The sequence below is a fragment of the Sphaeramia orbicularis genome, chromosome 24 (genome assembly GCF_902148855.1).
Source record: "Sphaeramia orbicularis chromosome 24, fSphaOr1.1, whole genome shotgun sequence".
NCBI classification, from domain to species: domain Eukaryota; kingdom Metazoa; phylum Chordata; class Actinopteri; order Kurtiformes; family Apogonidae; genus Sphaeramia; species Sphaeramia orbicularis.
Window position 1 is genome coordinate 38,092,405 of NC_043979.1, and position 242,122 is coordinate 38,334,526.

Consider the following 242,122-nt stretch of genomic DNA (forward strand, 5'->3'; position numbering starts at 1 on the left):
CCTTCTAGGCCACTGCTGCCCCCCCAGGCTTTGGCTGCCCCCCTACGGCTGATTTCTTGGGTGGAGAGAGTTTTTAACCAAACCACATTTTAGAACCCTGTTTTTGGCCCATATTTCTATATTTTTGTTTCCTCAGTTCAGCTTCAAACCTCCACTCGTTGTATAGGAAACAAAAAAAATCGGGGGCTCGTCCGGGATATGAAATGCATCTGTTTTATGAGCATTGAGTGGGGTGTTTAATTTCTTTTCATTTAACTTACTACAGGGATATGGATAGGTGCCGGTAACCCAATGCACCAAGGAACTTTCTGCATCCCTGAAGGACTGTTTACATATTGCAGAATGCATTTTGGTCTCAAGAATGCTGGCGCTACAATTCAGAGGGTCGTGGATGTTTTGTGTGACCTTTACAATGTTGAGGCCTATATTGGTGTTTGGGTGGTTTTCAGTGATTATGGTCTGATTATCTCAAACATGTAAGAGCAGTGTTTGACAGACTAAAGGTGGCTAACCTAATTTTGCTAATTTGGGTAAGTCGCCAGTTGAGTAAACTAGGAAAATAATAGGACGGAATATTCGTGCCAGTATCCACAGAAATAGAGGCTATAATAAACTTCAGTTACAACCACCTGCAGAGAACTTAAACGTTTACCCCCCATTTGTTTGATTTCCACTTAGTCTTTGGTTTTGTGGGTCAACTAACTTTTTGGTGTTTTGTCTATCCTTTTTGATAGATTTAGTGGGTTTTGAGAGTTTCTACCCAAACTTACTTTTAGGACCCTGTTTTTTGGTCCATATCTGTATATGTTTTTGTTAGATTTCCTCAGTTCTGGCCAAAAACTTAAGAGTGTACAGGAAACATAATGACCAATAATGCTTATATGGAAATGACTTTGGAATTTCTAAGGCCCACTTCACACGATAACACTCTCTGGGGAAAACGACAAAATATTTTATCAGATGTGCCTTTCAATTAGACCACAGCAGCGTTTTGTGGGGTTGAAAATGCAGAAAAGTGAAACCACCTTCTGGAGTGGAAATCTTAAAAACACTCCACTCTCGTGTCACTCTCTAAAGGGTTGAAAACGTAAAACTGTGGTTTCTTGTCACGTAGCGTTTACATCACAGGCACACGCCAGTACAGGAAAACATTTCAGATTTGTTCCCTGTGACGGACCTTCAAGTTGCGCCAACCGCTCTAAGACTCATTTCAGCAATTGTCATGTTCTGTTTCCTGTTTCGTGATTGTATTTTGTGTTAGAGAACAGGAAGAGAAGTAGGAAGGTTCTACGCAGGAAAACGCGGAAAAGTGAGAACACAATGCCATTTTTGCTTTTTGGTTTAGATAATTACTGTCTAAACTTAGCATAAGTGGTCTTCATGGCTCTGTAGCCTTCAGATGTTCGACGTAAACTCTACCATCCATATAAAATAAATGTACGCTACCTGTCAGGTTTGACCATAGACCCAGGTGTTGTGGATTGTGGACGTCAGTGCTATGGCAGCCTACAAACGACTTATTCTTCCATCTCCCTTTCACAAAGATGCCTGTAAAGGGACTATTTTCTGTTTTATGACTGTAGAATGGATACCCTACAGGGGTTGGACAAAATAATGGAAACACCTTAAAAAATCAACAAACTATAATTTAATATGGTGTAGGTCCGCCTTTTGCGGCAATTACAGCCTCAATTCTCCGAGGTATTGATTCATACAACTTGTGAATTGTTTCCAAAGGAATTTTAAGCCATTCTTCAGTTAGAATACCCTCCAACTCTTTTAGAGACGATGGCGGTGGAAATCGACGTCTTACTTGAATCTCTAAAACTGACCATAAATGCTCAATAATGTTGAGGTCTGGGGACTGTGCCGGCCATACGAGATGCTCAACTTCATTAGAATGTTCCTCATGCCATTCTTTAACAATTCTAGCTGTATGGATTGGGGCATTATTATCTTGAGGTGAAGGTGTTTCCATTATTTTGTCCAACCCCTGTATATACTCAATGATTGGATTCATGGTGAAGCTGCTGCATAATTTTGCAAACTTCTGGAAAGAAAACCTGGGTGACTTGTATCAAGTCACTATTAGCTGACATTAGATGTGAAATAAATACACTTGACAAAACTGTTACACACATTTGACATTTTATTTTCAAATTCCAGTGTGTATATGTACACCAAATGACATTAACCTTCTAAATTTCTTTCTACTCCATGCTTCTGTAACCCTTCCACAGATCATCTTATGTCTTATTCAGTAAAATGCAGTCTTTGGCTATGTTCAGACTGCAGCTAAAAAGTGGCCCAAATCCGATTATTATTAATTAATTTATTTATTTATTTTGCCCATATGTGACCTATAGCCAATCTGTTAAAGATAGTTTGAACAGCTGAAATCCACTCTCAGGCTACTTTCATATGTGGTCCTAAATCCATATGCATTTCTGATATTTTACAATGCGACCTCAGTCTGAATGGCTAGGTCGCATTTATCTGATCTTTACGTTAAAGGTGAAATGCGACAAACGTCACAATTCTGCGTCCCAGGTGGAGGAGCAGCACAAAAAAAACAGTGTGTGTCTGTGTGGTCATGTATTACATCAGCACCTTTTTTGCGTATATTGGTCACCTCAGGGTCACATTCAGTTCAAACACAAAACTGATAGAAGTCGCATTTAATGTGTAATATGAACAAACACACAAAAAAATCGGATTTCACCAAAAAATCCAAATTGTGCATTAAGACCTGCTGTCTGAACGTAGCCTTTGTCAGATAATTGTAAAGTACTTCAAACAATACAGTTGACCTTAATGTAGTTCTTCACACACAAATTACAAGAATTTCATCCCACAGAATGCAAAATCACATTAACAGCCTCTACCACCTCAGTTATTATGGGTTTTATAAATTCAACACATGTACCTGCATGCAAAGGTAAATATATGTGGACTTTCTCATATGTATTTAAATGGTTATGCTGTTCTGTACCCGATTAGGGTTCAGATAAATGTAGGGGACTTCAAGCTGTGAGTTTCTGCTAGAAATGGCTTCGGAAAGGTACGACAATTCAGCCTGAAACTCCTTGATTATCTGCTTGGGGACAGGCTCATCAAATCGTTCTTCAGGGAACTGACCTATGGTGACCTGCAAAATGACACGAGAAATCAACTGTAGGATGGAATTTAAAACCTGTTACAGATGAATTAGCCTCATGTTCATTAAACTTACAGTATCTGAGTATGTTTGTGAAAGCACCCAGGCCAGGGCTGCGAAGCTGACTGTGTCTCCTAAATTTGGGAGGGTCTCCATGACCGTCTTCATGCTGGACTGGCCCTTAGAGGTTGGAGGAGGTTTCATCAGGAGTAGTGATCCATTAGGCACCCAGGAGTGGTAGTCGAACTAAAGAAGAGAAACACGCCTTTATCTCTGTCTCTGTAATTTGTCATAAATGATTAATTTAATTTCACTTGTGTGGTTCTAACTTTGAAGAAAATCTCCCAAAGATACAATGACCCTCAGAGCTCGATTTTGAGAAAACATGAAATGGAAATAGAAATTCCATGGTAATGCCATAATAGTCTGACACACAACTGATACGAAATGCACTAATTGGTCAAAGTTGGTAACACTGCTGAGAAAACATGTTGGAAAATTATCTATATGTTGAATATTTCTTTGAGTGTTCTGGTCACAAAATAGTGTGAATTGCAACAACCATGACAAAACATTGGAATAGTTTAATTGCATTACTTATAATTAAAATGGAACAAGTGTCCTGGGGAGCCATTATGATTAGTCTAAAGGCGGCCATACACTGTGCGATTATTTTGATCGTTGCACGCAGCTCCATCTCAAACTGTGCGAATCAGTCGTACAGTCAGGCTCACGATTCCTGTTCTCACACTGTACGGACCGACGCTCGTATGCGACCTGACTGCTCACACTGTAGGACCATACACCACAGGACGCACGACACGTTTGAGTGTTGTATCCGGAAATACAACGTTAAAATACCAAGGAATCTGTAAAAGCGCATATAGACGATTGTGCATTGGCGTGAGTCATGAAATGGTAGTGCTAAACAAAAACCAACGAGCTGCTTTGGTAATATGTGCCATTATCTGTGAGGAATCAAAAAGGAAGAAAAGATAACGATGTGTTCGGTGCAGGCATTGGTTGTCCAGACGTGGACAGTATGGGCTGTCATCCAGGAACTAGAGGTAAGCTGCAACAGCTAAACTGCACTAGGACAATAGCCAGCTACTGTTAGCTTGTACGCTACTGTACGCGTCTGTGTTCGCGCATGCACAGTGTGAGAATTTGAGGCACATCGGTTCGTGGCACTGCTTTGACAGTACGACACACTCACGAGGAGCGAGTAGGATTTCAAACAGCTCCGTTTTCCTTGCGAACACACGATTGCTGGTCGTGAGGTGCTAATCGCTTCTCTTTACCCCATGTACACTGCACGAAGCACGACACACGATTAGAGGCACATCGGGCCCGATCCCAGAAAGAGTTGCATGAGTGAGAAATCGTCTCTAAACTCGCACAGTGTAAGGCCGCCTTTAGACAGTGTTTCTCAACCTTTTTTGAGCCAACGCCCCTTTACGTTATCATAAGGGGGGAGTATAGCGCTCCGTAGCTAATTGTTGAGCAGGGTGAGTGGGTCTGATCTTGCAATCAGGGGAGGCGCGATGGATGTTACCATCGAAGACTGGGGGGGGGCATAACATGCAGCTTGATATTGATACTTATACAGACTAACACCCCCTGCTCAGCTTTCTTGTTCCAAAGGCCCCCGACAGTGTCCCAACGCTCCCTGGGGGGCAATACTGCCCCCATTGAGAAACACTGGTCTAAGATGACACTTTTTAAACCCAAGTTTAAAGACGCAAAGAAACTAGAATGATAAATCTTCTCTCAAATCTAGGAACTGTATACAAAATTGGTTAAAATTTATATTTCTCTTTAGACAAAGTATTAGAGCTTTAACTGATTTATCGATTAGGTGCTTGAAGTGAATACAAAAATTCACGATTCAATTAAACGACTCGAATTGATTGAAGGGAAATATTCTATTGCAGTTTACCTGAATTGAAGCTTCTTTGTGCGTCACAATAAGCGTTCGTGTGAAACACAACAGCGGAACCAATGTTTAACAGCAGAGAAATGAAGGAAACAAAGCTTTGATTCAGAAGAATTGTGGTTGAATGATTTTTTGGGATCACTTTGAATCGATTAATTGGTTGCAGCTCTACAAAGTATTAACCTGTACTGTCAACTTATTTCCAGTGTATCAAATATAAATATTTTTGGGATGCAGAAGTACATAAAAAAATACAACCTTTGCATGTCATGCTAAAGTAACACCCAGGAAAATAGAATACAAATATTAACTGAATCAGCATTGCTCCATGTTCCACACAAGTGCAATAATAAAATGGTTCTTATCCAAACTAACAAACCAAGTATTTACTGTTGACTGACCTGACCATCATTGAGCGCAGCATGTCGACCTGTTACAGTAAAGACCACCATGGTGAGAAAGCGGACCAGTTCCTCCACAGTACTGAAGCTTTCTGGGAACTCTGTTGGCAACATAGTTGGGAAATTAATTGAATCCTAATACCTGGATGTAAAACTACCATGGCGTACAGTATATTTCGAGGGTTACATACTGTACCTGATTCCTTCTTTCCCAAGACGCCATGGGTGAATATCTCACTGATCCAGTCCTGGAGCTCAGAGTCTTTCCGCACATCGTCATCTGAGGGGTAGTAGAACTCGACCATAGCCTTGACGTAACTGATAATCAATGAACAAAGCGATTTTAATTATCCACATGTTGTACTTTAATTTTTACATGCATTTTGTGTGGCTAGTTTGTTAAATTGCTATGAAAGATGGCTCTCTGTGTGGCAACTGCAAGGAGTTTCATTGTCGAATGTGCAACCTGTTGACAATGCCCCACAGCTTCAGCCCATCATCTCTGAAGTAGAAGTTCGGGACAGACTCTAGTCCTCTTGAAGTGATGTTGTATGGCAGACAAAGGGCGCTGAACGTCACTGCAGATAAACCCCTTCTCATCAGCTCCATCAGACCCTCGTATCCAAGTGAGCTCTAAACGGTGGTACGAAAGGTCAGAGGATTACACAAAAAGTCTGCACACTGTAATAAACTACTTACAAAACGACTATGTTGGAGCAGATATGTCCAAATATTGTGAAATAAACGTAAGGATTCATACGATGCTCAAAGCTCCTTCAGGTCCAAAGAGATTTAAGCGCCCTCCGGTGTTGATAGGGAGAGTGTACCGGAAATGTGGGATCAGCAGCTGTACAAAGAAAAAAATGAGAGTGAATTACAGGGAAACAATGGGCAGGATATTGAACATTTGTTGCGATCACAAAATCACACAAAACTGAAACCAGGTTCCACCGCATATCCCTATAACACCTAATATATCATATTTGATACATGAGTTTTGAAGCCCTCTGCATGATCAGTGTGGTGTTTTTTTTCTGGAAAAACCTGATGTATACAATTAGATACATGCAATACACAGATAATCCACCAGGGGAGAGGAATTCATTCACCAGAGGCCTTTCCAGTGACACTATAAGACTGTCATTAATGAGGAAGGAGGCAGAACTTTGCCAATTTTGAAAAGCAATTACCAATTTGTTAGACATGTTTGTGTTATGATTTTGTTTGTACAAAAATAATAATATTTGAGCATTGAGACCTGATGGATCAAATATGACACAAAATTGAAACTCATACATGGAAATTGATATTTGAAAAAACATTTTTTGGTTGTTCAGAAGGACCGATAAAGGCTCCAGTTTCAAAGAACTGGAATTTTCTGTCAGTGATTTGATGGTTCAGGCTTTACAGGGTTAATTATATCAACTGAACCAGGGTGATTAAAAAGAATAGGTATTACTGTCATTGTTACAGGAACAGTGAAAATCAGTTTAACAACTTCTCTAGCATATCAACTATGAAAACTGAGTAAAAACATCAGATTTAGATGCAGACAATTAGAGATTTTTAACATCAATTGAGGTGCAGTGGATGTAATTTCAGTGTCAATACACCCAGTCCCATTATCAGACAATATGAAGCTCTTCCAGATCAGCAAGAAATTTGTCATGCTAATAGATACTGTTGTGTGGTAGCACATACTATAAAAGTGAAGTGGACTCGGTTAGTGTGTGTGTGTCTCAGGTATCACACCAAATCCAGAAAGAGCTGACTGCTGCAGTTTGGCATATTTGTGTATTTTTGGTCAAGGAAGAGACTAGTGAAAACGGCAAGTTGATAGGACTGATATTTTGGGAGATATTGGTAATTTTAGAATACAATAGCCTTACAATCATGTTACCATGCCTACAATCACGATTTGGCGGTGACTGCTGAGCTAATACAGTACAGCATGCATGAATGCGCAGCAAATATCCGTGCTGGGGGACCAGGATGTTGCCCCTCAGGGTTGGGAATTTTTTTTTTGGTGTTTTTTGCATCCTACTGTTGGTATTGACAATGAAGTTCAGGATCATCAATGCACTAGTGTACCTATATATAGTATGTTTTCATTTTCTGAAAAAGTAAAAACTGTTCTACAAAAACTTCAATTTGGATCCAGATCAGGACCATCTTCTCATTAGACCAAGACATGGTAGAGTTAAAATGTGCCATAGTTTAGATTAGACTGGATATGCATACACACTTGTGGACCAGATTACAATACCCTGAACTGGTCGATCTCTGTTTTAGAGTTAATACCTTGTAAATTGGATGAACCACAGGGAGGCAGCGGTGAGTTGCAACACAATAGGCCTCTGCAAGGAAATGGGTGTTCATGAGGTGGTGGACCGCCTGATGATCCATTAAATCTGCGTTTTTAACAAACATCTTGGCCAGGAGCCAGTCCGTCTCCGAGTCACTGGGCAGAAAAATGGGGTTTGTCTCAGAGGGTTGTTGATGCAGCTGGAATTAAAAATATTTGATTAAAAAAGTGACAGTCACTAATCCACCACAGAGTAAATAACCTTTAAGTTTAATCTTTCTACTGTGCGTGTATGTGTGTCAGTATCAGTGAAATACCTGTATTGCTATTGGCATCAGTTTCTTTTCTGGGTTTGAATAGAGCAGACAGATGCAAGGAGTCACATGCAGAGGTTTACCATCCTGGAGTCTAGGGGATATTCCATCCATCATCTTCTGGTCATAGAGGAATATATTGCCTTTCTATAAAGATTGAGACAAGTAAAACATTACTCAGTAGCACAGAATTACAAAAATTGCATGTGACGTTTCAGAATCAGCTTTGTTCGCCAAGTATGTGAACACAAGCAAGGAATTTGGTTTTGGGTTTCTTAGCTCTTGACGTACTATTTCAGCATAAACACCAATGCACTTAAATCTGTGTATCATTCGTTTTTCAATTTAAAACCAAAAATCAAAAAACAAAAAATTAAATTATCAAATTAAAAAATGGAAAAAACGGATAACAACCGTTTAATCCAATTTTGCTATTTTCATTATAGTTCAGTTGTCTGACCTGGAAGTAGTCGTAACTAGGGAAAAATAAACAAACAGAATCATGGCCGGACTGGAGGAATATTTTTCTATAATTAAGCAGTTGTTTGATACGGAAGCGTATTGCATTCACACAAAAAAATAAATTCTTCTCTATTTTTCTGAATTAACAAGATAAACGGCAGCTTAATTATAGCAAAATATTCTTCCAGTCCAGCCATGATTCCGTTTGTTTATTTTTTCCATAGTTACAACTACTTCCGGGTCAGACGACTGAACTATATTGAAAATACGAAACGGTCATTATCCGTTTTTTCCATTTTTGATTTGAGCACTAAATCGGGAAATGTAAAAACGAACCGTTATCCGTTTTTCATTCTGGTTTTGAAAATGAAAAACAAAAAAACGAGTCTTTTTTTGTTTTTAGATTTTTGGTTTTAAACTGAAAAACGAATGGTACACAGATTCACTTAACCCATGAAGACCCAAACAGCCACTGGTGACCAAACCATCTACTGATCTAAACTGTTTAATACCTGTTCATCCACTAATCCTATCAAAACATGTAAATATTTGGTGTAAAATACAGTTTGTCATCTTTTCATGGTCATCAGATATGACCCATTTGGACATTCAGAGGCTTTATAGTTACCGTGGAAACACCATCATCTTCTACAACATTGATTCACTAGTAAAACCCATGGAGTTGGATCAATGACAGTGGATGGAGACACTTGGTTTATGTTCAGTTAATTATGTATTTTACTGAAAAAGTTGCTTTTTCTTCCGTTTTCTCTGTTTCTGACATAGTAACGTTTGAATTTACTCTGAGATTTTATGAACATCTACATGATCAGTAAATTAAATATAGGAAAATGCATGATTTACACTGAAAAATACTCTAATTAAAAAGGATAATATTACAATAAATGGTGAGAAAACACTTAAGATGAGTTAAATATAGAGGAAAAACTCATTTGGGAACTGCCGAAAAAGTAGTACTGGGTCTTTATGGGTTAAACATAGACCTAACACAACCAAACATTCAACTAGAAACAAGGACAACAATGGGTTGAAGAGTAGTATAAAATATAAATAACTAAACAGATGTGTAAAATATGTTTATGTATATTTTATTTACAGAAGGATTTATGTTAATTTCCAATGGTATTACTCGTATCCTCAAGCTTGTACACTTTGAATGCAAAATGGTTTTTCCATTCAATGCCACACCTCTTCCATACCTCCATTTCCTTCTGCAGAGAGCTTCCTTTCTCCAGGAACGGCTGCACCATCTTATCTGTGACCGGAAAGTTTGGTGGAAGCTCTGAGCAGCGCTTGATCACTTTTGGGTTGATGGCGTTTAGAAACTGGGATCCAAAGAAATCGTCATCTTTCCAGTGCTCTGTTACATACTCTGGAAGGATGGCAATGAGTCAGTATGATATATAAGATACTATATAAATGGAACTGGCGTGAAGTAGCTTTTGTCAATGAGGCTGGAAATTCTTGCAATTATTTCTCCTGTTTGCGTTTAGTTGCTTAGGAAATTAATATGGGTGTTACTACTTATTGATAAGAGAAAAAATCTGGCAAACTGGTTTAAAAAAAGCAAGAAATATCAATGTCAGAATCATACATAGACATGTTCAATCATTATTGAATTACCTTCATTACAGTTGATTAAACTATAAGATCAGTGAACTACAAACTACAGTTAAAACTGCTTAATGCCAAAAAAAAGTATTGGATTAATATGGAAAAGGACTCATAGACCAGATGTGACTCAATGAATGAGACAGATGTTAATAAACCTTCCAACTGAAAGAATCACGTATATTTTGAAATCTAAAAAACATGTGTTTGAGAATATGGGGACCTTTTGTTAACCCATAAAGACCCAAACATCCACTGGCAACCAAAATTATTCACAGATATAAAATGTTTAATACCTCTTGATCCAAATAATTGGTGTAAAATACAGGTTGTCATCTTTTCATGGTCATCAGATATGACCCATTTGGACATTCAGAGGCTCCATAGTTACCATGGAAACACTGTCATCTTCTACAGCATTGATTCACCAATAATACCCTTAAAGCTGCATCAATGACAGTGCATGGAGACACTTATTTTATGTTCAGTTAATGATAGATTTTGCAGGGAAAAAAAAAAAAATCTTTAGTTTTCTCTGTTTTGGATATAACAACCCTCAATTTTAATCAGTGCTTTAAGGATCATCTATATAATCAGTACATTAATTAAGAAAATACCTGATTTTCACATAGAAATGCAAAATACAGAGCATAATATTTGAGTAAATCATTTAAGAAAGGTTAAAAATAGAGAAATTCATTTGGGAACTGCCACAAAAGTCACCCTGGGTCTTTATGGGTTAAATATGTTAAGAATGTAAACATATCACCCGAAGAAGATGGAGAATGATGTAGGTGAACCTTGTAGTTTCCATGTCTGACTTTTTTTTTTTTGCTGTGATCTGTCACTTTTTTTTTTTTTTTTTTTTTTTTTTTTTTTTTACATGAGATGCAATGCTATGTTTTCTATTGTGTATATAATGTACAGGAGTTGGACAAAATAATGGAAACACCTTCACCTCAAGATGATAATGCCCCAATCCATACAGCTAGAATTGTTAAAGAATGGCATGAGGAACATTCTAATGAAGCTGAGCATCTCGTATGGCCGGCACAGTCCCCAGACCTCAACATTATTGAGCATTTATGGTCAGTTTTAGAGATTCAAGTAAGACGTCGATTTCCACCGCCATCGTCTCTAAAAGAGTTGGAGGGTATTCTAACTGAAGAATGGCTTAAAATTCCTTTGGAAACAATTCACAAGTTGTATGAATCAATACCTCGGAGAATTGAGGCTGTAATTGCCGCAAAAGGCGGACCTATACCATATTAAATTATATTTTGTTGATTTTTTAAGGTGTTTCCATTATTTTGTCCAACCCCTGTATCATGCTCTATCATGTGTAGATGACCTGCTTTAAACAGAGGAGTGCTGGTATTTGTTTTATCCTCTTGTTGAGTGTGAGGATTGTCTCTGTTTTCAGGCTTGCGTTGTATGTCACGCCAGTTCTTATCGCATTTGGCGCGCTATCATATGCATTTTCATCCTTTTACGTGCTATTCAACGCCATTTGATCGCATGTCAATTTACGCCAAGATCTTCGGTTTACATATTCATAACCGCTGATCGTGAGGTATTTGACGTAGCATGAACATACACGTGGAAAGCTTATACTGCGAACAGATAACACGCCAATTAAAAGTGGCGATGTATATTTACGCAATTCATGATGTCACGTTGGTGTTTTATAAAAAATTGGAATGAAGACATTGTGGGAAAAAAAAAAAGAATCTACCTGACATTGGTGTTTTCTTGAGCCAAAAGATTTTTTTCATGTCGTCAATGGTTTCCCAGTTTTCAGCAGATCCAAGCATTCCCTTCAACATGAGTTCGATTCCACTGCAATCGAGCCAAGAAAGGAAACACAATGCATGATACGGAGATAAATCCATATTGTGTTCATATTTGACTGTCATTCTAAATATAGTGGGCTCACCTTTTTATTTTTGTGTGCAGTATCTCACTTGATTTGGACTTAGAGAAGCGGATTTCAGCTGGGAGCTCTGCCACTTCTTTGTAATGGTTGATGTGGGGTATTCCTTCATCCAAAACCCTCCATCTAAACAGACATTTAACCTCATGAGCATTTGATTCTGTATTTATAATTCCAGATATGCACTGTGCACAACTTACTGGAAGGTGTTCTTCTTCTGGATCAGTTCCTGTTTCCGGTGGTCGACCAATGCAGGGTGGTCGTCCTCGAAAACCTTAGTAGCTTAAACATAAAAAGGAAAAAAACAATTGCATTTTCAAGTAAATGGTAACAAACTGTGGGCTGATTCTGGGTGTTTTTACCAGACCTTTTCCTCCTCTCAGCTCCACCACTTCACCCCTGGACATCCATAAGTGACAGGGGAAAAGGATGGCATCTCCTTCTGGAGTCTTCACCACTATTTTGGAGCAGTACCACTCATCTTCCATGACTAGAAGAGTATTGGCTTCTTTTTCCAACTTGATCAACAGAAGTTTTCCCAAAGACGAGTTGGTTTTGATAGTGTAGGTCGCTGTCTGTGAAGATGTTAAACATTCATGAGCTGAGAACACAAGCTTTAACTAAACATCTGTCAGTCAAGAAGTGCAGAAAGGTCACACTATTTAGAACGGATAATGCATGAATCAATATAAGAACATCAAACATCCTGTACAAAACATCTCAACCAAGTCTTAACTGTTAAACACAAACATTTTACAATAACAACAACTGGTGCCAGGCACAACGGCGCAACAAACCCCGCCTCTCACATGTATCGTAGCTTATTTTGGCATCGATCCAACTGATGTCATCATGTCTGTGTATGTACTGATGTCAACATATCAGTTGCCTCTATATATGTGCCAAGTTTGAAGTAAATTGAAACAAAATTGATGATTTTTTAGACATTTGAAATTTCGCCCATTATAAGTAAATGGGGGGGGGGGGGGGGGGGGGGGTTGGGTGTGGGGGGGTTGAAAAACTTCCCCAAAAACTTGAAACTTTGACCTACTTTTCCGAAATGTAACCACATCTATTCTGGGTCACTGGTAATCTAGAAACCCATTTGGTATGAATTCGACCAATAGTTTTGCTGCCAGAGTTGTAAAACAAACAAACCAAACCAGTAAACAATACCCTTTCCTCCACTTTGGGGGGGGGGGTAATTATAAACATAAAATGTCCCATAATGCACCGCTCATGTTTACATTCTGTCATATCCTGTCTGCACTTTATCTTATTCATACAATCACATGTTATTTATTTTACAAAGCTGTCATTATTTATTGTACATTATAGCATTTTCTTATTTTTTTACCCTGCCCAAACACTGGAAAAAAATCTAAATCTTAAAAATGTATTTTTCTCATTTCTAGTCAAAATATCTCATCATACTTAAAATAAGACATAATCACCTAAAGAGTAACTTTTCAGTGAGATATAAGAACTTATTTTTAGACAATAGATCTTGAAAATCTTATTTAAAGAAATCTTAGCGAGATATTTTTCACTTGGTCCATTTCCAGATTTTTTTTCTTAATTCAAGCAAAAATATCTTGTATTTTTTTTATTTTATTTATTTATTTATTTTTTACTTGTTTTGGAGGGATGTTTTTTCCAGTGCATTTGGAAAAAAAAAAATCACAGGAACTTTAAAAGACAAACAAGATACTTTAGAAAAAGCATGGGGCCATTTCATTAATTATATTAAGAACAAAGATTTGACTTATCTGTTGTGGGTATCTGGGACATTAGAATTATTCCCTGTACAGGTCCACAATCATATGTTGTATTCAGATTGAAATTTGTTTGTCATTTCAGCATATAAAATACACAGAAATGAAACATCGTACTCAGGTCCCAGTTGTCAGCAGCATTTAGTAAATAATATAAAATACTGATTAAAAAAAACAATGCCCCCCCCCCCCCCCCCCCCCCCAAAAAAAAAAAAAAAAAAAATTACCTATAAATAACAAACATTTTCTGGACTCTCATGAATTCAAGCATTGATTTTAAATGTGCCTTTTTGTTTGATTGTTTATATGTTTCTATTTTGTGTATATAGCCTGTAAAAATCTCAATAAATATATTGAAAAAAAAAAAAAAATCAAACCATGTTAATGTATGACTGTATTTGACAGCTTCTCCATAAGAGACAAACAAATGTTAATAAATGATGAGTATATGAGTATACTTGTTCCACTGACTGATATTTTTTTGTACTTGAATTAAGCATGAAGCATAGTGCATGGTTAGATTCACTCACATCCCCAGTCCTGAAGTCCAGGCCAAAGTTGTCCAACTCCGTTCGCTCACTTTTCCCATCAGCTCCAGTTAAGGTCACATAGATATGGTCTCTTGTTCCAGCATATTCCATATCACCTGTCAACACCTCTACCTGATACTCAGCCATGGTCACTCACTGGAGGCTGTTCATAAGAATGCAATAAAATAAAAATAAGCCAAACATTGAAATTTTGTGCCCTGCCCAGGAGGGGACATCATTACATGTGTCATTTTGTTGGCAGGTTTGTCGTTCTGCTGGATTAAAACCTTGTAATATTTCCCAACTAGCCAAAGACCCAGTTTTATTGCTTGTTTTATACTCTCCTGTTTACTGTACGGTGTCCTTGAGTGCCAAGAAATGTATTATTATTATTATTATTATTATTATTATTATTATTATTAACCGCTTAATGCCAGTTGTTGTAAATTTGTGCGAACTGTTTCCATCACAGAAACAGCTGAAATACCGGTTCGGGCATATTCGACATGTTTCTACGGACCTTTGGCAAGCACTTGTTTCTCGTAGGAAGACATATACAAAACCTGGGTGTAAATTTGAAGCAATTGTTGTAAATAAGATAATTTATGCGAAGATTTTAAAGAGAAAAAAAAAGAATTATCAGCTCACTGCATTTTGTATAGGAAATGCCACTGCAGTTCATTCGTATAATCATTATAAAAATAGCTTGTTGTGGCAACAATAAAACAATCTCCATGCCTGAGATCGGAAAATATGTTTTGCCTTTTTTACCTGTTGTTGCAAATTTGCAACATACACAAAACTCTTTTTTTGTACCATAGTCAAATCAACAATGCGCTTAATTTTTCTACTTCTAAAAAAACCCACAAATAATTTTTAAATATGCTTGTATATAAATTCAAGCATTAAAGTTTAGATACATTAGAGACACGCTAAATGTTTTTGTATTACCCAGTACATCATCACATATAAAGTCATTTGATCATCAGTTGTACAAAACCGACATTATTTTCCCTTACCTGGTCAGTTCAGATGTAAGTTTTGGCTTTTCCTCTGTGTCTTCTGTGTGCTCTTGTCCTGTTTGGTCCTTTTTATACCCACCTCCACCCTGTTTCCAGTCTTGTTTGACTACCGAAGCATTTAACAGAAGGACCGGTGACTAGTATTTCAGGTTTAAATGTCTACAACAAGTAGAAGCTGTAAGGATAAACACCAAACTGAGCTGTTGAAAACAAAATGCCACTAAAAATCAACACGATAATCATCTGTTCATGGCTGGAAAGCAGCTTAGAGATGTCAAACCTTCATTATATACTAGAAATAGGAGTGGGTTTAGCAGAAAAACATGAGCCACATCAGAATCAGAATACTCTATTGGAAATTATTGGGTGTTACAGTCCATTCAAGTATAACAAAAAGTAGCAGGAAAGAATTATCAATGCAACTGAAAAGAAAAATATATATAAAGCTCTAAACATACAAACATATGTATATAGCTCTGAATATACAGGGTGTCCCATAAGTCTCCATACATAGGAGACATAATACATTCCATACATATATGGTTCTAACATGTATTTCTTTATATTTCTTCTTTATAGTTCTTCAGCAGTGGAGGACACGCATTGAAATGTGTTCCCGACAAAATGGCAGTTATATAGAGCATATTATATAAATAAAAATGGTTTATGTCAAGAAATGTTTATTTTTCCTTTGTATGGAGACTTATGGGACACCCTGTACATATAAACCAAATATACATATTAAAACACCCTGTATTAAGACACAAAATTAGAACAGCAATATGTACTAGACAATATATTAATATGATAGTCAAATAAATATACATAAATGTGCAAAATAAGTTTATACTAATTCGTTCTCCTTCTCGACCTTGCAAATTTACACTTGTTTGTACTTGAAGACAGATTCTGTTCAATTAAACGTTATTTTGTTTTTTGTTTTGTTTCTTTGCATGTTTGAAATAAATAAATAAAATATTTTGTGATTATAATTATGTGGTTATAAGGTGGAATTAAACAGAAGTGAATAATTACTTTTGAACATTTTGCTCTTCTTACACTATCCATTTATCGACAGACTGAAAACATCTCTAGCATTTCAGTGACCAAAATGTGCGTCATATGTAACATATGTAACATCAGAGTCTGACAGCTTTTCTTGTCAAAGTCGATGCTGAAAACTCAATTTGCAACTGCTCACAGGATGATTTTTTTCCCCCCGTAAAAGTCATTTTTGAGTTTTGGAAGTAGCGTCCCAAAGCAGAAACTACTAATACCTCATTTGTTTTCTTTGATGCAGATTTGCTGAATACTTTAAAGATACCAAATTTTCATTATTTAATCATAAATGCAAAGTAGTCATTAATAAAACTGCAGTAAAACAGTCGGTCAAGTGAAAAATGGATTTTTAAGTTGTAAAGGTTGAGGGTTTAAAGTACGTTTTTACTTTTTTCACATTTTAACCCTTTTAAGACTTATTATAACAGGCCACCTATGTGTCTTCATGTTTTCTTTGCAATAAAAGTGTCAGAAAATGTCTTTTTTAGCACCTTTGTTTTCAGGAACAACTTAACTGTCAATATCTGTCCATTAATTATCATTATTATAAATAATAAATGCTTAAAACGGTGTGTTTTAGTGAAAAAGAAGAACAACAGACGGAGTTTTTAGCATATTTATTATCGGAAACAACTGTAAATGTCCATAATGAAACTTTCTGAGACTGCAGAAATAAACTTTCAACTCTTTTATCTCTGCTCAAACACACTTTTTGGTCTTGAACATTCAGTATTCATATTATGGATTCATATATTTTGTTATTTCCAGGCGTTTTTTTTAGCCTGTGTGGAACTTCCTTTCTACATGTAATACAGTAGCACATTGCTGCCATAAAGTGTTACATAGCGTTGGAAAGCTCGGGATCTCAGCTTTCCGATGCTATTTGAATTTTGTGGATAATACAAGCAGTTCAGGAGTTACAGCAATTTGAATGCTCTAAAGTGCAAAATGTAGCGCCGGAGAGATTTTAGTTAAAGGGTTAATGCAATTATCATCCTTTTTAAATAACAGTATTGATGTGGTTTTGTGTAACATGCTTTTGAAAAGAACATCAGACAAAAACAGACCAATTATTTCTTTTATTGATATGTTTACCGGTCAGTCGTTCCTGGTTGATAATGTGGAAGGCCAGCCCTGCCAATAAGATGAGTGTGATAAAGCAAATATGTCAGACCCAAATGTTCTACCGTGTTTTCCTGTGTGACTTGTTTGTGTGGTAAATAAACACATGGTTACTCTGCAGAGTGTCCTCCTGAGACTCAGCAATGCAGTTTTATCCTCTGTAGGGGACAAGAGTTTTACGTAACCTATAAAGACCCAAACATCCACCATCGACCAAAGACATATTTACTAATCTAAACTGTTGATCCACTAATCCTATCAATACATGTAAATAATTGGTGTAAAATACAGTTTGTCATCTTTTCATGGTCACCAGATATGACCCATTTGGATGTTCAGATACTCCGTAGTTACCATGGAAACACCGTCATCTTCTACAACATTGATTCACCAACAAAACCCATGGAGTTGGATCAATGACAGTGGATGGAGACACTGGGTTTATGTTCAGTTAATGATAGATTTTACTGAAAAAGTCACTGTATGTGACCTCCACAAATATAAATTTCCACTCCATATTCATATGGATAAACATATACAGTTTAAATAGTGTTATTACCCCACCCCCCGAAGGGGAGGTAAGGGGTATTGTTTTTGGTTTAGTTTATTTGTTAACACTCTAGCAGCATAACTATTGGTTGCATTCATACCAAATTTGGCTTACAGATTGCCAGTGACCCAGAATAGATGTGATCAAATTTTGGGGAAAGTGGGTCAAAGTAAAAAAAAAATTTGAATTTTTTAAAATCTTTTTTTTCCCCATTTACTTATAATGGGCAAAATTTCAAATGTCTGTAGCAGTGAAACTATTAGTTGAATTCATACCAAATTTGGTTTATAGTTTGCCATTGATCAAGAATAGGTTTGATTACATTTTGGGAAATGTAGGTTAAAGTTCAAATTTCTTATGAATTTTTCAAATCTTTTTTTCCCCCATTATTTATAATGGGTGAAATTTCAAATATCTGTAGCAGGAAAAGTAGTTTATGAATTCATACCAAATTTGGTTTATAGATTGGCAATGATCCAGAATAGATCTCATTACATTTTGGGAAAAGTAGGTCAAAGTTTAAATTTTTTATGAATTTTTTTATATCTTTTTTTTCCCCCATTTACTTATAATGGGCAAAATTTCAAATGTCTGTAGCAGCGAAACTTTTTGTTGAATCCATACCAAATTGGGTTTATAGATTGCCAGTGACCCAGAATAGATATTAATACATTTTGGGAAAAATAGGTCAAAGTTTACATTTTTTATGAATTTTTTCAATCTTTTTTTGTCCCCATTTACTATAATGGTTGAAATTTCAAATGTCTATAAAATCACTTTTGTTTCAATTTACTTCAAACTTGTCATATATATATATATATATATATATATATATATATATATATAGGCAGTTAATATGCTGACATCACCATGCATAGGCATGATGACATCAAAATTTTTTTATGAATTTCTTAAATCTTTTTTTCTCCTATTATTTACATTGGGCGAAATTTCAAATATCTGTAGCAGCAAAACTGTAACATCATTTCATACTAAATTTGGCTTATAGATTGCCAGTGACACAGAATAGATGTGGTTACATTTTGGGAAAAGTAGGTCTAAGTTTCAATTTTTCATGAATTTTTAAAATCTTCCTATTCACTTACAATGGCCAAAATATGTGTGAGGGGCGGGGTTTGTTGTGCTTGGCACCACTTGTTTTCTTTCTGAAAATGCTTTTCATGTTAATATTCTAACAATTAATATTAACATTTTTGGCTTGTGTTGACATGTGTACATTGGTCCCCTATGAAAAACACAATAAATAAAGGATTAATGGAAAAAACGGAGTGGAAATGTAAAAAAGAGACAAAAATAAAAACATAAAAACTGAGACACACACATTTTAAGCACCACTGTTGATACTACATTGATCTTTTATTCTGTCCATTATAGTCGTTATGTTTATCAGTCCCAGTCATTTGTAAAATACTGTTTTTCTTCAATATTTTATCAGTTTATCAGTTTGCAGTACTTCTGCTACTACTTCTTTACAGTCACATACACCTTTGCATTTCTGTTGTTAATGAACTGGATATAAGATTAAAATAAGATAGTACTTTATTTATCCCAAATAAAATTCACAAACACTCAACAGCGACAAACAGACATGAATTAAAATACATAAAATTCAAATAAATTCACAGTAAAATCAGGTTTTAGTTCAGTACAACAGTAATGGAAGGACAATAGATTTCTGAACTTTACTCATATCAGTCTGTTTTATACCTCCTTAAACTATCTGCATATATATTTATCGTATTAGTTTATAGTTTCACTGTCATGTACACAAGTTATAGCTTTTACCACCTCACTTTAACACATTTACCAGTAGCTGTACACAGAAGGACTTAGTATTTTTACACATTTATACTGTTCTCGATCTGACTGGGGTTGAAATAATTGTAAGGAACTTCAAGCTGTGAGTTTCTCGCATCGATAGTTTCACTGAGATGTTTCAGCTCCACTTGAAATCCTTTAATTATCTGCTTGGGAACCAGCTCATCAAATTGCTCATCGGGGTATGAACCCAATGGAACCTGCAGAGAGGAAAACAAAGTCACATTTTGATGTCACTGCACCAGTAATAATTGAAAGTGGATTTTTTTTTGTTTTTTTTTTTTCTTCGACGAGATATGGTGAAAGTTTTTCGATAAACTTACAAAGTCAGTGTACTTGTTTGTGATTGTCGCCACCATTGCTGAAAACCAAAGTGAGTCTCCAATAGGTGGGAGGGTTTCCAAGACTGTCTTCATGCTGGATCGGCCCTTAGTGGTTGGAGGAGGTTGGACCAGGAGCAGAGGACCATTAGGCAACCAGGACAGGTAGTCGAACTGAGAAATGAAAAGCATTTAAGACGGGGTGAGCTGAAAGGAAACATACAACCCAACATGATCTCAAAGGGGCCGGACCAGGAAAATAGTATAAAACAGTGAAGAAAGTCAAATTTAAGTAAAAATTACACTATGAAAGTGTTTGCATTCCTTAACGTGTTCACAGAACGCAAACCTCCGCCAAGCACCCTGAACGGTGTGCATGTGTGGATCGACTATTTCTTTTCAAATTAAACAGTTTCCAGGTTGTTCCATACAGCAGAAAAAGTTAAAGCTTGGTACCAGTCATGTGTATGTCAAATTATATTAAATTCCAATCAATATTAGTTGAGATATAATGAAAAATGTGTGGTAAATGGGATTTTCAATGTTAAATTGAAATGTCCACAGAGTCCACATTCCACAGTGGACGTGGACAATTTTGTGCCAGATACAAGATATTGTTATAAGCTATGGGTGGATCAAATTGGAGGCTAATCGGAGTTGTTTGGAATTTTTTATGAATTTTCAAAAATTGCTCAATGATGACAGGAAAATTTGAGATGTTGTGACCTTGCTGTGACCTTGAACTTTGGCCTACTTGGCCCAAAATTTAATGGGTTGGTCCCAGGGCCTAGGCCTATCTGGGGGTACAATTTGGTAAAGATGGTTGGAATAGTTTTCCCGTAAAATTACTAACAAACATGCAAACAAACACACAAAGCAAAGTGATCACAATACCTCCTGGTGGAGGTAAAAATGTAAATAACTTGAACAACTTGACATTTCTGTAGAAAATAAGTGCAATTTGAATGAAACAATATTATGCCTAATTTTATCAATGAAAAATATTTATTACAACTTACAGATCACAGTGAATCCATAAATACATACATTTAGTAACAGGTTGATGATTTGTTAAAAATGAACTAATTTTTCTTGAGAATTTTCAGGTTTTTCATATTTGTTCAGGCTATTCACATTTTTCATTTCAATCATATGGGCCAGTAAAATAATAACATAATAACCTAATGTAAAAAGACAAAAATTTGATAAACATGAACAGATCACTTGATTAATCAGATTAGTCAGATAACTTAGTGTGTATGTAAATGGGTTCATTGACTTGTTTTCACTTTGGGGACATTCTCACCTGTCAGTATTATAGAAGTAGCCTCTGTGTGTGTGTATGTGTGTGTCCGGGGATTCACACAAAGTCCGTAAAGAGCTGACTGCTGCAGTTTGTCATACTTATGCATTTTTGGTCAAGGAACAGACTAGCGAAAACAGCAAGTTGATAGAGCCAATATTTTGGGAAATATTAGAAATTTTGGAAAACAATTGCCTTATAAGCATGTTGCTATGCCCAGAAGGCTTTGGCAGTGACTGCTGGACAAATGTGGTACAGCATGCATGAATACACAACAGCATAAACTACCATATCTAGAACTTGTGGATCCTATGGGTCAACAGTACACTATTTTCTGTGTGGAAGTTTTGGATTTTCAGACAGTCCGAAGCCTTCCTGTACCTCCATCCTTGCTCGGCTGTAACATTGTTCAACACTGGATATCCTGTTAGCTTATATATGCAGTCTGTTCATGTCAAAGGATGTATCAGGGTTTAAAACAGGCTGCAAATGTACAAATATGAGCACACAGAACCTTTGTTGGGTTTCCAGGACTACTCTGTTTTTCCTGCTCTCACCTGTGAATGGTTTGTTGTAGCATGTTGACCAGATGAGTTGAAGATAACCATGGTGATGAACTTGATCAGCTCCTCAACGGTGCTAAAGTTTTCGGGAATCCCTGAAGGCAACACGGAGAAAAGTATTTAACCCTTTACTGGGCAAGTGACTATTTTTGGTCATTTCTGCATACATTATAAAATAGTGGCATCAATGGTTCCACTGAGGACAGTGAGTCAACAATCTCAGGTCTAATGTGGTCTCCAGGGTCTGTAAGGTCCACCTCTGCATGAACAGTGAGTGTACCTGCTTTGTTAGGTACCATGAAGTAATGGTACTAATGTTGTTCTAATGTTCTAGAAGTGACGTTCTAATGTTCTAAAATACATGTTCCTTTCACATTGCAAGTGTTTTTCTAGATTTTTTTAACCTCCTAAGACCAAGGAAATGTCAGCAAAGTACAAGCTTTTTTTGTTTTTTATTAAATAAGTGCCTATATTGGAAACATCATGATGCAACAGTTTTTTCAGATGCAGTTTTTAAAATGATTTTTTTGTATGAAGTTGGGAGACTTTTCCACAAATGTGGACAGAAAACCCATAGCTGGGTCTTAGGAGGTTATATATACTTCTTGGTTTTTGTTTTTGTTTTTTTGCCATATACAGGAAAGGAACCAAATATGGTAACTTCACTGACTTTGATTTTCTACATAACAATCCAAAAAATTGAAAAATTTCACAAAAGCAAATCTTGTTATGTCCTCCAATAACACACTCAGGTTGATATTTTGAATTTCAGAGTATTTCTGTGAGTGAACTATAAAGGGTTAATATGGCTCTTATGGTAATCATTATACACTGTCACTCTCATTAACCCCCTGGAGTTGACAGACACAACAGTTTTTCTGGGGGGAAAATTTCTTTATTTTAATTCATAAAAAATTTGAACTTTGACCAACTTTTCCCAAAATGTAATGGAATCTATTCTTGGTCACTGGCAATCTATAAACCAAATTTGGCATGAATTCAACCAATAGTTTTGCTGCTAAAGTGTTAATAAACAAAGAAACAAGCAAACAAACCAAACCAAAAACAATACCCCTTGCCACGAGAAAATACTTTTGGACTTCAGGGGTTAAAGTACTTTGATAGTGTCTGTTACAAACCTGATTCTTTGTTGCCCAAGAATCCATGAGTGAATATTTCACTGATCCACGCCTGCAGCTCAGAGTCTTTACACACCTCTTCATCTGATGGGTAGTAGTACTCCATCATAGCCTTGACAAAACTGGGAAGAATTAAAATAAAATGATATACTTAAAAAAAAAAAACATTCAACATCCTCACCTTCTGCAACATTTTCCTGTAATGTGTTTGCCTTTAAAGCAGGTTATCAATAGTTATATACAGGGGTTGGACAAAATAATGGAAACACCTTCACCTCAAGATGATAATGCTCCAATCCATACAGCTAGAATTGTTAAAGAATGGCATGAGGAACATTCTAATGAAGTTGAGCATCTCGTATGGCCGGCACAGTCCCCAGACCTCAACATTATTGAGCAGTTATGGTCAGTTTTAGAGATTCAAGTAAGACGTCGATTTCCACCGCCATCGTCTCTAAAAGAGTTGGAGGGTATTCTAACTGAAGAATGGCTTAAAATTCCTTTGGAAACAATTCACAAGTTGTATGAATCAATACCTCGGAGAATTGAGGCTGTAATTGCCGCAAAAGGCGGACCTACACCATATTAAATTATATTTTGTTGATTTTTTAAGGTGTTTCCATTATTTTGTCCAACCCCTGTATTAAGTTAATGCTTTGCTGTGATCACCTGTGGATGACGTCCCACAGCTTCAGTCCGTCGTCTCTGTAGTAGAAGTTGGGGACAGACTCCAGTCCTCTGGCAGCGATGTTGTCTGGTAGACAGAGGGTGGTGTAAGTGGTACCAGGATGAGCCCTTCGCATGATCTCCATCAGCCCATCAGGTCCAAGTGAACTCTAATGAACGATATTAAACACATCTATCCATGAGATCGTACAACTCAGGGGTGTCAAACTTTTTTCATATATTTATTAACCTGGTGTTGTATAAGGGGTTTTGACAGTGCTATGTGAGTAATGATGAGTGTAAATAGTAAGGACACATACGAGGCCCAGAGGTCCTGTAGGTGCAAGGAGAAGGTTGCGTCCGTTGATGTTTGAAGGGATATTGTGACGAAAATGTGGGATGAGAAGCTGTACAGAGATAAAAAAAAAAAAAAAAAATCTACGTATCACAACATTTAATCCACTGACAGAAAATGCATCATGGATTAAGAGTATCTGTTGTCTTGATTTTACCTTGTACAGGGGATGAATTTCAGGGAGGTTACGCAGAGTGGAGATATTATAGACCTCTGCCAAATAATGGGAGTTCTTTAGATGGTGGATGGCCTGAAGTTGATTAAAATCAGCATTTCTGATGAACATCTTTGCCAACAGCCAGTCCGTCTCTGAATCACTGGGTAGAAAAATGGGGTTGGTCTCAGAGGGCAGTTGACCCAGCTGGAATAGGGTAAAATAATATAAAAAAAATACAGCGCCATGAGAAACACTTTAAATAAACATATATATGCGTCGTGCAATGGTCAGGAGGTCCACTGTGGTTTCAGTAGTCATTTTTCCATTGGACATCTGCGCAAAACTTTACCGATATTTACTAAACGTCAAAAAAACACAAGTGCGTAATGTTGTTTTTTCCATTAAATCACAAATGCAATGATTTGTTTGTTTATTATTGTGAAATGACACGAGAAGTCATTCCATAAACATGGTGACGAACATAAATATGGTGTTGATTTACAGATATATTCATTATTATTATTATTATTATTATTATTATTATTATTATTATTATATTACCCCAGGGGCGCCACTACCAATTGTGGACCCCATGAAAGCTAAACATTGTGGGCCCTGTCATGAAATTCACTATCTTGTTGATCTGTTGGAGGTGGGGGAGGGCACGGTACACACTTGCGCTAGTGTGACAACGAAACTGAAACTTAACATTCTTTCAACATCTAATTCCCGACTTCTATGCCTTTCTTATACAGTGGATCTTACGGGATATTTTCACAACTTCCAGCCTGTATCCACTGGACCTCCTCCTCTGCTCTATGAGCCCTCCACAAATGCTGGGCCCCATGAATTTGTCATGTTCACCCCCCCTTATCGGTTCCCCAGTATTATCCCTTTATCCCGTACTAAATAAAAAAATTATTCCATTTCCTGGTGTGTCCACACATACCGCACCATGTTTCTTTTAAAACTCTTCTTCTTTGCTTGTTGTAACTTCCTCTTTTTTTTGTTCATGTGACTCTAGTTGCAGAAAAAGGTCTTTCCATTGCAGTTTTGCGAGATATACCAATTTCACTACACCTGATAAATAACCTCTTGCCAGCGCAAAAAATTTTCATCAAAAAATGACAGTTTTAGCAAAATTGTCAATTTTCTATTTGGCAAATTTTTTTGCGCAAGTTATATTCAAGAACTTTGAGGGTCAGTGGAAAAGCGCCTAGTGAGTACTATCAGTGTGTTTTTTTTCTGACCTGTATTGCGATCGGCATCAGTTTGCTTTCCGGTGTCATGTAAAGCAAACAGAAACCAGACGACACCTGCATAGGTTTACCATCAATGACTCTGGTTGGTACTCCATCCATGATCGTCTGGTCACACAGAAATATGTTGCCTTTCTGTACAAAAAAAAAATAGACAAGGGGTAAAAGATAAACAAAAGACAGTATTATAAATGTATTCAAACAGATTTACATGTAAGTAGATTTAAGGCAGGGGTGTCAAACTCATGTTAGTTCAGGAGCCACATTCAGCCCAAGATGACCTAAAGTGGACTGGACCAGTAAAATAATAACACCATAGCCTATAAATAATAATACATTTTCCTCTTTAAGTGTGGAAAAAAAGGAAAAAATACTTCATGAAAATGTGAATGACCTGAACAACTTGAAATTAACAAGTGCAATTTCACCAATATTGTCACTTTTTTTTTTTTTTTTTTTTTAATATATTTTATTTTCAGTTTTATAGATGCAATGTAGGAAACATGTCAACATAACAAAAGGCAAGGAGAGAAGGATAACCTTCTTATTGAACTTTGTTAATATTGTCACGTGTTGGAGGAGCAGCTGGGGGAAATTTCCCAGCATGCATTGGGGCAAAGTAGTTTAGGATAGTTTTGTGTTTACAGTATTCTGGGTATAAAATAACTTTTTTTTTTTTTTTAAATACTTTATTTTTATTGTTTATTTTGTGTACATTACAGAACAAGACAAACATAGGGGACATATGGGATACATCGACTATAATAAACCTTGTGACTAACAATTGTTTTTAGTAATGTGGCGTTGAAGTGAAAATTGTCCATGTCTTCCATTTATCATGACACTCTTCTTCTTCAGTCCTCAGTCTATGGGTCAGAATCTCCATCTCAAATATTCCAATCACAATTTGTATCCAGTCGATAGTTGTAGGAGGTTCTAAGCTGCACCATTTTTTGGTAATAGCCTTTTTACAGGCTGCTAATGGTATTTTAAACAAATATCTATCATTTTTTCTTACATTATTACCAATAATACATCCAAAATACATCACCAAACATGTTTTAGGAATTGCATAACCCAATATCTTAACAATTGTTGAATATACATCATCCCAGAATGGTGCAAGTTTAGGACATGACCAAAAGACATGTGCGTGATTTACACTGATATCTCCACATTCTCTCCAACAAGGTTGAACTCTGGACACATATTTAGCTGTAATTTTAGGTGTTATGAAAAATCAAATTATATTTTTCCAGCAATGTTCCCTCCATGTTTCGGAAGAAATGGTTGACTGTTGAGTTCTCCAGATACTGATCCATTCCTCCTCTGAGACACACATTCCTAGTTTTTTTTTCAAAAGAACTGTTGTGATGGTGCGTTTTACCCTTTTTGTTAGTTGTTTTCTTGTGGAATGATTATTTTTATTGAGTTTATTTTCTTGCACCATGAGCTAAGTTGCTCCTTTGTTCCATGACACTCTGTAGTGGTTTATAAGTAAAGTGAATAAAATCCTTAATGTCTGAGATCACACATGCTTGCTATTATATAACTGAAAGTAATTCAACTTAATTCACAATAAACCAAGAACAAAATTTGAAGTTATCATTATAAATTGGTTAAAATGTTATTATTTAACTTGAGGACATTGGTCTGTATGTGATCCTTGAACTAAAACCAGGTCGACACACTTGGGTGTAATTTTTGCACTGAAGGACCTGATAGGACACTTTGGCGGGCCGGTTTTGGTCTACAGGCCATATGTTTGACACCCGCGATTTGAGGAGACAAGTTGTCCTTTAACCCAGAAAGACCCACTAGCGACCACAAATAGCTACTGATGTAAACTGTTTAATACCCGTTGATCCACTAATTCTATCAATGCATGTAAGTAATTGGTGTAAAATACAGTTACTCGTCTTTTCATGGTCATCAGATATGACCCATTTGGACATTCAGAGGCTCCGTAGTTACCATGGAAACACTGTCATCTTCTACAACATTAATTCACCAGTAAAACCCATAGAGTTGGATCAATGACAGCAAGGTTCTAATAGTTTTGGATTTTTCATTATAGTTTAGTTTTATTTCGTTTTGACTTTTTTTTCCTTCTCTAATTCAGTTCATTTTAATTAGTTTTTAGAGCAGGTTTGCTAGTTTTTATTAGTTTTCATTTTTTTTCTAAATGCTTAGTTTTAGTTTAGTTTTAGTATTAATTTTAGTTTTGTTGTGTCTTTTCTCTTCTTCTCCGTCGTATTCATATAAATCCCGGACAGGACTCTGCTGCTTTCTCCCAACTTTAGTCTCCATGTTTCCAGGCAGAGTGGGGGCCAGAAGATGACTAAACGACAAGTGACGGACCGTGAAGTACCGTGTGGTGCCGCTAGCTAAAATTGCTAGAGTGAAATAAATCGCTTTCGTATCAATACGACATTGACAAAGACAAAAACGAAGGGAAATTTATCCACAATTTTTATACGATTTAGTTAGTTTTGTAAGCACACAATACAGTTTCAGTTGTTTTGTTTTTTTTTTTAATTATAATTTTTATTTATTTCAGTTAACGAAAATGTTTTTTCAATTCAGTTTTCGTCATTTCATTAGTTTTCGTTAACGATAATAACCTTGAATGACAGTGGATGGACACACTTGTTTTTTGTTCAGTTATTGATATATTTGCTTGAAACGTGACTTTTCTCTGTTTCTGATATAATAACCCTCAACTTTAATCTGCGCTTTTATGAACATCTACATGATCAGTGAATTAAATATAGAAAAATACTAGATTTTCACTGAAAAATCACAAAATACAGAGGATAATGATGATAAATCACTTATGAAAGGGTACATAAAGAGAAAAAATTATTTGGGAACTACCATCAAAGTAGCACTGGGTCTTTATGGGTCAATCCTACTCCTGTTCCGTACCTCCATTTCCTTCTGCAGAGTCGTTCCCTCCTCAAGGAATGGCTGCACCATCTCCTCTGTTACTGCGAAGTTTGGAGGAAGCTCTGAGCAGCGTACGATTACGTTAGGATTAGCTCCGTTCAGAAACTGGAATCCATAAAACTCATCTTCCTTCCAGTGATCTGTGACATACTCTGGAAACAGAAGCATAAGCCATTAAATCATTAAGTTCTAAAATCTATGACACAGTAATTAACCCTTTCATGCATAGTGGTCACTGCAGTGGACAGCTATTCTCCAGCTGTTCTCTTGTGTATTCATGGGTTTTGTTGTTTTAGTTCCATATCAGCCAACACAGTGGACGTCTATACATCATCCCATACACTGTAATTTAGACCATTACTGTAACTTTGCTGTTCTTGATAAATCTGATCTGCAGTAACATGTTTGAGTGTAAATCAATTGCTTGTTATTTTTAATAGACTGTAATTAACCATTTTTCTTAAACAAAAGTTGTTGTTTTTTTGCATATTATGTCCATAAACTAATATTAGAGTATGTTAAAATGTGACAAAACACCAGATTAGCAGCATTAAAAAAATTTATTTCATACTTTTCACACAGTCTATCAGTAAATACATGTTTCTTTGCTTCAAAAATTATATGCATGATGTCCAGCTGAGTAAATATTTGTGCAACTCCATTAAAAAATTTTCTATCACATTGTTTTTTTTCATGTCTAAAGAGGAATAAAAATACTCAGGAAAAATATCTTGATTAGGGTCAAAAAACGGTATTCAAAATCTCTCTGAAGGGACATTTTAGAGACAATTTGACCCACATTTTTACTTTTAAATTCATTTTTGCTTTAGTTGGTCCATAAGGGATTATCCAAAACAAGGAGCTACTTTATACTGAAATAAATGTTGAAATGGCAGTCAATGAAAGTTCACTTTCTGATGGGACATCACTGTGTTTTGACCCATTAAGGTTCTCATAATTCATGCATGAAAGGGTTAAAAAAAAAAAAAAAAAAAAAAAAATCAAAATGCAGTTCAACTTTAGTCTAATTTTGAGTAATAAAATCAATCTAAAAAAAAATCTAGATAATTTTTTTTCATAATTCATACATGAAAGGGTTAAGCATTAGACGTGTTTATATCTGTGTTTACCTGATATTTCGGAGGTTTTGCGCCAGAATATGTTTTTGATGTCGTCGATGTTTTCCCATTTTTTAGTCGATCCAAACATCCCCTTAAGTAAGAATTCAAGAATCCTAATGGAAATTAAAAAAACAAAAACATAATTAAATAGCATACTTAAAAAAGACGAAACCCATAAAACTATATCTGACTGATTGAATATGACTGTCCTCCACTACATACAGTAAATATGATCTGATTGGAACCACATATACTCACATCCATATCTGTACGGACATCATTTCGCTTTCTTTAGACTGAGACATACGGATGTTCACCGGTAGATCACTGATGTCTTTAAAAGTAGTTAAATGTGGAATTCCATCTACAATGTTTTCAAATCTAAAACAAGGAAAAATACAACACGATCAAGGCACTTAAAAAAAAGTAAAAATATTCTCCTGCATTTTTGTTATTGTGGCTTTTGTTGTTGTTTTCTGTTTGTTTGATTTGGTTCGGGGTGGGGTGGTGGGAGGGTTAGGGTTTTTCTGTTTTATGATATATCTTAAAAATCTAGAAACAAACAAGTGGTTCCACGCACAACAAACCCCGCCCCTCGCACATATTTCTCCCATTATAAGTAAATGAGAAGATTTTAAAAATTCCTAAAAAATTTGAACTTTGACCTACTGTTTCCAAAATGTAATGAGATCCATTCTGGGTCACTGGTAATCTATAAACCAAATTTGGTATGAATTCACCCAATAGTTTTGCTGCTACAGTCATTTGAAATTTCACCCATTATAAGTAAATGGGGGAAAAAAAAAAAAGATTTTAAAAAATTCATAAAAAATTGCAACTTTGACCTACTTTTTCCAAAATGGAACTAGGTCTATTGTGGGTCACTGGCAATCTATTCACCAAATTTGGTATGAATTCAACCTATAGTATTGCTGCTAGAGACATGTGAAATTTCACCCATTGTAAGTAAATGGGGAAAAAAAAAAGATTTAAAAATTCATAAGAAATAAGAACTTTGACCTACTTTTCCCAAAATGTAATCAGCTCTATTCTGGGTAACTGGCAATCTATAAACCAAATTTGGTATGAATTCAACTGATAGTTTTGCTGGTAGAGACAAGTGAAATTTCACCCTATATAAGTAAATGTGGGAGAAAAAAAGATTAAAAAAAAAAAAAAAAAATCATAAAAATTTTAAACTTTAACCTACTTTTCCCAAAATGGGATGACATCTATTCTGGGTCACTGGCAATCTATAAACCAAATTTGGTATAAATTCAACCAATAGTTTTGCTACTAGACTGTTAACAAGCCTATATATATTCTTCTGCATAAACTTCCCAAAACACAACTGTAGGATTATGTTTAATATATGTGCAAAAACACATATGTATTTGTCATTCTCTTTTCTTCAGATATGATTCAAAAATAAAGAAAATGGGTGTGTAAACTAAGAAGACACACAAAAAACTGAACTAAATGGGTTCTAAAGGGTAAAGTTGCTGTTTAGTTTGACCTCTGACCCCATGACAAGAAGCAGAACAAACAATTAAAAACATCTGACATGTGTTGAATGAAACCTGGTATAAAACATCACAAAATTTATGCAAAAAATTACATTTTGTCTGAACAAAAGGGTTAAAGTTTTTGTTTTTCCTGCTGTACATACATACAAAGACAGAGAAATGCATATGTGTGGTTATTAGAACTTTAATAAATCAACAAATCTAATATTATATATATTTTTTGCATATATATAAAAAACATACCCATATATGTTCTTCCTAAGCATCATTTCATTCTTCCTATGTTCATTCAAAAGGGGATGGTTGTCCTCATGAGCCTTCATGGCTGAAACATAAAAAACATGACATTTACATTCAAAACCCACCAACATCACAAAAATGCATAAATAAAAGTGGCTGTAGGTAATAAAGTCGGACCTCTCCCTCCTCTGAGCTCCACCACCTCTCCGTTGCTCATCCATCGGTAACAGGGGAAAAGGATGACGTCTCCCTCTGGAGTCGTCACCACTATTTTAGAACAGAACCACATGTTTTCTGGGAGGATGACATTAGGATTTTTTTCAACTTTGAGCAACAGAAGTCGTCCCAGAGACAATTTGGTTGTTATCATGTAGGTCTCAGTCTGCGAAAAAAAAAAAGAAGAAGAAACACCTTAATATCAGAATGTGAACTGAATAATGCCCTGTCTACACTGAGGTGGATATTTATCTGTATTTTATTTATTATAATATTTATCTCACATTATCTATATTATTTATACTTCATTTACATTTATCTGAACTGACATTCAAATAAATGTAAACGACCATACAAAAATATGGTCTGGTCCCAGTATAAAGATGGAGGGTCTTAAAACTGATGTTCCATAAATACTCTGTCTTAAATGTTAATGTGTGCTTGTTGTTCCTCATCTAGTTGGTCTGTGTTGTCCATTACCATCTGCTATTGTTCTTACCATCGCTGGGATGGGCTGCCCTTTACCATTAGTGCTATTGTAGTTTTTTTTTTTTTTTTCTTACCATTGTTGGTATGTAATTATTGCTGTTCTTTACCACTTGTGGTATTGCAGTTTTTTGTTTTTACCATTGTTGGTATGTAATTATTATCATGTAAGTTGACAGTTAACTGTTACCTGTGGTAACACCACTAGGAATGTACTTTGTTTCTATTTTTTACACACATTTTGGTTATGCAATATAAATACTGTCAAATGAGTTTATTCTAATTTGGTATAGGTATGTTTTGTTCTATTTTGTTCATTGTTCTGGCTCGAAGTCAAAGGACAGGAGTGAGTATTTAAAAGTTATTATGTTAAGTTATTTGATGATGAGAGTGGGGGTGGGATTAAATAAGTTTTTCTTCTTCCCACTCCTTTTCAAGTATAAATGAATTATTTATTTATTTATTTATTTATTTATTTATATATTTGGAATTTTGAATTTGCATGTATTCTGTGAATGCTCGAAAAACAAACAAATGAAATGAATGAAATGAACATTATCTTTTATTTTTTATTTTTTATTTTTAAGTATTTGTCTACTACAAAGTGGTTCAAATGCTCAGACAAATCATTGTTTTCTGAAGAAGGCGCATGCCGACACAGTGTGTTTCTAACTCCAGCCCCAGTGAATTAATCTACAGGCCCTCATCAAAATAAAGGCTTTTTACAATTTCTAATTTTTCCAACCGAGTGCCTGGATTTTTTTTCTTTTTCCTATTGTTCATACCTTCTCCATGAGCACCTCTGGTTTGGTCAATACCAGTAGCTCCCTGTGAAGTTGTTTTTTTGTCTTTTTAATTCACTGTTTCTGTTGAACATCATAAATTATATCAGATAAAGCAGATGCTGAAGCTTTAATTCATAATGAAGGTGATCAGACATAATATATTCTGTTATAAATGTAACCCGTAAAGATATATACATGACTATTTTTTTGGTGACTTACAAATTATTTTAAGTGATTGATCACCATTTTTTATAATATTATCTTGTGAAATTTGCATTTTTTGGTGAAAATCAGGTATTTCCCTACATTTAATTTACTGATCATGTACATAGATGTTTTTTAAAAACTCAAAGTAAATTCAAGGATATAATATTAAAAATAGAGAAAACTGATGAAAAAGTGACTTTTTCAGCCAAATATATTAGTAACTGAATCCTAAAACAAATTACTGTCATTTATAAAAGTACATGAGTTGTATTTGTGAATCACTGTTGCAGAAGATGACATGTTTTCATGTTCACTATGGAGCCTGTGAATGTTCAAAAAAGACGCATCTGATGCAGCTGAAAAACTGAATCTCACCTCAGTTATAGTGTTTCAGGTTTAAGTTAAGTGTTGTTTGGGGTTGTTGAGATATATGTTTACATGATGTTTTGTCCATAATACTGGTTTAGTCCCAAATGTATCCATGCTGACCTTGATGTACTGCAGGTCATACACTGATTTATACACCTGGATTTGATGTTTCAGATGCAGCTTCTTTCAACAAAACATTCATTTACATGAGCAAAATAAAATGTGATGCCATTTTTTTCCCAATTTCTTCATTTTCCGTGTCCACACAGATACACACAAACTAACAGATGTTTATTTTTACGACCTAAAATGGGATCTATGTGGACAAAAGGCCCAAATGTAGAGAAAAATATCTGAATTAGTGTGGACTGGGCATGAATTGGAAAACATTCCTAAAAAATAAAAATGTGTTGATTACGCAGAGATTGACTCAAAAAAAGACATTTTAACCCATAAAGACCCAGAGTTACTTTTGTGTCAGTTCCCAAATGAATTTTTCTCTCTACCTAACCTTTCTTAAGTGATTGATCACCATTTATCATACTATTATCCTCTGTATTTTGCATTTTTTCTGTGAAAATCAGGCATTTTCCTATATTTAATTTACTGATCATGTACTTTAATCATCATGGCAAGATTACATTTGAGGAAAATTTCAGAAAAATTGGCTTTATCGGTAAAATATATAATTAACTGAATGTAAAAACAGTATCTCTATTCACTGTCATTGATTCAAGTCCATGGGCTTTACTGGTGAATCGATGTTGTAGAGCAGGGGGTCAAACTCATCTTGGTTCAGGGGCCACATTTAGCCCAAATTGATCCCAAACAGGCCAGACCAGTAAAGTAATGACTTAATTACCTATTAATAATGACAAATCCAAGTTTTTCTTTTTGTTTTAGTAAAAAAAAAACATTTAAATTATGAAAATATTTACATTTTACAAAAAAGATGTGAATAACCTGAAAAACAGAAATTTCATTTGAAAAATTAGTGCAATTTTAACATTATGCCTCAACTTATTATTTATACATGTACATTATACACAGTGTTACATAAACAGATGGTAACAGGCAGAATATTGATAAAATTTTGGAGTTTGGAACTAAAATTTGAACAATTTCTATAATGTTCCATCTCTTATTATTAACACAACTACAGATCACAGTGGATCCATAAATGCACAAAACATTTAGTAACAGGCAGAATATTGTTCAAATTGCACATTTGGGGTTGTTCATCTTTATGTATTTATTTACATTTTATTGTGAAAGAATAGTTTCGTAAATGTAAATATTTTCACAGTGTAATGTTATTTTTTTTCACTTAAATTTTTTCCACATAATTTTTCACAAAGAAAATTTGTCATTGTCATTATGTATGGGTTATTGTGTTGTTTTTACTCAAGATCACTTTGGTCTGTATGTGGAACGTGAACCAAAAGGATTTGGACAAATTTGACTGTTCAGGTTCATTTTTGCATTTTCATCCTGCAGGGCCGGAATGGAACCTTTGGCGGGCCAGATTTGGCCCCCAGGCCGCATGTTTGACACCTGTGTTGTAGAGGGTGATGGCGTTTCCACGGTAACTACAGAGCCTCTGAATGTAAAAATGGGTCATATCTGATGACCATGAAAAGACGACAAACTGTATTTTAGCTGAATTATTTAACTGTATTGATAGAGTGAGTGGATCAACAGATATTAATGAGGTTAGATCAGTAGATGGTTCTGGTCGCTGGTGGATGTTTGGGTCTTTGTGGGTTAAACCTATACCTGTCATGTTTAACATCTGCTTAACTTACCGCTCCAGTATTAAAGTTGATGCCAAAGTTGTTGAGCTCCGTTCGCTCACTCGGCCCTTTAGATCCAGTTAAAGTGATGTAGATTCGGTCCCATGTTCCTCCGTTTTTCATATTCCCCGTTGTCACCTCTAACTTATACTTAGCCATGGTCCCTCGGAGAATCTGTTAAAATCAGTTTCAAATAGTGAGCACAATGATGACAGTATTGATAGGATATTTATCTGGCTAATGGCGTTTGTTCTCATTGTATTTCTTTCATTTTAGTATCTTTAAGGCATTCTTGCACCAAAAAGTGTTTTAACAGTTAAAAGAAAAACATCTATTATTGGTTATTCATGCCTTAGAACACAGGTGTCAAACATGTGGCCCGGGGGCCAAATCTGGCCCGCCAAAGGGTCCATTCCGGCCCGCGGGATGAAATTGCAAAAATTAACCTGAACAATCCAGGTTGTCCAGATCATTTTGGTTCAGGTTCCACATACAGACCAATGTGATCTCCAGTAAAAACAACAACACAATAACCCATATATAATGACAACTACAAATTTTCTTTGTGAAAAATTATGTGGAAAAAATTTAAGTGAAAAAAATAACATTACACTGTGAAAATATTAACATTTACAAAACTATTCTTTCACAATAAAATGCAAATAAATACATAAATAAAAACAAAGATGAACAACCCCAAATGTGCAATTTGAACAATATTCTGCCTGTTACTTAATGTTTTGTGCATTTTCCACTGTGATCTGTTGTTGTGTTAATAATAATAACAGATGGAATATTGTAGAAATTGTTCAAATTTTAGTTCCAAACTCCAAAATTTGAACAATATTTTGCTGTTACCAAATGTTTATGTAACGCTGTGTGTAAATGTACATGTATAAATAATAAGTCGGGGCATAATATTGTTAAAATTACACAAATTTTTCAAATGAAATTTCTGTTTTTTCAGGTTATTCACATCTTTTTTGTAAAATGTAAATATTTTCATAATTTAATTGGGGTTTTTTTTGTACTAAAACAAAAGAAAAACTTGAATTTGTTATTATTTATAGGTTATTAAGTCATTATTTTACTGGTCTGACCCGTTTGAGATCAAATTGGGCTAAATATGGCCCCTGAACCAAAATGAGTTTGACACCCCTGCCTTAAAAGAACAAATCCATTCATATAAGACACCAAATCATTAAAATAGTCTGAAATAAACTAAATACATACACACTACTCCATGTATAAACTTCTAATCAGTTGCCATATCCTGAATAAAGATGAATATATTTGCTGTAAATTGAATGATGTTTTACCTACCTAACACAAGTCCTGTTTGTTCTTCTTTTCTATGTGTCACATGTTCTCGCTGTCGGTCCTTTTATACCCCAGCCCACCCTGACACTAACCCTGTAGAGCCCACCTTCGTTACTGCAGTGGACGTACAGATGTTGTATCTGTCAGCAACAATGTTGTTAGAGTGAAAATGTAGAAAAAAAAAAAAAAAACTAAGTAAATAATACACAACACCAAACTAATGGTGAGAAGCCTGTTATGATAGTGGTGACAGACTGTACACAACAAGGTGCATTTACCCAAAAGACTATATTATTTACACTGTAAATGTCAAGCACCGGAGTAAAGACAAACATCAGTGTTAATATCCACGTGGTGCAAATCCATGCAGAGAGATAAGTATTGTTTTTATTGAATTTTACAGGTTTAATTAGATTTACTGGGGTTGAAGTTGATGGCTAAAATAAGATTCCACTCACTTATCAATGAGCAAGAAGTTTTACACCAGCTATTGGTTCATGTGTTTATGTTCGGACAGTAAATTCAATAGTTCTGGTGCTCTATATCTGAGTGTTTTTCTAGTTTAACCCTTTACAGAGCACTCATTGAAACGCTCTACACCGTAAAGCGAAGACACACCAACCCGATTTTCGGTGTTTGGACGTCTTCGGGCAGTCTGGCGAGGTCGGTGATATGAGTCTGTTTGGTAGGTTCTGCGCGATCGGCCATCGTTAATGCTGTTGCCAGTCTTTTCGGCCGATCCCAGCCAGCATGTCCATGTGGGCCCCAGAAGGGTTACATATGGGCTGCATATAAGGGTCCCATGTGGGTTTGTCTGCAGTTTCCATGGTGGCCCCACATGTGTTTACCCATATCAGAATCAAAATCAGAATCAGAATCTCTTTATTGTCACTGTACCAAGAACAATAAAATTGAGGCAAAGCTCTCAGGTTCAGTGCAAGAATTTACAGACAGACAACAAATATCAGTAAAATAACAACAAATATCAGTAAAAGGCACAGTTATTGACATTTAAAAAAAGAAGTATTGCAAACTAAGATAGTTGTAAAACATAGAATTTCAGTAGTGCAAATAACATGAGAAGTAGTGCAAATGACATGAAAGATAAATATTGTGGGATAAAACAGTGTGAAGAATAAATAATATGAGATATTCAGATCTCTGATTCTGATATGGGCAAACACATGTGGGGTCACCATGGAAACTGCAGACAAATCCAAATGGGACCCTTATATGCAGCCCAGATGTAACCCTTCTGGGGCCCTCATGGATATGCTGTCTGGGATTCAACATGTGTATTCCACTACCAGTCATTCAGTCGGAATAATCTGAATGGTGGAGGGATAGCCCTTGACGAGTGAATCAGTGAACGAGAAGACCAGAGTCTTTCTTCTTCCACAAGAGGAAGCCCAAGAGCTGACAACACCAGTGTCTTCTTATTACTAGACATCCTTTCAACAAGTACAACATCAATCCTTGACTACTCAACACTCTGCTGACAATGACTGACGACAGTGAGCTCTGCGTTTTGGTCTAGAGATGTTCGGTCATTTCCGATTTTCGGGGCTTTTTTGGGCCACAATACAGATTAGCACTGCCTGCTGTTATGGAGACATTACATCTTGAGCAAGTACAGAAGATACGCTCAAGTCAGTAGTCAATTTGGTGTGTTCTTCACACTTTTTTTGACCGTGTCGGGGAGACGGGAGCCAGCTGATCAGTCGGGTTACCTTTTCTGGCAACAATTGGCAATCGGGTTGGTGTGTCTTCACCCTTAGGGCCGGATCTACTAAGATCCCAGTTTGCGTGTACTAATTTGCTTGCACAATCTAGAATTTTGTGTGTGGGGCTGAACTGCAGTTTGCGGATGATTTACAAAGATAGCTTGCACAAATTACAACAGGTGCAAAGTCTTGGAGACCGCCCTATTTAAACAGGGGGTTTTGTGTGCGCTACTGGAGACAATACGCTGGAAAAACTGCGCTTAGATACGACAGCACTAATGGGAACAGTGACTGAATGATCCAGACGCACGGAAATGTAAAGCTGTCATAGAAGGTATCATTCATTCATGCATTTTTCATTTTAAAGGTGGGGGGGCAGGTTGATTGACTGTCAGGCGCACATAATTTTGTCACACTGTAGCCTAATATCGGTGCGTATTTTTAACCACAATCATCAGGAATGGAAAAGAGTCTATGGGGGGGGGGGGGGGGGGGGGGGGTGCATATGTCTCAGTTATTTTTTTCTTCCGTCACTCCAAAAATGCTCACATGAGGGTGAAAAATGCGTTCTCTGCATCTCATTTCATCATTTCCATGTCTCCCACTTCCGTGTGTGCAATTACACATCCAACCCGTTTGCTCCTCCTTTTGAGACATGTTAAATATAGAGGCAGTTTCTATGAGCAAAATTGCTTTCAGGTTTGATAAATCACTTTGCGTGTGCTAAATTTATATATTTACATTTTCTCCTCCCACCACATGCACAACTGCATGTAAACGCCCCAAATTACATATTCATTATGGTAAATGCACTAACTGGATTCAGACGCACTATTTTGCACCTTTGAAAGACACAACCCTTATTGCGCACTGTTAGTAAATCAGTTTGTACATTTTTTTTGCATGTGCAATGAGTTTGCACACGTTTTAATACATGCAAACCTGTAGTAGATCATTCACTTTTATTTAATTTGGGTAAATCAATTGAGAACTAGTCTTCATTTACAGTAACGATGTGGCAGAGAGGCAGCAGACAGATGCAAGACAATACAGAACGCACTTTGAAAAAACAGAACTTGTGATGGAAATCATGTTTTATTAACAATGAATTTGATTGTTTCACCTGTTTGACACTTGCTCGTGTCACAAACATGATTAAAACTGATCATTTGTGTAAAGAAGTAAAGATGCAACAGGACAATCCAAGTGTAGTGACAGAGGAAAAGAGGAAGACCAATAAGAGCAGAGCATCAGAATAGTGGAGGTCTGCATTATAAACATAAGACCAACAACAGCCTGATTTATTTTTTTATTTGTTTCTGTTCATTTTTGTGCAGTTAAATTACTAATCAGACCATAAAGACACAACATTAATGACATACACCTTAACTGATTGTCAGGTTATTGCTGGTTATTGGTTATACATGTATATATTTATGATAAAAATCTGAATCTTTATACACAAATTACCCAAAAATCAATCCATAAATTCATACGTAGCCATTACCACCACAGGTATTTTTTGCTTTATATTGTAAGTTTAACACATCTACCCCCATGCAAAACAGGTGTTGGCACATTTATTTACATTCAGAGTTACAACGAAAACCTCCCTCAGATGTCTTTAAACATTTATACTGTTCTCAATCTGACTGGGGTTGAAATAATTGTAGGGAACTTCAAGTCGTGAGTTTCTTGCGTCAATAGTTTCACTGAGTTGTTTCAGTTCTGCTTGAAAGTCTTTGATTATCTGCTTGGGGACGGGTTCATCGAATCGCTCCTCAGGGTATGAACCCATTGGGACCTGCAAGAAAAGAAACCAGATTTAGAACAATATTTGCTAGCTTTTACAGGAAAGGAATTTTATTGAAAGGGATTCATCATATTTATGCCAAACTTACAAAGTCTGTGTATTTGGTTGAAACCGTCAACACTGTTAGTGCAAAAATGACTGTGTCTCCGATATTTGGGAAGGAATCCAAGATCGACTTCATGTTTGATTGGCCCTTTGTGGTTGGAGGAGGTGTCACCAAGAGGAGCGTGCCGTTGGGCGTCCAGGTGTAATAGTCAAACTAAGAAAAGAAAATGAAAATATGACTGGCATGGGCTCGTCATTAAGAAGAATTAAGAATCTTTATTCGTCAGTATATTATACATGTAGACATGCAACGCACGATGAAAATGACCCTCTGGAATTAACTCATCATTAGCTGATTACACAGGAACACACCACACAAAGCAGATTAGGAGCAGTGGGCTGCCATGTCAGGCACCTGAAGGGCAAATGTGGGGGTTAAGTGCCTTGCTCAAGGGTACATCAGCTGACAGTTTCTCTGCAGGTGTAAGGAATTTTGGTCACATGCCAGTTCCCCAGCATTCTAGGCCACAGCTTCCCCCATGTCATGATATCAGTGTTAGATAAAATCAGGATATAAATCTATCTGACATTTTATTTATAATTTTTTGTTTATTATTTATATACTAGCAACATTGTGCCTGTGGTGCCATTGTACGATAGCATGGCACCCTCCTGTGGTGCAACAGCAGCATTGCACCCAAACGCCCTCCTGTGCTGCAACATCGATCGGGCGGACGGACACCAGATGGACACGAAACATGCATTATGGTAGGATACTGCTCCAACCCTCTGGAACTCCCTCCCACCTACCATCTGACACTGCTCCGACCTCAGCACCTTCAAATCCCTTTTAAAAACTAATTTATTTAAGATTGCTTTTAATGTTTAACTGTTTTACGTTCATATACCTGTCTTTTGCACCTACTTTTTATTTGTTTTCAATGTGTTTGGCTTCTGTTTTCATCTGCTGTGCGTAAAGTGTCTTAGAGTACCACGAAAAGCACCATACAAACAAGAAGTATTACTATTATCATTATTATTATTATTATTATCATTTGTTGCAAGTTTGTTTCAATTTCTAGAATTACCGTCTTCTCCTAGATATCCCCTTTAACACGCCCAAGTGTCTTCATGGTTTCTTTGCAATAAAAGTGTCAGAAAATGTCTCTTTTTTTGCCAGTTCTTTTGCGCCTTTGTTTTGAGGAAGAACTTCACTTTCAATATCTGTCCATTAATTATCATTATTATAAATACTAAATGGTTTAAACAGTGTGTTTTAGTAAAGAAGTAAAAAAAATGGTGTGATGGCCCTGACCAGTTGTTTGCCTGGTACTGTTTGTTTTGTCTCTGTTCCAGAGAATTGGCTCCATCTGGTGCTATCTTGGAGTGTATGGTCTGGTGACTTGGAGGTGTGGCTGACTGAAGATTGCCAACAAGCCACACCTGGTTGGAAAGACATTTAAGCCAGGCTTCCTCTGCCTGCTCTCTCTCTCTCTCTGGGTTGCGAGGCTTCACAACTGTCAGTCATGGTTTGGCCCCTTGTCTTTTTACAATAAAGCCCAGAGGAAAGCGTTCCAGAGGGTCATTAACATGGCACAGAAGATCATCGGTTGCCCCTTCCCCTCATTGGATGACCTTCCCAGTGCCCGCTGTGTCAAAAGAGCACAGAGCATTGTGAAGGACACCTCTTACCCTGGACACTCCATATTCCAATTGCTGCCATCAGGCAAACAATATAGGACAATCAGATCACAAACAAACAGACTCAGAACAAACAGAACAGTTTTTATCCAACAGCAATAACCACCCTAAATGCCATAAAAAGCAGTCTGTAATGCAACACATATATACAGTGATGGAGATCATGCAATGATTGAATGAATGGCTGTGTGTGTTTGTTTTTATAATTATTTATTTACTTTTGTGACATTTGTGCCTGTGTTGTTTTTATTATGCACTGACTGGTGGACACTTTTTTAATTTCGTTGTACATGTTTCATGTTACAATGACGATAAAGACTATTCTAATTCTAAAGAATAATCATTTTTGAACGCAAGACAACCATGTGGTCTTCCATGTGCTGTTGTGGTCTAAACAACCTGGCCATAACAAATGGGGACTCGTCCGGGATCTGAACTCAGGACCTCTTGCACCCCAAGCGAGAATCGTACCCCTAGACCCAGGCCATAACAACAGACTTGCAGTTTTTAGTATAGTCATTAACAGAAACAACTGTAAATGTCCATAACAAAACTTTTTGAGATTCTAGAAGTAAACTTTTTACGTTTTGTCAAACATGCTTTTTGGTCTGGAACAGTCAATAGCCATATTATGGATTCATATTTTTTATTATTTCTAGGTGTTTTTTAGCCTGTGTGGAAGTCTCTGAAACAGTTCCTTTCTACTTGTAATAGAGTCCCACATTGCTGCTGAAAAGTTTTATATAGTGTAGGAAAGCTCAGGATCTCAGCTTTCCAATGCCGTTTGAATTTTGTTGATAGCGTAAACAGATCAGGAGTTGCAGTAATCTGAATGATGTAAAGTGCAAAATGCAGCGCCGGAGAGACTGCTGTTGTTAAAGGGTTCAACTTAGTGTCACCTGTGAATGGTTTGCTGTAGCATGTTGACCAGATGAATTGAAGATGATCATAGTGATGAACTTGATCACTTCCTCAGCAGTATTAAAGCTTTCTGGAATCCCTGCAAGCAACACAGTGATTATTAAGTAGTATTTGCCACTTTTATACCGCATATCCTGGTAAATACTTTGATAACGTGGGTCCCAAACCTGAGGCTTTGTTGCCTAAGAAACCATGAGTGAATATTTCACCGATCCAGGTCTGCAGCTCAGAGTCATTCTGTACGTCATCGTCTGAGGGGTAGTAGTACTCAATCACAGCCTTGACAAATCTGGTAATGGTAAAACAAAGGGATGTGACTAAAGAACAGCAATACAATCCATCAATAGTATTAATTCCTTTTAGTTTCTCACCTGTTGACAATGTCCCACAGCTTCAGACCGTCGTCTCTGTAGTAGAAGTTGGGGACAGACTCCAGTCCTCTGGCGGCCATGTTGTCTGGCAGACACAGGGAGGTGTAGGTGACTTCTTTTAAACCCCGTCTCATGATCTCCAGCAGACCGTCGTATCCCAGTGAGCTCTGAGGTCCAGTTAAAAGCATGTCCATTAGGAAGAATAACCGGTGTTGACATTATTTGTTATAAGAGTGTGTGAATATTAACACTCGAAGACCCAAACATCCACCATCGACCAAAAGCATTTACTGAACTGAAATGTTTAATAACTGTCAAACTACTAATCCTATTCATACATGTAAATAATTGACCTAAAATGAGGTGAAAATTGTCATGGTCATCAGATATAGCCATATATGCTGTAATTTTTTTTTCTACGCACTTTGTACAGGTATCTATATTGATATGCAAGTCAAACCATTGGCCTCTTTTTTTTTGTTTGTTGAAAAACCAATAAAAGTTTAAGTTAAAAAAAAAAAAAAAAGATATAGCTAATTTGGACTCTCAAGCTGTTTTCAGGCTGACAACGAACCGTGCCGGTGCCGGTTCCTGCATCTAATCTCGAACTGGCTGAGGTGTTCACACAGAAAATGAGAATTCGGGAACCAAATTTTCGGGCACCAAGTAACACTAGGTTTTACTAAGCGGAACCATGACAACATGAATGGACGTCACCGAGTTGATTCAGGTCATAAGCAGAAAAATAACCAAACCGAAGAAACGTGTGGAAAATGGCAGAGGAACCGAGTTGTAATGTGCTGAGTTGCATTAAATAAAAGCCATCTTTGGAGAGTTCTGTGTCATCTTTATCGCCGTTCGTACATTCACTTGTAGACATGCGGTTTTTGTCCTACAACCTATCCCATTATGCATCTGTGTTACTCAGGGGCACTGCTACCAACTGTGGGCCCCATGGAAGCATAAACATTGTGGACCCTTCATAAATCAGTATCTGTTGGCCTGGGGGGAGGGGTATATGTATGTGGAGTGCGGTCCGTACATAATTTCACTTACGCATTTTTTTTCCCCTCATGCCTATACTTTTTATTGCTTAACTGCTGTAATGCTTTCAATGTTTTATGTAAAGCACTTTGAATTGTCTTGTACATGAAATGTGCTGTATGAATAAACTTGCTTTGCCTTGCCTTGCCTACGCTAGTGTGACACGAAACTGAAAATTAACATGCTTTCAACATCCGACTCCTGACTTCTGTGCCTCTATTATACAGCAGATCTTATACGAAATTTTCACAACTTCTAACTTGTATCCACTGGACCCCCTCCACTGCTCTATGGGTCCCCTGAATTTGTCACGTTTACCCCCACTTATCGGCACCCCAGGTCCTACTACACCTACGGTAAGTGCTGAGGGACAAAACAGTAGCAATACAACATCTCTCTTGTTTTTTGGTGGCAGAGCAACGCCCTTTGTCGATGACATGTCATGGGCTCGCATAATGGTATGAACATGGGCAACATGGGCAAGCACTTCGGTTCCTAGTGTAACTGGTGTGGGAACTGGCTCCAACACTGGGCAGGCCGGTCTGAAAACAGCTTCAAAGTCTCTGTAGTCAATGTGGAAAGTCACTTTTTCTTTAGTTTTCCTTTGAATTTACTCTGAGCTTCTATGAATATGCACATGATCAATGAATGAAATTTAGGAAAATACATGATTTGCACTGAAAAATGCAAAATGCAGGGGTAATATCATAATAAATGGCGATAAATCACTTCAGAAAGTTTAGATTTAGAGAAAAAATAATTTAGAAGTTGACACAAAGGTTGTTCTGGGTCTTTTCGTGTTAAGACATCAAAGACATACTTTGGTTAATGGTCCCTTTGGTGAGAAAAGAACTCCTCGGCCATTGACATTTGAGTAGAGACTGTATCTAAAGTGTGGGATGAGCAGCTGTACGGAAAAAGGAAAAACATTAGATTGGAACTGAAATCACATTTAATCCAATGACAAAAATCAGGTCACCAATCCAACCTTTTTAGCTATACCTTGTAGATAGGGTGAATCTCAGGGAGGTTCCTCATTGTGGAGAGGTTAAAGGACTCTCCCACGAAGTGCGTATTCAGCTGGTGATAGACTGGCTGATGGTGAAGTAAATCAGCACTTTTGAAAAACAGCTTGGCCAACAGCCAGTCTGTCTCTGAGTCACTGGGCAGAAAAATGGGGTTCGTCTCCGAGGGTTGTTGTCGCAGCTGGGATGGATTAAAAAACACGTATTTCATTAGGGACTTGAAAATAGCACCATGAGGAACACCAATAACATATAACCAGTAGTTGTCCCTGTGACTCTCAGTATTATTACCTGTATCGCAATCGGCCTCAGTTTGCCTTCTGGGGTCACGTAGAACAAGCAGAAACCCGAAGCCACGAACACAGGTTCACCATCAATTACTCTTGTTGGTATTCCTTCCATTATCTTCTTATCAACGATTAATATGTTTCCTTTCTGTTTGGTAAAAAGAGGAGAAAAGACATCAAGATGGAGCATCTTGTAAAATGAATAGTGACTTTTTCCACCGCAAGAACTTTTACTTTACAAGGAACTTTGAAAAATCTCAACAGGTTTCCACTGAAATTTAAAAACTTATCCTAAGCAAAATGTTCCCTGAAAACAGTTCCTAGTAGGGGGTAGGACATTTCAGATTCTTGGAGGCAAGGCAGTGTGTTAAAGAATAATGACTGGAAAAGTTGCATGGAAGCAAGAGTTGGGTGTTAACTTTAATGAAGATTGGTGGGAGGAGATTGTACGTAATGTAAAGGCGAAGACAAACCAACCCAACTGCCAACCAGCAAAGGTAGCCCACTTCAGCGGATGTTCTGCACTTGCGCGAGACGTAAAACTGGAAAATGACAGAACATCTCTCTAGACCAGGGGTGTCAAACTTATTTTTCTTCAGGGGCCACATTGAGCTAAATTTGATCTGAAATGGGCCACACCAGTAAAATAATAACATAATGATATATAAATAATGCAACTCCAAAATTTTCTCTATGTTTTATTGTGAAAAAAGTAAAATTAAATGATGAAAATTTTTGCATCTACAAACTATCCTTTCAAACAATGTGAATAACATGAACAAACTGAAAAAATAAGTGTAATTTTAACCATATTATGCTTCAGTTTATCATTTCCACATGTTCATTATAACTTACAGATCACAGCAGGTCTACAAATACACAAAACATTTAATAACAGACAGAATATTGTTAAAATTGTACTTACTTCTCTTAAAACATTTCAGGTTATTCACATTTTTTGTAAAATTATACTTTGTTTTAGTGTAAATACATGAAAATATTTACATTTACAAAGAGAGAAATTTGGAGTTGTGAGTATTTATAGATTATTATGATAGTATTTTACTGGTCTGACCCACTTGAGATTGAATTAGTCTGAATGTGGAACCTGAATTAAAAGGATTGTTAATATCTTAGTGTGATTTTTGCATTTCACAACTTCATCCCAAGGGCCAGACTGGACCCTTTAGTGGGCCGGATTTGGCCCCCGGGCCACATGTTTGACACCTGTGCTCTAGACCAAAACACAGAGGTCGATGTCCTCAGAGAGTGTTGAATAGTCAAGATGGGCTGTTGTTGTTGTTGTACTTGAACAGATGGCTAGTAATAAGAAGATACTGGTGTTGTCAGCTCTCGGGCTTCTTCTTGTGGAAGAAGAAAGATGTCGCAGGTGAAAACTAAGGAGAAATCGCACTATGCTAACAATGCAAACAGTGTTCACTTCATGGAATGAATGAAGTTCATAGGCAACACTGACCGGCATTCATTCAGATACGATATGAGCAGTGAATGGTCTGTTACAGGAGACAATAATAGTGTGAAGTACTTTGGCATAGTTGTATTCACATGAAATCTTCTCGTTCACTGATTCACTAGTCAAGGGCTATCCCTCCACCAATCCGACTGGTCCAACTGAACGATGGGTAGTGGCCGATTACACATGCTGAATCAGCTGAAAAGACTGGCGACGGCATTAACGATGGCTGATCGCAGAGAACACACCAACCAGACTCATGTCACCGACTTCACCGGCCTACCCGATGATGTCCGACTGCCGAAAATCGAGTCGTGTGTCTTCACCTTTAGCAAAGTCTCCAATTGTGCTAGCCCCTCACTCATTCAATTTAAGGTTGTGCACAGGATTCACTACTCCAAGTCCAGACTTTCCAACATCTACCCAGATGTAGAAGACAAATGTGAACATTACTCAGGTTCAGGTTGTCATTTAACCCATATGGGCAATGGAAACACAAAGCACACGGATTACCAGGAATTCTCTTACCCGGGTAAATATATTCATTGTATAAAAGTTCCTGGGAATCCGATGAAAAATAGGCTACAGAGGCCTCATTGATAAATCTATCTTTTATAACCACTCATCTTCCATACCTCCATTTCATTTTGCAGAGTTGTTCCTTCCTCCAGGAACGGCTTCATCATCTCCTCTGTTACCGCGAAGTTTGGAGGAAGCTCTGAACAGCGTTTTATTGGATTGGGATTAGCTCCATTCAGAAACTGGAATCCGTAAAACTCATCTTCCTTCCAGTGCTCTGCCACATAGTCTTGAAGAACAAGAATTGGCAATAAAATTCTTATCATTAATAGCATCCAGGACACAGTTTAATAAGGATTATCTGTCAGTTTCTACCTGATATTTGTGTCTTGTGGTGCCAGAATATTTTTTTCAGGTCATCAATGTTTTCCCATCTTTTTGTTGATCTGAGCATCCCCTTAAGAATGAACTCAAAAATCCTGTAGTGAATATTAAAAAAAGCACACAGTTTTGAAAACCTCAATGAATTATCTCTGAGCAGCAAAAATGTGACTGAAAATAAAATGCATAAATAAATTAATCTAACCCACTGAGATCTAAACAGCCCTCGGCACCTAATAGTATCTACTAATCTAAATGGTTTAATGACTTCCAGACCATTAATCCTATTAATTCATGTAAATAATTGGTGTAAAATACAGTGTCATCTTTTCATGGTCATCAGATTTGACCCATTTGGACGTTCAGAGGCTCCGTAGTGAACGTAGAAACACTGTCATCTTCTACAACATTGATTCGCCAGTAAAACCCATGGAGTTTGACAAATGACAGTGGTTGTAGACACTTGTTTTTGTGTTCAGTTAATGATGTATTTTGCTAAACAAGTCACTTTCCTCAGTTTTCTCTGTTTTGATTTCATAAGCTTTGAATTTACTCTGAGGTTTCATGAACATCTACATCACAGGTGTCAAACATGCGGCCCGGGGGCCAAAACCGGCCTGCCAAAGGTTCCAATCTGGCCCGTGGGATGAATTTACAAAGTGCAAAATGCAAAAATTACCCTGAATATATTAACAGTCAAGGGCATCAAACTCAAAATAATAGCATATTAACCTAGAAATAATGACTCCAAATTTTCTTCTTGGTTTAATGTGAGAAAAATAATATGACATTATGCCTAAAAATAATGGCAACACCAATTTATTGCAAAGAACATTAAATTCTGATATCCTTTAACAAAATAATGTCAATAACCTGAACAAATTTGAACAACCTGAAATGTCTAAAGAAAAATAAGTGCAATTTTAACATTATTCTGCTTGTTTGTGCCTTGGTAGATCTGATCTGTAATGCACATGTATAAATCATAAGTTGAGGCATAATATTAATCAAATTGTACTTGTTTTTCTTCAGAAATTTCAGGGTTTTTTTCAGGTTATTCACATCTTTTTTGTTTTGGATAGTGTGTAAAATGAAAGTAGTTTCATCATTTAATGTTATTTTTTGCAGTTGTCATTATTTATAGGTTATTATGTTATTATTTTACTGGTCAAGCCCACTGGAGATCAAATTGGGCTAAATGTGGCCCCCAAAAGAAAATGAGTTTGGCACCCCTGAGCTACATGATCAGTGAAATAAATTATAGGAAAATATCTGATTTTCACAAAAAAATGCAAAAATGCTAACAGTCATATTAACTGTATTATAAAAGCCAAGTGGCTTCTGTGTGCATGTGTGTGTGTCCGGTGATTCACACAAAATCCGTACAGAGCTGACTGCTGCAGTTTGTCATACTTATGTATTTTTGGTCAAAGAACGGACTAGCAAAAATGGCAAGTTGATAGGACCGATATTTTGGGAGATATTAGTGATTTTGGAATACAACAGCCTTACAATCATGTTGCTATGACCAAAACGATTTGGCGGTGACTGCTGGACAAATGAGGTACAGCATGCACAAATACACAATAGCATAAAAACTACCACATCTAGAACCCGTGGATTCTCATAGGTCGATGTGCTAGTCAATAAATAGCTTAAAAAATATTAGATGTAGAGAAAAATGAAAATGGAAGTTGCAGCAAAAATAGGTCTAAGTCTTTAAAGATTTAAGAAAAGTACAGTGTTTGAGAAATAAAGAGTAAGAGTTTATTAGAACCAGAGTGACTCACGTCTTCCTCTGCACGTCCTGTGTTTCTGATAGTTTGGACGTCGAGAGGCAGAGATTCACCGGGACTCGAGCAACATCATTAATTGTAGAGAAATGTGGCAGCCCCTTTACAACACTCTCAAATCTAAAAAAACAAAAAAAACAAAAAAAGAAGAATCAACCACGTGACACCGTAAATGCAGGCTGAGCTACATTAAAAAAAAAAAAAAAAAAAACATACTGAAATATGAGTCTTTTCAGTAACAGTTCATTCTTCCTGTGTTCGTTCAACAGCTGATGGTCATCCTCGAAAATCTTCATTGCTAAGACATGAAAACATATGAAACAATCAGTGCACGTACCACTACTTAAACTGGGAAAAACTACTCATAAATGGAAGTTTAAGCTGACCTCTTCCTCCTCTTATCTCTATTACGTCTCCATTATACATCCAACTGTGACAGGGGAAAAGGATGACGTCTCCTTCTGGGGTCGTCACCACTATTTTGGAGCAGAACCACATGTTTTCAGGGAGGAAAATCTTAAAGTCTTTTTCTAGTTTGAGCAGCAGAATTCTTCCCAGAGAGAATGGTGTCGTTACAGTGAAGGTCTCAACCTGTGAAGATAAGATAAGATACGATAAGATAACATAACATAGCATAACATAGCATAACATAACGTAACATAATGTAACATAACGTAACATAGGATAGCGTAACATAACGTAACACAGCATAGCGTAATTTAACATAACAATTTTGATATAATAACCCTCAACTTTAATCTGAGCTTTTATGAACATCTACATGATCAGTTTATTAAATATTGGAAAATACCAGATTTTCACTGGAAAAATGCCAAATACAGAGGATTATTTCATAATAAATGGTGACAAATCAATTAAGAAATGTTAAATATAGAGAAAAAAGCAATTTGGGGACTATCACAACAGTAGCTCTGGGTCTTTATGGGTTAAATATTAGTATATAACTTTGTAATTTGCTAAATTTGAAATTATTGTTTTGAACTTTTCTATTAACATGGCCATTCTAAGTTATGAAAATGGTTTGTTCAACCTGTTTTTGGTGAAAAACAGTAAAAAATGTCATTTTTTTTCACTACTCAGATTTCATGTTTTTGTGTGATTTTTAGGTTTAGTGTGTTAATACAAGATGCCAAATTAAAAGAAATAACTGTACAGTCACATGGATGAGGTTGTGCTGAATGAAATACTACATAAAGCAAGATAAACACTTTTTTGATGACAGATATGAAGGCAAAATCAAAAGTATTCCAAAACGGCCAAAATACACTCAGACTCCTAACCCTCTAACACCAAATGTATCATATTTGATACATGAGTTTTGAAGACCTCTACATGATCAATGTGATATTTTTTTCCTTGAAAAACCTGATGTATACAATTAGATACATGCAATACACAGATAATCCAAGAGGGGGGAGGAATTCATTCACCAGAGGCCTTTCCAGTGACACTACAAGCCTGTCATTAATGAGGAAGGAGGAAGAACTTTGTCAATTTTGAAAAGGAATTACCAATTTGTTAGACGTGTGTTATATTATGTTTTTGTTTGTTCAAAAATAATAATGTTTGAGCAATGAGACCCGATGTGTCGAATATAATACAAAATTAGAAACTCATACATGGATATTGATATTTCAATTTTTTATTTTTTTTGGGGTTGTTCAGAAGGACCAATAAAGGCTCCAGTTTCAAAGAACTGGATTTTCTGTCAGTGAATAAACGGTTCAGGCTTTACAGGGTTAAGGGTTAAGTAACATTCAGTATAAACTTTATTAACTTTAAATTGACTTATTTATTCTAAAATGTCAGTTTACCAGCGCTGTTAACTTACCGCTCCAGCATTAAAGTTGATGCCGAAGCTGTTCAACTCAGTCCGCTCACTCTGGCCTTTTGTCCCAATTAAGGTGACGTAGATGCGATCCCACGTCCCTGCGTAGTCCATGTCACCGGTCGTCACCTCTACTTTATACTTAGCCATGGTCAGTCAGTAGAGGCTGTTTATCGAAAAAAAAAAAAAAAAAAAAATGTAATGAATCTCATAATAATAACAACTCGTTTTGCCCCTTTATTTGTTTTTAGATATTTCTTTTATTTCAGTGCCTATTTAATTAATTAATTCCAGGCAAGTGCATATATCTACACTAAACCAATGTAATAAATATCTAAATTAGTCCAAATAAATAAGTCCATATTCGGTTCCTTGTGTACTTTTCTCATTCGATACACTTTTCTGTGAAGTATTGTGATGTTGAATTAATTAAACCACTCATAGTACTACATGAGAAAATACAAGTACACCTACTTTCAAGTGGAGGTTGCTTCACTTACCTCTTTATATTTAATGCAAGTCCTTGTTTTCCTTCTTTGTGTCCGATACTCCTACTTTTCGGACCATTTATACCCCCCTCCACCCATCCGTCTATTTACAGTGCAAATGTCAAACACCAAACCAACTCCTTCTTCACTCTGTAGCTGAGTCATAATGTCCATGTTCCACACGTCCACAGTGACTCAAGCACAGTTTGACCTTGACATCAGTTATATGTTCTGTGACTGGGGTTGAAATAAAACAGAGCAAGAAACAGCACGTTAATGCTCTGGTTCATGCTCATCTCGTAAAGCTCATATCGCATAGGCCAGAAGTTCCCAAAGTGGGGTAAGCGTACCCCCAGGGATACTTGGAAGAAGCCCAGGGGGTACTTGAATTTTTTTGGGGAAAGATACATTAAATAAGTCACCATGTACTGAATATAAAATAAATAATGAGAATTAATGCTGAAATATAAAACACAATAAATACATTCATATAATAGTTTTATTGTCAATCATCTTGTTTAAGCTGTGGTAACATTTTAAAAACATTTTTATTTTGTTTTATTAAAAATTTGTTTATTTGAGTAGCTAAGTACCGTAATTATTTTTTGTTGATGAAGGGTTTGTTTATTAATTAATGACCAATTTATTTATTTTTCTCATCAATGAAAGAGGGCACTTTTCAGTTTATATTTTGCACTTAATTTGTTTTATTTTTATTTTTTATATATTACAATTCAATATATGTTGTTTGGCACAGGAACAAATTTTTCCTAATTTTTTTCAGTCAAAAATGCTTAAGTGAGAGTTGGGGGTACTTGCCTAAAAAAGTATATTTCAGGGGCTGCTCATGTTTATGTTATATTATGTTTTTGTTTGTTCAAAAATAATAATATTTGAGCATTGAGACCTGATGTATCAAATATGATACAAAATTGAAACTCATACATGGAAATTGATATTTGAAAAAATATTTTTTTGGTTGTTCAGAAGGACCAATGAAGGCTCCAGTTTCAAAGACCTAGAATTTTCTGTCAGTGATTTAATGGTTCAGGCTTTACAGGGTTAAATATACCCTAAACATGACCCTTATCCGGGCTCTACTTATGACAAATGACAAAAGATCCACCTAAGTTCAGTGTTCAGACCAGTGGCAGCTGCTCGTCTTTCAGAGAGGGGAAGCTCATTGTCGGCTTACATCAAAAAAAAAAAAAAAAGTCAAGTTATTTGAACATAAATTTGGCCCTCTGTTCATTTTTAAGGAAATTTTCAGTGACCTTATCGTACCAACTAAACAAGAAAACATTGAAATTATGTTAAATTGAAACAAGGAAGTACAATGAGTGTGTTTTATTTACAGTGCAAGAAATGAACGAGTAATTTCGTAGTGGTTTCTCTCTGATTTCACAGCAGAATGCGTGACAGTATTAAACTGAACTGTGTCAGTGAAGGAGTAGATCTCAAAATAGCTGTCAATCAAACGGGATTCAGCCTTTGGACTGATCCTCCAATCAGCACGTGGAAGCCTGGTGTCCAGCCCAGCCAAGCTCCGCCCACAGCTCCATTCACCCCCAGAGACGCTGAGTGTCCGGGGGCGGGACAACATTGTGGCATTTATCTAATTACCGTCCAGTTTTGAGGCAAAGAAAAAAACTGTTCCACTCAGTCCCACTGAAGTGCATGGACGCTGAGTGTCTACGGACAAATGCACTGAGCAGAGATCGTATGAGAAAACAGCGCAACGGGAATGTATGAGAAGTGAACAACATCCAGTCTGCTGATTTGTGATAAAGCTGATTCTGAACGAACTCATCTGTGAGATGAATGTGTTCTAACACATTTGTAGTTAATGAAATGTCAACACAACCGAACATATTTGACCATTTAATTTTCTGAATTTTAGGGGAAGCCGGGCTTCCCTTGCAGTCTGTGAGAAATCACCTCTGGTGTTCAGATAAGGTTTAGCTGGATGTAAAGCAGTGATTTATACACAACATAAAAACTCTGAAAGCTGAAGTTAAAAACCTGTTCGAAGTGTTTTATACTTTACCTTACCTCACACTGGAAGTGAACGGTGTATTAAGTACTAGTGGCATTGTACCCATGGTGCCATTGTATGATAGCATGAGAGGCTAAAATCACCCAGCATACCTCACAACATTTGAATACGGACATAAAATTGTGCCTAGTAGATAGTCAGGTAATGTTTCTATTCATTTGGCGAGTTTGGCGGCGATCGGGCCTGTGAAGGCTGAGGAAAATCCGTACAAACACCCTCCTGTGCTGCAACATCGATCAGACATCGATCGGACGGACAGACACAGAACATGCATTATATAGTAGGATTCCAATAACTCGAGGGTTATAGTATTAGTATTAGACTGTGTGTGTGTGTGTGTGTGTGTGTGTGTTTAAGGTAAATATGTCAGTAAACACAGAGCTGACAGATAATCTCTGTCTGTTGAAAAGTTTAACATTTACAAATATTAAACAAACTCTCCACCACTCCCTCTTAATCTGCAGTAAAAATCAGTGATATAAACACTATAATGGTCATTTATGTAGCCTATAGTGAAAAAACTGACAATAGTTAAAGGACCGCAGGCAAAAAGCGATGTTTAGGTTCAGTTTATTGAACTACTTACTTGCATGTGTATAAAACCTTTTGCAAATATACTGAAATACTTAGATAATCCTACTGACAGTGCCATGTTGAGTTTTATTAACAGTGATATTGTGCCCATTTAATTGGAAATACATTGTCTGTCCAACCTGTTGCATGATCAGCATGTGCAAAGCAATAAATAGTATTTATAGCTTTTTTGATTTGTCTTTATTTTTGATTTTGCTTTTGTGTGCTTTGTTTGTTCTCCACTACTGCTGCTGTAAATCTGGAATTTCTGCTTGTGGGACTAATAAAGGACTATCTTATCTTATCTTAACTTATCTTATCTTATCTTATCTTACACACAAAATTAGGAATGAAAAGGAAATGAGCAGCAGCATAAGTAAAACTACTGTAGACGTTGATTGGTGCATGTAATATTACAATCGTGGCATTATTACCTTTAATAGGGAGTATAATTTTGAGCAGAAACTACTACTGTTGTCTTAGTTTCATTTAATATATAAATATATGAATCACCGACAATTATTACTATTCAATCATGTTTCATAATTAGTTTCCTCCTCAGTTTCTTCACACTTTCTCTCCAGACTCAACACAGGAGGCATCTGTTTTTCTGATGTAAGTAGATATAATAATCTAAAATACGCTCACATTAATCATATACAAATGGTTATTTTAAAGCGGTCATGATCAGGATGTGAATATTTGCCAGAACAATCCTGTACAACATAAGACTAGAGTTCAAACCACATTTGAGCTTCGTTAATCCACTGATTCACAAAGAGCTCTGAACCGACGCCATGTCATTAGGAAATATCCAACGCCTGGAGTTGGTGATAATAGTCCAGGTGCAGTGGGATTTCAGATTCGATGTGGTCATATTTGGTGTGGTTTAGCTGTTATAATTAACTCATTATTTCTCCATTCTTCAGTGGGTGCTCTTTAAGAATCCTAATCATGAATGAAAAGCAAATATTTACCCCGCCCCCCCAAAGGGGAGGCAAGGGATATTGTTTTAGGTTCGGTTTGTTTGTTTCTTTGCTTAACACTCTAGCAGCAAAACTATTGGTTGAATTCATACCAAATTTGGTTTATAGATTGCCAGTGACCCAGAATAGATCTCATCACATTTTGGGAAAAGTCAGTCAGTTTAAATTTTTTATGAATTTTTCAAATCTTTTTTTTCCCCCCCATTTACTTATAATGGGTGAACTTTCAAATCTCTGTAACAGCAAAAGTATTAGTTAAAGTCATACCAAATTTTGTTTATATATTGCCAGTGACTCAAAATAGATTTGATTACATTTTGGGAAAAGTAGGTCAAAGTTTAAATTTTTCATGAATTTTTAATTCGCCCCCCCCCCCCCCCCCCCATTTGCTCACAATGGGTGAAATTTCACATGTCTGTAGCATTAAAACTATTGGTTGAATTCATACCAAATTAGGTTTATAGATTGCCAGTGACCTAGAATAAATGTCATTATATTTTGGGAACAGTAGGTCAAAGTTTCAATTTTTTATGAATTTTTAAAAAATCTTTTTGTTCCCCATTTACTTATAATGGGAAAAATTTCAAATGTCTCTAACAACAGAAGTATTAGTTTAATTCATACCAAATTTTGTTTATATATTGTCAGTGACCCAAAATAGATCTGATTACATTTTGGGACAGTAGGTCAAAGTTTACATTTTTTATGTTTTTAAAATCTTTTTTCACCCCCAATTCCTCATAATGGGCAAAATTTCACGTGTCTCTAGCATTAAAACTCTTGGTTGAATTCATACCAAATTTGGTTTATAGATTGCCAGTGACCCAGAATAGATGTCATTATATTTTGGGAAAAGTAGGTCAAAGTTAAAATCTTTTACGAATTTTTAACCCCCCCCCCCTCCATTTACTTATGAGTGAAATTTCACATCTGTAGCAGAAAAACTGTTGGTTGAATTCATACCAAACTGACTTCATAGACTTCCAGTGACCCAGAATGGATCTCATTACATTTTGGGAACAGTAGGTCAAAGTTTACATTTTAATTAATTTTTTAAATCTTCCCTTTTGGGTGAAATATGTGCAAGTGGTGGGGTTTGTTGTGCCTGGCACTATTTCTTGACTTTTTATTTCAAATAAGCACATTTTTCCTTGCTGGCATTGTCAGTTTACAGCTTTATTAACAATAACAGATGATGGGTGCATAATTTGGAGAAGTGACATTTGCTGTCAGCAGTGCATTTCTTTCAGAAGCGCCCATACACACATACATACAAACAAACAAACAAACGTGTTATTTAATAAGTGATTAGCAAGAGCTTTAAAAACAAACATATAAAACACTGTAAAGATTTTATTAAATGTTAGCAAAATACATGCGTTACTGAGCTACCGTTCTGAATATCCAACTGTTCTGACATCTGACAGACTATTACAGTCCAGTTTGCATTAGGCTGGCGCCCTCTACAGGCTTCTCAAGGACTAGTGCGTAAAGTGGGTAAAGTGCGAGTATAAATCCTGTTGCACAGAAAAAATGCAATATAACCGACAACCTGCTTCCTTCCCGTATGGCTATAACTGCAAGGCAAGGTGGTGAAACATTCTCAATATATAACATACAATAATAGAAATCTATTGTGCATATTTGTTTTTCACGAAAATATACTTTCTAAACCATGATACCGCTGTGTTTTAGCACAAATCCATGCAAAGCTAAATATCGATTGATTTTTATCCCTGTGTAGTGGGCATCCACAACAACAAACCATTTACTGTGGTAGATTATTTCATTAAGGCTTCATCATCATCATCATCTAGTGTAATACAGTAGGAGTTATAACGTGTATCTTGAATTGCGATTTCCACCGGATACCAGAGTGTTTCTTGTGCAGCTACCCAAGCTTTGTTTGGTCAGATGTTTACGTGACGCAGGAAACGACGCAGTGATTGTCCATCTCGTGCTGTACACATGGCAGGCAGGGGTACAGGGTCTGTCTTGTGCTCTACTACATTGAAAGTGCACTTCTTTAGATGGTCCGACATGCTGGGGTGATCCGTGAACCCCCAGGATAACACCGGGCTGAAGGCAGTGCTGAATTTCCAAACCTGGAACAAAAGAGTAAAAATATTCAGTGGAATAAACTCTGTTTGACGACATTTCAGAGGTAACAAACAACAACAAACCCCGCCCCTCAAACCTAGGCTTTTTAACACTCTTGCAATGTTGACATTTTGGTGGTGTTTTTATATTTTAACTTGTTTTATTTGATTTTATTGTTTTTCAATGCTTTTATTAATTTTTTATTGTGCTTTTAGGCTTCTGTACAGCATTTTGGTCCACTGTGGTTGTTTAAAAGGGCTTTATAAATAAAGTTGGATTGGATATTGTAGCTTATTTTGGCATTGATCCAGCTGATGTCAGCATATCAATTGCCTCTGTATATGTGCCAAGTTTGAGGTAAATTGAAACAAAATTGATGTTTTTATAGAAATCTGAAATTCCGCCCACTATAAGTAAATGGGAGAAAAAAAAGATTTTAAAAAATCATAAAAAATTTTAACTTTGACCTATTTTTCCCAAAATGTAACCACATGTATTCTGGGTCACTGGAAATTTGTAAACCCAATTTGGTATGAATTCAAGTAATAGTTTTGCTGCTACAGATTATTTAAATTTCACCCATTACACAAAATTGGGGGGAAAAAAAAGATTTTAAAAATTTCCCAAAATGTAACCAAATCTATTCTGTGTCACTGGCAATCTATAAACCCAATATAGTATGAATTCAACCAATAATATTGCTGCTAGAGTGTTAACAAACAAACAAACTGAACCAAAAACTATACCCCTTGCCTCCTCTTCAGGTGGGTGGTGTAAATATTGTAACTTTCACCCGTTGAATATCTCAGTGTATTTTCTACATGAATGACCATTGAGAGTGTAATGCTCTCAGTGATATTTACAACAGGAGATTAAAAGGAAGCTGTTGACCGTGTGTTAGAAAATATTTGTAAATGTTAAACTTTTCAACAAACAGGACTTAGCTGTAAACTCCAGTGTGATGTACTGACCTTAAACATACACAGACTCACACACAGATGAAGACTTAGACAATGTGGTGGAATGTAGAGGTAGAAGTACTTTAACTCAAGTACAAATTTGAGGTAGTTATATCTTAAAAGTAAATGTTACTTATACTTGAAAACATTTATGTGACGGATTTAAATACCTAGTAATTTTTTCTTCCTGTTCCTGTCCAGTGAAAACTGCATGTCTACAAACGAGTGTGAATATTTGTGATAAATTGAACGATTAAATGTTCCTTTTACAAGTTGAGAAAATTCTTACTTTTTGAGCTAAATCCTGGTGGATTAGCTACGAAATAGTGTAACAAAAAGGCAAAAAAGGCTGTTCTGAGCTGATATTGCATAATATATTTTACCTTAAAATACTATATAAAAACAAATACTATATATAAAATACTATTACATATGTATAACAGGTAAAATTAGACAAATAAAATGCAACATAAAAATTCATGCAAACATCATATATAACAGCAAAACCTCTTACACTTTTTTATTAATATGGAATACTTTTACTTATGTACATTTTTACTTGTAGTGTGTATTTTCAGTGTGTTAATAGTACTTATGCAAAGGATTCAGTTTCTACAAGTTAAATTTAAGGCCTTTTAAGACTACTAGACTACTATTTCGCGGCCATACTGCCAAAAAATTTGTGACTCTTAGAATGTAGGAAAATGCATTTATTTACTTCGTCTTGATTCCGAGTCATTTCTCACTGATAATTGGTTCCTAATTTCAATATAAATTGTCAGGTTGGAACAGGTGGAACTGAGTAGTTACTTTACTTTCTTTGCAGCTCGGACATTTAACAGGCACATATAAACACAATACAGAGAACAAGTTTATGGCAACGTAATTGAAGACCTACCACATCAAATTTAAAACCTTTTAAAGACTTTTTTAAGGTATTAGATACAGATTTGTAAATTCAAGACTTTTACAACGTGATATTATGACTCACTTTCAATTGGCGTGTATATTTATGCATTATAAGCTTTCTGCGGGTATGTTCATGCCGTGATGCGTCACATACCACGCACTGAGGGTAAGGGTTAGGGTTATGTGAACCGGAGATCTTGGTGTAAATTGTCATGCGATTGCTAGTTAATGTAAGCCAATGGAGGCCAGATGGCGTCGAATAACAAGTAAAAGGTCGAAAATGCGTAGGAACAGCACGCCAAATGTAATAAGAACTGGCATGATGTACAATACCATTTATTGAGATCAGTCTGGACTTGTAAGGCTTTTTAAGACTTCATGAGATTGGAAAGCTTCTCTGATCAGTGGCTCCTTTTTTGTTCAACTTCTATGTAGTTTATTACATACAGTACGTATACAATACTTTTTTCTACTCACTTTGTTTTTCATCTGCCAGGACACTGTGCCATTAGGACCAGGGCAGAGCCTTCGCTTCCACTGCACCTCCACAATGCCCCTGGTCTGAAGGAGACTGGCACACACCTCCCTCATTGTCCGTGACACCAGTGAGAGTTGGCACAGACTAAAACTGTCTAGGAAACCCGCTATGTGCCACAGTATCTCAATGGGAAGCCCACTAAACTGGTCTGACTGGGAGTCACCTGGAAGTTTTGCCTTTGGGCGAGGCTGAACCCCGAAGGATCTGAGATGCCGGTCATGAACTACCTTGGCCCCCTTGGTGGATGGGTGAAACCTCCGTTGGGAAAACGAGCAGCCATAATACGCCAGAGGGCAGCGGTGCTCCATCCAGCCATTCAGACCGGCATGAATGTCACCGTGGACGTTTGTGAAATGAGAGCTAAACTGATCCCTACGGAAAGACTGGCCACAAACAAAGGGGAACATGTGCTGGTAACGGGGATTAGGAGGGAGGTAGCGGTTATGTGGAACCGCTTCGACCTCTAGAGCTTCTAAAACGAGGCCAAGGCGCAGAGTACGGAAAGGGCTGGGGTAGGAGAGCTGGGGGGCGGCGTGATCACAGGCCGACGCAGAGGCCATGTCGCCTACTCTAGTGTTGGTCACCAAGATGGCGGCAGGGAAAGTGAACGTCTGTGTGCCGAAGTCAACATGGTAACCATCAACATAGACCGTATCGGAAATCCTTCTACACTCTCTGGACTCCTCTAAACAGAAAAGCAGGGCTGCTGTGATCAGATCCACCTCCCCCAGGCCCAGAGGATCCTCCTGCTGCTCTAGGTCTGAGGTGTCCACAGCCTTGTCCTCCATTTCACATTGCCGTCCACGCACTGACCGGCCTGGGATGAAACCTATCCGACCATTAGGTAATGAATACTGCCCCTGATAAGGAGGGCTACGGAACTTCAAGTCATGGTTTTCTAAAAGTACCAAGCCCCTGTCTTCCAAGACCACATGTCCAGCTCTTTGTGCCCCACCTCGGATGACACGCAGTGGAGCATTCATATCACAGGTCTGTGGTTCCTGAGAAACCCCAACATTCATATGGTCTTGCACCTGGACAGTACAGGTGCTCTCCGTATCTCCTGACAGTGGTCCGTTCGCATTGTTTAGAATGTGAAGATCTGGTTCTTTCTGAGCTCCATTTACATTCAAACAACTTGAACAAACGCTCTGCTCTTCCTTGTCTTTTTTAACAAAACCTTCTGCAGCCTCTGGCGTGTAAAGGTCTCCGTTGTTAGTGCTGTTCATTGTAATCTCCTCCACAACAGTTCCTCTGTTCATACATTCTGGACTGCTTGCACTGCTAACAACCTCTAAAGCAGCAACTAAGCTTCTTGCAGTTTCAGCTGTGGCTTGATAGAGTTTACTGAAGTGCTCCTCATTTAAGCCATTAATTCCACTGGCTATTTTCTCCTTTGCGGAGCTTACTGGTGTCGGCTCTTGATGATGTGGGGATGACGACTCAATAAATGTGGGGGCCTCAGAAACAGATGAGTCCGTGACCACATTCTCTTTGGTCACAGGAACAGGGGCCGTGTTTGCCACTGTAGGCGCCATGGCAATCACCTTAAGCGACTCAAGTAGTGTGCGCTGGTCCTGAAGGGCAAGCGCCATGTCCAGCTGCTCTACATCCTCAACCCCATGGCTAAGGCACTCATACGAAGTATAGTCCAGACAGCTAACCGGCCACCTGTTCCACTCCATAGTGCAACAAACTACTCCAGCTGGGCAAACTTCAAGGTGCGCGTACATTTGGTTACGCACCAGGTTGGCAGGGCAACCATAGCCGCTGTTTAAGCATGGGACCCTCATTAGCGGGCACAGGAGGTGGTGCTCTTCAACTTTGCAGGAATGGAATACAGCTCCACACAGGAGAGGACAGCTGATGAGATCACAGGAGATTCCTGGTTGAGGTTTAACCATACATCTCAGGTTAAAACAGGAGTCACAATGACCATGTTTTCCCTCCATCTTCAGAGATGAAAGTCGTAGGATGGCCTGGAGATGATCCACAATCCTAACAAATGAGGGAAAATAAAGGACTTATTAAAAGTAAAACATGACAAGACAAAACATAACCATTTTGTGAAGACGCACTAACATTTTTCTTCAAGTGTCAATGTGTGTAGTGGCTTGTGTCAAATCATGACTTCATCTACAACGTTTTGGGGAAAATGGATTAAAATAAGAGCTTCATCATAGTTTTATCATAAAATTTAGCTTTTTTTTTGTTTTTAAGCTGAAGGCTGATATGCTATTCATCTGTTTCTTTGAATTTTGCTTTTCTGTCATCTTTACTGTACCAGAGATTTAGCATTTAGTTCCAAATTACTGTTATGACTAGTGCAAACCACCAGGTGTCACTCTAAACCACAAGCAAAAAAGGCAATAAACCTCTAAGGCTTCTTCCTCTCATCAGTGAAATTAGGAATTACAGAAATAGAACAAACTGATCTGAACTGATGAATAATTTTTACTTCATAAAAGAACAATGATGCATTGGTGGAATAAGAGATCACTGTACTTTATCATTAAAGGTTAAACAATAACCGAATAAACACGGTGTGATCTTTTGTCACTTACAGTGAACGTGTGCACAGTTTTCTAACAAAGTGAATGACTAATACAGCACTCTCTTGCCATGTTTACAGTGCGCTTGATGATGTGAAATAGTGCCCCCATTCTGTTCTGTGTGACTCAGCTGTAGTCACGTGACAGACCTAAAACCCTGTCTCATACAAGTACCTTATTAGGAAGCTTCCCAGCCAAACATGAGAGGCTGTTGAAACCTTTCTTGTGTTTGTGTCACATTTCATGCAATACTGAACATCCTTCCGTTATCCTTTAGAGGCTGTCAAGCTCTACGTTTGTTCCCAATAAAGAGCCACAGGTTAAGTATACCTCGATAGTAAGTGTCCTCAAAACAATAAAATACAATGATTTTCTTTGTTTGATGTGTTTTAGCTGTCAGTGCAATACACAATGCAGCAAGAGGAGCTACAGACAGCTGCAAAACTAAAAGCAGCTGCAGTCAAGAGTGACACCATCTTAAAAAGAGACAAACACAAAAAGAGTGAAAATGTTCTTCAGATGCATTTTACTTCTAATGTGTGCTTAAATATGTCTTAAATAAGTGCACTAACCACAAAACCTGTGGGGAAATACATTACCATCCACATGGGATGTTGATCTATAACATTATTGGCATCAGTGTGTCTGTTTAATAATGCAGCAGGCAGAATTAATATACATACAATAGCTATTATGTAATGTCCTGGGCTTTGGTTGGATCTCGTGTTAAGTGCTTTAGATATCAGTAATGCATCTCCAGTGAGTCCATATATTAAAAATGTCAGCACATACATAGATAGCACTTATTAACTTAATCTATAATGTGATTTGACGTTGAAATAATCTGCACATACTGTTTAAGGAGGCAGGAACACTAGGGCTATAACATATCCAACAAAGTTCACCCACAAAAAACAGGGTAATAAACGTAATATGATTACTGTTTACTATTGTGCATCCTACAGTAAATTTGGAAGCATCTCTCTACTGCAAACCAGCATGTTGCCAACTTTGTCTATTAAATCGACTTGTTTTTGTTGGCAATGTTAAGCTAGCTAACACTAACCGGAGCTAATGTTGGCTAACAACAGCTAGCAGCTCGGAAGTTGATTCGTTTTCAGCAAGAGAACTACACGAATTATCAAAACATTAGCAAGCGACTGTCTTCTTACCTTATGGCAGTGTTAACAGGAAAATGCGTGACAAGATATGTGTGGTTATTACTGAAATAAAACTAGTTGTTAACTTAGTTATCTGTAGGGACCAAGTGCTAATAACACGGCTACATCCTCTGTCACTGCGCTTCCGTTTTTTTTTTTCTTTTCAAAACTTTATTGACTTAATAATATTCATCAGTAATGTTTTTATAACTTGTATAAATCTGAATAAAATGATTTAAAAAATAATGGAAAAATAAAATTTAAATATGCTAAACTACTTGATTAGGAAGATAATATAGGTCTTGCTTTTTTTTTTTTTTTTTTTTTAATAAAAGTATGGGCTCATGCTGCCTGGATAAATAAGTTAGAAAAAGAAAATGAATAAAATGATAAAAAAAAATTGATGGAAAAATAAAATTTAAATATGCTAAACTACTTGAGTAGGAAGATAATATATGTCTAGCTTTTTTTTTTAAATAAAAGTATGGGCTCATGCTGCCTGGATAAATAAGTTAGAAAAAGAAAATGAATAAAATGATAAAAAAAATTGATGGAAAAATAAAATTTAAATATGCTAAACTACTTGAATAGGAAGATAATATATGTTTAGTTTTTGTTTGTTTTGTTTTTTTTTAAATAAAAGTATGGGCTTGAGCTGCCTGGATAAATAAGTTAGAAAAAGAAAATGAATAAAATAATTAAAAATTAATGGAAAAATAAAATTTAAATATGCTAAACTATGTGAGTAGGAAGATAATATATGTCTAGCTTTATTTATTTATTTATTTATTTATTTATTTATTTATTTATTTAACAAAAGCATGGGCTCGAGCTGCCTGGGTATAAAAGTTAGAAAAAGAAAATGCATTTATTTACAATGGAATTAGTCTGTGGATAATTACATTTAACACTCATGTTTATGGGTATTCTTTGGTTTATTACTGCATTTGAATGAATAAACGCAGGTATTTAATTTTGCCACATTTAATTTACTCCAAATAAAAAACAAATTTTAAAGACTGTCTACTACTTTTTTATGTTTTTTAGTATCACACTTCTCAAACTTGAAATGGGGAATAATTACAGAAGAGGATTGGGGCCACTGGAAAAAAAAAAAGATCTAATATATTTTCATATATTTTTTAAATTATTATTATTATGAGAAAAAAAGTCTGAATTCTGAGATTAAAGTCACAATTCTGACTTTTTTTTAAAGCCTTATGATAAAAAATATATATACTGGATCTTTTTTTTTTTTTTTTTTTCTTTCCAGTGGCCCTAATCCTCTTCTGGCGATAAATGACTCTAAAAATACTGTTGTTTTTTTTGTTTGTTTTTTTGTGATAACATTTTTATTTTGTTTTCCAAATTTTAAAAAAGGCAGTACATATTAATAATAAATATAAAACATAATGTGCAGACATAAAAATGAGGAAAAAAAGAGAGATGACAATAGTAAAAAAAAAAAAAAAAAAAAAAAAAAAAAACAGGAACAAACAAACAAATACACAGAATAAACCCCCCTTCCTTCCCATCACCCTTGCTTGAATTAAAAAAAAAAAAAAAATGAATTAAGCAAAAAATAAATAGATAAACCTGACAATGGAACCAGTGAAAATTATCTTGGTATTTCTTGAAATATGATTTTCAAAATCTATTGTCAAAAAATAAGTTCTTATATCTCACTGAAAAGTTACTGATTCTGTCTTATTTTAAGTCTGATGAGATATTTTGATTAGAAATGAGAAAAATACACTTGGTAAGATTTACATGTTTTCCAGTGAGAGGACTTTAGTAGAAGAGTATTTAAAAATAAAAAAATAGAGACGAAGCCCTTGGAAGTTCCTCTGTTCAAAAAGAGTTAAAAATACTGTATTTATTAATAATGTTAATAATATTTCCTTTTATCCATTTTTCTTTTGTTCTGTTTTGTTTTGTTTTGTCACTGTTTTTGTCTGTTGGGGCCTCTTGCCAGGTCATCATTGTAAATGAGAAGCTATTCTCAATTGATTTAACCTGGTAAAATAAAGTAATAATATGGATTTATTCTTTTTATTTATTTTATGAAATTATTCTTATGTTGTTTTATTGCACCCATTTTATGCACAGCACTTTGTGATTTTTATCTGTGAAAAGCGCTTCATAAATAACCTTTTTTTTTAACTTAATAATAATAATAATAATAATAATAATAATAATAATAATAATAATAATTTCTTTAAACCACACTCCTATGTATTTAGGGCTTTATCGACCTTTTTCTTCCTACTTGCAGTCACCGGTAATATCCAGGAGAGGTCACCATCACATTTATTTTTGCAGTAAACTTAAAAAAGAGCATCTGGTGAGGGTAGACTACGCCTCAGTTCACTGGAGAAGTGACACGTTTGGAAGTGGGGGTCACCTACAAACCAGCCCCCCCATGGAGCTGTGTGAGCTGACTCATGGACACATCAGCAGGGCAGTATGTTGCACTGTGTGATGTGCTGGTGAAGCGAACAGTGTTGTCAGCAGGACCAGCACATGCTGTGTAAACTCCAAAATATTAATGACAGACAATTTATGCCAGGCTTTAAGCTTTAGATCGCTCTAAATCCAGCCAATCTCTACGCTATAAGCCTATCTGCAAATACAGTGTGAATTATCTCATTAACACAAATTGTCCCAAATCTCTATATTGCACCATTTTTGGCTTGATTTATTGCACTTTACAGTTCAAACAATAAATATAATTTATGGTGATTGATGATCACGATGAAGGCCTCAGGGTTGTGTAGAAAATACAAACATGACGCTGTACACCATATGGCATTTAACGTCCGTGTACTGTCATATTATTGATTAATGCCATTGAATGAATCAATAATATGAATAAATGAACGTCCATGCTTTTAAAATTCATTGCTGTCTATAAAAAAACAAAAAACACAATATTGTATCATTCCATCCCAAATTACATGATTTAATTTGTCTTTAAATATCTAAATTAGAAAACCCAGACCATGGAAATGACTGTTTTGTACAATCAGTGTTAAAAAAATTATCATAATGATACTGCACAATAAAAGCAGGACAATTTGACACTTTTTCCAGATAATAAATATTGATTATAAATATTGAGGATATTAACACTGTGTTATTTTTGTGCAACTTTTTTTTTCCTAATGAAGCCAAACTGTGTTATTTATAAGAAATCTATACTTTTCACAGTGTCTTAATGTTATATGACCAGGTTGGCTCCACATTATCTTTAAAGACAGCTGCACCTCCTCTGATTTTGATCACATGACATGAGATTTTATGATATTAACCCATAGTTTTACCAACATTAACCCTGTAAAGCCTGAACCATTAAATCACTGACAGAAAACTCCAGTTCTTTGAAACTGGAGCCTTTATTAGTTGAATATTTCCATTCTAATGCAGCCAACAGAACCCAAACGCAGACCCTGGTGCAGTGGTTCTCAGTCTTTTTCTGTGGGGCCCACCTTTTGGAGGACAAAAAATCTCCAGCACCGCCCCCCACCCTCCACCCCCCCACCCCACCAACTCCAACAACATTGCAACTTTGGCGCAATTATAACTTTAATGAAAGAAACATCAGTATTGTAACAATACTTTTTACTTTTCCGTGAATAATTTGTTGTTCAAATTAAAAATAACTTAGATTTTAGCTTGAATAATACAAATAAACTCAACAAGACTGCTCCATGAGACAGTATTTGTCCAAATAAAAATTGGAAATGTGCAATTATGTTACAACTATGAAAATAAAGTAACTTTTTTTAGAACAACAAACAAATTTTGGTAACAAAGATGAAAATTTTAACAATATCTGTGGCTGTTTACATTGAAAACCTCAGAACATTAAAGTGCAATCTGTACAAACTGTTCAAAAACACAAACATTGCACATTTTTCTTTTCCAGTCCAATCCTTGTCCATTCTCCAAACCTAAACTCTTTGTCTAGTCTAGTGACAGATCACCATAGCAGTAGATTTGTTTGTTGTACGTCCCTAAAATGAGTCCAGTGAGTCCAACGCTAAAACATTAGTTCAACCTACAACATGTTTTAACCTGTGTTACGCCCCAGCCTAAGGGTTCACCAGGGCGAACATAATATGTTCAATTTGTCTCCTCCCAGCTCCCAAACACACACGTCAGTCGAAACTAAAATTCACAATATTTATTTTTATATCAACTAAAGAAGGGTTAGGGGAGGGACTGGCTGAAACAACAAACAAAATATCTTCTTTACTGTTCAAACTAAATTACCTAGTCAAAATAAATGCAAGAAACAAAAATACAGAAAATGTACCTAACTTCCTAACAAAAAAACAGGAGAAAACGGGAAAAACAAAAGAGCCGACCTCCCCTACCAGAAAAAGGTTCAATTTACAACAAAATTATTTACAACTATATACAATCGAAGTGTCACAGGAACACACGAAGACTGACGATCACACACACAGAACACAGGGTTGAGAGCTGGCAGGAGGCAAGAGAGAGGATGGACGGAAGCTCCAGGGCCATTTTTAAAAGGGTCCGGGCAATCATGATCCACCAATCAGCGTCCTGCAAACAAACAGACACAAAAGGGCACAGAACACCTACAGGACAGGGGAGAACACACACACTAAACAGAAAACATATATACATATACAGATAAATGGACAAACTAGAAGCACTCGGAGAGCTCAGACCTCCGCCAAGGCTGATCAGTGGCCCCCCCCGTGGGCCCCCCCACCCCCGATCACCACCAAAATTTAATCATTTCTTCCTTATCCCATTTCCAACAAACCCTGAAAATTTCATCAAAATCTGTCCATAACTTTTTGAGTTATGTTGCACACTAACGGACAGACAAACAGACAGACAAACAAACAAACCCTGGCAAAAACATAACCTCCTTGGCGGAGGTAACTAGAAGCACTCGGAGAGCGCAGACCTCCGCCAAGGCTGATCAGTGGCCCCCCCCCCCGTGGGCCCCCCCACGCCAAGGAGGTTATGTTTTTGCCAGGGTTTGTTTGTTTGTTTGTCTGTCTGTTTGTCTGTCCGTTAGTGTGCAGCATAACTCAAAAAGTTATGGACAGATTTTGATGAAATTTTCAGGGTTTGTTGGAAATGGGCCCCCCCGTGGGCCCCCCCACCCCCGATCACCCCCAAAATTTAATCATTTCTTCCTTATCCCATTTCCAACAAACCCTGAAAATTTCATCAAAATCTGTCCATAACTGTTTGAGTTATGTTGCACACTAACGGACAGACAAACAAACAAACAAACAAACCCTGGCAAAAACATAACCTCCTTGGCGGAGGTAATTATAACCCAGGGTCATAACACCTGAAAAGAAAAAAAAAGAAACACACAGGAGAGATCCCATGCCCCCCTGGCAAGCCTTCATGCCCCCCCCTAAGGGGCCCACCCCACAGTTTGAGAAACACTGGCCTGGTGTAACATGTACGTGATCCAGTCAATAAATGTATGAAGAGAATCCATTCAGGGTTAGTGAAGGGAAAATGGAAACACAAGGACAGCTGGATATTTCAAACAGCATAACACGTTGAACACTGACATATAAAAGGTGGGAAGAAAAAGTGAAAAAAACACACAAAGGACTGATTACTAATGAGAGATGAGTGACAGAAAAGTGGAGGGAAAAAAGGGACACATGCAGAGGTGGTAAAAGACGGACAGTTGTGTTAAAAATGTATTCAATGATTTTACTGTAGTAAAAGTGAAAAAATACAGACTCTGCAGTGGAACCTTTCTTAAGTGATTTATCACCATTTATTATAATATGATCCTCTGTATTTTGCATTTTATCAGTATAAATCAGGTATTTTCCTGTACTGAATTTACTGATCATGAAAATGTTTATAAAAGATCAGATTTAAATGGAGGGTTATTATATCAGGAACAGAGAAACCTGAAAAAAAAAGTGACATTTTCAGCAAAACTGAACATAAACCAAGTGTGTCCATCCACTGGTATGTATTTTCAGGCATGTAAATGGAACTACCAACTAAGATTGTCTTGATTGTTGATTTTTGTATTATTATTTATCTTTTACTTGTTCACAAATTTTTTTTATTTTTATTTTTTTACATATTTATTTATCATTTTCTGGTGCAGATTTAAGTTACATTGAACATTTGAATATTCAATTTCAGAGGCATTAAGCATGTCCCATTCTTCCCACCCCTTAAACCTCCACCCCTGGTCCTACATGACATACTTGATGATAGTAATTAAAAAAAAAAACAAAAAAAAAAACAAAAAAAACAAAAAAAAATGGCAAAGAATCACAGAACAAAAAAGGTAAAATAAAAAAAGAATTAAATAAATAAATAAATAAATTAATAATAATAATAATAATAATAATAATAATAATAATAATAATAATAAAAGCTTAGAAAAGAAAAGAAAAAAATAAGTCTAATAGTAGACAAATCTGCTTATTCACAATTACATCATAAACACAAGATCTGGACATGTAGTGTCATTAATATTATTAGAGAGTACGCAAGTATATATAGCACACCAAACAGGAAAAGAAAGAAAAAAATGTGTGAAAAAGTGACTTTTTTTTGTTTTTAAACGAAATCTGTCATTAACTGAACATTAACCAAATGTTTCCATCCACTGTCATTGATCCAAATCCATGGGTTTTACTGGTGATCAATGTTGTAGAAGATGACTGTGTTTCCACGGTAACTACGAATGGGTCATATCTGATGACCATGAACAGAAGACAAACTGCATTTTAAACCAATTATTTACATGTATTTATAGGTTTAATGGACCAACAGGTATTAAACATTTAGATCAGTAGATGATTTTAGTTTTTTATGGGATGCACAAGTGTCCAAATTTAACCGCTGTTACTTGTACTTTCATGCTTTGTTGGTGGTACTTTATGTTTTTGCTGAACGTTGCTGTGCTTTCTCTGCATATTCCTGCACTGCTGTTGTGTTCTTACCTATGTGGTTATTATTATCCTCGCTATGTGTTGCTGTTTAAGTAGAACTACTACGAGCATGAATATATATTGACATTCATGGCTTGTACGTTCTCGTTCCGCTGCCGGCTGCTCAGTTTATTATACTGCTGACTTATCTGTATATGCTGCTGATTCTTCATTTATTCATTTGCTTTCTGATTATTTTTAATCTGCAGTGTGTGAATTAATTTCCCATGTTTGTATTCATTTCCATTAGAGTGAAAGAATGGCTGGTTTGGAATTTGCTATTTGCTAAATTACACACACAATGCTATACATTAAAGACAGCTTTGTTTTGACTAGGAATTGACTATTGTGCTTCAGTTTGCACAGACAAGGCAGATTTATTTGTATAGTACAATTCATACACTGTGTTTTACACAGTATATGGAAAAGAGACGTTAAAAGCACACAATTACAATTAAAACCTAATCAATAAAACTTAACCCTTATATAATGTTTGGATTCTGTCGGGCTCATTTTCATTTTTTACTAAAAGAAAAAGGATGAGTAATTATCTTTTAAATGAATATTTTCCTGTCATATCTTGATTAAGTTACATTTTATTTTAAAAAAAAAATTAAAAACAAGTAGTACTTGAACCCTATCATGCATGAATTATGAGAAACTTAATTGAGATTTTTATTTTCCTGAGTGTTTTTATTCCTCTTTAGGCATGAAAAAAAAAATAATGCGATTGAAATTGTTTTTTATGAACCTATTTTTCCGGGAGTCGCAAAAATGTCTACTCAGCTGGACACCATGTGTTTAATTTTTGAAGCAAAGAAACATCTATTTACTGATACACTGTGTGAAAACTGTGAAATCATTTTTTAAATATTGTTAATCTGATGTTTTGTCACATTTTAACAAACTCTAATACTAGTCATTACCCACTTTATGGAGATTATAAGCAAAAAAAAACAAAAACAAACCTTAATGTTAATGACAGTCTTACACCAATAACAAGTACCTGATTTACAATCAAACATGTTAGTGCAGATCAGTTTATCAGCAGCTAAGTTACAGTAATGGTATGAATGTCAGTGTATGGGATGTTGCTTAAGTGTCCACCGTGTTGGCTGATATGGAACTAAAACAATAAAATCCTTGAAAATACGATAAGAGAACTGCTGTAGATTAGCTGTCCACTGTAGTGACCACTATGCATGAAAGGATTAATTCATAAATGTGATCTAGCAAAGGCAAAAGGTAAATATTAAACATATGCTTTTTATGTTACTTGTAATTTGGATGAGGTAAACATCTGTTGAGTATTTTAACATAAAATCGTTTGACTATTTTGAACTAAAAACCCACAAATGCAGTGGGTCCACCACACCCACAAACACTGAATAACAAAATCTCAACACCGCACAAGGGTTAAACAAGTACCAGGCACAACAAACCCCGCCCCTCGCACGTGTTGTAGCTTATTTTGGCATAGATCCAGCTGATGTCATCATGTCTATGCATGTGCTGATGTCAGCATATCAACAGCCTCTATATATGTGCGAAGTTTGAAGCAAATTGAAACAAAATTGATGTTTTTATAGACATTTGAAATTTCGCCCATTATAAGTAAATGGGAGAAGAAAAAAGATTTGAAAAATTCATAAAAAATTTGAACTGTGATCTACTTTTCCCAATATATAATCACATCTATTCTGGGTCTCGGGCAATCTATAAATCCAGTTTGGTATGAATTCAACCAATAGTTTTGTTGCTAAAGCGTTAACAATCACACAAAAATAAACAAAGAAAGAAACAACTTTCGGTGTGGGGTAACAAGTGGTTCCAGGCACAACAAACCCCGCCCCTTTCACATATTGTAGCTTATATTGGCTTCGATCCAGCTGATGTCATCATGTCTATGCATGTGCTGATGTCAGCATATCAATAGCCTCTATATATGTGCGAAGTTTTAAATAAATTGAAACAAAATTAATGTTTTTACAGACATTTGAAATTTCGCTCATTATAAGGAAATGGGGAAAAAAGATATTAAAAAATTCATTAAAAATCTGAACTTTGAGCCACTTTTCCGAAAATGTAATCACATCTCTTCTGAGTCACTGGCAATCTATAAACCTAACTACCTCCGCCGAGGAGGTTGTGTTTTCACCGGCGTTGGTTTGTCTGTCTGTCTGTCCGTGGGCAAGATAACTCAAAAAGTTCTGGACGGATTTGGATGAAAATGTCAGGAAATGTTGATACTGGCACAATTAAATTTTGGTGGTGATCGGGGGGGCACTGATCTGCCTTGGGCGGAGGTCTGTGCTCTCTGAGTGCTTTTCTAGTTTTGTATGAATTCCACCAACAGTTTTACTGCTACAGACATGTGAAATGTTGTGCATTATAAGAGAATGGGGGGAAAAAAAGATTTAAAAAATTCACAAAAAAATTTAACTTTGACCTATTTTTCCCAAAATGTAATGAGATCTATTCTGGGTCACTAGCAATCCCTAAACCCAATTTGGTATGACTTCAACTAATAGTTTTGCTACCCGGTCACCCTCCCTCCAGCTCACCAACCTGCAAATCATTCCACACCTGTGACTCATCTGCCGTCAAGTAACCCCTTATAAGCCCCTCCCTCTCACCAGCCTGTTGTCAGATCATTCCTCTCAGGATGAAGACTTCAAGCCCTTTAACCTGCATTGTTCATTCTACTGAAACTCCTTATAAATTCAGATTTCTGTCGCAGATTCCCGAGTTTTTGTCCAAAGTTAAAGCCTTTGAAATAAAGATGGTCAACCTGTCAGCTCTGCACGTGAGTCCTTTCCTGCACATGACACCAAATGGAAAATTCTCCCTAAAGTTTGTTCTATGATAGCAGAGGATGATCCAGACACTGCAAACAAGTCCACAAGGCACACTGACCTAAAAATTATTTATTCCCATTAACCCATAAAGATCCAAACATCCACTGGTGACCAAAACCATCTACTGATATCAGAAGTTAAATACCTGTTGATCCACTAAACCTATCAATACATGTAAATAATTGGTGTAAAATACAGTTTTTCATCTTTCATGGTCATCAGATATGACCCATTTGGACGTTCAGAGGCTCTGTTGTTACCATGGAAACACTGTCATCTTCTACAACATAGATTCACCAGTAAAACCCATGGAGTTGGATCAGTGACAGTGGATGGAGACACTTGTTTGTTCAGTTAATGATAGATTTGGCTGAAAAAGTCACCTTTTCTTCTGTTTTCTCTCTAATAATCTTCAATTTTAATTTGAGCTTTTCTAAACATCTTTATGATCAGTGAATTGAAAGAAAATACTAGATTTTTACGTAAGAATACAAAATATTGAGCATAATATTAGAATAAATGGTGATAAATTGCTTAAGAAAAGTTAAAAATAGAGAAAAAAATCACTTCAGAACTGCCACAAAAGTCTGCGCTGCACTGGGTCTTTATGGGTTAATGAATGAAAGAAACTTTACTTAACCTATAAAGACCCAAATAAACCTAAACAATTTAAAATTTACATTATCCAAAGTTCTGTTGAGTTTTTATCATCTGAACTCAACTTTATTTATAAAGAACTTTAAAAACAACAGTTATATTGTCGTATAAGTCATAAGTCTAAAGCTGGGGTTTTAGTCTGTCAGCATAATGTAAGTAAGTGATTTTATTCCAATGAAGATCGCAAAGTTTATCTGAAACAACTTACACACATTCCAACAGTAAATATTTTTAATAACTGCCTCTGTTCAGTTCTATTGGTAAAGAATGTGATTAAGAATAACCCATAAAGACCCAAACATCCACAAGTGACCAAAACCATCTACTGATATCAGAAGTTAAATACCTGTTGATCCACTAAACCTATCAATACATGTAAATAATTGGTGTAAAATACAGTTTTTCATCTTTTCATGGTCATCAGATATGACCCATATGGATGTTCAGAGGCTCTGTTGTTACCATGGAAACACTGTCATCTTCTACAACATAGATTCACCAGTAAAACCCATGGAGTTGGATCAGTGACAGTGGATGGAGACACTTGTTTGTTCAGTTAATGATCGATTTGGCTGAAAAAGTCACCTTTTCTTCTGTTTTCTCTCTAATAATCTTCAATTTTAATTTGAGCTTTTCTAAACATCTTTATGATCAGTGAATTGAAAGAAAATACTAGATTTTTACGTAAGAATACAAAATATTGAGCATAATATTAGAATAAATGGTGATAAATTGCTTAAGAAAAGTTAAAAATAGAGAAAAAAATCACTTCAGAACTGCCACAAAAGTCTGCGCTGCACTGGGTCTTTATGGGTTAATGAATGAAAGAAACTTTACTTAACCTATAAAGACCCAAATAAACCTAAACAATTTAAAATTCACATTATCCAAAGTTCTGTTGAGTTTTTATCATCTGAACTCAACTTTATTTATAAAGAACTTTAAAAACAACAGTTATATTGTCGTATATAGCCTTAAGTCTAAAGCTGGGGTTTTAGTCTGTCAGCATAATGTAAGTAAGTGATTTTATTCCAATGAAGGTCGCAAAGTTTATCTGAAACAACTTATACATATTCCAACAGTAAATATTTTTAATAACTGCCTCTGTTCAGTTCTATTGGTAAAGAATGTGATTAAGAATAACCCATAAAGACCCAAACATCCACAAGTGACCAAAACCATCTACTGATATCAGAAGTTAAATACCTGTTGATCCACTAGACCTATCAATACATGTAAATGATTGGTGTAAAATACAGTTTTTCATCTTTTCATGGTCATCAGATATGACCCATATGGATGTTAAGAGGTTCTGTAGTTCATCTGTTCTCTCTCTAATAATCTTAAACTTTAATTTGAGCTTTTGTAGACATCTACATGATCGGTGAATAAAAATAAAATACCTGATTTTCCACATAAGAGTGCAAAATACTGAGCATAATATTAGAATAAATGGTGATAAATTGCTTAAGAAAAGTTAAAAATAGAGAAAAAAAATCACTTCAGAACTGCCACAAAAGTCTGCACTGCACTGGGTGTTTATGGGTAAATGAATGAAAGAAACTTTACTTAACCTATAGAGACCCAAATAAACCTAAACACTTTAAAGTTCCCATTATCTAATGTTCTGTTGTGTCTTTATCATCTGAACTCAACTTTATTCATAAAGAACTTTAAAAACAACAGTTATATTGACATATATAGCCATAAGTCTAAAGCTGGGGTTTTAGTCTGTCAGCATAATGTAAGTAAGTGATTTTATTCCAATGAATATCTCAAAGTTTATATGGCGGGGGGGGGGGGGTTGTGATTCTGGGGGTTTATGCTCAGGGAAGATCTACACAGGGTTACCAATTCATGTCAGAAAAGATATGTAGTGTCTTAAAACTTTAATAAAGATATGTGTAAAAAAAACAAACAAAAAAAAACCACACACACAAAAAAAAAAACAAAATCCATGAATATACAAGAGAACAGCTGTAGAATAGCTGTCCACTGTAGTGACCAGTATACATGAAAGGGTTAAAAAAGCAAAATATAAATTACACTGGGTGACAAAAAAATGTTTTTTGCAAGTTGTCCAGGTTTTTTCAACTGAATTAGGACCATTTTGCACCGCTAAATCCAAAAATGACATCTGTTTTTCTCAATCAGGTCAGGTTTTTTTGCTAATTTGATTTTGAAAAATTTGATCTTCTCACAAAATTGATGACATTTTTGGGACTTTATCAGTTGATTTTTTTTTTTTATATAGTTCTCACCCAAAATAGGTTTTAAGAGAAAAAAAATCATTTTCTAACAGGATTCCTGTTAGGTACGATGGTGTATTCACCACAGATGTAGCAGAATACGTCAGGCTTATTTTTGCAAGATCTTCTAGTCGAAGCCATTTCATTCACCTGTGATATTAAAAAAAACCAATCATAAATTGGCAAAAGTAAAATCTTCAGAACTCGTTTATTGCAAGAAATATGAACGAATTTTGTATCATATGATGTGAAAATGCCCATAAATGTAAGCAAAAATGTTAAAAAGCCAATATGTAGCATAGTTCAGAAAGTTGATCTGATTGAGCAAAATTAATGTGATTTTTGGATTCAGCACACCAAAATTATCCTAAATCAGCTCAAAAAACTTCAACAATAAATTTGTTGTTGACCAGTGTTATTATATTATAAGAAATGGTGATAAATGATTTCAGAAAGGATAAATACAGAGAAACTTTGGGGGGGGGACTGACACAAAAGTAGCACTGGGTCTTTATGGTTAAAGCAGCTTTAAAATAATTGAGTTTCTTCACTTCTTGTTTATGTTTTTCTTTTCAGTGACATAATTTCCACACTACCCCTCCCTCCTGGAGCTGAAAAACCATCCTCTGTCTTGGAAGCATTTTCCTGTTATCTCTAAACTGTCACAGTTTAATAGTATAGCTTTATCTAAGCTGTTGATGTTGAAAAGTTGCTGAATAAGTCCCAACTTCCTGCCTTTCCTGTCATGACAAATAGCTTTGCCAAAACTCTGATGAATGGACGTCCTGTTTTTAGTACATGATAAATAAATGCATAACCTATCTATCATTCATTTTTTTCATCTCCTCTCAGTGACAGTAATGTCAAAATAGCAAGCACATAGCACAAATTCCAACAACACCTTATTATTATATTCCACTAGTGGACCCATTCTGCACCAAAATAGTGTGATTAATCCGTCAGTAATTGCTGGAAAGCCTTGAGGTGACTGCGTGTAGACATGTAGTCCTTGAATAAACCTGGAACCGCCGTCGCCCTTTGCCCTCCAGTGCGGCCCCGGCGCTCAAGTACACTCTCCTTCTCAAACATGTCACTTTTATTCAGGTTCAATATCAGATGCTCGCTCCCGAAGCCCCGGGCACCAGCAGCAGGAGTGTCACAGCCACTGTTTCATACGTTTATTTGTGATTTATACCGCCTGGCGTGAGTCACGACCAGACTACATACAGCGTAAAACCCCTGGGGAGCGGAACCCATCTTTATGAGGAATGAGTGAAGTTAAGCTATTAGGACTATGAACTTCCAAAGGCACGGGATTGTTTGTAAAGCTGCACTCAGGCAGAGTACCTTCACCCAAAAAGACCTAGTGCTACTTTTGTGGCACTTCCCAAATGAGTTTTTCTCTACTTCTGCCTTTCTCAACTTATTTATCACCAATTTTTTTTTTTTTTTTTTTAAGTAATTTTATCCTCTGTATTTGCATTTTTTAGTGTAAATCATGTATTTTCCTATATTTAATTCACAGATCATGTAGACGTTCGTTAAAACTCAAGTAAATTTAAAGTTAAGTATATCAAAACAGAAAAAAATTAAGAAAAAGTTACATTTTCAGCAATGATGTTGCTGAATGAATGTAAAAACAAAAGCTAACGAGTACTTTTGTCATTTGTTTTTTGATTCATCTTATTAAAGTATGTATAAAAAAGAACATCAAATAAAATCAGTGACAAGTAAAATTCATTATTAACCCATAAATGATTTTTTTCTCCATTTGTACCTTTCTCAAATTATTTATCTCCAATTTTTTTTTTTTTTTTTTTTTTAAATAATTTTATCCTATGTATTTAGTATTTTTTGGTGTAAATCATGTATTTTCCTATATTTGATTCACAGATCATGTAGACGTTCGTTAAAAGTCAAGTAAATTTAAAGTTAATTATATCAAAACAGAAAAAAATTAAGAAAAAGTTACATTTTCAGCAAAGATGTTGCTGAATGAATGTAAAAACACAAGCTTACGAGTACTTTTGTCATTTGTTTTCTGATTCATCTTTTCTACCTTTCCCAACTGATTTATCACCATTTTTAAAATAACATTATCTTCTGTATTCTGTAATGTTATCTTCATTTTTGGTGTAAATCATATATTTTCCTATGTTTAATTCATAGATCATGTAGACGTTCATTAAAAGTCAAGTAAATTTAAAGTTAATTATATCAAAACAGAAAAAAAATTAAGAAAAAGTTACACTTTCAGCAAAGATGTTGCTGACTGAATGTAAAAAAACAAGCTAACGAGTACTTTTGTCATTTCTTTTCTGATTCATCTTACTAAAATATGTTTAAAATAGAACATAATATAAAATCAGTGACAAGTAAAATTCATTGTTAACCCATAAATGATTTTTTTCTCTGTTTCTACCTTTCTCAACTTATTTATCACCAATTTTTTTTTTTTTTTTTTTTTTTTAATCATTTTATCCTCTGTATTTAGCATTTTTTGGTGTAAATCATGTATTTTCTGGTATTTAATTCACAGATCATGTAGACTTTCATTAAAACTCAAGTAAATTTAAAGTTAATTATATCAAAACAGAAAAAAATTAAGAAAGTTACATTTTCAGCAAAGATGTTGCCGAGTGAACATAAAAACACAAGCTAACGAGTACTTTTGTCATTTGTTTTCTGATTCATCTTCTTAAAGTATGTATAATAAAAGGACAAATAGCAATAAATAGAACATCAAATAAAGTCAGTGACAAGTGAAATTCATTATTAACCCCGAAATGATTTTTTCTCTTTCTACATTTCCCAACTGATTTATCACCATTTAAAAAAAAACAAACAAACAAACAAACCATTGTCCTCTGTATTTAGCATTTTTTGGTATAAATCATGTGTTTTCCTATATTTCATGCACAGATCATGTAGATGTTCATGAAAACTCAAGAAAAAGTTACATTTTCAGCAAAGATCTTGCTAAATGAATGTAAAAACACAAGCTAATGAGTACTTGTATCATTTATATTCTGATTCATCTTATTAAAGTATGTATAATAAAAGGACAAAGCAATAAATAGAACATAAAATAAAATTTAATAAAATGAGTTACAAGTAAAATTTATTATTAACCCATAAAGACCCAGTTCTTCTGTGGGAGTTCCCAACTTAACTGTTCTCTCTATTTAATTTTTCTCAAGCAATTTATCACTGTTCAATATAATATTATATCCTCTGTACTTTGTGTTTTTTCAATGAAAATCATCTAATTCACTGATCATGTAGACGTTCATTAAAAATTAAATTAAATTAAAGACAGAGAAAACTACTATCATTGATCAAACTCCATGGTTTTTAATGGTGAATCAATCTTGTAGTACATAATATACATATATATGTAATAACACACCATCATATATGTTGAAAACACGAGCTAACCAGCATTTTCTTTTTTTTTTTTCTTTTCTAACCAGCATTTTCATCATCTGTTTTCTGATTCATCTTATTAAAGTATGAAAGATTTAGCACATTTAATATCTGAAGCAGATATTTTCTAAGAAATTTGTTGAACAGTGATATCAGAAACAGAGAAAACGGAAGAAAAAGTGACTTTTACGGCAAAGATATCAATAAGTGAATGTAAAATCAACTGTGTCCATCCGCTGTCACTGATCCAACTCTATGGGTTTTACTGGTGAATCAGTGTTGTAGAAGATGACAGTGTTTCCACGGTAACTACGGAGCCTCTGAACGTCCAAATGGGTCATATCTGATGACCATGAAAAGATGACAAACTGTATTTTACGCCAATTATTTTCATGGATTGATAAGATTAAATGGACCAGAAGTTATTAATAATTTTAGACCAGTAGATGGTTTTGGTTGCCAGTGCATTTTACACCAATTCTTTCCATGCATTAATAGGATTAGTGGATCAACAGGTATTAAACAGTTTAGATCAGTAGTTAGCGTGTGTTGCAAGTGGCTGTTTTTGGGTCTTTATGGGTTTAAAACACAATTTCTATCCCTTTTCTTTAAAGTAACATTCACAACTGTCCTCAACTGCAAACAGCAGTCCAAAAATTATAATAAATCCTCAAATATGCACATCCTATATGGACCCAAATGCAAATCTGAGGAGGCAGATTGAGACACAGACACTGAGGAGTAACTAAAAGACTTAATTCCAGATTCCCAGATGAGGAAAATCTGGAATGTGCACCTGCAATAGACAAAAAAAAAAGTTAATATTGGGAAACTGGAATTTTGTCCCAGACACCTTTTCAATGGGGTCGTTACACAATCATCATTTAACATTTTATCAGAATTAATAGACCTACTACTGTAAAGCTACTATGGAATTGTCTCGCTAAGTTCCTGCTAAGTCAAATAATTGTACTGGTAATAATTTGAAGCCGTGTAATCATATTTTAGAAGGGTAATATCATTGCTAATATTTGCATCATATAAGCCTAAAACCTAAAAAAAGACTCTTCAAGAACACGGAGGGAACATTGCTGGAAAAACATAATTTAATTTTTCATAACTCCTAAAATTATAGCTAAATATGTGTCCAGAGTTCATTCTTGTTGGAGATAATGTGGAGATGTCAATGTCAATCATGCACATGTCTTTTGGTTTTGTCCTGAACTTGCATCATTTTGGGATAATGTATATTCAACAATTGTTAATATATTGGGTTATGCAGTTCCTAAAACATGTTTGATGATGTATTTTGGATGTATTATTGGTAATAATGTAAGAAAAAATGATAGATATTTGTTTAAATTACTATTAACAACCTGTAAAAAGGCAATTATCAAAAAATGGTGCTGCTTAGAACCACCTTCAACAAACAACTGGATACAAATTGTAATTGGAATATTTGAGATAGACTGAGGACTCAAGAAAAACAGTGTCATGATAAATGGAAGAAATGAATGATTTTAATTTCAGTGTCACACTGCTAAAAACAATTGTTAGTCACAAGGTTTATTGTAGTCCATGTATCCCACATGTCCCCTATGTTTGTCTTGTTTGTAATGTACATAAAATAAACAATAAAAATAAAGTATGTATATTAAAAAAAACAAAAAAAAAGACATTTCATTGCTGTGAGGTTTACCCATAAAGACCCAAACAAACACTGGCAACCAAAACCATCTACTGATCTAAGATGACTAAAAACTTACGTCATTATGACATGAAATTGTGTTTTAAGTGTAAATTTACCCCTTAATGACAACACTTTTACTGTCTATTTACGAGCTCATTTATCATGTTAAGTGGTTACGGGACTTAGATGTAAGTGTAATCAACCCTCTATGAACTGGTGACTGATCTGTTTACATCATTTATGACCTTCAGGGAAACACTAGATGGCGCAATACCATCTTTTGACTGCTGTCCATGGTGCTGAAAACACCCATTTCCCCACATGTCGTGTACTTATTTTAGGGGTGGAGGCCCCCAGTGTAAACCATATAACCCATAAATCCAGCTACATAACATTTATATGACCAACATCCTCAGGTTCTTGCACTTACTGGGAGTTGCATAACAAGTTGTGGTTAATGTTTGACGCCAGTAACTATGTCTCCCTCTCTGAAGAAACATTCATCCCATATAATGAAACTGATCTGATATCTTTTTTTTTTTCTTTTGTTTTAATAGTTTTCCTACAAATATTTTGACTTCTTCTTTTCCAAGACTAAATCCGACTGATATCCACCCCGACAGTTCTGTAATAAAATAAAGAATAAGGCACCAAACTGTTCATTTTAAGTGTTTATTTCAGATGATTTTTTTTTTTTTTTTTTTTTTTTTTTTTTTTGCCAGAGCTGTGTCATTTCAGCTCTGACTTTAAAAAAAAAGTACTGGGAGGCATAGACGTTTCGTGTCGAGGGGGAGAAACGAGAGAAGGGGAGAGAGAAAGAGAGAGAGAGAGAGAGAGAGAAACGGAGCCGGAGAGACAAGTAATAGAGCACCGGAGCACGCGCTGAAGAAGACGGACGTAGGCACGAGACATGTCTCCAGGATTCAGGTAAGTTTGGATGCAACAAAAGCAGAAAAAGCATCTATGTATGTATGTGAATGTTCTAAGTAGGGCAGTTAAAATTCCGAGAGAGATAGAATATAGAAGACTGGAATGAGACTGGTGTCATTCTGATTTATCCTGATCCTGCTTCTGGTGGCTTAGTTTGGGTTTTTATTATAAGGATAATTACCACAATTCATTATTTTTTGGATAGTGTCACAATCCATAAGGCGCTGACAAATGGAATTGACAGTCGAGGGCTTTTTTTTTTTTTTTTTTTTTTTTTTTTAATTACCCATTCTAGTGCAGACTTGTGAGGTCGACAGTATACACTAGTACATCAGGATCTGCAGATTTATGAGTCAAACCGATGGGATTGAATGCAGATCTCAGTCCCAAACATGTCCTTGTCGCGTTTGGAAAGCGCGCTGTCCTCGGTGCTGAAATGTGTCTGGTTTTCTGAATGGAGAGCGCGCCCGTCGCCTATTCACAATCACACGCATAGATTTCACAGTTGTGGATATTTATTATTATTATAAAAAAAAAAAAAAGAGTCGAGGTTGAGTCATTTTGAAGATCCCAGTGGGCCACGACTGCTCTCTGATGACTTGGTTGAGTTAAGTGCCTTGCTCAATGGCACCTCTCTTTCCCACCAGGGCGGTTTGGTGACGGAAAGGAGCATGCGTGCTTAGTCAGCTATACCTCTACATAAATGTGATCTTGTCTTTTTCATGTCACAGACGTTTGTTTCGTTTCTCTCGCAGGTGTGCGTGGATATGCCCCGGGTTTCGTGCTCGCGGATCATGGTCTCTGGGATAAACGTGGATGTATCTTCGGACAGCGGATAGTATGCCTGCACAGCTGGCACATCTCACGCGATGTGGCACAACATGGCACGCGTAAAGATGGGTCTCCTCGCTCTCCTGTGTCTCCCCACGTTTTTCTTTCGCGTCCTCGTGCTCTCCCACAGCAGCAGCATCTACGAGCGCTCCGTGGTACCCCGTGCCGTGTCCCGCTCCGTGGCGCGAATGGATGGAGACGTCATCATCGGCGCGCTCTTCTCGGTTCATCACCAACCGTCTGCGGAGAAAGTGGCCGAACGGAAGTGCGGGGACGTCCGCGAGCAGTATGGCATCCAAAGGGTGGAGGCCATGTTCCACACTTTGGACCGGATCAACGCGGACCCGCATTTGCTCCCCAATATCAGCCTTGGGTGTGAGATCCGGGACTCGTGCTGGCATTCTTCCGTGGCCCTTGAGCAGAGCATCGAGTTCATCCGGGATTCCCTGATCTCCATCCGGGATGACAAGGACGGGTCCAAATGGTGTATTGATGGGACCCCGTCCAACCAGCCTCCGCCGACCAAGAAGCCAATCGCCGGAGTGATCGGACCCGGGTCCAGCTCGGTGGCCATCCAGGTCCAAAACCTCCTGCAGCTCTTCAACATCCCTCAGATCGCCTACTCCGCCACCAGCATCGACCTGAGCGACAAGACCCTGTTCAAGTACTTCCTGAGGGTCGTGCCCTCTGACACCCTCCAGGCCAGAGCCATGCTGGACATTGTCAAGAGATACAACTGGACCTACGTGTCTGCGGTGCACACAGAGGGTGAGACACCAATGCACCCCCACCCCACCCCCCAATGCAAAACATACATTCCAAGTAAATAGAATAGAATAGAATAGAATAGAATAGAATAGAATAGAAGCTATGTCTTTTATGTCTGTTTAACCCAGGGGTGTCAAACATGCGGCCCGGGGGCCAAATGAGGCCCCCCAAAGGGTCCATTTCAGCCCCTGGGATGTTTTTGCCAAGTGCAAAAATTCCAGAGTCTTGAATTGAATTAAGCAAAAAATAAATAAATTAGCTTGAATTGAGGAAAAAATCTTGAACTAAGCCAGAAAAAAAAAAAAAAAAAAAAAAAAAAAAACTTCAATTAAGTAAAATAAATAAATAAATAAATAAATCTTCAATTAAGCCAAAAAGTATCTCAAATTTTGCAAAAAAAAAAAACAACCCTTGAATTAAGCCACAAAAAAAAAAAAATCTTCAGTTAAGTTAAAAAAAAAAAAAATCTTGAATTAACCCCAAAAAAGGAATCTTCAATTAAGTAAAAAAAAAAATCTTGACTTAAGCAAAAAAAAATCTAGAATTGACAACTTAATTTTTTTCTTTGTTTTAGTGCAAAAAAAAAACATTAATTGTGAAAATATTTACATTTACAAACTATCCTGTAACACTAAAATGTGAATAACCTGAAATGTCTAAAGAAAATTAAGCAATTTTTCTGCCTGTTCCTCAGTGTTTACTGTCTTTGTAGATCTGATCCATAATGCACATGTAGAAATGATAAGTTAAGGAATAATATTGTTAAAACTGCACTAAATTTTCTTACGTTTAACTTAAATTTCAGTTTTTTCTTTTTTTTTTCTTTGATAGTTTATAAAAGTAAGTATTTTCATAATTTAATGGGTTTTTTACACTAAAACACAGACAAAAATTTGGAGTTGTCATTATTTATAGGTTATTATGTTATTATTTTTCTGGTCCGGCCCACTGCAGATCAAATTTAACTGAATATGGCCCCTGAACTAAAATGAGTTTGACACCCCTGGTTTAATGTCTGCTCTATGTCTTTTAATCTATTATGTCTTTTTTTTTTTTCTAACAATATCTTCATTGATCTTTATATTGCACAATAATTAACAAAATACTCAACATAAAGCAAACAATAAGCAACAGAGGTTATCCAATCCAGTACTAACTCCTGTGTGTATCATGTGACTAAAACAGACAGAAAAGAAAACATGGAATGAATAAAAGCACTGTTTTTGTCAGTACAATGCCATAGATATTGATGTAAGAACTGAAGTGATTTTGGTTATTATCAAGAAAACCATGGAAAATGGATAGATATCAGCTCTGAAACTAAACTACTATGAGCTATTTTTGTTGTTATCATTATATTTGTCCAAACAAATGTACCTTTAGTTGTACCAGGCATTAAAATGAACAAGAAATTGAAGAAAACAAGGACAAGGGGTGGTCTAATAATTTTTTCCGCGACTGTATATGTGTTTTAGTTTAGATTCGTTTATTAGACCTATCTTTCAAAACATTTCCCTTAATATTTACCAGTTTGAGCATATATTCAACAACTTTCATGATGGATACATGTTAGTGCATGAGTTCGAAGTTTCTATTTTGTGACTCTATCCCCATGGAGTCAGAGCCTCAGCTGGAGGTTTGGTTCTTGTGGGTGTTTGCAGAGTCATCACAGTAATTTTAAAGTCTTAAAATCATGATGAGAACATGAGGAATTATGTGGCATTAACAATCATGGAGTTCAGTTGTTAATGTTTAATGTTTAATTTCACTAAGTCGTACAATGGGGATGAGGTAAAAAAAAAAAAAAAAAAAGCTTAACCCATAAAGACCCAGCGTTACTTCTGTGTCAGTTCCCAAATGAAATTTTCTCTATATCTAACCTTTCTTAAGTGATTTATCACCATTTATTAATAATATTATCCACTGCATTTTGTATTTTTTCAGTGTAAATCATGTATTTTCCCGTATTTAATTCACTGATCATGTACAGGGGTTGGACAAAATAATGGAAACACCTTCACCTCAAGATGATAATGCCCCAATCCATACAGCTAGAATTGTTAAAGAATGGCATGAGGAACATTCTAATGAAGTTGAGCATCTCGTATGGCCGGCACAGTCCCCAGACCTCAACATTATTGAGCATTTATGGTCAGTTTTAGAGATTCAAGTAAGACGTCGATTTCCACCGCCATCGTCTCTAAAAGAGTTGGAGGGTATTCTAACTGAAGAATGGCTTAAAATTCCTTTGGAAACAATTCACAAGTTGTATGAATCAATACCTCGGAGAATTGAGGCTGTAATTGCCGCAAAAGGCGAACCTACACCATATTAAATTATATTTTGTTGATTTTTTAAGGTGTTTCCATTATTTTGTCCAACCCCTGTAGATGTTCATAAAAGCTCAGATTAAACTTAAGGGTTATCATATCAAAAACAGAGAAAACTACAGAAAAAGTGACTTTTTCAGTAAAATATATCATTAACTGAACATAAACCCACTGCCATTGATCCAACTTCATTGATTTTACTGGTGAATTAATGTTCACAGGTTCATCTTTCCTTTTATGTATTTGCCAAGTGTAAATTATCACAATGTATGGTTTGCTTTGTTTTTGCTTTTACAGCAATAAGAGCATTTTGTACTATCAGTTAATGTGGTTGTAGAGATATGATCATCATTTCAACTTATAAAGACCCCGTGCTACTTTTATGGCCGTTCCCCAAATGAATTTTTCTCTATATTTTACCTTCCTTAAGTGATTTATTATTATTTAATCTAATATTATTTTCTGTATTTTGTATTTTTTCAGTGTAAATCATTTATTTTCCCATATTTAATTCACTGATCATGTAGATGTTCATTAAAGCTCAGATTAAAATTCAGGATTATTATATCAAAAATGTACAAAAGTACAAATTCAGTGATGGTGTTAAAATGTATGGGCCTTTAAGTGAAAAGTTGTGAGAATATTTACCCATAAAGACCCAGTGCTACTTTTGTGTCAGTTCCCAAATGAATTTTTCTCTATATTTGACCTTTATTAAGTAATTTATCAACATTTATTCTAATATTATGCTCTGTATTTTGTATTCTTGAATGAAAATCATGTATTTTCCCATATCTAATTTACTGATCACGTAGATGTTTAGAAAAGCTCAAATTAAAGTTGAAAGTTTTATATCAAAAACACAGAAAATGGAACAAAAAGTGACTTTTTCACTCAAATCTATTATTAACTGAACATAAACCCAGTATCTCCATCCACTGTCGTTGATCAAACTCTATGGGTTTTACTGGTGAATCAATGTTGTAGAAGATGACGGTGTTTCCACGGTAACTACGGAGCCTCTGAACGTCCAAATGGATCATATGCGATGACCATGAAAAGACAACAAAATGTATTTTACACCAATTATTTACATGTATTGATAGGATTAGTGGATGAACAGATATTAAACAGTTTAGATCAGTAGGTGCTTGTGGCTCATGATGGATGTTTGGGTCTTTATGAGTTAATTCAGATGCTTAAATTTAACCCTTTATAGGGCACTCATTCAAATACTCTGAAATTCAAAATTTCAACCTTAGTGTATTAATTTACCTCCCCTTACCATAAAATATCTGAGCAGCACCTGCTAATAATTAAACACATGCAATAAAACGACTGTTCTAAGGTCATAAACTGACAAAAATCCCTCATATTCACTTTTACAGCTTCAAAATGTCTACAAAATGTCTCTGAATCATTAGTCGCTTTTCCATTGACCCTCAAATTGCGTAAATATAACCTGCGCATAAAAATTTACCGAATGGAAAAACGTCAATTTCGCCAAAAGTCTCATTTTTCGATTAAAAGTTTTGCACTGGCAAGAGGTAGTTTTTCGGGTGTAATGCAAATGGTATATCACGCAAAATCGCAATGGAAAGACCTTTTTTCGCAACTAGAGTCAAGTGAATTTAAAAAACAGATGTTGATGGATGTTACAACAAGTGAAGAAGAAGAAGAAACGTGTCGCAGTATATGAGGACACACCGGGAAACCCAAACATTTTTTAATTTAGTACGAGATAGAGCGGTAATATATAATAATAATGAATATATCTATAAATCAACACCATATTTACGTTCATCGCCATGTTCATGGAATGACTTCTCATGTCATTTCACCCTAATAAATAAACAAATCATTGCATTTGTGATTTAATGAAAAAAACAACATTACGCACTTCTGATTTTTCGACATTTGGTAAATATTGGTAAAGTTTTATGCAGATGTCCAATGGAAAAGCAACTATTGTATGATGTTATAAAACCAACATGCTCGGGATTGGCCCCATATTTAATCTTTACAGAAATGACCAAATATAGTCACTTTCCCAATAAAGGGGTAATCTAATTTTGTGGAACATTGTGTAATCCTGCTTAGAGGTAGTGAACAATTATAACTGTACAATTTGTAAAGAATAAAAAAAAAGACCTTTTTATTTTTGAAGATCAAAGATTATTTGAATTAACCAAAAGTACAAGTCCGATCAGTACTTAAAATTGAAGTAATCTTGAAATTCTAATGATGTAATGTTTCCTTTGCTGTCTGTGACACCTAGCACCATTTTACACTAATTATTTACATGTATTGATAGGATTAGCTGATGAACTGGTATTAAACAGTTTAGATCAGTAGATGGTTTTGGTTGGCGATGGATGTCTGGTTTGTTTTTTGGGTTAATTCAGATGCTTAAACTTAGGCATTTATAGGTCACTCATTCAAATACTCTGAAATTCAAAATTTCAACCTTAATGTATTAGTCTTCCTCCTCTGATCATAAAACATCTGAGCAGCACTTACTAAAAATTAAACACATGCAATAAAACGACTGTTATGAGGTCATAAACTGACAAAAATCACTCATATTCACTATTTTACAGCTTCAAAATGTCTACAAAATCTCTCTGAATCACTGTATAGTGTTATGAAAACCAACATGCTCGGGATTAGCCCCATATTTAATGTTTACAGAAATGACCAAATATAGTCACTTGCCCGATAAAGGGTTAATCTAACTTTATGCAACATTGTGTAATCCTGCTTAGAGGGAGTGAACAGTTATAACTGTATAATTTATAAAGAATTAAAAAAAAGATCTTTTGAGAGATCATTTGAATTCACCAAAAGTACAAGTCCGATCAGTACTTAAAGTCGAAGTAATCTTGAAATTCTAATGATGTAATGTTTCCTCTGCTGCCATTTTACACCAATTACTTACATGTATCGATAGAATTAGTGGATGAACAGGTATTAAACAGTTTAGATCAGTAGATGTTTGTGATTGGCGATGGATGTTTGGGTCTTTATGAGTTAATTCAGATGCTTAAACTTAACCCTTTATAGGTCACTCATTCAAATACTCTGAAATTCAAAATTTCAACCTTAGTGTATTAATTCACCTCCCCTTACCCTAAAACATCTGAGCAGCACTTACTAAAAATTAAACACATGCAATAAAACAACTGTTATGAGGTCATAAACTGACAAAAATCGCTCATATTCATTCTTTTACAGCTTCAAAATGTCTATAAAATCTCTCTGAATCACTGTATAGTGTTATGAAAACCAACATGCTCGGGATTGGCCCCATATTTAATCTTTACAGAAATGACCAAATATAGTCACTTGCCCGATAAAAGGTTAATCTAACTTTGTGGAACATTGTTTAATCCTGCTTAGAGGGAGTGAACAATTATAACTGTATACTTTCCAATCAAGTAATTCACTTTTTGTAGAATCTGGTTTACTAAAATTTTTTGACATTGTATATTTAAAAACAATGGAATTTATGTTTCGCGTTAAAAGTAAAAACCTTCCTTTTTGTATTCAGAAAATTTTTAAGTTAAGAGGAGGACATTATAATTTAAGAGGGATGTTTGTGTTTGAAAAATGTAAAGTAAGAACAAACGTTAAATATCACAGTGTTTCAGTTATTGGTGTCAAGCTACGGAACGAACTGAAGGATGAAGTGAAATTGTGTAGCTCACTGTTGAGTTTCAAAAAGAATTTAATTTGTCAAATTATGAAGGGCTATGAAAGTCATATGATTACAAAGTGACTTATAACACTGAATGTAGTATAATTTAAGTTTAAGTATTTATCTGCTGCAACTGAAGGTGTGGACTTGGACTAAGGATGTGAACAGGAGAAGCAGAAGTAAGCCTCCGGCTTCAGCTTCTTCCTTTTTCAGTTACAAAATGTGTTAATTTTATGTTTTGTTTTTTTTTAATATGTAGGTGTTTTGTTTTGTTGTTTTTTTTTAATATGTATGTGTTTTGTATTTTGTATTTAACTGAAATAAACATTCATTCATTCATTGATTCAATTTATAAATAATTTTAAAAAGACCTATTGAGAGATTATTTGAATTAACCAAAAGTACAAGTCCAATCAGAACTTAAAGTCGAAGTAATCTTAAAATTCTAATGATGTAATGTTTCCTATGCTACCATTTTACAACAATTACTTACATGTATCGATAGAATTAGTGGATGAACAGGAATTAAACACTTTAGATCAGTAGATGTTTGTGGTTGATGATGAATATTTGGGTCTTTATGGGTTAAACTTCACCAGGTACGTGACATGAATTTCTCAGTTCCACCAGCAATTGTAGAATTCAGTACTTTATGCCACGATGGGCTCGTTTTCTTCTCGAGGAAAAAAAAAAAAAAGTTCCCCATTTATTCAGCCTAACAGAACAAAAGTGTATTATGGAGGAGACAGGAGGTAAAGGGAGCGAAGACTTGGGTAGACAGAATAATTACTGTGAAGTGAATTATGTCCATGGCTTTTCATTAAAGTCTTAGTGAAACACAGGCGTTGAACTGCACCCAAATTATGACTGACAGGCTACATTACCCAGGATCCCCCTGAGGAGCGACAGACTCATGGGAAGTGTAAAACATCTTTGGAAAGTCCTATTATAGTCAGGTACTGGAGAGCAGTTTTGACACCGGTTGTTACCAGATAGATGAACAAAGGGAGTTAGGGAGATGTAGTACCTGAAGGTAGAACTAGGTGGCGTCAATTATCTGACCTGAAGCGTACCTACAGGAGGATCCTCTGGGACTGCAGTCATAATTTAAGAGTAATGAAAGACCAGACAGAGGAAAGATGAATTTGATCCAATCTATCACGTATATCAGTAAACTGTAAAGTCCTATGATGGATGACAGGTTAAGCCAGGAGTGTCAAACATGCAGCCCGGGGGCCAAATGTGGCCCACCAAAGGTTCCAATCCGGCCCCTGGGATGAATTTACTAAGTGCAAAAATTCCACACCTTTGAACTGAATTAAGCAAAAAAAAACTTGCTTCAATTAAGTAAAAAAAAATCTTGAATTAAGCAAAAAAAAACAAAATAAACAAACCTTAAATTAAGTAAAAAAAACAAAAAAATCTTTAATTAAACCAAAAAACAATCTCAAATTTAGCAAAACAATCTTGAATTAAGCAAAAACTAAATCTTCAATTAAGTAAAAAAAAATCTTGAATTAAGCAAAAAAAAAAAAACTTAAATTAAGTTAAAAAAAAAAAAAATCTTTAATTAAACCAAAAAACAATCTCAAATTTAGCAAAAAAAATCTTGAATTAAGCAAAAAACAAACAAACCATCAATTAAGTAAAAAAAAATCTTGAATTAAGCCAAAAAACATCTTAAATTTAGCAAAAAATTTTGAATCAAGCAAAAAGTCCTGAATTAACAACTTCAAATTTTTGTCTTTGTTTTAGTGCAAAAAATAACTTTAAATTATGAAAATATTTACATTTACAAACTATCCTGTAACAGTAAAATGTGAATAACCTGAACAAATATGAACAACCTGAAATATCTAAAGAAAATTCTGCCCAATTTGAACTATTTTCTGCCTGTTGCTCTGTGTTTAGTGTCTTTGTAGATCTGATCCATAATGCACATGGAAAAATGATAAGTGGAGGCTGAATATTGTTAAAATTGCACTTATTTTTCTTAAGAAATTTCAGTTTTTTTGAGGTTATTTACATCTTTTTTGTTGGATGCTTTATAAAAGTAAGTATTTTCATAATTTAAAGGGGGGGTTTTTGCCCTAAAACACAGACAAAAATGTGGAGTTGTCATTATTTATTATTTATAGGTTATTCTGTTGTTATTTTACTGGTTCGGCCCACTGGAGATCAAATTGGGCCTACTGTGGCCCTTGAACTAAAATGAGTTTGACACCCCTGGTTTAAGCCATAAAGACCCAGAGCTACTTCTGTGGCAGTTCCCACATGAATTTTCCTCTATATTTAACCTTTCTGAAGTCATTTAGTTTAGTTTAGTTAACCCATAAAGACCCAGGATTACTTTTGGGGCAGATCCCACCAAGGTTCTAATAGTTTTGGATTTTTCATTATAGTTTAGTTTTATTTAGTTTTGGCTTTTTTTTTCTCTAATTCAATTAGTTTTTATTAGTTTTTAAAGCAAGCTTGCTAGTTTTTAGCTTACCAGCCGACAGGCTGTAAGCATATTGTCGTCATGTGGTGTCTGTCGGCGTCTATCGTCATCTGTCGACCGTTACAAAAATTTCATTTGTCTTCTTCTCCGAAACTACAATTCTGATTCAAACTTGGTATACAGCTTCTTTGATAATGTCAACAAAAGTTAGTGAAATTATTTGGATCCGGATCTGATTCTGGATTTGGTGCCACTTTGAAAAATGTCCCCATTATAAGAGATAGGAAGTGGATGGATGCAATAACTCAGTAAATATAAATGATATCCAGGGTAAACTTCTACAGTCCAGTCCTGATGGGGAGATGACCAAAACATAATGTCCACATGCTGATCAGGATCTTCTTCTGGATCCGGGAACTTACGGAAAATTTAACATGGGCTCTTATGGGGAAAACATTTCAATCGTCTTTTTCTCCGAAACTCCAGTTCTGATTGACTTCAAATTTGGTATACAGCTTCTGTATGATGATGTCAGCACAAGGTATTGACATTATTTCAAACCGGGTCTGATTCTGGATTTGGTGTGACTTTGAAAAATTTTCCCATTATAAGAGATAGGAAGTGGATGGATGTGATAAATCAGTAAATATAAATGATATCAAGTTGGAAATTTAATTTTTTTACAGATCTGATCAGAATATGACAAAAACATGGGCTATTTCTGTAATATAATAAATACACATAGCTGGGTGATAATAAATGGCATCTGGATACATTTCCCAAAGCTTTTAATTTGGGCCATTGGTCCTATTTTTATTAGTTTTCATGATTTTCTAAATGCTTAGTTTTCATTTAATTGTCTCATATCTTTTATCATCTTTGCTGTCGTATTCACATAAATCCCAGACAGGACTCTGCTGCTTTCTCCCAACTTTAGTCTCCATGTTTCCAAGTAGAGTGGGGACCAGAAGACAAATTTAAACAAGTGATGAGAAGTGACGGACCGTTAAGTGTCATATGTTGCCAGCAGCTAAAATTGCTCAAGGGAAATAAATCGATTTCATATCAGTCCGACATTGACAAAGACGAAAACTAAGGGAATTTTATCCATAATTTTTATACGTTTTAGTTAGTTTTATGAGCACACAATACAGTTTCAGTTAGTTATCGTGACCATGAAAAGACGACAAAATGTATTTTACATCAATTATTTACATGTATTGATAGGATTAGTGGATCAACAGGTATTAAACAGTTTAGATCAGTAGATGGTTTTGATGTGTGGGTCTTTATGGGTTAAAAAAAAGAAGTAAATGTAAAATGTATTGCATATTATTTTTTGTTTTGCATGTATATATGGATACACAATGTATGTTTGTAACTGAGGCTTTGTGTAATAATGTGTCAGATGAAGACTTTACTGACCTTTGAGGAGTCGCATGTAAATCCCATTTCGTTTGTTGAGCTTTAATGTTACTTACCTCTGAAATACTGGTCACGACTGGCTTAAGCTCATGAGTTTTCTTTTTCCACCACCTTGGACAAGTTATAAATGTAGCTTGTTGCCCGTAGCAACAGCTGAGGCTGTGAAATTGCATAAATTACCTGTCTCGATTATCATCAAGTCTGATAGGAATACTCAGCGCAGGTTTCCGTGGTCACTGTCAAATGGCCTGTCAACTAATGCACCACCACCCACCTGTCTCCTAGTCTAGATGGAAAGACTGAAATAATTGGATATCATTATTTCCATTTACCAGTGGGAGAATGAAACAGGCAATTGAAAAGTATCATCAAAGCACTATTTGGAAACGAACACATGGCCCGTTGTTTGCAGAGTAAATGCATCACTGTGGTGCTTCTTTCAGCCGCTGTCTTTCTTTATCGATAAAAACATGCGATACACAGAGAGAGTATTCATTCTCCATCACCCACATCAGCACAGAACCTCAGAAACTTGTCTCATTTTATTTTATTTTATTTTGCTCATCACCAAATACATGGTATGGAGCACAAACATGATGTCATAACAGAAAAAATAATATATTTAATAATTTAAAAAAATCATTGAAAAAGCAGTAAAAACCCTTTTCAAAGAGACACCTAATTACTCCACATGGTTTTATAGATTACCAGTGACCCAGAATAGATCTGATTACATTTTGGGGAAAGTAGGTCAAAGTTAAAAATTTTTTATCAATTTTTCAAATATTTTTTTTTTCCCTATTTACTTATAATGGGTGGAATTTCAAATGTCTGTAGCAGCAAAACTATTGGTTGAATTCATACCAAATTGGGTTTATAGATTGCCAGTGACCTACAATAGATGTGATTACATTTTGAGAAAAGTAGGTCAAAGTTCAACATTTTATGATTTTTTTTATTTTTTACATCTTTTCTCCCATTTACTTTTAATGGGTGAAATGTCACATGTCTAGAAATACATCAATTTTGTTTCAATTTACTTCATACTTGGCACATATATAGAGGCAATTGATATGCTGACGTCACCACACGCATGATGACATCAGCTGGATCAGCCAACAGAAGCTACAATACATGTGAGGGGCGGGGTTTATTGTGCCTGGCACCACTTGTTACCCCGCCCCCGAAGTTGTTTCTTTGTTTGTTTTGTTTGATTGTTACCACTTGAGCGGCAAAACTATTGGTTGAATTCATACCAAATTTGGTTTATAGATTGCCAGTGACCCAGAATAGATGTCATTAGATTTTGGGAAAAGTAGGTCAAACTTCACATTTTTTATGAATTTTTACTTTTTTTTCTCCCGTTTTCTTATAATGGGAGAGATTTCACGTCTATAAAAACATCAATTTTTTTTCAATTTACTTCAAACTTGGTACATACAGGGGTTGGACAAAATAATGGAAACACCTTCACCTCAAGATGATAATGCCCCAATCCATACAGCTAGAATTGTTAAAGAATGGCATGAGGAACATTCTAATGAAGTTGAGCATCTCGTATGGCCGGCACAGTCCCCAGACCTCAACATTATTGAGCATTTATGGTCAGTTTTAGAGATTCAAGTAAGACGTCGATTTCCACCGCCATCGTCTCTAAAAGAGTTGGAGGGTATTCTAACAGAAGAATGGCTTAAAATTCCTTTGGAAACAATTCACAAGTTGTATGAATCAATACCTCGGAGAATTGAGGCTGTAATTGCCGCAAAAGGCGGACCTACACCATATTAAATTATATTTTGTTGATTTTTTAAGGTGTTTCCATTATTTTGTCCAACCCCTGTATATAGAGGCAATTGATATGCTGACATCTGCAGATGCATAGACATGATGACATCAGCTGGATCGATGCTAAAATAAGCTACAATATGTGCGAGGGGCGGGGCTTAGTGTGCCTGGAACCGCTTGTTACCCCGCCTCCCTAAGTTGTTTGTTTTTTGTTTGATTTTTAACACAGTAACAGCAAAACTATTGGTTGAATTTGTACCAAATTTGGTTTATAGATTGCCAATGACCCAGAGTAGGTCTCATTACATTTTGGAAACAGTAGGTCAAAGTTTCAATTTTTTATGAATTTTTAAATTCTTTTTTTTTTTCATTTACTTGTAATGGGCGGAATTTCAAATGTCTGTAGCAGCAAAACTACTGGTTGAATTCATACCAAATTGGAGTTATAGATTGCCAGTGACCCAGAATGGATGTCATTACATTTTTTGAAAAAGTCGGTCAAAGTTCCTATTTTTTATGAATTTTTTACATCTTTTTTTCCGTTACCTAAAATGGATGAGATTTCACGTCAATAAAATCATCAATTTTGTTTCAGTTTACTCCAAACTTGGCACATATACAGAGGAAAATGATATGTTGACATTAACACACGCATAGACATGATGACATCAGCTGGGTCAATGCTAAAATAAGCTACAATAGGTGCAAGGGGCGGGGTTTGTTGTGTCTGGAACCACTTGTTTATGGATTATTTTTGCAAGTTTATACGTTGACACAGTTGCTTGACAAAAATATTTTCTGCTTTTTTTTTTTTTTTTCTCCATAAAGGTACTATACTTAATTTCCTTGTGACAAAACACCCATTCAGACACAAAGACATATGCTTGAGCTTGCACCAGTGATTGGATTGTCGGTGTAATCCAGCTTTCATGTTAAAGAGCCGTGGGTTTTTATCAACATTTCAGGCCGTGCCACATTAGTCAAACACCCCAGTCCACATGGAAATGGAAGATTTAGACGGAAACAGCTTGGGGTGGGGTGGGGGTGGGGGGGTTGTTGCTGGAGCTGCAGAGTGGGATGTTGTGCAGGGAAACTAGTATAGCTATCTTTACCCCTTTTGACTTTGATTGCAATCAGTAGCCAGTAAAGTCTGTGACTCATTATCAGAGGATCAGAGCTTTAAGTCAGTCAGAGCTGGATGCAGTCATCAGCTGCGAGGGGAGGCTTCCTTTAAGCCTAACACTCACTGTCTATCAGTGTAATAATTACAAATGTGCGGTCGAAAGCAATTATTTGCGCCATTTAATCATATCATTATGTATTTGCAAGTAACGAGGCATGTAATGTTTTGTTATCATTAAGCATACACATTATTCACCACAGTCAGTGCATTATTCATATATGGAAATAATACTATATATATATATGAGCAAAGATGGCAAAGAACACAGATACTTAACTGGAATAAGTACAGATAAGAAAATACTGATTCAACTAAAAATGAAAGTAGTCAGAGTATAAAAGGAAAAAGTAGCCCTTTGTAGAATTTTTCTCTCCGTTGTTTCTGCACAAACCAAACAGAAGCTTATGCTAGTTTATGCTAATGCAACGACAATTCACCTCATACCTTAAAACATAAATGTATGAAAATATGATCATTATCTTTGCTCCAATTTGTAAATTTGTTTTTGTTTCTCAGCAACAGAAACAAACAAGAAAAGCACAAAAGCACAGTCCCCACCCCACCCCCGATCACCACCAAAATGTAATCATTTGTTCCTTGTGCCAGTATCAACATTTCCTGAAATTTTCATCCAAATCCATCCATAATTTTTTGAGTTATCTTGCTAAAAAACAAACACACAAAGCAAACTGATCACAATACCTCCTGGAAGAGGTAAAAAAAAAAAAGTCTTTTCTCTTTGGTTCAGTGTCCTTTTCCTCCTTTTACATCTTACTTCTTTCATATTTCATCCAGTTGTTGTGTGTGATTTGCTTTGATGGATCCACCAGAAGGTCCTTTTTATGAATTATTGTCCTTTGTATTTAGGTTGGCACAGTTGTCTGGAATAAAAATAGTCAATAATTCATATTACTCAAATTCATTAAAACTAAATTAAAAAGGCTGTTGCTAATGTCAAAGAAGTAAAAATCCAGTGATGGTGTTAAAATATATACATGTTAAAGTGAAAAGTTGTGAGTATATTAACCCATAAAGACCCAGTGCTACTTTTGTAGCAGTTCCCAAATGAATTTTTCTCTATATTTGACCTTTATTAAGTGATTTATCAACATTTATTCGAATATCATGCTCTGTATTTTGTATTCTTGAATAAAAATCAGTTATTTTCCTATATTTAATTTATGGATTGTGCAGATGTTTATAAGAGCTCGAATTGAAGTTGGAGAGAAAACAGAGAAAAAAAAGGGACTTTTTCACTAAAATATGTCATTAACTGAGCATGAAATAAGCATCTCCACTCAGTGTCATTGATCCAACTCCATGGGTTTTACTGGTGAATCAATGTTGTAGAAGATGACAGTGTTTCCATGGTAACTACAGAGCCTCTGAATGTCCAAATGGGTCATATCTGATGACCATGAAAAGATGAAAAACTGCATTTTACACCAATTATTTACATGTATTGATAGGATTAATGGATCAACAGTGATTTAACTTTTTATATCAGTAGATGATTTTGTTCAGCAGTGAATGTTTGGGTCTTTATGGGTTAAGTAAATCCCAAACAGTGCATTTTCATTTCATAGGAAGAATGTTTTCAGTACCCCATCGCCTGGAGGGGAAGAAAGGGGTGTTGTTTTTAGTTCGGTTTGTTTGTTTCTTTGTTTGTTAACGCTCTAGCAGAAAAACTATTGGTTGATTTCATATCAAATTGGGTTTATAGATTGCCAGTGACCCAGAATAGATGTGATTACATTTTGGAAACAGTAGGTCAAAGTTAAAATTTTTTATGAATTTTTAAAATCTTTTTTTTCCCCATTTACTTATAAAGGGCGAAATTTCAAATGTCTATAAAAACATCAATTTTGTTTTAATTGACTTCAAAATTGGCACATATCTAGAGGCAATTGATATGCTGACATCAGCACATGCATAGACATGATGACATCAGCTGGATCGATGCAAAAATAAGCTACAATACATGCGAGGAGCGGGGTTTGTTGTGCCTGGAACCCCTTGTTGTTAATATTTTTCATGTTGTTTATACATTATTGCGTCGTCAGTTGTAAATAACATAATATAATGTGTTTTCTCATCATGTTTAGGAAACTACGGGGAGAGTGGCATGGAGGCCTTCAAGGAGCTGGCCTCTCAGGAGGGCTTGTGCATTGCCCACTCAGACAAGATCTACAGTAACGCTGGGGAGAAGCACTTTGATCGCCTTCTGAGGAAACTACGTGAACGTCTACCCAAAGCCCGTGTAGTGGTGTGTTTCTGCGAGGGAATGACGGTCCGTGGACTATTGATGGCCATGAGGAGGCTCGGGGTGTTTGGGGAGTTCCTTCTAGTTGGCAGGTATGGATGAACACTGTGTTTTACCTTTTTAATTCATAGATGAGAGCATCCGTCTGTTCAACAGCCTGGAAGGCTGTAGGATGCAGCGTTGCCTTCCTGATGTGCATGTCACCAAGGCAACCAAGAAGAATTAGACCACATACCAACAGCGCTGAATAGAAATATTCTCCAGCAATGAATAATTGGTATTTCTGTCACAGACACAAAAGTAGAGAGGGAAACAATGCCTCTAGTCCATTCTCTCCTGGTTTGGCTTTTTTCTTGTCGGCATTTTCATACAAGTGATGGTTTTCGTCATCATGCACAGACAAAGAAGCATACATCTACTAGGGTTGGGAATCTTAGTCGTAAGGGCGATATGATACGCATCTCGATACAGCATTTCCAATCCGAGTGGTTCCCGACCTTTTTTGGCTCCTGACTCCATTTTAACATCACAAATTTCTGGCGACCCCAGACATTCAAAATGGAGACTGTTTTTTACTAAAATTAATTTATTTTTGATCATGTAATAGTTTGCTATACTATGTTGCAAATAAACATTAATTTTAGGAGACATTTAGTCTATATAATGTATATTATTATGGATGGAGGCAGTAAACCCAGGTGTAGATTACTGCACAAAGTGAGAATTTGATTTTCCTTGGTCAGGATATGTACAGTCAGTCCAGCTTGGATTTACAAGGCTGACAATTAATACTGAACAAACAAGAACTCAAACTATGAATTATGAAAGAGCTGCAGCATCTGAAACTGACCACAATGAACATTTGACAGATAAACAGAACCACAGTGCTTCAGTTTCAGCTTCAGAGTTTGTCATGACTTTTATGGATTGGGATTGTCTCTGTCAACTCACCATGTATTTTTTATTAGTAAGTTGTTTTTTGTTTTTTTATCAATTACTAGAAATTCCAGACGACCCCATGTGGGGTCTTGACCCCAAGGTTGAAAAACACAGTATGAAAAAAACATGTGTGGCACCTTGTGATACGATATGATTTACACCCAAATCATGATACAGAGCGATTAAGCACATTCTGATTCAACAAATTCATTTTGGTAAAAAAAAAAAAAAAAAAAATGCAGTGCAATTCAATGAGCTTGGTTATTTATTTGTCAAATTAGGCCATGACTTTTCACAAAGTGGCTTTAGTTCAATTTCAGAACATGTGCCTCACACACAGTCAGGTGAAAAAGTTAGGATTTTGTTTCCAAAGTCGTTTCTCTGCATGTTTCTAACACTGAACTTTTTGCTCCCTTTGTAATGTAATGTATTTATAATGTAGGTAGTACAGAAAAAGGTTCTGTCACTTTAAGAGACACCTGCGTGAGGTATTCTGGAATGCACTGTTACATATGTATGTCGCTGTTTAAGGAAGTATCTCCGGTATGTTCGGCAGTATTAAGTACAGCTGATAAAGTAAGAAGCACAGGTTCAGAAATCACATGTCATACCCTTCCTTCTATGTCTGTCAGATTCACATACAGACGTTACAGTATTTATCGGCGGCGCTTGTGCCACAGTCCATCCATGGAGCTCATACTGTAGTGTGCAGTGTACACATCTGCGAATCTTTGGTGCAAGTTAACATGGGTCTACAGAAAAGAAAAACTTTACTCAAATAAAGAGTAAAGAGTAAGAGTAAATGCTAGTAGAAATATATTCTATTGAACGGATTGAATTTTATCAATACAAACATTCAATAACCGATGCATCGCAATGTCATTCCAAACTTTTCATTCACTCGCAGCTTCTGCACGCGCGTGTGATAATCTCCCCATCCCCAGCATCTATTCAACACATTCGTCATCAACTGTAAAGTCTCATCTGTCCTCTTTGGATGTTCATCTTCTCTAATGTGTTTCTCTCATAACCATATTTATATCTTCCTCTCTGTCTCTGTCTCTTAGTCAACATTGAGTGACAGTGACTGACTGAAACTGTAATCTTACTCATTAGAAAAGGGCAAGTAGAGTTGTCTCACACATTTATATTACACTATGAAATAGCCCCCGAGAAACATTCACAGTTGTCAGTTAAAACAACAGCAAACTTGATGCTTTTTTTTTACAGTTCATTCATACAATATCTGTTCCCATTTCCAGAAGAAGGGTTTGTTTTTTTTTGGGGGGGGACAGTTGTCAACCGGAATGTTACAGGAGGAAGACGTTAATAAGACAGCTAAGGATGGCCCAGACCTGGAGCCTAGCTAAGCAGTATTTGCAGGAGATTTGCTGAACGCTGCGTGAGTACAGCTCAAACTGGGAGCTGTCATCGTGTAGCAGAGAGAACCAGCAAAAACAAAACTCAAGACAAATGTTACAGTGACATCCATTTTGGCTAAATTACCTTCCCACGTATGACATTTTGACATTCACCTAAAACGCGAGTACATCCAGATTTCCACTATTAGTGCCACTTGAGTTAAACTAGTTCAGAATGTGAGGCGGTCTTCAGGATAAAATATTAAGGAAAAGTTGTATTATTGGAATGATGTATTTAAGAGAAGAAAGAGAGAAAAATCCATTGGAGAAAAACTGAAAAATTAACATTTTACAGACAGAAACAGGCTTATCTGGATTAGAAATAGTCAATAATTCATCTTAAAGGGGTCATAAACCCACTTTTATTAGTCTGTGGTTCATTTATTTGTGTATTTGGACCCTAATAGTTTATACAGTTTGAATTTGAACCCTCCAGGTGCTGCAAAACTATCTTTTTATATTCATTTCGGCAAAAATTTAGTGGATTTGTACAGCCTGTTTTAATTCCTGCTTCATTTGTTACGTCTCATTGTTCATGTTTTTCCTGTGGATTATACAGTATTGTGTCCTCAGTTGTAGATAACATAATATAATGTGACATAATAGGCCTTATTTTATTGCTTTTTATATTCTTGGTCTTGAGGATAAAACATTAGGGATAAGTTATATTTTTATTAGAATGATGTATTTAAGATGTGCAAATGTTAATGAATGAGAAAAATCCAATGGAGAAAAACTGAAAAATTAACATTTTACACATGGAAACAGGCTTGTCCAGAAAAAAATTGTCAATAATTCATCTTAAAAGGGTCATATTTATATGCTAAACCCACTTTTATTAGTCTGTGGTTCATTTATTTGTGTATTTGGACCCTAATAGTTCATACAGTTTGAATTTGAACCCTCCAGGTGCTGCAAAATTATCTTTATATTCATTTAGGCAAAAATCAAATGAATTTCTACAACCTGTTTTAATTCCTGCTTCATTTGTTACATCTCATTGTTCATGTTTTTCCTGTGGATTATACATTATAGTGTCCTCAGTTGTAGATAACATAATATAATGTGACATAATAGGCCTTATATTATTATCTTTTATATTATTGGTCTTATAATATTGGTCTTGAGGATCAAACATTAAGGATAAGTTGTATCATTGTTAGAATTATGTATTTAAGATGTGCAAATGTTAATGAATGAGAAAAATCCAATGGAGAATAACTGAAAAATTCACATTTTACACACAAAAACAGGCTTGTCCACAATAAAAATAGTCAATAATTCATCTTAAAGGGGTCATATTTTGCTAAACCCACTATTATTAGTCTGTGGTTCATTTATTTGTGTATTTGGACCCTAAAAGTTGGTAAAGTTTGAATTTGAACCCTCCAGGTGCTGCAAAATTATCTTTATATTAATTTTGGCAAAAATCGAGTTGATTTCTACAACCTGTTTTAATTCCTGCTTCATTTGTTACGTCTCATTGTTTATGTTTTTCCTGTGGATTTTATACATTATTGCATTCTCAGTTGGAGATAACATAATATAATGTGACATAATTGGTCTTATATTATTGTCTTGTATATTATTATTATATTATATTATAATATTGGTCATGAGGATAAAACATTGAGGATAAGTTGTATTATTATTGAAATAAGGTATTTAAGATGTGCAAATGTTAATGTGTTAGAAAAATCCAGTGGAGAAAAACTGAAAAATGAACATTTTGCACACAGAAACAGGCTTGTCCAGAATAAAAAATAGTCAATAATTCATCTTAAAAGGGTCATCTTTATATGCTAAACCCACTTTTATTAGTCTTTGGTTCATTTATTTGTGTATTTGGACCCTAATAGTTCATACAGTTTGAATTTGAACCCTCCAGGTGCTGCAAAGCAATCTTTATATTAATTTTTATGAAAACTGAGACAGATGACCTCATTTGTTGATTTTAGTCTTTTCATCGGATTTATTACCATTAAGAAGAAATACACAGCCAAATCCAGCTCCTCTAAACATTCCAGTTGTCAAATAAAAGTATTTGATAAAAATCAGCACATATTGTTGCAACAGATAAAAGCAGGGAATGAGTTTTTGTGGTGTTGAATTTGTTTTGTACGTAAAGAAGTCATGCACATCCTCTCCGGTAGGGCTGTAAGAAAATATCAGTTCTGCAATATATCGGGATATTTCTTTTCACAATACTGTATCGATGTTAAAAAAGTACTGTATCAATGTTTTTAGGTATTTATTCAAATGCAGATATGGCAGAGGTTCATTTTTGTTTTTTGTTTTTCTTTTTTGTTTATATTTTATTTATTATTATTTAACCCTGTTTTATTAAATAATGGTTATTTGAAGCCTCCTAAATGCACTTTTTACTGTCTGAGAGAGGCAGATGTTAGTTCCTTTGGAAACTAGGAGAATTAGAAAAAATTTGCGATGTAGCATTAGATCCTGTTGTGATCAAATAAAATGTGTTTAGTATTTGTGCATATTTCTGGTGTAATTCAGTTCTTCCAGGAAATAATCTTGCTCTTTGCTTTTTTAACAGTATCATGATATATCGTGATTAGGTATGGGAATCAAGAACCGGTTCTTTTTGAGAATCGGATTCAAGTAGGTCAATTCCTTGGAATCGTTTGCCTGCCTGCTTAACGATTCTGCTTCTCGATTCCGCCTTCGTTGCGCATGCGCGATGACTTCACTCGTACGCTGCATTGTTTTGGTCAGAACGAAGCCAACATGGTGTTGAGGCAGAAACGGTCTAAAAAGACGACACCAGGTCCACTGGGACACTGTCAAAGCTTCTGTTTCTTCAAAAGGGTGGAATCCCTCCAATATCCTCAAACATTTGTCCACAGCATGTGAATCATTTACAGGAATGTCACATATTTGATACACTACTTAGCGGCGCTTGTGAATCTAGTGGCAGAGTGAACACCAGGCGTCATCTGGGCCCAGTTCTGGTTCCGGTGTGGGCAACAAACGTCGTACCCCCTCAAATACAAGTTTCCGAAGGTAGGGGAAAGAAAACAACGGGAGACGAGCCGAGTCGAACTGGTTCCATGCAGTGGAAATGCGACAATAGAGGAATTAGTAAAGCGTCTTTAGTTTCACTTTCACTGTACGCGCCCCCCCCCCAAACCGGGCCCGGCATCATCTGTTGTTATTATTATTTGTACATACTGTATATGTTATATTTTCTGTGCAGGGATGGAAATATAAAAGACAGTTTTTTGTTGTTTTTTTTTTTTTTTTTTTTGACAGCTCAAAAACTTTTAATTGAAAAACCAAAAATACATGTTTTTCCATTTGGCAAATTTTTATGCGTAAGTTACATTTGTTTTTTTTTTCATAAATATATTTGTCATTTTCTTTGTTTTATAAGAACAGGCAAAAAAACAAAAAAACAAAACACAAACACACCAAAACAATTGCTACCACCCCCGACCCACACAATAGCACCCACACTCAGTGCAACAAAACATACTGAACACACAACTTAATTGACCATACAAACAAGTCCTTTAAAAATTGAAAAAAAAAAGGTGTCCAGTTCTCATAAAAGTCTTTGATCTTTCCTTTAATATAAAAGACAGTTAATGCAAACACATCCGTTTGTACTCTTTTATTCCCTCACCCAATGAGAATCAATAAGAGAATCGATAAGGAATTGGATCGATAAGTACAATCGATAATGGAATCAGAATCGTTAAATTCTTATCGATTCCCATCCCTGATCGTGATATATCGTATCGTGATCCTAGTATTGTGATTTGTATCATATCACCAGATTCTTGCCAGTACACACCCCTACTCTCCGGTCTGATCAACACCTCCCCACAGTCTGGCACCGAAGGATTTGTTTCTTGTCCTTGCCGTTATCCATGAAGGAGCCTCTCCTATTTCCTATAATACCTCCCACCGGTAAAAGTGAGGAGAAGAAAAGTGTGCCTCTTTCCAACCTCTGTTTATGTTGTAAGTGTTGGATGCATATGTGCATATTTAAGTTCTTGGCAGGGGATGGCACTTTCTTTTCAAATGCTGAGGATGTCTTTTAAATTATCCATTATAATGACACTCTAGGGTTACATCTCTGTCCATATCTGCCCTTCTCTCTTTCCTCCATAGGAGATAGGAAAGTGGGTCTTTTTTTAGCCTTTGTGGAAGTCTCCATGGGTGGAAAAAATGCTTCTGGGTCAGAGAGAGAAAGAGAGAGAGAGAGAAAGTGAGAGAGAGATTCAGAAAAAAAGACAGAAATGGAGTGTGGAAAAGTGACAGAGGGAGTCTGGGCCGACACAGATGCCGAAGCATGTGCACGCTTTTTGGCGTGGAGTGAACAGCTGATTGAAGCTAGTTGGCAGACAGGTATGAGCTCATTAAACAGGAGCTTGTATGTTAATTTATGCTTTCACCTTTACAGAAGAGTCTGTGGTGATGCCCTGGAAGAGTTGTAACTGTGTAAAATACAAAAAAAGAATGAGTGACATGACAGAACAGGCAGAGTACAGGAAGGATAGTCATACTTTAGCGACTTATTTTGTATTTTTTAATGTAAAGTTATTAACTTTCTGGGAATAAATTAGAATTTAGAGTTTCCAGTTCCATTATTGAAAACTCTTATGAATTCTCATTATATTAGAAAATAAACTATACAAATGGCTTTATTTGCATTAACTCTTTAGCCCTATAATGCCGAATGTATCATATTTGAGACATAAGTTTTGAAGCCCTCTACATGAACAGTGTGATATTTTTTGTCTTGAAAAACCTGATGTATACAATTGGATACATGCAATACACAGATAATCCACCAGGGGGAGGAATTCATTCACCAGAGGCCTTTCCAGTGACACTATATGGATGTCAGGAGGCAGAACTTTGCCAATTTTGAAAAGGAATTATCAATTTATTAGACATGTTTGTGTTATATTATGTTTTTGTTTGTTCAAAAATAATAATATTTGCACAAATGCACTAATATGGTAAAAAACGCATTTGTAGATGTTTGTTTTAAAGGTTCAGTATGAAAGATTTGCATATGCTTGAGTGCTTTTGTTGGAGTGTTTGTTGTGTTATTCATGTTAGCTAACTGTCATTTAATATTGAGACCCAATGTATCAAATATGATACAAAACTGAAAATATTTGATATTTGAAAAACACATTTCGAATAAGGCTCCAGTTTTGAAGAACTGGAATTTTCTGTCAATGATTTAATGGTTCAGGTTTTACAGGGTTAATATCAAATGTGCACAAAAATGAGAGGTGTAGTTAAAGGAGTGTAAGATCTACTCGCTGTAGCCTTGTCATCATCTAAATGTAATTATAGGACATTTGGATTTTTCCTAAACTATAGTAAAGCAGGTTGAACTGGTGCTAACATTAACAGTATCAATAGAACTCAGAGGAGTTTAATGTCAGTGGCTGTTGTTGAACGTTCTGCAACCAGAGTCCCCGCCCCCTTCGCAAATCAGCCAATCAAAGACATTCTATTAGTGCGGATGGATGGATGGATGGATGGATGGATGGATGGATGGATGGATGGATGGATGGATGGATGGATGGATGGATGGATAGATAGATAGATAGATAGATAGATAGATAGATAGATAGATAGATAGATAGATAGATAGATAGATAGATAGATAGATAGATAGATAGATAGATAGATAGATAGATAACATAGTAGGAAATTGTAGTACATGGTCTATAGTATCATATTTGCTGATGAAATAAAACCATATTTAAATATGGAAATGTTGTGATACTGCATTTGATGTGATAACACTGGTCTAAATTTTTTTAGAAATGATTTGCTTCAGAGATGAAATGTGCTAAATGTTACGTATTTTAATAAGATTAATTGGAAAATAAATGACAAAAGTGCCCGTTTGCTGATGTTTTCAAGGTATTAAGTGTTATTACACATATATATTGGTTTATGTACATTTATATAATAGTTTTATAAATCTTCCACTAAATAGAACCTGTAAAGTGAATGTATTCTAATGTGCAGACAGTGTTTTCAAGTAGATCTTGTAGCTCTGAGACAAATATTCCTTTTGAGTCAAACCCATTCTCTCGTTAATTCTTGAATTTCACATTTTGACCCAAGGCTGTATCTTGGAAAGTTCAGCCAACCAGCATTTTTGACTTGATTTTTCTTTATCAGTGACTCTCATGTGGTAAAATTTCATTACTTTTATTCTGGAAGCATTTTCCTTGTAGATCAGTGTAACAGTGCGAACATAACAATCAGCAGAATTGTTAATTGCATGTGACTTTCCTCATCAATTTTTCATCAGATCTCTAAAACCCTCACAATGAACAATTTCGAAGTGTACTCCACCATAAACAATCCATGTGTTTACAAACAGAGCTGATAGGTTACTCGGGCATTTTCGGAATTTTGTCATGACGTGCATTGTGGGAAGCAGAGCTCCTCGCAGAGAGAACCTGCTTTCACTTGGTCGACATTTTTGTTGTTGTTCCTATTGCGCTGCGTGGAACTCCACTTCCCACAATGCATGTCGCAACAAATTTCCGAAAATGCCCAAGCTGCGTACGAAAAAAATCCTACGCAGCTGTAACCCTTTCATGCATGAATTATGAGAACATTAGACAATATTTTTTTCTTGAGTGTTTTTATTCCTCTTTAGGCATGAAAAAAACAATGCAATTGAAATTTTTTATGTCACTATTTTTTATGGAGTTACAAAAATGTCATTATTATTATTATTATTATTATTATTATTATTATTATTATTATTATTATTATTATTATTATTATTAAAGGGGTCACATTTCTCTAAACCCACTTTTTTTTATTAGTCTTTGGTTCATTTCTTTGTGTATTTGGACCCTAATAGTTCACACAGTTTGAATTTGAACCCAACAGCTGCTGCAAAACCTTTTTTACATTCCTTTGGGCAAAAATTGAGCAGATTTCTACAACCTGTTTGAATTCCTGCTTAATTTCACTGCAAAAATCAAAATCTTACCAAGTGTATTTTTCTCATTTTTAGTCAAAATATTTCATCACACTTAAAATAAGACATAATCACCCAAAGTGAGATGTAAGAACTTGAAAGATTTTGAAAATCTTATTTCAAGACATCTTTTTTTTTTCTTTTTTTTTTTAATTATACATTGACATAAACATGTACTTAGACATAAGGAACCACACAGACACAACACACACACACAAAATATATACAACAAACCTACAGACCTATTAAACATAAAAAAAGAGGGGGAAAAAAAACAACACAATAAATAATATTATCAACTCCTCTTTATAATGCTCAGGGCTGATTTAGAGTTTAATTTTTGAAGCAAAGAAACATATGTAAAACCCATCATCATAAAGTGATATACTGTGTGAAAACTATGACATAAAACATTTTTAATGCTGTTAACGCTCACATGTATAACATACTCTAAAGTAGTTTTTACTCACTTCATGGAGAGATATGAAAAAAAAAAAAAAAAAAAACTTTTTGTGTAAGAAAACTGTTAATTACAGTACCCAGCCAACATGTCCATGTGGGCCCCAGAAGGGTTACATCTGGGCTGCATGTAAGGGTCCCATGTGGGTTTGTCCACAGTTTCCATGGTGGCCCCACATGTGTTTGCCCATATCAGAATCAGAATCACTTTATTGTCATTGTACCAATTACAATGACACTGAGGTATAAGCTCTCAGGTTCAGTGCAAGAATTTACAGACAGACAACAAATATTAGTAGAACTACAACAAATATCAGTAAAAGGCACAGTTATTTACATTAAAAAATAAAAAGTATTGCAAACTAAGATATTTGTAAAACATAGAATTTAAGTAGTGCAAATGACATGGAAGATAAATATCGTGGGATAAATAGTGTGAAGAATAAATAATGAGATATCCAGATCTCTGATTCTGATTCTGATATGGGCAAACGCATGTGGGGTCACCATGGAAACTGCGGACAAACCCAAATGGGACCCTTATATGCAGCCCAAATGAAACCCTTCTGGGGCCCATATGGACACGTTGGCTGGGTAATAACATTTAGCAATTGATTTCTACTCAAACATGTTAGTGCAGATCAGGTTTATCTCGAACAGGAAAGTTACAGTAATGGTCTGAATGCCAGTGAATTATGGGATGGTGCATAAGTGTCCACTGTGTTGGCTGATCTGGAACTAAAACAACAAAACCCATGAATATACAAGAGAACAGCTGGAGAAGAACTGTCCACTGGAGTGACCACTGCGCATGAAAGGGTTAAGCAAACAGACAAACCACTGCAAGGAGCTGGTTCTCGATTCCCATTCCTAGTGACGTGTGCAAAAACTAAAAACAAACCCAATATCCGACTGGAATATTTCCACCTCTTTTCATGTCTGAAGATCATCAACATTAGTCAAACGTGAGAAAAAAGAGCAGCTCCATCAAACACAAGTAGACCAGCAGAGTTTTGCATGTGAGAGCTTTTGTTTTGGGTCCTTGACTACCCTGCTCTTCAGACAAGGACCAGGTGTGGCAGCGTGCACGACCCACTTTATCCCTGACCCGCAGACTCCACTCTGCATCACTTCAACGCTTTACATCCACTCTGCTCGGCTGTTATCAGTCACGAGCTCTTGTTTTCCTCTCTCTGCGATGTCACTCATGTTCTTTTAGTGCTCTATGAAAGCAAAGGGCGGCATTTATTCCGATCATAAACATCCATACGTGGTGGCGTACAAATGCAGATACATAAACACATGTTTCCAGACATACACTCTGGTGTGATAACGGAGGCGTTGATGTCTGTCCTCTTGTCATTTTCAAGTATATTTGAAAGTCATCATATTAAAATCCAACATGTGCTGAACAGGAGGTGTACTGATGACACTTGGGTTATTTATTTCAGAATAGAGCAGTCTGTCTCAAATGGGGGTAGTCATCATGTTATGAATACAAAATAAATAATGAGAATTAATGCTGAAATAAAAAAAACACAATAAATACATTCATATAATAAAATTTTATTTCACTAATTATTATTGTCTGTCATCTTATTTAAGCTTTGGTAACATTTTAAGAACCTTTCAATTTTATATTATTCAATTTGAGTTTATTTAAGTAAGTATTTATTTTATTTTTTGTTGATTAAAGGTTCATTTATTCATTAACGACCAACTAATTTGTTTTTCTTATCAATAAAACAGGGCACTTTTCAGTTTATAAAAAAGTGCACACAAAATTGTCTTATAAAGATTTGTTATTACCCCGCCCCCCAAAGGGTAGGCAAGGGGTATTTTTTTTGGTTGGGTTTGTTTGTTTGCTTGTTTGTTAATGTTCAGAGGCTTTGTAGTTACCATGGAAACACCGTCATCTTCTAAAACATTGATGTACCAGTAAAACCCATGGAGTCGGATCAATAGTAGCTATTCCACTGACCCTCAAATTGTGCGAATATAACTTTACAGCATGGGAAAAAAAATCTAATTAATAATAACAAACAAATAAACCTTTTTTTTTTTTCATAATTTAGAGTAGATTTCATGTCTACAGTCGCTTTTCCATTGACCCTCAAATTGCGCGAATGTAACTTGCTCCTTAAAATTTACCTAATGGAAAAACCTCAATTTTGTCAAAACTCATTTTTCAATTAAAAGTTTTTGCGCTGGCAAGAGGTGATTTTTCAGACGTAGCACAAATGGTATATCACACAAAACTGCAAAGGAAAGACCTTTTTTGGCAAATAGAGTCATGCAAATAAAAAAAAACAACAAAAAAATGGATGTTGATGGACATTAAAACAAGAGAAGAAGAGTTTTAAAAGAAACATGTTGTGGTATGTGTGGACACACCAGGAAACTGAATCATTTTTAATTTAGTACTGGATAGAAGGGTAATATATAATAATAATAATGAATATATCTGTAAATCAACATGATATTTACATTTGTCACCATGTTTATGGAATAACTTCTCGTGTCATCTCACAATAAAAAATAAACAAATCATTGCATTTGTCATTTAATGGAAAAAACAACATTACGCACTTATGTTTTTTTTTTTACATTTAGTAAATATCGGTAAAGTTTTGCGCAGATGTCCAATGGAAAGTGACTAATGACAGTAGATGGAAACACTTGGTTTATGTTCAGTTAATGATATTTTTTACTAAAAAAGTCACATTTTCTTCAGTTTTCTGCATTTTTGATATAATAACCCTCAATTTTAATTCGAGCTTCATTGACAATCTACATGATCAGTGAATTAAATACAGGAATATACCAGATTTTCACTTAAAAATGCAAAACACAGAGCATAATATCCGAGTAAAAACATGATAAATGACTTAAAGAAAAAAACATCGTGGAACTGCCGCAAAAGTAACACTGGGTCTTTATGGGTTAATTTAAATAAATCATAACCATAATAATGTCTCAGTATAAGCTTAACTGTGTGTTTTACTTTCGTTCAGAGTTTTACCTTTTAAAACTATCAGAGACAAACTTCAGCATGACAAATAGACCACGTTCCATAGTAAATAGAGCAGCTGTTTTTTTCTCTAAACCTCTTTGAAGTGGGTTAGGAATCATTCAGAAAGCAAGAGATGAATATAAAATACCAGCGGAATATGTTTTAGAAAGATAAAATAATTGTTTCTCCTCCAGAATATATTATTCTTCATTATAGTACAGGCGCAGAAGTGATAAAAGCAACCCTGTCTTAATTTCAGTCATGGATGTTTTGGTTTTTTTTTTAATTTAACCCATAAAAACCCAAATATCCACTGTGGAATAAAACCATCTACTGATATAAACTATTTAATATTTAATACCTGTGGATCCACTAATTCTATCAATACATGTAAATAATTGGTGTAAAATGCAGTTTGTCGTCTTTTCATGGTCATCAGATATGACCCATTTGGATGTTCAGATGCTCCGTAGTTACCATGGAAACACCGTCAACTTCAACAACAGTGATTCACCAGTAAAACACAAGAAGTTTTTTTTTTGTTGTTGTTGTTTTGTTTTTTGATTTATATTTCGACCATGCAATGAAATTTAACACATATGTGAACAAGTAAAAAATACAAAAATCAACAATCAAGACAATCTTAGTTTCATTTACATGCCTGAAAATACATGGCAGTCGATGGAGACACTTGGTTTATGTTCAGTTTTGCTAAAAAAAAAAAAAAAGTCACATTTTCTTCAATTTCCTCTGTTTTTGATATAACACCCCTCAACTTTAATCTGATTTTTTATTAACATTTACGTCATCAGTGAATTATATACAGAAAAATACCTGATTTCCACTGAAAAAAACGCTAATTAAAGAAGATAATATTGCAATAAATGGTGATTAATCATTTAAGAAAGGTTAAATATAGAGGAAAAACCATTTGAGAGCTGCTGCAAAAGTAGCTTTGGGTCTTTATGGGTTAATGTGGGGGCTTTTTCAGTTTGGAATCTATCAACATCATGAGGCAGCGGCGTTCTCTGTATAGTAGATGCTGTAAAATGGCTACAAATCCTTTGTTATTTGACCACAGAGAGCAATACACATAATGTCTCCCAGGAGACGGCTGCACATATTATTATAGATCCACTGCTGTGTTCCTGTTAGTGCACCTCCACCAGTTTCCTTTTACCGAGGAAATGCTGTCCCTTGAATCTTATTATTATGATTATTATTGCTATTAGTATTATTGTTATTTTTTGTCATTTTCAGTCACTTTAACCAATTTTTATTTTTTTTATATTTTTTATTTTTCTTTTGTATGATGTTTATTGTCTTGTGCTGCTGTACATTTGAATTTCCCCCTTGAGGGCAATAAAGTATATCATATCTTATCTTATCTTATCTTAACATATCTTATCGTACCTTATCGCATCTTATCGTTTCTTATCACATCTTGTCGTATTTTATCTTTTCTTATCATAACTTATCGCGTCTTATCTTATCACGTCTTATCGTATCGTATCTTATCGTATCTTATCATATCATATCATATCATATCTTAACTTATCTTATCATATCTTATCGCATCTTATCATTTCGTATCGTATCTTATCTTATCTTAACATATCTTAACATATCTTATCGTACGTTATCGTTTCTTATCATATCTTATCGTATTTTATCTTTTCTTATCATATCTTATCGTGTCTTATTTTATCGCGTCTTATCTTATTGTATCTTATCGTATCTTATCATATCATATCTTAACTTATCTTATCATATCTTATCGTATCTTATCATTCCGTATCGTATCGTATCGTATCGTATCGTATCGTATCGTATCGTATCTTATCTTATCTTATCTTATCTTAACATATCTTAACATATCTTATCGTACCTTGTCGCATCTTATCGTTTCTTATCATATCTTGTCGTATTTTATCTTTTCTTATCATATCTTATCGTGTCTTATCTTATCGCGTCTTATCTTATCGTATCTTATCATATCATATCTTAACTTATCTTATCATATGTTATCGTATCTTATCATATCTTATCATATTGTATCTTATCTTATCTTATCTTATCTTATCTTATCTTATCATATCTTATCGTATCATATCTTATATCTTATCTAATCGTATCTTATCATATCTTATCTAATCGTATCTTATCTTATCTTATCTTATCTTATCTTATCTTATCTTATCATATCTTATCGTATCATATCTTATCTTATCTTATCATATCTTATCGTATCATATCTTATATCTTATCTAATCGTATCTTATCATATCTTATCTAATCGTATCTTATCATATCTTATCTAATCGTATCATATCTTATCTTATCTTATCATATCTTATCTTATCTTATCATATCTTATCGTATCATATCTTATATCTTATCTAATCGTATCTTATCATATCTTATCTAATCGCATCTTATCATATCTTATCTTATCTTATCTTATCATATCTTATCGTATCATATCTTATATCTTATCTAATCGTATCTTATCATATCTTATCTAATCGTATCTTATCTTATCATATCTTATCGTATCATATCTTATATCTTATCTAATCGTATCTTATCATATCTCATCTTACCTTATCTTATCTTATAACATAAATGTATGTTTTGCTACTAATTTGAGGCAGTAGATATTTTGAGAAAAAAAAAAAAAAATCAGAAACTGTCTGCATCGGGGTTGCCTGCAGGTCTTAAGTTTGACAGGCTTTATATCAATTTTTGTAATGCACATGTGTAAATGATAAACTGAAGCATCAAGCATATTGTTAAAATTGCACTTATTTTTCTTGGGAAATTTCAGGTTGTTGATATTGTTCACATTTTTTGAAGGATAGTTTGTAGGTGTAAACATTTTACTGAGGTAATAATTACTTTTGTAAAACAGTGGTTCTCAAACGCCCCTTTACGTCATCGTGGCACCAAATCCAGAATCAGATCCAGATCGAAATAATTTCTATGCCTTGTGTTGACATCATCATACAGAAGCTGTATACCAAGTTTGAAGTCAATCAGAACTGGAGTTTCGGAGAAAAAGACGATTGGAATTTTTTCCCCGTAAGAGCCCATGTTAAATTTTCCGTAAATTCACGGATCCAGAAGAAGATCCTGATCAGCATGTGGACATTATGTTCTGGTCATCTCCCCATCAGGGCTGGACTGTAGAAATTTACACTTGATATCATTTATATTTACTGAGTTATTGCATGGATCCACTTCCTATCTCTTATAATGGGGAAATTTTTCAAAGTGGCACCAAATCCAGAATCAGATCTGGATCCAAATAATTTCACTAACTTTTGTTGACATCATCATAAAGAAGCTGTATACCAAGTTTGAAGTCAATCAGAGGTGTAGTCTCGGAGAAGAAGACGATTGAAGTTTTTGTAACGGACGATGATGACGGACGCCGCATGACGACAATAGCTTAGCCGGTAAGCTAAAAACTAGAATTGTAAAAACATTTTCGTTAACTGAAATAAATAAAAACTATAATTAAAAGAAAAAAAACGATAACTAACTGAAACTGTATTGTGTACTTTTAAAACTAACTAAAACGTATAAAAATTATGTGTAAAATTCCCTTCGTTTTCGTCTTTGTCAATGTTTATATCGGATAAAACGTGAAATGTGAGGTACAGAAGTCGGGAGGTCAACGGTGAAAGTATGGAAAGTTTCAGTTTTGTTTTTGCTTAAGTGACGTTGTGTATGGATCGCACCCCCACCTACATTACCCCCTTCAACCTACTATAGGGAATGTATCCATGGTGCTGTACATATGTTTGTGTCTGTGCTCGGTCAGAGCCGCCCTAACCCCACCCCCAAATAAAGTGTCCAGGGTAACCTCACAAATTTATATTACACTGGTCTGCAAGGAAAATGCTTCCAGAATAAAAGTAATGAAATTTTACCACATAAGAGTCACTGATAAAGAAAAATCAAGTCAAAAATGCTGGTTGGCTGAACTTTCCAAGATACAGCCTTGGGTCAAAATGTGAAATTCAAGAATTAACGAGAGAATGGGTTTGACTCAAAAGGAATATTTGTCTCAGAGCTACAAGATCTACTTCAAAACACTGTCTGCACATTAGAATACATTCACTTTGCAGGCTCTATTTAGTGGAAGATTTATAAAACTATTCCATAAATGTACATAAAACAAAATATATGTGTAATAACACTTAATCATATACCTTGAAAACATCAGCAAACCAGCACTTTTGTCATTTATTTTCCAATTTTATTAAAATACGTAACATTTAGCACATTTAATCTCTGAAGCAAATCATTTCTAAAAAATTGTAGACCAGTATTATTATATATTTATATGAAAAAACTGAAACTAATACTAAAACTGAAACTAAAACCAAACTAAACTGAACTAAACTAAACTAATACTAAAACTGAACTAAAACTAATTCTAAAACTAATACTAAAACTAAACTAAACTGAACTAAAACTAATACTAAAACTAACACTAAAACTAAACTAAACTGAACTAAAACTAATACTAAAACTAAAACTTAAACTAAACTAAAGAAAACTGAACTAAAACTAATACTAAAACTAAACTAAACTAAACTGAACTAAAACTAATACTAAAACTAAAACTAAAACTAATACTAAAACTAAACTAAACTGAACTAAAACTAATACTAATACTAAAACTAAACTAAACTAAACTGAACCAATACTAAAACTAATACTAAAACTAAAAGTAATACTAAAATTAAACTAAATACTAAACTCTAAAACTAATACTAAACTCCAAAACTAATACTAATACTAATACTAAACTCTAAAACTAATACTAAAACTAAACTGAACTAAAACTAATACTAAAACTAAACTAAACTGAACTAATACTAAAACTAAAACTAATACTAAAATTAAACTAAACTAAATACTAAACTCTAAAACTAATACTAATACTAAACACTAAAACTAATACTAAAACTAAACTGAACTAAAACAATACTAAAACTAAACTCTAAAACTAATACTAATACTAAACTAAACTGAACTAAAACTAATACTAAAACTAAACTCTAAAACTAATACTAATACTAAACTAAACTAAACTGAACTAATACTAAAACTAAAACTAATACTAAAATTAAACTAAACTAAATACTAAACTCTAAAACTAATACTAATACTAAACACTAAAACTAATACTAAACTAAACTGAACTAAAACTAATACTAAAACTAAACTCTAAAACTAATACTAATACTAAACTAAACTGAACTGAACTAAAACTAATACTGAAACTAAACTAAACTAAGCATTCAGAAAAAAACGACAACTAAAAAAAACTAGCAAACCTGCTCTAAAAACAAATTAAAACTAACTGAATTCGAGAAAAAAAAAAAGTCAAAACTAAATAAAACTCAACTATAATGAAAAATCCAAAACTATTCTAACCTCGCTGTCTACCTCTAGTTTTATCTTTTAGCGTCGACTCTGCAGCATCAACAGACCGGAGCCCAAAGCAGAGCGGTCGTATCGGAGATTTTAATGATTCATACGATGATAAAGCGCTTCTAAGTGTTAGATGTGAAGGGAACAGCTAGTGGCTACGAGCTGATATGTAGTATAATTGAAAATATGTAGCAGTTTAGGTTTTCCAGAGGCCATTAAACACAGTTAGAGAGCGTATTAAATCTCTGATTCTTGAATAGTCATTTCCACCTACTCAGTTATATAAAGGAATTGCGATAGAATAGGAGGTTTTCTTCAGGGCGGTGGCGTGTGCAGCTAAAATCCTAGACTTACATCGATTCTACGTTGCAGTTTGTCTTCATTCCATCCTTTAACCTCATCCTCGTCCCTGTGCTTGTGCTTGATTTCTGAATGGTGGCATTGGACTGATCCCACCTACCCATTTGCCCGCCCGCTCTCTCCCCCTCTCTCTCTCTCTCTCTCGTAATTAACAGCATTCGTTCTCTCTCTCTCTCTCTCTCTCTAATGCTGCTTGAATGCTGTTATTACTAAACATCATTTGCATAAGCTGCTTTTCCACATGTAACGCTCATTTCTGTCCCTGTCTTACACACAGTTTTGGTCTGAGTCCCATTTTGATCCTGTTTTTTTTTTTTTTTTTTTTTTTTTTTAATTCCTGACAAAATGGACACAGGAAAACGGTGATGTGTACGTTCTTTGCTGGTGAAATGACTTGGCGTTAGTCATTACTGAGACTGTACTGAGGTGCAAAGAAAGCTGTGAACCCATATTGTGTGTGTCATGCGTTTCTGCATTTGGCTGCCCTATTCGATTTACTGTAACGGGGGGGGGACTCAGGTTTGGCTCTGAGCTTGAATAAGTGAAACGTTTAGGGAGAAAGAGAGAGAGAGGGAGTGGGAGTGGGGAGTTGTGGGGCGACACATTTAGCTGCCTTTTTCCTGTCATCTCTAAGGCTTTCATCTTCTCCATATCTCAGGAAGAGCAGTGCGGAGGATGTGGAATTCTGCCTATTGACTTCTCGCAAAGTAATTTGGTAAATAGCTGGGATGAATAAAAAAAAAAAAAAAAAAAAAAAAGAGACCTTATCACTTGGCACCAGCGCCGGCAATAACAGCCGAATAAATGAGCATGTTTCTCATCCAGAACTGGAGAGGTACAAAGGGTTAAAAGAGCATTTTCAATTTTGTTTCTGAATTGAATTTTAGAAAGTCTATTCGGTTTTATGACAACTGTGAGGATGACAAGATCACTGAAGTAATTTCCATAAAACCTAAATATGTTGGAGAATAAATTAAAAGCAGTTTTAAGTTGCTGTGACTAAAATATGGGGGATTCTGTTCTGCTTTATCACTGCAGGAAGGTTTTTTCACCAAAGTCTGAGGGTTTTTTTCCAGATCTTTTCTAATTCTTCTTTGACGATTCTCTTAGTTCTATTATTATTATTATTATTATTATTATTATTATTATTATTATTTTGCCACTTGTTTCTGCTAGTACTTTTCAATGTACAATTGTTTTGTTTTTTTTCACTTTTTTTTTTTTAATAGTTTTTCATACTTATGTTATTGTATTACTTTTTATTGCTTTATTCTTGTGGCACTTCTTGTCTAATCTAATCTAATCTAATTAATTTAATTTAATCTAATCTAACATAATCTAATCTAACCTAATTAATTTAATCTAATCTAATCTAATCTAACATAATCTAATCAATCTAATCTAACATAATATAATATAATATAATATAACCCAATTTAATCTAATCAAACCTAATTTAATCTAATCTAATTTAACATAATATAACCTAATCTAACCTAATTTAACCTAATCTAACATAATGTAATCTAATCTAACCTAATTTAATCTAATCTAACCTAATTTAATCTAATCTAATTTAACATAATATAACCTAATCTAACCTAATTTAACCTAATCTAATATAATGTAATCTAATCTAATCTAACCTAATTCAATCTAATCTAATCTAACCTAATTTAATCTAATCTAACTGAATCTAATCTAACATAATATAATATAACCTAATTTAACCTAATCTAACACGATGTAATCTAATCAAACCGAATCCAATCTAATTTAATCTAATCTAATATAACCGAATCTAATCTAATCTAATCTAACCTAATTTAATCTAATCTAATTTAACATAATATAACCTAATCTAACCTAATTTAACCTAATCTAACATAATGTAATGTAATCTAATCTAACCTAATTCAATCTAATCTAACCTAACTTAATCTAATCTAATTTAACTAAATCTAATTTAATCTAATCTAACTGAATCTTATCTAATCTAACATAATATAATATAACCTAATTTAACCTAATCTAACACGATGTAATCTAATCTAATCTAACCTCATTTAATCTAATCTAAAATAATTTAACTGAATCTAATCTAATGTAATCTAATCAAACCGAATCTAATCTAATTTAATCTCATCTCATCTAATATAACCGAATCTAACCGAATCTAATCTAATCTAATCTAATCTAATCTAATCTAATCTAATCTAATCTAACCGAATGTAATGTAATCTAATCTAATCTAATCTAATCTAATCTAATCTAATATAATATAATCTTCAAATGCACATGGATCTCACCCTGCAGAAAGACCTTTTCCTTTTTAGACTTCCAGTTTGACCATTACACCGACTGGTGCATTAGTTATGAACGTACAGTCAGAGGAGGCGACAGAAGGAGTAGAAGGAGGTGGAGGACAGGGTGGAGCTGAGACGAATGCAAAGGAAAGCAGAGATGTCAACTTCTGGGCATCCGTTTTTACATGATCCCGCCCGTGTGACGTGACCCTGTCCTTTTCACCTTTCCGTGCTAATGCAACCTGCACGGAAGTTTAGCCAGAGTTTACTGGGCCACGTCGAGCGGGAAGTGGTTTTTAATAAAGTCAGGTCATGCTGAAGATGATTCCTTTACCAGCAGGGCAGGATTTACTGTACTGCTCTGGGGAAAGAAAAAAAAAAAAAAAAAAAAAGAGCCCTGTGTGCTGCTTGCGTTACAGTCACCATGGAGATTTTGTTTGGGCTCATGACGGGGTTGGTGTGATCGTCTCACTGCAGATCTGTCATTCAGTCTGTCAGCGTGGCTCCAAACACAATAGGCCCTTCTCTGACAAAATATGGCTGACATGCAAAAAATTCCACCCAGTAACAACAAAGATTGTAATTATAAGATAAGGAAACACTGTCGACGTTCATTCAGTAATGGAGCCCCGCCGATTGAATTACCGTGCCTCCGGAAAGTAAATCCAAGTTAAGGCGGAATTCATGATTTCGTGTGTTTGTCGTCGTCTTCTTCGTTTTTTTGCCGGGGACTACAATGAACTGCATCTGAATATTTATAACACGCCTGTGATGTTAATTGAAAGCAGGCACACATTGTCAAGGACATTGCTCTGTTTCCAATTGATGCCTTGTGTTCCCTTGTGCGAGGGGATGGCTGAATGACACTGGAGTGATCAAAAATAGCACACTTGCTTTGCATCTGGACATAATTGTCACATCATGATTCATAGAGGCTGAAATGCTTTGGACCAAAGTATATGGCTATATCATACACACATAAAAGAGAATAGGGAATAAATGCACATAACACATGAAACAGTGGGAAATTTTCGTTGCAATACAGCTGAAATTATTACAGAAAAGTTCACTTATATTAACCCTTTCATGCATACTGGTCACTACAGTGGACAGCTACTCTACAGCTGGTCTCTTGTATTTTCATGGATTTTGTTGTTCTTTTCTTTTTTTTTTTTTTTTTTTTTTTACACATATCTTTATTAAAGTTTTAAGACACTACATATCTTGTCTGACATGAATTGGTTTTTAATTCGAAAGAAGAAGCCAAGTTTTAGTTTTAGTTTTCTAACAAGCTGCTGAATGTGCGCAGAGAAAGAAAGGGAGCTGTCAATTAAAATGCCTAAATATTTATAGGTCGGGACGAGTTCTATCTGTGTTCCCTGGGTAGTGATCAGTGAAGGCAGGTTTGACAATTTGGACCTTGAGTTTGAAAACATCATGACTTTTGTTTTATCTGCATTTAGAACCAGTCTTAAGTCATGAAAATTTTGTTGGACAGTATTAAAAGCAAGTTGTAGCTGGGTAAGGGCTTGGACAGAAGCGGAAGCAGAAGTGTACATGACTGTATCATCAGCATAAAAATGAAATTTTGCATTTGATATATTGTGATTGATGTTATTAATGTAAATTATGAATAAAAGTTTTGCAACTTCATGAAAAATAGGTTCATAACAATTTTATTTATTTATTTATTCTTTTTTTTTTTTTTTTTTTTTTTTTTTTTTTACATATTTTAAAACATGTTTTAAATTATTTTTTATTTTATTTTATTTTTTAATTTATTTTTCAGATGAAAATTTTCAATCCCATTGTTGTTTTCATGCCTACAGAGGAATAAAAACACTCAGGAAAAAATTTTGATTAAGGTTCTCATAATTCGTGCATGAAAGGGTTAATATTAGTGACTTGGTTAACCCTTTATTGGGCAAGTGACTGTTTTTGGTCATTTCAGCATGCATTACTATTAATATTGTTCAATGACGTAAAGGTCGGATAAATGCGACCTAGCCATTCAGACTGAAGTCGCATTGCAAAATATCAGATATGTATCAGATTTAGGAACTCATATGAAAGTGGCCTGTGTCGGATTTGAAAAAATCCGATGTGTGCTGTTCAAAGTGTCTTTAAAAGATCGGATACAGGTCACATATGGGCAAAAAAATTGGATTTTGGCCACATTTGCCTGTAGTCTGAACATAGCCTTAGTGATTAACTGTTTCATGTATGGAGTCATTCAAATGTCAAATGTAAATATATAATATTTTGAATAATTACACCGAATTAGCTGTTTTTGGCCCTATTAAATTACTATACACTGTAAGCCCGGAATTTGTATTTACTAAAATGCTTTAATTACAATGCACTTAAATGATTTAAGTTTTATGATGTTACTATAAAATGTTAAGTACATTCTACTAATTTGTAGACATAGCTGAAAGTACGAAAAAGTTGAATGGAATTAAAGCACTAAGTTTTAGTCATGACCACACCTTTTTATCTTCGCATTGCACTGTGGGTATTGGGCATGTTGTTGAAAATGTGTTCTTTTTCTGTGCAGTGGTTCAGCGGGGTTGTGGTGTTAGTGTTAATTTGGATTTAATGTGTGTATGGCAGCGTTTATTGACCTTTTTGTGTTTGTTTTTGTATTTTTGTAGAGCTGCACCATGAGTCAGAGCCAGAGGAAGAACAATGGCTTTACTGTTCATCTAAGACTGTTATTGTCATTTTTTTTAAACGTATTGTAAAAAATGTTTTAAATTAATTTTTTTTTTATTTTATTTTTAATTTATTTTTCAGAAGAAAATTTTCAATCCCATTGTTGTTTTCATGCCTAAAGAGGAATAAAACCACTCAGGAAAAAAATTTGATTAAGGTTCTCATAATTCGTGCATGAAAGGATTAATATTAGTGACTTGGTTAACCCTTTATTGGGCGAGTGACTATTTTTTGGTAATTTCAGCATGCATTACAAGACAGTGAGAGTAACAGTTACAATGAGGACGATATCTGCTTGTATTGATTTCTATGTTGACTCATTAATTTTATAATTTGGTTTTGTTATTCCATCTATTTATTGTGCTACTGTGTTGTATTCTGTTGCTTTTTTTTCTCTATTGTGTTGATGAATATATTTTTTGCAGATTTCTATATATTAGTGCTGGGCAGCGATTAAAATTTTTAATCGGACCAACTCTATATGTAAAGTGTCATGAGATAACTTTTGTTATGATTCGGCGCTATATAAATACAATTTGATTTGATTTAATTTAATATTGTTAAAATTCCACTAATTTTTCTAATGAAATTTATGTTTTTTCAAGTTATTCAGATCTTTTTTGTAAAATGTGAATCTTTTCATAATTAAATTGGGGTTTTTTTTGTACTAAAATTAAAAAAAAACTTTGACTTGTCATTATTTATAGGTTATTAAGTCATTATTTTACTGGTCTGGACTTGAGATCAAATTGGACTGAATATGGCCCCTGAACCAAAATGAGTTTGACACCCCTGATTTATAGGTTACTATGATCCACCTGAGATTGAATTGGTCTGAATGTGGAACCTAAATTAAAAAGATTAAGATCTTAGTGCAGGGCTGTCAAACTCATTTTAGTTCAGGGGCCATATTCAGCGAAATTTGATCTGAAGTGGGCCGAACCAGTAAAATAATAACATAATAACCTATAAATAATGACAACTCCAAATTTTTGTCTTTGTTTAAGCGCAAAAAAACCATTAAATTATGAAAATACTTACTTTTATAAACTACCCCCCCCCCAAAAAAAAAACAACAACCTGAAAAAAACTGAAATTTAAATTGAAAAATGTAAAAAAAAATTTAGTGCAGTTTTAACAATATTATTCCTCATCTTATCATTTGTCCATGTGCATTATGGATCAGATCTACAAAGACACTAAACACTGAGGAACAGGCAGAAAAATTTCTAAAATTGTGCTTAATTTTCTTTAGACATTTCAGGTTGTTCATCTTTGTTCAGGTTATTCACATTTTAGTGTTACAGGATAGTTTGTAAATGTAAATATTTTCATAATTTTATGTTATTTTTTGCACTAAAACAAAGACAAAAAATTAAGTTGTTAATTCTAGATTTTTTTTTTTTTTTGCTTCAAGATTTTTTTACTTAATTGAAGATTTTTTTTTTAACTTAACCCTTTCATGCATACTGGTCACTACAGTGGACAGCTATTCTAGAGCTGTTCTCTTGTATATTCATGGGTTTTGCTGTTCTTTTCGGGTTTTTTTGTTTTTGTTTTGTTTTTTTTACACATATCTTTATTAAAGTTTTAAGACACTACATATCTTTTCTGACATGAACTGGTAACATTATGTAGATCTCTCCTGATCATAAACCCCCAGAATCACAAAGCTCTCCCCATAGTTTTCACACAGTTTATCAGTTAATACAAGTTTCTGTGTCAAAAATTAAACGTGTGGTGTCCAGCTGAGTGGACATTTTTGCAACTTCATGAAAAATAGGTTCATAAGAATTTTTTTTCTTTCATTGTTATTTTTTTATGTATTTTTTAATTTTTTTAAATTATTTTTATTTTATTTATTTATTTTTATTTTTATTTTTCAGAAGAAAATTTTCAGTCGCATTGTTTTTTTCATGCCTAAAGAGGAGTAAAAATACTCAGGAAAAAATTTTGATTAAGGTTCTCATAATTTGTGCATGAAAGAGTTAACTGAAGATTTTTTTTGGCTTAATTGAAGAGTTTTTTTTTTTGGCTTAATTCAAGTTTTTTGCTAAATTTGAGATTTTTTTTTTTTTTTTGCTTAATTGAAGATTTTTTTTACTTAATTGAAGATTTTTTTTTTGGCTTAATTCAAGATATTTTTTTACATAATTGAAGATTTTTTTTTTTTTTTTTTATTGGCTTAATTCAAGATTTTTTCCTTAATTGAAGCTAAATTTTTTTTTTTTTTGATTAATTCAATTCAAGACTGTGGAATTTTTGCACTTGGCAAAAACATCCCAGGGGCCAAACTGGACCCTTTGTTGGGCCACATTTGGCCCCCAGGCCGGATGTTTGACGCCCCTGTCTTACTGTCATTTTTGCATTTCACAAATTCATCCCAGGGGCCGGACTGGACCCTTTGGCGGGCCAGATTTGGCGCCCGGGCCGCATGTTTGACACCTATGGGTTAAGTTACCTGTTTGAGCTGCTTAGATGTGAATAGTCTGAAAAGTATTTACCACTTACCATGTTGGACGTCATGGAACTGTAAATGAAACCGACAGTAGATCTTATTGCTGCATTAATGAGCATCTAAACACCAGAAACGTGCAGAAGTGTGTGTAAAAGTTGCCTCCAGCAGCTGCATTTCCTGCCGCTTCACCTAATGCTTTTACATCAAACGAAGCGGCTGATAATACGATCTTATCATCCATCAGTCACCGCTGCCACTAATATTTGATGCAGAGACTTTGTCGTGGTATTTAATAGTGAATCGCCCTGCCTCGGCAGTAAAAGCAAAAAGGATTTTCTCACAGCAGTGTTCCCTCTCATTGTAGAAGAGACTGATCTCCCAACGTAAACTGGGGCATAATGAATAAGTAAAAGCCGCCTGGATGGGCTTTTAAAGGCTCCAGAGCTCACCCAGGGCCCTCGACGCCACCTCAAGAGAGTCCTGCCGCTGCTGTGTAGCTAACCACCACAAATGTTTTAACTCGGTAGAAATAAGAGGGAGTGGATGGGGTCAGGGAGAGAAAAGGAAAATAGGGAGGATTTGGACATGCAGCATTTTCTGTTGAATATTTTACATTTATTTCACATCTCATTCATTCAGGAAATTACTTGTATGATTAAAATATTATCACCTAAAAAATGTGTTGTGTTATGGTGAATGTAAGCCCTTGTCTCCCAAATTTATTTATAATTGCATTTAAAAAAAAAAGAAAATCAGTTATTATTAGTTATTGTCAAGCAGGTGCCTAATTAAGTGGAGATTAATTTGAATACAGCACTTAAAATGGATATGATGTTAATGAAGCTACATTCAGACACCAGGTCTTAACGCACAATTCGGATTTTTTGTTGAAAAAAAAAAATAATAATAATAATAACTTTTATTTATACAGCCCTTTTAAAAACTGAGTTTACGAAGTGCTGTTGTGCAATTGGGAAAAAAAGAACAAGACACAAGCAAAGACACTAAGACAGGTGTCAAACATGCAGCCCAGGGGCCAAATGTGGCCCGCCAAAGGGTCCAGTCCGGCCCTTGGGATGAATTTGCAAAGTGGAAAAATTCCACAGTCAAGGCTGAGGTATTCATTTTAGTTCAGGTTCTACATTCAGACCAATATGATCGACAGTCAAATAATAGCATAATAACAAAAAAAAAAATGAATGATTCCATATTTTCTTCTTGGTTTGATGTGAAAAAAATCTTACATTATATCTATAAATAATGACAACTTCTCATTTTTGTCTTTGTTTTAGTCCAGAAATAACATTAAATTATGAAAATATTTACAATATTTACAAACTATCCTGTAACAACAAAATGTGAATAACCTGAACAAATATGAACAACCTGAAATGTCTAAAGAAAATTCAGCCCAATTTTAACAATTTTCTGCCTGTTACTAAGTGTTTTGTGCCATAATGCACATGTACACTGTAAGCCCCAATAAGTTAATTTAACTCAAAAAAATAGTTCAAACTGATTACATCAAAATGTTTAAGTACTGTAACTCTAAACCCATTGCCTTAAAAAAATTAAGTAATGAGTAATGAAAACTTGAGTGTATTCAACTTAAATGCTTGATTTGAATGGAATTGCTATTTTAAGTCCAACACACTAAATGCCACGTTAATTTAACTTAAAATTTGTTCCAATGACAATTGCTAGGTATAATCTTAAACTTAATATCATCAGTTCATCGTACTCAATTCCAAATTGATTTAAATTAAAATCTCCTGCAATATTAATTGCTTTGCACAATAATTACACTTAATGTATTGTAGCACGAATGGAAATTGGCCAAGGGGTTAACTTAATATAGTTAACCAGTACAGGGAGTCTGTAAAGTCTGACATAACAACAAGATCTACACTTAATGATGACAAACACAGATGAACAGGAAACCCATTGTTGGGCCTATGGCTCTGACTCATGGTGCAGCTCTTAAAAAATACAAAAACAAACACAAAAAAGCCAATAAACATTTCCATACACACATTAAGTCAAAATTAACACTAACACCACCACCCCACTGCAGCCCTGCACATAAAAATAACACATTTTTGAACAACATGCCCAATACCCACAATGCAATGCAGAGATTAAAAAAAAAAAAAAAGGTGTGGTCATGACTAAAACTTAGTGATTTAAATCCATTCAACTTAAACTGTTTTTGTACTTTTGACTATGTCTACAAATAGTAGAATATACTTAACATTTTATAGTAATGTAACTACACTGAAATCATTTAAGTCCATTGTGATTAAAGCATTTTAGTAAATATAAAGTCTGGGCTTACAGTGTATAAATGATAAGCTGAGGTGTAATATTGTTAAAATTGCACTTATTTTTCTCAAGAAATTTCAGTTTTTTCAGGTTATCCACATCTTTTCTGTTTGGATAGTTTATAAAAGTAAGTATTTTCATAATTTAATGGGGGTTTTTTTGCACTAAAACAAGACAAAATTTTGGAGTTGTCATTATATATAAGTAATTACACTATTATTTTACTGGTTCGGCCCACTGGAAATCAAATCGGGCTGAATGTGGAACCTGAAAGAAAATGAGTTTGACACCTGTGCACTAAGACATACAACACAACACAATACAAGAGATATGTACAGCAAACTCGGACAACATAACACTCCGAATAAATTTAACCCTTTCATGCGTAGTGGTCACTCCAGTGGACAGTTATTCTACAGCTGTTCTCTTGTATATTCATGGGTTTAGTTGTTTTAGTTCCATATCAGCCAACACAGTGGACGCTTATGCATCATTTTATAAACTGCAATTCATACCATTACTGTAACTTTGCTGTTCTTGATTGGTTCTTGAGTGGAAATCAATTGTTAATTGTTATTTTTTGCATATTAGCTCCATGAAGTGAGAAATAACTAGTATTAGAATATGTTAAAAATGTGAGAAAACATCAGATTAGCTGCATTAAACATGGTTTCATTTCATTGTTTTCATATTGTTTTATGATATTGGGTTTTAAACACGTTTCTTTGCTTCAAGAATAAAATTCATGGTGTAGCTGAGCGGACATTTTTGTAAATCTATGAAAAACAAACCTCAGTCTTCATGTCTAAGGAGGAATAAAAACACTCAAAAAAAAGAAAAAAAACACCATCTAAGGTTCTCATAACTCATGCATGAAAGGGTTAAATGTATTGCAGTAGAGAGGACAGAGATTACATAACATGATGCTTTCAAATCAATGTAAAAATGAAGGAATGGAACAAAACATCATGTATGTCAATATAAATGAATAACCAAAATGGGGTAAAATTAAATATTCAAACAAAAAAAGCCACCATCCGATTTTTTGTGTGCTTGTTCATATTACATGTTAATTGCGACTTCTATCAGTTTTGAGTATGAACTGAATGCGACCCTGAAGTGACCCACATGCGCAAAAGAGGTCCTGATGTAATATGTGACCACCATCCCGCTGCTCCTCCTCCTGGGACGCAGAATTGTGACGTTTGTCGCATTTCAATGACGTAAAGGTCGGATAAATGCGACCTGGCCGTTCAGACTGAAGTCGCATTGCAAAATATCAGATATGTATCAGATTTAGGACCACATATGAAAGTGGCCTGGGTCGGATTTGAAAAAAATCAGGTGTGTGCTTTTCAAACTGTCTTTAACAGATCGGATACAAGTCACATATGGGCAAAAAAATTGGGCCAAATTTGCCTGCAGTCTGAACATAGCCTTAGTGATTAACTGTTTCATGTATGGAGTCATTCAAATGTCAAAATGTAAATGTATAAGGAAATGTATGTAAATGTAGTAAATTTTTTCGTATAATGTAGTAAGTTATTACAATTTGAGAAATTTATTACAAAATGCACTTGACACATTTTTATTTTCAGGAAAATGTAATGTGCTAAATTAATCTTTAAACTGTGTGGTTAAAGTTCTGATTACATTACCTGTAGCTCCTGTGATTAATTTCTTCTAAATTGCTCTGAAATTATATTAATTTGGATTGTTATTACATAATGAAACATGTTATTACATTTTTTAAATAAAAATGTGTCACTTGCATTTTGTAATACATTTCTCAAATTGTAATAACTTACTACATAATGTGAAAAAATTTACTACCTAATGTGTTGACGTAGTTTATTACAAAATGTGTCAGTTTTTTACATAGTGCGGCTTTATTACAAGATGACGTGACATTCTTATTACATTTTGAACTTTTATTACATAATGTGAATTTATTACATAATGCAGCTCAACACACCATTTGTGTTTTTTGCATCTGGAATGCATTTAATGACAGCTTACCCAGCCCACTGAGGATTGAAGGAAAATTTTCATTTTTCAAAATTTTATATCAAAAAATGAGGGGTACGCACACTATAAGGCCACAATTTTTTTTCGCAATATTTCCAGCAGAGCAGACCCTCCAATTATTGGTCCTTAGGATCAAAATTAACAAAAAAAAAAAACACAAATAAAAAGTATGGCAGACCATGTCAGGTTCAACCCATTTTATTGAGCTTTTGATACTCCCTGACTATTATAAAATGAATGGGCAACAGATTATGATTTATTAGTATTATTATAACATTTGCTTAACCAGGATAAAAGCTCATTGAGATTAATAATCTCTTTTTCAGGAGTGTCCTGGTCAAAACAGCAGCAGAAGTTACGTAAAATACAATTACAGGCATACATCCACACTAAAAATATACATAAAAGTCAGTCCTAAAACCATACATAAAACACTAAAATAAGAACAGACATACATACAGGGTGGGGAAGCAAAATTTACAATGAACATTTAGTTGTTTTTTCTCAGCAGGCACTACATCAATTGTTTTGAAACCAAACATATATTGATGTCATAATCATACCTAACACTATTATCCATACCTTTTCAGAAACTTTTGCCCATATGAGTAATCAGGAAAGCAAACGTCAAAGAGTGTGTGATTTGCTGAATGCACTCGTCACACCAAAGGAGATTTCAAAAATAGTTGGAGTGTCCATAAAGACTGTTTATAATGGAAAGAAGAGAATGACTATGAGCAAAACTATTAGGAGAAAGTCTGGAAGATACTATTAAAGAAGAATGGGAGAAGTTGTCACCCCAATATTTGAGGAACACTTGCGCAAGTTTCAGGAAGTGTATGAAGGCAGTTATTGAGAAAGAAGGACACATAGAATAAAAACATTTTCTATTATGTAAATTTTCTTGTGGCAAATAAATTCTCATGACTTTCAATAAACTAATTGGTCATACACTGTCTTTCAATCCCTGCCTCAAAATATTGTAAATTTTGCTTCCCCACCCTGTACAATAATAAAAACCACCATTATTTTAAAAGGTACTAAAAGTATTTAACCATGCATACAACAAATAGAATTATGTAAGGTATACAGGATGTTTTTTTCTTTGTATAATTAATAAAATTGTCTATTCACACCAGTTGACATGAATTCAAAGTTTCCCCATTAACTACCTGAACTTTTTAGTTTAAATCTCGCGTCGAGCAATTAGGAAGCTCTTGACTCCCTTTTCCTCCCCTTCCTCTTTTTAAAGTAACTCTTCCCATTCATCCTCCAGGGGAAACAGCGCATGTGATTAAATCTCTGCCCTGCCAATTAATTCATGGCTTCATAAATATACAAATGTGCTATCAAACTGGAACTAGATCATCCCAGAGAGTCAGGGGAGCTCTCAGTCTACTCTACTGTTGTATGCGACTCGATCTATAAATTATCCAGATGTTGTCAGGCTGTGCTTTTCTAAACAATGTCAAATACAAGCAGGGCCTCGGTAAAACCATCACTAGATTTAACTTCTGCTATTAGCGCTGTAAAAACTCGTCTCTGTACACCTCGATCAGGGTTTTGAATAGTGTTTCATGAAGACGTAACCGGCTTGTGCAATAATGTCATGGTGTTTTCTCTTATATTTTACCTTATCTTATCTCGCTGTGTTTTATTTTGTTTTTTGTCATTGTTTTTTATTGCTAACACGTTTCTTTTTTAATTATCTATGAGAATCTTGTGCGATATGGGTATGTGTAATATTTGTGTCTCCATCCACTGTCATTGATCCAACTCCATGGGTTTTACCGGTGAATCAATGTTGTAGAAGATGACGGTGTTTCCATGCTAACTATGGAGCTTTCTCTATATTTAACCTTCCTTAAGTGATTTATCAACATTTCTTCTAATATTATGCTCTGCATTTTGTATTCTTGAATGAAAATCATTTATTTTCCTTTATCTAATTTATTGATCATATAGGTGTTTAGAAAAGCTCAAATTAAAGTTGAAGGCTTTTATATCAAAAACAGAGAAAACGGAGCAAAAAATGACTTTTTCACTAAAATCTATCATTAACTGAACATAAACCCAGTGTCTCCATCCACTGTCATTGATCCAACTCCATGGGTTTTACTGGTGAATCAATGTTGTAGAAGATAACGGTGTTTCCATGGTAACTACGGAGCCTCTGAACATCCAAATGGGTCATATCTGATGACCATGAAAAGACGACAAACTGTATTTTACACCAATTATTTACATGTATTGATAGGATTAGTGGATCAACAGGTATTAAACAGTTCAGATCAGTTGATGGTTTTGGTCTTTATCAGTTAATTCAGATGCTTAATCTTAACCGTTTATAGGGCACTCATTGAAATACTGCGAAATTCAAAATTTCAACCTTAGTGTGTTAATCTCCCTCCTCCTGCCATAAAACATCTGAGCAGCATTTGCTAAAAAGTAAACACATGCAATAAAACGAGTGTTATCAGGTCATAAACTGACAAAAATCATTCATACATACTATTTACAGCTTCAAAATGTCTAGAATATCTTTCTGAATCACTGTATAAACCAAAATGCTTCTTGATTTCACTGAGGCATGGGCTTGGCCTCATATTTAATGTTTGCGGAAATTACCAAAAATAGTCACTTGCCCAATAAAGGGTTAATTTATTTCAATGAAAACACACTGCTACTCTATAATTAACAGACTCTATTCTATTCATGTTCATACGTTGTTTTTTTCAGGACATCAAATGTATATAGCATATAAATGACCAAAAATAGTCACTTGCACGATAAAGGGTTGACCCTTCATAGGGCACTCATTCAAATACTCTGAAATTCAAAATTTCAACCTTTGTGTGTTAGTCTTCGTGCTCTTGCCATAAAACATCTGAGCAGCACTTACTAAAAAGTAAACACATGCAATAAAACGACTGTTATAAGGTCATAAACTGACAAAAATCACTCATATTCACTATTTTACAGCTTGAAAATGTCTACAAAAGCTCTCTGAATCACTGTATAGTGTTATAAAACCAACATGCTCAGGATTGGCCCCATATTTAACCCCATAACACCGAACGTATCACATTTGATACATGAGTTTTGAAGCCCTCTACATGATCAGTGCGATATTTTTTTCTTGAAAAACCTGATGTATGCAATTAGATACATGCAATACACAGATAATCCACCAGGGGGAGGAATTCATTCACCAGAGGCCTTTCCAGTGACACTACAAGACTGTCATTAATGAGGAAGGAGGCAGAACTTTGCTAATTTTGAAAAGAAATTACCGATTAGTTAGACATGTTTGTTATTTATTATGATTTTGTTTGTTAAAAAATAATAATATTTGAGCACTGAGGCCTGACGTATCAAATATGATACAAAATTGAAACTCATACATGGAAATTGATATTTGAAAAAAAAAAAAAAAATGTTGTTCAGAAGGACCAATAAAGGCTCCAGTTTCAAAGAACTGGAATTTTCTGTCAATGATTTAATGGTTCAGGCTTTACAAGGTTAATGTTTACATAAATGACCAAAAATAGTCACTTGCCCGATAAAGGATTAACCTAAATTCCTGGAACATTGTGTAATTCTTCTTAGAGGGAGTGAACAATTATAACCGTATAATTTGTAAAGAATAAAAAAATGATGTTTTTATTTTTGAAGTTCAAAGATTATTTGAATTAACCCTTTGGTATCCGGGTGCGCTTTTTACGCACACTTTTCACTTCAAGTTTAAAAACTTCATATTATTTTTCACAATTTAAATAAGGTTAGAATTCAAAAGTTGTTCATTTTTGCATGATCTTTAAAATTCTGGCCACCAACTAAAATGTGCACATTGTAAAGAAAAGAAAATTACAAGACTAGCATCTGTCTCCCAAGTGTGCGTAAAACGCACTATTTCTTCCATTATAACCACTGTTTTTGATCCGAAAGCCATTAAGGCATAAATCCAGCTTTTACTGATATCTGAGCTTCATTTGAGAGGTGAGGGTCTAAATGAATTTATTAACATTGTTGATGCTGTAGTTTATCATTGACATATGCCAGGCTGCAAAAATCAAATAATATGTAGTCCAATTTTTATGTAGTATTTTGAAAAACAAAACATATTTTGTGTTTTTTGCGTCAAAAAATATAGTGACATCATGATGAAAAGAGATCATTTAAAGGGTTAAAAAAAAATCTAAAATGAACGATTATTTGATATGTATGATTAGGGCTGACCTTGATTTACAAAACTAAAATCAAATTAGAGCAGAAAAATAAATCAATATATAATATTTAATAGTTTGATTTATAGGTGTGCATTTTTGGCACACTTGGTGACAGATGCTAATATTTTTGTACATTTGACCTAGCGCCAAAAATAATAATGCAAATTAACCAGTGTTGGAGTTAATCATTGACATATGCCAGGCTGCAAAAATCAAATATGTGATCCACTTTTTATGTAGTATATTGAAATTTTTTTTTATTTTTTTTTTGTTTTTTGCATCAAAAAAAAAGGTTTGTTTACATTACAAACACAGCATTTAAAGGGATAAAAAATGTGACAATTATTGAGTATTTGGTATTTTTATTTACAGCTCAAGTTGATGAAATAGAAAAAAGTGTAAAAGAATTAAAAACAAACTGTATGAAAAGTTTTTTGACATAATTCCACAAGTGTGCAAAAAATGCACACTTGGTGTTTAGTAAGGGCCTTGGTGGACGGGATACCGGAGGGTTAACCAAAAGTACAAGCCCGATCAGTACTTAAAGTCAAAGCAATCTTGAAATTCTAATGATGTAACGTTTCCTCTGCCGTCTGTGACACCTAGCGCCTCGTCTATCCTTGCGCAATTACTGCTGAACTAATAACTAAAGCTAATTCCGTAGCAGTGACTCCTTAATCTACTTAAACAGGTGTTCCTTCGATATATGTGACTCAGGTTATGCAATAATGTGCCTTCAAATCTGCGGTGTGAAGCCGTGGAACATTGAGGTGACATTAAATCAGATTTCGTCCCATTAAGCGTGCCTCTGGAGGCCACCGAGGTTTGACGAGCTGTTTGGGTTTGTGCCAGACATGGTGCTCCTGAGAGAAAAGAGCGAGAAGAGAGAATGTCATTTTACTTCATCACAAACTCCACTGTGAGAAAGCGTCAGGCGTGTCTTCAGTCCGTTGTGCATAATTCATGTAGAGTGTTGAACAGCACTTCTCTGTCTAAAAAAAACAATCTGTTTCCCTTTATTATGCCTGGACATATATGTTAGACCACAGGTGGCAAACATACGGCCCGGGGGCCAAAACCGGTCCGCCAAAGGATCCAATCTGGCCCGTGGGATGAAGTTGTGAAATGAAGAAATTACACTGAAGATATGAACAAACAAATGTGTTAAAAATCATTTAAGTTCAGGTTCCACATACAGACCAATGTGATCTGAAGTGGGTCAGACCCAAGGTTATAATAGTTTTGGATTTGTAATTAGTTTAGTTTCATTTAGTTTTGACTTTTTTTTCTCTAATTTAGTTAGTTTTAATTTGTTTTTAGAGCAGATTTGCTAGTTTTTATTAGTTGTCGTTTTTTCTGAATGCTTAGTTTTAGTTTAGTTTAGTTTAGTTTTAGTATTAGTTTCAGTTTTTCTAGGGATGTCCGATAATATCAGCCCACCGATATTGGCATAAAAATGTAATATCGGTGAATATCGTTATCGGTTTTTTTTGCCTATCATTAAAACTGATAAAATAATGCCTTGATTTCACCGGCATTTACTGACGCGTAAATGAAGCATTGTTTGTAGCTGAAAGAAATGTGCAGTTTTCAAAACTGTACAGTAGAGTTGTCACACTGTAATAGACTCATGGAGGGAGGGAGAGAAAATAAATAAATATGGCATTTTTTCCACAACTTCAGTTGAAGTATGTATTCTTTGCACAGACAGTGTTTACATTTTGAAAGCCTTGTTGCATCTGAGAATGCATCCAATGGGGCATCACAATAAAATTAGGCATGATGTGTTAATTCCATGACAGGAGATATGTGATGTTACCTAAAATTAGTTTAATATCCCACATATATTGGCAGCGGTATCGGTAGATATCGGAATCGGAAATTAAGCGTTGGACAATGTCGGCATATCGTTTTTTGGCAAAAAAGCCAATATCGGACATCCCTAGTTTTTTCCTATATTTTATCTTCCTCGCCATCCTATTCAAAGAAATGAGTGACGCTACCCCGGACACTTTATTTGGGGTCAGGTTAGGGCGGCTCTGACTGAGCACAGATACAAACGTATGTACAGTACCATGGATAAATTCCCTATAGCAGGTTGGAGGGGGTAATGTAGGTGGGGGTGCGATCCATACACAACGTCACTTCTGCGAAACTGAAACTTTCCGTACTTTCACTGTTGGCCTCCTGACTTCTATACCTCTCTCATACCGCTGATCTTAGATGAAATTTTCACGTTCTATCCTATATCAACATTGACAAAGACGAAAACGAAGGGAATTTTATCCATAGTATTTATACGTTTTAATTAGTTTTCTAAGCACGCAATACAGTTTCAGTTAGTTTTTTTTTTTCTTTTAATTTGAGTTTTTATTTATTTCAGTTAACGAAAATGTTTTTTCAATTTTAGTTTTTGTCATTTCGTTCGTTTTCGTTAATGATCATAACCTTGGTCAGACCAGTAAAATACTTTTATAGTAACCTATAAATAATGAAAAGCACAAATGATTCTTTGTTTTTATGTTAAAAAATTAAATTTAGTGCTGCCCAAGGTTCTAATAGTTTTGGATTTGTCATTATAGTTTTGTTTTATTTAGTTGTGACTTTTTTTCCTCTGATTCAGTTAGTTTTCATTTGTTTTTAGAGCAGGTTTGCTAGTTTTCATTAGTTTTCTTTTTTTTTTCTAAATGCTTAGTTTTAGTTTAGTTTTAGTATTAATTTTAGTTTTGTCGTATCTTTTCTCTTCTTCTCCATCGTATTCAAATAAATCCTGGACAGGACTCTGCTGATTTCTCCCGACTTTAGTCCCCATGTTTCCAGGTAGAGTGGGGACCAGGGTTAGGGTTAAAAACATTTTTGACCATGTTTTGTTCTTATTCTTATTTATTTTGTACATATTTATTGATTTATTTTTTTTTCTTGTTTTTTTTTTTAAATTTCTGTTCACCTTTTAACATAATTTATAGGTGACTATGTTATTATTTTACTAGCCCGCAGGATTGAAATGAAAAATGTGGATAACCTGAACAAATATGGAAAAACCTGAAATTTCTAAAGTAAAATGAGTACAATTTTAACAATATTCTGCCTGTTACTAAATGTTTTGTGCATTTGTAGATCCACTGTGATCTGTAAGTTGTAATGAACATGTGTAAATGATAAACTGAGGCAGAATATTGTTAAAATTGCACATATTTTTCTCAAGAAATTTCAGGTTGTTCAAGTTACTCACATTTTTAAGGAAACTCTGTAGATGTAAACCCTTTCATAATGTAATTATTACTTAAATTTTACTTTCTTCACTGTTTTACACTATTTTATTTATTTATTTTTTGCTTTAATAGACTTTTATTCAATCGAAGGCCATTGTACAAAGTATTACAAAACATCTATACTTTAAAACCAAATATACTATTTACGCTATTTTATGTGTTTATTTATTTATTTATTTATTTATTTAATTTATTTATTTATTTTTATTTTTGCTTTCATAGACTGTCATGTAATTTAAGGATATTTTTTTACAAAGTATTACAAAACATCTATACTTAATCATCGAATACACTATTTACACTATTTTTATTTATTTATTTATTTATTTATTGCTATCATAGACTGTTATTTAATTTAAGGGTATTTTACAAAGTATTACAAAACATCTATACTTAATAATTGAATACACTATTTACACTATTTATTTATTTATTTGTTTGTTTGTTTGTTTGTTTTTTGCTTTAATTGACTTATTGAAGGCTATTTTACAAAGTATTACAAAACGTCTATACTTAATAATCGAATGCACTATTTACACTATTTTATTTATTTATTTATTGCTTTAATAGACTGTTATTTAATTTAAGGCTATTTTACGAAGTATTACAAAACATCTATACTTAATAATCGAATACACTATTTATTTATTTATTTGTTTGTTTGTTTGTTTGTTTTTTGCTTTAATTGATTTATTTAAGGCTATTTTACAAGGTATTACAAAATGTCTATACTTAATAATCGAATGCACTATTTACACTATTTTGTTTATTTATTTATTGCTTTAATAGACTGTTATTTAATTTAAGGGTATTTTACAAAGTATCACAAAACATCTATACTTAATAATCGAATACACTATTTACACTATTTATTTATTTATTTATTTATTTGTTTGTTTTTTGCTTTAATTGACTTATTTAAGGTTATTTTAAAAGGTATTACAAAACGTCTATACTTAATAATCGAATGCACTATTTACACTATTTTATTTATTTATTTATTTATTTATTTATTGCTTTAATAGACTGCTATTTAATTTAAGGGTATTTTACAAAGTATTACAAAACATCTATACTTACTAATCAAATACACTATTTACACTATTTTACTGATCCAGCCCACTTCATATTGGGGTTTATATTTGTTAATTTGTTTGTTTGTTTATTTATTTTGAATTAGCATTAAAACCAAACAACAAAAGGATTATATAAAAGAAAGTCCAACATTCCAAAAGGATGTGTCTGTGGCCCTTGAGTTAAAATGCCTTTGACACCTCTGTGTTAAACACTCCACTGTATTGAATGGACCACATTAACTACTGTTCCTCAGTCAGATAAGGTGCAGTGAAGATAAGACCTCGGACCACACATAAGGTGCTGTGTGTTTCTGTGCTGCAAAGACCGAGCGAAAAAGAAAAGACAGAGACTGTATTCACATGGACAGAATGAGGAAAATGTGACTCGCTTCAATTGAATTCACGTGCTACCGACTCTAAACTCAATTAGGAGACTGAAAAGGATGACTCAGCCGGATTATTTTGTAAATATACTGCAAAATACAGACTCCGTTTCCAGAGCAAAACAGATTCACTGACTCAAAGTACATTTAAAAAGAAAAAAAAAATGTATTGTGTGATTATGTTAAAATAGGGGTCACGTACATATACGGCTCAACATGGGCTCGACCAGTAAAATAATAACATAATTTCAATACCTTGTCTTGACATCATCATAAAGAAGCTGTATACCAAGTTTGAAGTCAATCAGAATTGTAGTTTCGGAGAAAAAGACAATTGAAATTTTTGTAACAGACGACGACGGACGGCGCATGACGACAATTGCTTATGGCCCGTTGGCTGGTAAGCTAACTAGAAAAGCACAGACCTCCGCCAAGGCAGATCACCCCACACACACACACACACACACACACACACACACACACACACACATACAATCACCACCAAAATTTAATCATGTATTCTTTGGGCCAGTATCAACATTTCCTGAAAATTCTATCAAAATCCGTTTGTAACTTTTTGAGTTATCTTGATAAAAAGACAAACAGACAAACCCCGATGAAAACATAACCTCCTTGGTGGAGGTAACAAACAAACAAACTAGAAAAGCACTTGGAGAGCGCAGATCTCCACCAAGGCACATCAGTTTTTTCCTGAAAATTTCATCAAACCCCCCCAGAAAAAGAAAAAGATGTAACAAGACAAAAAAATAAAGTAAGATTTGAGTTCTGAAGAGACACCAAATTGCATTGCACGATAGATAGATAGATAGATAGATAGATAGATAGATAGATAGATAGATAGATAGATAGATAGATAGATAGATAGATAGATAGATAGATAGATAGATAGATAGATAGATAGATAGATTGTTATTGCTATAAAAAGTCAAGAGCACAATTTTCCGTGGTCACCTTTTGAGAGCAAGGGGAGAGAATATTCAGGGAGGAAAACAGAAAAAAATACACAGTTGTTGTTGATAGGAATTAGCATTAGGATTAGCATTAGTTTCCTTTTTATTTGACGTTACTGTTCTTCTCTCGATTATACAGTTGCAGAAAAAATTATCAGACCCCCCCCCGCCCCCCCCCCCGTTATCTTCAATTTCTTGTTCGTTTTAATACCTGGTACAACTAAAGATATATTTGTTTGGACAAATATAATGAAAACAACAAAAATAGCTGATAAGAGTTTAACTTCAGAGCCGATATCCAGCCATTTTCCATGGTTTTCTTGATAATAACCAAAATTATTTACAAACGTTTTATTTCTAACTTCTATGTTGCAGAGTGAAAAACATAAAATTATATTGTGAAAATGTTTACATCAACAAACTAACATTTTTTAGGAAAAATATGCACCTCAGCTTCTCATTTGCACATGTCCATTAAAACTTACAGATCACAGTGGATCTACAAATGCTCAAAACATTTTAATAGATAGATAGATAGATAGATAGATAGATAGATAGATAGATAGATAGATAGATAGATAGATAGATAGATAGATAGATAGATAGATAGATAGATAGATAGATAGACTGAACAAAAATATAAATGCCACACTTTTGTTTTTGCTCCCATTTTTCATGAGCTGAACTCAACAATCTAAAACTTTTTCTACAAACACAAAAGGCCTATTTATCTCAAATGTTGTTCATAAATTTGTCTAAATCTGTGTTAGTGAGCACTTCTCCTTTGTCCTTTGCTGAGATAATCCATCCACCTCACAGGTGTGGCATATCAAGATGCTGATTAGACAGCAGGATTATTGCACAGGTGTGATTTAGGCTGGCCACAATAAAAGGCCACTCTAAAATGTGCAGTTTTACTGTATTGGGTGGTCCAGGGGGGTCAGAAAACCAGTCAGTATTTGGTGTGACCACCATTTTCCTCGCACAGTCTTCTTCATGAATTCTCTGAAACAGCTTTGGAGATGGTTTATGGTAGAGAAATGAACATTCAATTCACAGGCAAAAGCTCTGGTGGAGATTCCTGAAGTCAGCATGACCAGTGCATATTCCCTCAAAACTTGTGACATCTGTGGTATTGTGCTGTGTGATAAAACTGCACATTTTAGAGTGGCTTTTTATTGTGGCCAGCCGAAGGCACACCTGTGCAATAATCCTGCTGTCTAATCAGCATCTTGATATGCCACACCTGTGAGGTGGATGGATTATCTCAGCAAAGGAGAAGTGTTCACTAACAAATTTAAACAGATCTGTGAACAATATTTGAGAGAAATAAACCTTATGTGCACACAGAAAAAGTTTTAGATCTTTGAGTTCAGCTCATGAAAAATGGGAGCAAAAACAAAAGTGTGGCATTTATATTTTTGTTCAGTGTAGATAGATAGATAGAGTAAAACATTCTGTAAATGTGAAAAAAACAGTTCATTGGAGCCGCTGCTAATAAATCAAATGTGACCAGCCTTAACATTTTTTGTACCGCTTTAATCCAGTTATTTACCGAATAATTCCATCCTGGAGCGGGCAGATCATTTACCTTTGGACACTGACGGATCGACTGCAGATCCATGACGGGAGGCAGTTGAACAAATGGACGCCACGTGCTCTGCTTTCACATTAGTGTCGTTAAAGTGCAGCCGGTTCGTGCTTTTCCTAAATAAAACCCTGCCTGCATTTGTTTTTGGGTCCTGTCGCTCCCATCCAGTATGGCTCGGAAATGGCCATACTTTTTCGTCCAGTGGTGGTGTACTTGTTACATTCCCACAAATTCAGTTGAATGTCTCATTTTTCTTGACGGACGGTAATTGTCGACATAAAGGTCAGAGACTTTGACCTGCACACATGAACACACACGTCCTTCCCCATCACCCACATCCCATGTGTGCAGGGTAATTGGTTCTGTGGTCCGTCATACCTAATTGGTGTGCAGCTGTCAATAGCACAGGTATTTTCAGGCAGTAGTCCGAAGCCTGTGCAGACACACACACACACACACACACACACACACACACACACACACACTGGGAGTTAAATGTATCCCTACACCTGCACTGGCTCAAACCAGCTTAGAGGAGTGCTGTTTATCTGCTAATTTATTTCCCAGTGTCCCCTTCACTGGTGTTTTCGACTGCTCTTAAAGCCCACGGGCCAGCTGTGTGTCCAAATTAGCTCGGTAGGTTACAAGCAAAAAAAAAAAAAAAACAACCCGGCTGAAGGGATTGTCTAAAGCTTACAATTACTGTTGTGGTGGCAGGGTAGAGATTTCCATGGTCTGAAATGGAGGATTCTGCCTTAGTCTTGAGATAAGCCCCTATAGTGTCACCACGCTAATTTAACATGGCTACAAGGAGGATGCAGTCTTATTATTTTAAAGAAAACAACATACAAGGGCATGAATCTGGACCTTAAGACCTTTATAGGAGACTCAGAAATATGCTGAAATTAAAAAATGTCAACCTTAGTGTGTTACTGGAGGACATAAGACTATTATTTTATGAAATTTTTCAAATTTTTTTATTGTCGTGTAGAAAATCAAGATCAATTAAGTTACCATATTTTACGTTTATATTTTCAAAACTTTGTAAACAAACAACATATATTTAACTGCAATATATATACAGGGTGGGGAAGCAAAATTTACAATGAACATTTAGTTGTTTTTTCTCAGCAGGCACTACGTCAGTTGTTTTGAAACCAAACATATATTGATGTCATAATCATACCTAACACTATTATCCATACCTTTTCAGAAACTTTTGCCCATATGAGTAATCAGGAAAGCAAACGTCAAAGAGTGTGTGATTTGCTGAATGCACTCGTCACACCAAAGGAGATTTCAAAAATAGTTGGAGTGTCCATAAAGACTGTTTATAATGGAAAGAAGAGAATGACTATGAGCAAAACTATTACGAGAAAGTCTGGAAGATACTATTAAAGAAGAATGGGAGAAGTTGTCACCCCAATATTTGAGGAACACTTGCACAAGTTTCAGGAAGCGTGTGAAGGCAGTTATTGAGAAAGAAGGAGGACACAGAATAAAAACATTTTCTATTATGTACATTTTCTTGTGGCAAATAAATTCTCATGACTTTCAATAAACTAATCGGTCATACACTGTCTTTCAATCCCTGCCTCAAAATATTGTAAATTTTGCTTCCCCACCCTGTATGTATATATATATATATATATATATATAACACATTTTTTTAAAGTAAATTTTGTGTGGAAAATATAAACTGAAAATTTCCCTCTTTTATTGATGAGAAACTAATTGAATATATGTACTGTATATACTGTGCCACTGCTGATCTAAAGGAGCTGTTGTATCTGTATTTTGTCTGTTGTTAATTTTCTTGTATGTTATGTAGTATGTGAAAATTGTTTTGTATGATTATATTGTATGTTATTCACATTGACTAGTTGTAAAGATTATGGTAAGGACCCCAGGAAGAAGGAAGGAAGGAAGGAAAAATAAATAAATAAATAAATTGGTCATAAATTAAAAATCAAAAAAAGTAATTACTTAGCTACCCAAATAAACTAATTTACAATAATATAAAATAGAAATGTTCTACAAATGTTACCAAAGCTTAAATAAGATGACAGACAATAAAACTATTATATGAATGTATTTATTGTGTTTTATATTTCAGCATTAATTCTCATTATTTATTTTGTATTCGGTACACGATGACTTATTTAATGCATTTTTCCCAAAAAATTTCAGGTACCCCCGGAGATTCTTCCAAGTACCCCTACGGCAGTGGTTCCCAACCTTTTTTGGCTTGTGACCCCATTTTAATATCACAAATTTCTGGCGACCCCAGACATTCAAAACTGAGACATTTTTTTTGCTAAAATTAATTTGTTTTTGCAAGTAAACATTAATTTTAGAGGACATTTAGTCTATATAATGTATATGATTACAGACAGAGGCAGAAAATCCAGGTGTAGATTACTGCACAAAGTGAGAATTTGATTTTCCTTGGTCAGGATATGTGCAGTCAGTCCAGCTTGGATTTACAAGGCTGACAATTAATACTGAACAACCAAGAACTCAAACTATGAATTATGAAAGAGCTGCAGCATCTGAAACTGACCACAATGAACATTTGACAGATAAACAGAACCACAGTGCTTCAGTTTAAGCTTCAGTTTGTCATGTCTGTTATGGATTGTGATCATCTCTATCAACTCACCATATATATTGTTTTTTTATTTTTTATTTTTTTTTAATTTTCATCAATTACTACAAATTTTGGGCGACCCCATTTGAATTCCAAGCGACCCCTTGTAGGGCCCGACCCCGAGGTTGAAAAACACTGCCCTCACCCTTTTCTGACAATAGGGCACCTCCCTTATGTAATATGTGTAGAAATGACCAAAAATAGTCACTTGCCCGATAAAGAGTTCAGTCATATTTTCTTTTGTGTGATGCAAACTACTATTACTCTAATTCTGCTTGTGTTTTAATGGTGCTTTCCGGAATCTGTTTAGAGGAACTTTTCATGTACTATATATATATATATATATACATATATATATTTGTATAGAAACCTGTAAAAATATATTGATCAACACAACAGGGAAACAAAGCAACAGGACAATACAACACAGTGGAATAAGAACACAAAATTATAAAATTAATGAGTCAAGATATACATCAATACAGGCAGATATTCAGTCAGAAAAAAAAAAAAAAAAAATTGCTTTGATCCATCACTGTCATGTTAGGCGTCCATTTTTCTTACATAAACAAACAGATCAGATCCACCGTTGGATAATTCCTGCAGTGATTAATATGTTTCCACCACAACACATTTTTTAACCTATTTAATCTAACTGATGCACGGAGTAGCTTCTCATTTCTTTAACGACCATCGGTTTATTAGATAGCACAAAGATTGGACGACGCCAGGATTCATCAGGATCAGACTGAGAGACATTATTTTCACACATGGATCGGATATCGTAGAGGTCCGACCTGAACCTCATTCAGATGGATAAGACTTGCACAACGTGCATGAGATAGATGACGTCACAGTGAATGCATCGTGTGATCAAAGCCAATTAAGTATTATGTGTGAGGCAAAGAAGAGATCCTAAATTTTATTGACTGTAGTCGCAGAGCTGTTGAACATACATCTGATCTTTTATGACAAAGTAAAGGACTTCTTTAAGTTAAACAGTAGGTGAATGAAGAATAGAAGATTTTCACTTACGGAGTATTGTTCAGTGATTTATTATACAGAAAGAACAGATGCTGAAATGTCAGCAAAGCATGTATATGTATATATATATAAACAATACCAAGACCTGTTAGAGTGACATGGTTATAATCACTACCTAGAAGCGTTTCTCAGAAGCATTTCTCAAATTCTATTTGCTGTCTTTTTTGTTATTCTTATAATTTGGAGGAATATTATCTCTCATTCACTGTCACCTCTTGATCTTGTAGAAAGCATTAAATTATGTTTACCTGTTTACCTGTGCTTAGTTTATTTGTACTAGTTGTTGTATTGTGGGCTGGTTTTCAAATAATTGGCCTGTCTTGGAAGGAGTGCCCCAGGGGTCTATTCTAGATCCTCTATTATTCCCAATATATATATATATATATATATATATATATATATATATATATATATATATATGTATATATATACATATATATATATATATGTGTGTGTGTGTGTGTGTGTGTGAATAATATTTATGCTAACATAGATTATTATATCACAACTCGTGCTGTCTGTTTTTATGCTGTTGACACTTATCTATTGATTTTTTCTCCTTCTTGAGCAAGCTGTTGTATTTTTACAGTTTGATATAATTCAGTGTCATTTAGTTTAGCTCAAATAAATTCCAGATTAATGATTTTCTGAAATGGCCACCAGTTAACATCAAATATTTACTAAAATTAAAAAGTGCTGAGGGAGGTGACACTGACATGGTTACAACATATAAGTGTTCTAATATTGTCAATGATCAAAATCTGCACTCCGAGGACATTATTCATAAACTGAAACCTAAATTAGGTTTCTACTCTGGGAACAAACCCTATCACTCGTTCCTGCTGAGGAAAGATCACATTTGTGCAGCTTTCTTACTTTTACTGGATTATGGTGATCTGTTCTTTATGAATGCACCTGAACAGCCCCTAAAGAAGTTAGATACAGTTTACCACAGCGCTTTAGGGCTTTGTTTTTTTTTTGTTTTTTGTTTTTTTATCGTCTGTCATAGTTGAGATCATCACTGTATCTGCTGTTTCCAAGTCTCCTTCTGTCACTGTTTGGAATTCCATTTTTCATTTTATCAATATGGTGGATTCCCGACTCAGAACAGAGTGAGGTTAAACAGTCTTTCAATACACTCCCTCCTCTGCATGGAATGATTTACAACAGTGGTTCTCTAACTTTTTACAGTGGAGTATCCCTTAAAATATACTTTTTTAATCCAAGTACACCCAAATTAAAAAAAAAAAAAAAAAAAAAGGCAAAATTTATTCCAGTGCCGAAGGTGTCTGTTTATATTTTCAAAACTTTCAAAACAAACAACGTATATTTAACTGTAATATATTATAAGTATATTTTGTGTGCAGAATATAAACTGAAAAGTGCTCTCTTTCATTGATAAATAAAAATAAAGGAATTGGTCATTAATGAATAAATGAACCTTCCATCAACAAAAAATAATTACTTAAACAAACTCATCTTGAATAATATAAACTATAAATGTTCTTAAAATATTACCAAAGCTCAAACAAGATGACAGAAAATCTAACTATTATATGAATGTATTTATTGTGTTATATATATTTCAGCGTTAATTCTCATTTATTTTGTATTCAGTATATAATGACTTATTTAATGTATTTTTTTCCAAAAAATTTCAAGTACCCCTGAGCTTCTTCAAAGTACCCCTGAGGGTACGTGTACCCCCATTTGAGATTTTCAGAAGAACCTGAAACTGTCAGAACAACCAACATTTGGGGAAGTTATCCCCTTAACGCGCAAATTTATTTACATACATGTATACATATATATATTTACATAGACATTGTATTTTTTTTTTTTTTTTTAATCTATTATTTGTGTTGTTGCTATCAAATAGATGCTAAATTAAGGAGAGATTGTTCATTTAACAATACAGTCGTGGAAAAAATTATTAGACCACCCTTGTTTTCTTCACTTTCTTGTTCATTTTAATGCCTGGTACAACTAAAGGTACATTTGTTTGGACAAATATAATGATAACAACAAAAACAGTTCATAAGAGTTTAATTTCAGAGCTGATATCTATCCATTTTCCATGGTTTTCTTGATAATAACCAAAATCACTTCAGTTCTTACATCAATGTCTATGGCATTGTACTGACAAAAACAGTGCTTTTAGGCATTCCTTGTGTTCTTTTCTGTCTGTTTTAGTCACATGATACACACAGAAGTTAGTACTTGATTGTATAACCATTGTTTTTGATGACTTTTGACGGTCTAATAATTTTTTTCCGCGACTGTGGCAGATACAATAGATATGATACATATTAGTGACATTAAGCATAATTTTCCAGTCTCATGTACTGTATGTAGATTTTTTTATTGATGTTGCTATTGATCAGTTCCTCCAGTCAACAATCCAAACAAAACAAAAATGATCCAAAAATCAATAGAATGTCATAAAATTAATAACACAATTACTGAAACAGGGGTTTAACATTGATCCATGTCAGGGATCTTAGATAACCAGTTAACATATGCACATTCACAAAGAGTGTTGAACAGCATTTCATTACAAAAACAGTGGAGTATTGAAATGAATTTAAGCAATAGTCAACAAGGGGTTAAGTCTATTATGAAAGATCATGAAAACACAACACTTGGTCAATGTGATCGATTCTAAATGCTGTGAAATGATTGTTGAAGTTGTTCTTTAATAATCTTGAATTTTGTTTTATTGTACATAATTCTGTATTCTGCCGGATCACTCTTTTAATGTCAATAGATATTCATATAGAGAGATTGTATTTGTTATTTTCTGTGTGTTTTGTTTCTTTTTTTTAATTTATTGATTGAGGCCTTGAGTTCTTATTCTTTCTACATCTTCCAAATACACTATACTGTTACCAATAAAGCTGGACTGAAATATTTTTACCTTTCTCATGAAATGATTATGACATTTGTCGCTTTTCCATTGGATATCTGCGCAAAACTTTACCGATATTTCCTAAATGTTGAAAAACTGAAGTCCGTAATGTCGGTTTTTCCATAAAATCACAAATGCAATGATTTGTTTATTGATTATTGTATAGGTGTATATGTGTGTGTGTATATATGTAGGTGTATATGTGTGTATAGATCTGTGTATGAATATGTATTTACATATATGTGTTATTGTATTATGTGTTCATGTAAACCATATTATATTTGTTCATAAAAATATAAAGCCAGAAACCTAATTATTTACTAGTAAGTATCAGTCATATTATGGCATAGTGTATGGATATGATTAGACGAGGAAGGTTATTATTGTTAATTATATAAGGAGAAGGGGTGGGAGTTTATAAGTTGTACTTCTTCTCACTCTTTTTCGAATATGTATTATATGACTTATGTTTAAGTGTTTTGTTTATTTATTTTCTTCTGTTTGACATTCATTTTCGAAATAAATGAATACATCAAACATCAAACATCATTATCGCGACATGAGACGAGAAGTCATTCCATGAACATGGCGACAAACGTAAATATGGTGTTGATTTACAAATATATTCATTATTATAATATATTACCCCTCTATCTCGTACTAAATTAAAAAAAGATTGGGTTTCCTGGTGTGTCCACACATACCACGACATGTTTCTTTTTCTTCTTCTTCACTTGATGTATCGTCCCTCAACATCCAACATTATTTTTAATTCACCTGGCTCTAGTTGCGAACGAAGGTCTTACCATTGCAGTTTTGCGTGATATACCATTTGCGCTACACCTGAAAAACCACCTCTTGCCAGCGCAAAAACTTTTAATCGAAAAATGAGACTTCTGGTGAAATTGACATTTTTCCATTAGGTAAATTTTTATGCGAAAGTTGTACTCACACAATTTTAGGGTCAATGGAAAAGCGACTAATGAGGGTTTCAGTGCTAAATAAATAGATATGTTACTTTTGTCTTTACTTACTTTTTTCTATTTTGTTCTTTGTTACAGTGATGGATGGGCAGACCGTTACGAGGTCGTTGAGGGATATGAACAGGAAGCCGAGGGAGGAATCACTATGAAGCTGCAGTCGGAGGTGGTCAAGTCCTTCGACGATTACTATCTGAAGCTGCGTCTGGACACCAACACCAGAAACCCCTGGTTCCCGGAGTTCTGGCAGTACCGCTTCCAGTGCCGCCTGGCTGGACACCCACAGGAGAACAAGAACTACAAGAAAGTCTGCTCTGGTGGGTGACATGAGAGAGACACAAGTATAGGTGGATAGGGTTATTTACAGTCGCGGAAAAAATTATTAGACCATCAAAAGTCATCAAAAACAATGGATATGCAATCAAGTACTAACTCCTGTGTGTATCATGTGATTAAAACAGACAGAAAAGAAAACATAATAATAATTTAAGAGCTGATATCTACCCATTTTTTATGTTTTCTTGATAATACCGAAAATCACTTCAAGGGTCATATTTTGCTAAATCCACTATATTTTAGTCTTTGGTTCATTTATTTGTATATTTGGGCCCTAATAGTTCAAAAAGTTTGAATTTGAACCCTCCAGGTGCTGCAAAGCAATCTTTTTTATTCATTCCAGCAAAAATCAAGTGGATTTCTACAACTTGTTGTAATTCCTTCTTAATTTGGAGCATTTTATAACTAGTTACATCACAACATTTGCACATATAAGGTCAAGACTTCAGACGAACTTTTCTCAGAGTGCGACGTAGTTGTTTATCAGCAGCAGCGGTTGTGGTAAAAACTGAAAATATGTCCAAACTTCGAGCCGATTACACAAAATTTTCAGTTGTTGGTTGAACGGGACAGAGCAGCACAGCCGACAAGGGGGCGGGGTCATGCGCATTTAAAGGGCCAGCGCTCAAAACGACCTTTTTTGTGTCATTACTCAGAAATACTGTTGAAGATGGACCTGTGGAGTTGAATTAATGAAGAATTCAGACCCAAGCAGAGCATTTAGTTTATGTAGACCACAGGGAAATGTTTTAAAATGCATAAATACATTTTAAAAAGCAAAATATCACTCTTTTAAGATATTAACAATCATTTTAGTTCAGGTTCCACATACAGACCAAGTCAATCTCAAGTGGCTCAGATCACTAAATGATTCCATAATAACCTACAAATAATGACAACTCCAAATTTTTCTCTTTGTTTCAATGTAAAAAGTAAAATGTTTACATTTACAAACAATCCTTTCACAAAAAACGTGAACCTGAAATGTCTTAAGAGAAGTAAGGGCAATTTCAAGAATATTCTGCCTGTTACTAAATGTTTTATGTATTTGTAGATCCACTGTGATCTGTAAACTGTAACGCACATGTGCAAATGAGAAGCTGAGGTGCATATTTTCCTTAATAAATTTTAGTTTGTTCATGTTATTCAATTTTTTTAAAAGGATAGTTTGTAGATGTAAACATATTTACAATATAAATTAATGTTTTTCACTCTAAAACATAGAAGTTAGAAATAAAAAGTTTGGAATTGACATTATTTATATATTATTATGGTATTATTTTACTGGTCCAGCCCATTTCATATCATATTGGGTTGAATGTGGTTATTATCAAGAAAACCATAGAAAATGTCTAGATATCAGCTCTTAAATTAAACTCTTATGAGCTATTTTTGTTGTTATCATTATATTTGTCTTAGCAAATGTACCTTTAGTTGTACTTTAGTTCATTAAAATGAACAAGAAATTGAAGAAAACGGGGGGGGGGGGGGGGGGGGGGGGGGGTGTCTAATAATTTTTTCCGCGACTGTATCATAGAAAGAAGAACAGTAACTTCAAATAAACAGGAAACTAATGCTAATGCTAATGCTAATGCTAATTCCTATCAATAACAACAGTGTATTTTTTCTGTTTTCCTCCCTGAATATTCTCTCCCCTTGCTCTCAAAAGGTGACCACGGTAAATTGTGCTCTTGACTTTTTATAGCAATAACAATCAACAAATCCAGTCCAAAAAAAAAAAAAAACTGTAAATGAACACTTATCAAAATGACATGAAAAAAAAAAACATCCAGCATGCTTTCAATCAACTGTTGAATCAAGTAACTGAGTGGTTTGTAACAGTCATAGCTGCTTTTCTACTACCTCTTACTGTTTTTTATCACATGTTTGCATATTTCTTTTTATTCCAAAGACCTTCAAGGTGGTAAGTGCACTTTTTAAGCTATTGTCATGGTCATGTTGTATCAAATTGCACCTGCACTTTGCAAGCGTTTGACTTCTTCAAGAAAGGAAGAGTTTGACTGATGCTTTGTTAAACCCAACGCTCTGTATGATGTCATGAAACCCCGTGTCTTGATTCCTGCAGTCCTCTGGTGTCAGATAGAAAAGCGACCCCCATGGGAAAGTGACCCACCCCAAATACATCACCAAATTTGTAAAAAAGAAAAAAAAAAAAAAAGACAAAATAAAACAAAAAGAAAGTTTATTTAAGATATATATAAATAGAAAAAATGTTATGGAAAGCACAAACATTTATTAACAATCATGCACTGCACAAATGTACAAGCACTTAATATTGCAAATATGTACACTGGTACAATGTTCAATGCAGCATAATTATGATGATTATAACTGTTTCATATTAAAAGAGTATGGAAGATATTCTTATTTTGTACCTATGTCACAATACATCACATCTTACAACTACAAGATATGATAAAACATAGAAATAGGCAAAGGGTCCAATTTCTACAGCATGGAAATGTGACCTATATTACATAATAAAAGATAAATATTTACAAGGAGTCAAAATTCTACAGCATGTAAAAAAAAAAATGTCATTAATATTAATTATGTAATAGAAAATAAATACATAAAATACATTTTTTCATAATTTTTTTTCATAATTTAGGGTGGATTTCATGTCTATAGTCGCTTCTCCATTGATCCTTAAACTGCACAAATAAAACTTGCGCACAAAAATTTGCCTAATGGAAAATTGACAATTTCACCAAAACTCGTGTTTTTTGATTAAAAGTTTTTCTGCTGGCAAGAGGTGGTTTTTTGGGCATAGTGCAAATGCTATATCACGCAAAGCTGCCATGGAAAAACCTTTTTCCGCAACTAGAGTCATGTGAATTTAAAAAAACAGATGTTGATGGACGTTACAACAAGCAAAGAAGAAGAGTTTTAAAAGAAACATATGTGTGGACACACTAGAAAACTGAATCATTTTTTAAATTTAGTAAGAGATAAAGGGGTAATATATAATAATAATGAATATATCTGTAAATCAACATATTTACGTTCGTTGCCATGTTTATGGAACGACTTCTCATGTCATCTCGCAGTAATAAATAAACAAATCATCACATTTGTGATTTAATGGAAAAACCAACATTACACGCTTCTGTTTTTTTCAACATTTAGTAAATATTGGTAAAGTTTTGCGCAGATGTCCAATGGAAAAGCAGTTTATAATGTCCAGCAACTCTAAAATGAACACAGATTATTTACTTCAATGGCTATATGAATGAATGAATTTAGTAGTTTTTGGTGAAACTTTCAAATTATACACATATATTTAAGCTTATTATGATATACAAATGTATTAGAACATTTTTATTAACATACAATACAAATATAATATATTATAATAAGGGGTGGGTCAGTTTTCAGTTTTTTATTACAGAACTCTGACACCCCCCCCCCCCACCCCCACCCCCACCCCCCACATGAAAAAATGACCCACCCCCAAAAAATCACCAAATTTGTACAAAAAAAAAAAAGGGGGAAAAAAAGTTTATTTAAGGGATATATAAACACAAAAAATGTTATGAATAGCACAAAATTTTACAGAGAATGGGTCAAAATTCTATAGCATGGAAAGTAAACAAAATTATATATATATATATATATATATATATATATATATATATATATATATATATATATATATATATATACTTTTTTTTATTTTTTTTTTTATGTGGAAAATAAACACATAAAACCTATTTTTTCAAAAATTTTCATAATTAAGGGTAAATTTCATGTCTATGATGTCCACTAACTCTAAAATAAACACAGATTATTTACTTCAATAGCTGTATTATGGATTAATTTAGTAGATTCTGGTGAAAATTTCAAATTATACACATATATTTAAGTTTATTATGATATAGAAATGTATTGGAACATTTTTATTAACATACAATACAAATATAACATAATGTAAGGGGTGGGTCAGTTTTCCATCCTAGAAAATTGCCCCACGGGTCACTATTATCTAAAAAAAAGTGACCCTGGTTCTCAGTTGGAGTGAGGTTTGCATCAGTCAAACTCTTATACGGAGCACTGAGCTTATTCCTACTGTATGGGAAGTAAAAAGAAAATAGCTTTACACTTGGAAAAAGTGCGCAGAGGAATGGTTCACCTGGCACACACTGTACTGAGACAGATCACACTTTTTGTTTTATTCTGTATGTGCATGTCGACATCAGAGAAATATCAATATTTTAAATGCACTGTCTAAAGAGGCAGTCATCTTTAAAAACTGAAAGAAATGTCACCGTGCAAGGATGCAAAGGAGATGTAGCATTTTTGATTTGTGTCTTACATTTTTGATTTCTTAAAGCATTTTACAGACCGTCAATGCCTTGCACTTTTGTACAGCTTGGCATCCACAATCCTGGGGTTTTCCCTGACACAAGTCGTCCACATGTGTTTCCTATTGAGCCTTTCGACATGTTATGATTTCCCTGTATGCTGATATATTTTGCTGCAAAAGAGCTTGTTGTGCAATCACATCTGGTTTTAATTTCATCATGTAATGTGGAAATTACAATGGTGTATTAGAGCCACATAAGAAAATAAAAACACTTGTCACTATAGAATAAAGTTATAAAATATCAAGATAAAACCCATAATTTTATGAAAATAAAGTCGCATACAAAAAGTCATAATTTTACAAGAATAAAGTCATAACATTTTGAGAATAAAGTAATTTTAAGAAAATTCATCATTTTACGAAAATAATGTCGTACTTTTGTGAGATTAAAGTTGTCACATTTTGGGAATAAAGCCATAATATTACAAGAATAATGTCAAAATTTCAAAACAAGTGGGAAAAATATCAGAATTTACAAGAATAAAGTCGTACCCACTCTTCACATAATGGAGAACACTGAACATTTTTTGAGGTTCTACTTTCATTTGGGGTTCGTCCGGTCTAATAGAAGTGAAAGTTGCTGCTTCGCTTGTTACGTTCATTATAACTGGAAACTGTCATCAACAAGGCTTAAGGCTCATAATTTATACATTATGGCTTTTTATTGCTCCATTGCAAATTTATTCTTGAAATATTACAGATTTATTCTCATAAAAGTTCGACATTATTTTCATTGAATTTTGATTTTTTTTTTTTAAAGTACGACTTTTTTCTTGTAATATTATGGCTTTATTCTTGAAATATTGCGACTTTAATCGCATAAAAGTGCGACATTATTTTTGTTAAATTATACATCTTTTTTTTTTAAACTATAACTTCATTCTTATAATATAATGGCTTTATTCTCAAAATATTACGACTTTTATCTCATAAAAGTACAACATTATTTTGTTAAATTAAGATTTTTTTTTTTAAACTACAACTTTATTCTTATAATATTATGGCTTTATTCTTGAAATATTACGACTTTAATTTCATAAAAGTACAACATTATTTTCATTAAATTCTTTTTTTTTTTTTAAAACTCCGACTTTATTCTCATAATATTATGGCTTTATTCTCGAAATATTATGACTTTAATTTCATAAAAGTACAACATTATTTTAATTAAATTCTTATATTTTTTTTAAAACTCCAACTTTATTCTCATAATATTATGGCTTTATTCTCAAACTGTTATGACTTAAATTTCATAAAAGTACCATATTATTTTTGTTAAAATATGATTTTTCTTTTAACTATTAATTTACTCTCAATATTACGATTTTAATCTCGTAAAATTAGGACTCTTTGTATTCAACTTTATTCTCATGAAATTACGGGTTTTATCTCAATATTTTACGACTTTAGTCTCGTAGTGACGAGTATTTTTTTTTTGTTTTTAAATTATGACATTATTCCTATGACTTAATTGATTAATATGATGACTTTAATCTCATAAAAGTACCACATTATTTTTATTAAATTATGATTTTTTTTTTTAAACTCCAATTTTATTCTCATAATATTATGGCTTTCGTCTCAAAATATTATGACTTTATTCTCATAAAATTATGACTCTTTTGGTATTCGACTCCATTCTCATAAAATAACGGGTTTTATCTAAATATTTTACGACTTATTCTCGTAGTGACAGGTGTTTTTATTTTCTTATATGGCCCTAATACTCCATTGTAGGAAATGACCAAATTAGTATTTTTGCAGCATCATATTTACTGCGCTCTTATTGTAACACTGTCCCGCAAATGCAGCACAAAAACTTCAACAAGAAAGCTTTATTTAACAGTAAAGTAAAAGACTAAAACCCCTTTCTTTTTTGTTTTTTAACAGGAAACGAGAGCCTGCATGAAAACTACATCCAGGACAGTAAAATGGGCTTCGTCATCAATGCCATCTATGCCATGGCTCATGGGCTCCATGACATGCATAAGGAGTTGTGTCCAGGCCATCCAGGACTGTGCGAGGCCATGGACCCTATTGATGGCAGCAAACTGTTGGACTACCTGCTCAAGACGTCCTTCAGAGGAGTTTCAGGGGAGGAGATATACTTTGATGAAAACGGAGATACCCCCGGCAGGTAAGAGGACGGACACAAAGGAATGTATAGAAAGAAAGAACGAGGAAAATGCTAATGCAGATTTCATATCTCTGCCTGGGTTATCTATGAATATCCATCATCTCCACATTGCCGTAGTCGTGAACACACATGCACATCCACACATATATGCACCAATCTTGAGCATGAAAGCATGTAATTACTTTGGACTGGAACAGATTCAGTGGATTGTCCGCCGTGGCAGCCACTTTCATCTTTCTTTACTCCAACAGACAGGATTTGACAGTGAGGAAACACAGCCGTGTCATTCGTCCGTCAGCTAAGGGTCAGGTGGATCACATCCTGGTTCAGTCCAAAAATAAGGACACAGTGAGAATTGGCATAAAGTATGTCAGACTGTGAGGATGTCAGGAACAAGATGTGGGAGTGTGATCATTAAATTACCTGCCACTCTATCCTTCCCTTTCCATGTCATGTCTTTTTTTTTTTTAACCCTTTTAGACCCAGAACCATTTTTATGGTGACTTCCAAATGGATTTTTCTCTGCATTTATCACCATTTATTATAATATTATTTGATGCATTTTGCCTTTTTTTTTTTTTTTTTTTTTTTTAATTGCGAAAATCTGCTGTTTTACCATATTTCATTTACTGATCATGTAGATGGGTGCTTCTGTGAAACTGGTCCCTTAAAACAGGACATGGGGCCAGAAAAATTCAAACCAGATGTAGACTAATGTTATGAAGCAAGTTTGGGTCTATTTTAAAAATACTTATTTACTGAGATAGAAGACAAATTATTTTTTCAGATAAAACACATTTTTATATTTTACACAAAAATCCACATGTAACATGCTAAAAAGGACATGAAAATTATGTGCCACTATTTTTTTGAATATCTTATTATTCTCTCACAGGTACACTTTGGGAATTGAACTAATTATACAAGACAGAGTGTTTGACAAAAATGACCACTGTTGCAAAATCACTCGCAATTTATTTGTGTGTAAATGGGCAGGTTCTGTATGTAACACAAGTGGACACGATGGGTTTCATGGGGATTCATGAAAAACCCACATACCATACAGTGATAACACAGGGTGCAAAGCGGGCTAAGAACAACAAAATACAACCATCATAAAAACAAAGACAGATGAAAATCTGATAAAAACAGAAAAAGAAATTTTTGAAAAATAAAAAAAATGTCTGGATTAGAAAAACCACTAGGATCGACAAATTTAAGACAGTGTCTATATTTATAGACCATTTCAAGCCATGTTTTCAGATCAAATGCACTGACACCTAGGTAGCTTTTCCTGTCCCAATTTTGGTCCTATTTTTGGCCCCAATATTTGATTAAAAATTTATTAATTTTGGGATTGCTCAGAGCAAGAGTATAATTTTTTTTGTATTTATCTGAGGTCATCATTAGGTACATCCTGGGGGTAAATATGTTTAAATTTGTCTTTTATTATTGGGTCTAAAAAGCCAATATGATGCCAAAAATAAACCCAGTTTCATAGAAGCACCCAAATGTTCATAAAAACCTCTGAGTAAATTCAAAGGTTATTATATCAGAACAGAGAAAACTGAAGAAAAAGTGACTTTTTCAGCAAAATACAAGTATCTACAACCACTGGTATTTGTCAAACTATGTGAGTTTTACTGGTGGATCAAAGTTGTAGAAGATGATGGTGTTTCCATGGTAACTATGGAGCCTCTGAACATCCAAATGGGTCATATCTGATGACCATGAAAAGATGAAAAACTGTATTTTACACCAATTATTTACATGTATTGATAAGATTAGTGGATTAACAGGTGTTAAACAGTTGCACCAGTAGAGGGTTTTGGTTGGTTGTGGATGTTTGGGTCTTTATGGGTTAAAACGGACGGTTATTATTTCAGAAACAAAAAAAAAAAAAGAAGAAAAAGTGAAACGGCATTTCACCTGAATTATTCACATGTATTGGTAGGATGAGTGGTTCAGCGGTTATTATCCTTTCCACCCATTCTCACTTCATAAACATAATTCTCCTAAATGTGATCCTCTGCATCTCTTTCTTATCTAAACAGGTATGACATCATGAATCTACAAAGTGTAGGTGACGGTCGCTATGACTACATCAATGTGGGCTCCTGGCATGAAGGCATCTTGAGTATTGATGACAACAAACTGTGGATGAACAGCAGCGACATGGTCCGTTCTGTCTGCAGCGATCCCTGCTCCAAAGGCCAGATCAAGGTACGGGTACAAATTCTCCAGCGTTGAATGAACACTAACAGCGTTATTTAGTCTGGAAAACATCAAGTCTGGAAAATCTATACTCATTAACAGAGAAGAATTTACTCTGTGGCTGAAGGGAACTGCCCCAAATTATCCAGAGGCATTAATTCAGAGATGATGATACCAGTAAATAGGTGCAGAGTTAATTCAGAATTGATTGTGCTTTAACTACCAGAGCAACAGGACACATACAGACACTCTTTCCAAGTTGTTTTATTAAGAGTAAACCTAAATCTCTTTCCCTTGCGCCTGGAAATATCTCTCTTGGTGGTAGCTTTGTCACAGCTTAACGTAATGCCTCATTCTTGTGGCAAATCTGAACACTTCCCATTTGGTAAAGGAATTATCCTGCACGTCCATGAACGGCAACTAATTCTCAAGGATCTTAGTCCACCTTCTTAATTTCTTCATATTTCCAGTGTCTTTTAAGATTGTGGCGTTTTGACTTTGATATGTTTTACAAAATGACACAATATCTAAAGTAAACCATATGAAGCGCCAGCAGAATGTAACCTGTTTTAACTGTGCAAACTGCATCATAGTGAAAAATAAAAATTAAAAACATAGGTATACCAACATCTTTCACATAGCTTCCTTTTCAGCCTGTCAGTCGTAGGATTGTGTCCTTAGGTAGACTGTTACTGAGTCTGTAATGTTGCAAAGACAATAAGTTGTCGGTAATTAAATTTAGTGTTACAGTGTTAGCATAACTGTTCACGAGCCTTACTTTGGAAAAATCCTCAAAATGTTTTTTATTCTGCCATCAATTACATGATATTTGGCAATTCAAAAGAAAAATTTGTAAGTTAAGAAATTCAAAGTTTGTTGCAAACCAATATGAGACATAATTACAAATATATATATATAGACTCAGTCTGATTATTGTCGTACCTTGGACTTCATATTTCCAGTATCTTAGATTGTGGCATTTTGACTTTGATGTGTTTTACAAAATGACACAATATCTAAAGTAAACCATGTGCATGGAGCAGCAGCAGAATGTAACCTGTGCAAACTACATTATCCATCCATCCATCCATCCATTATTGTCTGCTTTATCCGGGGCTGGGTCACAGGGGTAACAGTCTAAGCAGGGATGCCCAGACTTCCCTCTCCCCAGACACCTCCTCCAGCTCTTCCGGGGGGACCCCAAGGCGTTCCCAGGCCAGCCGAGAGACATAGTCTCTCCAGCGCGTCTCCTCTACATTACCATAAAATAAAATTTTTTAAAAATATTGGTATACCAACAACTTTCACATAGTTTCCTTTTCAACCTGTCAGTCGTAGGATTGTGTCCTTAGGTAGACCATTACTGAGTTTATAATGCTACAAAGACATTAAGTTGTCAGGAATTAAATTTAGTGTTACAGTGTTAGCATAACTGTTAGCTAAAATTGAGCCTTACTTTGGAAAAAATCTCATTGTTTTTTAGTCTGACATCAATTACACATGATATTTGGTAATTCAAAAGAAAAATTTGTTTAGTTAAGTTTAATTTTAAGTTGAGAAACACAAAGTTTGTCATAAACCACTATGGCTACATTCAGACTGCAGGCAAATGTCGCCCAAATCCAGTTTTTTTTTTATACATGTGACCTGTGTCTGATCTGTTACAGACAGTTTCAACAGCACAATCTGATTTTTTCAAATCCGACCCAGGCCACTTTCATATGTGGTCCTAAATCTGATGCGTATCTGATATTTGACAATACGACTTCAGTCTGAACAGCCAGGCCACATTTATCTGACATTTAAATGCCACAAACATCACAATTCTGTGTCCAGACGAGATGCCTCCATATGTACTTCCATGAACGCCTGCATGGTCACATAATACGTCAGGACCTCTTTGTGGGTCACCTCAAGATCGCATTCAGCTCATACTCAAAACTGATAGAAGTCTTATTTAATGTGTAATATTGAACGATCGGATTTCACCAAAAAATCTGGATTGTACATTAAGACCTGCTGTCTGAACATAGTGTATGAGACATAATCAGAAAGACTATAGAGCTAAAATTTACAGAACTGTCATCATCCGAACTATCAGTTCCACAAGATGCTCAGTGGCTTTGAAGATGACGCTGTGTCTCACATCGAGGCTTGTATTGATTTTCATCTGTTAGTGCCTTTTCATTCAAGAACACAGTGAATTGTGTTGAGATAATGACCCTTTTGGTGTTAGCAAGATGTGACAAGGGATACACTCCACTGCTATTTCACACAAAACTGCACAGAACAAAGAGCCATAGTCCTGCCCGTCCTGGTTGTGTCCCATTGGACCTTATTTCAGAGGAAAAAAATGGTATTGCACTCAATTATATGTGTCAGGTAATTTTTTTGAACCCCTCTGAAATATGCTGGAGATAGCTTTGGCTCCTGCTGCTCTCATCCTGGAATTGGAGTAAGAAAAAAAAAAATTAATTCAAGTTTGTTTGTTTTTTATTTTGTAATGGACAATTTACATGTTTTACATTCACATGCACATATAACATTTTACAGTGTTGTTTTTCTATAAATACAAAACAATCTATCTGTACAATCATGTTTCTGTGTATATCTCAAATGTTATCACACCTTGATTTCTTTCCCCTTTTTTTTTTAAACAACAAAACATTCCTAAAAAAAATGAACAGTAATACAAACGACAGTAATATAGTAGCTAAATAACAGTGGGTGTCACGATTTTGTTCCTTTTTAGTGTTCATAATTAAAGTCCATCCATGGTTTCCAGCATTCCTCAAATTTGTCATGTTGTAGTCTCAAAGTAAATGTGAGTTTCTCCATCAGCAAGTTCTATCCAGTCTTCTAATGTTCGTAGTTTGGCAGTCATCCATTTTCTAGTGATTACTTTCTTGCTAGCAACCAACAAAATATTCAACAGATGTTTTTTTTGGTTTTGTTTTGGTTTGGGTTTTTTTTGCAAAATTCTTCTATACAGTCTGGTTGTTTACCTAAGAACATACACTATAAACAAAAAGTTAACCCTTTCATGCATGAATTATGAGAACCTTAGTCAAGATTTTTTTTTCTTGAGTGTTTTTATTCCTCCTTAGGCATGAAAAAAAACAATGCGATCAAGTTTTTTTTTTTTTTTTTTTTTTTTTTTTTTATGGAGTTACAAAAATGTCCACGCATTTTAATTTTTGAAGTAAAGAAACATGTTTAGAACCCAATATCAGAAAGTGAAAACAATGAAATAATAACATTTTTAATGCTGCTAATATGATGTTTTCTCAAATTTTAACATATTCTAATGCTAGTTATTACTCACTTCATGGAGATAATATGCAAAAAAAAAAAAAAACTGATTTTGTCTAACAAATGACAATTGATTTACACTCAAACATGTTTCTGCAGATCACGTTGATCAAAAACAGCAAAGTTTCAGTAATGGTCTGAACGTCAGTGTATGGGATGATGCATAAGCGTCCACTGTGTTGGCTGATATGGAACTAAAAAAATAAAACCCATGAATATACAAGAGAACAGCTGTAAAATAACTGTCCACTGTAGTGACCACCATGCATGAAAGGGTTAAGGATATTTTTAATTTTTGGGCTATGTTTTTCAGTTGGGATTCTCGCACAGTGTTTTTTACTTTTTGTGTGTGAACTGAATTGAAACACTTTTTTTTTAATGACCAGATATAGTTTAATTTACAAATGGCAAAAATGACACAAAAAAAAAAAAAAGGAAAAAAAAAAAAAGAAATATCCTTAACTTTTTGGAGTCAAAAAAATCAGCATAAACATGCAAGATTTCAGAAAAAAATATTCCAAGGCACACTGTGGGATTTGTGTAAAAATAAAATGCCTTTATTCATGGCAATCTTTTAAAATACAGCGAACACGTTGCGACCTCTGGTTTTCATCAGGGCTTTTTTCACCAGTGAGTTACACACCTTCACACACAGACATATAAAATCAATCAATCAATCAATCAATCAATCAATCAATCAATCAATCAATCAATCAATCAATCAATCAATCAATCAATAAATAAATAAATAAATAAATAAATAATAATAATAATAATAACTAAATAAATAAATAATAAAATAATTAAAAAGACCACACATAGTTTTATATACAAATGGCAAAAATTGCTCAAAAAATGACCAAATAAATAAATAAATAAATAAATAAATATTCTACACTTTTTGTTTGTAGTGTAGTTTCAAAATTGAAAGGAAACCTTGCGAACTGAGGTAAAATTTTCAACATATCTAACACTTCTTGGACGATGCTGAGCACCAGATGAAGTGACAGTGTCAGGAGAGAAGTAGTTTTGGTGGAACATGAGGAAAGCACGCTGTGCTGTTAAAACCATTGGATCCCCACCGAAGAAAACCACAAAAAATGAAAAGGCACGTCTTGTCAAAACTCGTCAGGTTGTTGTTCTTTCACGTCGCATGGTAGACTTTCATATCACTCACACGGAGACAGTGGATGGAAGGAGAATGCCGATCCATTCTTATTCCAGCGGAGTACATCCAGTTTGCCCGGCGACTCTCTCGATACAGTCTGCTCTTTTCTTTGCAGCGCTTGTAGCTGTGAAAATATTACATAATTTGCTGCCTATTGAGGCGCACAGTAGGGCAATATATGAAACATTCATACAGTATGGTGAATTAAAACCAGCACACCCACATAGGTTTATATTGCACTTTAATTCCAGTGTCTCCCCTCTACCTGGGTGAAGAAAAAGATCCATTCTGACACAGACTAAATAATAAACACCAGTATTGAGCCCATTTTGAGGAGATGCCCTGATTTGCTTCATGTGGGCCAACTGTTTTCAGTCTAGCTATCCACTAACTCGCCCTAAGGGACGGTGCATCCTCTCTCCTGGCTGCTCACTCTTCCCCTTGCTCTTTTTTTTTTTTGCTTTTTGTTTCCTGCCCCACTTATCACCCTATTTTACATATCACAGTGCTGGTAACAGCTTCTCTGGGAGCAGAATGTAAAAGAAGCTGGCCTTGTTTTCTAAACAGTATGACTGAGGCTAAAGGAAAGTGTCAGCGTATCCTTTCGGATCCTCGACGTCCCCCTTGATGCTCACAAATTTACGTTTCGTGACGGATTGATCGGTGTTTGGAGCGGCTACTGAAGTGCCGATTCGGATTCAGATATAGAGATAAGAGATAGATAAAGATATTCAGATACGCTTAGACTAGGAAGATTATTACTGTTATGAACTACAAAAGCACTCGCGCAGACCTCCGCCAAGGCAGATTAGTCACACACACACCCCCCGCCCCCCACAAAATGTAATCACCGCCCGATCACCACCAAAATTTAATCATTTGTTCTTTGTGCCAGTATCAACATTTCCTTAAAAATGTCATCAAATCTGCCCCCCCACCATCACCACCAAATTTTTTCATTTGTTCTCTGCACCAGTATCAACATTTCAATAAAATTTAATCAAAATCTGCCCCCCCGATCACCACCAAAATTTCATCATTTGTTCTTTGTGCCGGTATCAACATTCCCTGAAAATTTCATCAAATCACCCCCCAATCACCACCAAAATTTTTTCATTTGTTCTTTGCGCCAGTATCAACATTTCATTAAAATTTCATTAAAATCTGCCACCACCACCTCCCCCCCCGCACCCCATCCCCCAATCACCACCAAAATTTTATCATTTGTTCTTTGTGCCAATATCAACATTCCCTGAAAATTTCATTAAAATTCCTCCCCCCCGATCACCACCAAAATTTCATCATTTGTTCTTTGTGCCGGTATCAACATTCCCTGAAAATTTTATCAAATCACCCCCCCCCCCCCATCACCACTAAAATTTTTTCATTTGTTCTTTGCACCAGTATCAACATTTCAATAAAATTTAATCAAAATCTGCCCCCCCCCCAATCACCACCAAAATTTCATCATTTGTTCTTTGTGGCGGTATCAACATTTCCTTCAAAATTTCATCAAATCACCCCCCCCCCCCCCCCATCACCACCAAAATTTTTTCATTTGTTTTTTGTGCCAGTATCAACATTTCATTAAAATTTCATTAAAATCTGCCACCACCACCTCCCCCCCCGCACCCCATCCCCCAATCACCACCAAAATTTTATCATTTGTTCTTTGTGCCAATATCAACATTCCCTGAAAATTTCATTAAAATTCACCCCCCCACCCTCGATCATCACCAAAATTTTGTCATTTGTTTTTGTGCCAGTATCAATATTTCCTCAAAATGTCATCCAACCCCCCCCCCCCCGAATGCCACCAAAATTTAACCATTTGTTCTTTGTGCCAGTATCAACATTTCCGCAAAATTTCATCAACCCCCCCCAATCACCAGAAATTTTTTTTTCCATTTGTTCTCTGTGCCAGTATCAACATTTCCTTAAAATGTCATCAAATCCCCCCCCATCACCACCAATTTTTTTTCATTTGTTCTTTGTGCCAGTATCAACATTCCCTGAAAATTTCAACCAAAAAAAAAAAAAAATCCCCCCCAACCCTTGTCATAATATGATCATAATAACCTATAAATAATGAAAACTCTAAGCTTTTCTCTTTGTTTCAGATTTTTTTAAATCATTGTCATGAAATTGTTTAGATTTGCAAACTATTCTTCCACAAAAAATAAATAAATTAATTAAAAAAACCTAAATGTCTTAAAAGACGGAATTGCAATTTTAACAATATTGTGCCTGTTTCTAACTTTTGCACCTTTGTAGATCCACTGTGATCTGTGCATTTGAATTCACGTGTAAATAATACTTTGACACATAATATTGTTAACATTACACTTTTTTACACTTATGTTTTTCTCAAGAAATTTCAGGTTGTTTGTGGTTGTTCATATTTTGTTCATTTTATTCACATTTTGTACAGGAAACTTCGTAGATGTAAACATTTCCACAGTGTAATTTTACTTTTTTCACTCTAAAACATAAAGAACAGTTTGGAGTTGACTTTATTTGTAGGTTATTATGTTATTATTTTGCTGATCACACCCACTTTAGATCATATTGGGCTGTATGTGGCCCCCGAACTAAAATGAATTTGACGCCCCTGCTCTATTAGAACAAGCAAAGTGTACAATACAAATTAGACAAATATTATTAACATGATAAGTCGGTAAGAAATTATACAGTCAATGCAATTACAGTGATAGCTTATTGTTGACATTTGGGTTTTCTGTGTGAAGGTGATTCGGAAAGGTGAGGTGAGCTGCTGTTGGATCTGCACCACATGCAAAGACAATGAGTACGTCCAGGATGAGTTTACCTGCAAGGCCTGTGAGCTGGGATGGTGGCCTGATGATGACCTGGCAGGTAAGAGCCACAAAAACTGACATGGACATGAATTTTGCAACTCTTTCCTGTCTCTACCATGCTTACATCCATATCCTTTACTCCTTACCGACCATCTCTTTAACCCATAAAGACCCAAACATTCACCTTTAACCAAAACCATCTACTGATCTAAACTGTTTAATACCTGTTGATCCACAAATCCTATCAATATGAGGAAATAATTGGTGTAAAATACAGTTTTTCATCTTTTCATGGTCATCAGATATGAGCCATTTGGACGTTCAGAGGCTCTGTAGTTACCATGGAAACACCGTCATCTTCTACAACATTGATTTGCCAGTAAAACCCACGGATTTTGATAAATGATAGTGGATGGAGACACTTGTTTTTACATTCCTGTATTGATATCTTCGCTGAAAAAGTCACTTTTTCTTCATTTTTTTTTGTTTCTGATAAAATAACCCCCAACTTTAACCCATAAAAACCCAAACATCCACAAACAACTAAAACCTTCTACTAATGTAAATGTTTAATACCTGTTAATCCACAAATTTTATCAAAATGTGTAAATAATTGGTGTAAAATATGGTTTGTCGTCTTTTCATGATCATCAGATATGACCCATTTGGGCATTCAGAGGCTCTGTAGTTACCATGGAAACACCGTCATCTTCTGCAGTATTGATTCGCCAGTAAAACTCATGGATTTTGATAAATGACAGCGGATGGAGACACTTGTTTTTATGTTCAGTTATAGATATCTTTGCTGAAAAAGTCACTTTTTCTTCTTTTTTTTTTTTTGTTTCTGATATAATAACCCCCAACTTTAACCCATAAAAACCCAAACATCCACAAACAACTAAAACCTTCTACTGATGTAAATGTTTAATACCTGTTAATCCACTAACTTTATCAAAATGTGGAAATAATTGGTATAAAATACAGTTTTTCATCTTTTCATGGTCGTCAGATATGAGCCATTTGGACGTTCAGAGGCTCTGTAGTTACCATGGAAACACCGTCATCTTCTACAGCGTTGATTCACTAGTAAAACCCATGGAATTGGATTAATAACAGTGAAAAGAAATGCTTGGTTTTACATTCAGTTACTGATATCTTTGCTGAAAAAGTCACTTCTTCTTCAGTTTTGCCTGTTTCTGATATAATAACCCTCAACTTTAACCCATAAAGGCACCACATGTTACCTATAGTGGTGTTCCTATAGGTAATAACATGTATGTATATTTTGTATTTATTTGTGCTGTGGACCTGTCTCTAGTTGTATTTTTGTACTATGACAACAGTCCTTTTTTACACTTGTGTTTTTCATAAACTCCACTTCTGTACTTGATGAGCACATGTTTTGGTAACCCAAAAAGACCCAAAAATCCACCACTGAACAAAACCATAGATTGTTGTAAAATATTGAATCCCTGTTGATCCAGTAATTCTATCAATCCATGTAAATAATTGGCGTAAAATACAGTTTGTCGTCTTTTCGTGGTCATCAGATATGAGCCATTTGGATGTTCAGAGGCTCCGTAGTTACCGTGGAAACACTGTCATCCTCTACAGCATTGATTCACCAGTAAAACCCACGGAGTTGGATCAATGACAGTGGATGGAAATGCTTGATATACGTTCAGTTAATGATATATTTTACTGAAAAAGTCCATTTTTCTGCAGTTTTTAATAACCCTCAACTTTAATCTGAGCTTTTATGAACATCTACATGATCAGTGAATTTATAACAGGAAAATACATGATTTAACCTAGTAAAATGCAAAATGCTAATAATGTTATAATAAATGGTGATAAATCACTTAAGAAAGGTTAGATATAGAAAAAAAAAATTCATTTGGGAACTGCCGCAAAAGTAGCACTGGGTCTTTATGGGTTTTATTAACATCTATATGATCAGTAGATTTACTGCAGGAAAATACATGATTTGTACTTGAAAAAATGCAAAATACAGTGTATAATATTAGAATAAATGGTGATAAATCACTTAAGAAAGGTGAAATCTCAAGAAAAAAATTATTTTGAAACTGCCACAAAAGTAACAGTGGGTCTTTATGGGTTTTATGAACATCTACATGATCAGTTAATTTAATACAGGAAAACACATCATTTTAACTTGAAAAAATGCAGCAGATAATATTATAATAAATGGTGATAAATCACTTAAGAAAGGTTAGATATAGAAAAAATTCATTTGAGAACTGACAAAAAAGTAACACTAGGTCTTTATGGGTTTTATGAACATCTATATGATCAGTAGATTTACTATAGGAAAATACATGATTTTAACTTGAAAAAATGCAAAATGCAGTGTATAATATTATAATAAATGGTGATAAATCACTTAAGAAAGGTTAGATATAGAAAAAAATTCATTTGGGAACTGAAACAAAAATAACACTGGGTCTTGATGGGTTTTATGAACATCTGCATGATCAATTAATTAATACAGGGAAATACATTATTTTAACTTGAAAAAATGCAAAATGCAGCAGATGGTGATAAATCACTTAAGAAAGGTTAGATATAGAAAAAAATTCATTTGGGAACTGCCACAAAAGTAACACTGGGTCTTTATGGGTTAATCAGAGCTTTTATGAACATCTACATGATCAATAAATTTAACCCTTTCATGCATAGTGGTCACTCCGGTGGACAGTTATTCTACAGCTGTTCTCTTGTATATTCATGAATTTTGATGTTTTAGTTCCATATCAGCCAACACAGTGGACACACATGCATCATCCCATATAGTGTAATTCATACCATTACTGTAACATTGCTTTTCTTGATAAACCTGATCTGTGCTAACATGTTAGAGTGTAAATCAAATGCTTGTTATTGTTATTAGACTGTAATTAACAAGGTTTTTTTTTTGCATATTATCTCTATGAAGTGAGTAATGACTAGTATTATAGTATGTTAAAATGTGAGAAAACATCAATTTAGCTGCGTTAAAAATGTTTTTATGTCATAGTTTTCACACAATATATCAGTATATACGTTTCTTTGCTTCAAAAATCAAATACATGGTGTCAAGCCGAGTGAACATTTTTGCAACTCCAATAGGTTCTTTTTTTTTTTTAATTCAATTGCTTTAGAGCAGGGGTGTCGAACTCATTTTAGTTCAGGGGCCGGATTCAGCTAAATTTGATCTGAAGTAGGCCGAACCAGTGAAATAATTACATAATAATATATAAATAATGTCAACTCCAAATTTTTCTCTATGTTTTAGAGCGAAAAAAGTAAAATTACATTATGAAAAGGTTTACATCTACAAACTGTCCTTTCAAAAGATGTGAATAACATGAAAAACTGAAAAAATAAGTGTAATTTTAACAATATTATACCTCAGTTTATCATTTCCACATGTACATTAGAACTTACAGATCACAGTGGATCTACAAATACACAAAACATTGAGTAACAGGCAGAATATTGTTAAAATCGTACTTACTTCACGTAAGACATTTCAGGTTGTTCATATTTGTTCAGATTATTTACATTTTTTGCAATATTATACTTTTTTTTAGTGTAAATACATGAAAATATTTACATTTATACAGAGAAACATTTGAAGTTGTCATTATTTATATGTTATTATGATAGTATTTTAATGATCTGACCCACTTGAGATTGATTTGGTCTGAACCTGAACTGAAATGATTGTTAATATCTTCAGTGTAATTTTTGCATTTCACAAATTCATCCCAAGGGCCGGATTTGGCCCCCGGGCCGCATGTTTGACACCTGTGCTTTAGAGGAATAAAAATACTCAGGAAAAAAACCTGGATTAAGGTTCTAATAATTCATGCATGAAAGGGTTAATACAGGAAAATACATGATTTTAACCCTTTCATGCACTGTCCACTCCAGTGGACAGTTCTTCTCCAGCTGTTCTCTTGTATATTAATGGGTTTTGTTGTTTTAGTTCCATATCAGCCAACACAGTGGACGCTTATGCACCATCCCATACACTGTAATTCAGATCATTACTGTAACTTTGCTGTTCTTGATAAACCTGATCTGCACTAACATGTTTGAGTGTAAATCAATTGTTATTTGTTAGACAAGAAGGTTTTTTTTTTGCATATTATCTCCATGAAGTGAGTAATTACTAGCATTAGAATATGTTAAAATGTGAGAAGACATCATATTAGCAGCATTAAAAATGTTTTTATTTCATTGTTTTCATATCACTCTCTGATATTGGGTTTTAAACACATGTTTCTTTCCTTCAAAAATTAAATGCATGGATATTTTTGTAACTCCATAGAAAAAAAAACTCGATCGTATTGTGTTTTTCATGGCTAAACACTGAAGAAAAAAATCTTGACTAAGGTTCTCATAATTCGTGCATGAAAGGGTTAACTTGAAAAAATGCAAAATACAGTGGATCATATTATAATAAACAGTGATAAGTCATTTAAGAAAGGTGAAATCTCTGGGTCACTGGGTCTTTACGGGTTAATTTGCTGTTTCCATGGATTTGTTTTTGTGCCCACTCCCATCAGGACTTTTATATCTCACAACAAAAATAATGAAAAAACACCACCTCTTTCTCCCAGACTACCTTTTTTTTTTTTTTTTTTTTTTTTTTGTGCTCTCAGAAATCATCCTCCCCCAGGAGTTTGTTCATATATTTCATACCTGACACCTCCTTTCCCTGATGCTTTTCATCATCTGCGTCCTGTGACCCTGCTTTCGTAGCTTTCTCAGCCTCCACTCTCGTCCCCAAAAGTGAAAATGCTCACTTCCTCCTCCTCCTCCCTCTGCTCTTTGCCTTGTTGTGACCTAGTGGTTGTTTTGACAGCGATTTATAGAGTTGAGAGGAGCTTTCAGTTCCCAGGTGTAAAATCCTATTACTGCCATGAGAGGCTTGGGGATACAGTTCAGCAGTCTGTTGAGGAAGAAATTTTTCCCTTCACTCTCATTACATGTCCCTATCTGGAGAATACTAATAAAGACAGTTGGACTGAGTTGGACTTTCCATATGTGAAATATTTTGCTGCTTTAGAGCCAAATTTTTAACACGTGTATTGCATTCAAAAATTTGACATCTTGTGACATATTTATTCACTTATTTTGGTCTGGTATCGTAATTGTTTTGCATCATTTCGTCAAGTATATCGGCTAAAATTTGCTTAGAGGTCTTATTTATGTCTTTGTGCATAAGAAATTAATATAAACTTTGTGTTGGTAAATGCAAGTTCTGCAAATTGACAGGATTTCAGTTCTGTTGCAACATGTTGATGGTCATATGAACTATGTTTTCAGGTCAAAAATGTCCAATTTCGTCACAACTAATGCTATATTTTCATGTCACAAATGGCCAAGTTATATTTGAACTGAATTTACCTGAAAAACAAATATTCTGTTCTTTTAGATTCCCCAATTTTTCTTCCAAGATTATACACTACATATCACATGTTTTATTTTTACAGGTTGCAATATGGAGTATGGTGCTGATCCATCCTGCTTATGTTATGCCGATGCATACATGAAGAATGTCACACGTCACTTTTTAAATCAACAGTTTTCTAATAATAAGCATTTTTATGAAGAAATAATTCTATTTTGTTATTTACTCTTTAGTATGATGATAAACTATACAATAAATAATTCTGATCCTAGTTAGTGTAAATGGTGACATGGCTGCCGAGCATCAGTATGATGGGATCTGTAACAACCATGTCACATCCGTCCACATTTTGTGTTTTTGTGTCAGCCATTATTGTTTTAGATCCGCAATACTAACATTTATGAATAAGAGGATAATGCTTTACACAGTATGACTTTATATCTAGTTGTGTATAGCTAACCGCTTTCTTTATTGTGTATATCAGGGGTGTCAAACATGCGGCCCGGGGGCCAAATGCGGCCCGCCAAAGGATCCAGTTCGGCCCCTGGGATGTTTTTGACAAGTGCAAAAATTCCACTGTCTTGAATTGAATTAAGCAAAAAAAAAATTTAGCTTGAATTGAGGAAAAAATCTTGAATTAAGCAAAAAAATAAAAAATAAAAAATCTTCAGTTAAGTAAAAAAAAAATCTTGAATAAAGCCAAAAAAAAATCTTAAATTAAGTTAAAAAAAAAAATTCTTCAATTAAGCAAAAAAATCTCAAATTTTCCAAAAAAAATCTTGAATTAAGTCCCCCCCCCAAAAAAAATCTTCAATTCAGTAAAAAAAAAAAAAAAAATCTTGAATTAAGCAAAAAAAAAATCTTCAATTAAGTTAAAAAATATCTTGAATTAAGCCAAAAAAAAAAAAAAAAAACTTCAATTAAGCAAAAAATTCATGGATTAGGCCAAAAAAATCTAGAATTAACAAGTTACATTTTTTTCTTTGTTTTACTGCAAAAAATAACATTAAATTATGAAAATATTTACATTTACAAACTATCCTGTTACAATAAAATGTGAAGAACCTGAACAAATATGAACAACCTGAAACATCTAAAGAAAATTAAGCACAATTTTAACAATTTTTCTGCCTGTTCCTCAGTGTTTAGTGTCTTTGTAGATCTGATCCATAATGCACATGGACAAATGATAAGTTGAGGAATAATATTGTAAAATTGCACTAAATTTTCTTATGTTTTTAATTTAAATTTCATTTTTTTCATTCTTTTTTTTTTTTTTTTTTGATAGTTTATAAAAGCAATTATTTTCATAATTTAATGTTTTGTTGGGTTTTTTTTTTTTTTTACACTAAAACAAAGACAAAAATTTGGAGTTGTCATTATTTATAGATTATTATGTTATTATTTTTCTGGTGCGGCCCACTGCAGATCAAATTTAGCTGAATATGGAACTGAACTAAAATGAGTTTGACACCGCTGATATATATATATCATGTTTTTGCATTTCTTTTGCTCTTGTGTGCTTGTACTTTTGTTGCTGTAAACCTGGAATTTTCCTAGTGGGACTAATAAAGGCATATCTTATCTTATCTTATCTTATCTTATCTTATCTTATCTTATCTTATCTTATCTTATCTTATCTTATCTTATCTTATCTTATCTTATCTTATCTTATCTTAAGGCTATTATTTAGAAGGGGGCAGGAAATATAAGATTTTCTTCATCCTGCTCCTTTTCAAGCATGGGTGTGTACATGTTTGTTTACCTGATAATTATTGAATGTCTGCTGATGAAATGCACAACTATGAATGAAAGAAATAAGAAAAAAAAAAAAGTAAAAAGTAACTTTATTTTCCCCATGTTCACAGCTTAGATGTAACATTTTACAATTTAGAAGAGTATTAGATTTGGGATTGTGGAAAGGATACAGATAAGAGCATCATCTTTGCCATCCTTGTCCGTTTGTAAGTGGTGAGGCTGATGCTTCGGTAAGCTAAGCTGGGTGGGTGGTCAAAAAAGGAAAAAAAAAAAAAAAAAAGAAAGAAAAAAACAGAAAGCATTTTGCTGCAGTGTGCTTCATGCTCTTTCCTCTCAAACGCCCCTTAATGGGCTTTTGCAGGACACCTTGAAATAATACCTCTGTGAAGCAACATTTTGTCATTTCAACCTTCTTGAAACAACAACCTGCGATATAAATTTCTGATTCTCATGCTATGGCATATATGCGGGCCAGAAATTGGTTTCTTCGTGCAGAGCTGTGATGGCAGTGACTGTAATGCTATTAGCAGCAGCATGTAATTTATGGAGTGTTAAGCTGGGGAAGTCTGGAATTGTCAGTTTTCTACCATTAAGCTCCTCTACATGTTGGATGACAAGTGTACAACTAGTGAATCATGACAGAGTTGACACACATACCCGTGTGTCTGCGTATAACTTTGGCATAACATAAAAATTAGAGAGAGGAATGTGAAAGAACTGGAGCTCTAACGGTGTGTATGATGACACATGCAAATGAATGAGCCATTTTAGGCCACGTTAGAAGACTCTGATCAGCGCTTTATACCTGACTTCCTTAGTGTCTCCAAATTTGTGCTCTTTTACTCTCTATCTTCTCAGTTCAGGGCTGTCAAACTCATTTTGGTTCAGGAGCCATATTTAGCCCAATTTGATCTCAAGTGGGCCAGACCAGTAAAATAATGACTTAATAACCTATAAATAATGACAAATCCAAGTTTTTTCTTTTTGTTTTAGTACAAAAACCCCAATTACATTATGAAAATATTTACATTTTACAAAAAAGATGTGGATAACCTGAAAAAACAGAAATTTCATTTGAAAAATTAGTGCAATTTTAACAACATTATACCTCGACTTATAACACTGGGTTACAAAACAATGTTTTTTGTAAGTTGTCTAGGTTTTTTCAACTGAATTAGGACCATTTTGCACCACTAAATCCAAAAATGACATCTGTTTTTCTCAATCAGGTCAGGTTTTTTTGCTAATTTGATTTTGAAAAATTTGATCTTCTCACAAAATTGATTACATTTTTGTGACTTTACCAGTTAATTTTTTACATAGTTCTCACCCAAAATAGGTTTTAAGAGAAAAAAAATCATTTTCTAACAGGATTCCTATTAGGTACAATGGTGTATTCACCGCAGATGTAGCAGAATACGTCAGGCTTATTTTTGCAAGATCTTCTAGTCGAAGCCATTTCATTCACCTGTAATATTAAAAAAACCATTAATCATAAATTGGCAAAAGTAAAATCTTCAGAACTCGTTTATTGCAAGAAATATGAAAGAATTTTGTATCATATGATGTGAAAATGCCCATAAATGTAAGCAAAAATGTTAAAAAGCCAATATGTAGCATAGTTCAGAAAGTTGACCTGATTGAGCAAAATTAATGTGATTTTTGGATTCAGCACAACAAAATTATCCTAAATCAGCTCAAAAAACTGAAACAATAAATTTGTTGTTGACCAGTGTTGTTCATACATGTACATTACACACAATGTTACATAAACATTTGGTAACAGGCAGAATATTGTTAAAATTTTGGAGTTTGGAACTAAAATTTGAACAATTTCTACAATATTGCATCTCTTATTATTAACACAACTACAGATCACAGTTTTGTTTTGTTTTTAATACTCTTTTATATACATTATTTATACTTTTTTATGGCACCTAGGACAATTGCACTTTTTAATTTTGTTGTACCTGTACAATGACAATAAAGATATTCTATTCTATTCTATTCTATTCTATTCTATTCTATTCTATTCTATTCTATTCTATTCTATTCCATAAATGCACAAAACATTTAGTAACAGGCAGAATATTGTTCAAATTGCACATTTTGGGTTGTTCATCATTGTTTTTATTTATGTATTTATTTGCATTCTATTGTGAAAGAATAGTTTTGTAAATGTAAATATTTTCACAGTGCAATGTTATTTTTTTCACTTACATTTTTTTCCACATAATTTTCCACAAAGAAAATTTGTAGTTCTTATTATTTATGGGTTGTTGTGTTGTTATTTTTTACTTGAGATCACATTGGTCTGTATGTGGAACCTGAACCAAAATGACTGTGACAACCCTGACTGTTCAGGTAAATTTCTGCGCTTTCATCCTGCAGGGCCGGAATGGAACATTTGGCGGGCCAGATTTGGCCCCCGGACCGTATGTTCGACACCTGTGCATTAGGGCTTATCTTTACACATATCTTCACTCACAAAAGATTAACCTCAAGTCTCCTTTGCTACCCCCCCCTCCAGGTTGTGAGCCCCTCCCTCTCAAGTATCTGGACTGGGCAGATGTGGAATCTATCGTCGCCGTGGTTTTCTCCTGCGTGGGCATCCTGATCACCTCCTTCGTCACCTTCGTGTTCATCCAGTATCGCGATACTCCTGTGGTCAAGTCCTCCAGCCGAGAACTCTGTTACATCATCTTGGCGGGCATCTTCCTAGGCTACATCTGTCCTTTCACTTTAATCGCTCGTCCCACAGTGGCCTCCTGTTACTTGCAACGCCTGCTGGTGGGTCTGTCATCTGCCATGTGTTACTCTGCCCTGGTGACCAAAACTAACCGGATTGCCCGCATTCTGGCAGGAAGCAAGAAGAAGATTTGCACTAGGAAACCCCGTTTTATGAGCGCCTGGGCCCAGGTGATAATCGCCTTTATGCTGATTAGCGTGCAGCTAACTCTGGAGATCACGCTCATTATTCTGGAGCCCCCCGAGCCAATCAAGTCGTACCCAAGCATACGTGAGGTCTTCCTCATCTGTAACACCAGCAACATAGGCATGGTGGCGCCACTGGGCTACAACGGCTTGCTAATCATGAGTTGCACCTATTATGCCTTCAAAACGCGGAACGTCCCAGCCAATTTTAATGAGGCTAAATACATTGCCTTCACAATGTATACTACCTGCATCATCTGGTTGGCATTCGTGCCCATTTATTTTGGCTCCAATTACAAGATCATAACCACATCCTTTTCCGTTAGCCTCAGTGTAACAGTAGCGCTGGGGTGCATGTTCACACCCAAGATGTACATTATTATTGCCAAACCAGAGAGAAACGTCCGAAGCGCCTTCACCACGTCTGATGTTGTGCGAATGCATGTTGGAGATGGGAAATCAGCCGCTCAGTGTGGAAGCAACAGTTTCCTCAATATGTTCCGCCGGAAGAAGCCTGGATCTGGGAATGCCAAGTGAGTGATCCTTTATGTTGTTTTCTGTTGTAGAGTTGATGTTTCCTGCAGTTACTGGCAAGAGACTAAAGTGGAAAGATGCCTAAACACTCAAATGGTGTAGTGAGCTGTCCAAAAGTGGTCTTTTGGTATTAATAAAAAAAACTTAGTCGCTACATGAAACATGCAGTACTTATCCAAGAAAAAAAATTTGAGTGTTTATGCACAACGTTGATAGTCCAAATTTTAGTATCTTGAAATTCCTTGAGAAAATGAGCTTTTCAATATTGATATGTTAGTATATGACACATCCCCCTCCCCCTGAGAATCAAGTGATATGAAAGTGAAATGAAGCTAGACAAATTGGATTGACTCGACATAGGATACCCGCTTTTACTGATTGGAAGCTAATAGGCCACTCAAATATCTCTTTGATTATTAAAGTATATATTTTACACCTTAACTAGATGTGAAAAGACTTGTATATAACTTTTTTGAGATCTGCAGCAGTGACACGAGGACAGTATTCTAAAGTAAGGAGTGGGGCAGAGTCTGAAAATGATCCCAAAAATGTTTCTGTGTTGTCTTTCACCCTTGCTATGCAGCCTTTTCTAATCTTCTAACCCTCTAATTTTGTACTGAGCAGCATATTGTCGAGGCTGGCGAATGTTTTGGCCTGGGGGTTTCTGATCTCCTTTCCTGGAGAGGTGCACTGCCAACTGAGCCTATTGACATGTGTTTATTAAAGACTCCAACCAAGTACACGACATGAGAAGGCCACAACTTCTCAAGTGGTGTAGAAATCTCCATGCAGTACACTGTGCATTACTTGATCAGCAAAAGCAAACTGTTGCAATAAAATGTCTGATTTGTCTCCCCTTCAGTACCTTGACTTGTTTTGTACTCGACACTAAATCCGTCCGCCCTTCCCGACCTGGCAATAGTCATCCATGTTTTTGACACTGCAACCCTCCAAGAAGCAGATCTGCCACCCTGCTGCTTTTGGTTTTACTGAATTAACCTCATATTTAACTTTTCTCAGCATGAATGCCCCTCCTTTCCCCACCTCCCTAACTAATCACATTAGAGCCAGTCCTAGCTCATTCTGCGCTAAATTCTGTGTCGTCTTTTAGGCCAGTTCAGGCACTAACAGGACTTTCTCAAATGCATGCATCCTGTTTTATTTTATCTATATAAACAAGCAATCCAACTGGACAAAATGAGCTGGATGGCTCCTAATTCCGTAAGCCCAATGTCTGACGCAGTCTGAAGATCATAATGCTGTTAGCACCACATTATGCATCACTGTTTGTGGAGTGCCACAGCTGATAAACGTAACAGTCTCTAGAGCTCATAAGTGAACCCCTTAGCAAAGCTGTTAATGTCAAGTCATGTGGATAAAAAGTATTTTAACATGCTTCAGAAATGTTGAAATGCTGCTGCTCTGTTGTGTGATGTTGCTGCTATGTTGATGTTTTTTTTTCTGTGAACGTGTCCCGGTTTCCTGTGATAGTAACTTGGGTCTTTATCTCATTCATAGTTCTAATGGCAAGTCTGTGTCATGGTCTGAATCAGGTGCAAGACACCCTCCGAGGGGGGGGAATGTGTGGCACAGACTGTCTGTGCATGTGAGGAAACAGGAAGCCGGCTTGAATCAGACGGCGGTCATCAGGCCCCTAACTAACACCCCCGACCCCCACAGTTGTGAGCCCTCGACCTGTGACCTTGGCACAGACCCACAACTCCCCCAAGAACCACCCGGCACTAAGCCTCTGTACAACCTGGCAGAAGAGGACGATGAGGGTGACGTTCAGCGCCCTCTCTGGACTCCTACTTGCTCTGGACGAGTCCAAGGGCCGGAGCCTGATTTAGATAAGCCGGCTTCTTATTTGCCCTCACGCTTGACGGATTGCACTACAGAGCGCTTACAGGGGGCTGTGGTGGACACGCACAGCTCCCATGTCCCTGCACTGAACGACCACCACACCAAGGAGGCAAATCCTGCCAACGAGCCTTTGAGCTTAACACCTTCTCAACTTCCTTTGGCCCTCGAGTGGGGACATTTGAAGAGGAAGGGCCTGAGGATGAGGAACTGGACCTCTTGCACAGCTACATTTACGATGCCAAGGGAGAGGAGGAGGGGGAGGACGAGGAAGGCGAGGATTTAACTCCGAACAAGCCAGGTCTGGAGGATTCTCTCGCTCTGTCTCCCCCCTCCCCTTTCAGAGACTCCGTCTGTTCGGGGGAGTCTATCACCGGCTCCCCCATCACCGAGTCGATGCTCGGTAGTCCTCCGAGCTCGGTCTACACCTCAGACTTCCTCCGAGACTTTGCACACAGCTCCTCAACACTGTGAGAGCAAAAACCGGCGCTGACACACTGTCCGTCAGCACACTTTTACATTTTACACATTTCTGACACACATATGAGCCACAAACAGGCACGCACACAAAAATATATAGATGCATATAACATGATTTACCATTTAAAAGGTTGTTTTTTTTTAAACTTTTTTTTTTGCTCTTTCATTTGCTTGCTTGTATTTATAACTCTGCTTTTATCAGTAAGGGGTGAATCAGAATTCTAGGTAGAAAAACACCAGGTATCATCCATGAGTGCTCTATTTCTGAAGGGCTGTAAGTACACAGAGCCTTTCTGGAAACTGGGAATAGTGCCAAAACTAAGAAACTAGTCTCATGCTATTTTTTTTTTGTAAGTGAGAGCATCATAATGAAGGATGTAGCTGTTATTTAATTGAGCCTATATGAAGCTAACGGAAAGCTAAGCCTTGCTCAGGGTTCCTACACATTTGAAATTCCAAGATTCCATTCTTTTTCCAGAACCTAATTTCAAGATTTCTTGGTAAAAAAAAAAAAATTCCAACCAGCCAACCAGTCTTTATATTTGGGATTTATGAGCCAGTTGTCCGAGAATTTACATCTACCCGTTATGAGTTCTGCCAACGATCATACAAGGCATGTTGAATAGCTCGGTCACAAACAGTACGTGGACATCAGCTGTCCATCAAAGCAGCAGTGAAACTTGACAACATCTGGGCGGGCCTTAAAATGGGTTGAAGGAGGATAACTTGTCAATCTGCCCAAATGTTTTCTGGGATGCGTAGCTGACTGTATGTGCTCTCACAAACATTTTAGCTGCGCTAGCTAGCGCCTTAAAAAAACCAGATCGATCATTTCTTTTTTTTAGATATTCATAATTTTATGTTTTAGAAAATAAAACAGCGGTAACAGGCTTGGAAACATAAATATTTTTCCATACATTTGTTTCCATTTTCCATACTTTTCCAGACTTGGAAATTTATAAAATCAAATTCCATGCTTTCCATACTTGTGTTAGCATGTTCTTTTGTCGAAAGCCCCAAGAATAAGTCCGGATTTTTCTCGGTCTCATTTTTAGAATTAAATTTAACTTGATCTGATCACAAACAAAGCATTACTTAGTACAAAGGATCCACACCAAGAAGGAAATGGATACAGGCATTCCAACGCACATCACTTTTATAATCCTTGTAAACTGATCCCCAAACTATGGGCTGACCCCCTGTGGGCTAAGTGGGTTGGGTCACCAAAAATGGGCTGGTGTTACTTGTTTACATCTTATCTCCTGTGATACAATCCTATGTAGGAATGTGTATTTAAAAGTGTATCTAAGGGCAGATCTAAGTCCTGCGATCACAAATCTGTCAGCTTGGTATGCTGACCAAGATGTTCCAACCCATACTATCTGAAAAACTTACGAAGTGAAACAAAGGAATCCCATCTTTAAAAAATTAACTACTGACTAATATGTGATTAAACTTAAGACGTCAACTATCTGAACTAAAATAATATTTCACTTGCATAGGAACCCTGCTTGCTGGAGTGTGTAAATATGTGCTAGCGCCACCGTATGCCACCAAACTGGCTAAACGCATTTCATGCCACTTTTGATTAGCTCATGCTCATGTCTGCTGCACACGTACCAGTTAGTTCATGTGTGTAGCAGTCACAGAATTCCTTCTCGCCTTTATTTTTTTCATTAAGGAACCTCACCTCAGCTTCGTCACATCAGACCTCATTGCGATTTAATGATTACAAAGAGACAAATGAACTTGAAAAGTGCAGTAAGTTGTTTTGAATATTACTTTTTACTTGTTGCAAGGTGTGTTCATCGCAAAACATCACAAAAATACAAGTGAACTGAGGTTTTTTTTCCGAAGACTTGCGCTGTATGATATGTGATAATGGTTATACATAATGTGCCAATCAGAGTTATCAACCTACATCCCTGCTATTGATTTTTTTACGATGTAGCTGATACAGGTTAGCGTGATTGTAAATGATGCCGATGTTGTTTTATTCAGTTTACACTTAACGACGACCCCGAGGGGGGAAAAAAAAGTTTTACGAGCATGGGATGTGATAAAAGATCTACTTTGCTTTCCATGCTGTGTTGATATTTCTCATGTTTTCTGAGTTTGCTGTGTCATTGTAATGGAAAACACAGTACTTGTACAAGTTCTCAAAGTTTGTAATACTGTTAAGCCATCTCTTGTTTTTCACACAGGTGGTATGTTTGTAATACTGATAAATGTTTATATATATATATAAATATATATACATATATATTTAGAATGTCAACAAAAAAAGAGTTTATACATTTTAAAACTGTCCTCAGATACTTGTCAAGGAGAAGTGTGTTTGGTTTTGGGTATAACTTTTAATCTAACTTGAGTCGAACCGTATCCTCTTGAAAATACTCAGTTGTAAAGATAAACAATGATTAGTTGCTTCTTGTAATGAGATTACATGTTTCGATTTTGCTTCAATCTTGCATTATCAACTTAAGTAGTTTACTTGAGGTTAAGTTTCTTAGTTCTTTATCTATAAGAATGCAATTTATTTCAAAGTACAAGAATATACAGTACATAGTGCCATTGTATTGTATTTCCAAATGTTTTTAGTCTATTATAGTGTAAGATGTTAAATTATTTTAAACTATGTGAACAATAAAAGGGTGCCACCTGTTTAACACTGTCAAAATCTAGGTTGAAATAGGCCTCTATGTTTTGGGCGAGCTGAACAATTCTGTAAAATAAAAACTATTTCTATTAAGAAGACTGATCACTGCTTGGAACAGTAAAGGATCAAAAAAGTCATGTCATTAAGAGTCTTTAAAAATCATTTTGTGTCCAGTTTTCCTGAATTTCAATGAATGGAGATGACGTTTCTTCCCAAAAGTCACATCACACACTTTTTATGATCAGCGGACTATGGAAGAGGATTAGAGCCACTGGAGAAAAAAAATATAATTAAGGTCCAATAGATTTTTTTTTTTTTTACTATTACTCTGAGAATGAAGCCAGAATTCTGCCTTTAATCTCAGAATTCTGACTTTTTTCTCAGAATTCCAACTTTTTTTCTCTCAGAATTCTGACTTTTTTCCTCAGAATAATAAAAAAAAAACATACTGGACCTTACTTTTAATTTTTTTTTTTTCCAGAGGCCCTAATCCTCTTCCATAGCATGGTGAGAGTTTGATGCTTAAAAGTTTACTTGTACACTGTGAAAAAAGAAAAAAAGGAAAAAAATCACATTGTTTTTACAGAAACAAACTGGAAACTGTGGTAACCAGAACAATACCATAAAAACACGTCAAACCATAAACATATTTACAGAGTAACATGTAGATTTCATATTTTAAACATGTATATTTGACATTTAAATGGTAAATGGACTGCACTTATGTAGCACATTTTACACACCTTCATGCTGCCAAAAGCGCTTTACAAAGCAAGTTAGGATTCAGTGTCTTGCAAGGACACTTTGACATGTGGACAGTTTGAGCCAGGATTCGAACCACCGACCTTTTGGTCATTTGACGACCTGCTCTAACAACTACTACATAGCAACCTGTTAATTTGATTGTTTAAAATGTAAAATTGTTGAATGTTTACTGTTTTATTACTTTTTTTTTATTTTAAAGAAAAACTAATAAGATGTTATTTCAGCAATGTGGTCTTGGAATTTAAATGGCACCACATTACTTTTCAATTTACAGTTTAACCCTTTCATGCATACTGGTCACTACAGTGGACAGCTATTCTACAGCTTTTCTCTTCTATTTTCATGGATTTTGTTGTTTTCGTTGTTTTGTATTTTTTTCCACACGTATCTTTATTAAAGTTTTAAGACACTACATATCTTTTCTGACATGAACTGGTAACATTATGTAGATCTCTCCTGAGCATAAACCCCCAGAATCACAAGCCCTCCCCATAGTTTTCACACAATTTATCAGTAAATACATGTTTCTGTGTGTCAAAAATTAAACGTGTGGTGTCCAGCTGTGTGGACATTTTTGCAACTTTATGAAAAATAGGTCCATAAGAATTTTTTTTAATTTTTTGTCTTTTTTTTTTTTTTTTAACCCTTTCATGCATGAATTTTGAGAAACTTAATTAAGATTTATTTTCCTGAGTGTTTTTATTCCTCTTTAGGCATGAAAAGAACACAGCGATTGAATTTTTTTATTAACCTATTTTTCATGGAATTGAAAAAATATCCACTCAGCTGGACACCATGAGTTTGATTTTTGAAGCAAAGAAACATGTATTTACTGATATATTGTGTGAAAACTATGAAATACATTTTTTTATTGCTGTTAATCTGATGTTTTGTCACATTTTAACATACTCTAATATTAGTTATTACTCACTTTATGGAGATAATATGCAAAAAAAAAAAAAAAAACTTGTTTAAAAAAAACCCTGTTAATTACAGTCTCATAACAACAATGAATTGATTTACACTCAAACATGTTCCTACGGATCAAGTTTATCAAGAACAGCATAGTTACAGCAATGCTATGAATGTCAGTGTATGGGATAATGCATAACTGTACACTGTGTTGGCAGATATGGAACTAAAACAATAAAATCCATGAATATACAAGAGAACAGCTGTAGAATAAATGTCCACTGTAGTGACCACTATGCATGAAAGGGTTAATGTATTTTTTAAATTTTTTATTTATTTATTTATTTTAATTTATCTTTCAGAAGAAAATTTTCAATCGCATTGTTTTTTTTAAGCCTGAAGAAGAATAAAAACACTCAAAAATTTTTGATGAAGGTTCTCATAATTTCAGAATTTGTGCATGAAAGGGTTAAAGAAATACATAATTTCTACATACAAATCTGGTTTTGTTAACATACTCTTCCTGTGAAAACTACAGCTATATTTGATTTAATCATTACCACAAAAATCTTTCCAAATAAACAACTTTGCATTGTATTTTCACTCACAGGTCTTTTTTTTTTGTTTGTTTGTTTTTTGTTGCAGATTTACAACTTTTTGTTGTTAACCCTTTCATGCATGAATTATGAGAACCTTAATCAAGATTTTTTTTTTTTTTTCCCGAGTGTTTTTATTCCTCTTTAGACATGAAAAAACACAATGTCATTGAATTTTTTTTTTTTTTTTTTAAATCAACCTGTTTTTCATGGAGTTACAAAAATGTTCACTCAGCTACACCATGAATTTTATTCTTGAAGCAAAGAAACATGTATTTAACCCTTTCATGCATACTGGTCACTCCAGTGGACAGTTCTTCTCCAGCTGTTCTCTTGTATATTCATGGGTTTTGTAGTTTTAGTTCCATATCAGCCAACACAGTGGAAGCTTATACATCATCCCATACACTGACATTCATACTATTACTGTAACTTTGCTGTTCTTGATAAACCTTATCTGCACTAACATGTTTGAGTATTTATTTATTTATTTATTTACTATCTCCATGAAGTGAGTAATAGCTAGTATTAGAGTGTGACCCCTAAGGGTTAAAATGAGAGAAAACATCAGATTATCTGCATTAAAAATATTTTTATTTCATAGATTTAACAAAGTATATCACTTTCTGATATTGCGTTTTAAATACGTTTCTTTGTTTCAAAAATTAAACACATGTTGGACATTTTTGTAACTCTATGAAAAATAGGTTTGTTAAAAAAAATTTAATCAGATTGGGGTTTTTTTTTGTTTGTTTGTTTTTTTCATGCCTAAAGAGAAATAAAAACACTCAGGAAAAAAAAATGTGACTAAGGTTCTCATAATTTGTGCATGAAAGGGTTAAAACCCAGTATCATAAAGTGATATGAAAACAGTGAAATGAAACCATGTTTAATCCAGCTAATCTGATGTTTTCTCACATTTTAACATATTCTAATACTAGTTATTACTCACTTCATGGAGATAATATGCAAAAAATAACAATTAACAGTTGATTTCCACTGAAGAACCAATCAAGAACAGCAAAGTTACAATAATGGTATGAATCGCAGTTTATGAGATGATGCATAAGTGTCCACTGTGTTGGTTGATATGGAACTAAAAACAACAAAACCCATGAATATACAAGAGTAAAGCTGTAGAGCAGGGGTGTCAAACTCATCTTAGTTCAGGGGCCACATTCAGCCCAATATGACCTCAAGTGGGCCGGACCAGTGAAATAACAACATTGAAAAAAGTAAAATTACATTATGATAATGTTTACATCGACAACATTTCCTTACAAATCTGAGTAACATGAACAACCTGAAATGTCTTATGAAAAACAAGTGCAATTTTAACAATATTCTGCCGCAGTTTATCAGTTTATCATTCACACATGTACATTACAACTTACATTACAATTACAAATTAACAAAACATTTAATAACAGGCAGAGTATTGGTAAAATTGCATTTACTTCTTTAAGACATTTCAGGTTATTCATATTTTTTTTGTAAGCTAGTATGTTAATATAAACATTTTCATGTAATTAAGATAAAATCTGTCGTTTTCATTATTTATAGGTTATTATGATAATATTTTACTGGTCTGACCCAAATGAGATTAATTGTTCCGTATGTGGAACCTGAATTAAAATGATTTTTACACCATTGATTACCTCCGCCAAGGAGGTTATGTTTTTGCCAGGGTTTGTTTGTCTGTTTGTTTGTTTGTTTGTTTGTCTCTCTGTTAGTGTGCCACATAACTCAAAAAGTTATGGACAGATTTTGATGAAATTTTCAGGGTTTGTTGGAAATGGGATAAGGAAGAAATTATTAAATTTTGGTGGTGATCGGGGGTGGGGGGGCCCACGGGGGGGCCACTGATCAGCCTTAGCGGAGGTCTGCGCTCTCCGAGTGCTTCTAGTTTGTTTGTCTGTTTGTTTGTTTGTCTGTCCGTTAGTGTGCAACATAACTCAAAAAGTTATGGACAGATTTGGATGAAATTTTCAGGGTTTGTTGGAAATGGGATAAGGAAGAAATGATTAAATTTTGGTGGTGATCAGGGTGGGGGGGCCCACGGGGGGACCCATTTCCAACAAACCCTGAAAATTTCATCAAAATCTGTCCATAACTTTTTGAGTTATGTTGCACACTAACGGACAGACAAACAGACAGACAAACAAACAAACCCTGGCAAAAACATAACCTCCTTGGCGTGGGGGGGGGGGCCCACAGGGGGGGCCACTGATCAGCCTTGGCGGAGGTCTGCGCTCTCCGAGTGCTTCTAGTAGTTAATATCTTCAGTGTAATTCATCCTACGGGCCGGATTGGACCCTTTGGCGGGCCGGATTTGGCCCCCGGGCCTTATGTTTGACACCTGTGCTGTAGAGTAACTGTCCACTGTAGCGACCACTATGCATGAAAGGGTTAATTCTACGGGTCATTTTTTACAGTGTAGGAGTAGGAAGAGACTTGATCATTTATCGAGTTTCCTTGACATTTCCGGGTCCTGTGACTTATCAGGTGGTTACTGAACAACTACAGGAGGAGGAGGAGGAGTGAGGAGGAGGGAGGAAAAGGAGAAAAAGCAAAGTGGGTAGAAACAAATGCCATTTCAGTCTCATCTGCCCCTCAGTCCTGTGTGTCCAGACCAGAAACACACCTCACACAGGAAGCCTATGTGAGCGACAAAAGCAGAAGTATCTCACTTTTTTTTTTTTTTTTTTTAAACAAACTTGTCAGAGTCAGTCCCAGCAGCATGGCCGGAGGCTCGGTATCAGAGTGTAAGGAGTATTTGTTCAAAGTTCTGGTGATCGGGGAATTAGGGGTCGGGAAAACCAGCATCATCAAACGCTATGTGCACCAGCTTTTCTCGCAGCACTACAGGGCGACGATCGGGGTCGATTTTGCACTCAAAGTCATCAACTGGGACTCCAAAACACTTGTCAGGTTACAGCTGTGGGATATCGCAGGTAAGGACACACATCTACACACTTGTACCGCGCGTAATTCTGCACCAAAACGCACGGGATTGGTAAAAAAAAATCAACTTTTACGCACGGGTGGCGCATAGGGAAGTTGCAACTTTCACATCATTTTTTATGACTTTTCAAAATATTTGTGCACTTTAATACAAATAAATCCTCATTGCATGGCATGTTTTTAGATTTCTACCCAAATGCATTTAAAAAAAAACTTGGTTAAAAGTGGAAATTCTCACGGTTGGCACCAAAAAAGACCGGTTGATCACGTCTGCGCATTGTCTTTCCACTTTCTGATCATCATGGCAGCTCGTAATTGTCAGTGGAATGTAGGTCACGTTGTTATTACCGACTGAGCACCGCCCCCTTGAATGAAAACTCCCCATAATATTCATGTAACATTTTCTCTGGGGATTAGAAGTGTTTATAGGCTTACTTAGTGACTTTACTGGCGCTTATCTTTATTTTGTGCCATTATTCACGTTGCTTCATTCTTTCAGTTGCTCCTGTTTGCATGTTTTAGGACCATGTGATCTTTTTGTGTTTCTGAGGGGATTTCACTCACTTCTCCTAAGAGCTAGTAAACTTGGGCCCACACCAGTCTGTGCATTCCAACAGCTTGAGTAAGCAAGCCTAGAGAAATCAGAGCAGCGTGTAAATAAAAGTTTCCCACATGCAAACCCTGCTCAAACTCTCACTGTTTGTCAACTACAGCAGCAAAAATATCCCAGTGTAAATAAAAGAGGCTGAGCAAGGACACGAAAAAAGAGGAAGTGAGCAAAGATGTGAGGCTAATAACACTGGTCGACAACAAATTTATTGTTTAAGTTTTTGGAGGTGATTTAGGATAATTTTGGTGTGCTGAATCCAAAAATCACATTAATTTTGCTCAATCAGGTCAACTTTCTGAACTATGCTACATATTGGCTTTTTAACATTTTTGCTTACATTTATGGCCATTTTCACATCATATCATACAAAATTCTTTCATATTTCTTGCAATAAATGAGTTCTGAAGATTTTACTTTTGCCAATTTATGATTAATGGTTTTTTTAATATTACAGGTGAATGAAATGGCTTCGACTAGAAGATCTTGCAAAAATAAGCCTGACGTATTCTGCTACATCTGCAGTGAATACACCATTGTACCTAACAGGAATCAAGTGATCAAATGATTTTTCTTCTCTTAAAACCTATTTTGGGTGAGAACTATATTTAAAAAAAATCAACTGATAAAGTCACAAAAATGTCATCAATTTTGTGAGAAGATCAAAATTTTCAAAATCAAATTAGCAATGTTACTTGTGCCAGTAACAACATTTCCTGAAAATTTCATCAAAATCCGTCCCTAACTTTTTGAGCTATCTTGCTAACACACCGATAAACAAACAGACAAACCCCAATGAAAACATAACCTCCTTGGCAGAGATAAAAAATTGGTAATTCCTTTTCAAAATTGTCAGAGTTCTGCCTCCTTCCTCATTAATGACATCCTTGTAGTGTCACTGGAAAGGCCTCTGGTGAATGAATTCCTCCCCCCTGGTGGATTATCTGTGTATTGTATGTATCTAATTGTATACATCAGGTTTTTCAAGAAAAAAAATATCACACTGTTCATGTAGAGGGCTTCAAAACTCATGTATCAAATATGATGCGTTTGGTGTTATAGGGTTAAAGGGGTCATATTTTGCTAAACCCACTTTTATTAGTCTTTGGTACATTTATGTGTATATTTGGGGACTCTAATAGTTCTTAAAGTTTGAATTTGAACCCTCCAGGTGCTGCAAAGCTATAACCCTCAATGTTGATTTGAGCTTTTATGAACATCTACATGATCAGCAAATTAAATACAGGAAAATACATGATTTGAACTTGGAAAATTGCAAAATACAGTGGATAATGTGGTGATAAGTCACTTAAGAAATGTGAAATCTCAAGAATAATTCATTTGGGAACCGACACAAAAGTAGCACTGGGTCTTAAATGGGTTAATTTGCTGTTTTCATGCACTGATCCACTAATCCTACCAATACATGTAAATATTTGATGTAAAGTATAGTTTGTCGGGCCAATCCAGGCTCAGTTCTGGGGGGGTAAACAAATGTCCTGCCCCCAAGCTGCACAACAGCGGGAAAGTTAGAGGAATTAGTGAAGCGTTTACAAGTTTTACTTTCACTTTATGGTCCGGTAGTGATGTGCAAGTCAGGTTTTTTTCAACCTGCGGGGTTTTTGTGGAATTATCTGACCCAACCCAACCTGCCCTGCAAATACACTGACATTCTTTTGAACTTCCCCAACCCGACCGGTGAGAAACCCGCTGATGTGCGCATCACTAACGGCACGGAACGCACCTGGATGGACCTACAGCAGTGGCAAATATACGGCCCTCATGTCAAAGGTTCTAATTTGTCCCACAGTATGAATTTGGAAAGTGGGTCAAAACACAGTAATGTCCCGTCAGAGAGCCAACTTTAATTGACTGCCACTCCAACATTTATTCAAATATAAAGTAGCTCCTTGTTTTGGATAATCCCTTATGGTCCAACTAAAGTAAAAATGAATTTAACAGTGAAAATGTGGGTCATTTAGCAACACTAATCTGTCAAAATGTCTCAAAAATGTCCCGTCACAGAGATTTCTAATACCGTGTTTTTACCCAAGTGCAAAAATTACGCGGGATTACAAAAAAATGTTTTTTGCAAGTTGTCTAGGTTTTTTCAACTGAATTAGGACCATTTTGCACCGCTAAATCCAAAACTGACATCTGTTTTTCCCAATCAGGTCAGGTTTTTTTTGCTAATTTGATTTTGAAAAATTTGATCTTCTCACAAAATTAATGACATTTTTGTGACTTTATCAGCTGATTTTTTATATAGTTCTCACCCAGAATAGGTTTTAAGAGAAAAAAAAAATCATTTTCTAATATTTTCTATTTATTAAGTGTTACAAACTTTAATTCCTGTAAATTGAATAATAGATATTGATAAAGGTAAGAGCTACAGGACAACGTGCTGATTCAAGATCAGGATACTTGAGGCTGCTTCGGTTCTTTCTGTTGATTCCAGTCACATCAATAGCACAGAAGCAGCAGTCAGTGACATGGTTTGTCGGCTCCCTCCAAATCATGGGAATTCCAAACTTCAGAGAACTCTTCTTGCCTTTGGTCCACTGACGCAGATACTCGGTGCATGACTTGCATACCATGTGTGGCGCCCAAACTTTATCTTGGTCACCAAGTTTAATACCAAAATAAGATTGGTAAACACACTTTATGAAACTTGTGACTTGATTCCTGTTAGGTACAATGGTGTATTCACTGCAGATGTAGCAGAATACGTCAGGCTTGTTTTTGCAAGATCTTCTAGTCGAAGCCATTTCATTCACCTGTAATATTAAAAAAAAACATTAATCATAAATTGGCAAAAGTAAAATCTTCAGAACTCGTTTATTGCAAGAAATATGAAAGAATTTTGTATCATATGATGTGAAAATGCCCATAAATGTAAGCAAAACTGTTAAAAAGCCAATATGTAGCATAGTTCAGAAAGTTGTCTTTCAATGTCTTTCGTTCCTTTTTCTTATTCTCAACATACTGTTCCGTTTTGGTACAGCTGTGTACCAAACTGAACAGCTGTGTACCAAAATGGTTTGATTCGGTATGTGTACCGTTAAAGGCCTACATATGAAAACACTTGGCCTTGAACGCATCATGAGGTCATTTATAGTGATTGTGTTTTGTGAAGTGTCACAAGATCACAATGATAGGATCGTGTGTGTGTGTGTGTGTGTGTGTGTGTGTGTGTGTCTGTGTGATCTTCACTAATGCAAATAAATCCAACAGTTCTACCTTTGTTTGTTACGTTCCCTTTGCTCTCATGTGAATGGTTTAAATCTTTAGACTATACTTAAAAATGCTGCAGGACTAGTTATGAATCACATAAAAACGTGTACAGTATATTGTGCAGGTCCCCACAAGCAAATAGTTTTGTCTGTCATGGGGTAGACCACACTAAGAAGTCATGATCTCTCATGTGTAGCCGGATAAGTTAGCTGTGGGAGTGTTTACTTTTTATTTTTAAGGTGGGGTATTAAAAGGAAGTTGTCTGCATAGGTCAGGGGTCTCAAACATGCGGCCCGGGGTCCAAATGCGACCCACCAAAGCAGGGGTGTGAAACTCATTCTGGTTCAGGGGCCATTTTTAGCCCAATTTGATCTCAAACGGGCCAGACCAGTAAAACAATGACTTAATAACCTATGAATAATGACAAATCCAATCTGTCTTTTTGTTTTAGTACAAAAAAACCTCTAATTAAATTATGAAAATATTTACATTTTACAAAAAAGATGTGAATAACCTGAAGAACAGAAATTTCATATGAAAAACTGCCTCGACTTATTATTTATACATGTACATTTACACACAGTGTTACATAAACATTTAGTAACAGGCAGAATATTGTTAAAATTTTGGAGTTTGGAATGAAAATTTGAACAATTTCTACAGTATTACATCTGTTATTATTAACACAACTACAGATCACAGTGGATCTATAAATGCACAAAACATTTAGTAACGGGCAGAATATTGTTCAAATTGCACATTTCAGGTTCATCTTTGTTTTAGTTATGTATTTATTTGCATTTTATTGTGAAAGAATAGTTTTGTAAATGTAAATATTTTCACAGTACAATGTTATTTTTTTCACTTAAATTTTTTCCACATAATTTTTCACTAAGAAAATTTGTCATGGTCATTATTTATGGGTTATTGTGTTGTTATTTTTACTGGAGATCACATTGGTGTGTATGTGGAACCTGAACCAAAAGGATTTGGACAACCTTGACTGTTCAGGTTCATTTTTGCACTTTCATCCTGCAGGGCCGGAATGGAACCTTTGGCGGGCCGGTTTTGGCCCCCGGGCCGCATGTTTGACACCTGTGCACCAAAGGTTCCAATCTGGTCCATGGGATGAATTTGCAAAGTGCAAAAGTTCTACAGTCAAGGCTGTCAAAGTAATTTTAGTTCAGGTTCCACATAGAAACCAATATGATCTCCAGTAAAATAATAACAACAGAATAACCGACAAAAAATAATGACTCCGTATTTTCTTCTCAGTTTGACTTGAAAACATTTATATTACACTATGCCTATAAATAATGACTTCAAATTTTTTGTCTTTATTTTAGTGCAAAAAATGACATTAAATTATGAAAATATTTACATTTACAAACTATCCTGTAACAATAAAATCTGAATAACCTGAACAAATATGAACAACCTGAAATGACTAAAGAAAATGAAGCACAATTTTAACAATTTTTTAACTGTTACTAAGTGTTTAGTGTCTTTGTAGATCCGATCCATAATGCGCAGGTGTAAATGATAAGTTGAGGCAGAATATTGTTAAAATTGCACTTAATTTTCTTAAGAAATTTCAGTTTTTTCAGGTTATTCACATCTTTTTTGTTTGAATAGTTTATAAAAGTAAGTATATTTATTTTTGGTAATAATGCATTTTGATATTGGTTAGCACATTTAAAATACGGCTAAAATACACAGCTACATGTGTCTTAAATCCCACCTTTTAAAAATTTCTGATTTAAAAATACAGTAAATAAAGTGTTACCGTTGCTATAGTAATGATTAACCCTTAAAGACCTAAAGAGCCACCGGCAACCTAAAGCATCTACTGAGCGGAAGTGTTTAATGACTTTTGATCCACTAATCCTATCAATACATGTAAATAATTCAGGTAAAATCCAGTTTCTTAGCTCTTCATGGTCATCAGATATGACCCGTTTGGATGTTCAGAGGCTCTGTAGTTACCGTGGAAACACTGTCACCTTCTGCAACATTGATTTACCAGTAAAACCCATGGAGTTTGGTTGTAGATGTTTGTTTTTACATTCAGTTAATGATATATTTAGCTAAAGAAGTCCATTTTTTTTCCTTTTTTTTCTGTTCTAACACAGTAACCTTTGAATTTATCATGAGCTTTTATGAACATTTTACTCTATTTATTTATATTTATTTTAGAACCTTTACTTAACCAGGGAAAAAAAGATAATTGAGATTAAAAACTCTCTTTTTTAAGAGTGTCCTGGCCAAGACAGCAGCAGCAGCAGAAGTTACACAAAATACAAATCATAGCTATACATACACACTAAAAACATACATAAAACACAATGAAAGTCAGTTCTAAAACCATACATAAAACAAATGCCATCCACTGAGAGCTCGAGTTAGGGGTATGTGAACCGGAGATCATCAGATATGACCCATTTGGACGTTCAGAGGCTCAACACCGTCATCTTCTACAACATTGATTCACCAGTAAAACCCACTGAAATGGATCAATGACAGTGGAAGGAGACACTTAGTTTATGTTTATTTAATGATATATTTAATTGAAAAAGTCACTTTTTCTTCAATTTTTTGTGTTTTTGATATAATAACCCTCAATGTTAATTTGAGCTTTTGCGAACATCTACATGATCAGTGAATTAAATATAGGAAAATATCTGATTTTCACTGAAAAAAACAAAAAACAGATGCAAAATAAAGAAGATAATATAATAAATGCTGATAAATCACTTAAGAAAGGTTAAGTAAAGAGGAGAAAGTCATTTGGGAGCTGCCACAAAAGTAGCGCTGGGTCTTTATGGGCTAAAGGGGTCATATTTTGCCAAACCCACTTTTATTAGTCTTCGGTTCATTTATTTGTGTATTTGGACTAATAGTTCCAAAAGTTTGAATCTGAACCCTCCAGGTGCTGCAAAACTATCTTTATATTCATTTTGGCAAAAATCGAGTGGATTTCTACAACCTGTTTCAATTCCTTCTTAATTTGTTACATTTTATAACTAGTTGCATCACGACATTTGCACATATAAGGTCAAGACTTGTGACGAACATTTCTTCGAGTACGCCGTTATTGGTTGTAGTCCATACTGAAAATATGTCCAAACTTCAAGCCGATTACCTAAAATGTTCAGTTGTTAGTGTAATGGGACAGAGCAGCACAGCTAACAACCTGGAGGGGGCGGGGCCTGAAGTGGCTCATTTACATTTAAAGGGCCAGCGCTCAAAACAACCTTTCTGGTGTCATTACTCAGAAATAGGGTTGAAGATGGACCTGTGGAGTTGAATTAAAAAAGAATTCAGACCCAAGCAGAGCATTTACAGTTTATGTAGACCACAGGGAAATGTTTGAAAATGCAGAATTTTATTTAAAAAAGCAAAATATTACTCCTTTAAGGTCATTTTCTGGCCTTCTTGCCCAGATCTGCTGCATATAGCATATTTGTGATCTTGGTGTTTGTTTTTTTGGGCTATACAGTATATCTAAATGACAGGTTCCACATTTCCAGAGCAAGCCACCCAAAAATTTATTTTAGAACCTCATGTGATGTAAGTGCTCAAAAAAAAAAAAAACGAAGCTAAATATCACTTTTTTAAGCTAGCAGACAAGAACAATACCCAGGTATTCTATGCGTTCTTGGTTTGTGTGAACTTTGTAATGAACAGTACCTGGGCCTCGACTGATGATGTTTCACAAAATCACAAGACCAGAAGAACAGACAAGAACACATAGTGAGAAACAGCCATTGTCTGATTTTTTTTTTTTTTTTTTTTATCCATTTATTTCCAATCTGGCCTGTTCTTACTCTCCTCAATCAAACAGACGTCATATGCTGAGACAGATCAGGACAGATGGTTAGAAGACTGCTGTTTTTATATTTGTTCTATATATATTATATTCTACATGATCAGTGAATTAAATACAGGAAAATATGTGATTTTCATTGAAAAAATGCAAAATAAAGAAGATAATATTATAATAAATGCTGATAAATCACTTAAAAAAGGTTAATAAAGAGGAAAAAATCAATGTAGCGCTGGGTTTTTATGGGTGAAAGGGGTCATATTTTGCTAAACCCACTTTTATTAGTCTGTGGTTCATTTATTTGTGTATTTGGACCCTAATAGTTCATAAAGTTTGAATCTGAACCCTCCAGGTGCTGCAAAGTTGTCTTTATATTCATTTTGGCAAAAATCGAGTTGATTTCTACACCACATTTTAATTCCTTCTTAATTTGTTGCGTTTATAACTAGTTACGTCACGACATTTGCACATATAAGGTCAAGACTTCCGACAAACATTTCTTCGAATACGACATAACTGGTTATAGTCCATACTGAAAATACGTCCAAACTTTGAACCAATTACCTAAAATGTTCAGTTGTTGGTTGAACGGGACAGAGCAGCACTGTCAACAACCTGGAGGGGGTGGGGCTTGAAGTAGCTCATTTGCATTTAAAGGGCCAGTGCTCACCTTTCTGGTGTCATTACTCAGAAATAGGGTTGAAGATGGACCTGTGGAGTTGAATGAATGAAGAATTCAGACCCAAGCAGAGCATTTACAGTTTATGTAGACCACAGGGAGATGTTTGAAAAGGCAGAATTTTATTTAAAAAAGCAAAAAATCACACCTTTAAGCTGGCAAGCAAGAACAATATCTGGGTATTCCATGCATTCTTGGTTTGTGTGAACTTTGTAATGAACAGTACTTGGGCCCTGACTGATGACGTTTCACAAAATCACAAGAACAGACAAGAACACATACTGAGAAACTGCTATTGTCTGTTTTTTTTTTTTTTATCCATTTATTTCCAATCTGGCCTATTCTTACTCTCCTCAATCAAACAGACGTCATATGCTGAGACAGATCAGGACAGATGGTTAGAAGACTGCTGTTTTTATATTTGTTTTATCGCTTATGGCAGTGACAGGAAGGGGGTGGATAGTTGAGTGTGTATAGGGGGGTGGGGTCCGGGGTCACCACGACAACTTGCCTTGTCTGTCACAGACTGATTGGCAGTGTGGATTTCGTTTCCCCGCCGCCGCTCGTGCCCTGGCAGCGTTAGCTCAGTGTGCAGGGGCATCTGTGACTGGGTGCCAGGCAAGGCTGTCTGCCTGTCACAGCCAGACGTCACTCGATCAGAGGATCTGTGAGGGTAAATAAAACACTGAGACACACACACACACACACACACACACACACACACACACACTGAGACTGATAACATTCCTAGAGAGTGCAAACACACTTGCACATATTGGATGAACAGAACCGTCTATGCCAGGGGTGTTCATCTCATTTTAGTTCAGGGGCCACATTCAACCCAATATGATCTGAAGTGGGCCGGACCAGTAAAATATTTACATAATAATATATAAATAATGTCAATTCCAAACTTTTTATTTCTAACTTCTATGTGTTAGAGCAGGCATGTCCAAAGTCCGGCCCGGGGGCCAATCACGGCCCGCGGTCAAATTTTATACGGCCCACAGCTTGGGTTTTATATTCTATTATTTATGGCCCGCTTGGACTGTTGAACCGAGTACATGAATCATAAAAGGTTCAAGATGCAGTTTCTCCTTTCACCTCATGGCGGCAGCACCACTCTAACTCTATCTGGCTCTGTGACCTCTCCGTGAACCTTTTTCGCTAATTTCTAACCACGGCGCCTGTAAATAAAAAAAAAGGAAAGTTGACAGTGAGGGCCGCCGCTTCCAGGAGAGATGGGAATTACAATTTTTTTTCACTGACAATCGAGGCAATTGTGTTTGCCTAATTTGTCAACAGACTGTTGCCTTGTTTAAGGAATTCAATGTAAAGACACACGAGCAGACAAAACATGCTAACGCATACGACAAGCTAGCAGGGAGTGAGCGCTCTGAAAAAGTGAAGCAAATTCAAGCTGCTTTAAACTCACAACAGTGACTCTTCATGTGAACCTGGGAGTTCAATGAATTCACCACCAAGGCAGGCTACCAAGTTGCCAGGTTAGTTGCCTCTAACTGCTGGTGTTACGTACTTGTAGATGTGACACAAATATTACTTTCTGAATGATTTTGTGAAAGACAAGAGTAAGAGTCAAATGTTTTCATCTTAAATGTTAACAGACTTTGCATTACTGAGTAATATATGAGTAATGATTACTCATATAAGTCATGTTTAAAATGAATGTGGGGTTAAGATTTTTATCAACTTGGAAGTTTAAGATACTCTATACAGTTTGTTCTATGTTATCTGACTCCAGATGTGAAAGGAAGGCAGAAATGTTTTTTTTGTTTGTTTTTTTTTTTAATTTGTTCACACCTGAGTGGCTTAGATTTGGTTACATTGCCATTTAAAAAAAATTATATTGTGACAATGAAAATAAAATTGTTGTAGAACAGCACATTTATATGTAATTTTTACTGTTTAAAAATGTCTGAAGGGACCACTGGCCCCTGGCAATGTCCACATTATCAGATCTGGCCCTCTTTAAAAAAAGTTTGGACACCCCTGTGTTAGAGTGAAAAAAAGTAAAATTATATTATGAAATTGTTTACATCTACAAACTATCCTTTAAAAAAATTTGAATAACATAAACAAACTTAAATTTAAGAAAAATATACACATGCACACATGCACATGCACACGCACACGCATACACACACACACACACTGAGACTGATAACATTCCTAGAGAGTTCAAACACACTTGCACATATTGGATGAACAGAACCGTATATGCCAGGGGTGTTCATTGCAGGAATGAATATAAAGATAGTTTTGCAGCACCTGGAGGGTTCAAATTCAAACTGTATGAACTACTAGGGTCCAAATACACAAATAAATGAACCAAAGACTAATAAAAGTGGGTTTAGCTAAATATGACCCCTTTGAGTGAAATATTTGCATTTACAAATTCATCCCACGGTCTGGATTGGACCCTTTGGCAGGTTGGTTTTTGGCCCATATTCTGTATACCTGTATCTACTCTATACAGGGTGAGTCTGAAAAAACGCTCTTTCCATTTAAAGAAATTGTACTGCTAAAACGGAAACACTGATTTTTCTTTTGACCATACAGTCATATTGATGTGGTTATTGAGCATGTCTGGTGATGTAGTCATAGATTTATTGCATTGCATAAGAGAGAGAAGGTCCATTGTTTATTGGGCACTGAAATACCTGCCAACACAATGTATGCCACAGTGAACAAACTTGAAATTGACAACAATTACAGGAGTCGGGGCTTTGCTTTCACACTCAGGACATAGGCCTACATGACAGTGCCCAGGGAGTTTTCATCATGGCAAGACCACAGTTTACGGATGTGCAGAGAGCTTTCATGGTGACAAAATTCTGCGAAACTGGTAGCGTCCAAGAAACCATCCGGCAGTTTCAAGACCGCTTCCCTTTTTCTTGTGGGGGTATCTTAAAAACCGTGTGTATCAGACTGTTCCACAAACTCTTCAGGAACTCCGAAATCGCATCACGGCTGAAATCCAAGCCCTACGACGAACACGAATGGCGAGAAGAGCTGTGTTAGAGATGCGACAGCGAGCACAGATTTGCATCAATCTGAATGGTAGCCAGGTTGAAGGTCGTGCCGGACGACTTCGTTGAGACAAAACATTTTGATGGCGAGTAAACATGCTGTAATGGTTGACAATTTCAATTTCATTCACGGTGGCATAAACTGTGTTGGCAGATATTTCGGTGCACGATAAACAATGGACATTCCCTCTGTTATGCTATGCCATAAATCAATGATTCAATCGCCAGACATGCTCAATAACCACATCAATATGACTGTATAATCAAAAGAACAATAAGCATTTCCATTTCAGTGGTACAATTTCTTTAAATGAAAAGAGCGTTTTTTCTGACTCACCCTGTATATCTGTATCTACTAATGAATACAGATGACACGCCAATGAAAAATAGCGTATTGTCTGTACGCAATTCATGATGTCGCGTTGAACTACTCATAAAATGTAACAAATTAAGCAGGAATTAAAGCAGGTTGTAGAAATCCACTTGATTTTTGTCGGAATGAATATAAAGATAGTTTTGCAGCACCTGGAGGGTTCAAATTCAAACTGTATGAACTATTAGGGTCCAAATACACAAATAAATGTAACAAAGACTAATAAAAGTGGGTTTAGCAAAATATGACCCCTTTGAGTGAAATATTTGCATTTACAAATTCATCCCACAAGCCGGACGGGACCCTTTGGCGTGCCGGTTTTTGGCCCATGGGCCGTATGTTTCACACCTGTGGTCTTCACGCTCGCATTGACCAGAAAGAAAGATGGAGGTTAGATGACACAGATACAAAACCTCATTATTCATACGTACGTCAAGGCCTGGCCTGAGGAGACTCGGGGGATAAAATAAGTAACAAAACGTGGGTGTGAAGGAGTGAAAGCTTGAGGTACATTTGCCAAGTCATTAAGACCAGCCATTAAGCCATTTAATCACGCAGAAAAGGAGGAGGAAATATCTTCCCGGCATCACTGAAGGCAACTCCAGTGTTGCGTTGTCTTCTACCAACCTTTCTAATGATTACAGTCTGTGAGGAATGATAGTAATCAGAGTGTTTTACAGAGATAGGGGGCACCGTGGAAGTCAGTGTCAGGCTTCTTGCATTCCCACCCCTTTTCACCCAGAATTGCCACTGTCTCCTGGTTTTGTCAAAGCCAGTGGACAGGATGATTACCACCATGTATAGAGTAAGAAAACCTGCACCTTTGAGGATTACATGTTCCTGGACGTCACACATCAAGCGAGGTCCGCACTTAAAGATAATCGGGCTGTTTTTGTCCTGATTATCCCCCTTTCGGACCAAGGACAGCAAACGCCAGATTATTTTATATATATCCTATAAGATTGTCCTGTGGTCTGAAGTGTGTTAAGAGTGAATTTGTCCCAATAATTGGCTCCGAAATGGGTCAGGGCCGACAATCGTAAATATGAAATTTGTTTAATATTTACATCAGTAGGGCGAGGTCAAGGGAAGGTTAACATTTTGTCCCAAAAAAATTAAACAAGTGTTCAGAGAACGCAAACCTCTGCCAAGCACCTCAAACGGTGTGCATGTGTGGATCGACTATTTCTTTTTAAATTAAACAGTTTCCAGGTTGTTCCATACAGCAGAAAATGTTGAAGCTTGGTACCAGTCATGTGTATGTCAAATTAGATTAAATTCCAATCAATATTTGTTGAGTTATAATGAAAAATGTGTGGTAAATGGGATTTTCAATGTTAAATTGAAATGTCCACAGAGTCCACATTCCACAGTGGATGTGGACAATTTTGTGCCAGATACAAGATATTGTTATAAGCTAGGGGTGGATCAAACTGGAGGCTAATCGGAGTGGTTTTGAATTTTTTATGAATTTTCAAAATTGCTCAATGATGAGAGATAGGAAAATTGTAGATTTTGTGACCTTGCCGTGACCTTGAACTTTGGCCTACTTGGCCCAAAATGTAATGGGTTGGTCCCAGGGCCTAGGCCTATCTGTGGGTACAATTTGGTAGAGATGGTTGGAATAGTTTTCCCGTAAAGTTGCTAAAACAAACAAACACGCAAACAAACAAAACACACAAAGCAAAGTGATCACAATACCTCCTGGCGGAGGTAATTACAATAATCTCCACTAAACTTATATTTTTGGGGAGGTAATTACTTATATTTTCAGGAAAATGTATTTTGAAATGAGAAAAAATTTTGAGAAGTTTTATGAGTGTGAATGTTCGGAAAATGACAAAGTTTTGTGCCATCATTCTGGGTTCATTTTAGAAACCCTCATAAATAAACTAAATTTATTCCAAATATATTGATATTTGACTATTATATTATTTATGTCATATTGCAAATGAATAATGGATCAATAATGTGAAGTGCTTTGAGTGTCTAGAAAAGTGCTATATAAAATCCAATCCATTATTATTATTATTATTATTATTATTATTATTATATTGTAAATACACAGTGTTTAAAATGAATAAATGCATATATCTATGCAAAATACATTTGAATATAATGGTAATATTATTTGGATGTTGTAAATATTATAAAATATGCTCTGATATTAGCTGTATATAATAACACAATAAAAGTTTATTAGCATATTTGTAGTATTTTAGTTGCAGCAAAGTCTTTTATTCTAACTATTGAATAAAGTGACAAACTGCTGTCCCCGCGTCACATAGATGTGTTAATAAAAACCATTTAAATGTTTTTTTTTTAATCCAATATTGATCACAATTTGAGTTTAACATCATCGCTAAACCCGTGTTCTTATGAGAACAGCATGTTTTGTACATTTGCGTAAAATGAAAAAAAAAAATTCATTTTGACTCCCGGTGTCACGCAGCAGTAATTTAAGTATTTTTACCCCCAAATTTTATTTCTGTAAATTCTATTATGTGTCATATGAAAGTACTTACTGAGAGCTATTCATACAAATATTAAACATGGACATGACTTCTTTAGTTTTCAACACAGAGCTTATTGAACATGAAATGTGTCCCTGTGTCACTGCTGGATCTGGCCTAAATGTGTCTGAGTCCCTGTGGAAAAAAAAAAAGAATGATGTGACATTCAAACAGGAGTTACACACAAGCAAAAGTGGAATAAGTGTCCAGATGCATGACAAATCAGAGGTGCCTTCATTTCTGCTCTAAGTGACTTACAGGTTTATAAAAGCCACAGTCATGACTCACATAGTTTGGACTCATTCAGTTATTCTGTAGTCCTTTGTGAATGTGTCTAAATTCATTATGGTAAATTCATTCAGGTTTTTCCTTTAATTTGTCACCACCTGTGTATTTGGCTGTTTAACCCTTTATATGGCACTCATAGAAATACTCAACATTTTAGCTTTGGTGTGTTATTGGAGAACATAACATTTTATTACTTTTGTGAAATTTTTCAAAAATGTTTTATTGTTATGTAGGAAATCAAAGTCAAAAAAGTTACCATATTTGGTTCCTTATTCATAAGCGGTACTTAGGATTAATCACCCTGTGCATTATAATTATTCTGTAAATAATTCGACCATCCTGTGCAATACTTTTTTACATTTTTTTCTCAATTTTTATCCTTTTTTGAATCTTCATATTTGTATATTGAATAAACCGGACTGTCTTGTAGGACTTTATCTTGTATATATTTTGTACCTTATATTTTATCTATAATTACTTGTTTGCTCTGAAAAAGGAGAGGCTCTTCAATCTTCTATCTAAGAAAGAACAAGGTGACGAACACCCTCACAAGAAAATATCCACAATACAAACAATAACAACCATGGTGATAACTATAATGGTAACAATAATTACAACCAGAGCTGAGTAAACTGGTAAAGGGTCTATATCCTGATTGGTCAGCCGATCAAATAGTTGTAGGTGGAGGGAAACGTGGATAATACCCCTCATGATTTTCCCTCCATTCTGTTAAGTAAGCTGTAGTAAGTCACGTCTCACATGCTGCTCAGAGGAATTTGAACTTGCCAGTCATGTGTTGTTCAGCCTCGTTTGAAGCTTGCGCTGAACACTTCCTTAATGACTGGACTCTGTGTTGTCTTTTAGCTGTTTTTTTTTTTTTTTTTAGAGTAGTCATAAGGGGCGTGTGGGGAAGTTTCACAGCCAGTTGCCTCCTAACAACAGACGGAGACTGCTGCTGTTGCTACTGCCACGTCTGGCTTGGACAGTTTCTATGGTAACACACCCACAGGATAGCAATATGTACGACCATAGATGAACCTGGGTTGCTAAGGCTATGGATAATGATGAGACTCTGCTTTCGTTCTGATTCTCCCACACAACAAACACAGATGATAGCGCGGCTGTGACTAAACCATTTCTTTTTTTTTTTCTTTTTTTTTATAAAGTAGTTTGAGATCTTTTGCTGCAGGCTCTAATGATTTCACAGATCTTAATCAGAGGTCCTAACTGTGCGAGAGGTCACGTACTTGTACTAAAACTCAGACATACCTGTCTTTTGTAGGCAGTCGGCTCATGTTGTGTGTTTAAAGCGACAGCACACTCCTTTGTTCTGTCCTGCAGGCTCAACCTCCTCTGTGGCTTTCAGTGGGTAAATACTGGATTGTTCGTGCCGCTCATTCCTGTGTTTTTAGACTGATTGGGTTAGCAGCATATGATACTCATTTGTCCTTTGTGTAGAAAAATACCTCTGCTTGTACAATTACACATAGATTCAAGATTCAAGAAGTTTATTGTCGTATACACAGCAGTACTGAGCAGTGAAATTTTTACTTTGTGAGTTCTCTTCACATGACTAATGTAAAATAATTAAACTAAAATGAAAGAAAAGAAACTGTACAATTAAAACAATTTAAACTAAATTAAAAGGAAGTAAAAGAAATAAACTGTACACTAAGCAAGGAAAAATAAAAAGGCAAAATAAAAAATATATATATTAAGATACTTATTTATTTATTTACTACTTTGCTACTTGTCTACTAGTAATTTTATTGTGTGATTATTAAACTATACATATATATGTGTGTGTGTGTGTATATATATATATATGTATATATGTGTGTGTGTGTGTGTGTATATGTATGTATGTATATATATATATATATATGTATGTGTGTGTGTGTGTGTGTGTGTATATATGTATATATATATATATATATATATATATATATATATATATACTAGGCATGTAACGGTACATGTACCGAACCGTTTCAGTTCACACCTGTTCGGTTCGGTACACAGCTGTACTGAAACGGCACAGTATGTTGAGAAAAAGAAAAAGGAACGAAAGATAATGTTTGATGCAGAACTTTTAATCCGTGAAAGTTCCACACGGACATATTGAAGGACACACACATTGACCCGAAATATGAAATAGCAACTGTTATAAGGTAAAAAAAACAAAAAAAACAACAAATATGATGTGAACCTGGAAGGAAGAGACTGAAGACCCTCCACCATCAGTACAGTCCAGTTTGGATCAGTTCAGGTTCAGGTGAAAGACAACAACGAGGAAAGAGACGTTAATAAGACGGATGTTGTTTGGCCCCTAGGAACTACAGTAGTTCTAAAACACTTACACTAGCTCTGTGTGTGTGTGTCTCTCTCTCTCTCTCTCTCTCACACACACATGCTGTATAACAGGAATAGAACTCAGGAGTTGGACGTTGAAAGTATGTAAAGTTTCACTTTCGTTTCACGCCAGCGTTAGTTACGTTAGTTATGGACCCCCCCCCCCCCCGGCTCTGACCAAAAAAAAGAAAAAATCCCCCCAACAAATCGCACCCTGCACATGCGCGCGCGCACATACACAAAGTGTCGTAAACAGTTTGTTCTTTGTCCTCTGTCCTAAAATAAATAATTTGGTTAATTTTTTGTTGTCATTGTTGCTCTTCAGTTTGTTTAAAAAGAATACCAGTCTGTCCTCTTGTTAATGTTGCACTTCATGTGGATTTTTTTTTGGTATTTTTATGCAGAATGTGAACTGACAGAACTGTGATTTCATTTTTGTTGTTTGTTCAAAATTACCTGTCAGGGAAAAGGGCAATACTAATGTCTAAAATAGATTTAGTAATATTAATAATTTATTTTATTTTCTATTTGATTTATAGCAGCAGAAGCATATTCCTGTTTTTCTATATTCTATTGTGTCCAAAAATTGTGGGAAAATTTTTCATGAATTCATAAATGTATTAAAGACGTTTTGAGGGGTTTTCTTTCTTCCTGTACCGAACCGAAAAAAAACGAACCGTGGCTTTGAAAACCGAAAACGTACCGAACTAAAAATTTTGTGTACCGTTACAGGCCTAATATATTGTGTAGAGGTCGGTGGAGGTGGGTTTTTCTAAGACCGATGCTGATTTTTAAAAATTTGGTCAGCTGATGCATGATATTTAAAGCCGGAGGTTATGTTTTTGCCGGCGTCTGTCTGTCTGTCTGTCCATGTGCAAGATAATTCAAAAAGTTAGGAACGGATTTGGATGAAAATTTCAGGAAATGTTGATACTGGCACAAGGAACAAATGATAAAATTTTGGTGGTGATTGGGGGGGCACAGGGGGCCCACTGATCTGCCTTGGCGTAGGTCTGCGCTCTCCGAGTGCTTCTAGTTGTGACTGATATTTAAGGTCGATTTTTTTATTTTTATTTATTTATTAATTTATTTTTTAAAGCACATTGACCATGAAATTCAATTGAAACACTCAGATAATTAAGGTTCAAGGTACGAGGTTCAATTTATTTGTCATTGCATCTATATACATGAAACGAAATCAGTACTCGGGACCACCAATGTACATTGTAAAAATTACTATAAAAATTAGTCTTATATTAAAATAATAACAGTAAAACCTGATAATACATAATGAATAAATAATGCAGTGCAAGATTAAAATGAGCAGTATGTTAAAACAGGAGAAGAACAGCAGTGTTTCCAGTTAGCAGCATGATATCAAGGAGCACAGCAATGCAGTTAAGATTCTTATGCAGCAATATAAATGAAATTATAAAATATTGTAAAAACATATTCCAACTGAAAAAAGTGTATGAAGAAAGAACAATGAGATTATATGAACAGTTATAAGTTTTACATTTGGCTTCGTATTTGTTTTGTATTTTGTGACATATTTATTTACTTGCTTTGGACTGGTAAAATGTTTTTGCATCATTTCATCAGGTTTATATTTTATTTACTTATGTTTTGTACTTTCTGGATATGTAGTTTTGCACTTGGGTTTGTGTTCATTTGGTACTATCTTTGGATGTATTTAGTTGGTTTGTCTGACTTTATACAGTATGATTTTATAGCTAGTTGTGTATGGCTAACCATTAAGGTTATTATTATTTAGAAGGGGACAGGAAATATAAGATTTTCTTCATCCTGCTCCTTTTCGAGCATGGGTGTGTACATGTTTGTTTACTTGATGATTATTGAATGTTAGTGATGAAATGCACAACCATGAACGAAATAAATAAATTAATAAATAAATAAATTAATAATACACATGTACATAGTACTCTTTTAACATTTGTTGAACTTCAGGTGCTTCCCACACAGGTGCCTGATCAAATAGCTTATAACATTTTTATCAAATATTGGCTTTCAAAAAAAAAATTAAGGCTGATATTGAAAAAAAAAATCTATATACGTCGGCCAGCCGATATATCAGTCTGCTTTAATATTGTGCATACTATAATATTATATTATAACCTAATAAGCTACGTATTATTAGTATTATTATTACTACTTTGCCACTTGTTTCTACTAGTACTTATAATGTGCAATTGGAATTTTCCACTACTGTTTTTTTTTTTTTTTTTTTTAATAGTTATTGTATTGCTTTTATATTTGTTTTTTTTTTGTTTGTTTTTTTGAGGGGGAGGGGGGGGTATTTCTTGTGTGTATGTTCTGTGTTTGTGCTGCTTTTGGAACCTCAATTTCCTGAGGGCTCTGTCCAAAGGATCAATAAAGTTCTATCTAATCTAATATAAACTAAAATAAAATAAAGCAAGTCTTCTGTGAAAAGGGAAAGTGAAGTAGGTGCAAAAAAAAAAGACACAAAATAGACAGTGAGTGCAAATATTATTACTGTTGTGGTGCAAATATGCGAGGATATGTGCTTAGTTACATTATAGTGTATCACAAGAGTGGTAGAGCGAGATAAAGAACCAAAACACAAAATCCAAATAAAAACAAAAAACAATAGAGATACATGTAAACCATATGAATTACAGCATAAACAGAATGGGACTTCCTGTATTGTTCACTAACCTTTGACCCCTACCATCAATCATCTTTAGTAGAAACAGCCAATACATGGAAACTATCTTCTTGTGGGTAATAGTTTATTACGTTACTGACAAAAATATGTGCATGTTCGCCACTAAAAGATAACGCCATCGACTCTGCTGAAACAAAACGCATCATTTGATTGAATACTCATGTTTTGGTTCTTATCACTATCCAGAAACCGTCAGATATGCTTTGAGTTCAGGATGTGTAGTACAGGATGTGGGTAATCATTAACAGGCCTTCTTTATGATGTATCATGGGATTTGCCGTCATTTTGTTAGTGACTTCTGCACAGAAACGCAGAATCTTATCAATACTTCAAATAACTCATTACCCTACAGCGGTCAGGTGTGTGTCAGAGAGTGTGTACAGGGTATATTGACTGATATCATCGCTCTATATGAGTTTTCTCCATCCAGGCTGTTCTGTCCCAAGGGGAATGCTCCTATATATGAGGAAGTTAACCCTCTGTTTACAGGCTCAACCAGGTTTAAAGGAGTGATATTTAGCTGGAATTTTAACGGAATTCTGCATTTTCAAACATTTCCCTGTGGTCTTCATAAACTGTAAATGCTCTGCTTGGGTCTGAATTCTTCATTAATTCAACTCCACAGGTCCATTTTCAACCCTATTTCTGAGTAATGACACCAGAAAGGTCGTTTTGAGCGCTGGCCCTTTAAATGCAAATGAGCCACTTCAAGCCCCACCCCCTCCAGGTTGTTGGCAGTGCTGCTCTGTCCCGTTCAACCAACAACTGAACATTTTAGGTAATTGGCTCAAAGTTTGGACAAATTTTCAGTATGGACTATAACCAGTTATGTCGTACTCGAAGAAACGTTCGTCAGAAGTCTTGACCTTATATGTGCAAATGTCGTGACGTAACGAGTTATAAACGTAACAAATTAAGAAGGAATTAAAATGTGGTGTAGAAATCCACTCGATTTTTGCCAAAATGAATATAAAGATAACTTTGCAGCACCTAAAGGGTTCAGATTCAAACTTTATGAACTATTAGGGTCCAAATACACAAATAAATGAACCACAGACTAATAAAAGTGGGTTTAGATAAAATATGAACCCTTTAACCCATAAAGACCCAGCGCTACTTTTGTGGCAGCTCCCAAATGATTTTTTCCTCTTTATTAACCTTTCTTAAGCGATTTATCAACATTTATTATAATATTATCTTCTTTATTTTGCATTTTTTCAGTGAAAATCAGATATTTTCCTATATTTAATTCACTGATCATGTAGAATATAATATATATAGAACAAATATAAAAACAGCAGTCTTCTAACCATCTGTCCTGATCTGTCTCAGCATATGACGTCTGTTTGATTGAGGAGAGTAAGAATAGGCCAGATTGGAAATAAATGGATAAAAAAAAAAACAGACAATGGCTGTTTCTCAGTATGTGTTCTTGTCTGTTCTTCTGTTCTTGCGATTTTGTGAAACGTCATCAGTCGAGGCCCAAGTACTGTTCATTACAAAGTTCACACAAACCAAGAACGCATGGAATACCCAGATATTGTTCTTGTTTGCTAGCTTGAAGGAGTAATATTTAGCTTTTTTAATGGAATAATGCATTTTCAAACATTTCCCTGTGGTCTACATAAACTGTAAATGCTCATCTTGGGTCTGAATTCTTTATTAATTCAACTCCACAGGTCCATCTTCAACCCTATTTCTGAGTAATGACACCAGAAAGGTGAGCACTGGCCCTTTAAATGCAAATGAGCTACTTCAAGCCCCGCCCCCTCCAGGTTGTTGACAGTGCTGCTCTGTCCCGTTCAACCAACAACTGAACATTTTAGGTAATCGGCTCAAAGTTTGGACGTATCTTCAGTATGGACTATAACCAGTTATGTCGTATTCGAAGAAATGTTCATCGGAAGTCTTGACCTTATATGTGCAAATGTCGTGATGTAACTAGTTATAAACGCAACAAATTAAGAAGGAATTAAAATGTGGTGTAGAAATCCACTCGATTTTTGCCAAAATGAATATAAAGACAACTTTGCAGCACCTAAAGGGTTCAGATTCAAACTTTATGAACTATTAGGGTCCAAATACACAAATAAATGAACCACAGACTAATAAAAGCGGGTTTAGCAACATATGACTCCTTTAAGGACCAGTAGGCAAGACAATCATGAGTTAAATGATGCCATGGCTCATTTGTGGTTGACATGTGTTGCTCTCACTTCCTAAAAAAAACACCATTTCCTTGGGACATCTATGCATGACTCACACGCTGACATTGCATTTGGTTTTCTCTGGAAAGTAGCATATATTTATTTCTTTGTGTCATTTAAGTTTTTACTGATTTTATTGTATTTTCAGACATTTACGAAAAGGAAGAAAAAAAGAAAAACAAAACAACCCACAACTTAATAAGGCAGCTGCAACAACACCCCTCCCCAGCACCCCCACAATTCTTATAATAATAATAATAAGAAGAAGAACAATAATAATGATAATAAGAATAATAATAATAATAATAATAATATAATAAGAATAAGAATAAGAATAAATGTTATTTATAGGTGCCTTTCAGGACACTCAAGGTCACTGTACAAAGTAGTGATGGGACTTTTGCTCTTTGAAGGGAGCCGTTCAATCAGGAGCTCTGACTCTGACCCCCCCCCACCACCACCACCACCAGCGAAAATCACGGACCGCTACTGCGCGCTCTGACGAGGATGGACCGCTAAAGCCCCCCCCCCCGAAAATCAGGGACTCCCTGTCTTATGAAGTATTCACACACACACCCATGTCCGTGCACTTCCTGTCTCCCTCACAGTTCCATTCTGCTGACAAGCCTGGGTGTTAATAGTGTAGGGGAGACTGGGGACAGTTGTAACACGGGTCAGTTGTAACTCTTGCTATTGCTCCAATCAGGAACAACTTAGGACTCACCTAATTCACTCTGCACATGCTCAGTTTAGTCCTTAGTCCACATAAGAAGTTGTAGTGCCATGAGGCAGACACATCAAAATTTGTGAGTGAAAACATAATTTTGTGGTCAGTCATATTTTTTGCTCTAATTATTTTTGTGATTGCATAGTTTGCATTTGAAAGTTGTATAAATTATATTTGTGAGATAAATATTTACGCAACTGTTAATCCACCTGTCCACAATTATCTGATAAAAAATTATTATATCCTGTGTAGATCAGTGTTCTTATTTCATATATCGGCTGATATATTGGATATCGGCTTTTTTTAGCCCCCAATATCGGCATCGGCCCCAAAAATCCCATATCGGTCGGGCTCTACTAAATAGGCTACATGTGATGATTGACATTCCATTTTAAAGGTGTTTAAGTGGCGCGGCAGTAAATATTATCTTACCGTAAAAAAGAATAGTTAGTTCAAATGTGTGGGCTAAATCCATGACATGAGAGGTGACATTAGGCAAATGCTGGAATTTGACAAAAAAAACATCATGGTACATTATGTGGACTAGTGTGTAGCCTAAAAATGAAGAAGAAAATAAAACATTTTCTTATGAAATAACATTTTATTCTCCTCAAAACAAGAACAGTAAATGTGTGTAAACATACGGAATAACTGCACAAAACACAACAGTGATTAATCACTGCAATTACTTAACCCTTTCATGCATAGTGGTCACTACAGTGGACAGTTACTCTACAGCTGTTCTCTTGTATATTCATGGGTTTTGTTGTTTTAGTTCCACATCAACCAAAACAGTGGACACTCATGCATCATCTCATAAACTGCAATTCATACCATTATTGTAACTTTGCTGTTCTTGATTGGTTCTTGAGTGGAAATCACTTGTTAATATTTATTTTTTGCATATTATCTCCATGAAGTGAGTAATAACTAGTATTAGAATATGTTCAAATGTGAGAAAACATCAGATTAGCTGCATTAAACATGGTTTCATTTCACTGTTTTCATATAATTTTATGATATTGGGTTTTAAATGCATGTTTCTTTGCTTCAAGAATAAAATTCATGGTGTAGCTGAGTGGACATTTTTGTAACTCCTTGAAAAACAGGTTGATTAAAAAAAAAAAAAAAAATCAATCACATTTTTTTTTCATGCCTGAAGAGGAATAAAAACACTCAGAAAAAAAAATCTTGATTAAGGTTCTCATAATTCATGCATGAAAGGGTTAAATACCTGAACTATAGTGCATTTTCCCTCAAAACAAGAACAATAAATGTGTGTAAACATACAGAAAAAAATTGCACAAAACACAACAGTGATTAATCACTGTTATTACTCAAAATAAATAAATAAAGAAATAAAATGAACGACTCTTTACAAAGACTCGGTTCCCATCGTTCATTTCAAAGAGCCGTTCGAAAGATTTGATTTGTTCGTGAACATCACATCACTAGAACAAAGTTTTTAAAAGAACTAAAACAATTAAAATTACACACATACATGTATCAAACACATAGGTACATAAAATGGCAGCAGATAAAAGTGAAATTATGGAATTAATTCGGCCTGTCTGAATAAATGAGTCTTAAGTTGGGATTTGAAGGATTTGTATACACATATATACATACACTTACAGTATGTACATAAACACAAACATATACACATACTGGAGTTCATTTATTTCACTAGATGTCCAATCTTGCCATTCTGTGCTAATAAAAACTTCCTTTTAGTCCAGAATAAAAAGCACATTTTCTGGTATTTACAGCTTTGGTTGTTTTCATTTAGCATCTGTTCTCCATCTTTTTACCGCAGCACAGATGTGGATTTTAGATTTTATTAAAGTAAGCGCATACAGAACAGGTTTGTCATGTCCTTATTCTATTCAGTGGAGGGAACATTTTGTGTTTTTTTTTTTTTTTTTCATTTATAGTGGAATTAAACTGTCACGCTTTAGCAGTTTTTAGAAATGTCTCCTTCTGTTCTCTATCATCTTTATCAACTTTGTACAGCCCAAAGTGTTTAATAATAATAGACTTTATCTTCCTCTGTAACACCCAGTATTTTCAGTCATTCCATTTTGGCTGAAAAAAAAAAAATATATTGGACTTGAGATGTATTTTTCTACCCACACTCTGCTGGATGTATGAGATCTATAAGGCCTGGAAATTAAAGGCTTCTTCTTTCAGTCTATCGGCTCTTTATCCCACTGTGTCGTGTCTCTGGTGAATTCACCTGGGGTTATATCGGCTAAAATTAGACTCTCAATTATGAGCAATTACCATCAGGCCTGTGGGCCCCACGGTGGATTCACTCTGTCGCTTTCACCCGCGCTGCGCCACGCCACTCCAGTTCCATGCGTGGTTTGGTAAGTACCTACAGTAAAGTGAAAGTACGCAGACAGAAGCTGTGCTCACAGTTCCTCAAACCTTTTGTTGGTGCAGTTTCTATTTTCTAACTGTGCTTTAATGAAGGCTGTTAACTATCTAATACACTGTACAATTACACTTGCCCTGTAGGCTTTGGTAAATTGGGGCAGTGTCGCAAGAATGTGTTCTAAATCCATCAAATGTTACTTGTAGATGTTGGATGACTGATATAGTTGGAGTCACTGAACCTAAAAATATGCTCCATGACACAATAGTTTTTATTTATTTTTGCGTATTTTTGTATACTTTAGTGTATTTCTAGTGTAATGGTGTGAGAAACATTTGTATTTGTCATTATTTCTAGTTTATTCTGTTCTGATTTGACTGATTCTGATCCACTTTAGCTCATACTGGTCTAAATGTGGAACCTGAACGAACATGATGCATGTGTAAAACAGTGAATGCCATGCCAAACATACAGATGTGCATTAAAGATGACACCTTATAGCTATTGTTGGACCATTTTCCAGATCAAGTTTGTGTTGAATCTGATCTGCTATCAGTGCAAAATCAATACATACCAATTAAAGTTTGGCTTATACTTTCAAATCAAGTCAAATTTTTTAATATCCTTCTAGGGATGTAATGATTACAGGTATGATGATAAACCGTGGTAAAATTCCCGACAGCTAGTATTACCGTTTAAATTCTAATTATCATGATAACAGTGGTTGATTGCAGCACTTTCAACACAAACTTGATCTGGAAAATGGTGGAACAATGGCGATAAGGTGTCATCTTTAATGCACATCTGTATGTTTGGCATGGCATTCACTGTTTTAGACATGCATCATGTTCGTTCAGGTTCCACATTTAGACCAGTATGAGCTAAAGTGGATCAGAATCAGTCAAATCAGAACAGAATGAACCAGAAATAATGACAAATACAAACGTTTCTCACACCATTACACTGAAAATACATTAAATTATACAAAAAATACGCAAAAATAAACTAAAAACTACACTCAACGACACAAAAAATATGCAAAAATGCACTAAAAACATACTAAAGTATACTAAAAATATGCAAAAATATACTAAAGTATACAAAAAATAAGCAAAAATACACTCAAGTATATTAAAAAAATTCAAAAATATACTAAAACATACTAAAGTATACTAAAAATATGCAAAAATACACTAAAGTATACAAAAATATGCAAAAATATACTAAAGTATACAAAAAATAAGCAAAAATACACTCAAGTATATTAAAAAAATTCAAAAATATACTAAAACATACTAAAGTATACAAAAATATGCAAAAATACACTAAAAACATACTAAAGTATACTAAAAATAAGCAAAAACACACTAAAGTATATTTAAAAAATGCAAAAATATACTAAAAAATACTAAAGTATACTAAAAATATGCAAAAATACTCTAAAAACATGCTAAAGCATACTAAAAATAAGCAAAAATACACTAAAGTATACAAAAAATATGCAAAAATACACTAAAAACATATTAAAGTATTCTAAAAATAAGCAAAAATACACTAAAGTATACAAAAAATATACTAAAAACATACTAAAGTATACAAAAAATTTGCAAAAATATACTAAGTACACAAAAAATGCAAAAGTACACTAAAAACATACTAAAGTATACTAAAAATGAGCAAAAATACACTAAAGTATATTTAAAAAAATGCAAAAATACACTAAAAACATACTAAAGTATACAAAAAATATGCAAAAATATACTAAAGTGTACAAAAAATACAAAAATACACTACAAACATACTAAAGTTGACAAAAGATGTGCAAAAATACACATAAACACATATCTTTAATGCACATTTGTATGTTTGATGTTTACATGTTAATATTTGAATGTTTCTGGAACAGAGAGTACATTGTGCTGTTTATTTTATTTTTATTTATTTTTTATTTTTTTCAAATTATTTCAGTGTGTGTATCAGTACTTTTTGAACATTTTGGCCACATTTCAACAATACCGCAATTATAATGATAACCGTGATAATTCTGGTCACAATAACCGTGACATGAAATTTTCATATCGTTTCATCCCTATATCCTTCTGAGACCCAGGAAAGTACAGGTGTACAAGTTTTTACTTTTTTTTTTTTTTTTTTTTTTTTTTTTACATTAAATAATTGCCTTTATTGGAAACAGCACAATGCAACAGTTGTTTTCAGATGCATTTTTCAAATTTTTATGGAATGTCCTTTGCAGTGGATAGTGTTTTTTTGTTTGGTTTGTTTGTTTGTTTGTTTGTTTGTTTGTTTGTTTTTTCAATGAAGCTGTGAAACTTGTGTCTCCTACAGAGGACGAAAAAACAAAATTGCTGGGTCTCAGAAGGATATAGTGCCTTATAGGGCTGGACGATACGGAAAAAAATCATATCACGATCATTTTTTTCATATCAGACGATATCAATATGCATCACGATATAAATGAAATCACTATTTTTGTCGCGGTTAAATTTTCCGTTACTCATAAGTTAGTTATGAAGACATCAGAAGGTTATTTTTGATTTAAATATGATTTATTTTCTGTCAGAGGTTGAACATGACAGATGTTCTGAAGAACATGATACAGGGTGTATAAAAAAAAAATATATATATATATATATATATATATATATACATTTTGAAAAATTACTCCCATTTCCACATTTGGTAATTTTTGGAGTTTTCTTTTATGGACGTCGGTAGGTAGAGGATTGGTGGATATTTGTCCAAATTTACAGACCCAGGTTTTCATGCATAAGTGAGCAGGGGTATGGGGCCATTATTGTAGCAATATTATTTGCAAATGCGTGTGGAGAGTTGAGTGTCCGTATTTCAATCTGTCTGTGCGCAGTCGGATTTGCAAATGTGTAAATGAATCTGTAAATGCGTGATGAGATTTGTGTGTCTGCATTTCAGTCTGTGTGTGTGGAGACCCCATACGTCTTGTCGTTTGCAGCCATCTTTCCTTGCCCAGGTGAATCTTCTTCTTCTTCTTCTTCTTCTTCTTCTTCTTCGATTTTTAGTGTTAGTTGGTGAACCTTGCAAGCACAACTCACGTAAACTCACGTCAGGTACAAGAACGAGCAAAGCCGAACGCAGCCGGAATGAGGGAGCCTGTGAGCCTGAGCCCAGGGCAGCCTGAGCCCAGGCACACAAACCCTGGTTTTACAGACAAATCCCGGAACGCATTTGTGGATCTCTCACGGCAGAAGTGTAGCAAAATTCGCGTGTGTAAAGAGAGCCAATCGAGAAGCCGCTTGACTTGTCACCAATGATTTGTCTGTATTTCTGGGTCTTGTAGTGAAAATACTTTGACTTTTCAAATCTGATTACACACACACAAGTTGTTTTGCACATTTGCAGATTGTTGTACAGACACACAAATCTCATCACGCATTTACAGATTCATTTACACATTTTAAAATCTGACTGCGCACAGACAGATTGAGATGCGGACACTCAACTCTCCACACGCATTTGCAAATAATATTGCTACAATAATGGCCCCATACAGGGGCAAACTGCGCAATCCAAGTTAAAACTGGTTTGCGCGAAGTAGCGGTGGGATTTAAATCCAATCAGAGGTCATGGGAGGGGACAATGGGCATCCATCTTGTTTTCCACAAAATGTTGCATTAACAGGATGGCTGCAGCCTGGGAAGTGGAGATCCATCCTGCCATGCTCATCTTTCCGTTTCTCCCTCCATCCCATTTCCAAGCCTAAACAAGTTGAATTAAAATTGAAAGGCAGGAACAGCTGCTATGGGTAAAGAAATGAAACTGACATGGTGGCCAAAGTGTTAATGCTGTAACGTGGCAATTTTGTGGAAAACAAGATGGATGCGCATTGTCCCCTCCCATGACCTTTGATTGGATTTAAATCTCACCGCTACTTCGCGCAAACCAGTTTTAACTCGGATTGTGCAATTTGCCCCTGCTCACTCATGCATGAAAACCTGGGTCTGTAAATTTGGACAAATATCCACCAATCCCCTACCTACCGACGTCCAGAAAAGAAAATTCCAAAAATTATCAAATGTGGAACTGGGGTAATTTTTCAAAATGTATTGTTTATTTTGATACACCCTGTACAGCTGTTTCAGATGAATAAAACAAGTACATACTGTATATTTAAAACTAAACTAAAAGTCTGACCAGCAGGCAAAGGTTTTCAACTTTTAAAAGAGAACACAAACAAAACGGACCATCTTTATGAAACAATACCATGGGTATATACATGGGGGTGCGTTCCATAACTGCGTAACTGGTGTAAAACCAAAAGTGAAACTTGAGGAAAGGTGAGTGTTTGTGTTCTTCACATAGGCTACATGTATTCGTTCACTACACCTCCATATTGTATTGACGGCCCCGAACCGAAACAGTTCATACCCTACCTTTCAGTAACACGGTCCGAGTTCTCTGTCATATTTTCTCCTAAGGGAACACTCATTACCTCCTGCTGCAGCCCAAACATTAGTGTGTGTGCTGCGGCTGCTCTTATGCCTGTGCTGTGTAGCATAATTGGTTCGATGTGGTGCTACTTAATTATGATTGGCTTTTCTTATGTCCGTCAAAACATGGACGAATGAATTCTATTGAAATTGTATCAAGCATATCTCATATTTCTATAGCGGAAAAATTATTTTGTGATATATATCGCTATCCTTTTAGCGCCCAGCCCTAGTGGCCACACAGTCAAATATGATTCCAAGTGGGCGGGACCAGTAAAATAATGCCATAATAATTTATGAATTACGACGATTCCAAAATGTTCTCTACATTTTAAAGTGTATTAAAATAAAAGTAAAGTCAAATTACATTATGGAAATGTTTACATCTACAAACTGTCCTTTAAAAAATGTGAATAACCTGAACAACCATGAACAAACAAAAGTTTATTGAGAACAAGAAAAGCACTTGGAGAGCGCAGACCTCTGCCAAGACAGATCTACGCACCCCCCACCCCCCCACCCCAGTCACCACCAAAATTGAATCATTTCTTCCTTGAGCCAGTATCAGCATTTCCTGAAAATTTCATGAAAATCCGTCCATAACTTTTTGAGTTATCTTGCTAACAAACAAACAAACACACAAAGCAAAGTGATAGTTGAATCTTGGACGTAAATGCCAAGTTGGACATAAATTTCATGATCTAAAATTATGAAATCCACATGGTAAAGTTCCTGTATGAGCCATTATGCCAAAAAAAACAAAAAACAAAGAAGTCTTTCTGCATGAATACACATTTGACCAGTTAATGTTTGTGCACTGAAGTGCTGAGCTCAGATTCACTTCCCCTCTGCGTCAGTGCAGTTATTCTGCAGATGAAGAGGTGAAAGCAGAGTTTAAACTGTGTTACAGCACTGGTCTGGGTATTAGTATTCTCACCTCCAGAGTCCATTTCCTGTTCAAGGTTTCTTTTTATATATGATAATTAAGGTTTGTTAATATCCATGTGCATTAATTTAGTTTATGACCAATGGACTGTTGTTTAACCTCAGATCACACTTTAGGAATTTTCCATGAAAGTGAAGCAAATGTGCTTCATTTAGAAAAATAACATTAAAAACACAACAAAAACTAGAAGAATATTATCATTCAATCAAACTTCATATTTTACAATTAGGGATATAACGATAAACCGTGGTAAAATTGCAGACGGTTAGTATTACCGTTTAAATTCTAAGTATCATCATAACCGTGTTTGATTACCGCACTTTTCTGGAGAAAATGCCAAGCAAAGATATGTTTTTATGTCAAATATTTGAGTATAGTTTTAATTTATTACAGTTTTAATTGTATATACCTAACATTTGGAACCAATGTTCACTTTTAAAGTCTTTGAAAAGGTTCGTTAAGCATCTTTGTGTTATTTATGCAATAAATTATTCACATTTTTTAAATTAGATTTTACATATTTTTCTGTGTTTTTTGTCCTTTTATGTTTTTATAGTAGGTTAAAGTGAAAAAAATAATAGACAGATGATATACTTTGAGGTTTCTTTTTATATATGATAATTAAGGTTTGTTAATATCCATGTGCATTAATTTAGTTTATGACCAATGGACTGTTGTTTAACCTCAGATCACACTTTAGGAATTTTCCATGAAAGTGAAGCAAATGTGCTTCATATAGAAAAATAACATTAAAAACACAACAAAAACTAGAAGAATATTATCATTCAATCAAACTTCATATTTTACAATTAGGGATATAACGATAAACTGTGGTAAAATTGCAGACGGTTAGTATTACCGTTTAAATTCTAAGTATCATCATAACTGTGTTTGATTACCGCACTTTTCCGGAGAAAACGCCAATGCAAAGATATGTTTTTATGTCAAATATTTGAGTATAGTTTTAATTTATTACAGTTTTAATTGTATATACCTAACATTTGGAACCAATGTTCACTTTTAAAGTCTTTGAAAAGGTTCGTTAAGCATCTTTGTGTTATTTATGCAATAAATTATTCACATTTTTTAAATTAGATTTTACATATTTTTCTGTGTTTTTTGTCCTTTTATGTTTTTATAGTAGGTTAAAGTGAAAAAAATAATAGACAGATAATATAAATTGAGGTTTCTTTTTATATATGATAATTAAGGTTTGTTAATATCCATGTGCATTAATTTAGTTTATGACCAATGGGCTGTTGTTTAACCTCAGATCACACTTTAGGAATTTTCCATGAAAGTGAAGCAAATGTGCTTCATATAGAAAAATAACATTAAAAATACAACAAAAACTAGAAGAATATTATCATTCAATCAAACTTCATATTTTACAATTAGGGATATAACGATAAACCGTGGTAAAATTGCAGACGGTTAGTATTACCGTTTAAATTCTAAGTATCATCATAACCGTGTTTGATTACCGCACTTTTCTGGAGAAAACGCCAATGCAAAGATATGTTTTTATGTCAAATATTTGAGTATAGTTTTAATTTATTACAGTTTTAATTGTATATACCTAACATTTGGAACCAATGTTCACTTTTAAAGTCTTTGAAAAGGTTCGTTAAGCATCTTTGTGTTATTTATGCAATAAATTATATAAATTTTTTTAATTAGATTTTACATATTTTTCTGTGTTTTTTGTCCTTTTATGTTTTTATAGTAGGTTAAAGTGAAAAAAATAATAGACAGATGATATAAATTGAGGTTTCTTTTTATATATGATAATTAAGGTTTGTTAATATCCATGTGCATTAATTTAGTTTATGACCAATGGGCTGTTGTTTAACCTGAAAAAAATAATAGACAGATGATATAAATGAAGTTGTGCTGAAAAAAAGATACCAAACATGGGTATGGTAAACATTTCTGTACATAGTATATAAAGGCAAAATCAAAAGTACTGAAAAACGGACAAAATAGGCTCAAACCACTAAGGGTTAATATTTGAATGTTTCTGCAACAGAAAGTGCATTGTGCCAATTATTATTATTATTATTTTTTTGTTTTGTTTTGTTTTGTTTTTTTGTTGTTTTTTTTTCAAAATACAACTTGGTTAAATTATTTCAGTGTGTGTATCAGTACTTTTTGAACATTTTGAGCACAGTTTCAACAATACCACGATAATAATGATAACCGTGATAATTTTGGTGACAATAACCGTGATATGAAATTTTCATATCGTTACATCCCTATTCGCAATTTTAAAAAATCCACCTCATTGCGTTCAGTACAGTGTAAAAGTCTTAGACCCCCTTTAGATTTGTTGTTTTCGCATGGTTGAAATGGGCATACGTATTTATTTGTCATTCTATTTTCTTTAATTACAAAGAGAAAATACAGTAAGAAATGCAGACAGCCTTAAAAGACACAAAAAAATGGAACTAAATGGGTTCTAAAGGTTAAAGTCACTATTTAATGTGACTTCTGATCCCATGACAAGAAGCGGCACAAGCTATTAGAAACAACTGACATGTGTTGAATGAAACCTGGTGTAAAATACCAGGAAATGAATGCAATAAATCTGATATTGTTGGAACAAAAGACTTAAGCACATGTTAAGTGTAAGAGGTCACATAAATACTACCACTTTAGTTTACAGAAGCTGTTTGTTCTCTGAGACTTTGTTTTTACTGCTGTATGTACTTCATTCATATCAGATTGGATTTGCATATAGACACTGAGAAATGCATGTGTGGTGATTAGAACTTTACTAAAACCAGCAAATCATCCCAAACATCCACCATCGAACAAAACCATAGATTGTTGTAAAATGTTTAATACCTGTTGGTTCATTAATCCTGTCAAAACATGTAAATAATTGGTGTAAAATACAGTTTGTCATCTTTTCATGGTCGTCAGATATGACCCATTTGGACGTTCAGAGGCTCCGTAGTTACCATGGAAACACTGTCATCTTCTACAACATTGATTCTCCAGTAAAACCCATGGAGTTGGATCAATGACAGTGGATGGAAATGCTTGGTTTATATTCAGTTAATTATAGATTTGCTGAAAAAGTCACACTTTTTTCAGTTTTCTCTGTTTCTAATATAATAACCCTCAACTTTAACCCTTTCATGCATGAATTATGGGAACCTTAATCAAGATTTGTTCCTGAGTGTTTTTATTCCTCTTCAGGCATGAAAAAAACACTGTGATTGAATTTTTGTTATGAATCTATTTTTCATGGAATTGCAAAAATATCCATTCAGCTGGACACCATGAGTTTAATTTTTGAAGCAAAGAAACATGTATTCATGAATACATTTTTAAAATGCTGCTAATCTGATGTTATGTCACATTTTAACATACTCTAATACAGTGGTTCTTAACCTGGGTTCGATCGAACCCGAGGGCTTCGGTGAGTCAGTCTCAGGGGTTCGGCGGAGGTCAAGACACACACTCGACTCATTAGTCGGGTGTGTGTGTCGGGCTAGGTCCGTGTATGTAAACAAACGGCTTCGGAGACTCTTTCTCTGATTGACATCCAATATACGCGGTGTATTGTTGTTGCTTATAGCACTACAACACAAAGGAACAGACTTTGCTGTGAAAATGACATGAGAGTGGCACTTGCCAAGGTGAAGCCACGCATTTCTGAACTGGTCTGTCAAAGGCAACAGCAGAAGTCACACTGATTTGCAGTAAATATTCATTATTATTGTAGCCTGATGGAAATTAGGTGATGGGTGTGTGTTAAAATGTTAAAAATGATAAATAGCATAAATACAATCAGTTCATTATTGGAATACATAAGGTTAAAAATTAAAACCATTTCAGTGTGGTAGCATTAAAAAAGGTCATGTCTTTGTGAAAAGGTATGTAATTACCTCCGCCAAGGAGGTTATGTTTTTGCCAGGGTTTGTTTGTCTGTCTGTCTGTTTGTCTGTTCATTAGTGTGCAACATAACTCAAAAAGTTATGGACAGATGTTGATGAAATTTTCAGGGTTTTTGGAAATGGGATAAGGAAGAAATTATTACATTTTGGTGGTGATCGGGGGTGGGGGGGGGGCCCACGGGGGGGGCCACTGATCAGCCTTGGCGGAGGTCTGCGCTCTCCGAGTGATTCTAGTTTGTTGTGAGTTCATGCACTGTATTGGTTTTGTTCTTTGAACACAGTGGTGTTAATGCACGGTTCATTTTGTGCACCAGTAAAACATATACCTGTGTCTTGAATTTGAAAAAAATCATATTTTATTTTTTAATAAAGAAGGGTTCGGTGAATGCGCATATGAAACTGGTGGAGTTCAGTACCTCCAACAAGGTTAAGAACCACTGCTCTAATATTAGTTATTACTCACTTTATGGAGATAATATGCAAAAAAAAACAAAAAACTTTTTGTTTAAAAAAAAAAAAAAAGTTAATTACAGTTTAATAACAATAACAAGGAACTGACTTACACTCAAACATGTTAGTGCAGATCAAGTTTATCAAGAACAGCAAAGTTAAAGCAATGGTGCGTCCACTGAATTGGCTGATATGGAACTAAAACAAAAAAATCCATGAATATATAAGATAACAGCTTTGAATAGATGTCCACTGCAGTGACCACTATGCATGAAAGGGTTAATCTGAGCTTTAAAGAACACCTATATGATCTGTAAATTAAATATAGGAAAACACATGGTTTACACTGAACAAATGCAAAATACAGAGGATAATGTTTTAATAAATGGTGATAAATGACTTAAAAAAAGGTTAAATAGTGAGAAAAATGCATTTGGGAACTTCCAAAAAAAGTAACACTGGGTCTTTATGGGTTAATACATATTTACATTTTGTGTTTTTTGACTCGGTGAAGAACCCACAACCACTTTTTTACGTCTTTCTTCACCAGCTATAAGTTAGTTGACTGATGACAGTTGACGCAGCAGATGATTATCCTATAAGGAGTGGGCGCGATGTGACTAAAATCAGTGGATCCTCGAGGAGTGGGAAACACAATCTAAAAAGAGTCCGGCTGCAGAAAAGACTTTAAGAGAAACTGGGATTGATAGTGACACTTCATATCCCGCTGGTAATTCTCCTTGCTTTGCCTTTGGAAAAAAAAAATCATCTTAGATTTTCAAAGAGAATGACTACAGAGAATGGGCTTATTATCATGGCAGATTACTTCTGCCATTCTCTGTGCGGATTAGGCCAATGGCAAATTAGGGAAAAATAGGTCAAATAAGAGTCATCTCTCTCCTCATCATTTCTGACTGCAGGAACGTTAAGCCCCCTCTGATATGTTACCAAATAAAGACTGAAATGAAAATGAATGGTATGTCTCGCCATTACACAGAGAATTTCAGGGGTGATATTTGATTTTAGTTGTATGGTCTGTCATATTCATTACGTCAGTTCTGGCGCTTTGTAAAAAAAAAAATACAGATATTCCACTGAATTCAAATGCATCACCATGTCTAAGTAACTACAAACAACAAACATCATTTAGAGTTTTGTTTCTGACCATGTTCATTTTGGCTTTAACCCATAAAGTCTCTGCTCTACTCATGTAATAGAATAGAATAGAATAGAATAGAATAGAATAGAATAGTTGTAACAAATACAACTAAATTTAAAGTCCCATCCAATTGTACATCATATATAAAACCTACTATAAAAATACATACAATACACTTAAAATATAAAGAATACATTTTGACTTGGCTTTTACCAATTTTACTGCTTTTATGATGTTTTTTGAGACATTTTCATCACTTTTAAAATTACTTGATAAAGCCCCAAAAATGCATTATGACAAACACATGAAATAACCACAAAAAAAAATTGTTTGTCTGACAGTTAAATATATAATACTTTAATTCATTACATTTCGTTACATCAATTTAGGTTCTTTAAAAAAAAAAAAAAAAAAGAAAAAGAAAAACAGCTATTCCACTTAATTCAAATAATAATAGAATAGAATTTAATACCTTTATTGTCATTGTAACAAATACAACGAAATTAAAAGTGCCATCCAATCATAACATCAAATATAAAAGCCGCTATAAAAATACATACAATAAACTGAAAATATAAAGAAACATTTTAAGTCAGCTTTTACCAATTTTACTGTTTTTATAATGTTTTTTGTGACATTTTCATCACTTTTAGGAGTACTTTATAAACCCCCCAAAAATGCATTATCAGAAACACAGGAAATAACTACTAAAAAAAACTGTTTGTCTGACAGTTAAATATATAATACTTTCATTCATTACATTTCATTACATCAATTTCGGTTCTTTAAAAAAAAACAAAAACAAAAAAAAACAGATATTCCACTTAATTCAAATAATAATAGAATAGAATTGAATACCTTTATTGTCATTGTAACAAATACAACGAAATTAAAAGTGCCATCCAATCATAACATCAAATATAAAAGCCGCTATAAAAATACATACAATAAACTGAAAATATAAAGAAACATTTTAAGTCAGCTTTTACCAATTTTACTGTTTTTATAATGTTTTTTGTGACATTTTCATCACTTTTAGGAGTACTTTATAAACCCCCCAAAAATGCATTATCAGAAACACAGGAAACTATTAAAAAAAACTGTTTGGCTGATAGTTAAATATATAATACTTTCATTCATTACATTTCATTACATCAATTTAGGTTCTTTGTAAAAAAAAAAAAAAAAAAAAAAAAAAAAAACAAATAAACAAAAACAAAAAAAACAGATATTCCACTTAATTCAAATACTAATAGAATAGAATTGAATACCTTTATTGTCATTGTAACAAATACAACGAAATTACAACTGCCATCCAATCATAACATCATATATAAAAGCCGCTATAAAAATACATACAATAAACTGAAAATATAAAGAAACATTTTAAGTCAGCTTTTACCAATTCTACTGTCTGTAATATTTTTTGTGACATTTTCATCACTTTTAAAATTACTTTATAAACCCCTCCTAAAATGCATTATGAGAAATATACGAAATACATGATGCCAGGCACTACAAACCCCGCCCCTTTCATGTATTTTGCCCATTTTAAGTAAATGGGAAGAATTTAAAAAGTCGTAAAACATTTTGACTTTGACCTACCTTTACCAAAATGTAAAGACATCTATTCTGGGTCAGTGGCAATCTATAAACTAAATTTGGTATGAATTAGACCAAGAGTTTTGCTGCTAAAGTGTGAACAAACAAACAAAGGAAGAAACAAACAAGTGACTCCAGGCACAATAAACCCCGCCCCTTGCACATGTTGTAGCTTATTTTAGCATCGATCCACCTGATGCCATCATGTATCTGCATGTGCTGTCAGTATATCAATTGCCTCTATATATGCGGCAAGTTTGAAGTAAATTGAAACAAATTTGATGTTTTTACAGACGTGAAATCCCACTCATTATAAGTAAATGGGGGAAAAAAAAAAAAAAATCATAACAAATTTGAACTTTGACCTACTTTTCCCAAAATGTAATCACATCTATTCTGGGTCACTGGCAATCTATAAACCCAATTTGGTATGAATTCAACCAACAGTTTTGCTGCTACAGTCATGTGAAATTTCATAAATGGGGAATTTTTTTTTTTTTTTTAAATCATAAAAAAATTTAACTTTGACCTGTTTTTCCCAAAATGTAATGACGTATATTCTGGGTCATTGGTAATCTATAAACCCAATTTGGTATGAATTCAACCAATAGTTTTGCTACTACAGTCATGTGAAATTTCATAAATGGGGAATTTGTTTTTTATTTTTTAATTCATAAAAAAATTTAACTTTGACCTGTTTTTCCCAAAATGTAATGATGTATATTCTGGGTCACTGGTAATCTATAAACCCAATTTGGTATGAAGTCAACCAATAGTTTTGCTGCTACAGACATTTGAAATTTCACCCTTTTTAAGTAAATTGGGATTTTTATTTATTTATTTATTTATTTGTTTGTTTGTTTATTTATTTATTTATTTATTTTATTCATAAAAAATTGAAACTTTGACCTATTTTTCCCAAAATGTAATGACGCATATTCTGGGTCACTGGCAATCTATATAACCAATTTGGTATGAATTCAACAAATAGTTTTGCTGCTATAGACATTTGAAATTTCGCCCAATTATAAGTAAAAGGGGAAAAAAGGATTTTAAAAGTTAAAAAAAAAAAATTAAACATTAACCTACTTTTTCTAAAATGTAATGAGATCTATTCTGGGTCACTGGTAATCTATAAACCCAATTTGGTATGAATTCAACCAATAGTTTTGCTGCTAGAGTGTTAACAAACAAACAAACACACCCAAAAACAATACCCCTTACATTCCCCTTCGGGGGGCGGGGTAATAACCACAAAAAAACTGTTTGACTGACAGTTAAATATATAATACTTCACATTAAGCTCATATATCAAGTCACCAATTAACATCCAGTTGAAGCTTGGATGTAAATGCCGAGTTGGACACAAGAGTCATCTGTTTCTAAATCATTTCTGACTGCACAAATGTTTAAACCCAGCCTGAAATGAAAATGAATAGTATGTGTGACTGTTACTCAAAGCAATCTAAGGGGTTATATTGGACTGTAGTTGTATGGTCTGTCTTGTTCATTACATAAATTTAGGTGCTTTGTTAAAAAAACAAACAAACAACAAAAAAAAACCAGATATTCCACTGACTTCCCCTTCTCTCCGCCAGGTCAGGAACGCTTCGGGAACATGACGCGGGTGTACTACAAAGAGGCTGTGGGAGCGTTCGTGGTGTTCGACGTGACGAGGGGCTCCACGTTTGAGGCTGTATCTAAGTGGAAGCATGACCTGGACAGCAAGGTGAAACTGGCTAATGGTAATCCCATCCCATCGGTGCTGCTCGCCAATAAATGCGACCAGAAAAAAGACAGCACCAACAACACAGCTCTAATGGACAGTTTCTGCAAAGAGACCGGCTTCTTGGGCTGGTTTGAAACATCAGCTAAGGTGAGGCCTTCAAGTCTCTGCTCTCATTCATGCTTTGGTTCTATTTTTTCCACAATTTAAAGGTGGATTAAGCGATTTAACATTCTAACGTGATTCGCATTCCACCGTTTTGTGTGTGTTTGTACACAGCCTTGACTGTTTAACCTCTTAAAGACACAAACCTCCACCATCGACCAAGAGCATCTACTGATATAAACTGTTTAACACCTGTTGATCCATTAATCCTACTAATAAATGTAAATTATTGGTGTAAAATACAGTTTGTCATCTTTTCACGGTCATCAGATATGACCCATTTGGACGTTGAGAGGCTCTGTGGTTACCGTGGAAACACCATCATCTTCTACAACATTGACTCACCAGTAAAACCCATGAAGTTGGATCAGTGACAGTGGATGGAAATGCTTGGTTTATGTTTAGTTGATATAGTTTACTAAAAAAAGTACATTTTTGGCAGTTTTCTCTGTTTCTGATGTAATAACCCTCAACTTTAATCTGAGCTTTAATGAACATCTACATCAGGGGTGTCAAACTCATTTTCTTCCAGGGGCCACATTCAACTCAATTTAATCTGAAGTGGGCCCGACCAGTACAATAATAGCATATTAGCCAATAAATAATGACAACTCCAAATGGTTTTAGTGCAAAAAATGACATTAAATTATGCCAATATTCACAAACTATCCAAACAAAAAGGATGTGGATACCTGAAAACAATGAAATTTGTCAATAAATATAAGTACAATTTTATCAATATTATGCCTTGACTTATCATTTATACATATGCATTACAGATCAGATCTACAGAGGCACAAAACATTTAGTAAAAGGCATAAAATTGTTAAAATTGCACTTAATTTTCTTTAGACATTTCAGGTTGTTCATATTTGTTCAGGCTATTCACATTTTATTGTTACAGGATAGTTTACTAATGTAAACATTTTTATAATTTAATGTTTTTTGCACTAAATCAAAGAGAAAAAATTGGTGTTGTCATTATTTATAGGTTATTACCTCCGCCAAGGAGGTTATGTTTTTGCCAGGGTTTGTTTGTTTGTTTGTTTTGTTTGTTTGTTTGTCTGTCCGTTAGTGTGCAACATAACTCAAAAAGTTATGGACAGATTTGGATGAAATTTTCAGGGTTTGTTGGAAATGGGATAAGGAAGAAATGATTAAATTTTGGTGGTGATCGGGGGTGGGGGGGCCCACGGGGGGGGCCACTGATCAGCCTTGGCGGAGGTCTGCGCTCTCCGAGTGCTTCTAGTTATGATATTATTTTTGAGTTTGATGCCCTAACTTGCACTTTGCAAATTCATCCCGCGGGCCGGATTGGAACCTTTGGCGGGCCGGTTTTGGCCCCTGGGCCGCATGTTTGACACCTGTGATCTACATGATCGTTAAATTAAATACAGGAAAATACCTGATTTATACTTATAAGAAGCAAATGAAAAAGATAATATTGTAATAAATGATGATAAATCGCTTAAGAAAGGTTAGATATAGAGAAAATTTCATTTGGGAACAGTCATTTTCTACAACATTGATTCACCAGTAAAACCCATGGAGTTTGTTAAATGGCGGAGATGGAGACACTTGTTTTATGTTCAGTTATTGACATTTTTGCTGAAAAAAATCTGTTTTTTGTTCAAGTTTTCTCTGTTTCAGATATAATAACCCTCAACTTTAATCTGAGCTTTTATGAACATCTACATGATCGGTGAATTAAATATAAGAAAATACTTGATTTTCACAGAAAATTCACAAAATACCATTTATTACAATAAATGATGATAAATTACTTAACCCATAAAGACCAAAACAGCCACTGGTGACCAAAACCATCTACTGATCTAAAATGTCTAATAACTTCTGAACCACTAAACCTATGAAATGTTCAAATAAATGCTGTAAAATACAGTTCGTCATCTTTTCATGGTCATGGGATATGACCCATTTGGACATTCAGAGGCTCTGTAGTTACCGTGGAAACACTGTCATCTTCTACAACATTGATTCACCAGTAAAACCCATGGAGTCGGATCAATGACAGTGGATGGACACACTGGGTTTATGATCAGTTATTGATTATATTTTACTGAAAAATTCACTTTTTCTTAATTTTTTTCAGTTTCTGACATAATCACCCTCAACTTTACTTTGAGCTTTTATGAACATCACTATTAACAGTAAATTAAATATAAGAAAATACCGGATTTTTCCTGAAAAAATGCAAAATACAGAGGATAATATTATGATAAATGGTGATAAATCACTTAACAAAGGTTAGATATAGAGAAAAAGAATATTTTGGAATTCCCACAAAAGTCACACTGGGTCTTTATTGGTTAAATTGGGGGAAAAAAATAAAGTGTCTGATTCATACAGTGCTTGCCACTCACCACTATCCAGTTTGTTTTTAGTTCAGATGATAGGAATGTCTGAAGGAGCATTTAAAGGATGTTTACCTATCACCTCCTTCTCAGGATTCACTTACCTCACCTTTAAATCCATGTGCAGCAAGCATGAAATTTCCAGAATTAAGGTTCAACTTAATGCTGCCTGAAATATCTTACATCATAAGCGCTACATTTTTCTCATAATACGTTATGTTATGGTTCAAACGTGACTGCTAATGGCTTAAAATCTCATTTTACGCTTCAACGTGACTTGAGTTTGTAACAAATCAGATGTGATTGGAGTTTTAAACTAGTAGAAGAGCCAAAACAGAAATAGACACCAGACTTTTGAAGCTGTTTTACCAGTTGCTCAAACTAAACAGAAATTGTTCTTTTTCAATTCAGTCATAGATAGATAGATAGATAGATAGATAGATAGATAGATAGATAGATAGATAGATAGAAAAAATGTTAGATTGATTAAAAAAGTGACCAAAAATGGACAAACATAAATATCCAAATGAGCAAAGACAAAAAATAAGCAACAAAATTTGTGAAAAATGAACAAAACAATGCAAAAACTGAATCAAAATAGGCAAGAAATGGACAAAAATGCACTCAAATAAGTAGCACAATGAACAAATTGATAATATTAATAATTTGTTGCTATAGGTAGATAGATTATTGGAAAAAAATGTTAGGTTGATTAAAAAAATGAACAAAATTTAATAAAGTGACCAACAATGGACAAACATCAGACAAAAAATAAGCAACAAAATTTATGAAAAATGGACAAAATGAGACAAAACGTATTAAAAAATGAACGAAATAGGAAAGAAAACAAACACAAATAAGTAGCACAATGAACAAATTGATAATATTAATAATTTGTTGCTATAGGTAGGTAGATTATTGGAAAAAAATGTTAGGTTGATTAAAAAAATGAACAAAATTTAATAAAGTGACCAAAAATGGACAAACGTAAGTCAAAAAATAAGCAACAAAATTCGTGAAAAATGGGCAAAATGAGACAAAACTTATTAAAAAATGAACGAAATAGGAAAGAAAATAAACACAAATAAGAACCACAATGAACAAATTGATAATATTAATAATTTGTTGCTATAGGTAGGTAGATTATTGGAAAAAAATGTTAGGTTGATTAAAAAAATGAACAAAATTTTATAAAGTGACCAAAAATGGACAAACGTAATTCAAAAAATAAGCAACAAAATTCGTGAAAAATGGGCAAAATGAGACAAAACTTATTAAAAAAATGAACGAAACAGGAAAGAAAACAAACACAAATAAGTAGCACAATGAACAAATTGATAATATTAATAATTTGCTGCTATAGGTAGGTAGATTATTGGAAAAAAATGTTAAGTTGTTTAAAAAAAAATGAACAAAATTTAATAAAGTGACCAAAAATGGACAAACGTAAGTCAAAAAATAAGCAACAAAATTCGTGAAAAATGGGCAAAATGAGACAAAACTTATTAAAAAATGAACGAAATAGGAAAGAAAACAAACACAAATAAGTAGCACAATTAACAATATAGATGGATGGATAGACGGATAGATGGAGTTTGCATGTTTCTGCATGGGTTCCTATCTGTACTAATGAACTGGTGACACATCCGGGGTGTAGCCCGGATCGGCTCCATCAGCCCCATGATCCACTTAAGGATTAAGTGGTTTGGAAAATGAATAAATGAATCAACACATGCTTTAGGGAACTATTCAGTTAATTTTAGCCACAGTCTGAACTTGTCTTCAACATCTTTTAACCCTTTATATTCAATCCAACTTTATTTGTAAAGCACTTTAAAATAACCACAGTGGATCAAAGTGCTGTACAAAAGAATAATTAAAACCAAAATAAAGGAATAAAACACAAGAATAGATTAAAAAACATTTTTAAAAAAAAGCCGTATAATTAAAAACAACAAAAAAATAAGAACAGTAAACCACTACCAAATAAAGGGGTGGTGGGGGGGGTATGAATATTTATAGGACACTCATAGAAATACTCTGAAATTCACAACAACATCACAAGACTTTATTACTTTTGTGAAATTTTTACTTTTTTTTATTGCCATGTAGAAAATCGAGGTCAATGAAATTACCATATTTGGTTCCTTACCTATAAGTGGCGAAAAAAGAAAAAACCAGGAAGTATATATACAAAAAAATACAAGAAAGAAACGTATGTACGGTGAAAATAACATCACTTTTAGAACATTAGACCAACATTAGTGCTGATCCAGACCCCTGTCCACATCCACGTTCTCCCTTTTAACCTCATTCCTTACATTAGTACCATTACTTCATGGCAAGGTTATAATAGTTTTGGATTTTTCATTATAGTTTATTTTTATTTATTTATTTTATTTTATTTTATTTTTTTATTATTTATATTTATTTTTAACTTTTTTTTCTCTAACTCACTTCGTTTTAATTCGTTTTTAGAGCAGGTTTGCTAGTTTTTATTAGTTTCCATTTTTTTCCTAAATGCTTAGTTTTAGCTAAAATTGCTCGAGCAAAATAAATCGCTTTCGTATCAATTCGACGTTGACAAAGACGAAAACGAAGGGAATTTTAGCCATAATTTTTATATGCTTTAGTTAGTTTGTAAGCACACAACACAGTTTAATTTATCATTTTTTTTATTTTTACCTCCGCCAAGGAGGTTATGTTTTTGCCAGGGTTTGTTTGTCTGTTTGTTTATTTGTTTGTTTGTTTGTCTGTCCGTTAGTGTGCAACATAACTCAAAAAGTTATGGACAGATTTGGATGAAATTTTCAGGGTTTGTTGGAAATGGGATAAGGAAGAAATGATTAAATTTTGGTGGTGATCGGGGGGGCACTGATCGTTAGTGTGCAATATAACTCAAAAAGTTATGGACAGATTTGGATGAAATTTTCAGGGTTTGTTGGAAGTGGGATAAGGAAGAAATGATTAAATTTTGGTGGTGATCGGGGGTGGGGGGGCCCACGGGGGGGGGGCCACTGATCAGCCTTGGCGGAGGTCTGCGCTCTCCGAGTGCTTCTAGTACTAATAATTTTTTATTTATTTCAGTCAACAAAAATGTTTTTCCGGTTCTAGTTTTCGTCATTTAGGTAGTTTTCGTTAACGATAATAACCTTGCTTCATGGTAACAAAGCAGGTACACTCACTGGTCATGCAGAGGTGGACCTTACAGACCCTGCAGACCCCCCTGTTGCTGTCACTGTCTTGTAATGTATGTGGAAATGACCAAAAATAGTCACTTGCCCGATAAAAATAAAAAAATTAAAAAATAAATAGCAGGGACTTGACCTGACTTGCTTGATTTCCACCAGAAACTTAACATTCAGACTTTAGTCTTATTTGCTCCTCACTCATGTGACTTATTCCCACCACGTTAAGACCCTTCTGAACTGATTATGAGGAACGTCAGCCCCTGCAGCTGCATCACGTGCTGTATCAGGTGAATGTGTTTTGGTTTGTGGTGCGTTCAAAGCCTCTCTGGGTATTTCCTCTTTGTGTGTGTGTGTGTGTGTGTGCTGTGACGTGTCAGTGATTTGTTTACCCGTCGTGCTGGTGGTAGACTCACTGGATTGGAATTCTATCAAGGGGGAACAAACTTGCTTTCTGTTTCAGTTTTATGCAACCAAACATACTGTCATGTACTCTAAATACTTCAGAGGGTAAAAAAAAAAAAGAAAGAATAATACATTATCATAAGGTACTGAATGTTGTTTTCCACTACAAATGAGTGAATTTAGGACTGTTATAAGTGTCCTAATCATCATTTGCTATTATGTAGACAAATGAATATTCTAATTTAGAGGTTTTATTGGTGTAAAATGAGAAGTAAAAGAAGGCCAACAATTACTTACATTGTCATTTTAGCTTTTGGATAAATTATTCTGTTTTTTGTCCTAAAAATCACAAGAAATACACTCTTCCTTTGTTTGTTTTTAACCAAGACATCCACAAATCTTTGTAAATAGAGGCTGGAGAAAAGGCCTTTTATATTCATTACCTCTTCAAACCGCCAAAGACTACAGAAGAGGATTAGGGCCACTGGAAAAAAAAATTTAATGTCCAATATTTTTTTTTATTATTATTATTGTTCTGAGAAAAAAGTCTGAATTCTGACTTTAATTGGAGAATTCTGACTTTTTTCCTCAGAATTCTGACTTTTCTTCTCAGAATTCTGACTGTTTTAATTATTATTTTTTTATTATTGTTCTGAGATTAAAGTCAGAAATCTGAAATTGAAGTCAGAATTCTGAGATTAGTCAGAATTCTGAGGAAAAAAGTCTGAATTTTATCTTTTTTCTCAGAAGAATAATAAAAAAAAATATTGAACCTTAATTTTAATTTTTTTTTTCCAGTGGCCCCAATCCTCTTCTGTAAAAGACACTGAAAACTTTAAAGAAATAGAAAAAAAACTAAATAGAGAATGCATCTTCAGGCTTCTAAATAATGCCAGGAAATAGACAGGTTCCAACATGCTGTAAAGTGTCCTAAATGTGTCGCAGTGTTCAAATAAATGTATAATGAAATATCAAATCCAGGACACACCAAAACCTGCTCATACTTGCATTAGTTGAAAAACTAATGCAAGTATGAGAAATATCTGCAGGTGTTGTTCAGGGGTTGGACTTATACCATTACACACTGTAACTACACTGGTTCAACAGAATGATTACAATTCTTCATGCTGATGTGTTTCTCAACGTTTATTTGTCTCTGTCTTTGGAACACTGATGTAGATGCCATTGAAAGACACTTAAAACTTTAAAGAAATAGAATAAATGAAATAAAGAATGCATCTTTTAGTCTTCTAAAGTCAGTTTGGATAATACCAGGAAATAGACAGGTTCCAACATGCTGTAAATGCATCATAGTGTCCATGTAAACACACAAAGAAATATCAAATACAAGACAAACAATAAATGTCCTTCACTGTTTTGTGCCTCTTGAACACATCATTTTGGATTTAACCCGTAATGCCCATTTCTGCTCTGGTCATGTGATCCACACATAGAATAAAAATCTAAAGAATAAATTTTAACTCATCTCTTTTTGATGAGGATTTTGTGCCATTTTTATTGCTGTTTAAATTACCTTTAAAAAAAAAAAAAAAAAAGCATCATGAGAAACGCATGAAATCAACTTAACCATTAAAAAACTCTGACAGTTTAACCTTCCTCTGTCTTCAAGTTGGCACCGACCCATTTTAGGTTTTAAATGCATAAATGAACCACATAGAATATGAGTATTGCATCAAGGCTTTTTGACTTTGTCAGGAGCCTTTATTTCAACAAAATGATACAAAAAAAAGTTTTTTCACTAAATTATGAAATGCTCTGGTTGAAATTATGACCTTTGTGTTGTTAGGGTCGGTTTGGACCCAGTTATAAAAATAAGATTATAAAGCAATAATTACAGCCCAAACTGAAATTGTAAGTGCACTGACAGCCTGCTCCTCTACCAATCATGTGAGGTTTTGGGGATTCTCATTCTGCTTTGTTATCAAGTACACCTGCACAAAAACAAAACAAGCATAGATGATCAGTTCAGTTCAGTATAGAGTTGGTGACTTGGAGAGTGCACATGGGGGGGGGGGGGATACTGACAAAAAAAAGGCCCAGAGGCTCACACCAAAAATATTAAAACCAATATTTTCATGGATAAGGAAGCCTAACAAGGTAACCAAGAGATGAGAAACAAATTGGATGATAAATAGTTGTTTTTCGTGTATTTTACAGCTGATTTAAGACATGAGTCAAAACTGACCTGTTAACATAAGGGATGGTACACACACCAATGTATAATGATGAATATGTAATTTGAATCTGTTTTTGTCTTGTCATGTCTTTCACATGTTTGGTTATGTTTTCAACAGTGGGTTAAAAAAAAACAAAAAACATAAGAGATGGTAACGGAAAGCTAACACAAGAGGACTGTTAAATATATAACGATTCACATGAAGCTCATACATGAAGCCAGCATTTATCATCTAGTTCAGGGGTGTCAAACTCATTTTAGTTCAGGGGCCACATTAAGCTGAATTTGCTCTGAAGTGGGCCAAACCAGTGAAATAACAACATAATAATATACAAATAATGTCAACTCCAAATTTCCTCTCTGTTTTAGATTGAAACAAGTTAAATTATGCAATGAAAATGTTTATATCTACCAACTATCCTTTAAAACATGAGTGTCAAACTCATGTTAGTTCAGGGGCCACATTCAACCCAATATGATCTGAAGTGGGCCGGACCAGTAAAAGAATAACATAATAATATACAAAAAATGCCAACTCCAAACTTTCCTCTATGTTTTAGAGCAAAAAAAGTAAAATTATCCAATGAAAATGTTTACATCTACCAACTATCCTTTAAAACATGGGTGTCAAACTCATTTTAGTTCAGGGGACAAATTCAGCTGAATTTGATCTGAAGTGGGCCGGACCAGTAAAATAACAACATAATTATATATAAATAATGTCAACTCCAACCTTTCCTTACTTGATGAAAATGTTTACATCTATAAACTGTTCTTTCAAACAATGTGAATAACATGAACACCCTAAAATTTGTTAAGTAAATAAGTGCAATTTTAGCAATATTCTGCCTCCGTTTGTCATTGACATCATGTTCATTACAACTTGCAGATCACAGTGGATCTACAAATACACTACATATTCAGAAACAGGCAGAATATTATCAAAATTGCACTAATCAGACATTTAAGGTTTTTCATATTTGTTCAGGATATTTACATTTTCTGTGAAATTATAGTTTGTTTTAGTGCAAATACAGAAAAATTCATGAAAATATTTACATTTACAAAAAGAAAAAATTGGAGTTGAAAAAATTTGTAGATTATTATGATAATATTTTTCCCAGTTTGTATGTGTAACCTGGAACAAATTTTCTATGATCATCTTAAGTGTAATTTTTGCATTTCACAAATTCATCCTGCGGGCCGGATTACAACCTTTGGCGGGCCGCATTTGGCCCCCGGGCCTCATGTTTGACACCCCTGATCTAGTTGAATCTTGGACGTCAATGCCAAGATGGACATAAATTTCATAATCTAAAATTATGAAATCCACGTAGTAAAGATCCTGCATGAACCAATTGTGCCAAAAAACAAAGAAGTCTTTCTACACAAATACACACAAAAATAAAAATAAATACACTCTGCCTTTGTTTGCTTTTAACCAAGACTTCCACCCATCTTTGTAAACAGTGGCTGGAGAAAAGGCCATTAATATTCATTACCTCTTCAAACTGCGGGATGACAGCTTTTGTCCACAGTGTGAAGGACAAAGTGAGTGGTGGTTTTTACCTTGGTCTCTCGAGTCTCAAATTGGCTCCTAAGATGCACCCTGTTAAAGCAACAGGCTGTATGTTGGCCTTCAGACAGAGCTGTGCAGATTGGCACAGTCTATAAAATCCTGGAATGTCACCTTTGAAACATAGTGTTCTATAAATGTCAGAGAATGAATCAGTGTCAGTTCCATCACCGTGTTCTATGACCGGGTCTTTTATAACTACTATCAGAGGTGTCAAGTAAGCAAGTACAAATACTTCATTACCTTACTTAAGTAGAAATTTTGGTTATCTATACTTTACTGGAGTAATCATTTTTCAGCCTGCTTTTTACTTCTATTCCTTACATTTTTAAAAATAGCCCTGTTACTCCTATTTCATTCTGGCTTGTCTTTTTTTTTTTTTTTTCATTGTTTTTATTGCAGTTTTTTTATTTCCCATTCAACAAAACAGTGTCTTCCAAAGACTAGACACAAAACAAAACATAACATACACTACAGCTCTTACATAAGAAACTAGAAGCACTCGGAGAGCGCAGACCTCCGCCAAGGCTGATCAGTGGCCCCCCCCGTGGGCCCCCCCACGCCAAGGAGGTTATGTTTTTTCCAGGGTTTGTTAGTTTGTTTGTCTGTCTGTTTGTCTGTCCATTAGTGTGCAACATAACTCAAAAAGTTATGGACAGATTTTGATGAAATTTTCAGGGTTTGTTGGAAATGGGCCCCCCCGTGGGCCCCCCCACCCCCGATCACCACCAAAATTTAATCATTTCTTCCTTATCCCATTTCCAACAAACCCTGAAAATTTCATCCAAATCTGTCCATAACTTTTTGAGTTATGTTGCACACTAACGGACAGACAAACAAACAGACAAACAAACAAACAAACCCTGGCAAAAACATAACCTCCTTGGCGGAGGTAATAAAACACAAAAACATAGCTTGATACAGTAGGTGGTAGATCAGATGTACAATGTATGGGAGTCATATTTATAAATATAATTGAAGTTCACAACAGTTTTTTTAAAAGGGTAGATGAACGGTCTAGTCCAATATAGTCCAAAAATGGGCGCCGTACTGTGTAGAACTGATCTGCACTGTGATGTATGATGTTGGTCAAATATTCTAGGGCACAGGTGTCAAACATGCGGCCCGGGGTCCAAATCCGGCCCACCAAAGGGTCCAATCCAGCCCGCGGCATGAATTTGTGAAACACAAAAATTACGCTGAACATATTAACAACTAGAAAAGCCCTCGGAGAGCGCAGACCTCCGCCAAGCGCAAAAATTCCCCACATAATCGGTGATACAAATCCTACATTTATTTTTTAAAATAAAATCTGCCTTCTGGATCAGATCCGGATCAGCCTTTGAAATGTGATAGAGGACCCCATTGTCAATTCCTGAGTTAAATTTCATGAGTTTTGGTCAATAATTAAGCGAGATATTGGGAAACGAAAATTTTGGCCCCATTTACCACAATGTTAACGAAAATTTCAAAGTGATCCAGAATCCAGGATTTCTTCCAGATCACCCCCAAAAGTTAATCATTTCTTCCTTATCCCATTTCCAACAAACCCTGAAAATTTCATCAAAATCTGTCCATAACTTTTTGAGTTATGTTGCACACTAATGGACAGACAAACAAACAGACAGACAAACAAACCCTGGCAAAAACATAACCTCCCTGGCGGAGGTAATCAGTGGTGTCAAAATCAGTTTAATTCAGGTTCCACATACAGACCAATTAGATTTTAAGCGGGTCAGACCAGTAAAATATTATCATAATAACCTATAAATAATGACAATCCCACATTTTATCTTTGTTTTTTTGGTGTAAAAAAGTAAAAATTAAAAATGTTTACATTACCAAACTATACTTTTACAAAAAAAAAATGTGAATAAGATGAACAAATATGAACAAATTGAAATGTCTTAAGAAAAGTAAATGCAATTTTACCAATATTCTGCCTGTTATTAAATGTTTTGTGTGATTGTAATGCACATGTTTAAATGATAAACTGATAAACCGAGGCAGAATATTGTTAAAATTGCACTCGTTTTTGTTAAGACAATTCAAGTTGTTCATGTTATTCAGATTTTTAAGGAAACTTTGTAGATGTAAACCTGATCATAATATAATTTTACTTTTTACACTGTTATTATTTTACTGGTCCGGCCCACTTGAGATCAAATTGGGCTGAATGCGGCCCCTGAACTAAAATGAGTTTGACACCCCTGTTCTAGGGGGATCAGTTCCAAAATTATTTTACGCCAACCACAGATAGGAGTCTTGTCACTGATCCACTGCAAGAGAGTATTTTTCCTTGCTGCAAAGGTTAGAACATTATACAGTCTTTTACCAACTGTTGTTTTCACATATTTACTTGGAAGACCCAGGATCAAGGACATGGGGTCCATTTCTATATCAGTATGAAAAATTGTCTCCATTTCACATACGATTTCAGCCCAATATTTTTGCAGTTTACGACAAGACCAGCATCATTCCGGCTTGTCAAAAAAAAAAAAAAAACTATCCAGATAAATGGCGACATCTAGATAGAGTGAATTTAATTGTGGTTGGATAAGAAATATAAAGATATACCATTCTGACACCCTATTGGTTTGGACCATTCCAATACTTATAGGCAACTGGTCATCATATCTTCCGCTCCATGAAACACATGTTAATGCTCAGTAGTAAGTGGTACATGGACTGCATTTATACAGGGTGTATCAGGAAAAAGCAGACTCGCAGAAAAAACAACATAAAACCAAAATGCAAAGATATTTTGAAAATCTGGTCATCTGTGTTTATTTTAATTGTCCTTTGATTGACACCAGTGTCCTGGGTCAATTTTCATGCTTCAGTGAACAACGCTAATTTAAATTGTGCAAAATAAAAGTCTTCTGCACATGGAAGTGTAAGGGTTAATATGAGATCTGTCGCCATGGATGACAAGTTCCGTTGGTTTTTTACTTGCATACATAAAATAGGAAAAAAGTAATAATTACATGTTAACCCTCTACACAAAGATTTCACATTAACGACAGGTTTGAGTCTATCACACCAAACACAAGGGGTTAATGTGGATTCCTTAAGCTGGTTTCGAGAGACAGTCAGGGCTGGGATTTGAACAGCCTACCTTTCAGACACTGGATGACCTACTCTACCAACTGGGCCACAGCTGCTCTTATCAGTTGCTATTCTTCCTGGCATCTCCTCTATGTTACATTACAATTTTAATTATTTACATTAATCTTACAATATTCACGCCCACACACACACACACACACGCACACGGGACATATACACCACCCCAGTGCAATAAAATAATAGTAAAAAACCAAAATAAGTGCTATACATTTGTACTCCTTCACCAAACGATAGCTGCCTGATATATTCACAGATCATGTAGGTGTTCATGAAAACTCAGAGTAAATTCAAAGTTGACAAGAATAGCACTCGGAGAGCCCCCCGCCCCCGGATCACCACCAAAATTTAATCATTTCTTCCTTGTGCCAGTATCAACATTTCCTCAAATTTCATGAAAATCTGTCCATAACTTCTTGAGTTATCTTGCTAACAAACAAACACACATGCACGCATGCAAAGCAAAGTGATCACAGTACCTCCTGGTGGAAGTAATTATATCAAAACAGAAAAATGAAGAAAAAGTCACTTTTTCAGTAAAGATATCACTAACTCAATGTATAAACAAATGTGTCCATCCACTGTTATTGATCCAAATCCATGGGTTTTACTGGTGAATTAATGTTGTAGAAAATGACAGTGTTTCCATGGTAACTACGGAGCCTCTGAACTTCTAAACAGGTCATATCTGATGACCATGAAAAGATGACAAACTGTATTTTACACCAATTATTTACATGTTTTGATAGAATTAGCGGATGAACAGATATTAAACAGTTTAGATCAGTAGATTATTTCTGTCCCTGGTGGCTGTTTGGTTCTGTATGGGTTAAATCCTAGTATCTGTACCTCTATCTGAGTAATGAATGTGAATACTTTGGACACCTCTGTCTAATACACTGCTTTGACCTTTTGCCAGGACAACATTAACGTGGACGAAGCGGCGCGTTTCTTGGTAGAGAATATCTTGGCGAACGATAAAGGGCTGCCATACGAAGAAAGCAACGGAGACCGGATCAAACTGGACCAGGAGGCCGTGGCTGCTGAGAGCAAATCAGGCTGCTGCTGACACTCACTTCATTCCCATCAGCGTTTGTTTGCCAGAGTCCAGTTCATGCACCCGTCTACTTCCACCCTCAGAGACGAATATGAATTTTTTTAGTCTTTAAAACTCCAAAAACTTGTGTGTGCACTGATGCCCATTTGACCTGCACATCCAAGTGTCTCATTTTAGATTTCCCTAGGCCAGGAAAAGAAACCCAGTTTTATTTGAATATTGTCCGAGGTTATCTCTTTCTCTACACACTTTTTTCGCTCCTAAAGGTTTCCTATTATTGTGTTTTTCTCAGGACACGTCCTCCTATAATCTTTCTGTCCCTGTTGTCTCTGAAGCCCTGGACTGGACCACAGCTGATTAATGACGCAAACTGAATTTTCTGAGACACACAAGCTGGGATTATTCTCTTTCATTGATGTCATAGCTTTTTGAACATTTCTGTGCGAACAAGACATTTTATTGTTTCATCTCTTTTTTTTTTCTTTTTTTTTTCCAGTTAACATAGGCAGAGGTTAATGCCCCTTAAGCATTTATCTCACTCATGTGTTTACTCATAGATTCCACGGTAAAACTCAAACAAATGGGCATCACTGTTAAGCATTAAGTGTTAATGTATTACATATTGCTGCAAAGAATCATCTTTATGCCATATTTTCTTTGAAGTGTTGTGCCATAAAAAATGCATTTTATTATTTTAGGAGCATGGGACACTTTGGGCCTGATTTACTAAGATCGCAAATAATGGGTGGAAATTTGCAAAAAAAAATGCATGTGCTATTGATTTGCATGTCACGAGTGATCAACTAAAGCTACGTTCAGACAGCAGATCTTAATGCACAATTCACAATTTTTGGTGAAATTCGATTTTTTGTATGCTCGTTCATATGACACATTAACCCTTTCATGCATGCTGGTCACTACAGTGGACAGTTATTCTACAGCTGTTCTCTTGTATATTCATGGGTTTTGTTGTTTTAGTTCCATATCAGCCAACACAGTGGACACTTAAGCATCATCCCAGACTCTGACATTCATACCATTACTGTAACTTTCCTGTTCTTTTATCTAAATCTATTGCTAATTGTTATTAGACTGTAATTAACTTTTTTTTTTTTTTTTACAAAAATGTTGTTTTTGGTTTTTTTTTGCGTATTATCTGAATGAGCAATAACTAGTATTATAGTATGTTCAAATGTGAGAAAACATCAGATTAGCAGCATTAACCTCCCGAGACCCAGGAAAGTGAAATTTTTAGCTTTTTTCCATTAAAAAATTGTCTTCATTGGAAACTACGTAATACAACAGTTTTTTTGTTTTGTTTGTTTGTTTTTTAGAGACATTTTTAAAAATTATTTCTATTTATTTATTTTTTTTAATGGAATGACAGCATTTTTTTTTAAGAAAAACTGTCAAACCTTTGTCCCCTACAGAGGACAGAAATGCATTGCTGGGTCTCAGGAGGTTAAAAATGCTTTTATTTAATAGGTTTCACACAGTATGTCAGTAAATGCATGTTTTTGAGCTTCAAAAACTAAACGCATGATGTCCAGCTGAGTAGACATTTTTGTAACTCCATGAAAAATAGGTTCATTAAAAAAAAAAAAAAAAGAAAAGAAAATTAATCACATTGTTTTTTTCATGCCTAAAGAGGAATAAAAACACCAAGGAAACAAATCTTGATTAAGGTTCTCATAATTCATGCATGAAAGGGTTAAATGTGACTTCTATCTGTCTTGAGTATGAACTGAATGCGACTCTAAAGTGACCCGCATGCGCAAAAGAGGCTCAGACGTAATTAGGAGTGAGGAAATACGACATATCACGTGACATATCTGGAAGGCTGCACCATTTTGAACTTACAAGCTATTGGTTGCTATAGGCAACCATTGGGGCGGGGGGGCGAACATGACAAATTCATGGGGCCCAGTGTTTGTAGGGGGCCCACAGAGCAGTGCAGGGGGCCTGGTGGATATAGAAGTTGTTAAAATTTTGTGTAAGATCTGCTGTAGAAGAGAGGTGTAGAAGTCGGGTATCGAATGGTGAAAGGATCTTAAGTTTCGTTTTTGTTTTCACACTAGAGTAAGTGACGTTATTCATAGACCGCACCCCCATGTACAACCCCCCCATCCTCACCCCCTGCTACGACAGATGGAAAAGATAGGAAACGGCAATTTATGTGGGGTCCATAACGATTACACTGGTCAACAACAAATTTATTGTTGAAGTTTTTTGAGCTGATTTAGGATAATTTTGGTGTGCTGAATCCAAAAATCACATTAATTTTGCTCAATCGGGTCAACTTTCTGAACTATGCTACATATTGGCTTTTTAACATTTTTACTTACATTTATGGGCATTTTTACATCATAGGATACAAAATTCTTTCATATTTCTTGCAATAAACGAGTTCTGAAG

At 34.9% G+C, this 242,122-nt stretch overlaps 6 protein-coding genes across 6 annotated transcripts; 2 read left to right on the forward strand and 4 right to left on the reverse strand.

Annotated features, from left to right (window-relative positions):
- Positions 1-2,343: 2,343 nt before the first annotated feature.
- Positions 2,344-15,497, reverse strand: LOC115415143 (hydroperoxide isomerase ALOXE3-like). The gene is made up of 15 exons (XM_030128616.1): positions 15,465-15,497; positions 14,446-14,608; positions 12,508-12,715; positions 12,341-12,422; positions 12,144-12,266; positions 11,943-12,046; positions 9,796-9,968; positions 8,117-8,260; positions 7,796-7,999; positions 6,255-6,341; positions 5,961-6,127; positions 5,691-5,812; positions 5,495-5,595; positions 3,233-3,403; positions 2,344-3,148 (listed from the first exon to the last, which is right to left on the reverse strand). Exons 2-15 carry the CDS (start codon positions 14,590-14,592, stop codon positions 2,969-2,971), a joined length of 2,013 nt encoding a protein of 670 aa, XP_029984476.1. The 5' UTR covers positions 14,593-14,608; positions 15,465-15,497; the 3' UTR covers positions 2,344-2,968.
- Positions 15,498-20,057: 4,560 nt separating this feature from the next.
- LOC115415147 (hydroperoxide isomerase ALOXE3-like) lies at positions 20,058-35,650 on the reverse strand. The gene is made up of 14 exons (XM_030128621.1): positions 35,504-35,650; positions 31,813-32,017; positions 31,639-31,720; positions 30,128-30,250; positions 29,879-29,982; positions 28,728-28,900; positions 25,791-25,934; positions 24,541-24,744; positions 24,349-24,435; positions 24,032-24,198; positions 23,363-23,484; positions 22,218-22,318; positions 20,361-20,531; positions 20,058-20,237 (listed from the first exon to the last, which is right to left on the reverse strand). Exons 1-14 carry the CDS (start codon positions 35,648-35,650, stop codon positions 20,058-20,060), a joined length of 2,010 nt encoding a protein of 669 aa, XP_029984481.1.
- Positions 35,651-40,159: 4,509 nt separating this feature from the next.
- Positions 40,160-51,908, reverse strand: LOC115415145 (hydroperoxide isomerase ALOXE3-like). The gene is made up of 14 exons (XM_030128619.1): positions 51,762-51,908; positions 50,296-50,500; positions 50,126-50,207; positions 49,907-50,029; positions 48,111-48,214; positions 47,852-48,024; positions 45,747-45,890; positions 45,433-45,636; positions 45,251-45,337; positions 43,387-43,553; positions 43,183-43,304; positions 42,994-43,094; positions 40,437-40,607; positions 40,160-40,339 (listed from the first exon to the last, which is right to left on the reverse strand). The coding sequence occupies exons 1-14, from the start codon at positions 51,906-51,908 to the stop codon at positions 40,160-40,162; spliced, it is 2,010 nt and encodes a 669-aa protein (XP_029984479.1).
- Positions 51,909-57,021: 5,113 nt separating this feature from the next.
- Positions 57,022-64,227, reverse strand: LOC115415141 (F-box only protein 30-like). The gene is made up of 3 exons (XM_030128614.1): positions 64,092-64,227; positions 60,307-62,365; positions 57,022-57,966 (listed from the first exon to the last, which is right to left on the reverse strand). The coding sequence occupies exons 2-3, from the start codon at positions 62,317-62,319 to the stop codon at positions 57,772-57,774; spliced, it is 2,208 nt and encodes a 735-aa protein (XP_029984474.1). The 5' UTR covers positions 62,320-62,365; positions 64,092-64,227; the 3' UTR covers positions 57,022-57,771.
- Positions 64,228-82,744: 18,517 nt separating this feature from the next.
- Positions 82,745-178,504, forward strand: grm1a (glutamate receptor, metabotropic 1a). Its single transcript, XM_030128327.1, is given in 10 exon segments — positions 82,745-82,857; positions 83,616-84,459; positions 99,425-99,674; positions 149,234-149,469; positions 155,766-156,012; positions 158,067-158,235; positions 165,454-165,580; positions 175,233-176,169; positions 177,689-178,188; positions 178,191-178,504. Coding segments are annotated over 9 exon segments (3,510 nt in total). The 5' UTR covers positions 82,745-82,857; positions 83,616-83,729.
- Positions 178,505-186,057: 7,553 nt separating this feature from the next.
- On the forward strand, positions 186,058-240,705 carry rab32a (RAB32a, member RAS oncogene family). Its single transcript, XM_030128328.1, has 3 exons — positions 186,058-186,396; positions 225,491-225,768; positions 239,570-240,705. The coding sequence occupies exons 1-3, from the start codon at positions 186,183-186,185 to the stop codon at positions 239,717-239,719; spliced, it is 642 nt and encodes a 213-aa protein (XP_029984188.1). The 5' UTR covers positions 186,058-186,182; the 3' UTR covers positions 239,720-240,705.
- The last annotated feature ends 1,417 nt before the right edge of the window (positions 240,706-242,122 follow it).

What these genes read in the sequence shown, in the direction of transcription:
- LOC115415145 (XM_030128619.1), bottom strand. Translation starts at nt 51,908, where the DNA reads ATGGCTAAGTATAAAGTAGAGGTGACGACCGGTGACATGGACTACGCA. An exon ending in AGATTCACCCTATCTACAAG is followed by an intron (nt 45,338 to 45,432) that starts GTATAGCTAAAA and finishes TTTTCCGTACAG; the next exon opens with CTGCTCATCCCACACTTTAG. An exon ending in CTTAGGCAACAAAGCCTCAG is followed by an intron (nt 43,095 to 43,182) that starts GTTTGGGACCCA and finishes TGTTGCTTGCAG; the next exon opens with GGATTCCAGAAAGCTTTAAT.
- LOC115415147 (XM_030128621.1), bottom strand. Translation starts at nt 35,650, where the DNA reads ATGGCTAAGTATAAGTTAGAGGTGACAACGGGGAATATGAAAAACGGA. An exon ending in CTGTGGGACGTCATCCACAG is followed by an intron (nt 23,485 to 24,031) that starts GTGATCACAGCA and finishes AATTCTTCCCAG; the next exon opens with TTTTGTCAAGGCTATGATGG. An exon ending in CTTGGGCAACAAAGAATCAG is followed by an intron (nt 22,319 to 23,362) that starts GTTTGTAACAGA and finishes TGTTGCCTTCAG; the next exon opens with GGATTCCCGAAAACTTTAGC.
- rab32a (XM_030128328.1), top strand. Translation starts at nt 186,183, where the DNA reads ATGGCCGGAGGCTCGGTATCAGAGTGTAAGGAGTATTTGTTCAAAGTT. An exon ending in ACAGCTGTGGGATATCGCAG is followed by an intron (nt 186,397 to 225,490) that starts GTAAGGACACAC and finishes TCTCTCCGCCAG; the next exon opens with GTCAGGAACGCTTCGGGAAC. An exon ending in GGTTTGAAACATCAGCTAAG is followed by an intron (nt 225,769 to 239,569) that starts GTGAGGCCTTCA and finishes ACCTTTTGCCAG; the next exon opens with GACAACATTAACGTGGACGA.
- LOC115415143 (XM_030128616.1), bottom strand. Translation starts at nt 14,592, where the DNA reads ATGGCTGAGTATCAGGTAGAGGTGTTGACAGGTGATATGGAATATGCT. An exon ending in GGAGCTGAGAGGAGGAAAAG is followed by an intron (nt 12,423 to 12,507) that starts GTCTGGTAAAAA and finishes TTTATGTTTAAG; the next exon opens with CTACTAAGGTTTTCGAGGAC. An exon ending in CTGTGGGGCATTGTCAACAG is followed by an intron (nt 5,813 to 5,960) that starts GTTGCACATTCG and finishes ATTGATTATCAG; the next exon opens with TTACGTCAAGGCTATGGTCG.
- LOC115415141 (XM_030128614.1), bottom strand. Translation starts at nt 62,319, where the DNA reads ATGGAGGGAAAACATGGTCATTGTGACTCCTGTTTTAACCTGAGATGT. An exon ending in CCTGGCAGATGAAAAACAAA is followed by an intron (nt 57,967 to 60,306) that starts GTGAGTAGAAAA and finishes CTTTTGTTCCAG; the next exon opens with GTTTGGAAATTCAGCACTGC.